The sequence below is a fragment of the Tachyglossus aculeatus genome, chromosome 17 (assembly GCF_015852505.1).
Source record: "Tachyglossus aculeatus isolate mTacAcu1 chromosome 17, mTacAcu1.pri, whole genome shotgun sequence".
Lineage (NCBI taxonomy): Eukaryota > Metazoa > Chordata > Mammalia > Monotremata > Tachyglossidae > Tachyglossus > Tachyglossus aculeatus.
This window is the reverse complement of record NC_052082.1, coordinates 23,569,379-23,778,113: the sequence shown is the minus strand read 5'-3', so window position 1 is coordinate 23,778,113 and position 208,735 is coordinate 23,569,379. Positions and strand designations below refer to the sequence as shown.

At 42.7% G+C, this 208,735-nt stretch overlaps 2 protein-coding genes and 1 non-coding gene across 7 annotated transcripts; 1 reads left to right on the top strand and 2 right to left on the bottom strand.

Annotated features, from left to right (window-relative positions):
- Positions 1-28,004: 28,004 nt before the first annotated feature.
- Positions 28,005-28,142, bottom strand: LOC119939762. Its single transcript, XR_005454725.1, has one exon. It is a non-coding gene; the product is annotated as a small nucleolar RNA SNORA7 (small nucleolar RNA).
- A 3,807-nt stretch (positions 28,143-31,949) lies between these two features.
- CLDN10 (claudin 10) lies at positions 31,950-137,262 on the top strand. Of its 2 annotated transcripts, none has more exons than XM_038759545.1 (5): positions 31,950-32,307; positions 115,532-115,693; positions 115,772-115,853; positions 135,756-135,863; positions 136,925-137,262. In XM_038759545.1, the coding sequence occupies exons 1-5, from the start codon at positions 32,094-32,096 to the stop codon at positions 137,046-137,048; spliced, it is 690 nt and encodes a 229-aa protein (XP_038615473.1). In that variant the 5' UTR covers positions 31,950-32,093; the 3' UTR covers positions 137,049-137,262. The 2 variants fall into 2 exon arrangements, with proteins under 2 accessions (XP_038615473.1, XP_038615474.1); XM_038759546.1 differs by lacking the exon at positions 31,950-32,307 and adding an exon at positions 107,651-107,876.
- Positions 137,263-141,220: 3,958 nt separating this feature from the next.
- On the bottom strand, positions 141,221-205,670 carry DZIP1 (DAZ interacting zinc finger protein 1). 4 transcript variants are annotated; one of them, XM_038759651.1, is made up of 22 exons: positions 205,535-205,670; positions 198,095-198,175; positions 194,664-194,850; positions 193,057-193,593; positions 188,102-188,186; positions 183,371-183,498; positions 177,054-177,215; positions 176,231-176,368; positions 173,206-173,268; positions 168,755-168,895; positions 168,293-168,341; positions 165,179-165,235; positions 164,240-164,293; positions 160,084-160,146; positions 155,097-155,239; positions 154,168-154,366; positions 153,819-153,948; positions 153,532-153,585; positions 152,691-152,887; positions 151,005-151,144; positions 145,457-145,631; positions 141,221-141,942 (listed from the first exon to the last, which is right to left on the bottom strand). In XM_038759651.1, the coding sequence occupies exons 3-22, from the start codon at positions 194,664-194,666 to the stop codon at positions 141,860-141,862; spliced, it is 2,601 nt and encodes an 866-aa protein (XP_038615579.1). In that variant the 5' UTR covers positions 194,667-194,850; positions 198,095-198,175; positions 205,535-205,670; the 3' UTR covers positions 141,221-141,859. The 4 variants fall into 4 exon arrangements, with proteins under 4 accessions (XP_038615579.1, XP_038615581.1, XP_038615580.1 ...); XM_038759653.1 differs by having other exon boundaries at positions 160,084-160,143; XM_038759652.1 differs by having other exon boundaries at positions 183,371-183,495.
- Between the last annotated feature and the right edge of the window lie 3,065 nt (positions 205,671-208,735).

Here is a 208,735-nt window from a genome sequence, read left to right as displayed (position 1 = left end):
AGTCCAGGGAAAGGAAATGTAAGCAATACATTAGATAACTCAGGCAAAAAAACTATTTTTACCTGAATTCTGATTTCTTGTTGTTAAAGATACCATTTGAGTGTCTAACAATTTTTAATCTAGGGAAGGGTCCCATCACATGAAGGAAGATGGTGGTAGTGGATGGAGCTAAGCAGAGACAGAACTTGTCAAAAGAAGCTGCCAGAGAAAGAGTGGGTCCAAGGGAATTTAGACACTTTCTAGACCGTCACAAATTCCTGACAGCTTGCGTCTCCCCAATCCATGCTGCTGTTCATCCCTAAGCCAGAAGAGCTCTTTTAGTTGTTCTCTAAAAAGATGCTAATTGGTCAGAAATATTCTGAGACTGCAGAAAAAGAGATATAGATTTGGGAATCATCCACACAGAGGTGGTAGTTCAAGCCATGGGAGCAAATGAATCCTCCTAGGGAGTGGGTGTATCTGGAGAATAGAAGGGGACCCAGAATGGAGTCTTGAGCCACTCCCACTATCCCAGAGTGGGAGGCAGAGGAGAAGCCTGAAAAAGAGACAGAGAAGGAACGGTAAGAGAGATAGGAGGAGAACCAAGAAGGGACATTGTCAGTGAAGCCCAAGTTGGATAAATTTTCTTGGAGAAGGGGATGGTCAAGTGTTGCAGAAAGCTGAGAGGATTAGGAGGATTAAGATGGAGTAGAAGCCATAAGATTTGTCTAGGAGAAGGTCTGTTATTGCATTTCAGAGGTTGGAACCAAGGTGAAACAGAAACTTAGGGATGAAAAAAATATTCACTTCATTCCATTTTCAAGTCAAATACTTGAAAGCAACATGGCATAAAGTACACAAGCTTGGGAGTCAGAAGATCTGAGATCTAATACTGGCTTCGCCACTGGCCGACTGTATGATCATGGACAAGTCACTTCACATCTCTGTACCTCAGTTACTTCATCTTTAAAATGGGGATCAAGACTGTGAGCCTTGTATGGGACAGGGACGGTGTCCAACCTGATTATCTTGTACCTACTCCAGCACTTAGTACAGTGCCTGGCACATAGTAAACATTTACTAAATACCATTTTTAAAAATACGATATCCAGTGGAACTTTACTTCTTCTCCATTTTAAAGTATTAGTGATATATTTACTATGGGGTTACTATGTGTGAAGTACCATGCTAAGCATTGGGGTTATTACAAAACAAACAGATTAGACTCAGTCCCTAACTGACAAATGGTTCACAGTGCAAACTGACATACAGAGCAGTAGCAACAGGGATAATAATGGTGTATGTTAGGCGCTCGGGGGCTAAGCACTGGAGTTAATACAAGACTATTACATTAGAAACAGGTCCTGTCCCATAAGGAGCTCACAGTCCAAACAAGAAAGAGAACAGGTATTGAGTCCCCATTTTACAGATGAGGAACCTGAGGCACAGAGAAGTGACTCGTTCAAGGTCACACAGCAGGTAAGTTGCAGAACTGTAATGAGAACCCAGGGCCTCCGACTCGCAAACCCATACTCTTTCCATTAGGCCATGCTGTATTATATTGAGCACTGGGAAGTTCAAAGCAAAATAATATTCAAAATAAAGAAGCATAAGAAGCAGCATGGCCTACTGAAAAAAGCACATGCCTAGGAGCCAGAGGACCTGGGTTTTAATCCTGACTCCACCAAGTAAGTGCTGTGTGACCTTAGGCAAGTTAATTAACTCATCTGTATCTCAATTCCCTCTTCTGCAAAATGGCAATTCAATGCCCGTTCTCCCTCCTACTTGGACTATGAGCCCCATGTGGGACCTGATGATCTTGCACTTATCCCTGTACTAAGTGTCATACAAATACCATTATTATTAGCAATAACAAAAACCAGTAAATTATAAAAAAAGTGAGATAGCAGTATAAACAGATAGGAGGCTTCACACTCTGGATGGCCTTTCATGCAGTCTTTGACTACGAACTGCTACAGCTATCACAGATTTGGAAAATTCTGAAGGTTTCTTAGGTTTACAGTTGGGTCCTTCTGGAGTGAGAAGTTTTTAGAATCAGGAAATTCTGTCAAGGGGGCTGAATCAGCTTCCAAACCTATTCATTTTAGAACTTGGAATTTTTAGAATTCCCCTACCTAACACTTTTTCATTCCCCCACCCAGCCCTTATATATATATATCTGCAATTTATTTATATTAATTTCTGTCTCCCCCACCAAAATGTAAGCACCTCATGGGCAGGGAATGTGTCTTTATTGTCATATTGTACTCTCCCAGGAGCTTAATACAGTGCTCTGAACACAATAAGCACTCAATAAATACAACCAAATGATAAAAAAAATACAATTGAGTGAACATAAATGCTTACCTGACAACAGAGCTTAATGGATAATATGTTCAGACCCCTATTGGATGCGGAACTTAAGTCCTCGGTCTGAAGTTGAAGGTGGAAACTTTACTTTTACTGCACCTGTTGCCTATGCTACTATTTTCAACAAGCCAGAAGCTTATATTTCCCAGAGTCCACAAGCCAGTGAAAGCCGTTCTTCCTGGGGAACTACCCTCTGAAAAGCTGTTGTGTTTCCCTCTCCATGTACTGCCAAGTGAGTACACATGCTCAGAACTTTATGTATGCATTAAAGCCTGTATATCTTGTTGTATTTAAGGATTCTTAAATTTAAGGATTTAAGGGTTAGTTTCTGTTTTCCATTTTCTGTGCATTAAACTCAACTTTTTTTATCTGAATACTGAGAGTTTGAGAGTTATTTGGAGGTAGTGAAGAGTTTTCTTTGGTCCTTCACCTGTATAACAGTGTTAAGCCGTTTTTTCAGAAAATGCCTTTGGATAGTAATTACGCTTTTATGGCCTAGCACCTTGATCTTAAACGTTTTATGAGCTTGTTATCTAACCCGCTAACTGTATTATGCTTACCACATAGATAAGGAAAATGACTCCACAACAATTGGGGAAGGTTAATGGTTGAGTAATCTCCCAAACAATGAAATGTTATATCAATGACTACTCAGTTGTCTTTATAATCTGTTGAAATGTAAATTTCTTGAAAGCAGGAACTAATCAAAACTATTTAAACAAATCTCCAGTTTCTGGCACCCTATCCACTCAAATATTGAATGATGCCATTTGTATTGTTTCCAAAAAAATTTTAAACCAGATCCTTAAAGCAAAATATCCCTCTTAACTGTAAGTTCCTTTTGGGCTGGGAACATGTCTACCGATTCTGTTTTACTCTTCCAAGAGTTTAGTACAGTGCTCTGCAAACAGTAAGTGTTCAGTAAATACCATTTATATTATAATTTGATTATTACTAATTGTACTAAAAACCCCATCTGCTTTTTTTCCCCACTCCCCCTGCCCACAAAACTGGCCAAACTACTTTTAAATTGACCCAGTTTTTCTAGTCTTTGGCTTGCAAAGTTACCCCAGGCTGACAAGGTTTGCCAGTGTTTTTTTCCACTGAGGTTCTTTGGTAAGGCAACCCTTGCGGTCATTGCCTTTTGCTGAGCACTTTTATCTCAATCTGTATCTTGCAAATCGCCCAGTTTTGGGTCCCTCCTCCCAAGCAGGAAGTAGGGAAGTATTTGGGGGTCTCTGCAGGATGTGACTTGACTGTGGCTCTACCGATTTAACCCTGACTGGAGCCTCATTGAATGCCATGATTGGGCACACACACACCCCTTCTAGAGCTTTTCATTCAGTTGTATTGAGTGCTTAGTATGTGTAGGGCATTGTACTGAGCACTTGGGGAGTATAACACAATAATGTTTTCTGCCCACAACGTGCTTACAGTCCAGAGGAATATTTTGTTATCATTGACTGACTGACCGACACTGCAGAAATGGGTATTCATTCATTCAATCATTTATTAAGCACTTACTGTGTGCAGAGCACTGTACTAAGCACTTGGAAAGTACAAGTTGGCAACATATAGAGACGGTCCCTACCCAACAGTGGGCTCACAGTCTAGAAGGTTTTGTTCTTTGACTCGTTAATGTGGCTGTGGTGTAGGAGCCTGGGAATTTGCAGGAAGTAGAGGGGATTTTTTAAAAAACGGTATTTAAGCACTTACTATGTGCCAGGCACTGTAGTAAGCACTGGGGCACTACTAAGCGCTGGATTGGTGTGGAGCCCTGACAAATGACCATGGGCTGGAGATAACAGGTGAAGCCAAGGTGGGGTTCTAGCTTCCTGGATTTCCCCCCTACCCTCCCCCCGTTCCTTACAGCCTGGCTCAGTGGAAAGAGTCGGAGGTCAAGGGCTCAAATCCTGACACCACCAATTGTCAGCTGTGTGACTTTGGGCAAGTCACTTCACTTCTCTGCACCTCAGTTACCTCATCTGTAAAATGGGGAATAAGACTGTGAGCCCACGAGGGACAACCAGATCACCTTGCATCCTCCCCAGCGCTTAGAACAGTGCTTTGCACATAGTAAGCACTTAACAAATGCCATCACTTATTTATTTTAAGGATCCGGTTTAAAAATATCTTGGAAGCACAGTACACTGGCATCAGTCAATATTTGAGTGCATAGGGTGCTAGAAACTGGGGATTTATTTAAGTGTTTGAATAGTTTAGTTCCTGGTCTCAAGACATTAGTATAAATTACTAATATGTACATAAGTCAGTCAATCAATCAATTGTATTTATTGAGCATTTACTGTGTGCAGAGCACTGTACTAAGCCCTTGGGAAGTACAAGATGGCAACATATAGAGACAGTCCCTACCCAACAGTGGGCTCACAGTCTAAAAGGGGGAGACAGAGAACAAAACCAAACATACTAACAAAATAAAATAAATAGAATAGATATGTACAAGTAAAATAAATAGAGTAATAAATATGTAGACATATATACATATATACAGGTGCTGTGGGGAAGGGAAGGAGGTAAGATGAGGGGGAGAGGGGTAGAGGAAGGAAGGGGCTCAGTCTGGGAAAACCTCCTGAAGGCCACCTTCATAAGTGCAATGAAGGTGGGGTTGTGAATAAAGGGAACAAGCCGAAAGGAGTGGGAAGAGAGGAAATGAGGATTTAGTCAGGAAAGGCATTTTGGAGGAGATATGCCTTAAGACTTTGAAGGGGGAAGACAGTGATTATCCTTTTTATGGGGCAGCTGTCTCTCATGTTAAGGGGTTCTGCCCCTCCCAGTATAAGCAGCAGAGTTGCTCAGGCTGGGATATTTGGGTCAGGGTGGAACACCTGGAACCAATGCTTAGGCTCAGACTGAAGAGAGGAGCAGTTTGAGTAGAACTTCTGCACCTGCTTGTTACGTAGTTAAGCTCCATTAACACCCCCTTTCTCTTTTCTCTGTCAGCTATTTTGTTCTCAAACCTCTCCTAATCCAGGCCACCAACAAATTTTCCCCACAACCCTCCCTGAACTATTCCCAACCTTAGTTATCCCTCCAAGGAAATGAGCAGAGCATAGTTTTAACGCTGCCTTTAGTAATTTGTGACTTTCTTTTTCTCAGATCACCCAGTTAGAATTTCATTTCAGAGGATTTGGAATAGTTATGAAGCATATTCTCATAGGAAAACAAATGATGAAGAGTTGGAACACGTGTTCTTTCTTTTGTTCAGCTATTGACTTGCTGTGTGACACTGATAAATTTCCCCAACCTCTGTGTGGTTTCATTTCTTTACCTTCACAGAGAGAGAAAAACAGTTGTTCCTTACCATTTATAGACATTGTGCTATAGACATAGACAGACTTTCCATCACCTTGCCCCCTCCTACCTCACCTCCCTTCTTTCCTTCTCCAGCCCAGCCCGCACCCTCCGCTCCTCTGCCACTAACCTCCTCACTGTACCTCATTCTCACCTGTCCCACCGTCGACCCCCGGCCCATGTCCTCCCCCTGGCCTGGAATGCCCTCCCTCCACACATCCACCAAGCTAGTTCTCTTCCTCCCTTCAAAGCCCTACTGAGAGCTCACCTCCTCCAGGAGGTCTTCCCAGACTGAGCCCCCCCATTCCTCTCCCCCTCCTAATCCCCCCCACCCTACCTCCTTCTCCTCCCCACAGCACCTGTATGTATGTATATATGTACATATGTTTGTATATATTTATTACTCTATTTTACTTGTACATATTTATTCTATTTATTTTATTTTGTTAATATGTTTTGTTGTCTGTCTCCCCCTTCTAGACTGTGAACCCGCTGTTGGGTAGGGACCATGTCTATATGTTGCCAACTTGTACTTCCCAAGCGCTTAGTACAGTGCTCTGCACACAGTAAGTGCTCAATAAATACGATTGAATGAATGAATTGTTTTAATGACAATAATTATGGTAAAGTGCTTAGTATGTGCCTGACACTGTACTAAGCACTGAGGTGGATACATGATAATCATTAGACACAGTCCCTGTCCCACATGGGGCTCACAATCTAGGAGGGGGAACAGGTATTGAATTCCCACTTTACAGATGAGGAAACTGAGGCATAGAGAAGCTGTGACTTGCCAAAGTCACATGGCAGGAGGCAGAGGCAGGATTAAACCCAGGTCCTAAGACTCCCAGGCCTATATTTCTCTAGTCCACATTCCTTCAAGGAATAAAAGAACTAAGGATCTTAGTTAAAGACTGTATGCTGATTGAAAGTATTTTGGAATTTTCATCATAGGTATGTTTTAATAAGATGAAATTTCAAGAAAATAGAATGATCATTAATACAGTATTTCATAACTAACATTTATTTTGTGAATGGTGTGAGAATAATACTGAAAATGACAGTATTGATTAATCACTTACTGTGTGCTACTTAGGTCAATGCTGGTATATACAAGATAATCAGGTCAGATGCTATTTCTGTCCCACACATGGCTCACAGTCTAAGCAGGAGGGAGAACAGATATTGAATCCCAGTTTTACAAATGAGGGAACTGAGGACCAGACAAGTGAAGTGACTGGCCTAAAATCACACAGCAGGCAAGTGGCAGGGCTGGAACTACAACCTAGGTCTTCTGATTCCCAGGCCAGGGCTCTTTCCAGAATGGAATTTGATTCTGGCCTTCCAGTCTGTTTTTCAATCAGTGGCATTTGTTTAGTGCTAACTGAGTGTACTAATCTGTGCTAAGCACCTTAGTGAATCCAACAATAGCTAAATGCACCTTCTCAAGGTGCTCAGAGATGAATGGGTGAACCAGACTGAAATAACTTACAAATAGTGAAAACTAGGGGATGGGGAAGGGTGTAACAAAAATTAATTCAAATACTCCTTGTTCTAATCTTTCTCCTCACTGCAATCACTTTGTGCCTAAAAAATCTTCAGGTGCCTTTTTTCCTTTTCCTTGCAGGGGGTTGAAAGGAGCTAGTTTTCAGTGGGGGAAAGAAAGATGGGATGCTTGTGTTTTGATTTGGGATTTTTTAAGTGGCCACAGCCTTTTGTTTTTGAGTGGAGAATTGTATCATCATAATACTTGAGAGCAAGTAGAAATTACTTCCATGGGCAAATATTCTTAGTCTTTTTAATGGGCCTTATTCTAATTTTTGTCCAAATCATGGAGGTGAAATGTAACTAATTAGTACATGTATTAGTAATTAGTTCTGAGGAGTGTGGGAATATATACATTTCTATCTGAAAATTGGAAATTAATTGTGGGAATTCGAGCCTAGTGCTAGGTAAAAGACAATACTCAATTTATCTTGTACCTAATTTTATTGTGTTTTGTTTTTCTTCCTTAAGTTAGCCATTCAACCAAATCAAAATTAATGCTAAATGACAGATTCCACTCAGTAGTAGTAGTATTCTTAAGTGTCTGTGAAAGAAAGTAGTCCCCATTTGCATGATTGGGCTTTTTCAGCTCTCTAGAACATATGCAGTATGTAAGTAGACCAAAACCTTTCCAAGTAATGACATTGCTCTCTACTCTTTCAGTTCTTTTGCTACAGTTGAACTGTACATTTTGCTATTCTTTTGGATAGCTTTAAGTAGAGATTTGAAGAATATTTTCATTTCCCTTTTCTTTCCCAAGGCTGTGATGGATTCTCTTGTCTGGTACTCAGGGCACTCCCAACTTTCAAAATTCTAAAATTCAGTCCCTCCACTTTCTCTTCTAAATTTTTAACTGGGTAAACATTCCCAAAGCACTCCTATTTTCAAGCCAGCATGGGAGTGCCACTCCATCGGGACATCGTGTCCTGAATGAGCCATCTGACATGGCTGAACAGTCCCTGTTTACATTCATGCACTGGTTGAAGTGTATCACATAACCAAATTTGCTGCTTTAGTTACTGCACTGGGGTCAGCAGAAAGTGCTTTTTTGGCCATTCTTTCACATAATGTGTTCAGAATTTTTTTTGCTTGACCTTTATGTTAAAAATCAGTTTTAAATAATGAGAAGCAATGTGGCCTACTGGAAAGACCATGGGCCTGGGAATCAGTGGACCTGTGTTCTAATCCCAGATATGCCACTTGTCTGCTGTGTAACCTTGGGCAAATCACTTGGTTTCTCTATGCTTTAGTTACCTCATCTGCAAAATGGGGTTTAAATCCTACTCCCTCCTAACTAAACTGTCAGTCCTATGTGGAACAGAGACATTGCCCACCTAATTAATTTGAATCTACCCCAGCACTTTGAACAGTGTTTGGCAACTAGTAAGTGCTTAACAAGTATTATTATGATTATTAGTTTTAAAAATGTATTTTAAAATTTCAGCCTTTCTGGACTCTTGGGCTAGGCATTGCTACTGCCCAGTATTAGCCACCATATTAAAGAACTGAGCAGACAGATACTCCCTTGTTCTCCTCCCTCCATTCCCTCTACCAACAGTTTACAGTTACTGAGTTTACTATGCCATGTCTTTATTCCACTGTGGGCAATGTTAATATAACTGGTAAGGAAAATAAAGGTACTGCAGTGAAGCCTTGTGAATCCCTTAAATCCAGGCATTAATAGCTAAGAAAACCCAGGGACTAGATCCCAGAAAGTTGGAAATGCAACGGGGATTCCTGAGCATTCTAATTTTGGAACTTGCCGAAGAACATAACAGGGCCCTCCAGCGATGGTTCCTGTTACAAGGAAAAGTTCAAGGGCAGGTTGACTTGCCTGGAGTCCCTATCTGGTTTGATGACTGTAAAATGTAAAAACTCACTATGTCCCCAGGATGTCTTCAAAATGTAGAGAATACTGACTTGTGACATTGAGTCTAAGAAAGCTTTTAAAATGAAGAGTGATTCTTCCCAGGCACAATTGGAAGGAACTCTTAAAAAGAGTGAGAGCATGTGTGTGTTATCAGTGGGATTTATTGCGTGCTTACCTTTTGCAGAGCATAGTACTAAGCACTTGGAAGAGTACAATACAAGCAGAATTGGTAGACATATTCCCTGTTCACAGTGAACTTTCAATCTAGAAGATGAGTTTACAGTTTAGAGGAAATGTAGAGGTTAAATGAAGTTAAAGAGAGCATGATGCCATTTTGAGAAGGTCAGGGAGAGGTCTCGCCCTCTAGACTGTGAGCTCGTTGTGGGCAGGGAGTGTGTCTGTTGTTATATTGTACTCTTCCAAGCATTTAGTACAGTGCTTTGCACACAGTAAGCACTCAATAAATATGATTGGTGTCATTTTTGGTGTCAACCTTGGTGTCATCCTCGACTCCGCTCTCTCGTTCACCCCTCACATCCAAGCCGTCACCAAAACCTGCCTGTCTCAGCTCCGCAACATTGCCAAGATCCGCCCTTTCGTCTCCATCCAAACCACTACCCTGCTTGTTCAAGCTCTCATCCTATCCCGTCTGGACTACTGTATCAGCCTCCTCTCTGATCTCCCATCCCCTTGTCTCTCCCCACTTCAATCCATACTTCATGCCGCTGCCCGGATTATCTTTGTCCAGAAATGCTCTGGGAATGTTACTCCCCTCCTCAAAAATCTCCAGTGGCTACCAATCAATCTGCGCATCAGGCAGAAATTCCTCACCCTGGGCTTCAAGGCTGTCCATCACCTCGCCCCCTCCTACCTCACCTCCCTTCTCTCCTTCTCCAGCCCAGCCTGCACCCTCCGCTCCTCCGCCGCTAATCCCCTCACCGTGCCTCGTTCTTGCCTGTCCAGCCGTTGACCCCTGGCCCACATCATCCCCCTGGCCTGGAATGCCCTCCCTCCCAACATCCGCCAAGCTAGCTCTCTTCCTCCCTTCAAGGCCCTACTGAGAGCTCACCTCCTCCAGGAGGCCTTCCCAGACTGAGCCCCCTCCTTCCTCTCCCCCTCATCCCCCTCCCCATCCCCCCATCTTACCTCCTTCCCTTCCCCACAGCACCTGTATATATGTATATATGTCTGTACATATTTATTACTCTATTTATTTTACTTGTACATATCTATTCTATTTATTTTATTTTGTTAATATGTTTGGTTTTGTTCTCTGTCTCCCCCTTCTAGACTGTGAGCCCACTGTTGGGTAGGGACCGTCTCTATATGTTGCCAACTTGTACTTCCCAAGTGCTTAGTACAGTGCTCTGCACACAGTAAGTGCTCAGTAAATACAATTGATTGAATGAATGGGAATCAGTAGAGAGGAGAGCAAGTCTCTTGTGGGGAGGGAGATTGAGGCTTCTAAAGAGCTGACATTTTAGAAATTATGGAGTTGTAAATTATAAATTGTCACTTGGCGGGTAGAGTAACTGCTAGATATTTGGACAGCCAAGTAGGGAGGGATAAAATGGGGGTGATGGACCTGGTTATAGAAGGGATTTGTCATGAGGATCAGTCATCTAGGAGGAAAACAGAAGAGATGAAAGACTATCCAAATATTTCCCCTCTAAAATCAGAGTCCCATCTGAAACACAGAAAATATCAACTCAAGAGAAACTTAGTAAATAGTGAGAAGGGGAAGGTCATACTTATTAACCTGATGTGGGCTGGGAATAATAATATTAATGACAATATTTAAGTGCTTACTATGTGCCAGGCACTGTTCTAAGCTCTGGGATGGATACAAGAGATCTGTGTGCTATATCATATTGTGTTCTCCCAAGAGCTTAGTTCAGTGCTCTGCACACAGTAACTGCTCAGTAAACACAGTTGACACTGACTAAAAGAAAAGTGCACAGGAAATATCAGATAGCAAAGGGATTTGTATTCCTTTTACTAGATAACATTAGTTTCCAAAAAGAAAAAAAAGAGCGGAAAGGAAGGAATCTCAAGGGCCCATTGTTTAAGGTTCAAAGTCTTTCCAGGTTCAGTTTCTGCCTTTTGGTATCTTTACCTCTTTCCCGTCCCTGAATTCAAGGAAATGGATGCTAAATTTGCCTGATTCCCTAAAAGGGTTTTAATAGTCTCCAGCTAGTGGTAACACCTCTAGCTCCTCAGGTTTCCAAACCAACCCTTCCTCAAGGGTCAGCTTTGTCCTTTATTTGCTGTGGAAGTGTTTCTTCACTTTGCATGCATGTGGGCTTGCTCGTTCATGTATTAATGATTAGAACCGTCTTCAGTAGAGCACACACAAGGCCATTCCAGGCTTGGCACTCGGAATGCTTCAAGGCATGGGGGCAAGGGGAGGAAGAGAAGAGGAGAGCAGGGGAGTTGGGTGGGTGGCTTAGAGTCCCATAGCCAGGTAGTCAGAACACTTAAGAAAATTTTCCTGCCATTGAACTTCTCTGGTGGCTTTAGCAGGACAGAGCCAGAAGGGTTTTTCTTCACTAACATCCCCAAAGATCAAATGCTGTTCTTTTGTCTAGACACTCTACTTTGATGGGTGGTGAATATCTTTTCCTGCCTTCTATTGAATTTGTCCAGGGCTAATTACCATTTGGCTTTTTAGAGGATTTAGGCTGGATTTAATTTTAAAATATATTAACATAATTTTTTTATAAACTATTGACATTTGTTTCTGTATTTTGCAGTACTTTAGCACCTTACAAACAGCTCATTTTTTTTTCAGATTTTTGGCAATCACAAGGCACTTAAAGCTCTGTGTTGTTTCCTGCATGAAGGGAGTTATCCTTCTGTGTGAGTTTTGGAGAATGTAGACTTGATCACATGGGAATAGATCAGAGAATGATGGCATTTGGGGTGACTTTAATAGGAAGCTCAGGGAGAGAGAGTCCTTTTGTGTTTTGGTACTTTGGAGGTCAAGTGACTGGGTTTAGCAGGCTTGTATGTGGTCAGTGCTGAATAGAAAGATCAGCCAAGGTTCTAGTAAATCACATCCAAGAGAGCTAGCTTGGGGCCCAGGAGAATAGCATGCTCCTCCTTCCATTCCATCATGGGCACCTCTGCAGAAACTTCTTCCAGCAATAGATGGTTCTCAAGTTTGGGGTATAAAGAGCCTCCTAGGTATTTTCTTAAATATCCTTCTGAGAAATCAGTCAGTGGAATTTGACTGCTTAATGGGCACTAAGTACAGAGCACTGTGCTAAGCACTGAGTACAGGGGCGTGGCTTAGTGGAAAGAGCACGGGCTTGGGAGTCAGAGGATGTGGGTTCTAATCCTGGCTTCACCACTTGTCTGCTGTGTGTCCTTGGGCAAGTACTTAGAGAAGCAGCATGGCTCAATGGAAAGAGCATGGGCTTGAGAGTCAGAGGTCATGGATTCAAATCACAGCTCTGCCAATTTTCAGCTGTGTGACTTGGGGCAAGTCACTTAACTTTTCTGTGCCTGTTACCTCATCTGTGAAATGGGGATGAAGACTGTCCCACATGGAGCTCACAATCTGATCACCTTGTATCCTCCCCAGTGCTTAGAACAGTGCTTTGCCCATAGTAAGCGCTTAACAAATGTCATCATCATAATCATCAATGTCTCTGTTACCTCATCTGTAAAATGGGGATTAAAAGTGTGAGCTCCCTATGGGACAATCTCTTACCCTGTATCTACCCCAGAACTTAGAACACGGCTTAGTAAGTGCTTAACAAATGCCATTATTATTATTATTATTGTTACAGTGCTCTGGGAAAGCAGAAATACAGTACCATAAGCAATAAATTGGTACCTTGAAAACCATGTCAAATCAAATTAGCCCAAGAAGTCAAAATGGCAGGTGGCTTGCACCATGCCCTGAAATATTTGGTTTATCTGGGGGTGGGACATATCTTAAGAATTGATCTAGTTACATCATGATATAGCTCTTTCATGCAAAATTCTCCCAGGGTGCCAAGCATCAAGGTAGGATTTACCCACCCTTCCTAGATTTTCCAATAGGCCCAACATATCACAAAGCATCACAAAGTAGTGATCCATGATGATAGTTAGGACCCAGAACATCAGTAGAATCTGAAATCCAGACCAGAAGGAGAAAGCTCTTTACGGTCTTTGAAGGTTGACGACTTATGTTTTACTTCTACTGTGCTCTCCCAAGATCTTAGTACATTTAGTTCATTTAGTAAGTGCTCAATAAATGCCACTAATTATCATAGTGGCATTTATACCATATGTATACTCTAGATACCATAGATTGTAAGCTCCTTGAGAGTAGGGATTGTGTAAATCAACTCTCAAACTCTTAGTAAAGTGCTCTGCATACCTTAAGCACTTGGGCGAATAAGCACTCAATAAATGCCATTGATACCATTCACTCATTCATTCAATCATTTATAGAGTGCTTACTATGTGCAGAGCACTGTACTAAGCCTTTGGGAAGTACAAATCAGCAACATAATAGAGCAAGAACAAGGAAACAGTGTGGCCTAGTGGATAAAGCATGGGCCCAGGTGTCAGGAGACCTGGGTTTTAATCCTGGCTCCACAGCTTGCCTGCTGTTTGATCCTGGGCAAATCATTTAACTTCTCAGGGCCTCAGTTCCTTCAGCTGCAGAATGGGAATTCAATGACTATTCCCCTTCCTATTTAGACTGTGGGACCAGGCCTGTATCTTCTGGCCTGATTATCTTGTATCTACCCCATGTCATGAGCTCCAACTGAAATCCTTGCTCTGCCTGGACTCCCACAGGCTTCTAAAGATTTGCCTCACCCAGACTCCTGCTCCCCTGTGATGAGATCCAAGGATGCACCTTCCCCACTGAGCAGCCCTAATTAACTGGGAGCTCCTTTTAGGTTAGGCACTCACTGGAAAATTTGAAATGAAAACTTTCCTCCTTGCCAATATGTCACAAGCCTCAGGTCCTGCTCTATGGTTTCCAAACCAGCCCCTTCACCTGAGCTGACAAAATTCCCTATCCCTAGCCGACTTAAATGGTCGGGAGTATCCTAACTGGTCCAGTACGCCTGAGTACCATACGTACTGGTCCAGTATGTTTGATCCTAATCAAAATTAATGACCAGGAACTTCTAGATAGTGTACTCTGTGACAAGTGCAAAAAGAAACCAGACCACCACTGTATACAACAGAAAGCTTTATATCATGCTTAGTCTAATTAAAAGGAGTAAAAGTGTGTGTGTGTGTGTGTGTGTGTGTGTATATATATATATATAATATATATAAATATATATAGACATATACACACATTGCTACACATTTGACTGCTTTGCCCCAAGTTCATGCAAATGGTCCCAAGCAGGCGGAGTTTGAGGAGTCCGGTTGCCCTCAGCACATCATCCTGTCTCCAGTCTTAGGTGGTTCCCAGCAGCTGTCGCAGGTGTCTCAGATGGCTTTGCTGCCAGGCAGCAGCCAGTTCCTTTATTCACTTTGTCCCTTTTATCCACTCATGGCAGTTGTTTGTGGGGATGTTGCAGTGGGGGTCCTGCTTCGCTGCTCCGATGCAGTCTGTCTCAAGCCTGTTATCAGGTAAAACCAGGAGAGATAGCTACCTCTTCCTCCACCTTCCCACACACCCACTCCACAGGTTATCTTTTCAAGAAGTATCCAGCAGTCTTTTTCCTGCCTGACAGCGAGCCTCAAACTCCTCAGCAAGACAGTTCAGTTTCTGCCCAAACTCCTCAGCAAGATAGTTCAGTTTCTGCCCAAACTCTTCAGCAAGACAGCTCAGTTTCTGCCCAAACTCTTCAGCAAGACAGCTCAGTTTCTGCCCAAACTCCTCAGCAAGACAGTTCAGTTTCTGCCCAAACTCCTCAGCAAGACAGTTCAGTTTCTGCCCAAACTCCTCAGCAAGACAGTTCAGTTTCGGCCCAAACTCCTCAGCAAGACAGTTCAGTTTCGGCCCAAACTCCTCAGCAAGACAGTTCAGCTTCTGCTCACCTGCCTCCTCTGATATTGTTGTTTATGGGGTCAAAAAACAGTCTCTTATGAAATGGCTCTTGTTACAAGATGGATTCTCTCTTGCTCACCCAACCCCAGAGCTTCGAACAATGCTTAACACATATCATGGTTGCTAAGGTCATTCACTCTTGCAACTGCTGCTACTGGAGCTAGCTCTTGTCTCCTGCAGCACTGACAAAATCTATCAGCAGCAAAAACCAGCAAAGCACCTACCCAACCCCACAGCACTTATGTGCATAACTTTAAATTGTATATTACAAATTATTCGGATCGATGTCTCTCTCCCCCTCTAGACTGTAAGTTCATTATGGGCAGGGAATAAGTCTGCTAATTCTATTGTACTCTCCTAAGAGCTTAGTGCTCTGCACATAAGTACTCAATAAATACAATTGCTCTATTACCTTCTCATTTCTACAAGGAATTTAATCTACCTTGAGATCCAGAGGACTCTTCCTGAAGGCCTTGAGGGGACTTCCTGGTGTCCATCAAACAGTGATATTTATTGAGCGCTTACTGTGTGCTCTGCACACTATACAATAGAGTTGGTGGACATGATCCCTTCCTGCAAGGAACTTACAATTGGGTGGAGGAAACAATAAAATATATTAGGGGAAGCAGCAAAGTGTAAGGGTTTGTACACACTTGCTGTGGGACAGGAGATGGGTTCAGTATTAATGTTTAATGTTTCCTCCATGGTATCAATGGCATTTATTGAGTGCTTATTTGTCCAAGTGCTTAAGGTATGCAGAGCACTTTACTAAGAGTTTGAGAGTTGATTTACACAATCCCTACTCTCAAGGAGCTTACAATCTATGGTATTTAGAGTATACATATGGTATAAATGCCACTATGGTAATTAGTGGCATTTATTGAGCACTTACTAAATGAACTAAATGTACTAAGATCTTGGGAGAGCACAGTAGAAGTAAAACATATGTCGTCAACCCTCAGAGACCTTAAAGAGCTTTCTCCTTCTGGTCTGGATTTCAGATTCTACTGATGTTCTGGGTCCTACTGATGTTCTGGTCTAAGGGATAGAGCATGGGCTTGGGAGTCAGAAGGACCTGGGTTCTAATCCTGGCTCCACTACTTGTCTGCTGTGACCTTGGGCAAGTCATCTCACTTCTCTGTACCTCGGTTTCCTCATCTATAAAATGAGGATTAAGACTGAGACAGGGACTATGCCCAATCTGATTAGCTTGTATTTACCCCAGCACTAGATACTAGGTGCCTGGCATATAGTAAATGTTTAACAAATACCATTAAAAAAATAGTGATGTCTATCAGGTTTCATTGCTAGGACAACTTTTGTTTAGTACCCTCATAAGCAATCAGGCAGAAGGAATTTCAGTGAAATCTCAGTTCTCAGATAACACTACGATCTTCCCAGGAAACACAGTGCCTTGTGGATGGAAATTAACTGCAGGAAGATGCCATAAAACTGAGTGACTGGGGCTAAAAAAGTTGACATTTGAGCTTCATCGTGAGCAAGTGTAAAGTCATACAGCTAGGAGAAAGCAGTCCAAAATACAACTAAATGTTGATGGCCTCTGTACTATTAGTCACAACTCAGGAAACAGACTGCTGAGTCATTGTTGTCTGTTCTTTTAAATCACAAGTGCAATGTGCGCAAGAGCGAAAAGGCCGAGTGGTGAGCCTCCTCAGGAACCAAATAAAGGAAGAGTTTCGACCCTGCATAAAACCAAATTGTACACTCACTGCTTGCGGTTCTAGGAGCCATGATTTAGGAAAGATCTAGTTGAGCTGGAGAAGATAGGGAGAAGGATAACCAGGAGGACAGGAACTGGAGAAGGTTCTGTACATGGACATATTTCTCAAGAGAACAAGCCCAAGAGAGGACATGACAAAATCCTGAAGGATACTGTCAAGACAAACGTGTAATTGTTCATCAATTCCATTATCCCAGGATTAGGTTGTAGAATAGTAGGCTCGAAACCCACGAAATGAAAAAAACTTAAAATTTCTGTAGCAAATGGGTGGCCAGTAGTAGAAAATACAGAATAAGAGAGGAATGCAGCAACAAAACTTCAGAAACACTAAACAGAAACCAAGTGGTTAACAGGAATAATAAAGCATCACTAGATTTTGTCCAGTTACAAAGACTTCAGAACTTAGAACCTGTGTGAAGACCTGGATAGTTATGTTAATAATGGTAAAATAATTGTGGTATTAGAGAAGCAGCATGGTTTAGTGGAAAAAGCACCAGCCTGGGAGTCAGAGGACCTGGTTTATAATTCTACTCTGTTGCTTGTCTGCTCTGTGACTTTGGGCAAGTCACTGAACTTCCCTGTGCCTCAGTTTCTCATCTGCAAAGTAGGGATTCAGTACCTGTGCTCCCTCCTACTTAGACTGTGAGTCATTCATTCATTCAATCATATTTATTGAGCACTTCCTGTGCGCACAGCACTGTACTAAGTGCTTGGAAAGTACAATTCAGCAATAGAGACAATCCCTACCCACACAGGGCTTACAGCCTAGAAGGGGGAAGGCAAACATCAAAACAAGTAAACAGGCATCAATATGAATAAGATTATAGATACGTACACATCAAAACAATTATACAGGCATCAATACAAATAAATAGAATTACGCATATATACATAAATACATAAGTGCTGTGGGGTGGGGAGATGGGGGAGAGCAAAGGGAGTGAGTTGAGGTGATGTGGACAGGAGGGAGAGCTGAGGAAAAGGGGGGCGTAGTGTGGGAAGGCCTCTTGGAGGGGTAAGCCTTCAGTAGGGCTTTGAAGGGGGTGAGAGTGATCTTTTGGCATTTAGAGGAGGGAGGGCATTCCTGGCCAGAGGTAGGACGTGGGCCAGGGGTCAACGGCGGGACAGGCGAGATCGAGGTATGGTGAGAAGGTTAGCACCAGAAGAGTGGAGTGTGCAGGCTGGACTGTAGAAGGAGAGAAGGGCTTTTCGGAGAAGACCAGGATGCCAAACCGGGAGCGCTGGGTTTAGGCCAGATATCACTTGTCCGGTCATCTGCCCTCTAGGTGGTCCCTCCGTGGGGGTGGGAGACCCCAGCCTGAGGAGGCCCTCGGATGTGGGGAGACCCTGAGAATGCAGCGGAAGCATCTCCGCGTGTTGGTTCGGAAGATGAAGTTGTACCGAGGCGATTCTGCTGGATTCCCGGGGACGTGGGGGCTGGTGACTTGGTCGCCTCAGTCACTTGGTCAGCTTCCTCACCTTCTGCAGCACCTCTATGAGCTTCCACCGCTGGTTAATTGAGAGCAACTTTTGAGGCTGGGTAGGACCCACGTTCTCCCACAGCTCTGGATTTTGGGAGTCTCAGTGAACCCCCTTGATTATCTTATATCTAGACCCCAGCACTTCATATAGTGATTGGCACAGAATAAGTGCATCACAAAAACTACTATTATTATTGAAGCACTTGCTGAGTCACACACTACTGAGCACTAGTGTAGAGGAAGGCAATCAGGTTAGTCACCATCCCCATCCCACACAAAGGCTCACAGTCCAAGTAGGAGGGGGAACAGGTTTTGAATCCCCATTTTACTGATGAGGAAGCTGAAGCACAGAGAAAGTGACTTGGCTGAGGTCTCACAGAAGGCCTATGGCGGGGTCAGAGTTTGAACCCAGGTCCTCCAATTCACAAATCCATGCTCGTTACACTAGGTCACGCTGCTCCCCGTGATGATGGTGCAGGTGGTTTGCAAGGTGCTACTCACACTCTCTCAACCCTTTCAGTCATTTTCCTGCTGCAGCAAGTGAGTGAGAGGGCAGGAGAGAGCCAGAAACTGTGTGTGGAGATTTTGCTTCATCTGAAGGGACACAGGACGCCAGAGGCGGGTTTCAGAGAGCTGGGCTGTGTGTGCTGGAACTGTGTTTCAAGGGGATGATTCATGCAGTGGCATGAAGTTCTGCCTCAGGAGCTTCCAATCTTCCTTGCAGGGAGTCATACGATTCTCCCTTTAACCCCATAATGCATCCAGGTGAAGGAAGGATATAGGAGGTGGAGGGTGTTGCCCTTCCCTTTTCTGTATTCAGAAAACACGTGTTTTCCCTGCTTCAAGCCAAGAATGAGACCTGTTGTCCTTGTTTCTCCACCTTCAGATTAGTTTCTGGGAGAAATATGAGTTTGCACCTATTGCTCTTTGGAAATGGTAAGCTGTAGCCTTTTCAGAGAAACTTTTGTTCTTGAGCCAAAGGCCCCTTCAGTGCCCCTTGCCAAGACCTAGGATCAGGCTTTAATTTGAGGATCTAAGTTATCAGGTTTCACAAAGTTCCCAGCTTTGTTCAGGCTGAGCATTGTCCTCTTCTCTCATGGAAGGTGAAATTGCATTCCTACTCTCCATTTGTTTTCCCTCTATTGAAACATACAGGCTTATGCAGACTACAGCTGGTCATGACACAACCTCTATGGTAATCTTTGTAGTAGAAAATCATTTCAACAAAACAGACTGTGGTGGAATGCTGGGTTAATTTCTCTTTGGGTTGGAGACATCGCTATTCATGCTGGTGTGACAGTATGGACTTGCAGTCTACATTTCTAGCACAGAAGAGTGGAATGTATTTACCCACCAGCAGGGTTTGTGCCTACCTTGAAGGCAAATGTGTCCAGCAGCTCCTGAAACTTCCATGCCACGTTGACAGTAATTCGACAAAGGATAGTGAAGAGCTACCATAATGGCACTTGAGTGTAGTTGTAGTATATGGCATTTAAGTGCTTATTCTGTGCCAGAAACTTAAGTTTTTCAGCCACTGCTTTCCTGGCCCCCAAACCTTCTGTTAGCTGGTCAGGTGCCTGCCTCTGTTGTGTAGATCTCTACTTCTAACAAGAGGGAATCAAAATATTCATCTCTTTCGCAAGTCCCTTCTTCAGCCACTCAGTGAGATGATCTCTATTTTAAACCAAGAAATACAGAGGAGATACAGGAAACAATGTAAAAAAAAAAGAAAAAGTGAAATATAGTATAATATACACTGTGTGTAATATAGAGAGTCAGGATAGATGGCTGGACATTTTCAAAAACTAAGAATTGTTTTCCAGGGGTTCTAGATCATCAGTTGAAGAACTCGGCAGTATTTTTTTTCCCCAATATTGGCTTTTCGCCACAAGGGACTGGGGCATAGGGAGAGAAGCATCCTTGTCTTTTTTTAGGTGAGAAAACTGCAGCATCCAGTCAAGTGACTTTTCAGGGCTTTCCCCAACCCATCAGTGGCAATTTTGACACTTGAATCTGGCTCTTCTGCACTACTGTGTGATGTTGGGCTGCTCTCACTGCTCTGGTGTACAACCAGTGGCCTATTAAGCAGGAGCAGTTGGCCTTCTGCCTTTAAGTAAAGGAGAGTCAGAAAAAGAGTCAAACCTGCTGAGGAGGGAAATAACTGCCGTCAGGGGAGCTGAGTCATACAAAGATGACAGCTAACATAGCCTGACACAACAGAGTTGGTTGAGAACTCAACTGATAGAAATTGTTGAGCATGTGGATACCATTATACCAAGGGCTTGGGAGACTACAATAGAATTAGTTGGAATGAGTGGATCAGCTTCTTGGAGGATACGTACACCACCACTTTCCAAATAATGTCCACACTTCAGAAAGAGCCGTGTTTTTATTGGGCTGGATGTCTGCACTTTTAGAATTCAACAAATCATTCTACATAAAATGGCTTGTAAATCAAAATCTTGGTTTTTCAAGCAAATATGACCTCTCAGAGTGCAAGACCTTCTCCATTCATAAGTCATTTAGCTTTGATCAATATGGAAGTGCACTGGAAAATAGAGAGCCCGAATATCCTCCAAGACCTTCTCTTTTGCATTTTTGTGTTGCCACCACCCTCACTTCCTTTCATGCACAGACTCAATCACTTTGCCCCCTCCTACCTTACCTCACTACTCTCCTACCACAACCCAGCCCACACAATTGGCTCCTCTAATGACAACCTACTCACTGTACTTCGATCTCATCTGGCTGCCCACCTCTCACCCATTTCCTGCCTCTGGCCTGGAACACTCTCTTTTCATTATCCAACAGACAATTACTCTCCTCATTGATTTCCCTGACTAAACTCTCACTTCCTTTTTTACTGCTCCCTTATACATTGCCCTGACTTGATCCCTTTATTCACCACCACCCTCCCCAGTCCCACAGAACTTATGTACATATCTGAAATTTATTTATTTATATTAATGTCTGTCTCCCCTCTAGACTGCAAGCTCACTGTGCGCAGGGAAAGTCTGCCACATGGTTGTGTTGTATTCTCCCAAGCATTTAGGACAGTGCCTTTCACATAGTAACCACTCAGTAAATATGATTGATTTGCTCTAGACTGGGACGTGCTTGCCGTTTGGCCTGTCATTAAGTAGATAGAATTGAGATTCTCAGCTTAGGGTTCCTGATTAATTATTATCAATTGTATTTACTGAGTGCTTACTACGTGCGGATCATTGTATTAAGCGCTTGGGAGAGAACAATACAACAGAGTTGGCAGATATGTTCCTTGCCCACATGAATCTACAGTGTATAGGGGAAGACAGGGAGTTTCCCTCTATCCATGTCTCCCTACCCCAGGCCTTACTCATGTCAAGTGACCTTTTCATTTGTCACCACTCTGCAGTGGGCAGCAACTCTACTACAAAACCCACAACGGGTCCAGGTAATCTCTGAACCCCTGGACAGGGTTTATGACAAGCAACAATTTCCAACCCCAGAGAGATCTGGTGCCTCTTTTCCCGCAGCCTGATCTGAGGCTAAATTAGTGTAATGAGCCAATCAGTTGTATTTATTGAGCACTTACTGTGTGCAGAACATTGTGCTAAGCACTGGGAAAGTACAGTAGACTATAAGCTAGTTAAGGACAGTGAACATGTCTGCTAACTCTGTTGTAATCTCCCGAGTGCTTAGTGCTGTACGCATAGTAAGTGCTCAATAAATATGATTGAATAGTAGACACATTCCATGCCCACAAGGATCTAACAGTGTTCTAGTCATTCAGGCCCACTCCAGGATTACAATGGATTTAACCGTACAATAAAATAATTGATTAAAAGCAGCCAGAAAGAGTTTCACGGAGAATGCTAGTGCATCAGCGCTTAGAATAGTGTTTGGCACATAATACGTGCTTAACAAATACCATTATTATTATTATTATTAAATGGTGTGAATTTGAAGGGCAGCGAAACATTATGAACTTGTGAAAACAGCAGTAAAGTCTCAGGCACTCAGCGCCCCCTGCTGGTCAACAAATGAAGTATCCTGCGATAACGTAATTCCCCTAGGAAGGGGAAAAAATTATGGTATTTGTTTAGCGCTTACTGTGTGTAAAGCACTGTTCTAAGCGCTGGGATAGAAATCTCATATGAGCTCACAGTCTAAGTAGAAGGAAGAACAGGCATTTAATCCCCATTTTCCAGATGAGGAAACTGAGGCACAGAAAAGTCAAATGATTTGCTCAAGGTCATACATTAGGCAATTGGCAGAGTTGGGATTTGAATCCGGATCATCTGACTCTCTGGTCTGTGCTCTTTCCCTACTTCTCAGGACTCTTAGTGTCTCCTGTGTCACCATCCTCTTCAGCTGAGCATGGGTCTGGGGAAAAGAACCATATGGGAGGGAGGAGACGATGGAGCTGTTTATCCATCCTTACCCCGGAAGGAAGAATCTGGTTCTTAGAAAATAATAATATATATACATATATAGACCTGTATCTTTGTACAGAAACACTCTGGGCATGTCACTCTCTCACTTAGGTGGGAAAACAGGTATTGGATCCCCATTTTATAGATGAGGAAACTGAGATATAGAGAAGTTATGACTTGTCCAAGGTCACAAAACCATGATTAAAACCCAAGCCCTCTGACTCATACAATGCTCTTCATGCAGTAAGCACCCAGTAAATGCCACTCATTGATTGGTAAGGAGTCATTTATAGTTTAATTTTCAGTGGCTTTAATAATCTGTAAATAACAGACTATTGGACTTCTTTCCAACTTGTCATATTGACAGTCTTCATTTTGACCATTGTTCTGGGTAGGAATTTGGATCAGGCATAATGAGGGCATCAGTAAACTTTAGAAATTAATCTTGGCCAAAATCTGAGCATTTTCCCCTTAATTGTTCTCAGAAGAGGAAAGTCCTTATTTTGAATCCTTGTTCTGTACAAATCAGTGAAACAGCCCCAACAATCTCTTGACATGGAGAGATGAAATTGGGGAAAACCAATAGTAAAGAGGGCCGAGGAAACATTTAAAGGACACATGATAGCAAAGGCTGGGACAGTGCTGCATCCCAGCTGAAAGCTGGGAGTCAGCTGTGGAGGATAGACCACCCTGGCACACTGCCATCTAGAAAGGAGTAGCTGTTTTTAAGCAAAACCTTCTTTAGGATTGTGAGACCAGGAGGGAAAAACCAAAACAGAGTCAAGTGTGAGCTGGGGCAAAGTTTCAGGCTAACCTAAGTGCTTATAACAGTGCTTTGCACATAGTAAGCGCTTAACAAATGCCATCATTATTATTATTACTCACTCTCATTTTTGTCTTACTCTTACTCATGCTCTTCTCTCTACCTGGAACGCTGTACTTTTTCAAGTCTGATTGATCACAGCTCTCCCCATCTTCAAAACTCCACACACATGTCCTCCAGGGGACCTTAATCAATTAATTTCTAATTTCCCCAGGTTATGTCTTCCCAACTATCACTTTTGTAAGCCACAATTCCCCTGAGCACTTAGGCATATATCTCACATACTCTATCACTAACTCATGTATCTATTTCCCCCTTTTCCTTTTTCTGCCTCTCAGTAAATTATTTTAGTATCTGTTTCCCACACTAGATAAGTTCCTTGAGGGCGGGAGAGTGTCTACTACTAATAATGTAATTATGTAATTGTAATGTACCAACAATGTACATTACATTACAGTACAGACATACTGTACTGTCTAGCATGTAGTTCAGTGTTGTGCACACAGTAGGCACTCAAATGATTGAATTAATATGTCTGACATTTTGGGGACCAGTATTATAATAGGATACTACTATGATTCAGATAAAAAAGGGTGACTAGCTTATAGCCAAGAGTATCACATATGTTTCAGTAGACTCTATGGTAGGAGTAAAATGGGGTTGGGAAAGGAATAAGAAAGAGAAACATTAAAAAATTAGGATGCCTGCTTACTGGTGACTCCAGGAAGGGTTTTGGGTACAGAGAAGTCCCTCCAAATGTTTAAAAATAGAATTAAGTTGATCTATTTTGAGTGTTATTATTATATTTATATTCAGTGCTTACTGTATCCACGTGCTGACCCGTCCGAAACCTTGCTACAGGTTAGCACTGGCCAGATCAGGAAAAGATCATGCGTGTGAGTCTCTAACCTCACCTTGTAACCTCCCCAGTGCTTAGAGCAGTGCTTTAAACATAGTAAGCGCTTAATAAATGTCATTATTATTATTATTATTATTACAGTCTGCAAGGAAAGAGGTGCTGGGAGAACTTCTCGTCCCTCGAGAGTCATTGGTAAAGGGGACTCCTTGCCTGACTGCAAGGCACCCACTGGTGGCAGAAGGGATCGTGGTAGGTTTTTTTAATATGTGTAAACTGAAGCATGATTTTCAGAATTCCTGAAATCTGTCCTTTTAGCCAAAGTAAATATCCAGACACAAGCGGTAACCTGGTAATTGTGTTTTTGAGCTATCTTCCCAAGCACAATGCTGTCCTAGTGGTTAATTTAAAATTAAGCAAAAGCAAGGTCATCTAAAAATTTACAAATAGTAGTAGTAGCACCAGCATTTACTGAGTGTTCACTAGGCACTTGGAAAGTTAAAGAATCAAGAAGTGATTTATTTCTTGTCTACGGGAACTTTCAATCTAAGGGAGGAGACCAACATGATGACTACAGCTAGAATAGACTCTGAAACACTTCATTTAATCTATCTGGCCTTATTTGTTTAGCCTTTTTTAAATGAGTCCACTCTACATCAATTTTGAAAAGAAATTATGCTTTACCTTGCTGTAATGTTTCATATGCTGGTCTTGGGGGACAGTGACTTTGATATATGGATAAATCAGCTAATATTGTTTGGGACAGGCTGTGTCCAGTCTAATTATCTTGTACCCCACCCAATAGTTAGCACTGTGCTTTTTTGGCATGTGGTAAGCATTTAGTAGTTGCCAGACTATATGATATTCAGCCATCAAGGGCTTTTATTGAGCACTTATTGGGTACAGAGCATTGTACTAAGTGCTTAGGAAAGTATTCAGTAAATTTGATACACAATGTGATTTCTGTCCCCATGGACAGGATGCATGCGGAGAGGTTAACAATAAAGTGGATTACAGATGGGGAGTTTATAGCTACAGAGTCTTTGCAAATAGGAAAATGTTGCACTGATGAATAATATAAACTATGAACAAAATACCCCTTAGTTGAGATGAGGGAAAGTTGAACTTTGGTAAAAGTCTGGGTGTGAGTTCCCACCTCTTTTCTGAGAAGTTGGGATAATGCTTTGTCTACATGAACTGCTGTGTGTGAAATCTCATTTGGAAAAGACTAAACAAGGCTGAGCTTCTTGTCCAGCTGGAAATGAAACGTTGTAAACAGGCTTGCAAAAATACACACCCTATTTTCAAAGTCAGTGGTGTCTATTTCCAAAGTCTATCTGCTCTTCATAGCTAGAGTGCCAGCTGTGCCTTCTTTTCTACCTACATATTCCCTTCCAGAGCCAGCAATGACAGAAAGGTCAATTTTCCAGTCATAAAGGGTCCTCTACCCAGTCTGTGCTGATAGCAATCCTCTCAGCCCCACTCTATAAGCTCTACTGCAGCACTGCCCCACAATAAAAGGAGCTGGCAAGTCTGGGAAAGAGAAGGAGTAAGTGCGGGGCAAAGAGACTAGAGACTAGATTCTCTGCATTATGCAGGGCAGTCCTGAAATTTTGTCCACCATCTTGCCAACTTGAATTCTGTCTGGTAGACCCCAAAAGTTCGTACTTTCAACCAGGAGTGGGGTAACCAGCCACCGGCGGTTCTATCTCCATCACCTCCAGAACCTGCTCCTTTCTTTCCATCCAAACTGCTACCTCACTGTCCAAGCACTTGTCATACCCTGTCTCAATCACTGCATCAGCCTCTTCTCTGACCTCCTGCATCCAGGCTCTCCCCTCTCAAATCCTATCTTCACTCTGCTGCCTGGATCATTTTTTCTAAAACATTGTTCTGCTTGTATCTCCCCATTCGTCAAAGACTTCCCATGATTGCCCATCTATGTCTACCTCAAGCAGGAACTCCTTATCATCAATTATATGTGACTCAATCAACTTTCTCCTCCCTATATATCCTCATTCTTCTCCCACTACAACCCAGTCTGTACACTTGGCTCATTTAATAGCACTGTGTCTCATTCTCATCTCTTTCACTGTTGACCCTTTGTTCTTGCCTTCCTTACTGTCTGGATTACCCTCCCTCTTCATGTCCTATAGACCACTCTCTCCCCTTCTTTAAAGCTTCACAAAATTGTCTTTCCTCCAGGAAGCCTTCCTTTATTAGCCTGTCATTTCTCCACCTGATTTAACCTCTCTTTTGCATCATCTAGACAATTGAATCTATCTCCATTAAGCACTTAGATATTCAGCCCCCAACACCAATGTACTCATAATAATAATGATGGTATTTGTTAAGCACTTACTATGTGCCAAGCACTGTTCTAAGCACTGAGGTAGATGCAAGGTTGTCCCACATGGGGCTCACAGTCTTTAATCCCCATTTTACAGATGAGGTAACTGAGGCACAGAGAAGTTAAGTATGTTGCCCAAAGTCACACAGCTGACAAGTGGCGGAGCCAGGATTAGAACTCACGACCTCTGGCTCCCAAGCCCATGCCCTTTCCACTAAGCCACCCTGCTTCCCTATATATACCCTATCCCTCTAGTCAGTTGCTTCTCCTACTTGTAAAACACAATAATGTCTCTCTCTCAGATTTTAGATTCTTTGAGGAGAATTGTGTCTACTTACTGTATTGTACTAAGCCATGCTGCTTTCCTATGTATACCCTATCCCTTTAGTCAGTTGCTTCTCCTACTTGTAATACACGATAATGTCTCTCTCTCAGATTTTACGTTCTTTGAGGAGGAGAATTGTATCTACTTACTGTATTGTACTCTTCCAAGCTACAGTGCTCTGCCTTGTGTAAGTACTCAATAAATACTGTGGATTGATAGGGAGCCTCTGAGTCTTGATGCTGGTGGAAGATGAAGGGAAGCTGCAATCTTGCAGAGCTTGGCTGACTCTACAAAGTAGTTTACAATCATTTGTTTTTCTTGGGTGCACGCCTCTAAGGTGCAGTCATCCACATAGAACAACTCTTGAATAGCTGTCTGGGACTTTCTGTGATACTTGTAGCTTGCTGACTTGAAAGCATGTAGGTAGAATGTACTGTACTTTATCTCCAGTATTGTGACAGATAACCTTAAAACAAATGTGTTTGCAAGCATACCTTTTAAACTTAGAAATACAGAATAACATTCATCTAGAGCTATGGGCTCTCTGACTCCTCATTCATTCATTCAGTCATTTATATTGAGTGCTTACTGTTTGCAGAGCATTGTATTAAGTGCTTGGGAGAGTACAATATAACAAAGTCACATTCCCTGCCCACAATGAGCTTGCAATCTACACTCCTGGACAGAATAGTCTTGTCCTGTATTATGCTGTCGAGTCATTTCTGACCCATATTGACTCCATGGACACATCTCTCCGAGAATGCCCCACTCCCCACCTGCAACCAACCATTCTGGTAGTGTATCCATAGCATTTTCTTAGTAAAAATACTGAAGTTGTTTACCATTGCCGCCTTCTGCACAGTAAGCTTGTCTCTGACCTCGACTCTCCCCCATGCCATTGCTGCCCAGCGTAGGTGAGTTTTGACTTGTAGCAGATTGCCTTCCACTTGCTAGTCACTGCCCAAGCTAGGAATGGAAAGGGTATGCCTCTGCCTGACTCTTCCTTCTGTAGCCAAGACTGGCAGAGTACTGGAAACTCTCCAGGTGCGATCCTGAGAGGGGATATGGAATGATACAGGACAGGAAATGGCCCTGCCATAAAGCTATGAAGTTATAGATGGCTACCCAGATGGGACAATTCCATTGATTTCTATATTTCTCTGCTCTTTGGGTTTTAAGATGATACTTATGACACTGAGATTTTTAGTGGTGTTTGCAAATATGACTGAACAGCCATTACATGAATGTTCACCCTATCCACATCATGTACAGGTAAAACTTGTTCCTTGCTGCATTGTGCTACCGACAGTGCCTAATATCATTTTCATTTTTCCTCTTGGTGTCACGATCAACCTACAGCCTCTGTGCTAAGACAGTTGCTCCATTGCTCTAAATCACAGGAGGGAGAAAGCAAGGGTGGCTGTTTGTCCAGTTTTATACTGGACAATCTGGAATTCAGCTTATCTGTCCTCTGCTCTGATCTGTCTCTAGATGCCTTCATGGCCGGTATTTTAATTATAAAAACTCAGCTTCCCCCCACCTTGTGGACTCTCATGAATCAGATGCAGCCCCCATGTTTACAGGGAACCGAGAGGGGAACAGAGTGATTCTGGAGTGAATGAGGAGTCAGGGCCTTTCCCCGCCAGTCATACGCTCAAAGTTCCGTTCCCGAAGAACTTCTTGGATATCCATATGACACCATTATGTTACATTACATAATCTCTGAAGTATGTAATGTTTACTTCTGTTGTTTCCAATTTGGCAAAGCAATGCTGAGTTTTCCATAAGGTTATCCATGGCCTCCCTAGAGAACACAAAGGAGAAAATACACTTTAAAATTTCATTAATTCGGACTGGGGAGAAGTCCGGGATGAATTGGTGAAGGGCCTGAATTGTTTGGGGGGGTGTGTGTGTGACATATATCACACATATACATATATTTAAATGCTCCTTTAATCTTAGGTGTCTCCCCGTGTATCTCTGTGGGTGCTTGGACTGGGCTACATCTTTCTTTGACTTCCTCTTTAAATGTACCATGGCCTCTGAAGATTCAAGTCTCTCTCCCTTTTTCCTGCTCGTTCCCCTCTGCCTCTGGGTATTTCCAGCTATTAACAAAGGCTTTATTATATGCTGACCAAAAATTTCCTTCTGTAAATCAAAACTGTCACTTTGGCAGAAACAGCAATTGAAAGAACAGGTCCAAATGACTGCCTACTCTTAATTACAGAGGTCCGAATTAATTAGACTTTGTTGAATGCTGAAAATTTTCCCCCTTAAAGCCTCTAACTTTGTCCCCGCTATTAGAAGAACTAGGAGAGTCTGGTGTACACTCGGGTTTCTGGGATGGTCACCATGTTGTATCTGTGATGTCATTTAAAAAGCAGTTGGGTAATCTTTGTTTTATCAGAATTCAATTACGCTTGTACCACATAATTCTGTTTGTTTTTTAATACATCCAGCATTCATACTTGAGCTGAAATTGATTCAATTCATCCTCTGTAATGAATCTTTTATATTACTTTGAAAAGACATTTTAGACCAGTGTACCAAATCAAAAGCACATTTGGCAAGACTGTTTTTCTATTTTCTGCACACTCTGAGTGGAATACATTTGTGGTGTCAGTACTTCATGATGTTCTGCTGTTTTTCAGTTAGAATGAAACACGTCAGATTTTCATGTCCTTGATAAATTTGAAATTTGTGATTGACAGTTTGTCGGTACCACTGCTCAAGTGATGCCTGTTGCTCCTTCAAGATTTGAGAATCCCTACTTTTGTAACTAAGGTCTTTCCCTCAGACTTTTGATAGCAACAAAGGCTAAAACCTGCTACCACTTTAAAGGAAGGGGCTAAAAGATTAATTTTTAACTGTTTTGTTAAGAGAATGACCAACATCTTCCTTGAAGCTTAAAATTTAAAGAATCAAATTGCAGGATCAGATTATTTCTTGTTCCTTTACATACAATACATATGTACAGTTGTCCTTTGTATTCAAAATGATTGGTGAGATCCTATCCATGAGTCTAAATGTGGTTGAAAATAATGCAGAATTTATGTACCATCTTGCATTGTTTCTGTGTAAGAATGGATTTTGTGCCAGTCAATGGTATTTGAGCACCTACTATGTGTTGAGCAATATACTAAGAATTTGGGAGAGTACAATACAACAGAATTAACAGACATGTTCGCTGCCCACAACAATCTTACAGTCTAATGCATTTGTCACATAATGGCTTGTCTCTATTCTTTACTTTGCCTCCTTAAATTCCTGAGTTTTGTCTTCAAACATATGTCTACTACATTCCACTGCTATGTTGCATTATTTGAAACTGTGGTTTACCATGTCTTTAAATTTGTTTTTTTTGGCCTCTGGAATGGCATATAATATTGATAGCATTTATTAACTGCTTTATTATAAGCTAAACAATGTGCTAGTTGCTGGAGTAGAGAAGATATTTCAGATTGGACCCAGTCCCTGCCCCACACAGAGCTCACAGTTCAGAAGGAGAGAGAACAATAATAATAGTGGTGGTATATAAGTCCTTTCTATTTGCCAAACACATAGATACAGGATAATCAGATTGGCCAGTCCATGTCCTCTATGGTGCTTACAGTCTAAGGGAGAGGGAGAACAGATATTTAATCCCTATTTTACAGATGAATAAACTGAGGGTCCATAAAAGTGAAGTGACTTGCCACGTGGCAGAACCAGAATTAGAAGCCAGGTCTCATGACTTCCAGTCCTGTCCTCTTTCAACTGGACCATGCCGCTCTTCAGGTATTCTCTCCCCACATTACAGATGAGGAACTGAAGTGACTGTCTCCAGATCACACAAAAGGCTAGTGACAGAATCAGGACTAGATTCCAAGTATCCTGAATCCCAGTCCTGTGCTCTTTCCCCAAGTCCCCATACAGCAGTTGCTTGGATATACTGTTGTCAACCCTTTGTCTCATATTTCCCACCCAGTGGAACTGTGCTGCTTAGAGTGTTACTTTAATGCTGGAAAACTGACTGCATTTTAGTCCCACACTGATGGTAATCTTATCCTATGATTTAATGTTGAGTATAGTTTATTGATAATACTGAGGAACCGTTCAAAGCTGGATCTACCTTCTCTAAGTCCAGATCTCACAGACATAGAAGATTTGACATCACAACAGCCTCATAGATACTCAATTTAGAATGAAACTATTTAAAAAATAATCCTAATATACCACAGTAGTAAATATTCCTTCAGTTGCTTATAAAAGTAGCCCTGGACCTCTTACTTTCAGGTATGATTTCTCGCCAGCTTCATGGAAGCCTTAATATTGACTGCCCTAGATGGCTCCCTAACCTAAAGCTGGTGCCAGTTTCCCAAAAAACTGGGCCAAAAAAATTGGAGATAGAAAACAGAAAAGGTTTTTTGAAAGTGAAATCAAGTTTGAAGAAGACCCTATGGACAGGGACTGCCTGAAAATGGAGTAAGCTAGAGGAACAGAAATAGTGGGCTTCTACTTCCATTTAAGTTGTATTCATTTATTTTAGATTCACCTTGTATTATTACCTTCCATGTTTAAGAAACTAATTCCCAGACCAATAGACTTATACTATTCTTTTTCTACATATTTTTTTCCCAGAACTTTACATCTGGACTTTGTGTTATTTGCTGGTTGATGGCTCATTACACCGCAGGTCAACTGAAAATTAAGCATTAACTTTCACAATCAGCAACAAAAAATTCAAACAGAAAAATCCTTGGAAATAAATCTTTAAAACTTTATTAAAATCCTACCCCAGTTAATGAGGAATTTTGGAGTATGGCCTTTACTCACACTACCCTATACAAATGGTGTTTCTTCCTAATTGCTGTAGCTCGTCATCCAGCCAACCATGAAGGGTTTGTTACATACCCACATTAACTCACTTGCAGCTCTTGTAATTTGCTTATGTTGAACGTTTCCCCTCACCCTGCATTTAGGCCACCACCGTTTTCAGTTTCCCTCACGGTTTCATTGTGAAGACAACGAAGTATGTCAGGGGCACAGATTTCTGCTTTTGTCTTTGGATGTGTCGGGGTTGGAGCTCTTATTGCTGCTACTGTATCCAATGAATGGAAAGTAACTACCAGAGCATCATCTGTTATCACTGCTACGTGGGTTTTCCAAGGTCTTTGGATGAACTGTGCAGGAAATGCATTGGGATCCTTCCACTGCAGACCACACCTGACTATCTTCAATGTAGCAGGTAAAGGCAGTCGCTTTTTTAGGCAAGAATACGATTTTGATTTGTGCACCTTGTAAGTCATGCTCTAAATGTATTGAATGCCCTAAGGTTGTCTGATTCCTATTCCCTGTAGAAAGGAAGCTTTTGAGGTTATATCCCTAGGTGGAGATGAATATAATTAAGAACAGATAAAATATTTGAGAAGTTCCGTAATGGGGAAGTGCACTGTGGAATAGAATAGCTTGTAGGTCTTCTTTTATTCTAATTTTTTTCACTGGTGGGATTATTGAAAAATGGACTTCAGAAAACAATGCTGCCAAGGTGCCAATCAGTAACCTTAACATTTTTTATTTTTCATTTTCAATTTCTGAGACTGTATAAATGTTCCCAAACTCTGTCTGTGCAAGCGAGTAAAACTGTGACTTGAGGGGAAGGGTTTTGCAAGCCTCATGTTGGATTGCTCAGACATACAGAAGTTTGGGATTTTCTCAAGCTTTGACCACACTTTGGGTAGCTTGGACCTAAAGGAAATATTGTGTATATATTCCAGAAAATATGAATATATCCAGTACCACATTTGTTAATGTTGATAATTTTCAGGTGGAGTCTCCAACAATCCCAGCAATGTCTTCAGAATAATTTAGTTCTCTATGTATTTTGTGCCACTGACAGATAAAATGATTACTTTCTGAATCCTAGCAGAGGGGTCTAGTAATGGAGGCAGACTTTATTCAGCAAAAGTGAACCTCAGTTTAGGGAAGAGGGACAAGATTTTTAGTCATGAAGTTATCAAAGCATAGTGTTTTATGGACTTTGCTGACAAGTGTGTGTAGCATTAGAAAACAGTCAGTGCCAGAGATTAAAGGGATGATACTTTGCTCAAATCAGGGGTAACTAACATCCAGATGTCCAATTTTCAGCTGGGATACCCAGATTAGACTCTCAAACTGCCGACCCTGGGATTAAGTCCCAGTGGAATGGACCTAGGAGCACTTAATGAGAGCAAGTTCTAGTTGTCTCGCTTGAATTTTCATTTGGAAACAGGGATTTGGTAAACCTTGTTTCAGACTTGTTTCTAATCCCATTTTCGGAGATGCCCCGATTCTTTATTCCACCTCAGAAGTCCTCTTCGCCAGTTCAGTGGAGAATAGGAAAAGGCAAATAATAGAAAAATATAGTGGAAGAGAAGACTAGAGGGGAAAAGTCAGAATTTCACATCTTCTCTGTGTCATTCACTTAGGCTATTCTTGACCAGTTTTTATAGCTAAATCCTTTTTTGTAATAATCTATTCTTGCCATGAATTCTATTTAGCTGGATCTGTTGTATACTAGCCTTATTATGAAGTTATTAATACAATTGAAAATGAACAAATCTTTACAATAAAGCTTATAAAAAGGTAAATTTTCTTTGCTTCTCCCCTTCCCCCTTTCATCTTCCTCCTTCTGCCTTATTTTACTTTTGTTATTTTTGTGTACTTCACAAATATGAAGAAGCAAAATGACCCTTAGAAGCTTGCAATCAATCAGTGGTATTTATTGTGTGCTATTTTATGCCTAGCACTATACTAGGAGCTTGGGAAAGTACAATACAACACAGATGATAGACACTTTCTCCGCTCACGAAGGAGCTCACAGTTTAGAAGTGTGTCTCCTGTTTGCATTTCTGAGACCAAGCCAGGCTACAACTGCCTCTACTCCTCTCTCAAAAATCTCTGTCTGAAAAATCCATGTGGGGAGTGGAGGGAATTGCTCCTTTCTCCAATGTAGAGTCATTTTCACATTGATGAACAGGATTGCCGAGGTCCATACCAAACCCAGCCCAGGGTGAAATTGGGAAGGAATTCACTCATTCATTCAATCGTATATTATATATTTACTATTTTATTTATTTTATTTTGTTAATATGTTTTGTTTTGTTGTCTGTCTCCCCCTTCCAGACTGTGAGCCCACTTTTGGGTAGGGACTGGCTCTATATGTTCCCCCTCCTCCCCCTCTCCATCCCCCCGGCCTTACCTCCTTCCCCTCCCCACAACACCTGTATATCTGCATATATGTTTGTACGTATTTATTACTGTATTTATTTTACTTGTACATGTTCATTCTATTTTATTTTGTTAATATGTTTTGTTATCTGTCCTCCCCTTCTAGACTGTGAGCCTGCTGTTGGGTAGGGACCGGCTCTATATGTTGCCAACTTGTACTTCCCAAGTGCTTAGTACAGTGCTCTGGACACAGTGCGCACTCAATAAATACGATTGAATTGAATGAATGAATCAGGACAGGCACAGGCATAAATACACACACAGCTAAAGCAATGCTCTTGCTAGGGACCTGATGGCTGATTTGGGTGGGACAGTCCCCAATTTCCCTGCACCTCTACCTCCAATTTATCTGAGGCACATTAGTGTTTAGTAAATTTGGGTCTCCTCAGATAGTGCACACGGGAAGGGGTTCACAAGGCCACAATAATAATAATAATTATTATTATTGCGGGATTTTTTTAAGCAGTTATGTGCCATGCACTGTTCTAAGAGCTGAGGTGGATACAAGAAAAGCAGATTGGACGCAGTCCCTGTCCTACATGGGGCTCCCAATCTTAATCCCCATTTTACAGATGAAATAACTTCCCTGCACCTCTGTTACGTGACTTGCCCAAGGTCTCACAGCAGGCTCGTGGCAGAGCCGGGATTAGAATACAGATCTTCCTGTCTCCCAGGCCCATGCTCTATTCACTAGACCACACTGCTTCTCACACTATATCTTCCTCCCTTTGTAGTCAGGCTCCTCTCAGGGTCACACCTGGAGAGTTTCCGGGACCCTACCAGTCTCAGCTTTGGGAGGAAAAGTCAAGAAGAGGCATATCCGTTCCATTCCTAGCTTGGGCCATGGCTAGTGAGTGGAAGGCAATATGCTACAAGTCAAAACTCACCAGCAGCATGGGAGAGAGTCGAGAGCAGATACTCAAGTTGACCGCACAGGAGGAGACAATGGTAAATCACTTCCATATTTTTACAAAGAAAACTCTAGGGATACGCAACCAGAAAGATTGCAGATGGAGGTGGGACATTCTGGGAGAGATGTGTCCATGGTGTCATTAAGGTTGGAGACAACTCAACAGCATAAGACAAGACAATGTAGTCAGGCACAGAGCTTGAGAACATCTGTGCATTTTGGGCCCTATCTACCACTGAGGCTTATAGCAGCTGAGAGATTAGAGGTGGCACTTTTATCCCCACCAAGGCCCAGATGTCCTGCACTTGGTTTTTCACTCATTATTCATCCCTCCCTCAGCCCCATGGTGCTTATATGCATGTCTGTAATTTTTTATCTATTTATATTCATGTCTGTCTCCCCATCTAGATTGTAAGTGCATTGTGGGCAGGGAATGTGTCTACCAAAACTGTTTCTATTGTACCCTCCAAGCCCTTAATTGCTTAGTGCAATTAATAAATACCAGTGATTTAAAGTCGGTGGATAAATAAAGCACTTCCTCCCCTCTGCATTTCCCTTTCTCCTTTCTTTCTCCCTCTTTTCCTTTTCTTTCTCCTCCCCCTCTTCCTCCTATCCTTATTTCTTTTCCTCCTTTCTCTTATCCTCTTTAATTCCCTCTTTCTGTCCTTATGGCCTCTTAGTTTGCCTTACCCTATGTATCTTCTCTTCTACTCTGGTCCTTTGTCCCACTCTATCCCTTCTTCTTTCCTGGTGTTTGAAGCACTGTGGCCCAGTGGAAAGAACATTAGCCTGGGAACCAGAAGACCTGGATTCTAATCCCAGCTGTACCATCTGTCACTTGTGTGACCTTGGGGAAGGACTTAACTTCTTTGTGCCTCAGTTTCCTTATCTATAAAATGGGGATCAAATAACCTGTCCTCAACCTCCTTAGAGTTTGAGCTACATTCAGTCGTATTTATTGAGAGCTTACTATTTGCAAAGCAGTGTACTAAGATCCATTAGGGACAAAGACTGTGGCTGGCCTGATTATTTTGTATTTATCCCAGCACTTAGTACAAGGATGGGTACATAGTGAGTATTTATTAAATATAGCAATAATGACAACAATAGTTATTATCAATTCATATCTGATATCATACTACATGCTTTATCATACTATAACCTTTCCAACTGTTCAGACCTGCATTTGTTCCCTTCCACTTTGATCTCCACCAAAGCGGAGCAGCTTAATCAAGAACTCAACTCTACGGTACAATTTTATTTTGTTATAATAATTGGGAAGGCAACATGGTATTTTGGAAAAAGCAGTGGGCTGGGAGCTGGAGGACTCAGCTTCTAGTCCTAGCATTGCCACTGGTGTGCTATGTGACCTTGGGCAAGTCACTTGACTTTCCTACACCTCAGTTTCCTCCTCTGTATAATATGGGTAGTACTACCTGCCTTTCCCTACCTCCCAGGGATGTTTAGAGGATAAAAGTTAGGTAATATGAAAGTTCTTTGGGAATAAAAGTATTATATAAAAAAATAAGACATTATAATCTTAATGAGGTGCCAAATGCTCCCGGTCTTAAAAAAAACAACAAACCAAAACACATCAACAAATCACTCTTTCTGCTTGTTACTGTTAGGAAATCCAATACTACTTTGCACAAATAACCACCTGGTTTAGAGAACACTCCTCAAAAATCAACAACACTGATTCAGCTTTCCAAAGGAAATTGAGACTTGAAAATCTGAATTTCCTTTAAACAAATCACTCTTTCTGCTTGTTAAGGTTATCAGGAAATCCAATTACTACTTTGCACAAATAAGTACCTATTTTGGAAAGCAAACGCCTCAAAAATCAACAACACTAATTCAGCTTTCCAAAGGAAATAGAAACTTGAAAATCGGAATTTCCTTTCTCAGATGGAATCATTCCAAGATACACTGGCCTTTTTTCTCTGTCTATTCCTTTAAGAAGCTGAAGCAATGGGAAAATCTGAAAAACCATGGTACCATCTAATTCTGCAGTCATTCAAACAAATTAGAGGAAAGAAATCAGAAATGAATAAATAACAAAATGCATAATCTCATTTTAAAATGAGGAATTAAAGAAGTTTCTCAACTGACAATCTTGCAGTCTTACACTTCGGTTACCTGACATTTTTAGTGGTCCTCAGACTGTGTTTGATCTGATTTTCTTATCTCTACTCTAGCACTTAGCAAGTAGTAAGCACTTAGTAAATACCATCATAGACCTGAATCTCCAGCCCTGATCTTTCTTCTCTGCAGTCTCTGCATTTCCTTCTGCCTTCAGGACAGCTCTACTTGGATGTCCCAACCTCAATCTTAATTTATCCAAAACAGAACTCCTCATCATCCCACCCAAAGCCTGTGAACCCCCTGACTTTCCCATCACTGTAGACAGCACCATCATCTTCATTTTCTCACAAGCCCGTAGCCTTCATATTATTCTCATCTCTCTTTCAACCCAATCTGTCACCAAATCCTGTCAGTTCAACCTTCACAACATGGCTAAAATCTACCTTTTTCTCTCCATTCAAATGGCTACAATGCTGATTTAAGCACTTACCCTATCTTGTCTTAAATACTGCATCAACCTCTTTGCTGATATCCCTGTCTCCTGTCTCTTCCAACTCCAGTCCCTACTCCATACTAATCACAACTCCACCACTTGTCAGCTGTGTGACTTTGGGCAAGTTGCTTAACTTCTCTATGCCTCAGTTAGTTACCTCATTTGTAAAATGGGGATTAAGGCTGTGAGCCCCACGTGGAACAACCTGATGATCTTGTATCTACCCCAGCGCTTAGAGCAGTGCTTGGCACATAGTAAGTGCTTAACAAATACCATCATAATTATTATTATTATTATCCACACTGCTCCCTGAATCATTTAAAAAAACCCCAAAGCAAAACTCCAAGTTTTTCCACTCCTCAAGAACTTCCAGTGGTTGCCCATTCACTTCTGCAATGAACGAGAACTCCTTGCCATTGGCTTTGAAGCACTCAATCACCTTGCCCCCTCCTAGCTTCACTTGCTGATTTCCTACTACTACTACTAATATAATAATGATGGCATTTATTAAGCACGTACTATGTGCAAAGCACTGTTCTAAGTGCTGGGGAGGTTACAAAGTGATCAGGTTGTCCCACGTGGGGCTCACAGTCTTAATCCAGATTTTACAGATGAGGAAACTGAAGCTCAGATAAGTGAAGTGACTTGCCCAAAGTCACCCAGCTGACAAGTGGCAGAGCTGGGATTTGAACCCATGACCTCTGACTCTAAAGTCCGGGCTCTTTCCACTGAGCCACGCTATTTCTCTGCAACTCAGTCTGCACACTTTGCTCCACTAATGCCAACCTACTCACCATAGCTCGATCTCATCTATCTTGCCACTGACTCTTTGCCTTTATCCTGCCTCTGAACTGGAATGCCCTCCCACTTCATATCTAGCTGACCACCACTCTCCCCGCCTACAACTAACCTCTCATTTCTCTTTCTTCATCTCCCGTCTGCATTTTTTTGGACTTATATTTGTATCCTTTTATTCACCCCACGTTCAAACCCACAGCATGTATGTGCATATCCGGAATTTATTTTGTCTGTCACCCCCTCTAGACTGTGAGCTCCTTGTGTGCAGGGAACATGGCTACCGACTCTGTTATATTGTACTCTCTCAAACGCTTAATACAGTGCTTTGCACACAGTAAGCGCTCAATAAATATGATTGATTAACAAGCTTATGAAGAAATCAATGACCAAATGGAGCATTGTGAAATGAGTGTTATTGACTAACTTTGTAGTGAATTGATTTATGACAAAACACTCTAACAACTTGCAATTTCATAGCCCTGACAAAAAATTAGATGTTTTATATGCAGGGATTTCAAATCTAATTTTTAAAAACTGATACTGAGAGAAAGTATTATGAACAAGTACCCATCGACTGTACAAACTGATGAGAGGATCTTTTTCTAATCCCTAATGAGAAAAACTTCTCATTCTAATTCCAAAAGTGCAATAAAATTCACTGAGTGGCCAGTTTCAAGTCAATACATTATTTTTCAAAATGACAGGAGGCTAAATTCACAGAATGCAAAAAAGCACTTAATCACTTTACTGGACAACTATGCCACAGAAATAGAGAATAAACCCCAAAAGATAATACATTCAAGAAAATAGGTCCCCTGCTTCCTTTTAATTTTTTTTAAGCTACATAGCAGCCCTTCAATTAAGATGACACAGATAACAGTGATAATGTATTGATGTAAGCGAGTATCATTACTAAGATCGATGCATGGCTGGCAATCACAGGCATGTATGGCATCAGAGGGCCTTTGCTGTGTTGTTTGTTACCCTCGGTGCACAATACCTGTGATTGCCAGTGATGCACTGATGATGCCATTTCAGTTTCTCCCTCTTCAGGCTATCTTCTCAGGGCCTCTGTCTGAAGAGAGTTATCCCACTTCTAACTGCTGTACAACAGGCTGATCTGACTTTTGTATTGATCTCCCAACTACCCATTGTTATGCCACATTGGTTGATATTACAATAATAATAATAATAATTGTGGTATTTTCTGGTATTTTTTAAGCACTTACTATGTGCCAGGCACTGTTCTAAGTACTGGGGTAGATTCAAGGTAATCAGGTTGGACACAGTCCATGTCCCACATGGTGCTCACAGTCTTAATCCCCAGTTTACTTATGTGGTAACTGAGGCACAGAGAAGTTAAGTGATTTGCCCAAGATCATACAGCAGAAAAGTGACAGAGCTGGGATTAGAATCCCGATCCTTCTGACTCCCAGGCGCTATCCACTAGGCCAAGCTGCTTCTAAGTTAAACACTATGTGCCAAGCACTGTACTAAGTGTTGTAGTAGATTCAAAGTTAATCAGATCAGACACAATCTCTTTACTTTTTCCTTCAAGATTAAATGAATCAGTGATATTTATTGAGTGCTTACTGTGTGCAGAGCACTATATTAAATGCTTGGGAAAGTTCCATACAGCAGAGTTGGTAGGCTGGATCCTTGCCCAGAAGGAGCTTACAGTCTCTTTCTTCTGTCTTCCCATTCGTGGTTTCCCCACTTTGGCTCCCTATAGAGCAGTCCCTTGGATATCTTGTGTTTCCAGTCTCCTCAGAGGTGTGATGTGACAAATCATGCTTCACTGCTGGTGAAATAACTGCTCCAGATATTCATCTTTGATGTTTCTGCTTTGTCTTTCAATGTCATGTATGGCATAGAGGTGTCTTCATGAAACTGCTCAAAAGCTTAAATGTGGCATCCTAATAAATCCAAGTCTCAGACATACAGAAGACTGGGCATAATAATAATAATAATGGCATTTATTAAGCGCTTACTATGTGCAAAGCACTGTTCTAAGCGCTGGGGAGGTTACAAGGTGATCAGGTTGTCCCACGGGGGGGATCACAGTCTTAATCCCCATTTTACAGATGAGGGAACTGAGGCCCAGAGAAGTGAAGTGACTTGCCCAAAGTCACACAGCTGACAGTTGGCGGAGCCGGCATTTGAACCCATGACCTCTGACTCCAAAGCCCGTTCCCTTTCCACTGAGCCACACATGTGAGTTGATCTATATATCTTCTGTTTGGCCTGAATCTATATACCAGGTTGATGCCACAGTCCATCTATCAGACTTTACAAGTAAACACTAGCCTTTTTTATTCTGACTTCTCATTTCATCTCTCCTTGAATTATTGACCAGTGTGTTGTCCAGGTAATAGATTTTGGTGACAGCCTTCAACTCCGTTGGCTCAGTGTCATTTTCCAGGTGCGGGCTGATGTTACCGTCATTTTCTTCACACTAATGGTCACTCTGTAAGACTTCACCAGTTTTGAAAAGTGTTTCTTAAGTATCTTCATGTCTTCTTGGGAATGTACTTCCACAGCACAGTTAATAGCAACAGGAACTCCTGAATGAGCAATTTAACGTGTGGAACTAAAAGTGCACAAGGAGCTTCCAGTCTAGAGGGGGAGACAGATACTAAAATAAATTTCAAATAGGAAAAGTAGTAGAGTATGAGGCTATGTACCTGAGTGCTGTGGAACTGGGATAAATATCAAAGTGCTTAAGGGATCCTAGGGCATAGGCAATGCAGAATGGAGGTGGGTAGGGAAACTGAGGGCTTAGCCAGGAAAGACCTTTTTTCTTTCCTTTACTTTTTCTCCCTCCACTAAACCCACTCTCAAGAACATTTTCTCCATGCATACTGTAGAATGAATTATTGGTCAAACATTTGTCACACCCCTGAACAGGAATTCACTCTCAACCTTGGTAGTTTCATCTTCAAAAATGTAGGACAACTCTACATATTTTAGTATGGGGATATTCTAACAATAACTAGACAGATTGAATCTTTAGCAATAAGTACCAGGGCACAATTGAAGCTAATTTATAAACTGATTTCTTTGAGGGGAAAATTGTATATATAGCTGTTTGGTTTTTTTAATTGCAAATGTTTTGGAGTTGGCATCGCCATTGGGCTCACAGAGAAAATTAGACTTGACTTCCTTCTGGAAAATAGTTTCCTAGTCACCAAAGAGCCTGATTTGCCCCGTTTTATCTATGCCAGTCTCTGGAGATTTACTGAGTTGATGCAACACAGAGCCTTAGCAGTCTGATTCCATAACCCAAGTGGTTTCTACTCTCCTCCCCAAAGCAATTTAATGTACTTCAATTACCATAGCAACTTCTAACCCACTAAAAAAACTCAGTATTTCCAAAACCAATCTTCTCATCTTGTTTCCTTAAAATCCATCCCCCTCTTGACTTTTCCTATCTCTATTAATAACACCACCATACTCCCTGTTACAAAAATCCACAGTTTTGACGTCATCCTGGACTCCCCATTGACTTTCAGACTTTCCATCCAATCAACTGCTAAATCCAATCCATTCTTTCTCCATAACATTTCTCAGATACAGCTCTTCTGTACTCAAAAACCTACCATCCTAGGCCAAACTGCTTTATATTTATATATTTTATTTTACATTTAATGATTTCTTTGGTATTTATTGAGCACTTACTATGTCCAAGGCACTGTACTAAGCATTGGGAGAGTACAACACTATAAAGTAAGTAGATGCAATCCCTGGTTATGAAGAGTTACAGAATAGGAGGGCAATAGACATTAAAATGAATTATGGATGTACATGTACCTAAGTGCTGTGGTGGTGGGGTGAGAAAGTATGTAGGGGATACAAACCCCAAGTGTGCAGGCAACACAGAAGGAAGGTCAAATAGTGGAAGTGAGAGCTTAGGGAAGGGTTCTTGGAAGATATGATTAGGGTAGGGCTTTGAAGATAGGGAGTGTTGGTGATCTGTCGAATATGAATGGGGAGGAAGTTCCAAGCCAGAGGGTGGATTTGAGCAAAGGATTGGCAGTGAAAAAGAAGAGATTGAGGTACAGGGAGTCATTTGGTCTTGGAGGAGTGAAGGCTGTGGGTTGAGTTGTAGTAGGAGATCGGTATGGTAGGAGGAGGCTAGCTGATTGAGTGTCTTCTAACTGATGGTAAGTAGTTTCTGTTGATATGGAGGTTCATGGACAATCATTGATGGTTTCTGAGGAAAGGGGTTATGCGAGCTGAGGGTTATTTTAGAAAAATGATCTGGGCAGCAGAGTGAAGTATGAACTGGAGAGAGGAGAGACAGGAGGCACAGAAATCAATGAGGAGGCTGGTGTGGAAGTCAAGGTGAGATATGTCAGCCAGTAAATGGTATTTATTGAGCACTTACTATGTGTAGAACACTGTAGAACATTAAGCACTTGGCAGAGTGTAATACAAAAGAGTTGGTAGCTATGTTCCCTGCCCAGGAGCTTAGAGCTTGACTCAGCAAGGAAGGAGTTTTGGGTGAAGTGAGGGGGCAGATTCTAGAGATATTGTGAAGGAAGAACAGACAGGGGTTGGTAATAGATTGAATATGTGGGTTGAGAGAATTAGGCAAATCCTTTATGAGTTGTGCCATAAATGCCCCAAGGACTCTCTCAGGTTCTTCTTTCAGGTCCAGGCTGACAACCCAGCCCAAATTAAGCATTGAACATGTCCTCTTGTTCTCTAAATGAACTGTCCTACTTCCCTCCTCTTCTTCTCTCACTACAACAGTCAGAAACCCAACAATATAGTACATCAGATGCTCCCTCCTTCCTAGACTGTATCCATTCTGTTGACGGCACTACCATCCTTCCCGTCTCACAAGCCCGCAACCTTGGTGTCATCCTCGACTCCGCTCTCTCATTCACCCCTCACATCCAAGCCATCACCAAAACCTGCCGGTCTCAGCTCCGCAACATTGCCAAGATCCGCCCTTTCCTCTCCATCCAAACCGCTACCCTGCTAATTCAAGCTCTCATCCTATCCCGTCTGGACTACTGCACTAGCCTTCTCTCTGATCTCCCATCCTCGTGTCTCTCTCCACTTCAATCCATACTTCATGCTGCTGCCCGGATTATCTTTGTCCAGAAACGCTCTGGACATATTACTCCCCTCCTCAAAAACCTCCAATGGCTACCGATCAATCTGCGCATCAGGCAGAAACTCCTCACCCTGGGCTTCAAGGCTGTCCATCACCTCGCCCCCTCCTACCTCACCTCCCTTCTCTCCTTCTACTGCCCAGCCCGCACCCTCCGCTCCTCCACCACCAATCTCCTCACTGTACCTCGCTCTCGCCTGTCCCGCCATCGACCCCCGGCCCACGTCATCCCCCGGGCCTGGAATGCCCTCCCTCTGCCCATCCGCCAAGCTAGCTCTCTTCCTCCCTTCAAGGCCCTGCTGAGAGCTCACCTCCTCCAGGAGGCCTTCCCAGACTGAGCCCCTTCTTTCCTCTCCCCCTCGTCCCCCTCTCCATCCCCCCGTCTTACCTCCTTCCCTTCCCCACAGCACCTGTATATATGTATATATGGTTGTACATATTTATTACTCTATTTATTTATTTATTTATTTTACTTGTACATTTCTATCCTACTTATTTTATTTTGTTGGTATGTTTGGTTCTGTTCTCTGTCTCCCCCTTTTAGACTGTGAGCCCACTGTTGGGTAGGGACTGTCTCTATGTGATGCCAATTTGTACTTCCCAAGCGCTTAGTACAGTGCTCTGCACATAGTAAGCGCTCAATAAATACGATTGATTGATTGATTGATTGATTGATATAGTACCAGCCCGGTGTTTTGTGCCATGTTTGGCACATAGTGCTTTACAAATGTTGTTATCATTATTATCATTGTTACTATTATTATGTAAATTCAGTAGCAAAGAGGAGGAGAGAGCCCATGGTGTGCTAAACTACAGCCACTGGGGAGACTGTGTTTATGAGGCCCAGTCCTGAAGCATCATTATTATTGTTATTATTATTATTATTTGTTGAGCACTTTCTCTGTGACAAGCATTGTTTTAAGCACTGTGATAGATATAAATTCATCAAGTTGGACACAGTCCTTGTCCCGTATGGGGCTCACAGGCTAAGTAAGCAGGAATATGTATTGAATCCGTATTTTACAGTTGAGGAAACTGAGGCACAGAGAAGTTTAATGACTTTCTCAGGGTCACACAGCAGGTAAATGGCAGAGACAGGATTAGAAACCAGGTCCTATGAATTCCAGGACTATGCTTTTTCCACAAGACTATGCTGGTTGGAAATGGAGGAATTCAAAACTGACTGGGCTTCATTCGCACGATGCTCCATCCTCATGCCCTGAGTGAGTTAAATACAGTATTTGAGGGCAGAAGCAGCCTTTGAAAAACATTTTTCCATGATCTAGATTTCTTCCACAAAGCTTCCTTTTTCATTGTTTTCAGACTTTCTGAACTCAGGGTGGGAGAAGTTAGCCAGTCTGGAGAGGAGGAAAAGGGGAAGGTGATATATGTGAAGGGAGGGGATGGAAGTGATTCTACAAAAACACCAGTGAACTGTAATAGGAGTACTTTCAAGGCTGTCAAGTGGGCCTATTCTAAATTGGTGTTGGGGGAATATGTTACTTATTCAGGCCAAACCTACTCTGCTCCATAGCTGGCATCCCAGAGTACTACTGACTTTAACCACATCTTTGAGTGAATCTTTACCCACGATGGAGAAAAGTACAAAGGTGAAGGTTAGAGCAAGCTGACTGTACGTTGGAAACCAGACAGCTCTCAAAGTAAGATCTTTTCTGGCAGCTACTCTCCAGCAGTCCTGGAATGTGCCTAGAAACTTGTACTTCCCAAGCGCTTAGTACAGTGCTTTGCACACAGTAAGCGCTCAATAAATATGATTGAATGAATGAATGAAGGCAGGCCAGGCAGAAGCTAGCTAGCACTGTCCTTGCCTCCTGTTACCTCCACTCTATATGCTTGTCAGGGGTGGGGATGTGTCTGTTACACTGTTAGACTGTACCCTCCCAAGCACTTAGTAGAGTGCTCTGCACTCAATATATACAATTCATTGATTCAGACATTAACATCATACATAAATCAGGGATATGTACATAAGTGAACATAAATGTACATAAATATACATACAGAGAAGCAGCATGACGTAGTGGATAGAGCATGGTACTGGGAGTCAGAAGGTCAAAGGTTCTAATCCCAGATCCACCACTCGTCTGTGTGAATCCCGGCTCCGCCACTTGTTTGGGTAACCTTGGGCAAGTCACTTCACTTCTTCCTGCCTCAGTTACCTCATCTGTAAAATGAGGATTAAGAATGAGCCCCTAGTGGGACAGGGACTGTGACCGACCTGTTTTTCTTGAATCTACCCCAGCGCTTAGTTCAGAGTAAGCACTTAATAAATGCCATTATTATTATGCTGGGGGGCTGAGTGAGGGATGGGTCTTTCTTCTCTCCCCTCAGCCCAGGCACATGAGGGCGGTGTCCATGTGGCCTGGCTTGGGAGACAGCAGCTTTTCAATAACACAGCTTTTCCCTTGCCACCCAGACCCAGCAGCAGAGGACAGAGCCACCTAGGGCTGAAGTGGGATTTCTGGGGCGGGAAGATCTTCTGCCTCCAGCTCACAGCAGGGCCCTATCTGTTCCCACCCTGAGGCCAGTGGCAGGTTCTGGTATGGATTTTGGGGTTGCGGGGCAAGGGGTCTTCCTGGATCTGTGGAGTAAATCAATCAATCAATCAATCAATCGTATTTATTGAGCGCTTACTATGTGCAGAGCACTGTACTAAGCGCTTGGGAAGTACAAATTGGCATCACATAGAGACAGTCCCTACCCGATAGTGGGCTCACAGTCTAAAAGGGGGAGACAGTCTAAAAGGGGGAGACAGTCTAAAAGGGGGAGTAAATATCAAAGACCTCTTCCAGCTCCTGTCCCCTGCTTTCTCTACCCTCGCCCCATAGATTCAAAGAGCCATTAAATCTATGGAGCCTCCAGGGGAGTGAAGATCCCCCTCTGCAAAAAGGCGGAATTCCCCCTAATAGAACAGGGCAAGGATCTCCTATATGATTGTCAAGGGTCGGGAGTGGTCAATCAATGGTATTTTTTGAGCACTTTCTACAGAGCACCATACTAAGTGCTTGGTCTGAGTGTTTTGGGCCTGGCCGTACTTGATGGTGTCTGTGGGGGTTCCCCAGTGCTGCCCAGGGGCCCCTTCAGGACCCTAGGTCTTCTGGGGATCCGTTTCCAGCAGCTCTGCCCAATGGAGAGCTTGGGGATGGCTACTAGTATCTAATCCTGCTGCCCTCCCTTTACCCCTGGATGAAACCCAGTGGCCCCTTGTCATCTCCCTTGGATTTTAGGTAGTGTACACTGTGGGCTCCTCCATTGCCCACCCACCCCACCAGCTTGGAGCTGTGGGCAGTGGCTTTAAATGCCTTGCCTCCTTACCCCAGCTCAAGGACTACATTTGGTTGTTGTGGGCATGTGTCTGCCAACTCTGTTGTATTGCACTTTCCCAAGTGCTTAGTGCTCTGCACATAGTAAGTGCTCAATAAATACCACTGATGATCATTTGGTCCCAAGAAAAGCCCGATAAGACTCCCAAGCCAGTGGCTGCAGATCCCTGTACTTGGGTGGTCAGGCCCCCAGTATTCACTGTGGGCCAACTTTTACTCATAGCAAAAATGCTAGCTGGCGGGAGAAGTCAGCTCTTTTCCCCAACAGCAAGGCCTCAGAATACACGACATTCCAAGTCTGCTGGTTTAGAAAGCTCAGTAACCGACTCCTGCGGCTAAGAGCTCTGGGGGCTACTGTATGTTGGAGCTGCTGAGCTAATGGGCTGTGAGGCAGATGCCAATTCAGTCTGCCTGCCAATTAATGGAGTGGCTCAATTAAATATTATTTTTGTTGGGAACCAGGGCATTATGACACTACCCCGACCCCCTTCTCAGTGATTAGAGAACTTCTGAGAACACTTTAATCCAACTTTTAAATTCCACCTGCTTTCTGGTTCATCAGGATACCAAGTTCCAGAATGCTGAGGGTCATTAACTGACTATATCCTGAGCATGCGCCAGTCCAAGCATCTAAAGTGAGCAAGTGGAGGCTTCATTAGGTAAGGGAACAGCTCATAAGGGAAGGTCTCCAATTTCTAAAATTGTGTTGAACAGAGTGCAGAAATGTATCTTTAGAAAGGAATGTGCCACTCTTGCTTTTAAACAGAGAAATACAGCTAAAGAAGTTCCCATTTTGCAATTCACTTATTTTAGAAGCCTAGAGTGTCAAACTGTATCATTTTCTTGTAATAGTCTCTTTATTTTAGTTTTAAAATGATGTATAGTGCTCTGTACACAGTAAGTCCTCAGTAAATACCAGTAATTGATTTTGAAAAATTCAAAGTCACCATATTTAAGGTTATCTGAAGGAATGAGAAGCAGTCATTTGTATAGAAGTTTCTGTTACAGCAATAATACAAGTTTTCAGCTTATTTTATGCTCATTTAATCAGAGCTGCTCTTCATGAACTCCGTCATCCTTTCCGTGGTTAAGAAATAAGTTCCTTATCTTGGACATTAATGACTTTAAGATTAGTTAAGTTTCCCAGTTGAGTTGTTTATCTTGTCCATAAATCATTCAGCCTAGCAAGAACTTAAACTCAATTGGTTGGCTGGAAAATGGGAACTCTGCCAGTAGAAATGTGCAGCATTTGGAATTTCAGACACCTTGGATAAGCATTTTCACCCAGCTTCCAATTTTGAGAACAATTTGGGGAAAAGTGATGTCAACATAAAATATTACACTCCATTCAGGGAGAAATTCTGTCACCCCACTACCTTTCATCTCAAGATAGGAATATAACTTGGAATCTTCTAGTCTCAAACGATATATAGGGAATACTTCTGGAAATAATGGTTTGGGGTTGAATATATGATCCCTCTTTTTGTTTTTGTTTCTCTCTCTCTCCCACCCTAACTACTTAGAGAGGTTGAAAAGAGTTTTTAACTTATAATTTATTGTCTTTCTGCTGATTCTTTCTGTCAGAACTTCATTAGTTTTGCTCAGAGATTTCTACACTTTCCTTTTTAGTGGGGTCTATATTTTGCAGACCCTTTCCAATTGTCATCCCAAGTTTCTCATTTCCTCATGTATTATGGAATGTCTCTTTGTTGTAACATACCCAGTTATTTCACCCTGGCTCTGGTGTTGAGAGAGGTGTGAATAAGGGCTAGAGAGGGCATTCTAATGGCAAAGGATCAACTCACATCCCTCCTTTTACCTTTCCAACTAATCCTTCCTGCTGAGAGAGCATCCTACCCCACTTATATACCTTGGAGAACACTCTGAAACCTCAAATTCTGGTTAAGGACATGTGTTTTTGCCTTCAGCTATGCCAATGGTTTAATTTCCTGAATGAATCTTACCTTTGGGAAATCATTTTCCTCATCTAAACACAGAATGACTCATTCTCAACTCAAACACTAAAAAATGTGCAACTTTTTGGTATTAGGGCTCTCAGCCTATAATCACATTTATAGGCTCGTAAATGTATTATGCTTTAAGTTGTCCAGTGCCTATTCTTCCAGCATTTGGCTGGATGAAGTTAAGTTCACTTAGCCTCTCCCTTTTGAGTGAGTTCCAATTGCAGAAGAGAACAGAAAATTTTTTTTTCCAAAACACCACTTTAAGCTCCATACCATTTTATTTGAAGGAAGAGGAGATACAACTCCCAGGTGCTTCATTTCCAACCACTGTCCCTTTTCATGAGGCTATAATTTTATCAAAATAGTTCAGTGTGTCTCTTGGCTGAACTCTTGCAGCGACTGATGGGAAAGATGAATCTTCCCAATTATTCTCCCTTTGACCCTTAAATTATTGGGCTTGAGTGCTAGCTGTTAGCTCACTGATTCTTATCTGTGTCAGGGCAAAAGCTGGTGAGGTCAGCAGTTTACCCCTCATGGACTAAGGCTCCCAGCAAGCACAGGGGGTTGAGGCAGTAGAGAACTTCTCCCAGCCATGGAGCAGTCTCACCCCCAACTCTGTGCCCCCACTGAATATCATCACCATCATCAATCGTATTTATTGAGCGCTTACTGTGTGCAGAGCACTGTACTAATATGGCCTGAGGCCAAGAAGAGAGATGGCTGAGACACAAATCCCAGACCTGGAAGGAGCTCTGTGGTGATGACAGCAGCTCAGTATCCTTTCTGGGACCAAGGCAGAGTGGCTTCACAGCAGGACGCCCAAGCCAAGTTACCACAATCCTGAAGCCAGTGGGCTGGAGGAGGCTTCGTGCTGCCTCCACAAACTGCTTTACCTTCTCGTTGCCCAGAAAACTAGAGTTGGAAAAGAGAGAAAGCAGTTGGCAGGAGATTGGCCTGAAACTCTCACAATAAGTTGCATATTAATCAAGTGAAACGTTGGGGATGTTTCGAGTGAATGAGTTCTGCTACAAGCAGGTCAAATGCACTAATCCATGACTGACTTGAGGTGAGACTTCTAAATCCAAAACATCCTGAAACTTAAATTTAATTAGAGGATTATGTCGTGTGAATGAAGTTAGACTTTGGTTGCTTAGCAGAAGGTCACTTATTTGTATCCCAAAATATAAAGCATAACAGAATTAGAAGACCTAACTTTGTTCTTCTTAGACCATAAAGAGAAATTGTCAACACCTTCTTCTCAGCAATATGAGGAATGCATGGAATCAGGGAGTTTATACTTTAATTCTACCCTACCTATAAAACAAAATGTTCTTCCAAATAATATTTAGCTTTTGAAGATCAAATTGATGTCCACATTAACTTCACAAATGCATAGAAGCAGAACAAAAAGCATAGCTTGCCATCATAAAAAACCAAGAGATTTCTAGCACCTGGAGGACAGCTTTGGGTTGTGTGCATTAGAAAGGGTAGAGAAGAACTGGAAAAGGAAGATGACCAGGAGAGTGAAGCAGATTTCTTATGGGGACATAGTATCCTGTGGGGAAGTGGTTATCTTTCAGTAACTCACAGGCATAGCAGTATCAAAATCTCTTTATGTAGGTAGATAGAGGGGTGATAATCAGTCTATCATATTAATTGAGCACTTAATACTGTACAGAGTACTGTACTAAGTGCTTGGGAGAGTAAAATATGAGTTGGTAGACATGTTTCCTGCCCACAATGAGCTTACAAGGATGGTGGTGCTGTCTACAGTGATGGGAAAATCAAGGAGAGGACAGGATTTAGGGTGGGAAGGTAAGGATTTCTTTTTTGCACATGTTAATCTGAGACGTTGGTGGGACACCCTAGTAGAGACACCTTGAAAGCAGGAGGAAATGCAAGACTGCAGGGTGGTAGGATGGAAGAGGCAAGCAGGAAGACATGTAATGGAGTTACAGGATTCCGAATTGACTTAAAAGTCTTACGATAAGACTTCAAAAAGACTGATGATAGCAACTTTGTAAACTAACAAACTTTAACTTAGACATGCAAAAAGGAAAGTGATGGAGGACAGGTACTTTGACTGTGAGCCCTATATGGGAAAGAAACTCTGTCAAACCAGACTATCTTGTATCCACCCTAGTATATTATTATATTATGGCATTTGTTAATTGCTTACTATGTGTAAAACACTGTTCTAAGCACTGGGGTAGATATAGTAACTTAGTACAGTGTTTGGCACATAGTAAATGCTTAACAAATACCATTATCATATCTGACTTGCTCCCTTTATTCTTCCCCACTCCCAGCCCCACAGCACTTATGTATGTATCTTTAATTTATATTAATGTCTGTCTCCCCTTCTAGACTGTAAGCTCTTTGTAGCCAGGAAATGTGACTGTTTAGTGTTGTATTGTCCCAAGCAAACAGTAAGCAGTCCATAAATATGACTGATGGAGACATTTCTGAAACGTTGAGTTTCTCTACTCTTGCTTTTTCCTGAGCCAAAGCCCAGCAAACTAGCTGTCCTGATCTGTGACAATGGCCAACCAGCAGTGGTAATATTCAACTTGCTGTCTGCGTTAATATTAAGCAGATTCCATTGCTTAATCCATAGGGTGAATAGCAGTTTGAGGAGGGGATTACAAAAAACAAATTGACCTCTGATTTTTAAGCCAGGCTTTAAAAATTAATATATTTCCTAGAAGAAAGTAAGTGTTGTATTCAACTGGTTCTACAAATTTAACAAGAATATGCTAGTATATAATCTGAGAATAGGGCAAAACAGGTGCTCTGATAAATGGATTCTCAAAAAATTTATTTATAATATACGCCAAATTATCAGTGTATCTGCCGAGGGTGATTATCAAGTTGTTGGGGTTTTTTTGAGTAAAAAGTTCAAATTTCAAAATGTTCAGGTTTATTTACTTTTGACACTACCATTCTCTCGATATCACACTCCCACAATCTTAACATTATCCTTGCCTCATCCCTCTCCTTCAACCAAATTCTGTTAGTTTAACCACACCTCTAGAATCCACCCTTCCCTCCCCATTCAAACTGTTTCCAGACTGACCCAAACATTTACATTCCACCTTGAATATTGCATCAACCTCCTCGCTGACCTCCTTGCCTCCTGTCTCTCCATACCCCAGTCTATACTTGACTCTGCTGCAATATTAGTTTCCTATAAAATAGTTCTGCATGCATTTCTCCACTCCTTAAAAACTCCAGTGGTTACCCAGCTATCTCCATATGAAACAAAATCTCTTCACTATTGGCTTTATTCATTCATTCAGTCAGTTATATTTATTGAGCGCTTACTCTGTGCAGAGCACTGTACTAAGTGCTTGGGAAGTACAAGTCAAAATATAGAGATGGTCCCTACCCAACAACGGGCTCACAGTCTAGAAGGGGGAGACAGACAACAAAACAAAACAAGTAGACAAGTGTCAAAACTGTCAGAATAAATAGAATTATAGCTATATGCACATCATTAATAAAATAAAGTAATAAAAATGTACAAGTAAAATAAAGTAATATGTACAAATATATACAAGTGCTGTGGGGAGGGGAAGAAGGTAGGGAAGGGGGGGCGATGGGGAGGGGAGGAGGAGAGAAAAAAGGGGGCTCAGTGTGGGAAGGCCTCCTGGAGGAGGTGAGCTCTCAGTAGGGCTTTGAAGGGAGGAAGAGAACTAGTTTGGCAGATGTGTGGAGGGAGGGCATTCCAGGCCAGGGGTCGACGGCAGGACAGGAGAGAACGAGGCACAGTGAGGAGGTTAGCGGCAGAGGAGTCATTCAATCACCTTTCTCTGTCCTACTGATCCTCTCTCCTCTCCCACTACAACTCAGCCCACATCTTTCAGTTGTGTAGCACCATATTTCCTCCAGGAAGCCTTCCCTGACTATCTCACCTCCCCATCCTATTCTTCCTCCCTCCTGTGTAACGTTAGACTAACTTCTCATCTTTCTACCTCATTCAACTTCCCTTCTGTATCACCTGTTGGGTCTTTTGAAACTCACCTCACCCCTACCCCTACAAAACTTCTATATAAAATCTTCTACTCTGTTGTGTCTCCTACCTGTAATTTATTTGAATGTCTGTTTCCCTCAGGAGATTGTAAGCTCCTTGAGGGCAGGGACCATATCTTAATAAACTTATTGTACTCCCCCCAAGTGTTTAGTACAGTACTCTGAACTCAATGAGCACTCAATAAACAATGGTGATTGATTTTTAGCTTTAATTTTTTCTAACAAGAATTCCTTCATGGCAAATGTTTCTGCAGTAACAGTATGTTTTTCTGATGTCTTTAACTGTGAGCTTGTTGTGGGTAGGAACATGTCTGTTGTTACATAATACTGTTTCAGATGCTTGTATGGTGCTTTGCACATATAAGTGCTCAATAAATAAAACAATGAATGGCACATGTCATTAAATGGATGATTATCAGAGCTACCTGTTACTATACATAGGACTATTAAAGTGGCCTTACTCAATTTGGGGTTAGAATAATATAGTCAATCATATGATGGTATTTGTTGGGTATCTACTGAGCTTGAATTAGGCTGAATTAGACTCCTTTAGACTGTGAACCTCATATTGAACAGATACTGTGTCATAAATTATTTGTATCTACCCCAAGAAGAACAGTACTTGGCACATAGTAAGCACTTAACATATTCCATAATAAACAAAATGAAAACAATTGATCCTACTGATGGCAATGGAGGTGGAGAATTCGTCACACAATTATCAATCAATGGCATTTATTGAGCACCTGTGTGCTAATGTGCTAATTAGTGCTTGGGGTTGAGGGTGGGTTGAATCTCAAATACCCAAATGGGAAGCCATTAGCCGCTGATGAGAAGAGAAGAAAGGTGTTTCAAATGTTATTCTAAGATGATGCTAGGAGATATGCCAAATAAGAGGAAGCAATTAGAGTTGGGAAGACCAGTAAGGGCGTTGTAACAGTATTCCAGCCAGAGGGTGATGAGAGCTTGAACAAAATTGATGGTCAATAAGGAGGAAATAAATTGGACTACAAGAGGACTCACGTCTTCAAACAGCAAAGCTGTTAATGTGATGCTATAAACAGCTCATCTTCTAGACTGTGAGCCCGTTGTTGGGTAGGGACCTTCTCTATATGTTGCCGATTTGTACTTCCGAAGCGCTTAGTACAGTGCTGTGCACAGAGCGCTCAGTCAATAGGATTGAATGAATGAATCTAAATTTACCTCTTTTAATATTCGTCGATCTTTTGGTTCTGCCTCCCCTTAGTGACCAATCGAAGTACTGCACATACTTATTACTGCTGCACTCCTTTTAACACCCATTCATGGGTTTTGTACAGGTTCCCCTCGAATTGTTATCATGCTCAGACTGACTTTAACACCACAGGTTTTTCAAATATGAGGAGTCTTTGCGTCTAAGATTCATGATTCCGACTCGGTTGCCTTCCAAGTTTCAGCGACGGTGAGTGTAACTGCACATTAAGGCTGTCTGTACCAACAGTGTAGGGGAACCTGAATGGTTTCTGCTCAGCCCAATGAGGAATGAAATCTAGCTTTCTAGTAAAAAATAGGTTTTGCCTCAAACCAATATGCTTTACAGTAATCATCCACAAAACTAACCCAGTGCAAAACTGGAGAGAGATATGGCCCAATATGGAGCAGGGCATTACCAAACTGGATATAGGCCAGGCCAAACCCAAGTGTCCCAAAGCACACTTCTCAGAGAAGCTTTAGCATGTATGTGCTACATGGGAAGCAGTGTGGCCTAATGGAAAAAGCCTGGGAGTCAGGGGACCTGGGTTCTAATCCCAGCTCTGCCACTTACCTACTGTGCGACCTTGGGAAGTCACTTCTCTTCTCTGTGCCTGTTACCTCATCTGTAAAATGGGGATTAATTCCTACTCCTTCCTACTTAAACTCTAAGCCCCATGTGGGACAGGGACGGTGTCCAATCTATTTAACTTGTATCTATCTACCCCAGTGTTTAGAACAGTGCTTGGCACATAGTAAGTGCTTAACTAGTACCATAATTATTATTATTATTATACAAAAAAGGTTGCTCATGGGCTGCTGCCCCTTTCCAGTCCCACACCTGAAAAAGAGGATTAGGAGACTGTGAACACAGACTGTTTTGCTTTATTCCAAACCAACCAGACCCCAGGTGCCTGAGTCCCACAGAATCTCTGCAATTTTGCTTTATTCCAAACCAACCAGACCCCAGGTGCTTGAGTCCCACAGAATCTCTGCAAAGTCCAAGCTCCTCACCTATTGCCAATTCACTCTGGGCTCAGATGATACACTTTCTGGCTGTTCCTCTAGACTGTAAGCTCCTTGAGGTAAGGAAATGTGTCCACTAACTCTGTTGTATTGTGCAAGCGCTTGGGAGAACATAGTATGCACTACACAATAAGTGCTCAATAAATATCTTAGATTGATTGATTATATGATTGTATTCATGGACCTTCTGAACTGACAGGATTAAAAAAATCCCAATAAGCAACCCCTCTGATCAATGGCACCCGCTGGCCCTAGAAGCTAGATAAGGAGACATAGGGTTCTTGTAGCAGATCCACTACTTATGGGACCATCACATTATAGTAACAATGGATTCACTGGAAATTAATGGATGAGTGGGTAGGTAGTTCAAAGATACACTTTCACCTTTTGACACAAGTTCCTATGTTATTAAACCCACCACTGACAGAATGCTGTACACACCACTCATTGTTATTCTCCTCTATAATCAATCCATCAATGGCATTTATTATTTACTGTATGCAGAGCACTATATTAGAAGCTGTTAAGTTGGATAAATACAACTAAACACAAAATACCATATGGTATGTTGCAGAATAACTGAGACAGAGACTGGCAAGTGAAGCAGGATCACGTCCTGACCAATGCCAGCCTCAAGTGCACAAATGGTTTTTCTTACACCACTTGTGTTGCGGGAAGAACATTCCAACATGCTTTGGTTATATCCAAATTGTGTAATGAAAGCTGGTATTGTAGCAGAACTGGATGTAGTCAATGTGGTTCCGAAAATTTGGATCATCCTGTCCCAGAGGATGACCTCAGAGATGCCCCTTGGATGCGGGGGTAGGAGAAGCATGGACATAGCCCCCCCCCCCCCCCCCAATTAATGATAACAATAATAGCTGTGGTATTTGTTAAGCACTTACTTGTGCCAGGCTTTGTTGTAAGTGCTGAGGTAGAAACAAGATAATCAGGTTGGACAAGGTCCCTGTCCCACATGGGACTCACAACATGGCTCAGTGGAAAGAGCACAGGCTTTGGAGTCAGAGGTCAGGGGTTTAAATACTGGCTCCGCCACTTGTCAGCTGTGTGACTTTGGGCAAGTCACTTAACTTCTCTGTGCCTGTTACCTCATCTGTAAAATGGGGTTTAAGACTGTGAGCCTTCCCCGTGGGACAACCTGATCACCTTGTAACCTCCCCAGTGCTTAGAACAGTGCTTTGCACATAGTTAGTGCTTAATAAATGCCATCATTATTATTAATCCCCATTTGACGGATGAGGGAACTGAGGCACAGAGAAGTTGAGACTTGCCCAACGTCACACAGCCGAGAAGTGGCAGAACCGGGATTAGAATCCATGTTCTTCAAACTCCCAGGTCTGTGCTCTTTCCACTAAGCTATGCTGCTTCTCGTCGGTGGTAATGGCTGGCAGGTTCTCTCAGTGCCTGGGGTTGGATGTTTGCACTCCAGAGGCCCTGGAGATAGGGATAGGGCAGTCTCTCACCCTCTCCTGGCAGTGGCCTTTGTTGTTGCCCAGGTTCAGGACTCTGTGGCCAGGGCATGTTGATCATGTCCAGTATGAGATCATGACCCCAAGGCCGACAACTATCAGCTCCAGCGGCTGGAAGCAATGGCCCAATCACTCCTATACTGGACTGACCAGCCCAACCTCATCATATGAGCCTGGGGCGAGGGGTGGAGCTGGGAGCCTCTTTAAGATTTATTCTTTCCTCTCTGAATGCCATGTACCGAGAGAACGCTGGCACATGCCGAAATCTATGGCAGTAACGGATTCACGGAGATTTATTATGAAAACAATGGAAGGGAATAATACTGAGAGCTTGTTGTGGGAAATGGATGTCGCTCCTTGAGGTCAGGCACTGAGTTTGGCTTCGGCTCAGTCAATATTTACTTCAGAGATTACTCTAGGACAGTGCTGTAATTCATTCTCCTAGGGGGCCTAGCAAGATGTGATCCCAGTTTCCATTAATAGATGGCACTATTCATTCATTCATTCAATCGTATTTATTGAGCACTGTACTAAGTGCTTGGGAAGTACAAGTTGGCAACCTATAGAGATGGTCCCTACCCAACAGTGGGCTCACAGTCTAGAATGGGGAGACAGAGAACAAAACAAAACATATTAACAAAATAAAATGATTAGAATAAATATTTTATTTGCCCTTGCTGGGAATTTAATGAGCAAATCCTACAAATGGGAAGAATTTCAAACTGTTTTCACTGGTCCAATGTACCAGTGAACTCAACTTAGAGGCAATTTTCTTGTGCCAGGTACATGAAACTGTAAAATGAAAGTACCACTATAAATAACAAAATGATGCTATTTACTAAAAGGGAGAGAGGGTAGCCCCACTGAATTCAGATCATTGCATTATACATATGGAAATTTTTTCATACAATGAGACCAGTGGGATTGCTATTTACTGAATATATCCACATCCTCTGAATTAAAGAAGGGATTTTTTTTTGCATAAGGCTGGATTTTCCTTTTCCAAGCATGAACCCAATTAAAATATTTTATTATTCCTAATAAAGTAATTCCCAAAAGGGAATTTTCCTCTTCCCACACTTTTCAGAGAAGTTCTGCTTCCTTGGGGTGAGGACTTTAGTTTCCTGGGTTCAAGTCAAGAAATTGACTTGATGCTTCCTTTTTGTTTTCCACATCCTCCTCTCAATTTGGTGATTTCCAGAACAGTCTCCACGGAATACTGAAGCGTTCCTTCAGACCAAGGAGGGTTTTCCCTGTGGCATTTCTGCAACTGATTACCAACTCCTCCCTCCAACAGTTCCTTGTCTTTCCCCTTGAACGATTATTTTGATTACATAGAAAACTTTTGTGTGCTGCAGAGCTTTGATTGTCCAGAGATGAGTGATGTCTTGACACTGAGGAAATCAGTAACTTCCTGTTGATGATTTAGTGTACTCTCTTCTCCCCTTTCTAAGACAGTCTTGTTCTCATTGCTCAATCAGGATCTCAGCATAGGTTCCTTTCCTCAAATTCACAGGAGGAGGTTGGGGCATTTTGGAAAACCTGATTGAGAAGATCTCAGTTCCTGAAGGGGGGAAATGTAACTTTTTCCATCCAAGGTGACAAAGCCATTTTAGTCACCAAGGGGAAAAACCAAGGTGTTAGATGTGTTGAGGGTAAGGAGAATGAGGGCTAACTCTCACACTTCCCTCAGCCCTCACACTTCGCTCCTCTAATGCTAACCTTCTCACTGTACCTCAATCTCGTCTCCTTTATGTCGACCTCTCACCCACATCATCATCATCATCATCAATCGTATTTATTGAGTCCTTACTGTGTGCAGAGCACTGTACTAAGCGCTTGGGAAGTAAAAATTGGCAACATATAGAGACAGTCACTACCCAACAGTGGGCTCACAGTCTAAAAGAGACTAAAAGAGACACATCCTGCCTCTGGCCTGGAATACCCTCCCTCCTCATATCCAAGACAATTACTCTCCCCTACCTCTTAGCCTTATTAAAGGTACATCTCCTCCAAGAGGCCTTCCTTGACTAAGTCCTGCTTTCCTCCCTTCTGTGTCTCATCCTGACTTGCTCCCTTTACTCATTCCCACTCCCAGACCCACATCGCATATGTAGATATTTATATTATTTATATTTATTTATATTATAATATAATTAATATTTATATTAACGTCTGTCTCCCCCTTTAGACTGTAAGTCCACTGTGGGCATTGTACTTTTCCAGGTGCTTAGTACAGTGCTTTGTACATAGGAAGCAGTCAGTAAATGCAATGAATGAATGAATAAAAGTCCACTTGGGGCAGTTTTGGGGGGCAGATGTAAGTAGTCCCTCTTGGCCCGATATGCACCTCCAAATTTGAGAGCTAGCCTAAATTTAGAGTTGACTCGTTAAGGGGGTCATGGTCTCTTAGTAGCTACTTCTGGACCCTGACTCTCTCGTCTGCCTCCAGGCCCCACTCTGAAGGCCACAGTGCTCATCAAGGAGGGCCCTTCTGCATTCCACCTTGGAGAAAGGCACAGCTCTCTCTGGCAGTGAGATTGGGTCACCAACGGGAGGAGATGTTACGAAGCCCTCCCAATCCCACCTGAATTAGATTATGTGGCAGTTCAACCTAGGTCCAGAGGTGTGGATTCAGAGCAGGGATCCAGCAGGGAAGTAGCCACAACACCTTCAATTCTAGGTGATATGGGGTTGCAGGGTGCAATGGGTGGGTGGTAGGTCCCACAGCCATCAGAAACCTTTCCATTTATTGCCAAAAGCATTCCTAATGAAAAGAACATGGGCCTGGGAGTTCCAAGGGCCTCGGCCTCCTCATCTGTAAAATGGGGAGTCAATACCTGTTCTTCCCTTCTACTTAGATTGTGAGCCCCATGTGGCACAGGGACTGGGTCTGACCTGATTATCTTGTATTCCTCCAGCCTTAATACAAAGTTTGGTACCTCGTAAGCACTTAAAAATATGATTTTAATAATAGTGAATTATTGTAATTATTTTATGAAAAAGTAATAATCATAATAATTGTAAAGTGTTATTTAAAGTGGTAAAATCACTTACCTTCTCTGTGCCTCAGTCTCTTCATCTGTAAAATGGGGAGTCAATATCTGTTCTTCCCTCCTAATTAGACTGTGAGCCCCATGTGGGACAGGGACTGGGTATGACCTGATTATCTTGTATTCCCCCAGCCTTAGTACAATGTTTGGCACCTATTAAGCACTTAAAATATGTTTTTAAATAACATTTTAAGTATGATAATTTTATGAAAAATAATAGTCATAATAATTGTAAAGTGCTATTTAAAGCAGTAAGAGCACTAATGTTCCAAGTAAATGTAAATCATAAAAGTGAAGCAGACCAAACACAGATTCTGTGCCCCATGGGGCTCAAAGTCTAAGAAGGAGGAAGAACAGACATCTAATTCCCATTGTACAGATGAGGAAAATGTGCAGATAATAAAGTGACAAGCCCAAGGTCCTACAATGGGCAAGTGATATAGGCAAGTTAAGGACTCAGGTGCTCTGACTCCAAAGCTCATAGTCACTATTACCAGCAGACCTGCCCTCAGTCTATCTCACTGCTTTGCTCGGAGGGGCCTGGCTGCAAGGGCCTAGCATTAGGTTCACGATTGCCTAGCACAGCCATGCCAAAACCAGCCTCCCGGTGACCTCCCTTCCTTGCCTCTCAATTCCTAAAGCCAAAAATCTTCAATCTCAATCTTGGCTTTCCTCATACTTGCCTTAGGTTCAGGGGATATTTCCTAACGGTAAATTCTGAATTCTAAGGCTGAAATTCTTTCCTCTGCATGTTTGAGGCTATAGCCGTTCCTGCCTGCTCACTCAGTCCCTGTTATTAAACTTTGTGTGCAGAGCACTATACTAAGCACTGGGAAAAGTACAGTACAATAGAGTTGATAGGCACAATCCTGCCCACAAGGAACTTGTGTGAGTCCATACTGGAAAGTGGCTGAGCATTTTTTTTTTTAATTGCTAAGCACTTACTAAGCATTTAGATACAAGCTAATCAGTTTGGACACGGTCCTTCTCCCACATGAGGCACACGATCTTAATCGCCATTTTACAGATGAGGTAACTGAGACACAGAGGAAGTGAAATGACATGCCCAAGGTCACACAGCAGGCAAGTGGCAGACCTGGGATTAGAACCCTGGTCCTTGTGATTCCCAGGCCCATGCTCTTTCCACAAAGGAGAAGCCACAGTGGAAGCAACATCCAGCCTTCCCAGGGGGATGGAGAGAGTGGGAGTCTGGCAGGGAGCAGCCAGGGCGATGGTGGCATTGGGCAAGAGCCAACTCTTCATGGGGGCAAGGAGGAAGAGTAACTAGGCCAGGCACACGTTGAGTCTGGCACAGGTCGGGCAGAGGTTTTTCTGACCAGAGGAGTTTGGAGACTTGGAAGAAGAAAGCATTGAGGTAAAAGAACACTGGATAGGGATCAATCAGTGGTCCTTTTTGAGCATTTACTGTATCTAGTACTGTATCAAGGGCTTGGAAGAGTGGAATATAACAGAACTGGTGGAAACGTTCCCTGCCCATGAGGAGCTTATAGTCTAGAGAGGGAGACATATTGATTCAAATAATTACAAATATGTACATTAGTGTTGTAGGGCTGAGGGTGGGATGAATATCAAGTGTTTAGAGATTTCATGGGCAGTGCAGGAAGGCAAGGGAAGAGGGTAATAATAATAATAATTATGGCATTTATTAAGCGCTATGTGCAAAGCACTGTTCTAAGCGCTGGGGAGGTTACAAGGTGATCAGGTTGTCCCAAGGGGGGCTCACAGTCTTAATCCTCATTTTACAGATGAGGGAACTGAGGCCCAGAGAAGTTAAGTGACTTGCCCAAAGTCACACAGCTGACAGTTGGCAGAGCCAGTATTGGAACCCATGACCTCTGACTCCAAAGCCCATGCTCTTTCCACTGCTTAGTCAGGGAAGGCTTCTTGGAAGACATATGATTTTCATAAGGCTTTGAATGTGTGGTATTTAAGAAATAGTCTGTCATATATGAAAGGGGAGGGAGTTCCAGGCCAGAGGGAGAACTCAAGGGGTCAGTGGTAAGATAAACAAGATCGAGGTACAGAGAGTAGATTGGTGTTAGAGGAGTGAAATGTGAGGGCAGTGTTAGTAGGAAATCAGTGATGTAAGGTAGAAGGGGGAGAGGTAATTGAGTGCTTCAAAGCTGATGGTAAGGAATTTCTGTTTGATGTGGAGGTGGATAGGCAACCACTGGAGGTTCTCGAGGAATAGGGAGACATGGACTGACCATTTTTTTTTTTAATGATCTGGGAGGCGGAGTGAAGTGTGTACTGGAGTGGGGAGAGACAGGAGGCAGGGAGGTGAGCAAGGAGGCTGATTCAGTAGTCAAAGTGGAAAATAAGTGGCTGAATCAGCATAGTAGCAGTTTGAATGGGGGGGGAAAGGGTGGATTTTAGCAATCTCGTCAAGGATGAATCTCCAGTATTTGGTGACAGATTGAGTATGTGGGATGAATGAGAAAGACGAGTTGAGTATAATGCCAAGGTTAAGGGCTTGTGAAACAGGGAAGATAGTGTTGTCTTCAGTGAGGGGGATGACAGGGTTTGGGTGGGAAGCAGAGGAGTTCTGTTTTGGACATGTCAAATTTGAAATGCCAATGAGACAGCCAAGTAGAGATGTCCTGAAGGAAATGCGAGTCTACAAAGAAGGAGAAAGGTCAGAGTCATGGGAGCGAGTAATAATAGTTATTGTGGTATTGGTTAAGTGCCTACTAGCACAAGTGCTGGGGTAGATAAAAGATAATCAGGACCCATATGGTACTCACAGTCTAAGAAGGAGGAAGTACACATATTGATAAGGGAACTGAGGCCCGGAGAAGTTCAGTGATTTGCACAAGACAACACAGCAGGTATGTTTCAGAGCCAAGATTAGAACCCAGGTCCTCTGACTCCCAGGCCAGGGCTCTTTTGGCTTCTGAAGGAGTTCCCCAAGGGAGGGGTGTAGATGAAGAGTAGAAGGGGACCCAGAACTGAGCTTTGAGAGACTCCTACAATTAGAAGGTGGGAGACTGAGGTAGAATTATCTTCCAGAGAGTTAGGAAAAGAATCAGGAGAGGACAGTGAAGCCATGGGTGGGTAATGCTTCCAGGAAGAGGGGTTGGATGGTCCACAGTGTTAAGGGTAGCTGGGTGGGAGGAGGATTAGGATGACAGGGACATCTGAGTTTTACCCAGGGGCATACGTGTAGCTGAAAAAGATGATGCTCTCACCACACCTTGCCCAGTTGCACCTGGGGCTTTTTCCTTTTTCACCTCTTTTGTCTGGGAAATCTCTCAAAGCTTCTGTTTAAAAAGAGCCACCTCTTTCTGGATTGCAGTACAACAGGCTGGTCCATCTGCTGAGGAGCAGGTCAACCGACATTGTTCTGCTGCCACGTTATCTGAAGCCTCACTTATTGTCTTTTCCATGGTTCCCTGGTTTTCAGTTACTGCATTTCTACACTCCTCCTAGCAGCTGCTTGGGTAACACCCGCCTCGCCCCCCGCCCCGCACACACACACGATATCGCTGTGTTGCAATGAGCACTGTCTTCATGTTGGTGATCTTGCTGTTCTGGAAACCTTTTGGCCAGTGATAATGCTTTGTCACTTGACATTGAGACTGTCACTTAGGTGAATCTATAAGATTACTCAGGATGCCAGGTGTGGCGTTTGTGAAAGGGTTAGTCTCACAACCATATTCAGTTGTTCTTGATAATAATAATCATGACAGTAGCATATTACTACATGTGAAGCCCTGTACTGAGCCCGGGGTAGATACAAAATAAATCAGGTCCCACATGGGGCTCACAGTTTAAGTAGGAGGAAGAACAGGCATTTTTCAGATGAGGGAACTGAGGTCCAGAGAAGTGTAGGTCACACAGCAGGTAAGTGGCAGAGCTGGGATTAGGACCCAGATCCTCTGATTCCCAGTCCCAGGCTTCTTCCACTAGGCCATGCTGCTTCACTATTATATTGTTGGCACTTGAGGAAAGATCATTGCTTGGCTAATGGGTTTGTGCCCAAAGGACTGGTCTCTGTTCTTCAATAGGAAATTGGATGGCATTATAATAATAATGATACTGGCATTTATTAAGCGCTTACTGTTCTGTAGACTTTCAGGTAATCCGAAGATTGAGGCCCATAATTTACTTTAATGTCTGTTTCCCCAGCTAGATACGGAATGTGGGCAGAGAACATTTCTACCATCTCTATTGTATTGTACTTTTCTAAGTGTTCTGTGCATGGTAAACACTTAATAAATATCATAGATTGATTTGTGGTCACGTGCTGGCTTCCCTGATTCCCTTTTCCATTTCTTTTGTATGTTATTGCATCTTTGCATGGTGTTCTGCCTAGATAAGAAAATTCCAGGAATGCTTTTAGATCCGTGTTTCCAATGAAAATATATGGTGGAAGTGTTCAATGCCACTCGTGCACACTGGTCTATAATTTTGGTTTTTCTTCAGACTTAATTGTCATTCCATAGTTCTTACCTGATCAGCCCAAGTAGGGCCTAATCACCTGCATGATTTTTTGCAAGGATCACTCCAAGGAGTAGTCATCCATGTACAGCAAACTGAACAATAAAAATAATAATAGTGGTATTTAAGTGCTTACTGTATGCCTGACACTGTACTAAGCGCTGGGTTAGATGCAAGATAATCAGGTTCGTTACAGTCCCTGTCCCATGTGGGGCTCTCAGTCTTAATCTCCATTTTACAGATGAGGGAACTGAGGCCCAGAGAAGGGAAGTGACTTGTCCAAGGTCACACAATAGACAAGTGGCAGAACCGGGATTAGAAGCCAGGTCCTTCCAACTCCCAGGCCTGGGCTCTATCCACTAGGCCACACTGCTTCTCAGTACAGTATGAATGCCTGTCTTGTAGCCTGTAGAGTTGGAAGCATTTCCTGAAAGATCAAAAATGTATTTTTATGTCAACATGATGCAAGGTTGTTGCAAGCATAGCTATATAAGATGCACTGACTAGGCCGGTGTGTTTGGCAATGTCAAATGGAGCAGAGAGGGCACTCTCCAACTCAACCAATCACCCATTTAAACTTGGAACAGCACCTTGACCTCGATGAGCTTCTTCTCAGGGCAGCCAAATTTACTTACATTCTATCAGACTGGTGGTTCTTGTGATATTAAACACTTTTATAAGGTTTATGGAAACAGTGTAGGGTCTTATTACTCCTTTCATTTCTTCTGTATCTGATATAATAATAATAATAATGGCATTTGTTAAGTGCTTACTATGTGCAAAGCACTGTTCTAAGCGCTGGGGAGGATACAAAGTGATCAGTTTGTCCCACGTGGGGCCCACAATCTTAATCCCCATTTTACAGGTGAGGGAACTGAGGCACAGAGAAGTGAAGTGACTTGCCCAAGGTCACACAGCTAACAAGTGGCGGAATCAGGATTTGAACCCATGATCTCTGACTCCCAAGCCCGTGCACTTTCCACTGAGCCATGCTGCTTCAATGATATGTTGTGAAGATCATGTCACCTTGGGCCAGATTGTGATCTAAAGTCATATTGCGATTCCAGGAGTTTGGTTTAACAATATCGTTCCAGGGTTGTTTCTGCAAGGTCTTACCAACACTGGAGAACCATAAGTGCTTGGGGAAGTACAATACAGTGGACATGTTAGACATGATCCCTGCCAAATCACTGCTGTAGATTGTAAGCTCCTGGTGGGCAGGGATCCTGTCTACCAACTCAGTTGTGTATTATACTCTCCCAAATGTTTTGCACAGTGCTCTGCACATAGAAAGCACTCGATAAATACCATTGATTAATTGACTGATTGCCCACAAGGACCTTATGCTGTAAGAGTTATCTCAGTCTGGCATTCCTCTTTTCTTCTTGAAGATGGTGATGATGGTGGCATCTTTTTAAAATCCCATGGCATTCTTCAGCATTACCTATATTGTAGAAAAGCTCGTGCAAATATTTAAGAAATATATATCCCTAAGTCCCTGAATATCGCATCAGGAATGCTAACAGGTCAAAACATTTTCCATTTTTCTTTGCTCTGATGGCAGTAATGACTTATAGTTTGAATGAATAAATGCCATGTCTTCACATGTTGGTGGAATTTAAGAATTGTAAATCTTCTCCCTGACTGTTAGAAGGGTGTTCAAGAGTTTACTCAAATATAACTGCCCACTTGGCAGGACACTTTCCTTGTCAGTGATGAGATTAGAACCATCTCCAGTAAGTGTACAGGAGGACTCTGCAGCTTCTTTAAAGCCCAATGGTCAGGTGTTCTTGTGTTATGTTAAAACAATGGGAATCAGGTCCTTACTTTTGTGGTCTGAACATTATCGTTATCGTCATCGGGATTGACTGATCAGTCAATCAGTCAATGACAATTATTGGGGGCTTAGTATTTGCCGAGCACTATACTCAGGAAGCAGCATGGGCCTGGGAATCAGAGGGTCATGGGGTTTAATCCTGGCTCCACCACTTGTCTGTGGTGTGACCTTGGGCAAATCATTTGTAAAATGGAGACTGAGTGTCAGCCCCAGGTGGGACAGGGATGTGTTTAACCCGATTTGCTAGTATCCACCCCAGCGCTTAGTACAGTGCCTGGCGCAAAGTAAATGCTTAACGAAAAACTGCAGATAGGGAAATAGCAGAGTATGAGGATGTTTACATATGTGCTTTAAGGATGCATAATCAAAATGCTTAAGGGGTTCACAATCAAGTACATAGTTGACACAGTGTGGGAAGGCCTCTTGGGGAAGATGTGATTATTATTTTTTTTTAGGAGAGTTTTGAAGCTGGGGAGCATGGCGGATTATCATATATGAAGAGGAAGTTCCCAGCTAAAGGGAGGATGTGGGCAAGGGGTTGGTGGTGGGATAGAAGAGTAGGTTAGCATTAAAGGAAAGTGAGTAGGTTAGCATTAAAGGAGTGCAGGGAATGTGTCTGTTTATTGTTATAGTGTATTCTTCCAAGTGCTTAGTTACAGTGCTCTGCACACAGTAAGTGCTCAATAAATGTGACTGAAAAAAAAAAGGAATGAAGTGTGTGGATTGGGTTACTGTAGGTAGGTCAGCAAGGTAAAGTGATTGAGTGCCTAAAAGTCACTGGTAAGTAGTTTCTGGTTGATACAGAGGTGGATGGGCAACCATTGGAGTTTTGGAGGAGTGGGAAGTTTTGGACTGAACATTGTTTTCAGAAAAATAATCCAGACAGAATCCAGAAGAGTTAAAGTATGGGCTGGAGATGGGAAAGACAGGAGCTATGGAGGTCAGTGAGAAGGCTGATGCAGTACTCAAGGTGGGAAATAAGTACTTGGATCAACATGGTAGCAGTATCGTTGGACAGGAGAGGGTGAATTTTAGATTTTTTTTAATGGCATTTTTTAAGGGCCTTCTACATGCCAGGCACTTGTACTAAGCATTGAGGTAGATGCAAGCTAATGAGGTTGAACACTGGCCATATCCCATAAGGGGCTCACAGTCTTAGTCCACATTTTACCAAGCGCTTAGAACAGTGCTTTGCACACAGTAAGCGCTCAATAAATACAGTTGAATGAATGAATTTTACATATGAGGTAACTGAGGCACAGAGAAGTTATGTGATTTTTCCAAGGTCACACAACAGACAAGCGGCAAAACTGGGATTAGAACCCAGGTCCTTCTGACTCCCAAGCCCATACTTTATCCACTAGGCCACGCTGGTAGAATTGACAGGATTTCATTTCAGATTGAATGGATGGGTTGAAAAAGAGAGGAGTTAAGGATAATACCAAGATTAGGGTTTTGTGAGGTAGGGAGGATGGTAGTGCTGTCTATAGTGATGGGAAAGTCATGGTGAGGACAGGATTTGGGTGGGAAAATGAGCTCTGTCTTGGATGTGTTAAGTTTGAGGTGTAGGTGGGAGGTCAGGGCTAGAAAGGTAGATTTAGGAATCTTCCACATATTTTCCATCTATACCTAAGGGAGATCCAGAACTGAGCCTTGAGGCACTCCCACAATTAGAGGGTGGGAGGCAGAGAAAGAGCTTGCAAAAGAGACTGAGAAGAAGTAGCCAGAGAGATAGGAGAACGAGAAGAGGACAGTGTCCGTGAAGCCAGATACTGGTACTTGTCATCAGAGGTCATGCAAAAAAATTACAAAACTCAACCCCTGCTCCAAAGGAGCCTAGTGTATAATGAGGATGACAAAGAGCTATAAATGGTCAAAAATACAATATAGGTTTTCTTCCCTCCCTGTAATTTACTTTAATGTTCATCTCCCCAGCTAGATTGTAAATTCCCTGAGGATAGATATTGTCTGCTTTCTCTATCTCTACAATCTCACATTTCCTCCTGCCTTAAATAATAATAATAATGGCATTTGTTAAGCACTTACTGTGTGCAAAGCACTGTCATAAGCGCGGGGGAGGATACAAGGTGATCAGGTTGTCCCATGTGGGGCTCACAGTCTTCATCCCCATTTTACAGATGAGGGAACTGAGGCACAGAGACATTAAGTGACTTACCCAAAGTCACACAGCTGACAAGTGGCAGAGGTGGGATTTGAACCCATGACCTCTGACTCCCAAGCCCATGCTCTTTCCATTGAGCCACGCTGCTTCTCTAAGGACATCTCTACTTACTCCCAAGTGCTTTGCACAGTGTTCTGCACACAGTAACTGCCCAGTAAGTTTTTTTTTTATTTCTGTATGTATTTAGAACAGCCCAGGCAAAGATCAGCCTACCACTTATTTCAGCACAGAGCTGTCATGATCTGTGGATCATCATTCCAGTCTTTCTCCACAGCATTATGGTAGTTCCAGTACAGGTCGGGATCACTGGACCAGAATATTTGCTCTGCTTCTCAACACTTCTCCGGGACATCACGGGGTACAACCCTTTTAGTAAATAACTACTGTACATAGCATTCACCTCATTTATTTAATTTTTATAATGGTATTTGTTAAGGACTTACAAAGTGCCAGGCACTGTACTGAGTGCTGGGATAGACACAAGTTAATCAGGTTGGACACAGTCTCTCTCCTGTGTGGGGCTCACAGATTCAATCCCCATTTTACAGATGAGATAGCTGAGGCTAGAGAAGTGAAGTGACTTGCCCAAGGTCATACAGCAAACAAGTGGCAGAGTCAGGATTAGAACTCAGGTCCTTCTGACTCCTAGGCCCGTGCTCTATATACTACGCCATGCTCCGCTGCAAAAGTTTTGACCAATCAGTCCGCTTTCTCTCAAGGGCTTAGTGCGATATAATGGTGTACACAGAAACTAAGTTGAGAGTAATGTCATGCATTTGTTGTAAAAACTCTATTTCCATGGAATCAAGGAGAAGATGAGCAGGCACTGAAAGGCTGTTTATGCATTGTGCCTTAAATAGGGAAAAAGAGAGCATGAATGAATACAAAAATCCTTCAATTATCAATTAATTTATTTTTATGGGGGGGCTATCTTTGTGCAGAATGCGGGAGAGTGAATTACAAGAGCTTTGGTAAACATGTTCACTGTCCACATTCATTCATTCAATCGTATTTATTGAGCACTTACTGTGTGCAGAGCACTGTACTAAGTGCTTGGAAAGTATAAGTTGGCAACAAGCTGACGGTCTAGAGGCGAGTTTACAGTCTAGAGCAACATCTGAGATTGTGGGCAGAGAATGTGTGTACCAACTCCATTATATTGTACTTTCCTAAGTGCTTAGTACAGTGCTCTGCACACAGTATGTGCTCAAGAGAAATATGATTGAAGGATTATAATGAAGGATGAAGGCTGAATGAGGAGGGATTTTGGTTAGGTACAAGAGTGAATTTCCTGGCCATAGGGGTTGTTAAGCTGTAGGGGTTACTGATGATCTTTCCTGGACCTCTTTAACAACAGCGTACTTATCGCTTTGGAGGCAGGGAGATGGGCAGAATAACTTCTTAAATTCCTTTGCAACGCTAGGACTCTAAGACTAACTTTTTCTTGAAAATAATTAGACTCTCCAAAGTTTAGTTTAGCCTGATAAATTGATATTCCCCCACACAGTCACCCCTAAATTCTCTGGCATATGATTTCAGCAAACAGGCACAGCATCATTGTTCATAAGGAAATGCTCATTCTTTCTCACTTTCACTCAATCCCATCTGCTACACACATACCTGCTGGTTGCCACCCTTTCTGCTGCTGCCGCCTTTCTCTTCTCCTCTCACTCCCTCTTGGCAAAAGGGGTAAGTTGCAGAATGTCCTTGTCTGTCCCTGCCCTGCCTTGGCTCCACCCTCATCGTCCTTTTCCCCAGCCACATGAGGGGAATGTAGGGAGAGGAAGGGGAGGAGGAAGGTGTGTAGGGGCAGGGACAGCCCTGGTCTCAGGACTGACATCCTGGGCTGGGTCAGGGAATGGGCCACATGGCCACTATGACAAACTCCTTACCAACCTTCTGTGAGCCCCTTGTTCCTCAGAAAAGTAGGGGCCGGGAGAGAGTGGAGTCTTCCTGGATGGTAGCCATTCCCGGCATGGTTGAGGGCACAGAGGTGGAAGTCTTTCCGAGTGCAGAGCCAACCTTCGCTCCCATCCACGTTTGGCCTGGAAGATGATCCCGGGGCTTCTCAGGAATAAATCCATTTGCCCTTGGGTCCTGGGTGAGGGCCTATTTTTAGAATTTCCTTGAGTGACGTTGGAATCATTGTGACGTGAGCACCCGTGGCTGCCCTCCCATGCCAGGGGATAGCAATCTGAGGTCAGGTGGTTCCACTGAAGCTGCAGTCACTCTGACTGGAGAGCGCAGAGGCGAGGCCAGCAGGGTTTAGCCCCCGGCAGGAAGCTGCTATCGTCCTTGTGCAAAGGACGGACTCTCCTTGCAGTCGGTGCGGCAGGCACTGCTGGTCACCCATTGTTCTCTTCATCTCCGTTTGTACTCATGGCAAAAAGTACAGTCTGGAGTGTCATCTCTGAACATGAAGGACAATTGTACAAACATATCTAGCTTACAGAATAATCTTGGAGCAACACAACTTCAACAGAATGTCCCTTCCGAGTTTCAAGGATTTAAGGTTTCCTTTATATAATGGCTGTGGGGCGGGAGCCAGGCTGGAAATCCAAGTGGTTAAAACCAGTTCAACAATTCTGCAGCCAGAGAGCCAGTTGCCAAACTCTTTCTCATGAAAGAAAGCAACTCACTGAGCACTTGAAAGCAAGCTTTGTGGACTCTGTCGGTGACTAGAACATCCTGAGTTAACATATCAAGACAGAGAAAAATAAAACTATTTTTTTTTAGAAATTTAAAGATGATAAAGGCTCCTCAAACTGGGAAAAAAATCCATCTGGAAGATAATTTTAAATTAACCTGAGAATCAAAGAAGCAATAATAATAGTAAAGAAACAAACGTTCTGGAAAAAGGAATTTTTATCTTTTGGAATATGGGTCTTTAGGGTATCTAAATATATTTTTCCATAAAATAAACTTTCCTTTTCAAGAAAGTTAAAGCAATCATTTGGGAATACTCTCCCCATAGCACTCGCAACATGCACCTAAGTGTCATACACACATTGTTGTTGTCATCCTCTTCAAGAACAGTCATAATCCACCCTTCTGTCCTGTAACACAGAGGTTGTGCTCATGCAAAACTCTGCATTAAGAAAACGTATGTTGAAGTACTCACATCTGATGTTGTACACGTGCACACATCAAGGGAGAGGGATGGATAGGACTTGGCCCTTAGAATAAGGATGGCCCCTGTTGGAGCCATAACCTGGAATGATCCTCAGTGAAGGAGTGGCATTGAGTCCCCACACTCACGGGGACCTCACTGAATGACCAAATTGTAGGACCAGGACTTGTCCCTCAAATGGAGCAATAATGTCTCTTTGGGCAACCACTGGGGTTGGGAAGATTGTCAGGTAACATTCATAAATCCTTAGAGAAGTTGTAGGTATCCATATAAATATATTGAAATACCATATAAATAATAATAATAATCGAAAAATATACCATTTTGGGTTGGTGAGAAAACTCCTTTTAATCCAAAGATATCTTGGCACAGCCATGAAACTTTAGACTTAACAACCAGTTCAGCAAGAAATTTGTCTAAATAAGTTAGTCAGCTGTAAAAATGGGAAACAGCATTAAGTAAAGTGAGATACCGTAAATACAGATTAGTATCATTTACCAAAACCACTGTGTTTTTTTTCTTTAGGTGAAAAGGCAAAACGTGATAGAAGTGGGAGTGACAAAAAGAAATAAAGAAACACAAAACAAGGAGGAGATCTTTCAAACCTACTTTGGTTTATTAATAGAAATGAACATTGAGAAAGCTTGAATGACCCAAAAAGAGCTCATTTCACAGAAAAGCATTCCTTTGTGAGAAAGTAGTGTCTGCGTTGGTCTCGAAAGGAGAAGAATTTCTGAACTGGTTGAACTAAATCCCTTAGATCACCGAAGCATCTATGAACTGCCACCCCAACTCCGTTTAGGAGAAGCAGCATGGTGTCGTGTATAGAGCTGGGCCTGGGTGTCAGAAGCCATGGATCCTAATCTCTACTCCACCGCTTGTCTGCCATGTGACCTTGGGCAAATAATCTGTAAAATGGGGATTGAGACTGTGAGCCCCATTGTGGGACAGAGGGACTGTGTCCAACCCGATTTGCTTGTAACCACCCCAGTGCTCAGTTCGGCGCCTGGCACATAGTAATTGCTTAACAAATACCACAATTATTATTATTAGTAATGCTGAGAATTCCAGACTAATAACTGTTACATTTGTGAAGTCCTACCTATGTATGAAACATTGTGCTAAACTCTAGGATAGATACATGATGATCAGGACAGATGCCTCTACTTGCATCTGCTCCTCATTTCCTATTTCATGTGAAAGAACTGGCTGGAGGGCATCAGTCAACTGTATTGAGCACCGGCTATGAGCAGATGTGCTAAGAGACACATTCCCTGTCCTCAAGGAGTTTACAGTCTAACAGGTAAGATTTATACAAGATGATTTAGAGGGAAGAAAAGAAAATATAAAGATGGTCGGGGGAATAAAAGAAGTGCTTAAATAGCAGAATGTAAATTGATCTGTAAAAAGAGCTTCAGGTGCCTGTGAGTGCATAAGTACTGTTTGTAGGATTTCACCCATAAGAGGATTTTAGTTCATGTTTCCTGTTCGTAAGGTCTGAGGGAATGAATTCATTGCAATGAACCTCTTAAAATTTTTTTCAGGAAAAAAACGCGATATATGGGTAAATGTTACTTGGGGTAGTACCTTCATTGTCTCTTAGAATCATGAAATGTACATTTGAAAATGGAATAAAATAAGAAATATGCACTGGTATGAATATTTGAACTTTCCTAAGGACTTGTCATTCATTCATTCATTCAATCGCATTTATTGAGCACTTACTGTGTGCAGAGCACTGTAGTAAGCGCTTGGGAAGTACAAGTCGGCAACATATAGAGATGGTCCCTACCCAACAATGAGCTCACAGTCTAGAATCCCTTTGTCCTGAACCAAAGGGATTCCCTAGCACACCAAAGAACAAATTATAACCTCACAATTATAACCCATGCTATACAGAAGCGTTCACTAAAGTACTTATTGGGAGTTGCCCCCATTTGTGATGATATGGCTATGAAGAGAATGTGGCTACCTGTTCTTCCGGGCTCTCAAGCAACTCTCCAGCTATGGGGCTGTTTTTTGCTGCTCTGACTATACAGGGGTAACTCAGAAGAAAGGCTGCCACCAACTGAGCCCCAGGGGAGCTGTAGAATATGCATGTACTTGGGCTCATGGGTAGTTTTTTGTTTGATTTTTGTTTTAATGGTATTTAAGCCCTGACTATATCCACTGGCCTGGAATGCTTTCCATCCTCAAATCTGACAGACAATCACTCTCTCCCCACTTCAAAGCCTTATTAAAAGCACATCTCCTCCAAGAAGCCTTCCCTAAGCCCCCCTTTCCTCTTCTCCCATCTGTGTCACCTTGACTTGCTCCCTTTTTTCTTCCCCTCTCCCAGCCCTACAGCACTTATGTACATGTCTGTAATTTGTTCATCTGCCTCCCTTATTCTAGACTGAAAGCTCTTTGTGGGCAGGGAATGTGTCTGTTTATTGTGGTCTTGTTCTGTCCCAAGCGCTTAGTACAGGGCTCTGCAGATAGAAGGTGCTAAACAAATACAATTAAATAAATATGATTGAATGAGTGAATGAATAGTTGGCCAGAACAATCTAGAGCAATCATTTCCCCTTCTGACAGCAGCTGACTGTGGCGCTATCATTCTTATCTAAAAAATGTGAATACTGAAATTAGCTGCCATAAAATCCTGATGCCTTGGAAAAATATTTATGGAAGAGTTTAAGTTCACTCTGGCCTTCTGATTTTGATTTCTGGATGTTTTTAATCTGATTTCACTTGAAGAGATGGCTGAGGTTTCCATTTGGCTCCATTTCAAAATGCCGCTTTATTTGAAGTTTTCTTTTGGAGCTTATCATTGTTTTATATCATGATTGTTATCAGCAACAGCATTTGTTGAGCATTTACTGTGTGTAGGGCACTAAATGAGGTGCTTGGGAACATTTAAGGTTAGTCCCTCCCCTTGAGATGCTTAGGACAATGCACAACAGGAAAAAAAAGGATAAGAAAATAGATGGAAATGATAAAAAGCTCTCAAGAGCCTGAGTTGCTTCCAATCACTTCGGAGTTTCTAACCCAGCTTCTAACACCAGGGTTCTAGTTGCCCTGAGGAATTTATAGGCAGCATACGAACTGTCTTGGGGCTGTGTGCTATTATGTGAGACAGCAGAAAGCAGAGGACAGACAGCCAACAAGAGATATTTAGAATCAGTGGTTTAAGTGTTTTACTTTAATGGTAGGTACAGGGAAATGGGTAGCCAATAGAAGATTCTGATGAGGGGAGGATTTTATTTCAAATGAGACTTTTAAAGAAAATAGGAATAGCTGTAACTGAAGAAAATCATTTCTATCTTCCCCATCAAATTGTAAGTATTTAGAGGGTGGGAACCAGACCTTTTAACTTTACCGTGTGTCCTAAGTAAAACATGATTCAGAAGGTAGTAGGTGCTCCTCAAATGCTAGCTACTTTTTTTAAAGAGATAAGACGATTATGAGGGCAGAGCAGTAAGGAGTCCGCTACAGTAATTCTGCCAGGAAAGGTTAGAAAGGAAGGAGTGGATAATGGCAATATTAAAAAGAAAAGAGCCTGTAAGATTTAGAAATAGAGTGAGCTTGAGAGGTGAGTGACAAGGAGGAGTCAAAGATGACACTAAGATTACAAGTTTCAAGGACAAAGAAGTTAATGATGTTCTTAACTATGATGGTAAAGTTAGAGGAGGAGAAAAAAGTTTAGGAGAAAAGAGAATAAGGTCAGTTTTTGAAATTATGAGTTCAAGGCATCAGTGGGTCATCCAGGCAGAGATGCCTTAGGGGCCGGAGGAAGTTTAGATTGTAAAGCCGGTAAAAGGACGAGGCTGGTGAGATAGATTTAGGAGTAATTCTCATTGGTGGTGCCTAACACCATGGTAGGAGACCATTATGACAACTTTTCATTTTGGGAACAGGGGCCAACTTGATGTGGAGGCCAGATATAGTGGAAGTAGAACATTGAGGTGGAACATTAGGGTTGGGAGCATTGGGAAGGTGGGATTTCTAAGGGATGGGGACAGAAGAACAGGGGAAACAGAAGAGGGCAGAGTGGCTGGTTCTGGCTGCCTGCACTACCCCAAAAGTTGTGACCCTCTCAGTGCCAATCCCACAGGAGCAATGGTTTCCCTCACCCTCATTGAGTTGGCACTTATGTTAATTTCCCAAGAAAATGAGTGTTGTGCAAAAAAGTAGGGGCCTAGAATTGAACCTTTCAGTACATCCACATTAGAAGGGCCAGAGAGGGAGATTAGCCAGCAGAGGAGCTTGAAAAGGAGTGGTCAGAGTTCCAAGGGGGCGCCATGTTGGTAAAACAAGGTTGCAAAAGATGGGAGAGGTCAAAAGGGTGACAGGCAGTCAAGTGATACAGCATGGAGTCAGAAGTAAGAAGGACCTGGGTTCTAATCTTGGATCTGCCACTTCTCTGCTGTGTGACCTTGGGCAAGTCATTTGTAAAATAGGGATTAAGACTGTCCCCATGTGGGACAGGGAGTGTGTCCAAAATGATTAGCTTATATCCACTCCAGTGCTTAGTTCAGTACCTGGCACATAGTAGTTGCTTAATAAATTGTCTGGTCTTATGCTGTTGAGGCATCTCCGGGCCATAGAGACATCATGGACACATTTCTCCCAGGACGTCCCTCCTCCATTTGCAATCGTCTAGTAGTGTATCTATAGCCTAATAAATGTCATTAAAAAATAGTAGTCAATGAGAATTAGGACTGTGTAGAACTCATTTGAATTTGCCAGAAGAAGGTTTGTGTGGAGTTAGGGGAGTACTGTCTCAACATAGTGCAGAGGGAAGAATCCGGATTGGAAAGCGGATTGGCATAGAGGAAGGGGAAGCAGAGGGTGTAGACAGCCCATTCATGGAGGTTAGGAAGGAATAGAAAAATGGTGAGCGAATGGTGATTCCTGGAGGTTGTGTGGGATTATGAGATGGCTTTTCTGGAATGTGGAGACTTGGGCATGTTTGAAGTCAGGTGAAACAAAACCAGAGGAGAGTAAGAGGTTGAAGATAGCAGTGTGGGAGAGGAAGAGGGTGGAAATGAGTAGTTTTAAAAGTTGGTAAGACGATAGATTTTCAAAACAGTTGAGAGATTTCCTTTGGGGAAACAGCTAAGAAGAAACGAGATGTGGAGGTAGGCGGACAGTCGGGAGATGAAGGTGGTCCTTGGGGAAGTTCCTGTCTAAGGGTATCAGACTTATAAACAAAATAGTTTGCAAGATCATTGGGGGTAATGGATCGAACAGTTGGGGTACCCTCAGCCCTAAAGAGTGGGAGAAATGTTGGTTGATTTTCCAATTTTAAAAAAATTCCCCAAAACCCCAATGTTTTAATATTATAAGAAAATGAATAGACCATTAGACAAATGAGCAGTTATTATCCATGACTAATGACTAGGTATTCTATTATGCCATTAGAGGATTAGCACTTGTCAAGGTAATACTAGAGGCTCATAAAATGAGAAATGCAGTTTGATTTCAGAGTACTCCAAAACTACTGTGGGTCATTAGCCATTGGATCTGGACATCTGTGCTCTGTTCTGCACCACTGAACAGACAGGAACAATGGCTGTAAAGCCATCAGCCATTAAGGCCCACTCTACAGAGCCCCTGACATAGCTGAGGATGGTAGCTTCAGGATGACAAGAAGAGCAGAACTGAGCTTCATCTCTTCAAAAGCCCAGTCACGTTTGACAGAACCCATCAGTGCCTTCACAGGCCACTTGACATGAAATAGAAGCAGACAGTATTTTTACCAAAGACATTTGCCCGGAAATGGAACATTTCAGTGATCCTAATTCAAAGTAATTTTCCCCAAAGACCATTAGTGCCCTCAAATCAGTCATAATACTAGGAAACAAAGAGAAGTTAAGATGCTTTTCCTCCTACCTATCAAAAGTACTTTGGAGCTAGTGTAGGGAGACTGGCTGGCTTGACTGAAGTGAAACATATCTGTTTATGTATCTAAATACTTATCCATCACCTAATACCATAAGATGTGGGGGGTGATGGCCTATTTTATCAAAAAGCAGTACAAAGAAGGACTAAGACTTAAACAATGAATACTCAGCATAGGGCTCTAATAAATATGGAGAAGGGAATCAATCAATCAATCAATCGTATTTATTGAGCGCTTACTATGTGCAGAGCACTGTACTAAGCGCTTGGGAAGTACAAATTGGCAACACATAGAGACAGTCCCTACCCAACAGTGGGCTCACAGTCTAAAAGGGGGAGACAGAGAACAGAACCAAACATACCAACAAAATAAAATAAATAGGATAGAAATGTACAAGTAAAATAAATAAATAAATAAATAGAGTAATAAATATGTACAACCATATATACATATATACAGGTGCTGTGGGGAAGGGAAGGAGGTAAGATGGGGGGGATGGAGAGGGGGACGAGGGGGAGAGGGGGGAATGCATACCATATGTACACATACAGTACAGCTCTACCTCAATTTCCAATGTTCAGTGATTCCATGAAAATGGAGAGTTAAATCATCTAGTTAGCTACTTAGAATATAAAGGGCATCAACATGCTCCCTAGAAACGAATCATTGACTGAAATAATGTAAATATACTTTAAAACAGGGACAGAAATGAATAATATAGTTAAATGATTGAATGACACTGTATGTACTGCTACTAAATGAGTTTAAGCTAAATGCTTTTTTATGTTTATCTAAACACCTAATTTTCAAAGTGATATATTTCATATCCTATTAATCAAAAAAGGGCAACATGTGCCAACATATATGTGGGTTCTCATTATCTGTGCTAACATGCAGAGAGAAATTGATTATTGCATTTGCAGGTTGGGTGGAAACACTTTTTTATGGTATTTCTTAAGCACTTACGATGTTAAGCATGTATGTTAGCATTTTAAATAAGCATGTATAAGCACTTTAAGCACATTAGCATGCAGTACTTTAAGCACTTACATTTGAACAGTGCTTTGCGCATAGTAAGCGCTCAACAAATGCCATCATCATTATTATTATTACATTCCATCATCATCATCATCAATCGTATTTATTGAACGCTTACTGTGTGCAGAGCACTGTACTAAGCGCTTGGGAAGTACAAATTGGCAACATATAGAGACAGTCCCTACCCAACAGTGGGCTCACAGTCTAAAAGAAAAGTTCCAGACACTGTTCTAAACACTGGGGTAGATACAAGCTTATCAGGTTGAACACAGGCCCTGTCCCACATGGAGCTAACAGTTTTATTTCCCCATTTTACAGCTGAGGTAACTGAGGCACAGAGAAGTGAAGTGATTTGCCCAAGGTCACATAGCAGAGCGATGGCGGAGCTGGAATTAGAACCCAGGTCCTTCTGACTTCCAGGCTTGTGCTGTATCCACTGGGTCATGCTGCTTCGGAGATCCCTGCTGGTCATGTTCTCAGTGGGACCCAGAGTGCACTTAGCGAGTTGACCGACAAGAGATGCATCTCATGGTAAAGTGCCCGTCTGGTCATCCTCCCCACTAGTCATGTACTGGCAGAATCAGGATTATAATTTAGGTCTCCTGATTCCTAGAGCAGCAGTCACGATCTTATCTAACATTCATTATCTAATGCTAAATCGTAGTGGACTTTTATCACCTTATTCATGTCAGCCAAGGGACTGGAAGGGAAGGGTTTAAACCAAAGTAAATTCTGTTATGACAAAGTGAGGAGGCACTGAAAGAAATCAGGACCATCTTGTTAGCCCACCTCTCCTCTTTCCAAACGTTGGAGAAGACTGCAGCTGGGGGAGAGAGTTGGGGGTCATAAAGAGTAGCAGCAATCAGCTTCGGGCCTCTGCATCGCACAGTGTTCAGTCAGCCTCTTAGGACTGCATGGAGTCAGGGAAAAGCCAACTGCCCAAACACTGATTTCAATAACTGCCCAATTAAGCAGCATGTGCTAATGGAAAGAACACAGACCAGGGAGTTAGAGGAACTAGGTTTTCATTCATTCATTCAAACATATTTATTGAGCAGTTACTGTATACAGAGCACTGTACTGAGAGCTTGGAAAGTACAATATATCAATAGAGTCAATCCCAGCCTACAACGAGCTTACAGTTCAGTACTGGCTCTGCTACTTGACTGCTGTGTCACTTAATTTCTCTGTGCCTCGGTTTGCTAATCCATAAAATAAGGATTAAATATTGGTTCTCCTTCCTACTTAGATTGTGAGTCCAGTGAATGATAAGGAATATGTCCAGCCTGATTATATTGTATCTACCCCAGGATTTAGTGTAGTGCCTGGCACATAGTAAACACTTTACAAATAAAACAATTATTACTGTTATTAACTAATCTGCAATTATTTCAATAAGAGAAAAAAATCAACATAATTGCATGCACGCTTTCCAACAACTCATCCAAATTTTGTTTGATATTGGAATTTTCCAATATCTGACCTAGCCTTATTTAAATAATCAGTTTTTTCTTGTAATGTTGCCCGTAACACTCTGAGATAAAAACTACGAGAGTCTATTAATGCCCTGCCGACTAAGGACAGCGTTATAGAATCTCCTCCTTGTGCCCAGTGTAAACATTGAAGCAGCGTGGCTCAGTGGAAAAAGTCCTGGCTTTGGAGTCAGAGGTTGTGGATTCAAATCCCAGCTCTACCAAATTGTCAGCTGTGTGGCTGCACAAGTGACTTCACTTCTCTGTACCTCAGTTACCTCATCTGGAAAATGGGGATTAAGACTGAGCCCCCCGTGGGACAACCTGATCACCTTGGAACCCCCTAAGTGCTTAGAACAGTGCTTTGCACGTAGTAAGTGCTTAACAAATACCAAAATTATTATTAAAGTATTCTGTGGCCCTTCTTATCCCCCTGAAAGAAAAAAAAAGGTCACTCAGAGATCTGTGAGCTCCTTCCCAGTCTAAGCCTTCATCTATTTCTAAAATTACTCTCAAAGTATCATAGGGACCAAGTGTTTGAGGCTGCAGATTCTTATCTTCTCACTTTGGGGAGAAATCATTAATATTTTCAAAAGAAAACTACAACTACAAAAGCAAACAGCAATAAGGGTCAGCCAGGGAAAATAATTTGGGTTTAAATCAATAGATCGATGGTATTTATTGAGCATTTACTGTGTGCGGAGCACTGTACTAAACACTTGGGAAAGAACAGTACAACAGAATTAGAATGCCACCAATTGATTAGCATGTTCCCTGCCCACAGTGAGCTTAACTCTTTCCAGAGAAATCCTCTTCCTAGAGGAAAGGGGCTAGAGTAAACTTTTGCATCGTTGATCACTGGCTCAGCCTGTCAGAAGCCATAAATTTCAACTCGATCACCAGGCTTTTCACTGTGGACAGAATTGGACTATGTGACCCTAGCGTCTATCATTGGCAAGACCATCACTGTCTATGACACAGTAACTCTCATTTTTGGCACTGCAGCTCCTACTGCCCGTGGAGTGTCTCCCCCACCTCTTATGATGGGCAGAAGCAGAGGGCTGAAAGATTTAGCAATCATAGGCTACTTGGCAGGACCTTGGGATGGTGGCCCTTCTTGATATTCATTGTTATTGTCAGGGGTGGATCAATTAATCGGTTGTATTTATTCCATAGTGGGCAGGGAATATGTCTGTTATATTCTTGTGCTGTACTCTCCCAATCACTCAGTATAGGGCTCTGCACACAGTAAGAGCTCAATAAATATGCTTCATTGGTTGAATGCTTACTGCGTGCAGAGCAATGTACTAAGCGCTTGGGAGAGTAGGGTATAACAGAGTTGGTAGACACATTTCCTGCCCACAATGATAATCTACCATACTAACTTTTCATCTTCATCCCTGAAGACCCATGACGTCAATAGTAGTAATGATAATGGTATTTGTTCAGTGCTTACAGTGTGCCAGTCGCTATGGTAGATAAACTCTGACCAGATCCTATACAGTCCTTGTCCCACATGGGGCTCACAGTCTAAGCAGGAGGAAGACCAGTACAGATGAGGAAACAGTAAGTAACTTGCCCGTGGTCACACAGCAGGCAAGTCACTTAGTGAAGCCGTGTGACCTAGTGGAAAGAGCATGAGCCTGGGGGATCAGAGGACTTGGGTTCTAAGCCCAGCTCAGCCACATGTCTGCTGCATGACCTTGGCCAGCTCACTTAACTTCTCTGTGACTCAGTTTCCTCATCTGTGAAATGGGGATTCAATCCTACTCCCTCCTACTTAAACTGCGAGCCCCATGTGGGACAAGAAGCTGTGTCCAGCCTGATTCAATTTTAAATACTTCAGTTCTTAGAACAGTGCTTGGCACATAGTAAGCACTTAGCAAGTATTGTTATTATTAATATTCATGTTATTATTATTATGCAGAGCAGGGATTAGAATCCAGGTCTCCTGACTTCAAATGCCTTGCCTTTCCCGCTGGATTGCACTTGAAACTACACTGTTTCTCTTAATTTTCCCTTTAGGAATCCACCGTGGACTTCTTGCCCAGGAATTTGTCCCAACTCTTCTTAACTCTGTTTCTTCCTGTGCAGTTTCCTGGGTTAACCAATCTCTACAAACCTTAACCCACCACTGTGTGAAGTGTTTCTTTTCATTTGTTTTGAATCTTTCACCTTCAAGCCCCACTGTGAACAAGAATAATTAACCCTGCAAAAATATTACCCTTGAGTTTCTGTCAAGGACAGTGAGCGCTGCAGTCATCTGCTAAACTGGTACTAGGTGTTTGGGACACCAGTGCCGCCTGCCTCGGGGCTGCAATAATTTCAGCACCTGACTTTCCTGCAAATTTCCCCGTCTCGGCCTTTTGAACTAACATGCACCATGCCTGGGGTGGGCATCAGAGGTAAGAGAGGAAGGCAGCTACCTCAGAGCGCCCATCAAGAGGGAACAATGATAACAAATATAAAAGCAGCAGGCACCCACCAGAGTCGGAAGCAGAGCCTTTGTGAACAGGGACTTGGGAGGAGAACACTCTGGAGGTCAAGGAGATCCCCTGGAGAAACGCTCGAGGTCCCAGGATTAGACCGGCCGTCCATATGATGTCATTATGTTACGTGCGTGCCCTGGAATGATGTGTGAAGCACGATGGATTACTATTTTTTTCCTACCTCAGATAGCATAGATGGCTAAAGGTAGTATTTTTACAGAAAAAAACTAGTTATTTTTGGTGCCATAAGTTTCTTAGGGCACTGTGAAGTATTCAAATCCGTTTCAAGAAATCCGTTTCTAGTGCAGGAAGAATACTTACATTTTCAATGCTGCTTGTATTTATTTTTTTGGACACGACAGATGTTTAAATTCTTTGTGCTTCAACCACAGCATTTCTGAGCAGCATGAAACAAAGAACCGTAAGAGGCAATAAGTGCCCAGGCAATTGCTACCGACAGGATATAGGCTATTGAATTACTTGTCAAGAGCAGGCAAATCCACGTGGAGTTGGCAACCTCAGCGGGGACTGCCAAAAAGCATTGACATGAACCTTAGCTATTCAACAGCTGAAGTCTTTTTTTCTTAAGCGCCTTTAATCTGAAGGAACAGCATATTTTCTGTATCTTCATTAACTTGTGGTGTATGAAGTCTCCAATTTGAAGGATGCTGGAACAATAGTTAGATGGTAGCAGGGGAGGGTCCATGCTTGCTACACTATAGGAGTAAAACAACAGCATCTTGTGTTTGTCATATCCTGGGTTGTTTACTTTGTAATTCCTGCCAACCAAGGATTTCATCGAAGCCTTTTGCAAAAATACACTAATCCTGGCAAGTCCCCTGAGAGGTAGGTGCATTGTAAAAACCACTGTCTTTTCTCTCTCTCTATGAAAAAATGGGAACAGGCCAGGTTAAATGATTTGTTCAAGGTCATATCTTAAGTTTTTAATACAGAACTCAGTCTACTAGACTGCACTGGCTTTTTTTAATAAGGAAAATACACATCGATATAAAATAATTAGGAAGTTTAGCCTCCAGTTGCCCCCTTTTGTTTGATGTGAATGTAAATGGTAAATGTCATGAGTCAAAATATGATCATTATGATTTCTGCCACAAAAATGTATTCATTGTGGTTTCTTTTTCCTTTCATTCTTTTGTACCTTATTTTCCAGTTAAGAAAAAATGTGCAGTTCAGTTCTCTAACCAGACTCACTAAAGGAATTGTTACCAATGCAAAAAAAAAAAAGTGGGAAAAGAGGAATCGAGGGCACATTCTTGATTTAATCCACAGACTTTATCCTTCTGGACCAGCCATTAGAGATTTCCCTGTCCAGTTGATGAATTTTTCACCTAGACATTTAAGAATGAAGAACAAAATGAGAGACAAAAACTCCCCTCAGGGTCTTTCAGTCAGTGAATTTAGGAAGGTAGAAGTTTGTACTTGGGAAGAGAATGGCGATATCAACAAACTTTCCAAAAGAGATCCACCAGAGAGCTTTGAAGATGTTTTTTTAAAAAAATTTTTGACAAACAGTTGATAGATGACTCGTTAACTTTAAAAAAAAAAAACCATTTGCTAACATCATTGGGCTAATATTTTAGAGTCAGGCTTGGTGTCTGTGTGTGTATCACAATATAAAATATATAAATACAACTGAAGTATATTTCTTGTAAATGATGCTGTATTATTAATGACTGTATTGTGGGGTAAGTTTGCCCGACTGTGCCCTACCTGATTTGCTTGTATCCACTCCAGCGCTTAGTACAGTGTCTGGCACACTGTTAGCGCTTAACAAATACCATAAGCTTACGTATATTAGGATCCATTCCAGAAACAAACCTGACAAGATTGCCATAGACTACAGATAAGTCTGCTTTATGCATCTTCTCTTCCTTCCCACTGCCTCCTTACACTCTGTTAAGTAGAGTGGTAGCTCCTGCCATAGCTGTGACCACAGTCACCGCTACCACTTCCCTTCTCTATCTCCTTCCTAATCAATCATTCGTATTTATTGAGCACTTACTGTATGCAGAGCACTGTACTATGTGCTTACAGGCTAGACGGGGAGACAGATGATGAGTTTGCAACCACTCATCTTCACCTTGGCCAAGCCACAGGAATAGGAGCAGGGATGAACTGGGGATAAATGGGAAGGTGGCAATGTCAGCAGCTGTCTCTATAATTAGTTTTTTTTAAAGAAAAAAATCTTAAATGTAGAGGTAAATATGTCAGGGAGGTGGGAGTAAGGGTGATTAGTTTGGTGGCAGGTAGTGAGGGTCTTATGACTAAAGCCTTCTTTTTGTTTGATTCTACTCCATTCTGCATCACCCAGACTTGCTTCCTTTATTCATTGTCCCTCCCAGCCCCACAGCACTTATGCACATATCTGTACTTTTATTTATTTATATTAATGTCTGTCTTCCCCTCTAGACTGTAAGCTCATTGTGGTCAGGGAATGTATCTATTACATTATTAAATTGTACTCTCCCAAGGGCAAAGCAGAATGACTTAGTGGAAAGAGCATGGGCTTGGGAGTCAGAGGACATGACTGTCCCGGTTCTGCCACTTGTCTGCTGTGTGACCTTGGGCAAGGCACTTAACTTCTCTTTGCCTCAGTTACCTCATATGTAAAATGGGGATAAAGGCTGTGAGCCTCACGTGGGGCAACCTGATTACCTTTTATCTACTTAGAGCAGTGCTTGGCACCTAGTAAGCACTTAACAAATACCATTATTATTATTACTCTGCACACAGTGCTCAATAAATATGATTGACTATTCTATTATAGAATAGACTATTCTATTCTACTGACTAGTTCTGTTATACTGAGCGCTTCTATACAGCTGTTCTTCAAAGATTAATGTGAGCATCACTTGTTTATGAGAGTCATTAAAGGGCAATCCTGTCCTCATGGTACCCACAAAAATATGGTAGCCACTTTTGGGGTTTCTGAACTCCACCAGTGCTGACAACAAAGCACTCCTGCCTATCCCTCAGCAAAAGACCAGATGGGTTAAGGTTAAACAAGACCTTAGTTTTAAGGTGGGATGAGAGAATACTTATATCCTACTACCAGTAGACTAGGCACTTTAGCTGTTTTTGCAGCAGTGATGATGGGTTGTGTCAAACCACCAACGTTCTCTCTCTTCTGTAGTGCCTGGCGTTGTGAGTTGATTGGCAGTAACAAGTGTGATCTGTAGGTAAAGAATTGAGTATTTCCTGAGACTCCATCAATAGCAGTCCTCTCACTCTCTTCATTGTGACGTGGGGCTTTCAAATGGGCTGTAATAAGGTTGGAGAGGACATTTTGCTTCCTGTTGAACTCTGTTGACTGCTCCTTTTCCCTCGCTGAGTATGGAAAGGCAAACTTAGAAGACGAGCCGCCATCTTCTGCTGCAGCACAGATTCTTTAGATGGAAATAATTTATCATTTGTGGAAAAATCCAGATTTATCACCTCTATTACTTACAATACCTGAAAGTTTCACAGAACATCTAACTGCCCATTGGGTGTATGCATTGTCTTAAATTAACGACCCAGGTGATACTGCAGACCATCTATTTGACTAGAAGTAGGTAGCACTTCAAGAAGCATTGTCTAGACTGAATCCTGCAGGCTTTATTTTTTAAATATCTGGAAATAGGATTTTTGGTGAGTAAAAAACAAGTCTTAAAACATACCAGAAATTGTGCCATCTTCTTGAATAGTAAGAGTTAAGTATGTTCAAGGCTCTTCCAGAACTTTTCTCTAGTCCAGTAATGTATTTTGGGAAACACAAATTCTCCTTTTCTCTTATGTGAATCCACTTGAGACCCTTCCATTTTTTTTGCATTTAGGAAAATTTTCCCGAGAATTCATAGCTGGTAGTTCCCAGCTCGGGTGTTTTGGTCTACCCATATTTTTCTTGAATGCAGAAATGGAATTTTGAGAATTTTTGGTTCTGTTCTAAAAAAAATAAAATAAAATGTGAATGTAGTAACCTCTTTAATCCAGAAGAGGGCACAGACTTCGTACCAAACAAGGTCATGAACGGGTTTGTTCCCACCACACATTTAAATTTGAGCACTAGTAACTTCGCAATGAAACATCCTTTCACTATGTGATCTAAATTAATTTTTATTACCTGAAAGTTCATTGAGATTTCCAGGGTGGTTTCAGCCTGAAGATGGACCATAAGTAGTTTTTTTTTTTTTCCAGTTTGGAGTATCATTACACAGTCTATTTTGGAGAGACCTTAGAATTGCATGTAGCACAAACAACCAAGTTGATTTATAACCACCGTCTTCAGGGTCTATTTTCATACCACTATGGTGATGAGCCTGTCTGTTGGTGTGAGAGCCTCGCATGCAGGCGGTTAACAGTTACATTTTTGGCTATGGGCTGGAATTGTGCATTTTTAAAATGAATACTCAGTGTGTTGCTCTTCAGGAACAAATAGGTGTGCCTGTAGGTAGGAGGCTGACTAATTTAACAGCTAGAGAGAGACCCTGGGGTTAACGCTTTCCTGAGGGGACTGCAGGTACAACAGACACAGCACTTTCGGTGGTTGAATCAATCGGTGGTGTTTTTGTGCATGGACGGTGTACAGAGCACTGTACTAAGCACTCGGGGGAGTACAAACTCTATAGAGTTGGAAGACACGATCCCTACCCTCAAGGAGTGGATGGTATAAAAGGGAACCGATCCCTCATTGCAGTGGAACACGGGTCAGGAAGTGAGGAAGGGTGGTCCCGATTTGGGCAGGAAATGTGCCTGTTCATTGTTATATTGTACTCTTCCAAGTGCTTAACACAGTGCTCTGCACACAGTAAGCACTCAATAAATATGACTGACTGAATGAATGAATGGTCACAGAGGGATGGGTTAGAGACCTCTCTCCCGCTATTAACAATGCTTCCCCCTCCATGAAGACATTCCTTGTCTTGTTTTGTCTTATGCCATCAAATCACTTCCAACCCATAGTGACACCACGTAGAGAAGCAGCGTGGCTCAGTGGAAAGAGCACGGGCTTGGGAGTCAGAGGTCATGGGTTCAAATCCCAGCTCCGTCAATTGTCAGCTGTGTGACTTTAGGCAAGTAACTTAACTTCTCTGTGCCTCAGTTACCTCATCTGTAAAACGGGGATTAAGACTGTGAGCCCCACGTGGGACAACCAGATCACCTTGTATCCTCCCCAGCGCTTTAAACAGTACTTTGCACATAGTAAATGCTTAACAAATGCCATTATTATTATTATTATTATTATCTCTCCCAGAATGCCCTGCTCTCCATCTGCAATCGTTCTGGTAGTGTATCCATAGGGTTTTCATGGTAAAAATATGGAAGTGGTTTGTTTTGTTGTCTGTCTCCCCCTTCTAGACTGTGAGCCCATTGTCGGGTAGGGACCGTCTCTATATGTTGCCAACTTGTACTTCCCAAACGCTTGGTACAGTGCTCTGCACACAGTAAGCGCTCAATAAATACGATTGAATAAATAAATCAATGAATCATTACCACCCTCTGAGCAGTAAACTCGAGTTTCCACCCTCAACTCTCTCCCATGCTGCTGCTAAATACGATTGAATGAATGAATGCTACCCAGCATGGTTGAGTTTTGACTTGCAGCAGATTGCCTTCCACTCGCTAGCCACTGCCCAAACTAGGAATGGAATGGGTAGGCCTCTGCTTGAGTCTTCCTCCTGTAGCCGAGACTGATAGAGAAGACATTGTTTACCATCTAATAATGATGATAATAATAACAATAATTATGGTGTTTTTTTAAGTGCTTACTATGTCCCAAGTATTGCTTTAAGTGCTGGAGTAGACACAAGGTAATCAGGTTGTCCCACTTAGAGCTCACAGTCTTAATCCCCATTTTACAGATAACTGAGGCCCAGAGAAGTTAAGGGGCTTGCCGAAGGTCACGCAGCGGACAAGTGGCGGAGCCGAGATTAGAATCCACATCCTCTGACTCCCAAACCCGGGCTCTTTCCACTAAACAATGCTGCTCACAACAGTGTTTTGGAATGGTCACAAGAGAAGAGCATTTGGGAACCTCAGGATATGTCTCTGGTAGAAAGGCCTTCAACACACGTTTCGCATCAGTACTTCCCCACCGCCCAACCAACCATGCCACCGGGGTTGGGGGGAGAAGAAAATGAGGGAGCAAAGAGGGGTATAATTAGGGGCAAAAATGTCCAGGCACAGTCCTGACTGTGAGTTCCAAATTTAGCTCTTCATCTAACATGCTGGATCATTCACCTCCCCCAGCTCAGTTTCCTCATCTGTGAAATGAGAGTTACGGCATAGTGCATGGACCAAATTACCTCAACCCGGAATGGTGGTTGCCATCTAAATGGAGAACGTGAATGAATAGCTGAGAAGCAGCATGACCTAGTGGGAAGAGCACGGCCCTGGGAGTCAGGGGAACCTGGGTTCTAATCCCGGCTCGGCCATTTGTCTACTGTGTGACCGTGGACAAGTCACTTAACTTCTCTGTGTCTCAGTGCCCTCATCTGTAAAATGAGGAAATGAACTGTGTCCTACCTGATTGCTTGGTAATAATAATAATAATGATGGCATTTATTAAGCGCTTACAATGTGCAAAGCACTGTTCTAAGCACTGGGGAGGTTACACAGTGATCAGGTTGTCCCACGGGGGGCTCACAGTCTTAATCCCCATTTTACAGTTGAGGTAACTGAGGCCCAGAGAAGTTAAGTGACTTGCCCAAAGTCCCACAGCTGACAGTTGGCGGAGCCGGGATTTGAACTCATGGCCTCTGACTCCAAAGGCCGTGCTCTTTCCACTGAGCCACGCTGCTTCTCAGTACTTGGTACCTTCCCCAGTGCTTAGAACAGTGCCTGGCACATAGTAAGTGCATAATAAATTCCATAAAATAACAAATCCTGGGGAAGTCTTTTAACTTATCTGTACCTCAATTACCTTATCTGTAGACTAGAGGTTAAACACCACCTGTTTTCCCTCCCTCACTCTTAGACTGTGAGCTCCATTTGAGGCAGGGACTGTGTCTGACCTGATTATTTTGTACTACCCCAGTGCTTAGTACAGTCCTTGGCACGGAGCAAATACTTAACCAATACCACAATTCATTATTAATGATTCATTCTCTGCTGGAGTTACAATCTTCCTGAGCCAGAAATGTTCTTCCTGAGTATTCTAGTAAGACGGATTTATAGTTCAGAGTAACTGTTAATGCTGTGAAGATGTCTGTATTGTGAAGTCTTGTGAGCCTTTGATTCCTCAGCCCCTTGGGGATTTATCCGTTCATATAACACTGTCCTATTCAGCTTTAAGGTGTAATCTTGACCTTTTAACAGATGTTTACCTTCAAGTGCTGTTGAGGGTCCAGAAAAATCCACTTGGATACGTATCGACGATTTTGACACCTGTCTACATGTTTTGTTTTGTTGTCTCTCTCCCCCTTCTAGACTGTGAGCCAGGTGTTGGGTAGGGACCGTCTCTATATTTTGCCAACTTGTACTTCCCAAGTGCTTAGTACAGTGCTCTGCACACAGTAAGTGCTCAATAAATGCGATTGAATGAATGAATGAATATCAAATTAAGAAAGATCAATTTTATGAGGTTAGTAAAATGTAAGCTGGCAGGCTACAGTCAAGCAAGATATGTGAAAAAGCTTTATCTGTTCCTTTGGGGAAATTCAGAAGGTTCAAAAATTATATTCTGGTTAGCCTGAGATTTGAGCAGTAAACTCTGGATTGCCAAATGTATTATAGAGGTTGTTTAAATTATTTTTAAAATGAGGTCAAGCCATCCACCTAATTTAAATAATAATAATAATAATAATAATAATAGTAATTGTGGTGTTTAAGTGCTCACTACATGCCAGGCACTGTACTGAGCTCTGGGGTGCATACAAGTAAATCAGGTTTGGCACAGTCCTTGACCCAAGTGGGGCTCACAGACTCAATCCTCGTTCTACAGATGAGGTAACTGAGGCACGGAGAAGTGAAGTGACTTGCCCAAGGTCATACAGCAGAGTGGAGGAGTGGAGGAGTGGAGGAGACGGGATTAGACTGTGATTAGACCTTTTAGGGATTAGACCTTTTAGACTGTGAGCCCACTGTTGGGTAAGGACTGTCTCTATATGTTGCCAATTTGTACTTCCCAAGCGCTTAGTACAGTGCTCTGCACATAGTAAGCGCTCAATAAATACGATTGGTGATTGATGATGATTAGAACCCATGATCTTCTGACTCTCAGGCCTATGCTTTTTATCCACTATGCTACGTGGCTACTTCAAAGACCTGAGATAGTGAATTGAGATTTATAGATGTCTTGGGATCTCAGTTGCTTCTTTTCAATGGGGCTGACACTATTACTATTACTTGTGTGCATTTAGATATTTTCATTCAGTCTTTTTTCAGAATCACAATTTTGAAATTTGGCCCTGCTTAAGAGGAACATCTTTTGTTGTGATGCATATGTGGCTTGAAACATTCAGTAGAGGTCACGTGGCTTGTGGGCTCACTAAGGAACTATCAGTTTGGTGCTGCTGAATTCTAATTTTGACTCTATCATTGACCTACTGTGGTACTTTGCTTAAATTTCATGATCCACCCATGAAATAAATTTGTGACCAAGTGTTTAAAGAGTCTAAAGGAAACTGAGCAGTGGACTTCAAAGAAATGTAATATGCAGTGACTCTCCTTTTCATTCCTTTCTTCAATCAATGAATCAATGGTATTTATTGAGTGCTTACTATGGGCCACGCACTGTTCTGAGCACTTGAGAACGTAGAGTTCATTCATTCATTCAATTGTATTTATTGAGCGCTCACTGTGTGCAGAACACTGTACTAAGCGCTTGGGAAGTACAAATTGGCAACATATAGAGACAGTCCCTACCCAACAGCAGGTTCACAGTCTAGAAGGGGAAGACAGACAAAAAAAGCAAAACAAAACATATTAACAAAATAAAATAAATAGAATAAATATGTACAAGTAAAATAAATAAATAAATGGAGTAATAAATATGTACAAACATATATACATATATACAGGTGTATGGGGCTCACAGTTTAGGCAAGGAGGGAGTAGGATTTAATCCCCACTTTACAGATGAGGAAACTGAGGCACAGAGAAGGTGTTACTTGTCTGTTGTGTGATATGGGGCAAGTGGCAGAGCTCTGATTTCCTGCCCTCTTTCCACTAGTCTATATTCCTTCTCCAGCATGGGGATTTAAACACTGGACCCTGGTCCTCGTAGCTCACAACCTGTAAATATAAATGACCGCTTGCTATGTGTCAAGCACAGTGTAGATAAAAAATAGAATTGAGAAGCAGCGTGGCTCAGTGGAAAGAGTACGGGCTTGGGAGTCAGAGGTCGTGGGTTCAAGTCCCAGCTCCGCCAATTGTCAGCTGTGTGACCTCGGGCAAGTCACTTCACTTCTCTGAGCCTCAGTTCCCTCATCTGGAAAATGGGGATGAAGACTGAAACGATCCCTGACAAGAAGGAGCTTACAGTTGACAGTGATTTTTCGGTATTCTTGGAAATCTACACCTGAGGAAGACTTCTGAGTCCATAAGATATTGACAGAGTTTGTGTTCTAATAATAATAATAGTAATAATGGTGGTATTTGTTAAATGCTTACTACGTGCCAAGCTTAGCGCTGAGATAGATGCAAGATAAACAGGTCAGATGCAGTTCCTGACCCTCATTAGACTCACAGTCTAAGTAAGAGAGAGAACAGATATTGAATCCCCATTTTACAAATGAGGAAACTGAGGCACTGATAAGTTAAGTGACTTATTCAGGGTCACGTGGCAGAGCTGGAATTAAAGCCCAGGTCCTCTAAATCCCAGACCTGCACTTTCCAGTAGACCTTGCTGCTTCCCAACCTAATAACATGGTGAGTGGGCAGAGGTGACGAGTGTGACCAGGAGGGGTTGAAGTGACATTGGTAAGAGACCAAGAACAATTTCTGCCACATGAATGGACTATTTGTGATCTTGAGTAACCCTCCACTGAGTTGAATCAACAATACCATAAATGTGGTATTTGTTAAGCAGTTACTTTGTGCCAGGCACCATACCAAGCACTAGGGTAGATACAAGCTAATCAGGTTGGACACAGTTCCTGTCCCACATGAGGCTCGCACTCTCAATCTCTATTTTACAGATGAGGTAACTGAGGTACAGAGAAGGGAAGTGACTTGCCCAAGGTCACACAGCAGACAAGTGGTGGAGCCTGGATTAGAACTCAGGTTCTTCTGACTCCCAGCCCATTAGGCCATCGTTCTATTAAGCCATCGTGCTTTTCCTAATATGTGCTTCAGTTTCCTCCTCTGTAAAATAGAGGAGTCAAGGTTCATCATCCACTGCTTCACCACCAAATACATAGATTTAATTATATCTGGCCCCAATACCACTGTCAAGCCGACTGACAGAACAAGAAGACATGAATTGAGGTGGACTTTTAAAGGAAAACAATTTCCAATTTTATGTAAGCATGATGTTTATAAGGCAGGTGCAATTATGCAGAATACTGCATTAAACAAATTTGAACGCTGGCCATGACTTCTCAGGTTAATGCCTCGGTTGTAAATGTGTGGGGTTGAGTCGCTCCCTCCAGGCTGTTTGCGTCAAAACTTTCCACTTGCAGCTTAGCCAAGAGAGCACTCACCAAGGGCCACAGAGCCTGCCATAACGGCAGCAGCTAGGATCTGAGGCATAACATCATGACACACATAAACCCAGTAGGAATGAGCTGAAAGGAAAAGAGGGCTGGATTCAGATGGGTTCAGCAACAAAAATCCCAGTGTTGAGCCGGCAGGAATTCTGTGTGAGGCCTAGGGCTGTGACTCCCAGTGCTTTGCACACAGTAAGCGCTCAATAAATACAATCGAAGGCCATTATTGTGTGGCTGGTTCCAGCCGCCAGTATGGCAATGCCCCTGCTCTTCTGCAGCGTGGCTCAGTGGAAAGAGCACAGGCTTTGGAGTCAGAGGTCATGGGTTCGAATCCCGACTCCGCCACATGTCTGCTGTGTGTGACCTTGGGCAAATCACTTAACTTCTCTGAGCCTCAGTTACCTCATGTGTAAAATGGGGATTAAGACTGATCCCCATGTGGGACAACTTGATCACCTTGTATTCCCCCTCAGTGCTTAGAACAGTGCTCTGCACGTAGTAAGCACTTAACAAATGCCATTATTATTATTATTATTATTATTATTATTATTATTCTGCCCCAACCTGGCATGATCCCTGTCAGGTGGGAGACAGCCTTCCCTTTAGCCTGAGGGGCTGTGGCACAGGTTTGGGAGTCAAAAGGACCTGGGTTCTAATCCCAGCTCCTCCAGTTGTCTGCTGTATGACCTGGGGTGAGTCACTTCACTTCTCTGTGCCCGTTACCTCATCTGCAAAATGGGGATTGAGACTGTGAGCCTCACGTGGGATGAGGACTGTGTCCAACCTGATTTGCTTTAATCCACCCCAGCGTTTGTACAGTGCCTGGCACATATTAAGTGCTTAACAAATACCGCAATTATTATTATTATTATTATTATTACTGATTTGGAAGCCACAGCCCCAGGATGGAGCGGTTTGCGGGGATGGCAGAAGGCCTCTCAGGCCTGGGGCAATATTGCTTCCTGACAGGAAGCTGCTGCCATGCACCTCTGGCTCTGGACACGCTTCTAGCCCAGGTTTGCCGTTCCTGCCAGGAAGCAGCTCTGTCCTGAGGCCAGGGGAGGATCCACGCCCTGGCTCCTGGCAGGAACCCGGGCTCAGGCCGGGGCGGGAGTGGCACGGAGCCATTGCTCTGGTGCCAGCAAAGACTCTTCGCTCCTGGAGTTACCCCACTGAGCAACCCTCCTCCCCTTCCGTCCTCTGGCCCCGATTGCCAGGAATTTCAAATCCAACTTCCTGAGAATTCCTTCTGCAATGTTCACCGATCTGATTCTGAGCCAAGGTTTTCCTAGGCTGTGAGCGGCACCGAGCTTGGACCATTCTACATAAGCATAAATAGTTCTCAGAGAAATAAGTTCTTTCTCTTCGCAGCCTGCGCTCCACCTTTATCCGGGAATCCTCAAGTCTGAGGCATAAACACCCTGTCAGGTCATCCCAGATGGCACCGAAGGGACAATGTAGCAATCACTCATTTAAGGAGGGAGTGGACCGAAGAAACTTTGCTACCTCCAAGTCTCAAGAGTTCTTGTTGTGTAATTCTTTAGACCAGCTTTAAACATAAAGCATTCTACATGAACATCTTGAAAAGAATAATTGTCTTCTTCTTCAAGTAAGTGAGGAAATGTTGACTGAAGATACTCTCTAAAGGTTAATTGGCAAACTGGACAGATCCATTACCAGGAAGGTGGGGAGTTACTCAAGGAATGTCTTTTGGAAGAGGTGACTTTTTTAGAATTTTGAAGGAGAAGAAGGATGTGGTGGGAAGAACTGCAGGGGGAGAAAAGGCAGGAGAAGTGGTTGAGAGTCGGGGAATTGTGAGCCAGGTGAAGTTAGAAGGTTTGCTTGGGAGGAATGAAAATATAAGCTGTGGCAAAGCGAAAGAAGAGATCAGAAAAATGAGAAGGGAAGACTCCTAACAGAGATCCCTGAAGCCAATGGAAAAGAGATCATAACTTGAAAGTTTACAGAACCATAAGCTTCCTTTATCCAAAAATGGTTTACTTTCCACAGCTGGCAAGAGTCCCACTTGCAGCCAGCCTAAGCTTTAGGTTACTGTCTGAAGTTGTATATATTTATTTGTTTGCCCTTTCAATTGCTTATAACTACCTGCTTGAATATATGTGCTGCTCTGATCACATTTAATTTTCTTTTTGGGAATAACTTCTTATTCTCTTTGAGTTTTAATAAAAGTAAACCAAGGTAGGATTTTAATTAAGGGTTCTTTCATTCAATCATATTTACTGAGTGCTTACTGTGCGCAGGACACTGCATAAGCACTTGGGAAAGTACAGTATAGCAATAGAGACAATCCCTGATCGCAATGAGATCTTCAAAATAAAAAAGTCAAAGTGGGTAGTAAGAATAGAATTAATTGGCCACAAAGCACTGCACTAAACCCTGGTTAAGAAATATACAGGTGAAATATAGGCACTGTTTCCGGCTCTCAAGGGCTCACAAGGGCTCTTGCCAAATCCAATGGCTTCTATTTCATAATTTTTTAAATGGTGGTATTTGTTAAGCACTTTACTGTGTGTAGCACACTGTACTAAGCATTGGAATGGATAGAAGATGGTTCCTGACTTTGTTTCCTTGATCACTATCATGGTTCCCAGACCCTACCACTGTAAATCTCTGCAGAGATTTTTCTAGGGGGTTACTCTCTTGAGCATCTCTTTCTCTCTCTCTCTCTCTCTCTCTCTCTCTCTCTCTCCACTCTACATTTTTGATAACTTAAGAAGCTGTTTGCATTACTGGCCTTATTTGAGCACTACTGTTGTTTGAGGAGTCTTCAGAAGCAGGTCCTTTTGTCTTGCTACTTGTTTCTATCCAGATATTCGCTCTGGGCATGTTACTCCCCTCCTCAAAAATCTCCAGTGGCTGCCTGTCTACCTACGAATCAAGCAAAAACTCCTCACTCTCGGCTTCAAGGCTGTCCATCAACTCGCCCCCTCCTACCTCACCTCCCTTCTCTCCTTCTACAGCCCTGCCTGCACCCTCTGCTCCTCTGCCGCTAACCTCCTCACTGTGCCTCGTTCTCGCCTGTCCCGCCATCGACCCCCAGCCCACGTCCTTCCCCTGACCTGGAATGCCCTCCCTCCACACATCTGCCAAGCTAGCTCTCTTCCTCCCTTCAAAGCCCTGCTGAGAGCTCACCTCCTCCAGGAGGCCTTCCCAGACTGAGCCCCCTCCTTCCTCTCCCCCTCCTCCCACCCTACCTCCTTCCCCTCCCCACAGCACCTGTATATATGTTTGTACAGATTTATTACTCTATTTATTTTACTTGTACATATTTGCTATTCTATTTATTTTGTCAGTGATGTGCATATCGCTATAATTCTATTTGTTCTGTAGGTTTTGACACCTGTCTACATGTTTTGTTTTGTTGTCTGTCTCCCCCTTCTAGACTGTGAGCCTGTTGTTGGGTAGGGACCATCTCTATATGTTGCCAACTTGTTCTTCCCAAGCACTTAGTACAGTGCTCTGCAGACAGTAAGAACTCAATAAATACTATTGAATGAATGAATGCAAACTAATCGGGTTGAACACAGTCCCTGTCCCACATGGGGCTCACATTCCTAATCCCCATTTCACAGATGAGGTAACTGAGGCCCAGAGAAGTGAAGTACTTGCCCAAGGTCACGCAGCAGACTAGTGGCAGAGCTGGAATTAGAACCCGGGGCCTTCTGACTCCAAGGCGCGTGCTCTGTCCACTCCGCCTTCTCATCCTAATCCTACTCCATGCCTTCGACGCTGTGGATCACCCCCTTCTGAAAACATTACCCAACGTTGGCTTCACTGACATTGTTCTCTCCTGGCTCTCCTCCTATCTCTCTGTCCACTCATTCTCAGGGATCTCCTCTGCTTCCCACACCCTAACTGTGGGAGTCCCTCAGCGATCATTTCTGGATCCCCTTCTATTCTGCATCTATACGCTCCCTTGGAGAACTCATTTGCTCGCATGGCTTCAACTACCATCTCTATGCAGATGATTCCCAAATCTACATGTCCAGCCCTGATCTCTGTATCTGCAGCCTCACATTTTCTCCTGCCTTCAGGACACCTCTGTTTGAATGTCTTGCTGACCCCTCAAATGTAACATGTCCAAAACAGAACTCCTCATCTTCCTACCCAAACTCTGCCCTCCCTATGACTTTCCCATCACCGTAGACACCACCACCATCCTCCCTTTCTCACAACCCCATAACCTTGGTGTTATTCTCAACTTACCCCTCGCATTCAACCCACATATTCAATCATCAACATCACAAAAATCTGCCCTTTCCTCTCCATCCAAACTGCTATCACATTAATCCAAGCATTTATCCTGTCCTGCCTTGATTAGCCTCCTTGTTGATCTCCCTGTCTCCTGTCTCTCCCCACTTCAGTCCATATTTCACTCTGCTACCCAGACCATTATCTACAAAACCATTCAGCCCTTGTTTCCCCACTCCTCCAGTGGTTGTCCATCTACTTCCACATCAAACAGAAACTACTTACCATAGGCTTCAAAGCACTCAATCACCTTGCTCCCTCCTACCTTAGTCAGTAAGTCAATTGTTGAGTATTTACTGTGTGCAGAGCACTGTACTAAGCAACTGGGAGTGTACAGTATAACTACATAACAGACATATTCCCTCCCCACGATGAGTTTATTGTCTATAGGGGGAGACAGACATCAATATTAATAAATAAAATTACAGGTATTACCTAAGTGCTGTTGGCCTGGGAGAGAGGATGAATAAAGGGAGCAAGTTAGGGCGATGCAGAAGGGAATGGGAGAAGAGGAAAGAAGGGCTTAATCAGGGAAGGCCTCTTGGAGGAGATGTGCCTTCAGTAAAGCTTTGAAGGTGGTGAGGGTAATTGTCTGTTGGATAGGAAGAGGGAGGACATTCCAGGCCAGAGGCCTGACATGGACAAGAGGTCGGGGGTGAGCTAGACAAGATCGTGGTATGATGAGAAAGTTGGTGACCTTACCTCCCTTATTTCCTACTGCATTCCAGCCCGCACGCTTTGCTCCTCTAACACCAACCTACTCACTGTACCTCAATCTCATCTATCTGGCCATTGACCCCTCGCCCATGTCCTGCCTCTGGCCTGGAACTCCCACCCACTTCATACCCAACAGACGATCACTCTGCCTATCTTCAAAGCCTTATTTTAAAGCATATCCTTCAAAAGGCCTTCCCCAATTTAAGCCCTCATTTCCTCTTCCCCCACTCCTCTTCTGTGTCATTTGGGTTTTCACCATGTATTTACCCCTCCCTCAACTCCACAGCACTTAGGTACAGATCCATAATTTATTTATATTAATGCCTCTCTCTCCCTCTAGATTGGTAAACTCGTTGTGGGTAGGGAACATATCTACCAACTGATATTGTACTCTTCCAAGTGCTTAGTACAGTGCTCTGCACACAGTAAGTGCTCAGTAAATATGATTGATTGACTGACCAGTTAAGCTTTCAACTAGCTTTGATCAGCATTAAGTAATCACTTTAAGACAAAAAAAAAACCCTCAAAAGTTTCTAATGAGTATGTATTTGGTTAGAAAACAAACATAAGAATTAGTTGTTTTCTGAAGATGAGCATTTGCAGATGATTCACCACTGTGGGAAGTAACTTACCTCTGCTTTTCATATTGTTACAAAGGCTTTGGGTGCCAGGAATTCAATAGTTGTGGTAGCTGTATTAGTCACAGGCAAAGCATGACTTCCATTTGGCTCTCTGGGTCTTATTCAAATTTTTCTCAAAACTCTAAGCTTAATTCATTTCTTTAATACATCCCCCTCTGAAACCCATGCTCTACTGATAACTGCAAAAAATAGGTAAATCAATCATCTACATTTTCCAGCTGAAGGATAAAATGCTGTTGTTCTCTCTGTTCTTTCATTTATGTTATTGTTGAATAGTTTATGTAATGTGTGATTGTGCATTAAACTGAAGAAGAAAGTTCCTTGTAAGGATATTATAAAACAAATGGTGAAACTACTTGAAATGTATATAAAAAAAAACCTTTTTAAGTATGGGTGAGATAAACGGAACTCCTTAACTATTCAGAACTTTATGTGCATTTTACTGGCATTAAAGTGTATTTGAAATTCATCTACACTATGTAATAGAGGTGTTGATTCTTATATCATAGCTCTCCCTAAAATCGTCCATTTTCAAAGTGTGAATTATTAATTGCAAGCCATCAAATTCAGGTGGATAGCAGCCAATCATATTTATTGATTCAAAAATTTAATGTTTTTAAAATCATATTTGTTATGACCTCACTATGTGCCAGACACTGTACTAAGCACTGGGATAGATACAGAATACAGGCTTGGACACAGTCAGTGTCCCACAGGGGTTCACAGTCTTAGTCTCCATTTTACAGATGAGGTAACCGAGCCACAGTGAAACTAAGTGACTTGCCCAAGGTCAATCAATAGTATTCTTCATTCATTCGTTCAGTCGTATTTATTGAGCACTTACTGTGTGCCGAGCACTGTACTAAGCACTTGGGGGAGTATAATACAACAGAATTAGCAGATATGCCCCCTGACCACAATGAGCTCCCACAGCAGAGAAGCGGTGGAGCCTGGATTAGAACTGAGGCCCTCTGACTCTCAGGCCTGTACTCTTCACACTAGGCCAGGCTGCTTCTCTTTAATTTTTAAAAAATTTATTACTCCAAGGCCAGGCCTAAATGAGTAAAGTGATTTGAAGTAATCATACTATATCAAAGAGCACCATTAACATTAAATAAGGGAATGAGAGAAATGAAAGAAAAGGTATTTAGAAGGTTCTCTTATTTTCAGACTCCAATTTCTTTTTTTTTTTTGAGGTATTTCTGTTTTGTTTTTACACATTTTGAATAAACATTTCTCAGTCCAGTTTCTTTTCCAGAAGATTATCAACATCCCGTCATCACTTCAAGCTAAGGATTTGCTGATGTGCCCTGGGACCAGATTTTAAAAGTAGGAAATCCTTGAGCTGCTGAAAGGCACACCTGTGTGGTTTGCAGGTGAAATGTATTCAAGAAAAGTCTTTCCACAGATCTCTTAGTTAGCTGAACAGGATTGCACTCTGAAAGCCTCTCATTGAACAACCTAAAGGGGAAAAGTTCCTCTATTTTTCTTAACAAAACCATCTAAAGCAGTAAAAAAAAAACTTGTAATGCTAATCTTAGTGCCTTAAGTCTCCAAGGGCCACAGTTCCTTCACCTTAAATTACACTGAAGAACATTGCATTTCCTCAGTCAAATTATATGAATTTTCAAATCAAGAGCTGCTTTCTACACCCAAAAGTCTTGTTTTCCTAATGATGCCCAAGGGTCTTAGACTTTTTTTAAAGTAGATTTACTGTTTCCGGGTCATACTTAAGAAAGCGAGTTAAAATATACACCATGTATGTGTTTGCTCATATTTTATGTGTTTTAAAATTAAAACTAGTTTGTTTACTATAAAACCTTTAAATTCAATTGTCACTGACCTGAACGGTAAATAAACTAAGGAAGGATTCCTTAGTTAATGGGGATGGGGTGTACTCCATTATGTGATTCAATTGCAAAGGCTCCCTTTGATAGTCTGATCTTAAAACAAGACAGTATTCACCCCATATAACTTGTTTTTAAAGAAAACCTATTGAGTACACCCCTTCTTTCTGTTCATTTTCAGTAAATGAAAACTATTTTAGCCAATCCATCTGCATACAGTTCTTACATTTTCCTCGATCCTGGCATTTACTTGTAATTTGTTAGAATCCTCTGAGGTTCTGTTTTAGCCTGGTGTGCACTAGTAGCAAAGTGTACAGTTCTTAAATTCATGATGTCCCTCAGGTTCCCCACTTATAGTTCTGAATCTTTTTATGGGTCCACAAGATTACTTTGGCATTACCCAATAATGGATTTAATTTCTTCAGTCAGGGACTCCTATGGCTCTGAACAATTGTGGTTTTCAATAGGCAATCTGCAAGCTTATGTCACTGAAGGGATAAAAAAGGTTTGGAGTGGCCCAACCCCACAGGAAAAATAAAAACCGAAAAACAAAGGCAAAATGTAAAGGAAAAAGCAATGCACCGGCACCCAGGTGTGATGACCCAGATCTGTTTATGTTGGCCAGAGAACAAATAATGCTGTCATTCTCCACCTGATTTGTGGAGGAATAAGGGCTGTTTGTAATTTTTTAAAATCCAGGATTAACTGAAATTGTGTATTTCAGCCTCTGCAGATATAGCTGCTTCTGAATGATTTTCTATGACCGGCATATTAGCAAATACAATTAGACAGAGTTGGGCAGGGGTCATCTGTTATTTCATTTGGAAGACAAAAACATCTCATTTCATTTTAGACATATTTTATCAAATAAATGTAAGAGAAGCTAATAAGGAAGTTAACTAGTAGTACAAACCTGGAGGATGTCCCAGGAAGCAAAGGGAGGAAATTCTATGTTGTGTCATAGGACAGCTGGTCCCATTTCTCAGCTTCTGTTTTCAGACCCAAGCAGACTCATCCCAGGTCACTCAGGGAGTCTTTTAAGAGGTAGGGTAAGTGAGAGAAAAGGTCAAAAGCAAAATATGTGGGAATAAAATGAGTCCTGGGAAGGCAAGAGAGAATTTTGTTTTTAAATTATAGACAATTGCCTAAAACAATAGGTCTAGGAACCAATAATAGTTAACTTGGAGAGGCCTGGACTTTGTTAGAGAGTATCCCCTCAAGTGCTTAGTACAGTGCTCTGCACACAGTAAGCACTCAATAAATACCATTGATTGATTGATTGTTTGATTTGACTTTTGCTGGATATTCATTCACTCACTATGGATCAGAAAGAATAGTGGGGCTGGGTTGAATGGCAAGAAACAAGATTGACCAAGCGCCCAGGGCAGTGTTACTCTCTCTGTATGCTCAATGTGTACTTTTTAGCTAACTCAGTAAGAGCTCCCGAACAAGGTAGGATGCATATTTCAATGTGAATTCTGAAACAGACACTTTGAATACGTTGGTACATAACAAGGCTTTGTGCTCGGTTTTGGGGAGGAGATAGGTGAAACTAAGGAAGGGAGAATAGGGTGGGGAGATGAGGTCTCAGGTGTCTCATAGTTGTACAAAGATGTACAATTTAATGTATGCTATTTTTTCCTTTAAAAGAGATTCTAAGAATGTCCAATATTCAGGACAATCCATTTATATTTTTATAGGAGGTACAAATATGTGACTGGAGATATATAAGGCGATCGTATTCTGGTCAAGAATAGCCTAAATCATTTTTTGTTGCTTCTCCTTCCACTCTAACTGTCCCCTTCTCCAGTGAATTTCTCTAGCTCCTCTTCTGCCTCTCATCCCCCAAAGCTGACTCTACACTTTCTCTCCAGGAGCCTACCCACTCACATAACTTCAGGTACCACTACTATGTGGAATGCCTCCCAAGTCTGCCTTTTTAATCCTGACCTCCTTCCTGCTATTTGAGCTCACATTTCCTTTTTCCTCTGCTTGGGTGTCCCACCCACCCTTCAAGCTCAACATGACAAAGTCAAAGTTCACATCTTTCCTCTTAAACTCTGTCCTCCTTATCAGTTTGCCAGGTCTGTGGCTAACATAACCATCTTCCCTCTGCCAAAACTTGGTGTCATCCTCAACTCCTTTTTCAGAACTCACACTAAACAAATTGCTGAAACCTGCTTTCAAAACATTTTCAGATCCATCCCTTTCCCCACCAACACACCCAGGTTCAACCTCTTATCCTACGATGGTTAGACAATGGTATCAGTCTTCTCCCTAGTCTCCTAGCCTCCACCTTCTCCCTGCTTCCTCAAATACTCATACTCCTGCCTGGATCATCTCAAAATATCTCTGAGTGCACACACATCTTTCCACTTCCCTAAAATCTCCAGTGATTGTCCATTTCCCTCTGCATCAAACAAAACTCCTATCCACTGATTTAAAGGCCCACCTTCAGTTTTCTCCAGTTTACATATGGACTCTTTTCCCCTGCTATTCACCAGCTTGTACTCTCCCAAGTACTTAGTATAGTGTTCTGCACAAAGTAATCATGCAATAAATCCATTGATTGATTAATTGATTATACCCCACAGTACCCACAAGCTCACTATCTAAATGTACCCAGCTTTTTACTCTTATGCCTCCAGCCCCTTACTCTCACTCTTCTCCCGAACCTGGAACGCACTCCTCTTTCAAATCTATCAACCACACACTTCCCTATCTTCAGTGCTTTCTTAAACACCACTTTCTCCAGGAAGGCTTCCCTGTCTATAATCCAACACTTCAAGTCACATCAACCCAAGAGTCATCCTTTCTACATGCATATATAAATATATATATATACTCATACAAGTATGCTTGTATAAATATTTATGTACACAATTATGCATTCCAGTATTCTCTCATTTCATATTTAATCTGGCATACTTGCTCTGCTGCCTGTTATTTTTCTTCTTCCTGCTCCCACTATTTGTATTTTTTATGGTATGATTTCCCATTAAGATTGTAGACTCTTTGAAGGCAGGGAATCAATCAATCAAAACATGTGTTTTTTTCTGTTGTACCTTCCCCAAGCATTTAGTTCAGTTCTCTGCATTCAATTCAATAAATACTGTTAATTGATGATTTTGGGGAGGGTATCAGATTTCCTGAGTTTAAATTAGTTGCGCTGAGTTCGAATGCTAATGCAGAAGATCTTAAAATTAACTCATTATAAATCATATTTATTGAACAGTTACTGTGTCCGGAGCACATACTAAGTGCTTGTATGTACTTACGTATTGTGGGATTGAAGCTGGGGTGAACAGCAGGGCTTAAAAGGTACAGATCCAAGTGCATAGACGATCTTAAAGGGAGTGAAAGTTGGGAAATGAGGCCTTAATCCAGAAAGGTGATATCTTGTAATGCAATGTTTAAGTCTACATTTATGACTGATTAGAACCACCCTGGGCCTATCTCCCGAATGACTGCTATTTAACCATGAGAGATGTATCAAGAGAACAGATTACCACCTATCGTTTACCACTAAATCAATTACTACATCCAGAGCTGTAGCAAACTCTCTCCAAAGACACAGCTAAAAACAGCCCTTCGAGACTTAGAACCAGGAATAGGGAACCTCCAGAAACTCACATAAGAACTTCTCGAGCGTTTCAGCTTTGGGCCACCCCAGCATAGGAAGTAGATAAAATAGATATAGAGCAGATAAAGCCAATTATTTGTTGTGATGATAGCAAAGACTTTTTTGCTGTATAGAATCAGTAGGATTGATATGAGAAATGGAAAAAAACTGGACTCTACAGGGGATTTTAAAGAAGATTTTGGGAAATTACTTTTGACTGATCTGTTTTTATTTGTAAAATATTGTCATTTTAGCATACAAACCATGCCAAATTGACTGGCTTAAGCAGCAGAGTGGGTCAGTAGAATTTCTGACTGACCAGTTTTAATTGGGCGACCCCACCCTGCTGTACCAAGAGTGCCCTTGGGGTGTTAAAAGTTTCGATATTATTCCCTTAGGTCACACCATCTAAATAAAGATGTTCAATTTTGTGAATGCAGATCCACATATTCACATATTTACTCACCACAACTACAACAAGGTAGAACTTCCCTTAGTATTCAAATCTGTTTGGCAAATTGGGTCTGCTTGTCTTCCCCATTAGATTGCAAATTCCCCCAAGACAAGAGCCATCACTTTTACTCCTGTTTTATGTTCCACAAGTCCCTACGAATAGTGATCTGCACCCAGAAGTTACTTACTAAATGCAGACGCGGCTGTAAAGAAAATAACCAAGAGCAGTCTTCGTTGAATACACATAACGTCCTTTGGTTGGCTGCTACAGCCACTGGCTACAATTCCTGGTGAGGTTTTAAAGCACGCCTCTTCCACGCATGATTGTTCAAGGGAGAAGAGGACATTTCTCTTAGGATCTCAGGTGTCATGCCCTGATTCTTCTCATCGAGGTTCCCTATAACAAACCTAGTTACGAATTTGTGAAAAGCGAGCAAGGGCTCTACAGTTGTCAGTTAGCAGGAAGCAGTTTGGAAGGACACACATGACAAGCATCCCTATTACATTCGTTTGTGGAGGAAATACAGGACCATGAGTTTCCTGACTTTGTTTTCTGAGCTGGGCAGATCAGAAAGGCACTCAGCGTCATGGTTAATGAAAGGTATTTTGGGAGTCAAACTCTTTCACTGTAGGGAGGACGTGATTGAAGGGCAATCAGTTTCAGCAGGAATTCAGGATCCGGGAGCCTTTCCCCCTCACCGCGCTTCAGAGCGAGGACACCTCTCTGGCCAAGGACTGCAGCTGCTGGCCCAGGAGAAGCCAGGGCTAGCCTGGGGGGGCTGGAGGGCTGGCCAGAGAGCTGGCTGCATGGGCTGGGCATTGGCATTAGGATGCCCCCCTGCCAAAGACTGCAGGTGCCGGCCCGGGGCTGCCAGGGCTTGGCCTGCTGGTGGGCTGGCCCAGGGGCTAGCTAGATGGCTGGCAGGCTGGCTGGATGGCTGGTGGGCTGGCTCAGGGGCTGGGAGTTCTGGCCCTTCTGGTCTCTCCCCCTTCTAGACTGTGAGCCTGTTGTTGGGGAGGGAGTGTCTCTATATGTTGCCGATTTATACTTACCAAGTGCTTAGTAAGTACTCAATAATTGAATGAATGAATGGCCTCCCAGGTGGGCTGGAAAGAGGTTTGGTCCAGAGAGAGGTGAACGGATGAATCGTGTCCCTGGGGATTTGGCCATGCCTTTGAACAAATTCTTGGGAATGGTGTCCAAAAAAGGAAGGAGGGAAAGAGTGTCAGAGGCCTGTCCAGAGTGGCACTACCTGACCCTCACCTCCCGGGGCTCAGCGCCTCTCTCCACAAGAGCCTGCAGAGGTTAGGCAGGGGTGACAGGACTGCTACCCCCAGGGAGGCAAAGGGAATTTGTGGTGGGGGAGAGGGGAGAGCTGGTTTGGTCTCTCCCAGCTGCAGCAGCTAAAGCAGGAGGAAACTCCCCCCCTGCACCTCGCCAACTCACTTTAAGCCAGCACTCTCCCAGGTGGAAACTGTAACCCACAGGACTTTGATTCCCAAGGGTGGGGGGTGAGGAGGAGAGGAGAGTGAAAATGAGGAGGAAGAGGAACAGGGGACATATGAGGGATGAATGGCTGGGGCTCCCCTTATCAATCAATTGTATTTGAGTGTTTAATGTGTACACAGCACTCTGCAAAGGACTTGGGAGAGTACAATATAACAGACACATTCCCTGCCCACAACGAGCTTACAGTCTAGAGGGAGAGACCAACATTAAATAAATTACAGATATGTACAAAAGTGCTGTGGGGATGAATAAAAGGAGCAAATCAGGGTGATGCAGAAGAGAGTGGAGAAAAGGAAAAGATGGTTTAATCAGGAAAGGCCTCTGGTAGGAGATGTACCTTCAATAAGGCTTTGAAGGGGGGTGGTAATTGTCTGTCAAATATGAAGAGGGAGAGTGTTCCAGGCAGAGGCAGGATGTAGGTGAAAGGCCAGTAGCAAGGTAGACAAGATTGAGGTGCTGTGAGAAGATTGGCATTAGAGGAACAAGATGTGTGGGCTGGGTGGTAGTAGGAGAGTAGCAAAGTGAGGTGGGAGGGGGAATGGTGATTGGTTTCAAGCCTATGTTTGAAGCAGAGGTGTTTGGACAACCACTGGGGATTCTTGAGGAGGGAGGGAAACATGGACTGAACGTTTTTGTAGAAAAACTGACTCCCCCCAGCCCCAACATGCCAGGGTCTGAGGGCAGGCTGCTAGCTATAGTAGGGGTGGTGCTGGAGGAAGGGTGACAGGGGCGGGGGCAGGAAGGAGAAGCAGGTATAGGGGCAGGGGGGAGGAGAAGTGTCAGGTAACAGATAGGTACAGGGGCAGGAGGAGGAATAGGGAGCAAGGGCCGGGGGTTGGGGGGAGGGAGTGAGGACAGGGAGAGGGAACAGGAGTAGGGGTAGAGAACAGGGGAGAGGCGGAGTGACAGGGACAAGAATAAGGATACGGAGCAGGGGCAGGGAGTAGGGAGAGGGGGCAAGGGAGAGAAGGAATGACAGGGCAAGAGTAGGGAGCGAGTAGGGGAGAGGAGTGACAGGGACAAGAATAGGGTTAGAGAGCAGGGACTAGGGAGAGGGGGCAGGGGAGAAAAGTGACAGGGACAAGAGTGGGGAGAGGTGGAGTGACAGGGATAAGAGTAGGGCTAGGGAGCAGGGGTGGGGGAAGAGCAGTAATTGGGCAGAAGTAGGGGTAGGAGCAGGGGCGGAGCAGGGGTTGGGGGAGGAGCTTTGACAGGTAACAGGTGTAGGGGCAGGAGGAGGAATAGGGAGGGGGCAGAGGCAGTGGAGAGGAGCGGTGACGGAGCAGAAGTAGTGAAAAGGAGCAGAGACTGCGGGGTTGGGGGGGAGAGTAGGGACAGAGAGCGGGGGCAGGGGGAGAGGAGCATTGCCAGGGAGCAGGTGCCAGGACAGGGACTAGGGATCAGGACCAGAGGGCAGGGCCGGGGTTGAGGGGTGCGGGGTTTGCGGGGGTCTTTTTCCCGGGTCCGGGCCGTGGTTGGGGGGTGCCGGAGGAGGAAGAAGAGGAGGAGGAGGAGGGGAGGGCAGAGGGGGGCGGGCGGGCGGGCGGGCGTGCAGCGCTGCCGCGGCGGGCGGCATGGCGAGCATGGGGTTGGAGATCGTGGCCTTCATGTTGTCCGTGTCGGGCTGGGTGCTGGTGTCGTCCACGCTGCCCACCGACTACTGGAAGGTGTCCACCATCGACGGCACCGTCATCACCACCGCCACTTTCTGGGCCAACCTGTGGAAGACCTGCGTCACCGACTCCACCGGGGTCTCCAACTGCAAGGACTTCCCCTCCATGCTGGCGCTGGACGGTCCGCATCCGCCTCCCCCGACCCGGGCCCCCCGACCCGGGCCCCGCGACCCCCGACGGGGCTGGGGGAGGGGGAGGAGGAGGGGGGCGTCCCTCTCTGGCGGCGGACCCCGGGGGGTCCGGGCCGGGGGTCCGGCCAGCCGGGGCGGACCGCCCCGCGCGAGCATGTGGGATCCGCGCAGTCGGAGCCCGGCCTGGGGCCGGGGCCGAGGTCGCGGGGGTGGCTCCTGGGGGCCGGAGCGCGGAGGCCTCCCTCGGCCCCTCCGGACGCCCCCCGTGCTACCTTTCGCTCCCTCTCCAACCTCACTTTCCTCCCCATCCCGCCCCCTCCCCATATCTCCCCTTCCCCCATCCCGGCCCTCCCCATATCTTCTCTTCCCCTCTATTCCGCCCCCTCCCCATAACTCCCCTTCCCCATTACTCCTCTTCCCCCCATCCCGCCCCCTCCCCATAACTCCTCTTCCCCCCATCCCGCCCCCTCCCCATAACTCCTCTTCCCCCCATCCCGCCCCCTCCCCATAACTCCTCTTCCCCCCATCCCGCCCCCTCCCCATAACTCCTCTTCCCCCCATCCCGCCCCTCCCCATAACTCCTCTTCCCCCCATCCCGCCCCTCCCCATAACTCCTCTTCCCCCCATCTCGCCTCTCCCCATAACTTCTCTTCCCCCCATCTCGCCCCCTCCCCATAACTCCCCTTCCCCTATCCCGCCCCCTCTCCATAACTCCCCTTCCCCCCATCCCGCCCCCTCCCCATAACTCCCCTTCCCCTATCCCGCCCCCTCCCCATAACTCCTCTTCCCCCCATCCCGCCCCCTCCCCATAACTCCTCTTCCCCCCATCCCGCCCCCTCCCCATAACTCCTCTTCCCCCCATCCCGCCCCCTCCCCATAACTCCTCTTCCCCCCATCCCGCCCCCTCCCCATAACTCCTCTTCCCCCCATCCCGCCCCTCCCCATAACTCCTCTTCCCCCCATCCCGCCCCTCCCCATAACTCCTCTTCCCCCCATCTCGCCTCTCCCCATAACTCCCCTTCCCCTATCCCGCCCCCTCCCCATAACTCCCCTTCCCCCCATCCCGCCCCCTCTCCATAACTCCCCTTCCCCCCATCCCGCCCCCTCTCCATAACTCCCCTTCCCCCCATCCCGCCCCCTCCCCATAACTCCTCTTCCCCCCATCCCGCCCCCTCCCCATAACTCCTCTTCCCCCCATCTCGCCTCTCCCCATAAATTCTCTTCCCCCCATCTCGCCCCCTCCCCATAACTCCTCTTCCCCTATCCCGCCCCTCCCCATAACTCCCCTTCCCCCCATCCCGCCCCCTCCCCACATCTTCCCTTCACCTCTATCCCGCCCCCTCCCCATAACTCCCCTTCGCCCCCATCCCGCCCCCTCCCCACAACTCCCCTTCGCCCCCATCCCGCCCCCTCCCCATATGAGCGTGGCTCAGTGGAAAGAGCCCGGACTTTGGAGTCCGGAGGTCAGGGGTTCATATCCCGGCTCCGCCAACTGTCAGCTGTGTGACTTTGGGCGAGTCTCTTCGCTTCTCTGAGCCTCGGTTCCCTCATCTGTAAAATGGGGATTAAAACTGTGAGCCCCCCGTGGGACAACCTGATCACCTTGTAACCTCCCCAGCCCTTAGAACAGTGCTTTGCACATAGTAAGCGCTTAACAAATACCATTATTATTATTATTATCTCCCGTGCCCCCATCCCTCCCTCTCCCCATAACTCCCCATAACTCCCTTTCCCCCACCCCCATGCCTCCCATCCCGCCTCCCTCTCCAAGCTTCCCTTTTCCCTAACCCGCCCTCCTTTTCCCTCCCCATCCCTCGGTGCCCCTTCCCCTCCCCGGCCCCGGGTGGGCAGTCGGTGGTCCAGAGACTCACCCGGCCAAAGGGAGGGTCCCAGCCTGCTCTCCTTAAATTGGGATATGGAAAAACGATGATATTCGTTAAGCGCGTACTATGTGCCCAGCCCTGCTCTAAACACTGGGGCACAGACAACGCAATCGGGTCGGACCCAATCCCCGTCCCCCATGGGGCTCCTACTTTTAATCCCCATTTTACAGATGAGGGAACTGAGGCAAAGAGAAGAGAAGTGACTTGCCCAAGGTCACACAACAGAGAAGTAGCAGAGCCGGGATTGGAAACCCCCGAGAGATAGATATGAATTCTCTCTCGGAGCGGGCCCGGCAGATGCTGCCATCCTTTCATTTAGTCGTATTTATTGAGCGCTTACTGTGTGCAGAGCACTGTACTAGGCGCTTAGAAAGTACAATTCGGCACCAGATAAGAGACAATCCCTCCCCAACAACGGGCTCACCACCCACCCTCCCATCTATCCATCTCCGAGAGAGAATTCGAAGACGAAAAAGCGAACTGAACCTGGACTGTTGCAGAGGCCCCGGTGGCACCTGTTGCTTTTCTGCTTCCAAAATGTTGAGCCCCGGTTTTAAACGGAAATCTTTCGAACTTGCCCCTTACCTCCTAGTAGCCTTTAAAAAAATCCGATTTTATGTGTGTCTTTGTGGTGCGGAGCGGTCATAAGGTGGTTTAAATCCACAAAAACAGGGCAAAGAGTTTCGATGCAGTGTAGAGTTTGGCGAGGAATCAGGCTGGGCGTTCGCGGTCCAGCTGCTTTTGAGGACTCAGCACGGCATGGCAGTTTGGCAGGCAAATAACGCTCTTATCCTATTTTTCCACCGATATATCACCATAACTTTTCCTATTCTAGTGGCCTGTGACGAAGACCCCCCTCTCTTGGGTGTCAGTATCCTTTCGTAATAGTTCTTTGTCCATCCTACACTCGCAGCGACTATTTGTAGGATATATTTCCTTCTCACATATAGCGCTTCAGAAAATCTGCAAGCAGTTGTGTGAACAAATAGCACAGGCTTTGCTAGTTTCGAAGAGAACAATGGACTTGAATCAGAAGATGGGTTTCTATTTTAGAATTTGAAAGGAAAGATGAGGAGTTTTCTTGCATGCGTCCAGATCACTGCTGTAACCTAAGAGGAGACTTTCACATTTGAGGGAGTTTTTAAGGTGTTTTTTTTCTTTTTTTCATTACATCACTTCCAGTTTTTATTTACATAGCTGGATAAATAGCAGGGACAAGATTTTGCTGTAGTGTATAATTGCTTGCCTAGAAAAGTAAACTGTTGCTCAATGTCGTGTTTGGAAGGGTCATAGCAAAAAGGAAATACAAGCACTGTTTTAAAAGGGATGATGACTTGATTGGTATCATAAATGTTTTTGCGAACTGTGTGTTCTCCAAACTTTTGTATCTGTACACCCCGGTAGAAGATTTGTTTCTGTGGTTTTCCATTGAGGAATACGGTTTATACAGTCTCTGGCCCAAGAGCTTCCTTATGCTATGAATTCTAGTTGTCTTATTAGCATGTTATCATACCACACTGTGTGAGTTTCCTTTAAAAGAGATCAGTGGGATAGAGAGGATGGGATGAGTAAGGAAGGTTGACAAGAGCAAAGACCAGGGAATTGATGAGCAATTAGGATACTGAACCTTGCTTTTCATCTCTTAGTTTCAAATGGTGTCTCAAGTTTAGAGAACCAAGCTTGAATTCTAGTTGAGGAGAGACTTCAAACAAAATCTCCATTACACTGGAATCCTTCGTGGGTCAGAAAGGTAGTGAATATGGGCATTAAAACCTCTCAATCCCCGGTAATATCTAGCCAACGTTTACAGGAGAAGTTGAGACCATTGATAAAACATAGGTAGCGATTGATGAGGTTCTGGAGTGGGTTAACTTCTGAAGGCCAGGAATCCAGCCCGTTTCTGGCACCTGAGACTCCGGCAGCAGTACAAAAAAATCATACTGTGGGCAGGGAACGTCTCTAACAACTCTGTTGTATTGTTCTCTTTCAAGTGCTTAGTACAAGCTCTGCACGCACTAAGTCCTAGACTGTGAGCTTCTAGACTATGAGCCCGTTGTTGGGTAGGGACCGTCTCTATATGTTGCTGACTTGTACTTCTCAAGCACTTAGTACAGTGCTCTGCACACAATAAGCACTCAATAAATACGATCGAATGAATGAATGAAAAATACCACTGATTGACAGGATAGGTAGGTAAACTAGATTGTGAAATCCTTGTGGGCCAGATACCATGTCTTCTGTTGTTCTCTGGGACAGAGACTGTGTCCGACCTGTCTATCTTGTATCTACCCTAGGGCTTAGTACAGCGCTTGGCACATAATAAGCCCTTAACAAATACCACAAATATTGTCATTAAGCCAAGTGTTTAGTACCGTGTCCTGTATGCATCAGGCTCTCAATAAATAATACTGATTGGTAATGCGACTGGTATCTATTGAATGCCCACTGAACACAGTACTCAGCACTTGGGAAGTACAACAGAACTGTAAGATGGATGGGGTGGGGGAAACATTCCTAAATGGTAGAATCAGAAAAAACCTATTTGAATAATCAAATATACACATGTGCACAATTTAGTGGTTCTGCTATGATTTTTTAACTTTTTTTAATTTTTCATTATTAAGGCAGCTCTTAAATTATTAGACACATATTGAGTTTAGATTCTGGAAATACCAATTTTCAGACAATTCTCTAGTCAAGTTTCATTAAGTAACTGATCTAACATTGAAACTCTTTGTCATCCTAGGCAAATTGAAGTGGTAGGTTAAATTATTTAGCCCACAAATTCAAGAGAATAAAAGAGTGAATGAGAAGTTCATGTTCTGGGTATTGTTTGGATTGACTATTACACCAGAGAGTTACCTAATTCTCCCACTTTACTTAATCTAGATACTATGAGGAAACAGGGTTTTTTTGGTAGTGTAACTAGTTTTTTTAAAGCATTCAAATAAATAACACAAAACGATTGCTAACAAAATTCAGTCATAGTTTGTTTAGAATTGTATTTGGTTCAGGCAAAGCCACATTATGAACTATAGGAGCAAGACTTTTAATAGCCCTGTTTCAATATGCAATGTTCCTGTTACTCTATAAGCTTTTTTTGCAACAAAAATTTAGTTTCAAAATAAGACAAGCGGGTGATTTGCTTTACGGTTTAACTGAATTTGTTTAGTTATCAAAAGTTTAGGATAACCACATATCCATTTACTGTTTCATAATAGAAATACAAAAGAAAAATCCATTATAATGACTCAAAAACTTGTTAGAACGCCTTTAAATAAGACTACTATCATGTGGATAATTAGTATGTTTTATCTACCCAAGATTCTTTTTTATAACTCCAACTACTTTGGGTTTCCCATGTCCTCCTAAGATTGAATTTTTTCTTACTATTTAAGGTTATAGAAACAATACAGTAGTCATGATGCTAAAAATCAGCATTAATGCAAATAATATTATAGTGTAGGACTTCACGCAAGACTGATTCTTCCACCACCCCCATTTTACAGATAGAGGTAACGGAGAGGTAACAGAAAGCCTGGGTGACTATTTTCCAGGCAAGAATAGAATCCAGAATACCTGACTTTCAATGCTCACCTTTCCTCGAATTACTTTTAAACTGTTAGGCTTGTAACCCTTCTCAAGTGTTGTAAGCAGAAAGTTACATTTTGCCTAAGGAAAAGAAATGTTTTATTCTGGGAATCACATGGACCTCAAATTTGGTGCAGGCTACATATCTGGCTTTTTCCTTTGTAAACTGAACACTTTAAGAGAACATTCTATGACGAGTTATGTCTACTTGACACTAAAATTTGAATCATCATCAGTGGTATTTATTGAGCACTTACTGTTCTCCAACAGGATTGCCTGATAATCAAGTTGTCGCCCTTTTATTATTTTCAAGAATTTTCTGGTTGAGTGAGTTTATGATTTCCAGTTGCCTCATCAACTTCTATTATTTAATGTGCCATTTGACCCTCAGTTAGAATCAACCTCAGCCATGTTGCTTTAAGCATATGCCATTTATTTTTGTTAGTGGGAAGTTTCTCCTTTCTCCTAGGAGATCCAGCAATAAATTACATTTCAGAGAACCTCTGGGTAAATATATGTTCATGCTTCAGCACCTTAATGTGTTAATTAGCTATTAGCAATGCCAGTAAATTGGACCTGTCAGAAATAATGGCCTCCTTGACTAGGTTTTTGACTACTATTTCACTAGAAGGTATTACCAGAAACAAGGTTGTCCCTCAAGAATTGTTAGAAGCAAGTTTGCAAATTTCCACATTGCAAAATATAAGTAATGAATGGGCTATTGATGCTTGCTTAAAAGCCTGAGTCACGAAGGGTGCGTGTGGATGGTATTTCCGAAAGTTCTACTCAGTGGTTCCTAGAGTACCAACTTAAATGCAAAAACTCTGGAAAAGTGGACAATTTTACTAACACGATTTTCATTTGAGAGAGTTATTTCAGAAATTTTTGTAGTGCAGTTTCTTTCCCACTTTTAGCAGTTTGTAGTCAAAAGCAGCAAAAGGAAACAGCACCATCATCTAAAGTCGAACCGGTTCCCTTTGACACTTGCAGTGGTCGTGACAGTGGGGCCAGGAGTTCTGCCTCATTTAGTTAAAGAAGCTCTGCACTGCAGACCCAACCTGGCAGGACTATGTCCGTCCCAGGGCTCCTTTCCCTCAGTTTAACTGGTCAGGGAATTGGAAAGAGATTCCCTTAGCTGTATGGATTCCCTTAGCCCCCAAGTTAAGAATGGAGCTGGCTCTCAGTTTGACATCAGTGGCACTGACAGTGCTAAGCAAATCCTGGGACCAAAATGAGTTGACGCTATCTTGTTTAAAATTCTGTCATTGTGATTATTACTGTGATATTTATTAAGCAGTTACTATGTGGCGAATACTGTGGCAAGTGTTATATGGCAAGCTCTTGGGTAGGTTTGGAAGATGATCTTTTTTGTGCTATTTTTGTGTAGACAATGCAGTTCTTTCCAACTCCAAGCTTTTTCTGCCATTTTCCTGGAATCGTGGCAATCATTTCTAATACCCCGAACTCTTTATCGTAAGGTAGAATTTTACTGAATTAACTGTTGGCTTCCAGAGCTTGACCCCATAAAGATACACCAAGCTTCCTTATGGCAGCTTCAGCTCTGAAGACTTCTTGAGGTGGTTTTAAGCCAGAGCTAGCTAGTAAACCTTCCCCAGTTTGAGACTGGAAATGTGAACTGTGGACAAGTATTCAAGGCACGTGAAAGTTGACTCAAACACTAATTTGGAACCAGGTTTCAACTATTAGTCCATGTCTGATCTCAGAGGGAAAATTAAAAGGTTTGGAGAGTTCTCAGAGATCCTTGGGTTATATAGTTCTTTGAAAACAAGAATGTTGAAAGACTTCATTCCACTTGCAGATATTGTGTGTTTGTTTGTTTGCGTAAATAGAATAGACCTATATTCAGGGTTGTGTGAACCACTAATCTTGCGATTGGAAAAAAGTTCCAGATGTCAGAGAATTTGAAAACTGTGTATTTTTAACCCTGTAAAAGTGAGGAATTAGAGGGTGGATGGTGAAAGTTTATAGTTTGCATGGCCCCATTATAGGATAGTTGTCCAAGTTTTAACTATAATTACTGTTTTCAGCAGGCAGACATTGTAATCGTTCAGACTTCTATGTCCAAGCTGGAAGTGGCATTATATAATAAACATTTAGCCAAAACAACCAAAAGCTTCTTCTAATGGAGATATTATATATTGTAATTTCAGGTTATATCCAGGCATGTAGAGGACTCATGATTGCTGCTGTCTGCCTGGGCTTTTTTGGTTCCATATTTGCATTGTTTGGAATGAAGTGTACAAAAGTTGGAGGCTCAGAGAAGTCTAAGGCTAAAATTGCAGGCTTGGCTGGAATTGTATTCATTCTTTCAGGTAAACTGAAAATTACAAGTATAGATTCATATGGATAGAAAGCTGAACTATAGTAATACTGGTTCTGGTGTATTTTAGGGCTGTGCTCAATGACGGGCTGCTCTCTGTATGCAAACAGAATCACAAGTGAATTCTTCAACCCACTTTACTATGAACAAAAGTAAGTATTCCATGTATATCTTTTCCATAGAATGAAAAGCACTAAAAAACTTTTATGCGTGAAAATTTGTGAATTTTTCTAGCATGTGGTTGTGAAGTCCACAAGAGAAACTGGATGTGATGCCACTACTCCAGATAGAGTGTCTTTTAGAAAACTTTTTTAAAATTAGATTTACATGGCATTTTTCCACAGAGTTCTCTACACTAAACATGGAGACATAAATTTGAAATATTGAGTCCCAGCAGAACCTTAGCTTTCACCCAGTGGCTCCAGGCCCTGTCTCCTCTCTGATTTCTGCCCCTCTTACTGTCTCTGACACACTTTCCTCTTCTCCCCTATTTCTCTGTCTCAAGCAATCAGTGATACTTATTGAGCACTACTGGGTGCAGAGCACTGTACTTAGCACTTGGGAAAATACACTACTTTAGAGTAGGTAGACGTGATCCCTACCCTGTGAGGTTGGGAGAGGGGGAAATCTCAAGGTGCTAAAGGGTTACAGAACCCAAGTATATAAGCAACGCAGAAGAGAGGGTGAATAGAGGACTGAGTCAGGAAAGGCCTCCTGGAGGAGATATGATTTTAGTAGGACTTTTTAGATGGGGAGAGTGGTGTTCTGTGGGATATCAGAGCAGTTGTGCAGAGCTCATAGGAGCACTGTAGCCTGGTGGAAAGAGCAGGGGCATGGGAGTCAGAGGACCTGGGTTCTAATCCCAGCTCTGGCACTCGCTTGCTGTGTGAGACCTTGGGCAAGCCACTTAACTTCTCTGTGTCTCAGATTCCTTATATGTAAAATGGGGATCCAACCCGTTCTCCCTCCTACATAGACTGTGAGCCCCATGTGGATCATGGACTATGTCCGATGTGTTTAACTTGTAACTTGAGAGAAGCAGCATGGCTCAATGGAAAGAGCACAGGCTTTGGAGTCAGAGGTCATGGGTTCAAACCCCAGCTCTGCCAATTGTCAGCTGTGTGACTTCGGGCAAGTCACTCAACTTCTCTGTGCCTCAGTTACCTCATCTGTAAAATGGGGATTGACTGTGACCCCCTCAAGGAACAACCTGATCACTTTGTAACCTCCCCAGCACTTAGAACAGGGTTTTGCACATAGTAAGTGCTTAATAAATGCCATTATTATTATTATCTACCCCAGCACTTAGAACAGTGTTTGATGCATAGTAAGTGTTTAATAAATACAATTACTCTTCTTATTATTTTTAATAGTACTATAACATAGACTGAAAGAGGGCAGAAACTGAAGGCTTAGGAGACTGGTGAGAAGGCAGATAAAGTAGTTTAATCATGAGATGATGAGAGCTTGAATCAGAGTGGTGTCTGTATGGGCAGAGGAGAGGGTGCAGACTTAGGAATTTTTTTTGTTTCTTTTTTGTTTTTTATTGTTATCTTTAATGGTATTTTTTCAACTCTTACCGTGTGCCAGGCACGTACTAAGTGCTGGGATAGATACAAGTTAATCAGGTTGGACACAGTCCATGATCCACATGAGGCTCACAGTCTCAATTCCCATTTAGCAGATGACATAACTGAAGCACAGAGAAGTAAAGTGACTTGCCTAAGGTAACACAGCAGACAAGTGTCAGAGCCAGGATTAGACCCCAAGTCCTTCTAACTTCCAGGCCTATACTCTATCTACTAGGCCACACTGCTTCTCTATTGTGGAGGAAGAACTGGTGATATTAGTAATTAATTAAATGTGAGATCTAAAAGACAGTAAGGAGTTGACGATGATCCCCAATTAGTGTATTTCTGCAGCAGGGAATATGAGGGGGTTATTATCAGAGATGGGGCAGGAGTAGATTTAGGAGGGAAGATGAAAAGGTCAGTGGGTAGATAATTTAAAGTAGTAGTAATAATAGTTATTAAGCACTTACTGTGTGCAGTGGACTGCACTAAGCATGGAGAAACAGTATACAAGTGGCACCCCCAAGATATGGGGCCTGGAGGCAAGAGGAAATTTGAGATTATATAGCAGGAAGGAGGTCTGGGCTAGTGAAGTAGATTTGCTTGCAAAGAAATGATAGCTGAAAGCATGTGATCAGATGGTTCTGAGAGAGAGTGAGTTTTGAGTGAGCAGATATAGAGCCCAGTTGTTGGGTATGGATTGTCTCTATCTGTTGCCAGATCGTACTTTCCAAGTTCTTAGTACAGTGCTCTGCACATAGTAAGTGCTCAATAAATACGATTGAATGAATGAATGAAAACAGAACCCTCATGATGGGAGAAGGGCCAGTGGTTGAGACTGAGGAGGACTGATCAGACAAATAGAAGGATCAGGTGAGTACTGTAATAGCATTCAGGGAGACAAGAATAGTGCAGTGTCCCATGTCAAGAAGGATTAGGACAGGAGCCCATTACATTTAACTACAGCGAGGTACTTTGTGACCTAAGTGAGTCTGGTCTCATGACGTGACGGGGGTGAAACCCAGATTAGAGTGGGTTAAGAGGAGAATTTGGTTGAGAATTGAAGGCAGCAGGTTTATACAGCCCATTTGAAGTGTTTGGACAGGGTTAGGAATGGTGAGATGGAGGTGAAAGGTGTAATGGGCTCCAGAGAAGGCTGTTTTAATATTGGAGTGGCTTGAATGTTCTTGAAGTCAGAGAGGAAGGAGTCACTAAAAACTGAGAGGTTGAAGATAGCAGTAAGGGAGGGGAGAAGAAGGGTGGAAACAAGTGTTTTAAGCAGGAGAAAAGGGATAGTGCCTGAAGCACAGGTAGAGAGGTAAATTTAGAGACAAGATGGAGAATTCCTCCTGAGAGACTCTTTTTTTAAGTGGTATTTGTTAAGTGCTTACTTTGTGCCAAGCATTGTCCACATGGCTCACAGTCTTAATCCCCATTTTACGGATGAGGTGACTGAGGTCCAGAGAAGTTAAGTGATCACCCAAAGTCACACAGCAGATATGTAGCAGATGCAGAATTAGAACCCAGGTCCTCTGGAATCCAGGCCCGTGCTCTTCCCACTAGGCCACACAGCTTTTTCTAAGGAGTAGCAGGAGGAAAAAGATGACGTGGTATAGAGCAAATGGTACAGGTGATGGAGGTATTTGGGAAGTTCAAACCTGATGGCTTCTTTTTTAAAAGCAGGAGTTAGGGAGGGTGGTGGTGGGAGCCCTGGAAGCTTCGGGGAGGAGAACTACTGTCCATTCCCCAAGTTTCTGGACTTATTACCGTTGAAGTAGAAAATTCCCAGGGATACAGTTTCAGAAATTACAGTATTATTGGAAAACAAACTTTGTTTGGTATCTACCATCTTATAAACACTTTTGCCCTTTTTAGAAGTTGTGTATATACATATGTATGTAGATGTGTATACACATAGCCATTGGATCCTGTCCGCACACATGCCAGACTATCAACTAGACTAATCCATTGTCTCTGACATTATACTAAGTAAAGGTCGGTGGGTAGGGCATTATTTCAGTTGGAGGACCACTTAGAGAGTCTTAGTGCACATTGGAGAGACAAGGTGTTGACTGGTCCCTGTCCTCTGGCCTGACTGTGGTGGAGTGGGAGGGAAGGGACGTAGTGGAAGTCTTCTGACCACTGCAGCTTCTACCCAGCCCCTGTATCTCTGCCGCAAACCCGTCAGCACTTCTCACCCACCAGAGCCGCAGAGCTGGTCAGAGATGCTGGCCCTGCCTCCCACTTTTGATGCACGTAAGTTGGGGGCTGGAGCGATTCAGGTGGCAGGTTGCACATAGCCTGAGGACTATTTTTTGCCCCCTAGATCCTTCAGAGGAAAATTCCCCACACTCCACCTGGCCAATTGTGCACTATATGCCATCCTGGATATTCATTTCTTCCTGACATCATTGATGATTAGCATATGGTTGGGTGTAATTCTTGAGCAGTAATTTTCCAGCACTCTCTGATGAACTGATGCTGTTCTTACAAACCATCAAACTTTTAGTTTAATTCTGTTGGGATTTTTGTTTCAGTAACTTTGACTAAGGCAATAATTCTGTTCCATCTAAATTCCCAAAGTTCAAGCATGACTGGAATCAAAAATGTCATTTTGCACTATGGTTTTTAAAGTGTTCTGCCTTGGACTGCACTTTATAAAATACTTTCACCTGGGAGAGCAGAAATAGGAGTGTTTGTATCTTCAAATATGAAGTTCAATGCTTTCCATTACTTAGGGCACCTCAGCTGTGGAATTTCTTTCCAAAATTACTCATCTACTCTCTCTTTTCTGAGGTCACCATCTCCTTCTCCTCTATCTCCTGGCTCAAATGATTTTCCCTGCCTTTACTGTAACTTTTTTTTCTGGTGCCTGTGCTTCCCCTGGGTTATGAAGTTACTAAATCCGGATAGAGTATTCAAGGTGAGGCTACATCAGTTTCATTAATAGAATTGCAAACCTTTTTGGTTTATACTCCTCATTCAATCCCTAATGTGGTCTTGGACTACAGAGGATAACTTAAATATGTATATTTGACTTATTTGTCCAAAAGCCATTATATATCCCTTCTTTAAGCTATCCATGGTGACACTTTAACCATTTCCTTAGAAATTCCAGGTAAAGATTACCAGATCTACATTTTTCTAGTCTTACTTCAGGTTTCTTACCAGCCCCGTAAGTCCTAGGTGTTAGTAACCTTGGAATCATCTTTAACTACTGTCTCTCATTCTCACTTTTCCTGCAGAATACTTCTCGGCTCCCTCACCTCCCTTTTTGTCTTTCTCATCGATAAGGATTCATCTAATCCTTAATATTTAATTGCTGTCTACACTCCTCTTACAGACTCTGTGCTGAGCTCTCCCTCTTCCAATCTCCATCTCCTTTTTCCCCAGATCCCTCAGAGAAGCAGGGTGGCTTAGTGGAAAGAGCACGGGCTTGGGAGTCTGAGGATGTGGGTTCCAATCCCGGCTCTGCCACTTGTCTGCTGTGTGACCTTGGGCAAGTCACTTAACTTCTCTGTGCCTCAGTTACCTCATCTGTAAAATGGGGATTAAAAGTATGAGCCCCACGTGGGACAACCTGATTACCTTGTATCTACCCCAGTGCTTAGGACAGTGCTTGACACATAGTAAGCACTTAACAAATACCATCATTATTATCCCTCAATTTCCCCAACACCACCTCTTAAATCTAACTTTATAAGCAACAAGAATCCTCTTCCTCTGACTTAAATATGATGATGTCAGGTTCATATAATGGCCAACCATACAGTGGCTTCCAGTCTCACCCAAGTAAGAGTAGAACTCCTCTTCACCAACTGGTTCTTTCTTGCCAATCCCTCCTTATACTCCCAGCATGTTATCCAAGACACATAAGACAGCTAGCAAGACGAGGAGGAGAAAGATGCAATAGTGACCCAGCCCCTACTACTCACAGCCTAGCTCCTTACGCTGGTTCTGGGATGAAGAAGTTATTACTTCTAATTCCACTGCTCTCCAGGAAGAATGAGTGCAAAGTGAAAAGATCAGTCCTAAACTTCAGGGGAAAAAAATACCAATTCATAAAGTCACAAATACAATCATCAGGGTCCCCTACTTGTATTGATGTTTGTCTCCCCCTCTTTTAGACTGTGAGCCTGTTGTGGGCAGGGATTGTCTCTCTTTATTGCTATATTGTACTTTCCAAGTGCTTAGTACAGTACTCTGCGCAAAGTAAGTGCTCTATAAATATGACTGAATGAATGAAAGGGAGGAGTGTCAGTGTGGGGTTGGGGAGGAGTGGGGAGCCAGAACAGAGCCCATATTTGGGGGTGAGACGGAAGGGGATCCAGCAAAAGAGACTGAGGAGGAGTGTGAGGGATGAGGAAATTGAAGCCCGAGAGAAAGTTTAAGTGACTTTCCCGAAGTCACAAAGCAGGCCAGTGGCAAGGGTAAAACCTAGACTTAGCACCTATTCAGATTCTAGCCAATTTATTTCATCCCTTTCATATCATCACTATTCTAACCTACCCCAGCCTTTCTCATCTACAAACTCCTTGTGGGCAGGGATCATGTTGATCTACCCTATTGCATTCTCCCAAGCACTTGTCATTTGCAGAGGCCTGTACTAAGTGCCACTGATTGATTGATTTCTATTGATCCCCCTTTTCATGTTAAGAATAATCTATTTATCTTAATCCAATTTCTATTTCACAGTATAAAAGCGATAATAAGCATTTTCCAGCAGTCATATGGTACATGTTCTTTTTATGGAGCTTAAATGCGTTTCACTCACCCATAAACTTCTTGTTTTGATGGCCTTACTTAGTTGCACTTTTAGTTGAAAAAGTTAATCACTAGTGCATGCAAGTGAGTAAAATGAATAAAGGACCCTGAAAAGATTGAGCAGTCATATAGTCAACGTATTGAAAATTTGTTGGAGGAGAATGGGATTCTGAAGATCATTACCATGCCCAATTTAATCCGGGCTAATGGAAGGCAGGGATAGAGTGGAGAAAATAAATCCCAGGTGATGACTGTCACTATTTACTTCAGTCCCTTCTCCATCAAAATATTTTCTAGAGTCACTAACAAAGTTATTAGGTTAACCGATCTGATTTTCACCTATACTCCCTTCGTATTTTCTTCATTGTAGTTTAATGATCACTGGAATTTTCGGGAAAACAAAACATGGAAGAAAATAGGTGTGGGTAACTCATTCCTGTTTTACAGAGGAGGAAACCGAGGCCCAGAGAAGTCAAGTGACTTGCCCAAGGTCACATAAGCAGGCAAGTGGTGGAGCCTGGAGTAGAATCCAGGTCTTCGGACTCCCAGGCCTGACCTCCTTCCAATAGGTTACGTGATTTGTGTTCATTCAGGTTTGAATGCAAAAACATACTGAAACCAAGAGCTAATATGGATCAGATTAGAGCACTGGAATGGTGCTCTAAGGGGCCCCAGAGGCCAGTGGAATAAGTCCACTCTCCCTCTGGGTCTGGGCTTTGGGTATGGAATGTATGTCCATGCTTCCATCTCCCTTCTGACATCTGGCAGCCCCCTTGCTCTCCCTATCTTTGAAGCCCTATCTTCTGAAATCACTTCTCCAAGGGACTTTCCCTGATTAACCTCTCATCTCTGGAGCCCCTCCTCTCCTCTCCTCTCTAAGCACTTGGGTGCTCACACCCTGCTGCAGCACGCACGCACACACACACACGCACGCACGCAGTGTGTATATATGTATATAAATATATGTGTAACGTGTCCTCATTCTTCTAATTTTTGACAGTATCTGTCTACCCCACTAGATTGTAAGATCCCTGAGGGAGGGATTATGTCTACAACTCTGCTGTACTTTCCCTAACATTGAGAAAAGTGCTTTGCATAGAGTAAGGGCTCAATAAATACTACTGGTTGATCAAAGGAATAAGAGAAAGTAACTTATCCCTCTCTTGGAGTCTGTCATTCAGGACCTGCAAATCAAATTCAGAACAACAAATGTCAAAATGAAGAAGAATCAAAAAATGTTAGCCAACCCAGCCAAACATTAATTGTAGAAAGCCTCATTTGCTTTCTACATGGGCAGGGCAGGCACGGAAACAGGCTTTATTTAGGGCCAGCTCTGGTTTTTCTCCTATCTCCCTGTAACTCTCTCTTCTGTCCTAATTTCACCTTCTTTCTAAGCAGTTTGTTTTCTGAATAGCGAAATAGCCATCACACTTCCAGCCACCTGCCTTCATACTGCCCTATTTGTGGTCATCAGGCTTTGGTAAAGGGAAAGGGTTTTTAACGGTCTGAATCCTGATCTCTTCACCTTCTTCCCCCCACCGCCCCCTCCCTCAGACCCCCACACGTTTTTGTTTATCCCTGATTGGATTTTGACCATTTCAACACACGTAGTGGAAATAATAGAGGAATTTATTAAATGCTTCTTATGTGCCAAGGCTCTATGCTAGTGATGGGGTAGACAAATAATAATCCAATTGGAAATAGCCCCATACTTCCTCTTTCGCATAGTATCCACAATCTAAGAGGCAGGGAGAAAAGGAAACTGAGACAGAGAGAGATTAAGTGACTTGCTTAAGGTCACATAGGCCAGGGACATTACTAGGACTAGAACCTGGTTCTCCTGATTTCCAGTCCCATGGTCTTCCCAGTAGTAATAGTAGTAGTGAAGGCATTTATTGAGCACCCTCAGGGTACCATACACTTGAGAAGTACAAAACAAGCAAGTGATACATTCTCTAGGAGCTTGCACTCTAAAGGGGGAGACAGGTGTAAAAGTATTTACAGAGTAATCAACCTGTCAAGCAATACTCTTTATTGGGTGCTTACTGTGTGCAGAGCCCTGTACTAAGCTTTTGGGAGAGTACAATAAATAATTGTCAATGCAATTGGGGAAGCATGTGTACCTAAGGCCTGGGTTTGGATTTAAGTATGTAAATGCTAGAGGGGGTTGATGGGTGTCTATGATTTGGGATGCTTGGAATTAAACCAGGGAAAGCAGGATGGTGGAGGTGGGCTTTCAGAGGGGCTTTGACTATGGGGAGGAGGACTTTGGGCTGGCGGATTGGGGAGGGAGGGAGTTCCAAGCTAGACAATTGAGGGTGAGGTATAATTAGAAGGTTGGCTTGGGAGGAATGAAGAGAGTAGGCTGAGGAATAGTGGGTGAAGACAGCAGATGGAGTGAGTTGGTAGAGAACCTTGAAGCCAACTGCAAAGAGTTTTTGTTTGCTGAGGAGGGAAATGGGAAACTTAGGGAGGGTTGTGAGAGTAAAGAGATGGGTAATGGTGGACCCTTTCACTTGGCCATGCTGTCTCTAGACCAAAGTCTGGTCTTTTTGGATGACCAGACTACATATAGCCAGTCAGGGTACAATCAAAGCTGGCCAAAAAGGTAGACAAAGAGAAGGACGAAGACAAAGCAGGGTTCAGTAGTCTAAAAGAAAGCTCTCAAAGACTTGATTAGAGTAAATAACCTGCCTGCTGTGTCAGCCAAAGAAGCTGACAGCGATGATGGAGGAGGGGATCAGAGTAACTGTGGTTGTAGCCTTAGAGGGCCTCACTGGGTTCTGCTCCAACAATCATCTGTCACAATGACCAGCAGAAACTTTTCTTGATTGGTTTATCAGCCATCAGAGTTTTGGCCACTGATCATTGATCAGAAATTGACTATTTTATGTCTGACATTGTATGATTTATCTGGGGTTCATATTCTTCTTCTTCTAATAATAATAATGGTACTTAAGTGCTTACTATGTGCCAAGCACTGTTCTAAGAGCTGGGACAGATACAAGTTAGTAAGGTTGGAAACAGTCCCCGTCCTACATAGGGCTCAGACTCTTACTCCCTCTTTTACAGATGAGGTAATTGAGGCCCAGAAAAGTGAAGTGAGTTGCCCAACGTCACACAGCAGACATGTGGTGGAGCCGGGATTAGATCCCATGACCTTATCACTCCTAGGCCTGTGCTCTATCAACTAAGCCACACTGCTTCTCCATAGCATTATTGCATTGAACTGCATGTAGAAACAGGGAGCCGGGCTAGAAGGAGAAGAAAAGGTGCAACAGGTCTTTAGGGCCTAAGCAATCATTCAGATTTAAGGGAAAACCTCCCGGGGAGTCTTAGCTAGCATATCCCAGGCTGCTCCAACCTGGAAGTTAGAGAAGGTTGGATGAATTGGCTGAGGTCCACCCAGGACTAACCTCAGCCAAACCACGACACTGTCAAAAACACACTTTGGTGCCGTCTCTTTCCCCACCGCGGTTGTGGAGGGCAGGAGAGGAGGAGCAAGTTTAGGCCCTGGGCATTTCTGAGTTCTTCAGTGGACTGTGAACAGCAGTCATGGAGGGGAGGCTAGTGGCAACAGTGAAGGCTGGAGGAGTTGTCTCTTTGGGCTCTGGGCGGGATTTCAATCTTGGAAGAGAGCCGTGACCTGAATAAATGGCTGTATTTTGCTATTTCACCATATTTTGTTTTTCTTTTGTTTTTCTTCCTTTCATTCCGGGCTTTGCTTATGTTTTATGATTCCAGTACAGAGTACGTGCTTATTTGATGGTCTTAAAAACATTTCTCAACATTTCCCCTTAGGCTTTTTCAAACTAACTTCCTCCTCTCTATAAAAAAAAAAGACCACAAAAATCTCCCTTCTTGAAACTTACAGTTAACAGAGCTATCTCTAAGCATAATTCACTGTCCCAGGTTGTTGAATTTAATTACATTTTCTCACTATTGCTTTGTAGCCCAAACCACTAACTTTCTGAATGTCTCCTTTAGTTTATGTGAAGACCCTGGTCCAGAAAGGAATTGATTGACACCAAATTGGGAGAAGGTGGACTCTGGAGCCTTATAACTAATGTGGAGAGGATCATTTTACAGCCCTGTGTTCTCATCAGGGTGCTTCTTCAGATATTACTATTTGAACTGCTTCTAGGGTAGGGCCATTTTGGGCCATTGCCCTGGAGCCTACTGTTCAGAGGGGCTTGCACCTTCTGAGGAGTAGGGCCCTGGAGCTGCTGCTGACTTGCAGGGTGGTGGAGGAGCGTTCTTGTCACCAGCCCCCCGACCCTGCTATGCCCACTGATGCATCAGCAGCTTTCCCGTGTCTCAGTCGCCGGGATGTGGGGGACCCTTGAAACACAGGCTGCCTGTAGTGTCACTCAGTAGTGACACTTGGTAGTGGCAACACCCTCACCCATGACAAGAGTTAAACTCTGATCTCCTTGACATCAGGGTTCATTTCCACCAATTGTATTGCACTCATTATCATTGGTTGATTGGTTGAGGAGTGAATAATAACGAAAATAATAATAGTGGTATTTATTAAGTAATAATAATAATGATGACATTTATTAAGCACTTACTATGTGTAAAGCACTGCTCTATGCGCTGGAGCACTGTTTTATGCGCTGGACTACTAAGTGCTACTATGTGCCAGGCACTGTATTAAGTGCTGGGATGGATATAAGCAAGTCGGGTTGGACACTGTCCCTATCCCACATGGGGCTCACAGTCTTAATCTCCATTTGATAGGTGAAGTAACTGAGGCACAGAGAAGTGAAGTTACTTGCCCGAGGTCACATAGCAGACAAGTGGTGCATGGGGATTAGAACCCAGGTCTTTTTGACTTTCTGGCCCATGCTCAATCAATCAATCAATCGTATTTATTGAGTGCTTACTGTGTGCAGAGCACTGTACTAAGCGCTTGGAAAGTACAAGTTGGCAACATATAGAGGCAGAGGTGGCATTAGCATCGCTCTTGCAGTCCCACAGTTGCCTAGTGACAGTAATTAGTGGAGAGAGTTATGGATTAAGAACTTCTACTTTTTAAAGCGTCCTTCTGCCTTCCTCCCCAAACTCACCCTCCAGGAGCCCGTAAACTCCCTGAAGAGATCCTGATTATTGGATTATTGGAGTTGTGACTGTGAGCCGTACTTTTGGCTCTAAGCCTGAGCATCTTTTTTGCCCCCAAACCAGAAGCTGTCTTTCAACTAGCTTGTCTATCAGATAGAGGGAAACACATCATTGTGCTGCTTCCCAGAGACTCCTGGAAGCCCCCAGCACATGGGTCAGCCATGGTCTGGCTAGTCATCCCTCATTGGTGAAAATTCTGTGGCTGGTACTAAGACCCAGACCAACTCAGGGACTTAGGAAAGATCTGATGATGCTCTTTTGGCTGAGCTCTGGAGGGGAAGGTAAGGGGGCATGCAGACACTAAGTTCCCTAGGTTTTTCCTGCAGGCTTTTGAGCCTAAAGAAATCTATAGCTGGGAGCTCGGAAGATAGCACTTTGATAGCACTCCCAATTCATTGCTTGTCATACTCATCAGGAATGGCTCATACCTTCAGTGTCTCATTAATCCTTGTCAGGAATTCCATTCTTGTGTTCTTCCAGGTAGCCAAACACCTTTGTATTCTTAATTTAAAAAGTAGGATCGTATCATATCTTCCTCCCTATTTAGACTGTGATGTGGGACAGGGACTACTTCTGACTCCAATATCCAGTATGTACCCCAGCATTTAGAACAAAGCTTGACATATAATATGTGCATAAATACTATTATTACCTTAAAATGTATTTCTTCATGTTAATTTGTGTTTGTTTCAAGAGAGGAAATAGGCAATTTCTAAATACTGGCAAATTGGGACTGAACACTTGTCTGCTGTGTGACCTTGGGTAAATCACTTAACCTCTCTGTGCCTCAGTTACCTCATCTGTAAAATGGGTATGTGCTCATACCCAGAGCTTAGTACAGTGCCTGGCACATAGTAAGTGTTTAGCAAGTATCACAAAAAAAAAAGATTTATTTCCCCAGCTATCCAGCGAATCAACGTGTGTCTGTGAGCAGAGCTTTTCAAAGTTCAAACCTGAAAATCTGCCTGGTTTACCTAACTTACAGGAGACGTTTGAGCAATAATGTGAATAAAGAGCTCCCAAATTATTGGATAAAGTACAAGTTGATATTAAAGAACAATAAGGAATTCAACAGTTAAGTATTCGAGGGTGCAATTCTGAACCTTAGTATTGTTCTGTTGTGGCCCCAGGCAGTCATTTAGGATCACAGAGATCTTTTAGTTAAATGGCTTTGACACAAGTTCAGAAACAGCTCTGACACGTGAAAATTGGATTTCAAAACTAGTTACCGACCACATTTTTTTTACTGTCCAAAATGTCACTTTACCAAGACTGTTCTGCCGGTGATTAGCACAGGAACCGGACCTTCTGCCTGATGCCATGCCTCTGCCTTGGATATGAGTTCTTGGACATTTTGTAGGGGACTTCAGTGGCAGAAAGTAGGCCAGATCCAACATGGAGCAAGCAGGTGTTTGAGGGAAGCAAATGGCCAGAAGGAGAATCCGAGGCAAGTGAGAAGGTGGCTGGACTGACTAGAAAGGGTTCTACCTTTCTATTGCTGCTGTATCTCTGCTAGTGTCGGACTGTCTCAGTAAAACATTTGAAATTGAAAAGTATATGCCTCTGGGCATTGCATTTTGTCTCCAGCAGAGGATGGATATTTAATGAGCAGTTAGCAGGGGGAAAGGGAATTTGGAATGAGGGGTTATGTTCTGGCCATAGAGATAAGAGGTTCAGGTCTGAATCAACAACAGTTGCTGGGTGACTCTGAAAGTCAGTTGAAAACAAGGGGATCTTGTAGATTTTGCCAAGAAAGGGAGCTGAGTTATACTGCTACACTTGGAGAGGCCACCTATGTCTGAGGTGGGATGTTTATATTGAGAGATGATTATGTGGCTTCCCCAGCTCATGGGAATGGGTTGGTGGAAAGAGAACACCAAGAATTCAGACTATTAAGGGTTATCTGGACTCTGCTCTCCAAAGGATATTGGAGAACAATAATAATAATGATGGTATTTATTAAGTACTATGTGCCAGACATTGTACTAAGCACTAGGGTGGATACAAGCAAATCGGATTTGCTACAGTCCCTGTCCCACATGGGTCTCAGTCTCGATCCTCATTTTAAAGATGAGGTAACTGAAGCCCAGAGAAGTGAAATGACTTACCCAGGGTCAAACAGCAATTGTTCTTGGTTCAGGCTGCCTAGAGAGTGGGAACTTTAGAATAGTAAGATGTATTAGAAATGGAAAAGTTTTCTGGAACATAGTATGACTTTGAAGTGCCTGTTACTACTGTTTCTTCAGCACTACATGCACACGTGTAGAATCTCCCTATCAGTTGCATCACCTTCAAAATAAAAGACAGTGATGTGTGCAGATACATATACATACATATACACACTTCTCCTATATCTTGAGATTAAGTTCTTGTAATAAGAAAGAAAGGTAAGGAAAACTAACCCATTCCAAAGCATATAGACACAAGCACTTTCTTCAATAATATGGTTTGCCAAGCCCAAACAGGCTCAAACTGATGGAGTATTGATCCTGATTTTCTGATTACATTTTGGCCAAAACACACACTGAAGCCAAGTGTTATGGCAGAATTGAATGTATACATAATGTTAAGCATTTGCGTGTTCACGACTTTAAATTCAATACTGTAGTGCCCTGTTTCCACTTACTTTGATTTTTAATGTATGGATTTTCTTTGATAAGTAAGAAGGGTAGCTAGTGGAGAAAGCAAAGGCCTGGGAGTTAGGGGACCTGGGTTCTAATTACATAGGAAACTAGTGACAAAGATGGAATTTTGGGCAAGTCACTTAACTTCTCTGGGCTCAATCTCCTTATCTGTCCCTCTCCCTTAGACTGTGATTCCCAAGTGGAACAAGGACTGTGTCTGATCTGCTTATATTGTATTTACTCCAGCACTCAGTACAGGGTTTGGCACATAGTAAATGCTTAACAAATTCCTCATTTGTGTTATTATTGTTACAAAATGTCTTAATATAGCTGAAAGATTGTCAGTCTATTACTGTGACTGCAGCAGTAGCAGGGAGAGGGGAAGGATGAAAGAGAGAGAAGAAATTTACATTTGTCCTGAAGCCAGAGGGCAGAATATAATAACAAGATTCAGTAGCTGGAACCTGATCATGAGAAATGCACTGTTGGCTAGGGCTTTCATTGGCCACCTCCCTCACCCTCAGCCCCAAAAGAATTTGGTGTTCTAGAGGAGGCTTGCCACTGACCTACAGTGGGCTCTTTGGGATCTTCCATTCCCTTGGTCCCTCCCCACTTTCCCAGAAGGACTGCCATCATGGACAGCAGCTGAAGCTTGTCGACACTGCTGAGGCAAGTGGGCAATACCCATGCGGAAATCCTGCTGGCAAGAAAAGGTGCCTTGGAGTCAGAGGACCTGGCTTCCAACACCAACTCTGCCACTTGTCTGCCATGTGACCTTGGGCAAGTCACTTAACCTCTCAGTTTCCTAATCTGTAAAATGAGGAGTAAGACTGTGAGCCCCATTTGGGACATGGACTGTGTCCAGCCTGATTATCTTGTATCAACCCCAGTGCCTAGTACAGTCCACGGCACACACACTTAAGTGTGTACACACTTAAGTAGTACCATAATTATTATGGCAATCAGACATCTGTTTCTCACTACCTGATGTTTGCCAGGACTGTTACTCAAAATTTGGACAAAAGAAATGTCGGTTACAAAAACGCCGTTACCCCCTATATTGGGTTAAAAATGAGGGCATTCCTGCTTTACTGTTAAGGAATATGTGCTGTCTACTCATTTCCTTCCTGCTTTAATAATACTAATAACTGGTATTTAAGTGCTTACTTTGTGCCAGGCACAATTAGAACCCATGACCTTCTTACTCCCAGGCCTGTTCTTTATCCACTATGAAATGCTGCTGCTTGCAGACATATTCAGTGGGGAACCATACTGTCTTGCTCACAAAGGAGCCTGGGTTATCGAAAAGCTGCATGCTGAGAGCTGCTTTATGAAACTGTAAAAAGAAGTTTGAATTGATTTGTTGTCTATCTAGAGCTAAACATTGGCCTTAAACTAAGCCATCCCCAGTCTCATTTCCCTCCGATGAGTGTATGAAGATGTTTAAGCTCTTCTCTGTATATTTTAGGGATAAGTAGTAATGTTTATTTTACAGATAGAATATGTTCTACTTGAGCTGTTCCTACATTTCCATGGTGGTGACAGTGGCAGCCTTGTGTGGGGCCCCAGATGGGGAGGGTGTGTATTTCTGGGTGTATGTATATATATATATATATATATATATATATATATATATGTGTGTGTGTGTGTGTGTGTGTGTGTGTGTGTGTGTGTAGTGGGAAACGATCACTAATAGAAAAGGAAAACATAACCTCTTCCTAAGCCCATACTGCCTTAGGGTACTATGGGGGCTGGAAGGACAGCAACAAAGATAGGGTTGAAGCTGGAGCCAGAACCTGGCATTGCAGTACCTAAAACTCTAGAGGTTTGAATGCCTTAGAATTTCCCTTAGCTTCAAGGCATTGGGCCTAAGAAGAAGAAGAGCCTTTGGCGACTAGCTTGACCATTGACTGCTTATCATGGTGCCTTTCCTTCAGGCCTCTGATGGGTTTCAAAGCTTCTTTATTCCTTTTATGAAAGTTGCAGGTGCATCTGTGCCACACACACTTGCTGTTTGTTTTCTGTGCTCACCTATTGGCTTATTCATTCAATCATATTTATTAAGCGCTTACTGTGTGCAGAGCACTGTACTAAGCACTTGGGAAGTACAAGTTGGGCTTATAAAAGGTATATGAAATGTTTCCATTACTTTTTGTGGATGTATATAATAATAATAATAATAATGGCATTTGTTAAGCGCTTACTACGTGCCAAGCACTGTTCTAAATGCTGGGGAGGATACAAGGTAATCAGGTTGTCCCACATTGGACTCACAGTCTTAATCCCCATTTTACAGATGAGGTAACTGAGGCCCAGAGAAGTTAAGTGACTTGCCCAAAGTCACACATCTGACAGTGGCAGAGCTGGGATTAGAACCCATGACCTCTGACTCCCATGCCTGTTCTCTTTCCACTGAGCCACACAGCTTCTCTCTATATATTGGGATATTTGAGATGCAAAGGGTATGGAGAGATGCCCAAGAGAAATGGGCAAGAAAGTTGGTCTACCAAGTGGTAGCAAAAGAGATCTCTATTGAAAGAATTAGAGAATCATCCTGGAGCTGAGTTGTCACACTCTCTCTCTGTTTCTCTCTCTCCCACCATTGCCCCTGGCCTGCTATATTTGGGGAAATTATCCATTTTCCAGGGCATTACTAATGATTCCACCACTAACACATCTCAGTGTGTACAAACTGATGACAGTGCACAGCCGTGTGTGTCATTTGGGCCAATTCTTCTGGGAGTGGTGGCTCAAGGCCTGCCCTTTTTTGTAGTCATTTAAGTCAGGCCCCTTTGTGTGGTCCTGGAGTATCCTCTGCCCTCCTTGATAATGATAATAGTAAAAATAGTATTTGTTTAGCACTTACGATGTGCCAAGTACTGTATTAAGGGCTGGGCTAGATGAAAGATAATCAGGTCCTACAAGAGGCTCACTTTCTAATTAGGAGGGAGCTCAGGTATTGAATCCCCATTTTGCAGATGAGAGAACTGAAGCAGGAGGAGGGAAGTGACTTGCCTAAGGTCACACGGCAGACAAGGGGCAGAGCTGGGATTAGAACACAAGTCCTCTGACTCCTAGGCCTGGGGTCTTTCCACTAGGCCTTGCTGACACATAGTAAGTGCTTAACAAATACCAATAAAAAAACAGTTATGAGAGTGTTAGGTGGGAGGGGATTTGGGAGCCAAGATGGAGTTCAGTTTTGAAGATGTTGGGCTTTCTCCACCGAACATCCATCTAGAGATGTCTTGGAGAAAAGAGATGTGTGATTACAGAGGAGAGAATCTTTCCAAAATATTGGCATTTACAGGCATCATGCTGCCTATCGATCAATCAGTAATGTTTATTGAGTGCTACTATGTGCAGAGCCCTGTAGTAAGGGCTTGGGAGAGTACAGTACAGCAGAATTAGCAAATATGTTCCTTGCCCAAAACAAGCTTACAGTTTACAGTCTAAATGTATTGCCTTTATTTCCAAACCTGTTTTATACGCTGCTGAGGTCACTAACTTCTCTGTCTTTCAAGAGCTGTTTAATGAACCCTGGAAAACCTGAAAAGGAACTCAAGATGAGGACTACATGATAATTAATTTGGGTACTGACATTTCCTAAGTGCTTACTATGTGCCAGGCACTGGACTAAGCGCCAAGGTCAACTTGTACTTCCCAAGTGCTTAGTACACTGCTCTGCAAACAGTGAGTGCTCAATAAATACGATTGAATGAATTCAAGCTAATAAGGTTGGACACAGTCCCTGTCCAGTGTATGGTATGAGTGAGGTGCAGAGAGCCCAATACTAGGAACATTGTTTAAATGAAAGGACCTAATCCTAACCTGTAATCCAGAAGTATGCCATTTTATGTAGATGTCGAAGAACACTGACCAATAATTTCCTTAACCTGGCTCTACTTGGAAGTTTTATCCTTTTCCACTTTACCAGAACAGTAGAAATGGTGGGGAGGAAAAGGCAAGTGGGAGATAGGAGAAAGGAAAGTTATATACTGGCAAGCAATCAATGGTATTGATGGAGTGCTTACTGTGTGCAGAGCACTGTACACTGTGTGCAGAGCACAGAGTTGGTAATCTGCCGCTAATCTCCTCCCTGTGCCTCCTTCTCACCTGTCCTGCCTTCGACCCCCAGCCCATGTCATCCCCCTAGCCTGGAATGCCCTCCCTCCGCACATCCGCCAAGCTAGCTCTCTTACTCCCTTCAAAGCCCTACTAAGAGCTCACCTCCTCCAGGAGGCCTTCCCAGACTGAGCCCACTCCTTCCTCTCCCCCTCCCCCCCCCACCTTACCTCCTTCACCTCCCCACAGCACCTGTATATATGTATATATGTTTGTACATATTTATTACTCTATTTTACTTGTACATATTTATTCTATTTTATTTTGTTAATATGTTTTGTTTTGTTTGTCTCCCCCTTCTAGACTGTGAGCCCACTGTTGAGTAGGGACTGTCTCTATGTGTTGCCAACTTATACTTCCCAAGTGCTTAGTACAGTGCTCTGCACACAGTAAGCGCTCAATAAACACGATTGAATGAATGAATGAATGTTCCCTGCCCATAACAAGTTTACTGGCAATTAACATTTATATTTTGTTGCGAGCTGCCTCTGCCTTTCTTCTTCTTTACTCCCCTCTTCCCCTCTTTTTCCATCTCTCTGTTCTTTTCTGCCTGCAGTGTACTAAGCTCCTAAATGCATGTTTTCTGCAATACATATGGAAGAGTAGCAAGAGAGGGAAGGATGGGAGCTGTGCATATGTGACCAGCCAGCTACTCTCCTTAGGCCTTTGGTTCCAACTCCAGCCTTGAAAATGATTTGGTATCAGTCATCCACCAGGGTGGTCAGCTTGCTGTCAGTCAGTCAATTATATTTATTGAGCACTTACTGTGTGCAGAGAACTATACTAAGTGCTTAGGAGCATACAACAATATAAGAGACACATTCCCTGCCTACAACAAGCTGAAGGTCTAGAAGGTGATGGAGTCCAGCTGTCAATAATAATAATAATGATGGTATTTGTTAAGCACTATGTGCAAAGCACTGTTCTAAGCGCTGGGGAGAGACAAGGTGATCAGGTTGTCCCACGTGGGGCTCACAGTCTTAATCCCCATTTTACAGATGAAGGAACTGAGGAACAGAGAAGTTAAGTGACTTGCCAAAGTCACACAGCTAAGTGGCAGAGCTGGGATTAGAAACAATGACCTCTGACTCCAAAGCCCGTGCTCTTTCCACTGAGCTATGCAGCTTGCCAATGCTGGATAAGCCCTGCTCCAATCATACGGACAAGTGCTCTGCACACAGTAAGCACTCAATAAATGAAAGAATGAATGAGTAAAGACTTTAGGACCAAGAAGATAATCAAAGGGATGGATTATCACACTAGAAATTTGCACAGTGCCACTCACCCTCTCTTGTTCCTGACAGTCGGGTTTGCCCTAGGGCAGTGAAAGCAATAAATGAGTAGGTGGGCAGATGTCCAGCAAATTGCATACAGAGAAGCAGTATGGCCTAGTGGATAGAACATAGACCTGGGATTCAGAAGGACCTGGGTTCTAATCCCAGCTCTGCCATTTGTCTGCTGTGTAATCTTGGACAAGTCACTTCACATCTCCATGCCTCAGTTACCTTATCTGTAAAATGGGGATTAAGACGGTAAGCCCCATGTGGGGCATGAACTGTGTTCAAACTGATTGCTTTGTATCTAACCCACTATTAGAACAGTGCCTGGCACATAGTGCTTAACAATTATAATTTAAAAAATGGGCAAGCCAGAACTTGTCACTGTGTTTCTGATCTGTGAAATGTATTGCCACAGCAGTATGTAGTGCTGTGAAAATGTATCTGTAATTCAGTTTCATTAGGAATGTACATTTGTTATATTAGATCGCTGGGTATTATATATACTTCATTTCAAACAGTCGACTCCGAAATAAGTAATTAATCATCTTCTGTGTAACTTTTTCTATCAGATACGAATTAGGAGCTGCTTTGTTCATTGGATGGGCTGGAGCATCACTATGCATAATTGGTGGCATCATATTTTGCTTCTCAATATCTGAAGGCAGTAAAACCCCCAGGTATGAAAATAGGTAACAATTCTTATGGTACCTCATAAGCACTTACTATGTGCCAAGCACTGGGCTAGATACAAGGTAATCAGATTAGACACAGTCCACGTCCCACATGGGGCTCATGGTCTCGATTCCCATTTTACAGATGAGGTAACAGACACAGAGAAGTGAAGTGACTTGCCCAAGGTCATACAGCAGAAAAGTGGCTGAGTCAGGATTAGAACCCCTGACCTTCCACTGCAAGACCCATGCCCTATCCATTAAGTCATGCTAATATACTACAAGCCTGTTAGAAAAGCACTGTAGTCCCTTACATTACAGTGAGATGGAACCCAAGAAATTAATAAGTGTAAGTTAGGCAGCAATGTCTCCTTGAACTAAGGAAAACTAGAGCTGATTCAACATAATACGAACTTCTGCAGGACTATCACAGGCCCTCAGGGTAACTGGAGGAGAAGAATGGCAAGGGCAATTGAAGGAACAGGGGCAGAGTGACATCACAAAATTTCAAGGAAAGCAAAGCTCCTTGACTCCTCCTGGAGTCCCTTTTAATCCAACATAGTTTGAGACAGAAAGCGCTTAGTGAGGTTGAACAAGGGCCTGATGAAGACTACACTGTACAGTCTTCCTCCAAATCAGAAAGACTAATCAGAAAAAGTCATAGAATTGCTAACCGTCAACATTTTTGAGTGTCCCATGCCTAGCTGGCTCTATTTAGATATATTTTTCTGCAGGAATTTTCACTTAGACTTTCCAGAAATTGATATCCCAGTACAACGCAACCTCATTTTTCTGGTTTGGCTTATCCGGATGTCCAGTTTATCAATCAGTGCTATTTGCTGAACACTTACTATGCACTACATTAAATGCTCGGGAGAATATAACAGAGTTGTAGGCACATTCCCTGCCCACAATAATACCTTTCCTTGATCAATGCAGATAAATAAGATTATATACTTTCCAGTTCTTCCAGAACCGAAGCTAAATGGCGGATGAGAGGAAAACGCGTTTATCAATTTGGTTGTATGTTGGTGTGGGAGACTGTAAAACCATTTTCTGCCTTTCAGAATGGGATACGCATACAACGGGGCCACATCTGTTTTGTCTTCTCGGACAAAGTTCCACGGTGGAGAAGGAGATTTTAAGACCACAAGTCCTCCGAAACAATTTGATAAAAATGCTTATGTCTAACAGCACTGCTACAAAAATTGGAGTTTTTCATTGAATGTGAATGGTTCACAGAATGATTTCCAGCAAAGCTCCATTGTAATTATTACTGAAACCTTTTAAAAATGTGAACTTGCAATGTGTGTTGATTTTGTGGATGTAAATTTTCTTATATGGTTACATATACTAATCATTTTATGCTGTGGCTTTCTATAAAAATAAAGTCTATTTACAGATACTTTAACGGGCTTGAATTACACATACGTTTAAGAGGTGCGGTAATGTGGCAAATATTTTGGTAGCATGTGGTGAAGAGGTATTTATTCTCATAAGGAATCCAAGGCTTCATGCCTCTGAAACCCTTTCCCCAGGGGTTAACTTCTCCATTTTAATCCTAAAATAGTACCATAGAGTGAGGAGGGAAGAGATAAGAAATCTGAGGCTTATATTAGAAGCCTATTCTGAGCACTTTATGAATGAATACCTTGATAATAACGATGATACTTGTTAAGCGCTTACTATGTTTCAAGCACTGTTCTAAGTGCTAGTAAATACAAGGTTATCAGGTTGTCCCACGTGGGGCTCATAGTCTTATCTCCCCATTTAACAGATGGGGTAATTCAGGCACGAAGAAGTTAAGTGACTTACCTAAAGTTACATAGCAGACAAATGGTGAAGCTGAGATCAGAACCCACGACCTCTGACTCCCAAGCTCGGGCTCTTTCCACTATGCCATGATTCAGTAAAATTTTCTGCCTCAAAATGATCAACTCAATTTCATAGACTTGCAAATTCTGTTAGCAAATTCCAAATATTTGATTAGTCATTCCAATGCACTTATTCCTGTGGAAACAATGCGGGAACAAGGTTTTTCCTCATGTACAACTGAAAAGGCTGTGAATTGGTGGGCCTTATCACGCAAAGTAATAACAAATCCTTTAGACAATTACTTTCCATCATAAATTACCTGATTTTAATGCATCGCATTAGCAGGCAATAATATGTATATTTCCACTTATAAAAAGTATTATTTCTCTTTAAAATTATAATTATGCTGTTTAAGATGATAAAAGTTAGGTTATATTTGTAAGGCAAAGGTGAAGATTTTTTAAAAAATTTAAAGGCTCACAAAGTGTTAAGTACTTTACAGAATAAACCAAGTCCAAGAATGATGATGCTGCCTCTTGATGTTCATGCTACCCTCCTCAAGAAGGCCTACTGTGAGAATTAATGAAGTCAACCTGCTGTTGTGTCTGTTTGGACCCAGAATACCAGGTAAGGTGAATCTCTGTCTTCCTGGCTTCCCAACCACCCCATGGCTCACTGGGTATTGCTCTTTCTTCTCATAGGTCAATGTTCACAGGCACGGCTTTGGACCATTACTGTTTTAAAATTCTTCAAGACCACTGTTTAACCAAGCTAGAGCTCATGGTGAGAACCTGGCATGGAAACTAGGCCTCTTGATTGTCATGTCCATGCTCCTTCTCCCAGATACCGTTTCTTCTTCTGGAGCCACACTGAAAACAAGAAAATGCTGATCTGGCTGCTTTTTACTTTGAAACCCCAGGATTTAACAGTTTCACTGGTTCTCGTATTCTTTATTGTACTCTCCCAAGTGATTAGTACGGTGCTCTGCACACTGTAAGCACTCAAATACTATTGACTGATTTCCCTCAGAATTCTGTAAAGTACATGAGAGGACGGCAGATTTGTGAGAGGATCGAGGATTTTATATACGATGATCAGTAGGTATCTCCACTTAAATTGGCCATGCCTCGGAAAATTAAGCACTGTACTTAATTAAGCACTTAATTACCATGTGCAGAGCACTGTACTAAGTGCTGGGACAGAATACAGAGGTGAGAATTACAAAGTCCCTGTCCCTCAAGGAAGCTCTGCCACTGTGCAACACTGTCCCCCTCCTCCATGCCCACATTCTCTGGCCCTCTCCTTGAAGAGAACTTGTGTTCTACACCACCTCCTCACCGCTCAGCTAGAAGTTCATTGTGTGTGTGTGTGTGTGTGTGTGTGTGTGTGTGTGTGTGTGTGTGTGTGTGTGTGTGTGTGTGTGTGTGTGTGTGTTGGGGTTGCCAATATGCCAGCAGCTTAGGGACACTGTTGGCACAATGGCATAGTGAATGCCTGGCCTTGTGTTTTTGGCATTCCCACAGCTAATCGTGAGACCTCACTCAAGGAGTGTTGTCAGTCTGGGGAGCTGATAGTATACTGCCCTCATTCACCTCTGGTCCCATTTCATTATTACTAAAACTTGAGGTAGAGTGGCTCGTCCATTCAGAACAGGGCTCCCTACAAAATAAGCACCCAATAAATACCAGTAATTGAAGGACTGTCCAAGGAAATACCAAGCAATGAAGCCAAAAATGATTTAAACCTCATCTACTATTCAATTTTCTGTAAAACTTAACACATTATGTAATACATACCATATGAAGAGCTGGGAGAGTAAATTCCCAAGTTCAAAATAAGACTTCTTAGCTATCTAGAAGACTTCCTCTAACGAGCTCATTCAGCAAGTGACTTGAATAAGAACTTTACCTATCAATAAGCTATATTTGAGTGTTTGCTCTCCCCTGAGTACTTGAGTACAGTAAAGTTGACAGTCACCATCCCTGTCCTCAAGGAGTTAGCGGGGGAGGCAAATAAATTTCAGGTAGGGGGAAGTAATTGAGTTTAAACAAATGTGCATATGTGCCACAAAGGGATGTGGATAGGGAGTAAGTTCCAAGTGCTTATCACATTTTATTTAAAATTAAATGACCAGACTGGAAAATTCTGAAACCAATAAATTCTAGAAATAGACTTCCTTCTTCCCTCATAGAATGGAGAAAGATCACACTTCGTTAGTGCTCTAGGAATCATTTTACTTCACATGCCTCTGAACTTTGGTTTGGTGTCAATGTTTGCATGTGTTTTTGCTGCTGCTATTAGCAATACTGCCTGTGTTGTTTCTGAGTCAATGCTGGACCCTGCTTTCTAACTTGTGAAGGTGGTAGTACATGGATGGTGTTGCTTAAGAGGGAAGGACAGGGAGACTCTTTCCTTACTTCCAATCCTACTCTCTCTCCCCCAACACTCATGTATTGTAGAACTGGTTCATTGGAAGACAAATATATAGTCTTAGGGCTCCAGACTCCAGGCCGCAGTATAAATACAGCCAGCTAAGTTTGCTAGAGGTTGTATTTTAGAGCTCCCAGGAACTCATTTGTAGTAGTAGTAGTATTAAGCACTTACTGTGGGCACAGCACTGTGCTAAGCATTGGCAGAGAATATTCAGGTGGAAATTAGGCATGATCCCTGTCCCTTAGGGGGCTCGTGCCATTTGGAAGTAAGGTCATTGTCCAAGACCTTTCCTGATTATCTTTAATGGCTCCAGCCTGAATGCTTCGGCTAATCTTCACAGCTAAAAAGGTACATAGTAAGAAACACTGTAACTGTGGGAGCCAAGTATACATCAGTCAGTCATGAGAAATACTGCTGGCTATGGAACTGTTATGTAAAGGGCAAAAGGCTTCTTATAGGATCCACAAATTCATATCGGAAAAAACTACATGGAAAAATCTCAGTCAGTTCGAACATGAGACCATGCTGGATATGGCAAACTAAATAAACAGAAAGATATAGCAATTCTGGCTGGGTAAACAGCTCACTGACTAAATCCTGTAATAAAGGGATACTTTTATTCAGAAAGCATAAACCTCTAAAGGTTTGGTTTGGACAGATTTGTAATAACTCAGCCTCAGGCATACAATAAAGGGTTTTACTTGAGAAGTTCACAATTAGAAAGAAAAAGAAAACACTCGTCACCCCAGATACTTAGCCCAAGCATGTTTGCAGTACAGTAGTGTTATGTCTTTAAAAAAAATATATAAAAATGCAAATTAAGATAATGAATCCCTTTCCTTTAGACAAATATAACACTGTAAGAATATACCTAAATTCCTAAAAATTCACATAAATGAGGTATTTATTATGTAATTTTTTCATTGACAAAACAATAGGAACATATTTTAGTAACAAGTTACTCAACTTTTTTCCATTGATAGTACTATAAAAGTTGATCTTACTGTCTGTAGTGTCATCTTATAAAATGGACAACAATAAATGATGTATGTATATATATATATATATATATATATATATATATATATATATATATACACACATACATAGGATAGAACTTAATCCGTGATATAAAAATTGTAGTTTTGTCATGTCCAAATTAAATACAGGTGTGGCAATAATTTAGAGGTATGAAAATAATCGTGCTAATCTGGAAGCATGATTTCATGTTTCAGAGATACTTACATATGGGCTTTGGCTGCATTCTATTAACCAAGCCTATGGTTATGTCTAGCTATGTTTTTTGAAGGTGTTCAAGTTTACATATAAAAATAATCAGTTTATTATTTCAAGTCACATTCTTTTGGTGTTTATTTTTAAGGACTATCACCAAAATTGTATTCTGAACTACAGCACTGAGTATAACAAAGCATATAATAATTTAAATCACATTAAATTGTGTTATTTAAAAGACAAAATACACCCAAGGCTAAAAACAAAGGCAACAACAAAAAAGCATTTTAAAAATTGTTTGGTGAAAATAAAACCACAAGTACCTTTCAGAAGAAAACAATTTATGGGAAAGCCAACAAGTTGCTTCAAATACTGTTTGTCTCGGTAACTATTCTTAAATGCGCTTCAAGTTACTCTTTCTCTGAATAACCCTTTTTGTGCGAAATACTGTAAAGAACATGAGTTGGACTAGACTCTTTACCGGAGCCTGGCTACTTCACCAGAAAATTGGGATCTGACAGTTACATATCCGAAGAGTCACTCCAGTCTGTTACAGTCACCACGCTGCTCTTTAACGTGCTTACTGTATCAGCTTCATGAAGTCCTGTTAACAGAAAATTCCCAAGGACTAGTTAACATAAAGCATTTTCCTTATCCCACCAAAACACACAATTTTCCATTATAATTCATTTCAAAAGTTAATGCAACATGTGCAGTGATGACTGTTTTGGTATTTGGCTTTGGCTAAAGCAACCTGTGGGTCCAATTTTTTTCCCAGGCCAACCGGATGGTTACAGGATTATGTTGACTGAAAACGCTACTGGTTTTCTAGCTTGTTCTATTTGTTTAGTAAGAGTCAATAACTAGAATATTCTGTTCTTCCCTTTATGGAGAGCTGCGGTTGCTGGCCTGCAAGTTTACACACTGCTGGGTTGGGGCACAGGGTAGTCTTGTGATGTCTGAACTCCTAAGCCCGGCCGGAACTAGACTCATTATTTGTCTTGAGACATGTAAAGGATGACAGCAGAGACAGCGTAGAGCCCGGGCTTGGGAGTCAGAGGTCGTGGGTTCTAATCCCTGCTCCGCCACTTGTCAGCTGTGTGACTTTGGGCAAGTCACAACTTCTCTGGGCCTCAGTTACCTCATCTGTAAAATGGGGATCAAGACTGTGAGCCCCAAGTGGGACAACCCGATCACCTTGTAGCCATTCCAGTGCTTAGAACAGTGCTTGGCACATAGTAAGCACTAAACAAATACCATCATCATAATCACTTCCCTCCCCTTAGGTCTACCCCATTTATAGCACCTCATAATCACACCTGGATGCTATTACAGAACCCCCTATGAAGGATTTCAGGCTACTTCAGCTTGGCCTGCATTACTTCAAGGCCAGAAGCTGCTGTGATGCCCTAAGGCCGATAAGGGCTCTACCACTGACCAAATGACCAAACCAAGCAACCAATCTGGATGTCTGCCCGCCATCTAAAACTCAATATGTCCAAGACTGAACTCCTTATCTTCCCTCCCAAACCCTGCCCTCTCCCTGACTTTCCCATCACTTTAGACAGCACTACTATCCTTCCCGTCTCACAAGCCCACAACCTTGGTGTCATCCTCGACTCTGCTCTCTCATTCACCCCTCACATCCAGTACGTCACCAAAACCTGCAGGTCTCATTTCCGCAACATCACCAAGATCCGCCCTTTCCTCTCCATCCAAATGCTACCCTGCTGGTTCAATCTCTCATCCTATCCTGACTGGATTACTGCATCAGCCTCCTCTCTGATCTCCCATCCTCCTGTCTCTCCCCACTTCAATCCATACTTCACACTGCTGCCTGGATTATCTTTGTGTAGAAACGCTCTGGGCATGTTACTCCCCTCCTCAAAAATCTCCAGTGGCTACCAGTCAACCTACTTATCAGGCAAAAACTCCTCACTCTCGGCTTCAAGGCTCTCCATCACCTCGCCCCCTCCTACCTCACCTCCCTTCTTTCCTTCTACAGCCCAGCCCACACCCTCTGCTCCTCTGCCGCTAACCTCCTCACTGTGCCTTGTTCTCGCCTGTCCCGCTGTCGACCCCCGGCCCACATCCTCCCCCTAGCCTGGAATGCCCTCCCTCCACACATCTGCCAAACTAGCTCTCTTCCTCCCTTCAAAGCCCTATTGAGAGCTCACCTCCTCCAGGAGGCCTTTCCAGACTGAGCCCCCTACTTCCTCTCCCCCTACCCACCCCCCGCCTACCTCCTTCTCCTCCCCACAACACCTGTATATATGTTTATACAGATTTATTACTCTATTTTACTTGTACATATTTACTATTCTATTTTTTTGTTGTTGTTAATATGTTTTGTTTTGTTGTCTGTCTCTCCCTTCTAGACTGTGAGCCCGTTGTTGGGTAGGGACCATCTCTATATGCTGCCAACTTGTACTTCCCAAGCGCTTAGTACAGTGCTCTGCACACAGTAAGTGCTCAATAAATATGATTGAATGAATGAATGAATGAGTGCAAGGGCATGAGGAAAGCCTTTTCCCTGGTGAAGCCCTGAGAAATTGTTTTTGGGAATTTGGGTTTTGGAACAAAGGAATAATTAGTACACCAATCTATTGGTTTTACACATAGAAATGTACTGGTGGAGTAGCATGCTTAGTGGAAAGAGCACAGGACCAGGGTTTTAGTTCTGGTTCCACCACTTGTCTTTGTGAATTTGGGCAAGTTACCTAACTCTCTGTGCCTTGATTTTCTGATCTACATTCCTGTTCTCCCTCACCTATTAGATTATGAGTCCTGGGATGGACAGGACTGAGTCTGATCTGCTTATATTGCATGTGCTCCATGTTTAGTACAGTGCTTGTACAATAGTATTATTATTAATGATAAATGGGATATGGATTATTAGGGTTTGACACAACCCTCTCTACTCGACTCCCCCCTCTAAATTGGCATTTTAAAATTAGGATTAAAACTGAAAAAAAAATCCAATCCAAAAACGTATTTAAAATATTTTCAGGTTTTTCTTAATATTTCACAGCAAAACTACTGTTGATTTACCAATTCATTTAATTTCTTCCACAACTGATTTAAGTTGACTTAAAGCTTATCAATATCTCCACTTTCATCATGTATGTATTCCAAAATATATACTGAGTCTGAAACCTGAAAGCTATGGTCATTTTAAAATGTAATATTAAGTATTTCTTTGGGAGGGTGGTGAGGATTTTCTTTCTTCTCACTTGATAAAAAAGTCAAGTTTTCTTGGGTAATACCTGTGGTCTCCTTTTTCATTTATCTCATTCGTGAATATCAACTTTCTTCTCACACCTGGCTCCCTAAAGTCCTCACCTCAAAACTTAAATTTTGGAATGACCCTGGAATCTGATACCCTAAATCAAGCAAACCTTTAACACTGCTATGTATACAGCAAGCAGCTGTGACAGCAAATGATTAATGTCTGAAAACACTTTCCATGTAGATGCTATATGTGAACCATAAAGGCTAAAGTAAAGCTTGAAATTTAAATCTGATTTTAACCCCATTTAAAAAAAAAAATGAAGCCTGGTAATTACATCCCCAAATAATGTCCCTACTATACATGTAATGGTTGAAAATTCTTGGACTTTAATCTTTAGTGATTCTGGAGTTGCAGCCATGTGACAAATGAAACTAAATAAAAATTTCAAACTGTTATACCTTCTTAGCTGCGATTCTAAAGGAGACAGAAACATGCAGTTACAGGAGAATTTGATTTTTTGGGCTACCAGATATGCGAAGGAATGATCTCAATCTGGAGGTGGGGGCTAAAAATTTAGATTTCATTGGTAATGCGTGACTGGAAAGCCTGTATCTCTCTTCAAAGAAATGTCAGCCACTTAGACAAGGGTTCAGGTTGAAAAAAACATGAACATGTCAGGTGGTATGACTCAAAGTTTGTTCGATAAAAGCTAAAAACTTTCTAGACTATTTCTGGGATTAATGAAATAGAAATTAAAAACCTGAGACCCTAGTTTTCGAGAGCTGTGTTTACAAAAGCACAATATTGTTTCCTGTCACTTTCCATGTAGTTTAAAAACCAAAAAGCACATCAGCACAAGTTTGCACTATGCATTTCAGCAACCAACCTTCACCCTTTGGCTCCTTTGGAGTGTGGGACCCCCACGCCTTGGTAACATGGGGATTATCCGCTTCATCTTTGGTAGGGACTGATCCACTCCGATCTTTTCCAACTGCTTTTCCCAAAGATTTTTCTTCTTCCAAAGATGATATATCCCAATCATCATCATTCACATCTGCAAACTAAACGCAAAGGAAAAAAGAAAGCACTTCATTTCTCCATCAGATCAGTGGAAATTGACTAGGCCCCAGAAAACCAGTGTTCATTTTCAAACAGTTGAAATTCTTTTACATTCAGTATGATGTGAGGATTCTCTGCAGTCACCAAACATGAAATACATAAAATGGCCATTAAGTATAAATGGATCTCTACTGGAAAAAAGCATTTGTCCATCAAGAACTGTTCCTGATTAAAGAAAATCGTTGCTGTTCATGAAGGAAAATCTATTCAGGTTCACCTCCCCTCCATAACTCAGTGCAAGTGTGAGAGTAAAATGAGTGGGAGTGTGGAGATCTTTGAAATAAAGGCACTAGATTGATCCAGTAGGTAACGTGTTTTCATCAACCTCTTTGAAGAAATGAAAAAAGAATATGCATTTTTTGTTCCAGAGGCAAATCTTTCATTTTGGGCGTGTAGCTTCTTTGGGGAGGAAAGAGAAGGTGCTGTGGGAGGCCAGATGAGTCTATTCTCTGTCTCAGCAAGAACCTTAGGACTTGGCAGCAGAGAGGATAATGAATGCTGACAGGTGCTAATTGTTATCACCTCTACTGCTACTACCCACTGTAGCCAGACCATACCCAGAGCCGTGCAAAGTGCCTCTCTTGGCTCAGGTGGCAGATCAGTTTAAGTACTCTGGACATGATGCCTGTCCTCAAAGAAGAGACAGACAGAAAATAAATGAAAAGTAGCACGAAGAAAAAGAACAAAAGAATAACCAGGAGTGAGGAGTACCCGAATGCTTAGATCTTTGAAAGAATTGGCAGTAGTGATGGGAAACTGGGTAGGGAGATAGCAAAATATTAATTAGCAATTACCTCCCTACATCTCCAAGAAAAAACATAATCGGACCATATAAAGAGCAGATCTTTTCATATTCATTGAATTTCCTTCTCTAACCGAGTGGAAAACTACCAGGATAGGAGGAAGCAACAGAAGAAATAGAGATGTGGACCCATCCACATTAGCTTCAAGAATGCTTGTGATTCAATCTTTTATAACATCAAAAAACAGGGATAATGTAATTTAGGCCATGGTACTGTTTGCAAAGCGCATGATAACTTAAGGATTTTACTCAGAGAAGTCACTCCATTGAAGATGTTTCAGTAGTTTAGAATCAGACAGGGAAATATGACAAACAAATGCCAGTACTGCTACAGATGGGCCATCTAATCCTGTCTTGCTTCCGTCAGTAAACAGTTGTTTGGCAGGAGCCTTTTTGTAGATGCCTGCCGTGACATCCATCTAAATGCACCACCTTTACTCCTCTATATCCACTTTCCCTTTAACACACTATCGACTGCTCAGTGATGAGTGTATAAACCCCTGCTTAAACCAATTGATATTTTCCACTATTTCATATTCTGTTTGACAACTACACCATCCTTCTCTGTCTCTAAGGCCTGCAGAGAAGCATTATCCTTGATTCCTTGCTTGTAAAACTCCTTGTTCAACTCTCACTTTCAGGCTGTTAAATCCAGTTGGCTTTTTCCTTCACACTTTCTTTGTCCACCCCTTAAAACGGCCACTACTTTGGTCCAGGCACCCATCATATCCCAGTTAAACTACTGGGTCAGCCTCCTCACTGGTCTCCCTGTCTCAAGCCCCTATAGTCTGTGGGACATGCTTCACTCTGCTACCTAGATCATTCTGCATCCATCTCTCTACTCCTTAGAAACCTCCAATAGTTATCCATTTATCTCCATATCCAGAAAAATTCCTCACAATTAGCTTTGTCACTCCATCAGTTCTCTTCATCTTATGCACTAACTCACTTCTCTCACTGCACCCCACCTCATCATTTTTGCTTCTCCCAAACTCACCTCCTAACTGTCCTCATTCTTGTCTTCCTGCCTCCGACTCTTTGCTTATACCCTTCCTTTCTCCTGGAACTCTTTCTGCACCCCCTTCCAATTTGCCAAATCATAGCCTCTCCCTATCTTCAAAGCCCTTCTGAAATCCCACCTGCTTCAGGGGGCTTTTCCTGAATTTACCTTCCTCCTTTTCAATCAATGGTCTATATCGCATGCTACTATGTGCAAAGCACTGTACTAAGCACTTGGGAGAGCACAATACAACAGAGGTGGTAGACATTAGACATAGGCCCTGTCCACCATGAGCTTACAAATCATGTCTCCCTAACTACCCCCTTAGCACACAGACTCTTAAAATCACCTGTACCACTTCGTACACATCGATTTACATAATCTTCCATTTAAGCACTGGATTTTCCATGTAGCTTTCTTAACTAGCCTCTTCTCCTACTCCCAGATTATTTGGGGGGGTTTGATCGGGCCTCATTTCCCCACTGCTTTCCTTCTCTCCCTCTTCCAAACCCCAGGGAATGTACTGACCTGGGATACTCCTTCCTCCTCTGCCGCCATGCTGTACCCTCTTGCTGCTGACTGCCATAAAATGCCTGCTCGCCGGCAGCGTTAAAGACTTTTTTTTTTAAACTTTCAGCCCTGCCCAGTCGACGTGACTTTGCAGTGGGTCAGACTCAAGATACGTATGGGGAATCAGCACCTTGGTCATTATACAGTTTTCACTGACCATAGAAAACTATTTGACACCATTTGTAAATCTGGACTCGAGAAACTGCTCCATAAATTTGGCTGCCCTGAAAATATTGATTACAAGACTTCTTCATGATAACATAGTTTCCCACTTCAGAGCTGGGAGTGCTCTTTCTAATTCTTTCCCCACTGCTGATGGGATAAGGCAGGTACATTTAGTGGGCCTGGTCCTGGTGCATACATTCTACACAGCCATGCTGGAGGATGCACCAAGAGACCTGGATGCAGGTGTGAGACTATGCTTCCATTCCTTTAGGAAATGTCTCCAATCAAGAGACTCTTTGTGTAATCTAACATCTTATAGATGGTCATTTAGCATTTGTTGTATACAGATGATTTCACCTTTGAGGCACCCTCCCAAGAAGACACGCAAATTATTTCAAATCAGTTTGCCAATCAGACAGGTCCAACACTTAGTCTAAAGAAAACTGACCCGAGGTGTCAGCTTGCACCAGGGGGACCCATACAAAAACAACCAAAAATCCACACTGGCAATATAGAATTAAGCACCATCACCGACCATTACCTAAAGTAGCACTATGACCAATGATGCACATATAGGCAAGGAGGTAGAAAGTCAAGTTGAAAAGGCCAGCACATCCTTTAGGAGACTGTCAAAAAGAGCGTGATGGCAGCATGTGAGGCATGGCGTTAGGTTCCAGTCCAAACTAAAGATCTACAGAGCTGTAGTGCTGTCCAACCATCTCCACAGCTGAGACCTGGACTCCACGCCTGACCCCTTGGGCAGTTCCATCCGCATCACTTAGGGTGATACTCAGCATCAAATGGCAGGAAAGGATCATAAACAACAAAGCCCTGGAACAAAGTCAGACTCCTAGCATTGAAGCTATGCTCACCTCAACACAGCTGCGCTGGGTGGGACATGTGAGGATAATGGACGACAGTAGGATACCCAAACAGGTGCTGTATGGAGAGCTGAAATTGGGAAACTGAAAGCAAGGAGGACAGAGGAAAGATTTTAAGGACACGGTTTAAAACAGAGCCTCAGACGATGCTTCATCTCAGCCGAAAACTGGACGCCAACTGCCGCATATGGAGCTACGTGGTGTGCTCCGGTCAAGAAAGGAGCAGCTCTTTTCGAGCATAATCTTCATAAGGACTATGAGACAGAGAGGCAAAAGCAACAACAGCACCAGGCTCTGCAAGCAACAGAACAACATAACAAAGGACATCTGTGTGCACAAGAGTCCCACATGGGCATTTTCAGCCACATACACAAGCAGAGGTGAATTTCACCATCTTGGCATCTTCTTCGAACACAAAAGGCAATTACATATAGGTGTAGAGAGCAACCATCCCACCAAAGTCCACATTCATTCAATCTTATTTATTGAGCGCTTACTGTGTGCAGAGCACTGTACTAAGCGCTTGGGAAGTACAAGTTGGCAACATATCACACACAGTGCAGAGGACAAAAAAGCCAGAAGGAAGAAAAAACCTACTGGAGCTGATGAGCCCCTTGTGATGAAGACTTCTGACCAAAGAACCACATAGGGCATCTCACGTGTCGGACAGGCCCACCAGGAATCCTGAATTTGGCTAAGCAATCACAGGCAACAAATACCTCTGCAACTATCAAGGTGACTATCCTATCCTTACCCATCTTTGGGGCTACAGCACAGCACTGGCACAATGTTGTGGCTGGTTTGGCTGTAAATGGGTTTTATAAAGAAAATTCTTGTACACCCTCTGGCTGCACCCCTGCCCACTCACTTGCTTACTGCCCCACCTAGAAAAATGACTGGTAGGGATGAGAGAAAGTGATTGGCATTGTGCAAATCACTAACACCATAATTGTTCCCTATGTGCAACTTCTCAGTCCAGAAGTCTTCATGACTGGACCACGGCTCTTGGGGCTTTACAACAAGCGATTCCAAGAAGCAAACTCTTCTTGAGTATGTATTTGTACATATATGTATATGAAATTATTCCTACTCTCTTTGCAGCTCCTGGAGCATGCAATTTAGCTATGTACAGAATGTTATCGAAAGTTTCTTTACTGAACCGCAAAAATATTTTAGAATGTTTGGGGTAAAACCTATAGTGGAAAATGCCTAATTTAAATGGGATGGTAGTTTGGGTTCATCAGCTGAAGGAAGACTTAGAAAAACACCCTTCTATCATCAACACTATTCTGGGAAGGTACGTGAACAAATTATCAATATGAAGATACTCAGAAGCAATCATCATGACTTGGTGAAAAGCAAATCAGGCCAGACAAAAATTCTTCTATAACAGTAAAATACCATCACTAGGGATGATAAAGAAGCAAGAGAGAGACAATGACCCTGAAGACAAAGCACTTATGAATGCAAAATAAATGAGAAGCTGGAACATAACTTTTTTTAAAAAGACCATCAATAACAAAGTAAAAAATGCAAGAAAAAGAAAACCAATATTTAAGAAGAGAGGAACAAGACAAGGAGAAAGAAGAAGGAGAAATGACAAAGAGGTGGAGGTCTGGATTGTAAACACTTTGTGGGCAGGGAATATGTCTGTTTATTCTTGCATTGTACTTTCCTAAGCGCCTACTACAGTGCTGTGCACACAGTAAGCACTCAAATACAACTGACTGAATGAATGATAGGAACGAAGGTATAAGAAAAGAGTGAAAAATCTAAGAGACAGAAACACTACAAAAATGGGAAAAATGGATGGGAGAGAGAACAAGGAGCTCATCTACACAATCGGGTCTAAGAATGGTAATTCTGCTAATGACTAAAGAATGAAAGGAGGCAGTACCTTTAACTCCTCTTTGTCGTCTATTACTTCCTTTTTCATAAATGCCTGAGTAACATTAATCCCACCAATTGCCTTATTCAAACTTCCATGACTTGACAATGTCTTTTCAACCTTTTCAGTTAACTTTCTGATGCTCATGCCTATATGATCAATGAAAAAGAAGAAGAATGCATGTTTAAATCCAGTCCTGTCTCTCTTTAGAGTTCATTTAACACTAGAATAGAAAAATACTGATGAAAAGCTCCCAAAGATTTACTATCCCAAGGGGTTTAGCAGTGGAGGTGTAACTGGCCACCCCTCACCCACATCCTGCATCTGGCCTGGAATGCCCTCCTTCAAAGCCTTACTGAAGGCACATCTCCTCCAGGAGGCCTTCCCTGACCGATTCCCCCCAACTCTTTCCTCTTCTCCCACTCCCTTCAGTGTCATCCTGACTTGCTCTCTTTAGTCATCCCTCCTCCCAGCCCCACAGCACATATCTGTAATTTATTTATATCCATTCAATCATATTTATTGAGTGCTTACTGTGTGCAGAGCACTGTTCTAAGCACTTGGAAAGTATAATTCAGCAACAAAGAGAGACAATCCCTGCCCACAACGGGCTCACAGTCTAGAAGATGTCAGTCTCCCTGCTCTACACTGTAAGCTCATTGTAGGGAGGGAATGTGTCTGTTTGTTGTTTATGTACTCTCCCAAGCACTTAGTACAGTGCTCTGTACACAGATCCAATTGAATGAATGAACGAATGAATGAATGAACTGTGAGGGCATCTGTGGCAGCTTCAGCAGGAGAAGAAGCTGAAGAGACTGCTTTATGAGAGTGTAGGGGAAGGAAGGCAGGAGAACAACAGGAGACCCGGACGTGGGGAGGTGGGTTTATCTCCAGCTATCCTGCAGCTCCACCTGGTCAGCTCTTTCCTACCCGCAATGTCACTGGGCAGAAACTTCTGACGTCTGCACATGACTGGCATCCTTGCACTACTGACAGAGCAGAATCTCTTGTTACTACATTGATATCTGTTTAGGATGCCCCAAATCAACAGCATTTTTGTATAACCACTGACTTTTGAAAGTTGCTTTCAGGACATCTGACTTCTAATTGTTAAAAAAATATATTGTTATTTCTTCATTGCGTTAAACATATTACAAGTGGAAGTGGAAAAAGTTTTTGGCCTCTATGCATCATGGACAGCTGTGACAACCCTCTGCATCTCCACAGTCTCCCGGCACACACTTAGGTCCCTCTGTGTTTATCAGCCACTCTTACTGCCATTCCCAGGGCCAGATCTAACCCTGGATCAGCAGTTCATTCAAGCAGCACCTGAGAGGTGACTGGCAGCTGACAGTTCCTGGTAACGCTGGGTATATGATGGCAGGTGGGCCTCTCACCTGAGGATGTCCTGGATTTTGTCATAAACCATAATCCAGGACAACCCAGTGATCCCAAGGAATGCCAAAATACTACAGAACCCATGGACATAAAAAGTTTTAAGAATTAATAATATTAATATGTTAACAGTTGTTAGAAATGTATTTTTTCTGCCTTGCATTATATCAAACTACCAGACTGATTTTAACATTTACTCTTTAACATGAGGATTTAGGAGCAAGTGTATCTCCTTTAATTAATACTAGTTAAAAATTTCCCCTAATAGAAGTTTTTTTTTAAAAAAAAAGTAAAACAGACTTCTTGGAGGCTTGGACGGTGCTTCAAGCTCTTCAATTTCACTTTCTTCAGTCCAATCAGAATCACTTTTGTTAATGTCCTTTCCAAAGTTATTCACCACAGTTTTAGATGATGGCTGCTGAAGTAATTCGGGGTACACATACGACTGGACAATCATTTCTTCATCAAACTCCTCCTCTGAGCTAAATGGAGGGGTCCTAAGAATCAACATTGAGCAAAAAGAGAAAATGAAATTATGCTTCAGTTAGTTTCAATACTTAACAGTTACAGCTACAGTAAACTCCTAGTACTTCCTCTAGTAGATGATGAAAAATGCAGGATGTTTGTACCTAAGCCACAACACAACAGGGTGGCTCAGGTGGTAATGCCAATGGATAAACTACAAAATTAAAAGCTCAAGGGGTTTGACGTTGACATTGCCATTTTAAGCCTGTCCAAGGGAAAGTCATTTTACACTCTTTTTTCCATTTTCCTAACTGGGAATAGGAGGGAGAAATTGCATGCCTCTTACAGGCACTTACATCCCCTACGGCAGGTCTGGTAGAAATGAATAAGTAAAAAGGGGTGAAATATTAGTGGCTGTAATAGTGCGAGAGCAAACTTTTGAGGGACTCTAAATTTAAACCATTACCATTTCTGTTATTTAAACTATTGAAAATTTGAAAAACATGAAAGTAAGGAATTGTTAAATAGCATTAAGTTCTCGATTTATGGAATTAGTTTAATACATTAGACTTAACAATGCTACCATGCAATGCAGAGGGCCATTTAACAGGAAAGTATCAAGAGAAACCACATTATTCACACAAAAGTAGTAACTCCACCACTCAAATTAACTTACGTAACACTAGAAGATTTTTTTGGAAAGTCATCTCCTAACGTATTTTTCCTGGTTCTAAAAGGAACAACACAAAATATTCCTAAATTTTATTTGTGAACCATATATTTGAACTTTGTTGTTTCTTGCTGCATTTGGGATGTAAGTTTGAAGATCTCAGTAATACTGATAGAACACATTTGCAAACACCACGTTGGCATTACAATACACAGATGGGAGCAACTAGTAAAACTAAATTACGTTAAATATTAACGCAGTTAAAATTTCAAGGGAGGGAAAAAAAAACTCACTTTGGTGTTGACGTCCTCTCAGTAACAACAGGTCTTTGTTTCATCGAGCATTTGATTTTCAAAGACTGCTTTGTCAGTTTTGGCCATTCTAAAGGTGAAGTAGTTTCCAACTGTGACACCCTCCTTATATCTGAAATTCAGAAATCAGTGTTGCCTGGGAATAGCCAGAGGTAATATGGCCATAAAACGAATAAAAGTGTACATATAATAATACTTTCTTTCATTAGTGTTGACACATTTTTAAGGCCTATGATCAATAATTTAAAAGAGTGCACACTAAATCTCAAAATTATTTAGAAGTTCTAAAATGTGGCATCAATTATCTCTATTAATCCTTAAATGTTCCTACCTGCAGAATTGATATGAGAAGTGGAAACAGATCTATTTGAAGACAGTGATGCTCTCTCCTCAATCTTACAGCTCACTTGATGTTCAAGGTGTTCTCGAATTTGCTGAATGTTAGGTACTTGCTTTTCCCTCTCTTCTCTTGCAGATTCCACAGATACTAACACACGATTCAAGATGTCGCTTGGAATTCCACGTACCCCCTGAGGAACAGAAGCCGTAATTATTCTATTACGTACCACTTTGGCCCATTACACTCTCTTCTTTATAGACACATGTGCTGACCATGAAAATGCTGGTCAAAAGCATAAACTTCAGACATTTTTATATTATCTTTATAGGTATTGTACGCTCCCAAGCGCTTAGCACAGTGCTCTGCACACAGTAACTGCTCAATAAATTTGATTGAAGGAACGAATGAATGGAATACAAGGGCCCTGAGCTGAAAGGACTGCATACAGTGGATTTCTTCCAGGCGTTATTACATTTTCATGCCTATCCCTGGCAGCCCTAACCCCAGGTAGTTATAACAATGTTTACTCTAAAACTTTTTTATTTTTCCAAAGGACTTTCTCATCCATTGCCTCATTTTATCTGCCTAATACCCCTGAAGAAAGGAAAGACAGATACTATCCCCATTTTTCAGATGAGAAAACTAAGGCCCAGAAAGATTAAATGACTTGCGCGAGGTCAGAGAAGCCCAGTTGCGAGGCTGATTATAGAACCCAAGTCTCCTGATTCCCAGCCCCAAGCCATCAGAATCCCAACATTATCATTACACAATTACAGTGGTTGTTTCAGCACAATGCCAATATTGTTCCCATCTATTCCACTTTAATGAATACAATATTGATGCTCCCCGTTATAATAGACTTTCTCAATTATAAAAATGCCCTCCCCAACCCTAAAGCAAACAAGACAGCATTAACTTACTGCTTTAATTCCCAAGGATTCCAGTTTCTCTACCAACGTCTGTTCTAAAACGGTACGTAATTCCTTAGTTAGGGAAGGATTAGTCTTCAAAGCATTTATTAAATGCAGTTTACTGTTATTTAATTTCAATTCATTCTCTTTCCCTGAAATAAAATAGCAAAAATTACAAGAAAAAGTGAATATTTTCTGAATACTATTAAAAATACATTAAAGCAAGATAAATGCCTTTATAACAAATAAGCAGATTTGAATGCTTTTTTTTCCAGAAGTTTTATTCTTGTCATAACTAATGTGGCTTATGCACAACTCCCTAGTATTTTTAAAAGCACGTTTAACTAGCTTTCAAGTGACTAATTTTTAAAACATTAATGTTCAAGTCTCTCGCATCCTTTAACTCCATTTCAGATTACACAAAAAAAGGATAAAATAACATATGCAGTAGTGTAATGAAAAACCCATGGTCAGGAGTTGGACATCTCCTCAATAGGAACTTTTCATACTTTTCTAAAAATACCATATGCTCATCAGCTCAGCCTTTGTAAAACCATAGCGCATGACTAATCTGGAATACAGCCATTTTTGCTATAGTCAAAAGGCAATTATTATCGAAGGCCAAATTTATTTTAAATCTTGAAATACTGAAATTATTTTTCCTTTCAAAATAAAAATAGAATCTGAAAATCACAAGTAAATAGCATTATTTTAGACTTGGGAAAATATATTTTGCTCAAAATAGCTGTGCAAACTCTCCCTAAAATTAAAATGACTCCTATCCCACTCCAAATATTCTCTAAAAGAGCCTTTCTCTATATCTGGTCAAAGCAAGGAATAAGGGAGAACATCAGTGGCCTAATTCATCATGGCCACCAACACAATCCTTGTCCCCAAGGAATTTCCACTCTAACAGGGGAGACAGACATAAAAGCATTTGTAATCAGTGGAATGAGAAAAAGAAATGGAATGGTCCATTAACCATGGCTATATAAACAAGTATTGAGGATTGGGAAGCAGCATGGCAGAGTTGACAGAGCATAGGCCTGGGACTCAGAAGGTCATGGGTTCTAATCCCAGCTCCACTACATGTCTTCTATGTGACCTTGCGCAAATCACTTTACTTCTCTGTGCCTCTATTACCTCATCTGTGAAATGGGGATTAAGACTGTGAGCCCCATGAGGGACAGGGACTGTGTCCAAACCAATCTGCTTGTGTTCCCAGTGCTTAGTACAGTGCCTGGCACATACTAAGCACTTAAATACCATAGTTATTATTATTACCATTATACATAAGGTCTAGAAGTGACTGTTGGCTTGGTACAGCTCTAGGTGTTGGTAAATTCCTCAGGGAAAGTTTTGTGGGAGAAAGTGCTTAAATACCATTAAAAAAAAGAAGTGCAACTTAAGAAGGGCTTTTAAAAGACAGGATTATGGACAGGATAATTTTTTGCGGGAAAGGGGCTGCAGAATGGGAGAAACTGTAAGCAAGGGATTGGAGCGGACAAGTTAAAAGCTGGCTACAGTCAGCAGGATGGTTCAGCTAGTTGTGGGGAGGAAAGAGTGTGAGGGAAGTGGCACAGCGTAGCCTGGGCATCACTTGTCTGCTGTGTGACCTTGGGCAAATCACTTCACTTCTCTATGCCTGTTACCTCAGCTGTAAAATGGGAATTAAGACTGTGAGCCCCAGGTGGGACAGGGACTGTGTTCAATCTGATTTGCTTGTATCCACCCCAGCGCTTAGTACAGTGCCTAGGACATAGTAAACACTTAACAATACTACAATTATTATTAAGGCTGTAGAGTAGCAGGTGAAGAAAGCCACAATGTAAACTAGGGACAGCCAGTGGAGAGTCTTGAAGTCAATGGAAAGGAGTTTTTTTAATGCAAAATGAGATGGGTTAAACCACATAATTTCCATCACCTACTTGCATTTCATCTCTTCCTGAACATCTATATACACAGTCAAATTGATCAAAGCTTTGTCATCCAAAGTTCTAGTCAACTGAGTTAGGGATGTCCTCTAGACTGTAAGCTCGATGAGGGCAAGGAATGGATCTGTCACCTCTGTTGTAATGAATTCTCCCAGGTGCTTAATACTGTGCTCTGCACACAATAAGCCCTCAATAAATACCACTGATTGACTGATTGACACCCAGAAAATGACTTTGCCTAGTCATTTGGAGGGTTATTGGGGAATTTTTAGGTGTAGACTCTCCACATCAACCCATAGCCTGAAGAAACACCATAAATATTCAGTGTGGGGAGGGGCTTATTGATTTCACAATATTCTGACTGTGGTTGATTCTGGTTATTCCACGAGCGCTAGTTGATTCCAGTTATTCCACGAGCTCTTTCAATCTCATTACTGCCAACATATCAGTGATTTTACTTCCATCATCTTTTTTCTTTGAGATACACATCCATGCCTTTATCTGGGTTGAATCCCAGCTACCATGCTTAACAAACGTTATCCTTGCCATGCAAAAGTTCACTCCGATCAACTTGTCTTCAATGTTACCCAGTTAATCCCAGGTGGGATTAATGGATAATGTGGCCCTGGGCCCTGGGCTGGGGAGGCATAGAAAACCTCCACAATAAAGCCCTCAGCTGCACAAACTGCCACCACGGTCCTAGGCACAACCAAAAGCCGCCTGCATTGGACCGGCTATCCCCGCTTTGTTCCACCCTTTCCCATTGCAGAACTCTTAACTTCTCCTTGCTGCCACTGCGGGACCCAGATCTGAACCTAGCTCTCAGTCATCCTCTCCTTGCACCAAACCCACCCGAGAGGTCTCACAGTGCAGCCAAGGCTTCAGCAGCCGAATATGAGGGGATGAGGCCGGGGCGAGGTGGCCATGCCGGAGAGGTGCGGGAGAAAACGACGAACTACATGATCTCCCTGCATCACGTCCTGGCTGCCACCACACCATCCACATCACTGGTCACTGTGCTCCTCATCCTCCGTGGGTAGCACTGTCCTGAACCAGCCTGCCTTTACACTGCCGCCGCCACATCCTCCTGGCGATGCAGCACTGAAGGAGCCAGAGTGGAAAAGCAGTTGGCTCTCTCTATGGGAGCTGTTCCACCTGCTCCTGAATTAGCCTCTTGCCATGCTGGGCCTGGAAGAACCATGCAGCTAGAAGCCCCCCTCTGCCATTCACTCTGGCCAGGGGCTGGGGGTTCCTGCTTGATAGCCCCCGTAACCCCACTGCCACTTTCTCCTCCTCCCCTACCTTAGGACTTGGCAGCAGAGAGGATAAGGAATGCTGACAGGTGCTCATTGCTATCGCCTCTACTGCTACTACCCACCGTAGCCAGACCGGACCCAAAGCCGTGGAAAGTGCCTCTCCTGGCTCAGGTGGCAGATCAGCTTCGGGGAACCAGAAGGAGCCCAGGCTGTCTGCTGGCTCCTCCTAATCACCATTTCTCCCATGCTCTGGAGACTCAGAGAGAGGCAGAGCAAATCCAGGAGAATGGATTACTTTAGACCTCTGCCGGCAGTGGGCTTCAATCTTTTACTATAATGTGCCTAAAGAAATAAAGTATCTTATTAAATATCAAACTTTGCCATTAAACAAATGCCAGGCAGTACACGACCTGCTCATCTTGCAGACTCTAGGGAACATATCTAAAGTGCAACTAGAAGGAAATAGACATTTTGAATAATTTGATGACTGTTTATGCCACAAAAGTAGTAGATATAGAGTATTTATGTAGTACCTACAGAGAACACTAAGTACTAGAAATTAAATACAGTAAATCCAGAGGAAGAGAATATACCCCTCTTCAGCAACAAATACTGTTGTACCATTGTCCTGTTTTCACCATTGAGAATGGCACACCATTCTGTGTGGACACCATTCGTCTTTACAACTTATACAATACTCTGCACACAGTAAGCGCTCAATAAATACCATTGAATGAATTAATGGTTCTGTGCTAGTTATGTAACTAGGTTCGGTGTGTCATAAGAAACTTGCAGTATTGGTGAACTGACGAAATTGGAAGGTGGTTAGGAAGAAAATTTGGCATATGTAAACCTAATAATATATAATATTATTATATTATAATAATATAATTATAATAATATAATAGCTGCTTAAATTATTCCCCTTTCTCCCTCTTGGGGTGGGAGGGAGGGGAGAAGGGGGTGGAGAGAGCGACTCCCTTCTCTGATCTCATCTGGCTGGCCTGGCTCCCAGTGAAGCAGCATGGTCTAGGGGGAAAAGCCCAGCACTGGCCTGGAAATATGGGTTCTAGTCCCAGTCCGGCTACTAGGCTGTTGTGTGACAACTTCTCCAAACATATTTCCTCATCTCTAAAATGGGGTCAAAATAGATAAAATAGCTACTCTCCCTACCTCTGTGACTGTGAGCCCCATGCAGGAAAGGAATGTGTCCAATAGGATTATCATATATCTAATCCAGCACTCTCCGTAGTGCTTTGGCACATAGTAAGCACTTAATAAATACTATAATTACCTATCTTTGGGAGACGTGAACCCAGCTACCTACCTCCCAACAAAAAAGTATATTTCATCCATTCCTTTTGTACACATTTCAATCCATTAATCATTTAATTTAATAATTAATTTCAATAATTAATAATTTACTAATGTGCTAGGCATCGTCTTGTTTCCAGAAAGCTATGGGATGCAGAATTACCAACTGACCTAAGTGCCCAATAAAATGAATTGATAAAAACAAACAAGAAAAAAACATGGACACAGGATGATCAAAGATGATTAACTATTTAGGGTAGTTGTAAAAACAGTAAGTTCTTGTTTGATTATTCTTAATAAGAACTCTTTTGTGGTCACCGGAAAACTATAGAGCATACCACATTTCACAAATTTTAAAAAATCAATTCTCAACACTTTCCTGAAATAGCATGATAAAAATACTGGAACATCTTTTATGGTTGTATTGTGTCTAATTATTCAAAATAAAAGCAACAATTAACGTACACAAGCCTCAATTGACCACACTATTACCTTTTTCCTCCTCTGAAAGTTCCTCTATTGGTTCCAGTATGTGCGACGAAAATGCCTGTTCTACTGATGAGGAAAAATAAGAACAGCACAACAGGACAACAGAAGGATAATGTCAAAGTCATATTATTTTCGAATAGCCTGAATATGGAAAAATAAATCTGACTTTATTAAAACATTCAATTTAGATGGGTTTTATCATGCATGTTTGAAAAACAGTATTTTCATGGGAATTTAATTGTGGTCTACTTTAAAGAAATTATACATGCCATTTTCTGTAGATTTCTTGGCTTTACCTCCACTAAGTTCTCAATTTTTATAAAATGCAGACTTTTAACAGCACAAAAGAACACAACTTTTTGGAGTGTCTGTCAAAACCAATTTGCAGGCTCCATCTGAAATTCAAATGTACTCAACCAGGCACTAAGTGTGGTTAACTAATCTGTTGTCATTTTCCTGACTACAATTTCCAATGTACCCAAGATTCCAAGGTCAATGGAGGGGGCGGGCAAGGAGGGAGCTTCCTCCCCTGACACTGTAGAAGTCCCCCCTCCCATAGGGGTGGCAAGTAGGCAAGAAGCCCCCCTTTTACAACACTCAGAATTCAGAATCACGGTCCATGGAAAGCCTAGCCTAGATTGGTGAGAAGCCCAACCACTACTCCCTCCAACAATTAATGAAAGGTTATTACTTCTGAATTCAGTTGGCCTCAGTACTGAATTAGGTTGTCTTCAGAGATTTTGGTTGGTTTTTCCCCATTTACTATCTTCCCGGTTTAAGACTGAGGCACAATTGTGGACTATGGACTGTGTCTGATTCACTATCCATGGCATAGTGCTTTGCACATTCTAAGTTCTTTATACACAGAACTATATATAAAATATACCTAGAAATGTGACTGATCTATTAATGTCTGAGCAAGATGGTAATAGAAATTTGTCTTAAAATTTTGAAATTGCTTCACAGGTTTAGGAGGGAATTGTTAATAAAGCCTTTGGAAATGATAACTTTCTATTCTTGTATGTTGATCATTAAAAAAAATCAGTGTTAAATTTTCTGTCTGTCTTCTAGGTTATAAACTGTTTGAGGGCAAGACCACATCAAACTTATTTTTTCACAACTGCCCAGGTACATTTTACACAATTCTCTACCTAAAGGGGGATACCCAATAAATGACTAATTTTGAACCATTCCTAGCTGCAGGAATTATCTTTAAAGGGTCATTTTTTTCTTGAGGAATATATGACTGTAGAACTGATCAATACCATGGCATTTGTTAGGGATTGTAAAGAAGTGCCACAAGCACTGAATTTTTTGTTATTGTGGGAGCTCTTCTAAAGCTACTTTCATAAACTTAATGAATGCACCATTATTGTGTATACCACTTATGAGTTATGCAGTCCTATTAGGCAAAATATTTATTTTTGAAACAAAGAATGAGGCACTTTCACAATTACCCGTGCTAATTAATGGATAATTAGCATGAATAATTGTGAAAGTGCCTTATTGGCTCTGTCAATTGTCAGCTATTGGGCAAGTCACTTAACTTCTCTGTGCCCCAGTTACCTCTTCTGTAAAATGGAGATTAAAACTGTGAGCCCCCGGTGGGACAACCTGATCACCTTGTAATCACCCCAGCGCTTAGAACAGTGCTTTGCACATAGTAAGCACTTAATAAATGCCATTATTATTATTATTATTCCCTCTTCTATCACATGGGGCAGACCCCAGAAATTTCCAAGCCACCACTGCTAAAATAATTTTCATTCATTCATTGTCTGTGGCTCCAGGCAGAACCCAACCAATCCTGAAGACATTTCCTTCCTCTACCATCCCCAGGCCACTTCATAACCACCCAAAGGGCCATCAGAATTCCTGTCCAAGACTCAGCTATACTTTAAGAGTAAGAAATGGGAAGCATCAGGGCCTAGTGGAAAGAGTACGGGCTGGAAAGTCAGTGGACCGGGGTTCTAATCCCAGATCTGCCACTTGTCTGCTGTGTGACCTTGAGCAAGTCACTTAACTTCTCTGGGCCTCAGTTACCTCATCTGTGAAAGGGTGATTAAGACTGTGAGCCCCACGTGGGCCATGGACTGTGTCCAATCTCGTATCTACCCTAGCACTTACTACAGTGCCTGGCACAATAGTAAGTGCTTAACAAATACCATTGTTATAATTATATGGCTTGGCTAGAGGGTAAGACATGAGAGAATTTCTAATGGAAGCAAAGAGTGCATTTTTTTCAGGAACTTTTTCTCAGATGTACACTATTCTAACAATTTCAAAAAGACTCATTATAATTTATTCTCTATTACTAAGGGATAAAATCTGCATTGTCTAAACACCTCTATGACCACAAAAGCATACATTTCAAGGAACAATCTAGATTATTTATAGATTACATACATAACTTCATGTATTCAAATATATTGAGTCAACTTATGACACTAGAAAATAATTAGGGCTAATAGGTCACCTCATTAATTAGTCCATGAATCTTATTAAGTTTAGTACTTTCTAAATAAGAAGACATGGATAGATTGACATAGTGGACTTTAAACTAGAATACTGAATTTCACCTCTGTTTGCAAAAATAGACAGAATTATCTTTTAGATTGTGAGCCCCATGTGGGACAGGGACTATGTTTAATTCTCACCCGTGTATTCTCTCCCAGCACTTAGTACAGTGCTCTGCACACAGTAAGTGCTTCATAAATACTCCTAACACTAATTATATATTAGATATCCCTGCCATTTAATATCCTTTGGAGGAATTTGGGGGCAGAATTTTTAAAAAGTACCATTTACAATCTAAAAAATTAAAGTATTTTCTTTCACAGGAACTTTAAAAACTATAAAATAGCCTAGCAAAAATAGAGTACAATAGAAATTCTCCAATAATCAATTAGCTCCAAAAGCTTGTCTACGCTGTGAGGAGCTAAAGTGGCATGAACTCAAGTTGATGAGACAAGCATGGCTCTGGGTGAGATGAAATCTCTACTTCAGATCACTGCTCTGGAAGCTACAGTTTCTGCCTCATGGCAATCAGCACAGTCTCTTTTCTTAAGGGTAAGTCTGGGCTAAAGGGAGTACAGGGGTCCTCTCCTTCGAAATCTCTGTTCTCTTACATATGTAGCAAAGGCATAATGTGTTGCTTAGAACAGTGCTTGGCACATAGTAAGTGCTTAACAAATACCATCATTATTATTACTATTATTATAAAAATCATCTTTCTGGAAAGGGTCCTCGGTGGACAGTCAGAATGGTCTGTTAGCACTGGATTCATTTGTGCTCCTACCTTCCTCATGTTACCCATCCAGTGACCTCATTGGCTTTTTTAGATTAATTGCTGAAAATTCCTGAGTAATCATAAAGGTTATGGACTAGGGTGAACAAAGAATTGCAGTTCCCCAAATCCCGCAGCAACAGGCCTAGGGCACCCGGGTAACCACTGAAGCTTGAAGGTGGTAAGTTTAAAACAAACATTCTCACACAGCAGGTGGTAAACCAACAGAATTCATGATCACAGGAAGTTGTGCAGGCTGAAAATAGCAGTTGGTTCAATTGAATCAAGTGGTGACAGATCCAGGAAGAGTTACTAGAGGGAAAGTTAGGGATGTTAAACTTTACACCCTTAACCCTTAGCCTGGACACGAAGGAAGGTAACCAACTCATGGTTCCTCTAGGAATTCTAATGCCACCAAGGAAGATAGAAGGATAGGCTGGATCAGACCACTGGTCCTACCCAAGAATGCCATTGCTTATTTTATGATTGAAATGCTAAGTGGCTTGCAGCCTATTCAGAGATAAAGAAACAAATGAGCTGCCCCATGTTAGTTGGGCTTAGGGTTAGTAGGTCTAACTTTTCTAATCCTAACATACACTTTTTCCATCAGGTTTAATACCACGTATAAAAGAAACACAGGGGAAGACTCATTTGAAATCACCACCACCATTTGATTTCACACTTTTAAGTGTTTCTTATTACACATTTTTAGAATAAGGTCACACAGAAATTACAGTTTCACTGATTTAACTAGTATCATTAAATTGTTTCCTATTCCATCTTAATTACCCTTACTGAAGCACTTTCGGTTACTAATTGATCCAATTCTGTGGTAACATCACATAAAACAATGTGCTGATTACTGAGACGTACCAGGTACTGTTGGACTGGATTTTGGGTCCAAAGCCTGAGGTGCTGGGGCATTAACTGAAATGGCATAAAACATAAAGCATTTTATAATCAAATCTAAAGGAGGACTGGAACAGGAATATTATAGTTCAGACTATAAATAGCATTGTTGATTATTTCATTTTCACAGCTAATAGGAAGTAACTTTCTAAACTTTAAATATTATATGTAATAACTCCCCACCTATCTGTTTCTAGGCAGGATCAAACCTAAGCCTTCAAGTCAGAATTTTCTGGTTCTCTCCCTACACCTTGGTAGAACTTGGTAGGGAACATACTTATACTTCAGCAGAAATAAAAGAGCACCTCCTTAGCAATTCTGCCTAGCAATCAGGTAGTAACTCCTCCTCCAACTCCTAAATCCTTTTTACACTTTTCCCCCATCTCAACTTTAAAAATCGTTTCCCCTGGCTCCCATGTATTCCCCTTCATTCCCCACATAATAATAATAATAATAATAGTATTTAAGCGCTCACTATGTGCTGAGCACTGTACTAAGCGCTGGGGTAGGTTACAAGATAATCAGGTCCCACATGGACCTCATCATCTAAGTAGGAAGGAGAACAGGTGTGGATTCCCTATTGTGCATATGAGGGAACTGAGGCACTGAGAAGTTAAGTAATTTGCTCAAGGTCACATAGCAGGTACATGGTGGAGCCAAGATTAAAACTGAGGTCCTCTGACTCTCTAACTGTGCTCTTTCCACCAGGCCAGGCTGCTTCCCCTCATCAATAAACTTGAAAAATGTGTTTTGAAACAAAGTCAAATGTAGGAAGAATAGCAAAATAAATCAATCTCTAAACTGTGTTTTCTTCCCATAGGAATTTTTCCAAAGTAAATAAATGAGTAGACTATGTGATGGGTTAGCATACATGTAAAACACTGAGTCTATTGTAGAACTTACTGTGCAAGGTTGGTGTACTCGATTTGGCTTCTGAAGTTTGCCACGTTGAAAGACTTACTGGAAGAGCAAAAGATGTACGATTAGCAGGGTTTATTCAAGGAAAAATTAAAGTCATAGCACTGAAAATTATTAAGAAAAGACGAAGGGAAATATTATATTTAAAATTTTAACAATTAAAACTAGTAAACCTACAGTTTTTTGGCAAACAGTTATCTGAAGTTACACAGTTATACACTCCTAACAAAAAAGTAAGTCATACCGAGAAGTGGCATCAACTCATTCAGGCTATTTCGAGTTCTGTTTAGTTTAATTCCACAGGTGATTAACTTACAGAAAAAAGTAAGTAGAACACAGAGTTGAAATTATTTGTTAAATACATTTTTTTATGTTTCTCAGATTATGAGTCCTTGAGGGCCAGGGAACCTGTTTAATTCTAAAGTATGTATTTTTTCCTAGTGCTTACATACAGTGCTTTGTACACAGTATGTGCTTAATTCATTCAATTGTATTTATTGAGCACTTACTGTGTGCAGAGCACTGTACTTAGGATTGGATTAATGCTATTACTACTACTAAATAGCTACCTAAAATAAAGCATGTAATCAAATAGTGTGAGGTTTTAGAAAGAATAGGGTTTGAAAGTATAGGGTTTGACTGGGAAAACTGAAAAAGATTTAATCTCAAATCTACTGTAAAAATAATGGAATGGAGAAATTTTCCGATGTGGACAATGCACAGTCATTGCCACTGTTACCCACAAATGACAACAAGCTTGAAGAGAGAATGAGAAGGTGCAATTTTAAAAGTGTTATTGTAAAATTTATTCTCAGAGATATTCCTCTTGAAAAAAAGTCCCAGGAAAAATCCGCAGGAAACAACTTTAAAATTACAAGCAATATCCACAGAAAGTTCATCACCACTCTCTTGCTCTGAGACAATGTTGTGCAGACAAGGTACGGCAATTTTTTAAAGACATAATAGACCACTTCCGTAGCCAATCTTAAAAGTAAATGTAAATGTCATTGGAGGCAAAGCACTTAAAAATAGATTTAAACTTGACAAGCAAGGCTCAATTTCAATTATTTCAGGGATGCCCAAGAAGAGTAATACCATTAAAACCAAAGAAAAAACAGTTAATCCTTCAGGATATTTACCTGTTACTGCAAACACAAACAGTTTAGGAAAGTTTTCCATGCTTAGTCTAACAAATAAATATTTGCTCCATGCTCAATAATCAATAAAATCAAACATTTACTATGTATCTCTATGCTATTCAGTTTCAGAAGCAAATATCATTCTCCTTAAGGAATTGATCAGCATACATAAAGGTTAAGGTACTTTTCATTCATTCATTCAATCGTATTTATTGAGCGCTTACTGTGTGCAGAGCACTGTACTAAGCGCTTGGGAAGTACAAGTTGGCAACATATAGACACAGTCCCTACCCAACAGTGGGCTCACAGTCTAGAAGGGGGAGACAGAGAACAAAACAAAACGTATTAACAAAATAAAATAAATAGAATATGTACAAGTAAAATAGAGTAATAAATACGTACAGACATATATACATATATACAGGTGCTGTGGGGAAGGGAAGGAGGTAAGGTGGAGGGGATGGAGGGGGGAGGAGGGGGAGGGGAAGGAGGGGGCTCAGTCAGGGAAGGCCTCCTGGAGGAGGTGAGCTCTCAGTAGGGCCTTGAATGGAGGAAGAGAGCTAGCTTGGTGGCTGTGGGGAGGGAGGGCATTCCAGGCCAGGGGGATGACGTGGACCAGGGGTCGATGGCGGGACAGGCGAGAATGAGGTACGGTGAGGAGATTAGCGGCAGAGGAGTGGAGGGTGCGGGCTGGGCTGTAGAAGGAGAGAAGGGAGGTGAGGTAGGAGGGGGTGAGGTGATGGACAGCCTTGAAGCCCAGGGTGAGGAGTTTCTGCCTGTTGCGTGGGTTGACTGGTAGCCACTGGAGTTTTTTGAGGAGGGGAGTAAATGCCCAGAGCATTTCTGGACAAAGACAACCCAGGCATCGGCGTGAAGTATGGACTGAAGTGGGGAGAGACAGGAGGATGGGAGATCGGAGAGGAGACTGATACAGTAATCCAGACATGATAGGATGAGAGCTTGAACGAGCAGGGTAGCGGTTTGGATGGAGAGGAACGGGCAGATCTTGGCAATGTTGCGGAGGTGAAACCGGTAGGTTTTGGTGACGGCTTGGATGTGAGGAGTGAACGAGAGAGCGGAGTCAAGGATGACACCAAGGTTGTGGGCTTGTGAGATGGGAAGGATGGTAGTGTCGTCAACAGTGATGGGAAAGTCAGGGAGAGGGCAGGGTTTGGGAGGGAAGACAAGGAGTTCAGTCTTGGACATGAAAACCCCAAACTGTAAAGAGATTTAAAAGCATCACTAGGCAGACCCAGGGCTCCCTGGAAACTGGAGAAACTTCATCTCCATTCCCTCTCCACAAAACAAAGAAAACTCCAATGGCAATAAGCTACCTTGGAGAGGTCTGGCTCCCAGCCCTGGTAGCTGGCACCCTGGCTTAGATTCCACACAAGTCTTGCAAAATTCACTTTTTTGATCAAGTGACATCGTGTAATATTTTTGAGTTATGGATTTTCGTTCATCCAGGTATGTAACCCCTCTCCACTTCTGGCTCCCACCCCTCACTCAGTCCTCCCCATACTTGATGCTACTGCTGGTAGGGCTTGCCCACCTCTTCTCCCCAACTCCATACTCCAAACTCTCTATTACACCTCCCCACCCCACCTTTTTTAAGGTATTCGTTACGTGCTTACTATGTGCCTGGCATTATTCTAAGCGCTGGGATAAAAACAGAGTAATAGGGTTGGACACAATCCATGTCCCACACGGGGCTCCCAGTCTTTATCCCTGTTTTACAGATAAGGTAACTGAGGCCCAGAGAAGTTAAGGGACTTGATCAAGGTGACATTACAGACAAGCAACAGAGCCAGAGCCCTCTTCCTATCCCATCCCCAGACCTCCTCCTCCCACTTTTGAAGCCCTATTCTTATTTGCTTATGTGCATAGTCCAAATGAGCCAATGTATCTGAAAGATGAATGGGAAGAATTACACCCAGCATTTTGATATAGTTTTACTTACCATTCTGTCCTCTGTTGCTTTTTAATGGCTTACTGGAAAATGCCTTAATCTGAAATGAAGCAAAATAACTACAGATGATACACAAAATTAGAAATGGGTAGTGTGATAGTAGTATTTGTCCATGTGCATATTTTCATTGAATTCTACAAACCATTACACAGAAATTACTCACTACTGCTAGAGATAAGCTTCAAGCTTAAAAAAAAGCCTAGATGAATAATGCTGGATTTATTCTTTCATCATTTTCTTAATTTCACAGAACTAATTTAGCTACAAAGCCAGTTACGAATAAAAACGAGTTAAAAATGTACCTTCACCACACTACGCTGATCCAAATATCAAAGGAAGAAATAAAACTTCTGTCTTGCTTTGCAGTCTACAAAATCTTTTCAAATTAAAAACAGCACATTTTCACATGCAAATTAATTTTGTCAATAACAATTGACAAATGACTCCCAATACCTGTTTTTTCTGAGTAATAATCAATTCATTTTGTTCTTGAAGTCTCTGCCCTAGTTCCTCTATCCTTTTCTTATAGAAAACATTGCTCGCATTTAGGTCTACTATTGTTGATGCTTGGAGTTTTTCTATATGTGACAGGAGCTGAAAAAGAGGGTAAAGTATAGTCTTCTTTAATATCATACAAAACTTCTTTTTATTTTAGATCCTTTAAATATGGTCCATGCTGAACTTCCAAATCTTCACTGAAAGGACTTTAGTGGTTAAAAAAGGTTTCACCCACCTCACCATGGGGTGGGAGAAGGTGAAGTAAGAGGGAATGATGCCTCCTATGGTGTGGGGTTGTAAAGATGGGGGGCATCTACTCTGGCCATCAAATGGTTCCCCACAAACCCCAGAGCGCTCCTCATTTAAGTTTCTAAACTGTTTTGGTTATTTTTCATGATACATGGTATGAATCAATTTATTATTATGTTGACGACTGGGGTTCTAAAGTACAATATGAACAGAATTAAAAGTACGGTGAATTCTAGCTAGTTTCCACAAAACCCTCTGAGGCAAATGACATCATTCCCTATAACATATACTTGGTAATATAATGTAACCACACTGAGAATTTATTAACATTTTAACTTATTAGCTTTGAACATAACAGATCACCACCTTAAACATAAATATTTATAATTATAAATACAGTATCTAAAAAGGTTATGGCAATGACATATTATCCTTAGAGCATCCTGGCATAATAACATACTGATTAGCTTTGAACATAAGTAACAAATCACCACATTACATGTCAATACAGAATCTAAAATGCTTATGACAATTGACACATCATCCTTAAGAGCATCTTGGCACAACTCACTGAAGAAAATATTGTTAGTTCATCAAATTACCTAAACTTCAAATCAGAGAGGCCTATCTCTTTTCCAAGGGGAGTTAGTGCTCAGAAGCATGCCTGAATATTAGACTTTAGAACCACGGCAGTGATAGTACTGCCAAAGACTCTGAACAGTGCAATAAAAAGTTGGCAAAATCAAGTTCCCCAAAACAAAGAAACACAATATGTGCTTTATAGGAACAGTAGGCATCATCCATGTGGAATAATTAATGGAAATCAGTTAGGTTGCCAGAATACTCCTCGTTTGATTTTTTTTAAAAAGGAAAAAACATGTTATTTCTAAATGACGTAAGTTGGTATACTAAAAGTCTGCATGTCCTAGCATTATAAAAATCTCTCACCTGTCCTTCCTTATGTACTGCAGCAGGGATGATCAAACGGCAGGTCTTGAGCTACATGTGGCTCTTTCCTTGCTGTGCGGCTCACATAAAAAGCTGAAGTAATACCTGCTTTACTATTCTTTCCCTGCTCCAGCAGGCTCTAGGGCATGACTGCTCCAGCCCTTTCTTGGAGCGGTGGGTCCACTGTCCATAGACGCCTGGGCTGGGAGAGGTAATGGCCCCTGGCTCCTTCCTTAGCCCCAAGAATATCAGCTGTTCTCTGCCACTCACCTCAGTCCCCCAACTCTACCCCAACCCCTAACCTTTGCTTTTTGTTCTGATTAAAGGAATTTGGGGATCTATGGCTCTTGGCAATATTCTGTTTTGGAGCTGCAGCTCTCTGATTCATGAAGCTTGGCGAAGCCTTTATTATGACTAAGGCACACAAAATCTGGAAAGTTTTATACTAGTAACTAGCTCTTTTCTTTCTTTCTTTTGTAAAATAACATATATACTTTATATATATATATATATATGTTGTTTTTTTCCAGTGGAGTGAACACTGCTATTTCCATACCTGGGAGGAACACAGTTGGGGGTTTTCTGAGGAAGGAAAAACTGGCATTTTTTCTTTGGAAATGCCAACTATAACACTATGTTTTACCTACTTCATGATGGCAGTAGTCCTTCCATCAAAAGATGAAACTGGTGATGGTGAGACTGCATCCATAAATGCAGGTGCCTTTGAGAGAATGTCTTTGACATATTTGCACAGTGTGCCCATGAAAACACTAGTATACCTTTCTGATCCCTTTCCATTGCACAAACACTGCTCAGACCTCAAAGGTTAAGGTAAAGAAGAAGCAGTATAGCCTACTGAATAGAGTAGGGACTTGGGAGTCAGCAAGACCTGGATTCTAACACCAACTCCGCCATTTGTCTGCTGTGTGACCTCAGGCAAGTCACTTAACTTCTCTGTGTCTCAGTTACCTCATCTGTAAAATGGAATTAAGAATGTGAGCCCTATGTGAGACATGGACTGTGTCCAACCTCATTAGCTTGTATCTATTCCAGTGCTTAGTACAGTGCTTGTTGTCTAGTAAGCTCTAAATACCATAAAAGAAAGAGGGGACAGGTATGTCCTATTGCCAGCAGAATTTGTGACTGAATTGTTGCAGTAGTTGCAGTAGTGGTGATGGTTTGCACTGAGCCATCCACACTTTTTGGCTCGGTCATCCAGTGCCCAAATGAATTGGGGCAGTGTGTGGTGGCAGAAGATAATAGTTCTGGAAACAACAACAGCAGCAAACAACACTATGACCTACGGATATGTAAGTGATATGAAGATTAAAATATTAATAGTAATTGAGAGCACTTTAAAAGAAAGGCATCCCTTTTATTTATTTATTTATTTATAATTTTAACAGAATAACAAAACTGTTCCTGGTTAATGGTTGGATTCATAGGTGCCGAACCACAGGATAGCTTTGTATATATTTGCTTACTTCATATAATTTTTTTGTGTGTTTGGGTTTTTTATGGTATTTGTTATGTGCTTACTATGTGCCAGACACTGTACTAAGCGCAGGGGTAGATACAAGCTAATCAGGTTGGACAAAGTCCCTGTCCCAAATGGGGCTTAATCTCCATTTTATAGCTGAGGTAATTGAGGCACAGAGAAGTGAAGTGACTGGCCCAAGCTCACGTAGTAGACCAAGTCGCAGATGTAGGATTAGAACCCATGTCCTTCTGACACCCAAGCCCCTGCTCTTTCCATTAAGCCACTCTGCTTCTCCATGTATGGACTAATATGCAATTAAGAGTTGAAAACATAATGGTTTTATAACATGGTCTTCAAAATAAATGTTTAACATATGTCATCCTCCCCAAAATACTACTCCATTAGAAAGGTGAATAACAGGTAGAGAATACAAGTGAAAGTAGATTGAGAAGTGAGAACTCAAGTGGAATTAGGCTTACTAATAACAATAATATTAACAATAATATTTTTAAAGCACATACTCTGCCAATCACTGTGCTAAACACAGGAGTAAATACCATACAATCAGAAAGAACACAGTCTGTTCTCAAATAGGATTCACAGTCTAAGTGGGAGGAGGATGGGTATTTAATGCCCATTTTACAGAAGAGGAAATTGAGGCATAGAGACATTACATAATTTGCTGAAGATCACACAGCAGGCAAGTGGCAGGTCTTGCCTTTGTCCACTACTTTTTTTTCTTATTAAGGGAAAAACAAAAGTGAGGGGATACCAAGACAAAAGCTTCACACCTGAAGCAGTAGGTAGTTGCCAAAAGGAACCTACTCTAAGCACTAAAAAATCAAGTCTGATAATATCCCTGACTCTCTTCTAGAGAACATAAAATATGAGAAAGGAAGGGAGCGCTTCCTTCTGCTGCCTGATGGAGAGAGAAGGTGGGGGATCGTGATGGCACTTCCTGTTGCTGAAAGGGGACGACAGAGAGTGATGCTCCCAGGCCCTTGCTTTTTCCACTAGGCCATGGCTGTTTCACTATTATCCATTTGAACCTTATTCGTTTCTTCCTCACTCTGCTGTCTCTGCTGCCAAAGGAAAGCAGACTTTGATCTTTGACCTTCTGTAGCTGTGGTTAACCCGGTGGTTCACCACAGCCTGGTTTGCTACAAGCATCAGAATATAGTCAGACGGGTTCCACAAAGGATTAGCGTGAGTTTGAACTAGGACCCGTTTTCCTGGCCAAGTCCTCCGAGATGAGAGGATAAGCTGTGCATTATGTCGTAGCATCATCCGTTGGCTATGTGGTTTAAACCACGTCATGGCCAGCCAAAAGACTAGGGGTTAGAGCCAGGGATAAGGGAGATGGGACGCTCCGGTGAGCCCGTCTCCTGCCCTTCCTGAAGCCTTTTTCCGTGGCTCTATACCGTGAGGAGCTGGGGTGGCTATGGACATATAACTTCTGTGTGCCCTTGGACAAGTTGTGTAACTTCTCTGTGCCTCAATTTCCTCATCTGTAACATGGGGAATAAATCCTTGTTATTTTTTTCTCTTAGATTGAGACACACAGTATCTGTGTATCTGTGCATTGAATCTTGCCAGTGCTTAGCAAAATGCTTGCACATAATACATGCTAAGGAAATACCAGTTATTTTGTATTCATTATGAAGAAAATCAAATAATGCGTACATTCATTTGCTTAAAAACATTCTAGACATATTATTTTGTAACTTACCTGGCCCTTTTCTTTTTTATGTTCTTCATGAAGGGCTTGTACTCTAGAATTCCACTTGATTTCCTATGTAAGAATTAAAAATTCAGTATGCCTCAAATATGTGTATTTAAAATCCAACACACTCAAACTCCACTGTGCAGTTCAGAGCAAAACTACATCTGAGTGCATATTTTTGCATCTTTCCTCCTCTCTAAATACGTACAGAAAAAATAATTACTGAAAACGATCACTGAATGATTTTCACACAGCATACGTGAAAACCATTCGGTGAATGTTTTCAATATACACACTCACACCCACACTCCCCCAAGCATCTGTTACGCAGGGACTGCCTCCTCGCAAAACTCCACATTAAGGAAAACTCACACTGTAGTTCTCACCAGAACTGACACCAAGAATCGGTACATCAACCATTTCTTATGACAGTGGCAAGCTATAAAACATAATAACGGTGGTATTTGCAAACGCTTACTATTCACCAAGTACAGCAGATAAAAGCACTGGGGTAGATACAAGATAATCATGTCAGACAAAGTCCCTGTCACACATGGGGCTTCCAGCTACGGAGAAGGGAGAACAAATAGTGAATCTGCATTTTACAGAAGAGGAGACTGTCAAGTGACTTGCCCAGGGTCGTACAGCAGGCAAGTGGCAGAGCCAGAATTAGAACCCAGGTTCTCTGACTCCTAGGACCATGATTTTTCCACTAGGCCATGATACTTCTCTGATATCCAAACTGGTTTACATCGTTGGACAAATGTTTCCTAATTCCCCAACTACTTTCTAACCAAAATGCATACTTCAACTATGTTTAATAGCAGACTTGACAGTTTTCACTACACATTTTGGCTTTGACACGATTAGGGAATATTTACCTGGGCAACACGAACCTGTATGGAAATAATGTGCCGAAAAGGGTGGATGAAACGGTTGTGCATACTATAACACCCGTTATCTTTCATGCTTTGTCATGGGTACAAGTTCCACGTTACAAGCAAACTGACTGTATTTATGTAGTACTTAGAATCTCCAGATTACAGGAGAACCGACTGTGTATACATATAGTACTGAGACCCTGTATTTAGTTTTGTGTACTTTGTGGAACAGTTGAATGGCTATATCCCAGTTGTGGGTGGCAGTGATGCAGTTTATTTGTGCCCTTCCCGCTTCAGGGGCTAGAGGGAGGAAGAGATGGCACAACCAAACCAAAATGTTCCCAGCCTTGGCCGTGAGTGTTGAGGCATTAAGCACGACTCAGGCAGTGGAAGAACTTGGGATTTCTAGTACTGTACAATGGACGATGGTTTTCATGCTCCCTCCCCTGCTCCAAGGGGGATGGACAGGAATCCCTGCTCCCAAATGGCTGACTTTTACCACTATGTCCTGAGTGACAGATGTGCAGGCCAATTATGAGGCAGGGATCATGAGAGCCACATAGAGTGAAGTTGGAAAGCAAGGGTCTCGATGGTGAACGTGAGACAACAAAGCCTCCAAAACTTCCCTGAAAGATAGATTATTTGATTACCCAAGCTCTTCTGTTTCTCAGTTTGCTAACCCAGAGGATGAAATGGATAGCTGAGAGTTTATTGTAGGCCTAGATTGTAGACTCAAATTCAGTCTGTCTAAATCCTGCAGTCCTTCTTCCAAAGCTTTCTCAAACCAGCCCCTTTGCCAGCCCCCCGAAAGATCTGTCCCAGTTACTGAGCATATGTTGGGGCTGATCCCAACAGAAATAGCCTTTAGATTTCCACTATCCCACCCTGCTCTCCCTGCCACCTTATATCTACCTCCTGTGAGCAAGGCTGAGCTGAGAAAAGGAGCAGGGATGAAACAACTGCAAATTTTACAGGAAATTTAATAGGTGCACATCTCAGGGTTTTCAGGTTTTCATATGTATTTTGTTCATTCATTCATTCAATCGTATTTATTGAGCGCTTACTGTGTGCAGAGCACTGTACTAAGCGCTTGGGAAGTACAAGTTGGCAACATATAGAGACGGTTCCTACCCAACCAGTGGGCTCACGGTCTAGAAGTCTATTTTGTTGCCCTTTCCCTATTAACCCCCACCACGTCCATAAGATTCATGAAGATTGGGGTATTAAGAGGCTTGGAAACAGAGGCAAGACTTATGTGAAAACAATGCAGAAGGGAATGTGGTTGAAAAGACTGAGGTGTCAGTCTTTTCAGCCATATTTGCAGGCCTGACTAAACCCTCACCATCAGTAATGTCACCTCCAAAAATCACGGACTGTTTGTAGATAGGAGATAGTAGAAGAAGAGGCTTGAGGTGGTAAGACCAGCAAGGAGTCTGTTACTTACGTGAGTTCATCTGATGGGGGATGACAGCTTGAACCAAGACACTGGTATTAATGGTGCATAGAACATGAAACCACAATACCAAAGGTCTTTACAAACATTACTTAAGGTTCATTTAATCAATATTCTTAGAATTTATGACACCATCGACTTATTATGAGCCTAAAGTGATCTCTTAAAACAGACACCATATTGCATTTATGACAACATGATTTTAATTCTCTTTCCAGGAAATGATATCCATAGACTTTATAAGTTATCACCAATTATTTATAATTGGTCACTGAGAATGACTATGATAAATTACCTGGTATGATTTCCATATAATAAATAATAATTATGGCACTTGTTCAGTGCTATGTGCCAAGTATTGTTCTAAGTGCTGGGATAGATACAAGTTTCCCAGGTTGGATACAGTCCCTGTCCCACATGAAGCTCACAGTCTAAGTAGGAGGGAGTAGGATTGAATCCCCATTTTGCAAATGAGATAAATGTGGCCCAGAGAAGTTAAATGACTTGCCTAAGGTCACAGAACAGACACATGGCAGATGTGGATTAGAACTCAGGTCCTCTGTCTCCTAGGCCCGTGCTCTTTCCACTAAGCCACGCTGCTTCTCACCTGTGCATTCTTCCCCAATGCTTAATACAGTACTCTCAATAATCACTCTACTATATGCTCAATTTTACCACCTTTTGAAAAGTTGCCTACCTGATTGTCAAGAAGTTGCAGCATATATTGAAAGTCCTGAGAACACTGAGGTCTATCTTCATTAAACTCTTGGGCATCTTTAAGCGTCCCTATATTGGATTTTACTTGCATATTGGACCTCTGTATCTCTAATAATTGCTTGAAAAAAAATAAAATTTAGGTCACATTATGGTTCTGGTTCAAACAGCTTAAAAGTTTAATTTTGAAGTTTGTAAAAGGATTTTAATACTTCTGCACTGCATAATGAAATATGTGTATATTATTAAGGGCTCCTCAAACAGCTCTATCCTATTCCTACTACAGTCTTTTGCCATTCCTTCTTGGGGAAGGATGAGAAACATAAATCAGTCCATTTTCCTACTTGTTAGCAGCTCTGGTACAAGATTTGGTGTTACGAAAAAGCTGAAATGAATGCCTAAAATGAGGGCTTTAGAGTAAATAATAACTTCTAATAGCTTATGCCATCAGCGTTCCCTATTGACAAGGTACTGAAGAGTAAATGACTGTTAATTCACCTCAAATAATCCCCCAAATGACCCCCTTGGAAGGAGCACTATAAGGAAATTGAGCTTCAATTTGTCTTTCATTTAATATAGGTACTAGGCGAACCCAAGGAAGCTGATGGCACTGCCCAGGGTTCTTATAAGTGAGATAGTGAACAAGACTAAAATCAGAGCCTTAAGGGATTCTAAACCCACAGGAAAGCTCTAATGAAGTAACCAAAGAACTACAGATCATTTTCAAGAAGTCTGAAAAGATGAGCTTTGAGAATCCTCACTGATATGTTAATCACGACTATGGGAAAATTTTAGATTTAACTCACATTTTCTAATTCTGAATTCTTTGTTGTTAATTCTTGGAACTCTTTCATAAACATCCCTTTAACTTTTTCCATTTCATCTACAAGCTTCTCTTTTTCTTCCTCTTTCCATTTATCAAATGATTTCAGAATTTCTTCTTCTCTTGTTTTCTGGATCTCATACTCCTGAAAAACAAAACCCCATCAAAAATTACTTTCCAGGCTCTCTGGAACTCAAATACTGCCCAGTTTAAAATTAAACATCAAATATTCCGAGGTCCATTGCATATGTATTACCTAGCCCAGGTCACTTTAGATTTGTGCAGGCATACCTCCTACATCAGAACACTCACATTCCTGTAAATTCACCTCTTAATAATACATAATAAATGCTGGGGTAAATACAAGGTAATCAGGTCAGACAGTCTCTGTCCCACACAAGGCTACCTGTCTAAGGAGGATTGAGAACTAGTACTGAAGCTCATCGTAGGCAGGAAATGTGTCTGCTTATTGTTCTATTGTACTTTCCAAAGTGCTTAGTACAGTGCTCAGCACACAGTAAGCACTCGATAAATATGATGGAATGAATGAATCCCCATTTTACAGATAAGGAAAGTGAGGCACTGGGAAGTTAAGTGACCTGACCAAGGTCACAGCAGGCAAATGGCAGAGATGGGATTAGAATCCAGGTCTTCTGAATCATAGGCCCCTGCTCTTTCCACGAACCCATGCTGCCATGGGTTGGGAAGAACTTGTACTTCCCAAGCGCTTAGTACAGTGCTCTGCACACCGTAAGCGCTCAATAAATATGATTGATTCATTGATTGATTGCCTCTTCTCCTACCTCTCCTCCCTTAACATTGGGTGAACCCACAAGACTAAGGTTTTCTTGCTTTACACTCATCCTTTTGGGATGTTCACCTTCTCATTTGGAAGCTAGTACCATCTCCGTGCAGACCTGTCTCACTAGTCCAAACTCCTCTCCTTCCACATCATCTCACATTTCTTCTTGCCTCCAGGACATCTCCACTTGAATGTCCCATCAGCACCACAAATCTGGCATTTGGACAGCTCATCCTCTCTGCTAAATCCACCAACCCTTCTAAATTTTCCAAGTCTGTCGATGCCACCCCCACTCTGTCCCTCTCACAGAAACCCTCAACCTTGGTGCTATTCTTGAGCCCTGTCTCTCTCTTTCAGGATTATCCTTCAACCACTTGCTAAATCCTGTCGGTTCTTAATCCATAATGTTTTCTGAACCCACCCTTTCTTCTCTACCCAAACAGCCACCATCGCGGTTCAAGCTCTCATCGTCTCACGGCTGGACTATTGCATTTAGCTTCCTCACTATTCCCAGTCACTTTAGCTTATAATCCATGCTGCTGCTGGACCATCTCCCTAAACTATGATGTGGAACTTCTCTGCAACCACAAAAACCCTCTAATGGCTACCCATTTCTCTATGCATCAAGCAGGAATTCCTTACTATTGCCTTCATGACTCCTGACCAGCATTTTCTCCTTTACAGATCAACTCTGTTCTTCACCTGCTACTCCCCAGCATACACTCTTCATTCCTCCCAGGCTATCTTGCTCTCAACTCTCCCACCTCCAATTTCTTGCTTGCGTCATTCCCTTTAGGAAATGTACTAAGTCTACTCAGCTGCCTTCGCCACTGTCAACCACCACCTTCTCCTGAAAACATTATCCAACCTCAGCTTCACTGACACTGTTCTTTCCTGGTTCTCCTCCTATCTCTCTGGCAGCTCATTCTCAATCTCTTTCGCGGGGTCCTCCTCTGCCTCCTACCCCTAACTGTGAGTGTCCCTCAGGGTTCAGTTCTGGGTCCCCTTCTATTCTCCAGCTATTCTCACTCCCTCCGAGAACTCATTTTTTCACATGACTTCAACTACCATCTCTAAGCAGATGATACCCAAATTTACATCTCCAAGCCCTGATCTCTCTCCCTCTCTGCAGTCTTGCATTTCCTCCTTCCTTCATGACATCTCTACTTGGATGTATCACCATCAACTCAAATTGAACATGTCAAAAACAGAAATCCTTATCTTCCCGCCCAAGCCCTGTCCGTCCCCTGACTTTCCCATCACTGTAGATAGCACCACCATTTTTCCTGTCTCACAAACCCATAATCCTGGCATTATCCTTTACTCATCAGTCAACCCACATTTATCTCTCATTCAACCCGCATACTCAATCTATTACTAAATCCTATTGGTTCAACCTCCACAACACTGCTAAAATTCACCCTTTCCTCTCCATCCAAACTGTTACCACATTAATCCAAGCACTTATCGTATCGGTCCTTGATTACTGTATCTGCCTCCTTGCTGATCTCCCTTGCCTCCTGCCTCTCCTCACTCCATTCCACAATTCACTCTGCTGGCCGAATCATTTTCTTACAGAAACGTTCAGTCCATGTTTCCCCACTCCTTAAGAACATCCAGTAGTTGCCCATCCACCTCTGCATCACACAGAAACTCCTTACCATCAGCTTTAAAGCACTCAATCACTTGACCCTTCCTACCTCACCTCACTACTCTCCTATTACAATCCAGCCCACACACTTCGCTCCTCTAATGCTGACTGTACCTTGATCTCATATATTTCCTCATCTATTTCACTGCTGACCTCTCACCCACATCCTGCCTCTGGCCTGGAACACACTCCCTCTAAATATCCAAAATACAATTACTCTCCCCCCACTTCAAAGTCTTACTGAAGGCACATCTTCTCCAAGAGGCCTTCCCTGGCTAAGCCCTCTTTTCCTTTTCTTCTACTTCCTTCTGTGTCACCCTGACTTCCTCCCTTTATTCACCACGTCTCCCATCACTGCATTTATGTATTTATATTGTCTGTCTCCCGCTCTAGACTGTAAGCTCATTGAGGGCAGGTAATGTGTCTGTTCTACTGTCCTCTCCCAAGCACTAAGTAAAGTGCTCTGTACACAGTAAGCGCTCAACAAATATCATTGATTAAACCACAGCTCTGTCTTCAACTTCCCCCTAAAATCTCACCTTCTCCAAGAAGTCTTTCTCCATTAATTCCCAAACTTCCAAATTGTGAAAATCCAATGAACATCCATTGTGCTTATGTATTTATAATATATCCAAAACACTTATCGAGCCTTTACTGTGTGCAGAACACTGCATTAAACTCTTAAGAGGGTATAATAGAATAGAAAATGCATTGCCTACCTTCGGGAATTTATAATCTAACAAGAACATCCCCACATTCAGTTATTTATCTCTATATATTTTACACCTGCGTATATACCCCATTAGCTTGGACGCTGCTTCAGGCCTAGGACAGTGTCTTGCTTCTGGTGTACTCTCCTAAGTATGAATGTAGTGCCTTGCATATAGTAGACAATGCAATAAATACCTCTGATAGACTATTAAAAAAAACTGTATTAAGCCAACAAGTTTTTCATTGGGAAATAAGAAGGTAAGGAGACGAAATTAAAAAAACTGACATTGTACAAACCTTTCTTCACAAATGAAATTCAAAAAGATTATAGGAAACAATATACACATTTTAAGAAGTCTGCAACATCTTAAGTTCATTAGCCCCACAATTTGCAAATACTTAAAAGTTCAGCTTCCAGTTAGCTATGTTGTGAACTTCTAATCAATCAATCACATTTATTGGGTGATTACTGTGTACAGAGCACTGTACTAAGCACTTGGGAGAGTAGAATATAACAGAGTCGGTAGACATGTTCCCTCCCCACAACAAGTTCACAATATTGGAAGGAATATACCTGTACCTATGAACTATAAACAGTATTGCTTCCTGTGATCCTGACTGAACTGAACCTGAAAAAGCATTCCTGTATAGACCCTCATTGTGCCACAGCCAAATCACATCCAAGTGCGGTAATCACTCTCCCCTAATCTTCCATCATGTTCTATTCCAATCACGTTCTAATCACACTCACAATTTTCTGGTTGGAATGCCTAATTACCTAACCTATACCCAATCATGCAGGTTTGCAAAAGCTGAAGTACTGTAAACAACCCATTGCCAATAACTCCAAATTTTTTTTGCAAGCAGAAATTTTTGCTGTTAAATTTGAACCTAAAACGTACAGAGATCAGGGATATTAAAAAAACATTATGCAGAACATATTGAGATATCTGATCTATTGTAAAGGTAAGGTTTGCAAAACTGTTACCTAAAAAGTTTGCCAATGGTAAAAAGGAAGGACTAGGAGCATTTTAAAACAACATACATATTCTTCATCTCACCACAAACATAAGAACAGTAATAGGCATTATTTATCACCCTGTCCAGGCCACACCAAAAAGGTGTGTCACCTCCAAAGGCAGCAAAACCTTTGGATTCATGTTGCTCACGTCATACCTCACAGTGACTGCCCCAGTCAAGAGCAATAAGGGGGGAATAAAGAAGGGTGGTTGTGCCAAAGGAATGGTTTCAGTCTCCCAAGTGACAGTAGCAGAGAAATTTTAGGCAAGAAATTCAGGCATTCCCAGCTTTGGAATTGGTAATGAGGGTTGATGTCTTTTCTGCGCAATTCACCACCAATTTTAGGACATACAGTGGTAACATATAAAATATCACCCAGTTTTCTATTCATAAGCACATGCATCCAGTGATGCAAATTATTACTTAACTGGCACAGTGTATTTCAATAAGACCATATCATTAACAGCATTATTAAAGTCATGTCTCCTCCAAGAGGCCTTTACTGATTAAGCCCTCATCACCAGCTCGCTCTCCCTTCTGTGTCATCTATGCATCTGGATCTGTGACCTTTGGACATTTGTTATTCACCCTGCCCCCAGCCCCCCATCATTTATGTACACATCTTTAATTATATATTATAAATTTTTTATTAAAATTAATGTCCATCTCCCCTTCTACGTGTAAGCTCGTTATGGGCAGGGAACGTTTCTCCTAATTCTGTTGTATTGTACTCTCCCGAGCACTTAGTACAATGCTCTGTTTCAGCACTCAATAAATACCAATGATTGATTGATCACTGCTGTCAGCCTAGAGTGCCATATGCACCTAGTCCTCAGCTCCACCAGACAACTGGTTCCTGAAAACTCTCTTTTAAATTGGAGCACTGTATGTGTAAGCTCATCCTCTAGACCGTTTGCTCATTATGAGCAGATCACGTCTGCTAACTCTGTTGTATTGTACTCTCCCAAGCACTTAGAACAGTGCTCTGAACACAGTAAGCACTCAATAAATATCACTGACATTGATAATATGCTTTAGAAACTAAAGTTTTTATACTTTAATAATGCAACAACTCTTAAGTAGTTTACCTAGTTCCCTTCTCTGGACTCAGGGAGGCAGTGTTGAACAATGAATAAAGCGATGACTATTATTGAGACTAGGAATCTATTTTTACTCTACCACTGAATTATTTTATTCAATTTTACAACTCATAAATAATTACCATTAATTGAGAAATAATTTAATGCATAAAGAATAAAGTTCTGAATTTAGGACCAGCAACTGTACTAGTAAAATTTCTTTTCCTGATGAAAAAAAAAAAAACATACTCCATTACAAATCATGAATTTTAATGAGGAAATGGTTTAATAGCAAAGGAGAGAAAAATGGTAGAGTTCTGGTTCTAACCTCTCTCACTGGACAATTAATAAACCCCGTGTTGATAAAGGTAATCTTAAAAATAACTTGGAAGTGTTAATAATGAATATGCCTGTATTCACATGCCCAACTTATAATTAAAATACTTCTGCGTGTCTTAGCAGAACCTAGATTGGAACCTCCATGAAATGACTGAATGAACCTACCATTTTCATATTGGGCAACTGAGTGATGAATTGGTGGAGAGAGTCAAGTGTGAAAAAAGAAAGCTCAGATCTGAGAAAGTCAAAGGGGCATAAGTATGTGTGATTCGTATATCAATCAATCATATTTATTGAGTGCTTACCATGTGCAGTGCACTGATCTAGAAAGGCTTATTTTGACATCTCTAAAAGAAGGGGAATTGAGGACACTGCAGGGAATAAGTGCTGTATTTCTGACATGGATTCAGGCATATTTTACTTTCCAAGCTCTTAGTATAGTGCTCTGCACACAGTAAGTACTCAATAAATATTATACACTGTCCATAAATAAGGTTAGTTCAGTTTTATATGATCCTGAATCAACACAAAAATAATGTAGAACCATCCCTGGTGGCGCACTATGCCGGATCTCATTTTAGGTATACATTTCATATGACCAGACCCATGAACTGTAGTAAAAGCCCATGTCAAAACTGCAGCATGTACTACTGGATTAAAAAATTTAAAAAAATAAAGTTATTATCAAGCTTTAATACCTTAGAAAATTTGACCATGTGAGCTTGTTGCTCAGCCTCTAACTGAGATTTAGTGAGTTGTAGTTGTTCTTTCAACACATCAATCTCATTTTGCAATTTTTCTGTCTGGGCCTTCTTCTTTAAGTCTGCTTTAAAGAAAATATATTTACATTATTATTTTTTTAATATCTTTTTACCACTGAGAAGAGAGTAAATTGCTCTCATTTGGGAGGTGAAGTAATTTTTCCAGGACACTGGGATATATTTATCAATCAGAAGTATTACTGAGCACCACTTACTGTGTGCAGACCACTGTACTAGGCACTAGAAAGAGTACTATAGAGTTGGTAGACATGATTCCTGCCCTCAAACAGTTTATAATCTAGATGGGGAATACAGACAGTAAAATATGTACAATGGTTTTTTGGAGAATAAAAATTGCCTTTTTGAAACAAATAGCTCTAGAAACCCAGGGGAAACTTTAAACTCATTACGGGCAGGGACTGTGCCTGCTATTTTGGTTATATCGTACTCTCCCTAGCGCTTAGTGCAGTGCTCTGCACGTTGTAAGCACTCAACAAACCTCCCTGATTGATGGATTGAAGGAGATACTATGCTATTTTAAGTTCTGAGAAATAGCTCTGAGTATAGAATCTGAAGCAGTAAGAACATCTGGAAGAGCGACTTGGATTTTCGAATCACAAGATGAGGAAAGACCACAAAAAAACAACACAAAGGTACTTCGTTTTAGAAACTCATAGTGTGATCAATCAATCCCATTTATTGAGTGCTTACAGTTTGCAGGGCACTGTGCTAAGCACTTGGGAAAGTAAAATACAGCAAAATTGGTAGACACATTTTCCGAACACAATGAGTAAACCCCTGTTGGAAAAAGGTTGAACGTAGTATCTAAAGGAAAAAAAAAACCTACATGAAGTTTGGAGGCTGTTTAAAAACACCACATTAAAAGTCCAAGTAAAACATGCCACAGAATTAAAAACAAATAAATAAATCAGGCAAACAGAAATCCTGCGTGGCTAAACAGCTAAATGACAAAATAAACCTTCGAAGGGGACAAAGTCATCCTTTGAAAAGATGGTACATTCTCCCAAATGAAAATTAAAAAACCCACAAAGTGCCAGCTTTCATGAAAACAGAAAAACCATTTGAAGGGATGTCAGTGATAATAACAAAAAATTCTTCAAATAAGCCAAAACAAAAACTGGCAAGTGAGGCATTTAATGATTTTGACGTAGAAACTATTAACCAAAAAGGGAAAAATTAATTTAACTATTTGGGTGAATTCATTACCCAGGGAAGGTGTTATGCAATATCCCATCATCAAATTTTGTACGGGAACAAAGTGGGCAAGAACCCAGGTTATTTTATATGAACAGTCAATCTATATTAAGGCAACCCCTGGGACCAGATTACGGCTTAGAATTTTGAAAAAAAAGACAAGGGGAATTTGTGGAACTCCTAGGACAATTTATTACTACAATTGGCCAATGAAGGGGGCAGGAGCATCAATTTAATTCCCATATATAAGTGGGGTTCTAGAGGCGATTCTAGGAATATAATAGGAAAAGTGTCCCATTTCTATACCATACAACTTAGTAGACTCTACAGAGAAGAAGCGTGACCTAATGGAAAGAATGTGGGCCTGGGAGTTAGAGATTCTGGGTTCTAATCCCTGCTGTGTCGCTTCTGCGTGACCTTGGGCAAATCACAACTTCTCTGAGCCCGAGTTTTCTAATCTGTAAAATGGGTCAATACCTGTTCTCCCCCTCCTCTAGACTGTGAGCCCCCCGAAGGACAGGGACTGTGTCCCACCTGATTAACTTGTATATTCCCCAGTACTTAGCACAGTGCTTACCACAAAATGTGCTCCCCAATCTTAAAAGTATTAGTAATAATAACAGTAATTGTATTTGTTCATTTAAGTTTAAGAAGGGTGGGCATTTTAGGAAAACACAGCAGTTTCTCTATAGGAAACTCACTAATGTGCTGCGGTCAATAACATAGGGATGGAGTGGACCTAGGAAAAATTGTTGCACTCAGATTTTAAAAGGCCTTTAAAAAGGTTCCCCTTGAAGAGAAAAACAATCCACCTAACAACTACATGGGGATGGGTTGTAGGCTATCAGTTAAAACTACGAAATGATCGTAGAATCACTGCCTCGGCACCCCCAAATAATGAGCCCAAAGAGCAGTCAGAAAAGTCAATAAATGTTGAGCATCATTTGGGAAGAAAATGTAGCAAAAAGGTTGGTTTTGCCACCACATAAAATCATGCTACATCTTCACCTACAATTTTGCATGACGTTTTCTTTACCATAGTACATTGAAAATGCTTGAAGAATCTGGAGAAGGAAATATGAAATTCTCCAGAAAGAAAAACTAAAAGCTATGTATTTTAACTTAAAGGAGATTCTAAATTTAGAAAAAGTAAAAATGAATTCACTGATGATAAGCATATGGAATCTGTAACCACAGTAAGCTCCTTGGGGGCAGGAATCGTGCCTTTGAACTCCACTGTATTATACTCTCCTAAGCGCTAGTACAGGGCTCTCTGAACACCGTAAGTCCTCAATAAATACCACTAATTGATTAAATAAACTACCAAAACTTTGAAAAGAGGTCATAGAAATTTATGGTCAAGATGTCTACATAAGATAATTAGCGGGACAGTTAGGAAAGCTAGTTAGTTGGTCAGATATAAATCATGACAGCACATGTCCAAGTGTCTGGTTGCCTCTGTTGGGAGACATAATTCTGGGCTGAATGCACTTCTGATCTAGCAGGCTTTTTTTAAGAAGCATTTTGAATCATCTGACAATTAACCTTACAAATAACAAAAAGAACTATACACTTACTTAGGGCCACAAACTAGGAAAATTTTATGCTGTTAGGTTTGACTAGTCACACAACATTTCTGATAAAACAGCAATAACTTATTAGTGAAATACATGATGGGAATTGTCCAAAGGTATGAATTACATGTGGCCTTGTAGGGAGGGAAAGGGAAGAGAGGGGAGAGAGGACCACAACAGAACAGATTGGAAACAAACTGGAGAGGAGGAAGGGAATGTAGAGATGAAAGAAGACAGGGAAATGCAAACCACTTACCAAGACCACACTGTTAGGTATTTTGTTGTTCAAGTACCTTAAATTCATCCATTTAAATATTATATAGTCAACAGGTCTTTTCCTCGTAGCCTATGCCCCACAGCTGGTATACCTCTATGCCTGGCCTCTTTTAAAATATGTTGTTTCTGAAGGGGATAATCTACGTTAAGCAATGTACTCTCTTCTCAGTAGTACAATGTAGGCAAATAAAACACTTTACACCCATAGAAAAGTTTCACACCTTATCTAGATGAAAAATGGGATACAAATCGTAATGCATTCCAATATATTTAAGACAATTATCATATTTTGAAATTTCTAAAAGTATAGAAACTAAAGAAAAATCTACATGGTGTTAAAATTAAATCAAGTGTTTTATTTGGAGTTATTTTCTCACAAATATATACGTAGCATTAAATTCCATAAATACAAAATAATCTAATATAAACACATAATTTTGTATAATCTGTGGTCTGCCTGCAAACAACAAAGATATTTTCAAGGCTGTATGATGACTCCCCCTGTACATGGCTGATTTTCTAAACAGAACATTAGAAGCTACTCATAAACTGCCTACTGATTATTTAAAATGAGCCAGAAAACCCACAGATAAGAATATAAACGTGGGAGCCGAGAAAATTGTGAAGGAGATGACAGTTTATGTCATTCAGGTTAACAAGTGTCCTCTGAATTTGTCCTATAGCTCAACTGAATTAAAGTGTATTGTAGCACCTACCCAATGGCCCTTTGAACAAGAATGGAAATAATTTATCCTTGCCCTATCCATGTGTGAGGAACCTACCCAGGTTGACTGATAAGGCAAGTGAGCCTTGGTGTCTGCTAATTAATGCCCAATCTGTCTCTTCCTGTTCATTCAGTCCTTTCATCACTCAGCTCAAGTTCACTTTTCAGCAAAAGAACGACAAAACCAACATGAGCAACAAAGAAGACCGTATTATGCTGACAAGTAGGTACAGCCTTGTTCGATACCTTAGAAAAAATTGTACAGAGGGAGTTAAGGCCATCTTACTGCCTTACTCAGAACTCCTGCAGCCAAGTGGAGGTATGCAGCACAAATGGGAATGTGCCAATTATACTGGCATGCTGTACTCTCCCAAGTGCTTAGTTCAGTGCCCTGCACACAGTAAGAGCTCACTGAATACAATTAATTAATTGGTTGATGTGTCTCAGGGACTTGCAAAGGCAAGCGGGTGGGTGGGTGATCAGGCAAGTAAGTGCATGTCTGTGTTTGAGTGACTCTGTGTGTGTCTGCAGTCAGCTTGTGGTGGGCAGGAGAGGAAAGGTAACTGAGGCCATTTTGGCTATAGTTCCACTCATCTAGGAGGCAGGACGAGATAGACAAGTGGAGGTTACGTGGAGGTATGAGGGAGTCTCACCCAAGCCAATCAGCACCCAGGATCATTTCTTAGCCAGGGATAATTACCACTTGAATTTCAGTTTTTAACATGTCACTTTCTCACAAGGACACAAAACAACCTGAAAAAAGTGCTGTATACCTCAGCGTACCTAAGCTTCTAAGCGGAGGGGAAAAGGAATCCCAGGGCTAATGGTGAAGGAGAAAAAACAGCCACCTTAAACATGGAAGCCTTCATCAATACTTACCTATGTGAATATCTTCAGGATGTCGTCGCTGAATATGACTCTGGAGAAAAGCTTGGTTCATAAAAGCCTTTTCACAAAAATGGCACTGTAAAATAGCAAGAAATACTCCAAAATGTCAACAGTCAACGCTATAATCAATCACTTCCATAACACAATTTTTTAAAGACACCAGACAGATTCTGGTCTGTCTCAGGAGAGATGATCTTTCTTCATTTCAACAGGACAGATTCAAACTGACACACAGTTAAAAATTAAGGTCAGTTCCTACCACCACTTCTGGCTTAGTGCACCAGTTTGGAAAGACAAAGATGAAATTTTTCACAGTAACATCTGGGTGGTCATATGGTCAGTTTAGAAACTAGACCCACATATACTAAGGAAGGAATATGTATGAAATAGAGTACTCATATGGCTTCAGCACTAATTAGAGCACAGTACATCTATTTTGCTTTAATATGTTAATTTAAGTCTAATATATATGGAATACAGCAAAATTATCACTACTGAGACAGTGCTTTGCACACTGTACGTGCTCAATAAAAATGACTGAATGAATGAACCAGCACATTTACATTTTTGACCTTAGGTTTTATGGTTCACAACCTCTGCATATGACAAATGAAAAATTAAATATTTAGTATGAAAAATTAAAAGTATCATGCTAGCTTAATTGTCTCATATTCCATATTCACCTAAGCAAAGCTTCTCACAACATCTCACACATTTCACAAAATAAAACCAGTAAACACTTAATCATGACATCTGCCACATCCAAAGATTGCTCTGAAAGTCGCAGTCTTAGCTTAAACCCTAGTAAAAAAAATAACTGATATCTAAGAGCATTATAATCAGAGTTAGGGGCCCTGAAGATTCTTGTTGTCTGGTAGACTATTCAAATCTGCTGTGTGAGGGTCACTGGGATAATAGATTACAAAACAATTATTGATTTTTCCTGGTAAGCCTAGAAAGATAATGTACCTTCCCAGACATGGAAGGAGAAAACTTTCACCTAGCTGCTCTCTCTATGTTCTCTTTGGTGGGGAATGGCCAATGGGAAGAAATGTTCCCAACTGCAACTTAATAGATTCATTAGCAACAGTTTTTCCAACAGCATTTTGGGAGCAAAGCTTTAGCCAGAGAACAGTCACTGAGACAAGAATTCCTTCTCCGGGCACACGCACTGGATTTAGGGATGCTTCCAGGGCAGCAGTCCTGAATGGCCTTGGCTCAGGGCCAGACCCAGTTAGGATCCAAGTATTAAGGCTGACCCAACTTGCTATAACCAAACCTCAAAAACAAAGCTTTTCATGCTCCCTATCTCTGAAGGTGAGGTGAAAAAGGGGACATGAGAGTCATAATTCTTTTCTTTCAGCTATGCAAATAAGTTAGACACTGTCTTCCTAAGATACCCTAGCATCCATAAATTGCAACTGTATTCTGATAGTCAACACAAACAAGCTAAGGTAATGAGCACCCAAGTGGAAGCGGTTTTACTAGACTACAATCAACTTCTTGAATTGAAGCAGGAAGCAGAAAGGTAGCCTGGACAGACTCCCCAACACAGGTGTGCTGGGTAATAAGCTCTGGGGCATTTGCACCTTGATAGTAACCAAAAACAGGTTGGAAATTTTAAAATTAGGATTTATGCAAAAATAGTGTTCTCTGTGGAAGGTCCTCATGGTAAAAATCTACAGCTACAACAGGGTCTGACCTATTGCTGGCGTTTAGTACTTGCTTAGTGCTATCCTGCTCACCAGGGTAGCTTAAGAGCATACATACAGCCAAATGTCACTGGCCATGCTTCTTTATCTGGGGTCTTGAAAAAAAAATCTGGTTGACCCAAATCACTTGGATTTGGGCTGGTACCAATCCAACCCACAGCTTCCCTGGGGATTTGACCCTATTAGCAGCAGACCTCAGCTGTCTAGACCAACTACTGTAAACCCATTGTGGGCAGAGACTGTCTCTATTGCTGTATCATACTTTCCAAGCACATAGTATAGTGCTCTGCATACAGTAAGCTCTCAATAAATGAGACTGATTGAATGAACAAATGAATTACTGGGGCATCTCTCATTCATGGACTTTGGGAAGAACAAGTCCGTCTTGTGCCCCAACTTAAAAAGTCAGATGTCTGCTTCTCAGGCTCAAAGAAGTATCAGAGAACATGAATACTCAAGTTCGTAAAACATCAACCTGAAACAGTGGAAGCAAGGAGGCAAGATGGAGAAGGAAAGACAAGTGGACACTGAAAATGCTGAATTTTCCTAGGGCACTTGAGACCAGGACAGTTTGGATCTTTGAGAACAACTGCCATCAGGGATACAGGAACAGACAGACCTCCTCCAGGGAGACTCCAGGACGGAATAAACCTGAATCCAGTTTGTTCTCCAGCTTATGGATTTTCACTGGTTTTTTATTTCTTTTCTGCCTCCCTCCTGCAGCTCAATTTTAAGCTATTGACACAGGCAAGTCAAATGCATCGTATGGATAAATAACTGTATAGGAATTCATCTATAAGCAGTTCACACTAAAAACAGGCAAACTGCTAATCATTTTACAAATAGTTCATTAGTAAATTAAATTACTATTAAGTAGAACAAAAAGAAATGGTGCCTATAATATATTGATATACTGGGCAGCTGTATCAGGTAAAGCACAGAGGTGGGGGCAGTGTTGCAGGAAGGGGAGACAGAGACATGTATAAAAGAGAAGAATGGTGATTTCCTGGGCTTGCAGTAGTGCACTGCCAAAACCAAAAACAATTTCCAAATAAGTACCATTTAAGAAACATAAACTTTCCCAAATCATTCACTTTTGCTAACAAGTGGCCCTGGAAAGGGGGCTGAAATCTGCACAACTTGAAAGAAGAATCCCAAATGAACTAAAACTAGATACCAGCACCAGACCCTGACTCACAAAGCCACATTTGTTTACATCCCCGGTTTGCTTTTGGATATGGTATTATTCAGAAATCGGTCAGTGGGGGTGGCTGAAGGAGATGGGAAATTGGTCTCATTTCTCCTGACTCGTCATACTGGAGGCTAGGCATCCCAAGCAGGAACCTCCCCAACGGGAAGGAAAAATCTAAAGGGAACTCTCACTCCCTCTTTCTCCTACTGACTGTTAAGTGATCAAAGTCTTCAATGCCATACAAAAGGTATTTGGGCATTTCATCCCCAAATTTTAATTTAGAATCTAACTCTCTAAGGCTAAAAGGCCCCGCAAAAGATTTTATAATTAATTTCTACCTTCACTCCGGATTCACGGAGAACACCTCAAAAAGAGAGTGGTAGTCCCCTCTCCACGCTTTTGACAGTATTTGTGAAGCGCTTACTATGTGCCAGGCACCTGTATATGCAAGCTAATCAGGTTGGGAACATTCTGTGTCCCACATTAAGCAGAAAGTCTTAATCCCCATTTTACAGATGAGTCTCAGAGAATTCAAGTGACTTGGCCAAGGTCACGCAGCAGGAGGTCTCTGCTGTGAGACCCCAAGTCTCTCTGACTCCCATGCCATGCTCTAATACTACGTCTTAAACTCCTCTGGAAAAGGAGACTGCACAACTTATTGCGATAACACTGTCCACATCCTCCTAATTCTGCAAATGGTTTTATCAACTATATGCTAATAGAGAAACACTCATATGGAAACGAGCCCTCCTCACTCCAAAGGATTTTTGCTGAATGTTTATTCATGGTGTCATCTGCTGCAGACTCTTACTGAGGCTTAAAGAACAAAAATTCACAGTAAGCAGGTTATGTCTTGTAAGTAAAGACCAGTAGCAACTTGTTTGTCTGTACAAACTAGCAAGTGTTGTGGGTCAAAACTTCTCCCTTCATCTATGACATAAATGAGTGTGGGAGTCAAGAGACCTGGACACGGTAAAAATACAGGGGGTATGCTAGCCTTACAACTTTTCTTGGAAGAAAGAAAAGGTGGGGGGGAAGGGTGATAATTTATTTGGTTCATTATGTCCCCAGATTACTTTCTACTGTACTTGCACAACAGTAGTTCAGCAAAAAGATTTGGAAAAGTTTTACAACTTCCAAATGAGCTTATTTATTGTTTCATGTTTTTGTTACGGGCATTCACACTGGTGGTGCCTCTACAGAAACTCTCCTGCAGTCCACGGCCTTTGTGTGCTGGCTGTGCGGGGTGTTGTACTAAGCGTTTGGGAAAGTATACTACAGTAGAGTTGGTAGACAGGATTCCTGTCACTCAAGGACCTTACAAGTCTACAGTCTCATACCCCCTAGACTGTTTCTCCTCCCCCCTGCCCCCCAGACTGTAAGCTCTTTGTGGGCAGGGAATGTCACTCTTTGTTGTAGCATACTTTCCCAAGGGCTTAGTACAGTGCTCTGTGCTCAACTGGTCTGAATGAATGGAGGGGAAACAGACGTTAAAATAAAGATCCTCAATTGTCTTCAGTACTCATTTTGTTTACAGCCTAGGAGAGGCTCTTCAAAAACATCTCTGGAGAAAGGCCGCTTCTAGTCGAGCATTAATACACAAATGGCGTTACCTGTTCAAGTCCTCAAATGAAAATGACAGATAAGCAGAACAGAATGAGCTAGGTCACCTGTTCATAAACGCCTCTGGCACGGGGGCTGAGGTCATTCAATGACACGGGTTCACTGCCGCTCTCTCCCTTTTAGATACATGCTAAATGACAGCCCAGAGCAATGCTACACGAGTGGCATTACCTGTTTGAGTCCTCAAATGAAAATGACAGACGTGCAGAATAGAATGAGCTAGATCACTTGCTCGTAAACGCCTCTGGCACGTGGACTGAGGTCATTGAAGCAATGACACGGGTTCACTGCCACTCCCTCCGTTTTAGATACACTCTAAACGACAGCCCAGAGCAACGCCACCCAGCACAGTCCTTTCAAGGTCACCTGCGAACAGAAACGTGGTGGTCCGAGGGGCTCGGCGGCCCGGGGGCTTCTACCTGGTGATAGCTGGCCTTGGCCTCGATCATCAGCTGCTGGGTGGAGATGAGCTTTTTGCGGCGCCGGCACTCGTCCTTGAGGAGCTTGATGTCGGCGGCTTGTTTGGCCAGGGCCCTCTTGCCCTGCTCGCCGTCGGCGAGGCTGCGGCGCAGCCGCTGCTCCAGGCCCTGCAGCTGGGTGGTGAGGAACTCCTGGGAATGCAGCAGGTACTCGATGGTCAGCTGTGCCAGCCGGATCAGCTTCAGCAGCACGGGGTCCAGCCCGGCCTGGCAGTGGGGGCACTTCTCGTCCTCCAGCTTGCAGAAGGTGATGTTGGCCATGTTCTCCTGCAAGGTGAGGAAGTCCAGCTCGCCGGCCACCTTGTCCACGTCGATGGCGCCGAGCCGCCTCCAGTCCACGCTCTCCTGCCGGGGTCGGAACTGGAAGAAGGGGACGGGGCCCGGGCCGGGAGCGAGAGCGGGCCCGAGCCCCGCTGCCATCCCCTCTGCGGCCTCCGCCCCGACGGCCAATGGGAAGTAAACGTGCTTCTGAAACGGCTGCGGGGACACGGAGGACAGCGGGGGTTGGCGAGGAGGGGGACAGGGGGGACATATCTGTAAATATTGTACATATTTACTATTCTTGTACATATTTACTATTCTATTTATTTTGTTAATGATGTGCATATAGCTTTAATTCTATTTGTTCTGACGATTTTGACATCTGTCTCCATGTTTTGCTGTGTTGTCTGTCTCCCCCTTCTAAAATAAATAATAATAATAATAATGGCATTTATTAAGCGCTTACTATGTGCAGAGCACTGTTCTAAGCGCTGGGGAGGTTACAAGGTGATCAGATTGTCCCACGGGGGGGGCTCACATTATTAAACTCCATTTTACAGATTCATTCATTCAATCGTACTTATTGAGAGCTTACTGGGTGCAGAGCACTGTACTAAGCGCTTGGGAAGTACAAGTTGGGAACATATAGAGACAGTCCCTACCCAACAGTGGGCTCACAGTCTAGAAGGGGAAGACAGAGAACAAAACAAAACATATTAATAAAATAGAATATGTACAAATAAATAGAGTAACAACTATGTACAAACATATTTAAATATGTAAATATATACATATGTAAACATATACATATATACAGATGTAAATATATACATATATACAAGTGCTGTGGGGAGGGGAAGGAGGTAAGGCGGGGGGGTAACTGAGGCTCAGAGAAGTTAATTAATTAATTATGGCATTTATTAAGTGCTTACTATGTGCAAAGCACTGTCCTAAGCACTGAAGTTAAGTGACTTGCCCAAAGTAACACAGCTGACAATTGGCAGAGCTGGGATTTTAACCCATGACCTCTGACTCTAAAGCCCGGGCTCTTTCCACTGGGCCATGCTGCTTCTAGACTGTGAGCCCGTTGTTGGGTAGGGACGGTCTATGTAGCCAACTTGTACTTCTCAAGCGCTTAGTACAGTGCTCTGCACACAAGGAGCACTCAATAAATACGACTGAATGAATGAATGAATACGATTGAATGAACCCCAACACGCACCCCAGCCTGGCCGTTGCCGGGCTGCGTTGGGTGGGATGGGGACGTCGGCCCCGGCTCTGCTTACCATGGGCGCGCAGGATGGAGCTGGGGTCTGGGGTCCGCCTTCTCCTCCCCTCCTCTTCCTCGCCGTCGTCGTGGTGGTCCCCTGGCTCCCAGCCGCAGAGACAGGCGGCGTTGGCAAGTTAGGCCCTGCTGGTCCCTCCCGTTGCTATGGCAGCGCCCCGGGCCGCGGGGTTCGGCGTCCGGGAGCCCTGCAATAAAGCCAGGGAGAGGAAGATGGGATGGGGCCATCCCCACAGGAAAAGGAACACCCAAACCCCTTTAGTCAGTTGTATTTATTGAGCGCTTACTGTGTGCACAGGACCGGACTAAACCCCTGTCATCCACTCACTCATTCAATCGTATTTACTGAGCGCTTACTGTGTGCAGAGCACTGGACTAAACCTGTCACACATTCATTCAATCGTATTTATTGAGTGCTTACTCTGTGCAGAACCCTGGACTAAACCCGTCATGCATTCATTCATTCAATCGTATTTATTGAGGGCTTACTGTGTGCAGAGCACCTGACTAAACCCCTGTTATTCATTCAATCGTATTTATTGAGCGCTTACTGTGTGCAGAGCACTGGACTAAACCCGTCACACATTCATTCATCCAATCGTATTTACTGAGCGCTTACTGTGTGCAGAGCACCGGACTAAACTTGTCACCTATTCATTCATCCAATCGTATTTACTGAGGGTTTCCTGTGTGCAGAGCACCGGACTAAACCCCTGTCATCCATTCACTCATTCAATCGTATTTACTGAGTGCTTACTGTGTGCAGAGCACAGGACTAAACCCTTCATCCATTCATTCACTCGTATTTATTGAGCACTTACTGTGTGCAGAGCACCGGACTAAACCTGTCATTCATTCATCCATTCAATCGTATTTATTGAGCTCTTACTGTGTGCAGAGCACCGGACTAAACCCCTGCCATCCATTCATTCATTCAATCGTATTTATTGAGCGCTTACTGTGTGTAGAGCACTGGACTAAACCCCTGTCACACATTCATTCATCCAATCGTATTTATTGAGCGCTTACTGTGTGCAGAGCACTGGACTAAACCAGTCATCCATTCATTCAACCAGCTTAACATTAATAATCTGATTAACAAAAGATTTTTCCAAGTCTTCACTGTTACACTGACATTGTAGTTACATCAATAACTTTTTGGCATTCACTATATTTAGCCTGGGAGAATACTGATCTGAACTTTTTACATCACAAGAGAAGTGCACCTATTATATGGTACTCTTAAAAACTAAAGGATCCAAATATTTATAAGTCAGCATAAGCAGATATTAATGAAGTCTCTGAAAATATATTTTTCAAACATAGGCAGATAACTATCCTGCATCAAGTTTATGGAAAACTTGATAGTTGAAAATTAGAATACTACTGATTTGAATATTGTCTTTCTCCCTTCCCCTTACATTTCCAATTATCCCTATCTTCAAGAAGAGTAAGAGTTGGTGACTGGAAATTATTAAACCTCCTTTCTCTCTTTTGATAGCAAAAGTTATTCTGGATTGACTCTGAAGAACCTGGTAAACTTTGTGCTCCCTGAATGATAATTTGGCTTCAGACTATGAGACGTAGTAGGCTGCACATCATATATACTCTGACTTACAAAAGCATCAGGATAAATGTATCCTGATACTATAAAATGTATCAGGATACTATAATTAGAGTATTACGGTAGGCTATGTCACAACTAAAGGGGCCTTCTTAGATCTTTTTTCCCATTATTGATTAACGGTATCAATTAAGTGCCTTCTGGATACAGAAGAGTATACCAAGTACTTGGGAGAAGAAAGCAAAATACATGTTCCTGTTGCAAGAAGCTTACAATCTAATTGAGTAAAAAGTACCGATGTAAACTAAATTTTATTCCACCGGTTGTACGCATTCAAGCTTGAGGACACAACAAGGATTCTGATGTTGGTGTCAAAATGACTCTGGTGATGTGAGAATCTCTTCCACTAAGTGACCGCACTTGATCTAAACACTTTGAAACAATGCCTCATCTCTAACCTCAACTCTGACCTACAACTCTAGGACCACAACCCTCTAACCAGCCACCTTCCCCATAACCCTCGGCCTAAATATTCAGTCCTCACCCTTTACCACAGCCTTAGTACTCTAGATCCGGCCCACCTATCCCTTGCTATCTCACCCTTGAGTCCCTGCCGGTCCTTCCATCCCTTGATGCAAAAGTACACACCTTTAATTTGGCTCACTCTACCCACCTCCACTTTCTTGTTGTCCCCTATTCTTTCACTGATCTCACACCACCAATTCCCAGCCCTGGATCCCCATCACTATCTACTTCCTCTCCTTTTGCATGCACCTGTGTGGCTGAACACAACGGATGTAAATCCAGGCTGAGACCCAACTTCTGCTGCTCAAAATTCACTCCTTATTGCCATAGCTAAACGTACCCTGTTTTCCTCTCAACGACTAATAATATTAATTGTGATATTTGTTAAGCACTTACTATGTGCCAGGTATTGTAGTAAGCACTGGGGTATACAAGATAATCCAGTCAGACACAGATAATCCCGGTCCCACTTGGGGCTCACAATCTATTGTAGCAGAACAGGATATTCCCCGTGCGCAGCAATCGTCCATACCTACTCTTTCGATATTTTAGTCTCCCAAGTGCTTAGTACCATGCTGTTCATACACTAAGCAGTATTGACAAGTATTTCACTTTTTCCATATGTGGAAACTGAGGCAGAGAGGAGTCAAGTAACTTCCCCAAGGTCTCCCAGCAGGCAAGTGGCAGAACTAAGATCACAGCCTTGGTCCTGTGACTACCAGGACTGTGCTCTTTCAATTAGGTCTTGCTACTATTCTCTCCGTGTCCACACACCCCATCACTTTATCCAAACCTTCTTGGATACCCCAACCCCGACACTGCCTGCCTCCTTCCCTCCCTTCCCCCGGATGACCTTGCCAACTACTTGGTTGGTAAAACTGAAATGACCAGGAGTGAATTTCCCAAAGTCCCACCACCATCTCCTAAACCATTCTCTAGCCACTTGCAGGTCTTTCTCTTGCTTCTCGGGTGTTTCTCAAGAGGAGGTCTTCTGCCTGCTTTTTAAATCCACCTCCTTTGCTTGTACTTCTGACCCTATTCCCTCTCTCTCCTCTGAAAATCAATTGTTTCCACTACCAGCTCATCCCTGTCTGTGGTTTTCAACACCTCACTCTCTGATGATTCCTTCTCCTCTGCTTTCAAACACACACAAATATCCCCCATACTAAAAAAAAAAAAAAAACACCCTCATGATACCATGGCCCCCTCCGGCTACTGCCTCACATCTCTCCTTTCATTCCTATCCTAACTCCTGAGAGGGATCTTACACACTCACTCACTGCCCTAATTTCCCCTCCACCAACTCTCTTCTTGACTCACAAATATTCCGCTTTAGGCCTGACCTCTCATTAAACTTGGAATTCCACACTTCCTCTTGCCTCCAAGCCAGCCCCACTTCCATGTCTTCCATGTCCCACCAGCACCTGAAATTCAACAGAGAGATGAAATCCATGATTGAGTGCTGCTGAGAGGGAAAATGCCCAAGAAGACAGCACACGGAGAAGATCATTCCTCAAAAACCTCCAATGTTTGCCCATCCATCACCATATCAAACTCCTTACCATCAATTGTAAGGAAGCTCTCCTGATCCTAACTTCACTAATCTTCCACTACAACCCAGCCTGCACACTTTCCTCCTCCAACATCAACCTGCTCACCGTACTTGGATCTCATCTGTCCGGGCAATGACCCCTGGCTCCTGTCCTTCCTTTGGCTTAAACTCCCTCCCCCTTCATATCCAACACCTCCCCGCTTAACTTCAAAGCCCTATTAAAATTGCACCTTCTCCGAGAAGCAGCATGGTCTGGTGGACCAAGCCTGGGGAGTTTAAAAGAACTGGGTTCTAATCTCCGTTCCACCACTTAGCTCCTGTGGGACCTTGGACAAGTCACTTCACCTTTCTGTGCTTCAGTTACCTCATCTGTAAAATGGGGATTAAGACTGTGAGCCCCATGTAGGACATGGACTGTGTCCACCCTAATTAGATTGTATCTATCCCGGTGCTTAGTACAGTGTTCAGCACATAGAAAGCACTTAACAAATACCATTTTTTTTAAAAAGCCTTCCTTGGCTAGCCCCTCATTTCCCCAATCATTTGCCCCCCCTTCTGCAACATTTATGCACTTTGTTGGATTCGAACCCTTAACCATTTGATTCTCTCCCAACCCCAGGCCCACATCACCCTTAAACACTTAGATACTTACACTCCCAGCACTTATGTACATAGCTTTTATACTATGCCCTTCCCCCCTCTGCAAGCTCCTTGAGGGCAGGTACTCTCCCAATCACATAGTAAGTGCCCAGCAAATACCACCAATTGATTCACTGAAGCAGTGCAAATACCACCAATTGATTCACTGAAGCAGTGCACCTTTCAGGACTATTTGCCGTTTGAGGTAAGCATTGCTCAGACACTAAAGATTCAATGGAGGGCTCTGGTGATCTAAAATCAAGTGTGTGAATATTTGTAAATCTCTCTCTCTCTAAGAAAGTCATATCCCTTCCCATGCCAACCCTTGCTAAGCCATTCCGGGTGCCATCCTCCACACTTACTTTCAAAATCAGAGAAGACTCACTATAATCTGTTACTGATGGGGTCTCAGATTCATTCTGGGACCCTAGATTGCACCATTATCCCTGCTAACTGCCTCACAATGTCTACTGCTAGGCACATGGGAACCAAGTGAGAGGGTGTACATGGCTCAGCACAAACCATTGCCACTACTCAAGACACTTCTGTAAAACAGGAGGAGGAGCACCGTGGTTTAGTGAAAAAAACACAGGCTTGGGAGTCAGAGGACCTGGGTTCTAATCCCAGCACTGCCCCGTCTCTGTTGTGTGACCTTGGGGAAGTCACTTCACTTCTCTGTGCCTCAGTTGCTTTATCTGTAAAATGTGGGTTAAAACTGTGAGCCCCATGTGGGACAAGGACTGTGTCCAACCTTGTCTCTACCCTCTACCACTTAGTATAATGCCTAGCACAAAGTAAGCATTTAACAAATACCCCTAAAAAACCCAAAACTCAAGAGCTTTAAGGTAATGTCTGTCACATCGTATCTTTGCTAAACAGGACACATGAGGAGAATGGTTGATAGGATATACCAAAAGCTTTTGGAGGACTTGGTCAAAGTGTTGGGAGGCAGGAGTGGAAGGGAGAGGTGAGAGACTATAAACAAGGAGTGCAAAAACCCCCCAAAAAACCCTTAATAAAGCAAAGCTTTAGATGAGGTGGCAAAGCTGTGGACGATTGGAAATCAACACAAGACAGATTAGCTTGGCTATCAATAATCATAATTATTGATAGAATAGAGGTTTTAAAGAAGATTGTGACAGGAAGAATTTCCAAGCATGCAGGGTCGCAAATACAACAGTACCGCAAGAGAAACTCTGTATGTGCTCACTATTTGGAAAGTACTTTTGTACATCACAACCAGATAAAATACCACTATCGATGGCTGAGTCTTCCAACTCTGAATGACAACTACATAGTTTTTAACCACAAAAACATAGTTGTAAAAGTTTCAATGGGACAGCTTTACCGAATTTTAAGAGAGAAAAGACTAGAAACTCTCAGAGTTCCAGCAGTTATTTTAGGATTCTGTGCCATAACTACTGAATGTTTACTACCAAATTCACAATTCATTCATTCATTCAAATTTAGTGAGCGCTTACTGTGTGCACAGCACTGTACTAAGCGCTTGGAAAGTCCAATTCAGCAACAGATTACCATCTTAATGTTGACACTATGAAACCCATGATCAGCTTGCAATCCTCTCACCACTCTTTGGTAGTTGAGTTGGGTGAGAAATCGCCAACAAGGCACTGCAGGGATTAATTAAAAATTAAGAAACTTTCACAGTTTCAGTTGTGCAGAGAGCCAAGCTAACAGAGCCAAGAACACTCTGAGGGTAAATTGTAGTGCTCCCAGGTAGAAAGAGCACAACTCAGTCCCTGTGTTAACCGCAGTCAGGGGGAAGGGTCTATTTTCTAGGACCCTTTGCCTCTGATTTTATGGCATATTGGGTATTCCAGACTCCTCTCCCAAGAAACAGATATAAAGAACTTTTAATGGAGGGCATTGGATACTGACAGCATGAGACCAAAATTTATTTTTACCTCTTTCCTTGCTCTTTCTTTATGGATCTATTTCAATGGATCAGAAAGTTCCACCTGAATAATCTCAAATTGCTTAAACAATACTTCGGGACAATTCTTAATGTAGGCTTTGCTGCTCATTTCAGAGCTGTAATTAACTAATAAACGTTATTCAAGTGTCCGACCTCATTATCTTGCTTGTACCCCAGAGCTCAGTGCAGTGCTTGGTACATAGCAAAAGCTTCACAAATCTCATTATTATTTCTAAAACAATAACGTTAATGACGCAACTCATTTTTTTTTTGGCAATCCCCAAATCAAAACACCCTTTTTGAATCTGTTACAGCACCAGAGTAAATTTGGTACCTGGTTCTGAATCTATTTGTTCTTTCAAATGACGGTGTAGCCCGTGTCCCTTGCCCAGCCAACCAGCACAGGAGCTCTCAGGCCTTATCTCCTTGCTCTAAACCATCATCATCAATCGTATTTATTGAGCGCTTACTATGTGCAGAGCACTGTACTAAGCGCTTGGGAAGTACAAATTGGCAACCACCTGTCATCATGCTCTCCAAGCTTTTTAGTAATACAACCAAGGTCATCCACACCTCGAGCTTTCTGGGGTTGGGGGGGAGGCCTCCAACCTCCCCCACATTTAGTCCTGGGCCATGGTGTTCCCTTTCCAGGATCTAGGCACTGTAGACCTGGGCAGTAGGAGCTGTGGGAGTGGGAGCTTCAACCCAAATCACTGGACATACAGGTGCCCGACGCCCTACCCCTTACTCCCCCTCTAAAAATGGGCACCCGCCCATCTTGGCTGGGAACGTGACACTTCCTACAAAATTATACCTAAAGGTTTTCTTAAATATGAGGGAGAGGTTTTACAACATTCTAAGTCTCCAAGAGAGGGCTATGGGGGGAGGAGGAGAGAAAGCAAAAAAAGAAAATGGGTGTGGGGCCTGAAACGGCCCAGGGGACCACCAAAATAAGAGAAATCCCGATTAGATCAATCAATCAGTCGTATTTATTGAGCGCTTACTGCGTGCAGAGCACTGTACTAAGCGCTTGGGAAGTACAAGTTGGCAACATATAGAGACAGTCCCTACCCAACAGTGGGCTCACAGTCTAAAAGATGCGTTGAAGGGGCAAACACGTTCAATCCTTCTGGCTTGTTGGGAATCTTTGAGGAGGTCGGATGAGGGTCAGAGGCTGGTTGAGGATTGATCGTGGTACCAAGACGGGTAAAGTGATGACTCGAGATGGGTGGTGGGAGGATGGGGAGGAAGGGGCCAGAAGGCTGCGTCCACTAATAACGATGAGGATGATGGTATTTGTTAGGCGCTTACTATGAGCCAAATACTGTTCTAAGCGCTGGGGTGAATACAAGGTCATCGGGTTGTCCCACGTGGGGCTCACGGTCTTAATCCCCATTTTCCAGACGAGGTCACCGGAGCGCAGAGAAGTGAAGTGACTTACCCAAGGTCACGCAGCAGACGAGTGGCGGGGCCGGGATTGGAACCCGCGACCTCTGACTCCCAAGCCCGGGCTCTTTCCACTGAGCCACGCTGCTCCTCTGCGGCTTAGTAGGATGCCCCCCAACCCACCCACCCTTTCTGGGCCGGGGGGCAAGGCGCCCTTTAGGGGCAGCTAGGGGGGGCGGGCCAAAAGAGGGGCAGGGGGCGGGCCTCGTTAGGGGGGAATCGGGGGGCCCTTTGATCCCTCCTGGGGCTGGCGGCTGCCAGTGTGTGTGTGTGTGTGTGTGTGTGTGTGTGTGTGTGTGTGTGTGTGTGAGATGGGGGGTTTGGTGGTGCCGCCCTCCTCCCCGTCTCTCCCTCTGCCCCCCAGGAAAGGCGGGAATGGAGCAACTGGCCACAGTGTGTGTGTGTATGTGTGTGTGTGTGTTTTTGTGATGGGGGGTTGGTGGTGCCACCCTCCTCCCCGTCTCTCCCTCTGCCCCCCCAGGGAAGGCGGGAACGGAGCAATTGGCCAGTGTGTGTGTGTGTGGGGGGGGGGGGGTTGGTGGTGTCGCCCTCCTCCCCGTCTCTCCCTCTGCCCCCCCAGGGAAGGCGGGAACGGAGCAATTGGCCACAGTGTGTGTGTGTGTGTGTGTGTGTGTGTGTGTGTGTGTGATATGGGGGGGGTTGGTGGTGCCGCCCTCCTCCCTGTCTCTCCCTCTGCCCCCCAGGGAAGGCGGGAACAGAGCAACTGACCACAGTGTGTTTGTGTGTGTGTTTGTGGTGGGGGGTTTGGTGATGTCGCCCTCCTCCCCGTCTCTCCCTCTGCCCCCCAGGGAAGGCGGGAACTGAGCAATTGGCCACAGTGTGTGTGTGTGTGTGTGTGTGTGTGTGTGTGTGTGTGTCTGTACGTGTGTGTGTGATGGGGGGGTTTGGTGGTGCCGCCCTCCTCCCCGTCTCTCCCTCTGACCCCCAGGGAAGGCGGGAACGGAGCAACTGGCCACAGTGTGTGTGTGTGTGTGTGTGTGTGTGTGTGTGTGTGTGTGTGATGGGGGTGCGGTGGTGTCACCCATCCTCCCTGTCTCTCCCTCTGCCCCCCAGGGAAGGCGGGGACGGAGCAGGCGGCCACAGTGTGTGTGTGTGTGTGTGTGTGTGTGTGTTAGGGGGGTTTGGTGGTGCCGCCCTCCTCCTCGTCTCTCCCTCTGCCCCCCAGGGAAGACGCGAACGGAGCAAGCGGCCACTATGTGTGTGTGTGTGTGTGTGTGTGTGTGTGTGATGGGGGGTTTGGTGGTGTCGCCCTCCTCCCCGTCTCTCCCTCTGCCCCCCCCCCAGGGTAGGCGGCAACGGAGCAATTGGCCACAGTGTGTGTGTGTGTGTGTGTTGGGGGGTTTGGTGGTGCCGCCCTCCTCCCCGTCTCTCCCTCTGCCCCCCCCCCCCCCCAGGGTAGGCGGGAACGGAGCAATTGGCCACAGTGTGTGTGTGTGTGTGTGTGTGTGTGTGTGTGTGTGTGTGTGTGTGTGTTAGGGGGGTTTGGTGGTGCCGCCCTCCTCCTCGTCTCTCCCTCTGCCCCCCAGGGACGACGCGAACGGAGCAATTGGCCACAGTGTGTGTGTGTGTGTGTGTGTGTGTGTGATATGGGGGGGTTGGTGGTGCCGCCCTCCTCCCCGTCTCTCCCTCTGCCCCCCAGGAAAGACGGGAACGGAGCGAGCGGATTCTGCAGCACAACCCCGGCCCGCCTCCTGCTGCTCCCTCCCGGGGCTCCCTCCCGGGCTCCCTCCCGCTCCTCCCCGGGCTCCCTCCCCGGGCTCCCTCCCGGGGCTCCCCCCGCAGGCCCCGGCCCGGGGGGGGGGGGCCCTGCCGGTCCCGCAGCCCTGTCCCCGGGGCTGGGGCCCGAGGATGCCCGCTTGCTCACCGTGCGGTGCCTCGGCGGGCCCAGCCGCGGGCGGGCGGGCAGCCAGCCGGGTCCGCCCCGCCAGGCAGGCCCGCGGCCCCGCGGCCCCTGGGCCGCCCTCTCCCAGCCTCTGCAGCCGGGGCTCGCCTCCTCTCTCCTTCTTTCTCCTCCTTTCTCCTCCCCCCGCAGCCCCGAACCCCCGGCGGCCAGCCTTCCCCGCCCACCCGGATCCCCGCCCACCGGGCCCGCAATCAATCAATCCATCCATCGCATTTATTGAGCGCTTACTGCGTGCACAGCACTGGACTAAGCGCCTGGGAAGCACAAGTTGGCAACATAGAGAGACAGTCCCTACCCAACAGTGGGCTCACAGTCTAAAACCGAGAGCTCACCTCCTCCAGGAGGCCTTTCCAGACTGAGCCCCTTCCTTCCTCTCCCCCTCGTCCCCCCTCCATCCCCCCATCTTACCTCCTTCCCTTCCCCACAGCACCTGTATATATATGTTTGTCCAGATTTATTACTCTATTTATCTTGTACATATCTATTCTGTTTATTTTATTTTGTTAGTATGTTTGGTTTTGTCCTCTGTCTCCCCCTTCTAGACTGTGAGCCCGCTGTTGGGTAGGGACTGTATGTGTTGCCGACTTATACTTCCCAAGCGCTTAGTACAGTGCTCTGCACACAGTAAGCGCTCAATAAATACGATTGATTGATTGATTGATTGATTAAAAGACCCCCAACCCCAGTGTAGCCTCCCAAATCCCCGCCAGGCCCGGCTTGCGGGGACGTGGATGCGGCTTCCCCCTGTGGAGTCCATGCATTCAGTCGTATTTACTGAGCGCTCCCTGTGTGCAAAGCACTCTACTAAGCGCTTGGGAGAGGACGCTATAACATCACACACATCCCCTGCCCACAACGAGCTCACAGTCTAGAGGTCAGACCTGCACCTCCATCCCGGACCCAGGATTCTTAACAGTGCTCCAAGCGCTTAGTACACACTAAACGCTCTCTAAATACGATTGAATCGACTGATTGATTCCCAACCATCGCGCAGAAAAGGCTTCTCTCCGCTTCCGTGCAGAATCCCTTCCCACCCCTAAACTGCAGAGGTTGTAAAGCTGGAAGAAAAGGGAGCGATTATTACGCATGTAGCTTGTCTACCAAATCCGCCTCTCGACGCTACCAAAGGGCCCGTGCTTGCTCCTTGATTGCAGGCCGAATCATTTTGTTCGCGAATCGGGTTGAAAATGCCTAAATTTCACTTGGATTCAAAACAACGGGGAAGCGTACGTAAGGCCTGCTTCTGATTCGAGATTTTCCAAGTATGGAAAGAAATATTTACATACATTTAAGCTTCTCGACATAGCGTAGACTCTCTTCTGCATCCACACCACAGTGACATCAGGTTTCAACTTGCCGGGGAAGAAATGCGCTGGAGAAGTGCCATTTTTCCCTCGGAGAGCCGGGGAGAATTGGAGGCACGGGTTCTGGTGGATGAGAGCCTGAAAGAGTCCAGGGTAATTGACTGGGGGACAGTTAAGACAGACAGGTAATCTTGTCACAGTTGTGAGAAGTCCTTGGCCAGCTCCAGAGCCCCTTGGGGTACACAGCTTTGCCTCCAGGTCAAATTCATCACCTAACTTTACCCCGTCTTCCACACTTTCACCTCCATCAGCTGTTTCCATAGCCCCCAAGTCCCTCCTAGTCCTCCCCTTACCCCCTTCTTTCCACAGCTTTCCCCGTGATCAAATCCTTCCTAATAGCCCGCCTCTTCCGGGAACCTTTCCCCTATTAATTCAAGAACCCCAATCAATTAAATGTATTCTTTCAGGTGCTTAGTCCAGGGTTCTGCCCACAATAAAGACACTCAATAAATGTCATTGATTGATTGACCGAGTGCCAACTCCTTTCAGAGTACTGAAATAAGTGTTTGGGCGGGTACAGTTGATGGACACGATTCTTGCCCTCAAGGAGCTCACACCAATGATGTCCTCTCAACCCTCCTCCTTGGCATGTGTGTATTTTATTCTTATCTTTTGAATATGTGTTTTTTTCAATTGTTGCCAAAAGAAAAGCCTACTGGAGGCGTCCATAATCCAAACAGTGGCGTTTTAGCGCTTATTTCAGAGTGCGTAGAGGGACCTCAAAGATGTACAGATGTCAGCAGTCATACATGGTGGCAGGAAACAGGCAGACCATTATCGCACATGCTCCAAACTTGTATTGACCAGGTAGATGCTGTGTTGGAAAGAGCAAGAGCTTAGGAGTCAGAGGTCATCATCATCATCAATCGTATTTATTGAGCGCTTACTGTGTGCAGAGCACTGTACTAAGCGCTTGGGAAGTATGTGGGTTCTAATCCCACCTCCACCACTTGTCAGCAGTGTGACTTTGGGCAAGTCACTTTTCTCTGTGCCTCAGTTACCTCATCTGTAAAATGGGGATTAAGACTGTGAACCCCACGTGGAACAACCCAATTACCTTGTATCTACCCCAGAGCTTAGAACAGTGCTTGGCACATAGTAAGCGCTTAACAGAAACCATCATTATAATTACCAAGGCAGATACATGTTAAGCTTCTCTAGAATGAAAGCAACTGCAAAGAATTCTAGACTAGAGGCCCTAGACTATAAGCTCATTGTGGGCGGGGAATGTGTCTGTTTATTCCTGTATTGTACTTTCACAAGTGCTCAGTATGGTGCGCTACACACAGTAAGCACTCAATAAATATGATTGAATGAATGCATGAATGAACTCTGCAGAAATATCACAGCCGTTGAGACAAGAAATGCACGCCACGATCCTCACTACAAACATTGAATGATCATTTTTTTTTCTGCTATGTACACTAGGCAGCTGTCGAGACAATGTGGATGACCACAAGAAGTTGGTTGGGTTGGTTTGACATCAGTGACGCAGAGGTAAAAAGTCTACTTGGAGAAGAACACCTACTACATCAACAGCATCTTGTGCAGCAGCACCTCAAGGCTCAGACAGAAATGAAGCTTAAAGAGACCTGCATCATGTGACAACTAGGGGTAGCTTCAGGTTGGCATGTGCTGTGAGGACCGTCCCCCTTAACGTGATTTGATGACATGAGGTGGCGGGTGAGTGCCATGTGACATCACATCGTGTCACCCTCAGGGAGCAATTTCTTGGACCCCCTCTGCTAGTTAGCCCAAGCCATTCTCTCTGGTCCTGGGTGGGATCTGGCTGCCCACTGGGCCCTGGGAAGGTGGGTAGATGCCAGGCAATGAGGATGGAGAGCAAACACTCACCAGGGTGTGGTGATGGCAGTGGTGGCTGCAGAGCTGGGTTGACTCTCCTACCTGCCTTCTCCTCTCCTCCCACCCAAGACAGTATGATCCAGCTCCCTGGTTCAACCCCTGCTGTGCCCACCTGTTACAAAACTTTGGGGAGAGGTCACTTCTCACCCTGCTTCCAGAACTTAACTTCCCGAACTTCCCTGGGCTTCAGCTTTCTCACCTGTAAACTGGGGTTACAATACTTATATCCATATGTCTGCATTTATTTATATATTTAGCTGTACATTCAGTGATTTGTTCAGCTGTTTCATTGTCGTGTGTCTGTACTGATTCCTGCTTTATCCTTGTTCTCCCTCCTGCTTTCACTATTTTAAATAATTTTTGCCCATTGCCCTCATTAAATTGTAAGCTCTTTGAGGGCAGGAAAGGCGTGTCCTGCTACTGTTCTGTACTCTCCTGAGTGACTTAACATTCAGTAGCTACTCAGTAAATGCCATTGATTGACAGTGGTTGGGGTCAAGCTGTGATCCCAGGCCTGGATCCTGACAAGGGAAGAGAAACCTTCCTTCAAGTCATCAAACAATCATATTTATTGAGCACTGTTATGTGGAGTTCCCACCTCAGCAGTTCCACTTGCAGTCAGTTCCATCTGACTGCAAGAGCAGAGCAGGCTAGCTTCTGGGCCTCCAAAGTGGGGGCCGAGCTAATACCTTTATCCCAAGGGGAGAATTAGTGCCTAAACCACGCTGCCAAAAGGTGAATAGTCTTCTTTATACATTAAGGTAATTGTAATGCAATAATATTGTAAAATGGGAATCAGTTTCCATTATCAATTTAAAACTTAGCACTATCCAAAAATTGGTTTTCAGGTGAGGCAACTGAAAATTGACAGGTGCAAGTTTGTCGATGGAAATTCAAACCTGTTACGGAGAGAGAAGAGAAATCCTTATGGGGAAGAAAACCCTAAATTTTATGATGTATTCATGTTACCAAACCTACAAGATGTTTCATTCCAAAATTTATAATTCTACTGATGACAGTGGATATAATAGTAATAATTATGGTATTTGTTAAGTCCTTACTATGGGCCAAGCACTGGAACAGATAAAAGATATCAGGTCAGACACATTCCCTGTTCTACATTAGCCTCACAGTCTAGGTAAGAGGGAGAACATCAATCACTGAATCAAATTTGTTGAGTGCTTATTGTGTGCAGGGCCCTGAACTAGGCACTTGGGAGAGTACAATATAATGGGAGTTGGCAGACATGGTCCTCTGCCT

Excerpts from the sequence above, each read along its gene's own strand:
- CLDN10 (XM_038759546.1), top strand. The coding sequence starts at position 107,657 with ATGGCGAGCATGGGGTTGGAGATCGTGGCCTTCATGTTGTCCGTGTCG. Across the intron at positions 115,854-135,755 it reads CCACTTTACTATGAACAAAA|ATACGAATTAGGAGCTGCTT; the intron begins GTAAGTATTCCA and ends TTTTTCTATCAG. Across the intron at positions 135,864-136,924 it reads GAAGGCAGTAAAACCCCCAG|AATGGGATACGCATACAACG; the intron begins GTATGAAAATAG and ends TCTGCCTTTCAG.
- DZIP1 (XM_038759651.1), bottom strand. Across the intron at positions 176,369-177,053 it reads AGAATTCAGAATTAGAAAAT|CAATTATTAGAGATACAGAG; the intron begins GTGAGTTAAATC and ends TTTTTTTTCAAG. Across the intron at positions 164,294-165,178 it reads GAGTACACCAACCTTGCACA|TTAATGCCCCAGCACCTCAG; the intron begins GTAAGTTCTACA and ends ATGCCATTTCAG.